Source organism: Vulpes vulpes, chromosome 6, assembly GCF_048418805.1.
Source record: "Vulpes vulpes isolate BD-2025 chromosome 6, VulVul3, whole genome shotgun sequence".
Lineage (NCBI taxonomy): Eukaryota > Metazoa > Chordata > Mammalia > Carnivora > Canidae > Vulpes > Vulpes vulpes.
The window spans coordinates 62,694,952-62,904,123 of NC_132785.1; the positions used below are offsets into that span (position 1 = coordinate 62,694,952).

Sequence of the window (209,172 nt, forward strand, 5' to 3'; positions counted from 1 at the left end):
CCTACACATTTTTAAAGACAAGGTCAAACAGTACCTCTTACGGAAGCCTTCCCTGATTCCCTCTGGGTGAGATATATTTCCACTGCACGGGGTCGTACCACCATGACAGCGTACCTCACCCTGTCCTGTCCTCTTCCCCCTGTGACCCCGCCTGGTGATCTCGCCTGCATCCCACATCATCCAACCCCAGAGGGCAGAGAGAGTGTCTTACTTATCTTTAAAACCCCAGCAACCAAAACTATTCCTGGTACCTTGCTGGTGCTCAGGAAATATTTATGTAACCCTAAGTGGCCTCTTGGATGCTAATTTCCCATCTCTTCTTAATTGGGGTTCTGCCTTAGGCTGCTGGGTTTCATTTACACCTCGGTCATTAAAAAGCAGTTCCTTTGTTTCCTCTGCGTAGTTCATATTTAGCCAGGGAGATTTATTTCTCCAATAAGCCCCACTCTCCAGACAGCCACATTCATCTGCTCCTCCCACTGAGAAATGAAATGAAGACACAGATCCACCTAGAACTTCGATACTGGTGAAAGCAGAAAAAAAAAAAAAAAGAACCAGAGAAACTTATTTAAACCTTAGCACCAGCTGTTGATCAAGCATTTGTCTCCTGCGTTCACAGGGGTTAAATGAGATTCCTTGTGGGGAGGAGGGTTGGGGCCTCAGAATTCTTTGTCCTATTAACTGCTTTAATTTTTTTTAAATGAAAAAAAAAAAAAAAAAGGAATGCTTGGGTTCATGCTCCAAGAAGGTGTTTACCTCATCAGGGACCTTACAGATGACAGGTGTGGTTGTTAGCAAACCCAACAGGCTCCAAGCTCCACGCTTCAGAAATACAGGTTAGGGATGTGCCCTAGTTCTCGGTGCCCCCAGCCCACTGGAGAATTTCTGCCTGACTCTGTAATTCAAGTACAGAGTCAGTCTTAAGAGGTGAGGTTGAAACCCAACTCGTTTTTCTGTTTTAGTGGTTAAGAATTTTATATCTCTAAGGATTCCTGCTATCAAGCTTCTTTCGTGGCTGCAGACCAACTGCTCTGGTGGGGAGGCTACTGTATTCTCTGCCGTCTTAGCCCCTGTGGAATTCAGGGGCTTTGGCAGATGGGAGGATGCCAACTGCTAAGTGGGCTGCCCTGGCATGGAGGTGGGCACAAACAATATTGCTCCTAGAATTCTAAAGTTCAAGGTGAGAAGGAGCTTTGAAGGTCACCTTGTCTCACCCCTTTTTTCCGTGCCTGAATTCCCTTTGTGACATTCGCAGCAAATGATGATTCTCCAGCCCTCATACAATCGCTTCCAGTGCCAGAGAACTCCTTACCTCTCTGGCCGCCCATTCCCTTTTCTGATTTCTGCTAGCCAGCTTGTTCATATGTTAAGTGGACATCCAAGTTTCTATAACTTCTGGGGGATGATGGCCTTGCTTGTGCCTGCTTTTAGAGCAAGTGCTCAGAGTTCCAGTGTTCCCATAGTTCAGGTTAATCATCCCCATATGCTACTTCTGTGGGGGCGATGGGGACCTGTGGTATTTTTGCCCGTTTCCCACATAGTCGAGGTGGCCTGACAATGAGCTATTTGAGGAGAGCTTCTCAGTGGGCATGGCTCACTTACTTTTCCCCAGGATGAGCAGGTGACATCAAATGGTGGCTGTCACTATCTTGGTGCTTGGCATAGTGTTGGGCACATAGGGGTATGCAACAGGTATCTATTGGATGGATACGAAGATGGATGGATTAATAGTTGGATGGATGGGTGGGTGGTTGAATAAATAAATAAGTGAGTGGATGAATGAATGGGGGAATGAATGAATCAGTAAGTGGAGGGAGCCAACGTAGAATATTTAGATCAATCAATTAATCAATCAATCAGTATATGGAACCTCTTCTATACCAGTACTAGGCTGGGTAGAGGAGAGGAGTGCTAGTGGGAGAATGAACTGCTTACAGAGAAGTACATAGAATCTGTGTCTTAATGTTTCAAAGAAACTGGAATCAAACCCATGAAAAGAGCCTCTTCCTTCTCTGGATCTCATACTTGTTGACACCTGTCATACAGCAAGTCACCTGCAGCATAACTTGGTTCCCAGAGATTCCATCCTATGATTTGGGATTGAGAAAGTTAGAGCTAGAAGGGATATTCGTGATCAAATGGTCAAGCCCTGTCTTTCACAGGGGACATGGAAATGGAAGTGTTTCACCCGAAGTCACACAGGGTGTTAGTGCCAGAGCCAACTCTGGATCTCCCAGACTCTTTCCAGTGTTTGTTCTTTGTTCAGAGATTGTCTTATTCCACATTTCATATGTATTTGCTTCAAAATGTCTGCTTTGCATTTGACCTTGCAGACCTGACTGGTTTTGGATTCCATAGTCATCATTTGTTCATTCATTCATCACTCACTCTCCATCCAGCCATAGTTGGGGAATATTCATTATGTAGCAAGCCCTGTGCTAGGCTTTGAGGGTAGATGAATAAGACAGGATCCCTACCAAGGGAAGATCTAGCAGGGGACAAAGACCCATAAATAAACAAAAGGCAAGGCACTCAAGCTATAAATTGGAGTGAGAGCCAAGAGGAAGAAATAGCTACTTCTGCTTGGGACACCGAGAGAGACCCCAGGCTTGATGACAACTAATGGGTCTTGAAAGATCAGTAGGAGTTTGCTGATGGATAGGTAGGGGTAGGCATTTGAAGCAGGAAAAGCCATTTGCTAAGGCAAGGAGCCTGAAAAGACCCAGCCTCAGCTCTAGCTCAGGGTGGGAGAGGCAGTGTGGGATACAGGACACATGTAGACCAAAACCACAACTCTAAAGGGTCTCCTAGGCCCCGAGGAGTGGCAGAGAATGGCCTTGGCCATTCCATGACTTGTTTGTTCCTGTGTTCTGATGAAATGCTGGCCAGCAAGAGCTTGACAAGTGAGTTCATTAGAAGGAGAATTCTTTCAAAAAGTTCATTATAACTTAACAGTTAAGGAGCGAACTACAAGTCCTCCAACTGGTTGTGGGAAGTGCAATGTTTTTGCAGAAAGTATTTAGATTTGTTTGGCTTTCACTTTGACCATTAGTATTGAGGATAAACAGTACTCCGTGTGTATGTTATAAATAACTTTGAAGTTATTATCCTTGGTTTTTATGTGAGGCTCACAACAATCTCTGTTGGAAACCTGCACAGAGTTGAAGAAAGGTACGTGTGATTTAAATTCAAAGATGAGCCAGATCTGACCTGTGATCAACTTTCAGTGGCTGTTGTGCACTTGGGTTGCAGAGACATTAAGGAAAGCTTGTAAACTACCTAACAGAGCACTTAAAAATCTAATAAATAAGAAATACAATGCCACTGTCAGAGCCTTGATGGAGGTCAGAGGCAGCCCAAGAAGTAATTTGTGCCATAAATCCTATGAATTCCCATTACTTTTTTTCCTTCTGACAGGCTAAAAATAGAAGCCCCAAATAAATATATATCAAAGGTAGAAAAGAGAAAATGGTGATTTGGAATGAGTTGCTGGATAGCCTAAGCTGACAATATGGAAATCAGAATCACAGGTACAAGCATGGAGGATACCATCAAGTTTTTTTTTTTTTTTTTTTGGAGTCATATTTAATGTGACAAAACTTCTAACGGGTCAGTTGGGGCCAAATGTCACTGTGTCCACTGGAAACGAATCAAAGTGAACAAGGTAAAGACCCAGAGAGGTATAAATCTCCTTCCTACTTGGCTGAAGCCTCCCCGACGCTCCATGGTCTGACTTCTTTACGATCATTAAACCACAACTGAAGGTATCTCGGTTCAGATGTCTCAAACCATCTGGCTTCCCTTCCCATCATGCAACTACTTTTCCAATGACCACCAATGAGCTTCTTGTTGGTAAGACCAATGGATTGTATCCCCTGCTGCATGTGGCCCTGTTAGTGACCACTTCTTTCTTGGAGGATACCTCTCTTAGCTTTTAAGACCCTCCATCTTATGCTTTGTTTCCTACTTCTCATCTCTACATTCTCAGTATCCTTTGCTGATTCCTTCTTTCCACTTACACTTGAACATTATTCATATCCCCCAAGTGCTGTCCCTCCCTCTTCTCTTTCTACACATTCTGAGAAATTTTGAGACTCCCAAATTTTTGTCTTTGCCCAACACATGTCTGAACTTCATGTTTTCAAATTCTTTTTTGATCTGTAGCGTTCACTAGAGTCACCACTAGCCACATGTGGTTATTTAAATTCAAAATATTAAAATGAAATCAAATTTAATATTTGATTCTTCATTCGCAGAAACCAGATTTTAAGGGCTTGATCGTTGTGTGTGGCTACTCTGTTGGACGGCGTACCTATAGAACATTGCCTTCACTGCAGAAAGTTCTATCGGACAGCCCTGTGCTGGTTACTGCCACCAGAATATTCCATAAGCACCTCAGACTCATTATACTTCAAACATATTATCAGAAGACTGTTGGTGTGTATGGAGAAAGCTGTCAGAGAAATAATGGAGGGGGGGAAGCTTCTTTCACTTGTAAGTAATATAAAATACATCTCAAGAGGCTTAAATAATAGAGTTTATAGGGCTGTGTGACTAAATGGTACAAAAGAAGGATGAGTTTTGCATGAGGCTTGATTCAGCCTAAGGACCATCTTTCTACTCTACCACCCATAGGTGTGACTTCATCCAAAAGTAGCACCACTTGTGGACACAAGGTGCTGCCAGTAGCTCCCAGAGTCAAAACCTTCCTCACTCCTGTCCAAAGGTGGATAGGTCTGTCTTTGCATTTTCAGTGTAAGTCTTGAGATCCACTCTGTTTGGGCCAGCCTGGACCATAGGCCATAGACCATGTCCATGCCTGAACCAATCTCTACAGCCAGAGGCACAGCAAGCATTAACTGGCTCCCTTTCATGGTTCATTCTTGGAGCCAAAATCATTTGGGATAGGATTGTCCTGACTCACCAGGGTCCCTGGACAGAGATTGGAAGCTGCAGGGAAGAGGGGTGGAGAACGGGGACCCTGAGGAGACACCTGCAAATGTCTGACACAAGGAGGAAGGCATGATTTTAGAAGGAGATCAAAAAGTGGAGTTTATATCAAATTGTGTTTCTTCAAGTTTTAGAATTGGGACTTAGGTACTTCAGGTTGACTGGAAGGAAGTAGCAGGACTGTGCTTCTTTCACATGACCCACTGTTGACCAGGGTTGGACAGCTCTCTTTCCATCCTGTGTGTTTCTTTTATTTTTTAAGATTTTACTTATTAAAAAAAGAAGAAGAAGATTTTACTTATTTAGGAGAGAGAGAGAGAGAATAAGAGTATACAAGCAGGGAGGGGGGAGGGGCAGAGGAAGAGGGAGAAGCAGATTCTGAGTTGAGCAGGGAGTCCGATGCAGGACTCAATCTCAGGACCCTGAGATAATGGCCTGAGCTGAATCAAACACTAAAACTACTGAGCCACCCAGATGCTCCCATCCTCTGTGTTGATTAAGGAAAGTTTTTGCTTTGCAGCAACAAAAATGATGAAGTTTTCTGGAGGGGTATGGGGGGGGAGTCAGAGGACCAGGAAATGAGGTTATTCTTTCAAAGCCCAAAACAGAGTGGGGAGAATGGGTATTGTCCATTTACTGCGATATTTCTTTTTTCTCAAGAAGGGAAAAAATAGAAAGAATCAGAGGAGAGGATGAAGGCAGAAAGAGATAACACAGGTGAATATAGGACCATACATCTCCTTTCAGACTGGCAAATGGTAAAACTGCTTCTCTAGTGGCACAAGAAATTAATATGTGCCTAAACTAGAATAGACAGATTTTCTATAATTTTTACATTGCTTTATTTATTTGCCAGTGATCCGCATCATCTGTAAAGAAGGTACCATGTTCTTAAAAGTTCCGGCAGAAATGTACTTCATTTCATGGAACAGAAGTTAATAAAGCCATGTCTTTCCAGCAAGTGTGAATTAAGACCCAAACTGCTTTCTTTCATAACTACATATAATGAGCATCTGAAGTGTGGAGTGACAGCAGTCCCACAAACTCCATTAACACTTTATTCAGGGAGCCTCCTAAATTCCATTTAACTTAAAGCATATTGTTGCACCTGGAGGGTCTCCAGTGGAAGGATTTCACTTTTCTTTAAGTAATGTGGTACTGGAAAAAATGTGACCAGAGGATATTGAAATTCTCTTTTTGTGCAAGTGCAGAAAAATCTTATATTTCCTGATCCAAGCCTTTTTAAAATTTTTCCCTGCTTAAGGTTATTTTTTGTTCAAAGCCAAAGCACTTGAAATATGTCCACTGTGGGTAGCCCTCCTGATAATTATTTATGCAACTCAGAAGTGGTGGGTTAGGGGGTAGCCACCTGTTAGGGGTTACATTGTGTTCCCTGAAATGGTAGGTTGAGGCCCAAACCCACAGGACTTGTGGGTGAGACCTTATTTGTAAAGAAGGCCTTTGCAGATGGCAGAGGCCACACCAACGGGTGGTGGGCCGTCATCCAAAGACTGGCATCTTTGTGAAGAAGAGATTGTTTGGATACAGAGACAGAGACAGAAAAACATGTGATGGCAGAAGCAGAGATGGGGGCAGCATAGAGCAAGCCAAGGAAGGCCAAGGATTGTCCGCAACTATTTGGAAGCTAAGAGAAGGCAAGACAGGTTTCCTTCCTAGACCCTTCAGATGGCGCATGGCCCTGCCACCACTTAGATCTTGGACTTGGGGCCTCCAAAACCACAAGGGAAAGAAGACATTTTTGTTGTTTTAAGGCGCCCGGTTTGCAGTACTTTGTTGTGGCCAAGCAAGCTCAGACGGCAACCATGAGGAAAGGACTCAGAGCAACCCCAGCAAGTCTTCCCTCCCTGGCTGTTTGGAGAAACACACATCCTAAGTTGCCATGCTGGCCCAAAGTGGCTCACAAACATCCCGCACTCCTGCTATGACCCCGGCCAGACTCACTGTGATGCTTCCCTGATCCAAAACCTTGAAAAGCCCCTGATCCACCCCCCAACACACACAAGGTGCGTCTCACCAACCACACAACCTCACTGAGTTAGAAAAGTGGGGATCTGAATGCACCGCAGCACACCATCTGCTTCCTGGGCTTGGACTGACTGCAGAGCCCAAGCCCCGGCAGAAGGGCCTCGGGGAGACCTGCTTCTGGACTCTAATTACCCGGGTATTGGATGAGGCATGAGGCACTTAAGCCCTATGAACTTGAGGCCCCTTGTCTGTAAAGTGGGTCTGTAATTCCCATGCCACCTGTTTCCTTGGGTTACTTGGGAACCAGATGAGGAAACCAGGAGTGAACTAGACTGAGACAGAGACTGCATACACACCCAAGGCACCGACATGCTCAGAGCGGCCACAAAAACCCAGTGTTTTAGCAAAGGGGGCTTTGGGGATGGAGAGCTCCTGGGGCTGAATACCAGCAGGGTTCTAGAGTGGAGCCCAGAGCCAAGGGCGAGCAGCGAAGCCCGAGAGCTGCGACCGGAATTGGGGTCTCTTGACACCCAAGGCTCTGTCTTCTCGCTGGAACACCTCCCCCCATCCCAATGGGGCCAGTGCAAGCTCTTCTCTAAATTATTTTTATAATTTAGGACATTTCTGTCTTACTTCTTCCTCTCTTAATTCTAGTCCCTCTCCCTGTCTTCTTCTTTTTCTCATCCTCTTTCTCTGCCTTCAAACCACATCTTTCTTTTGAAAAGTTTCAAGTAGAGTGAATGCAGTGTTCTCAGCCCTCTGAGCATAAAGAGCTTACTATGCACTTCAACAGAAATTATCTCCTTTGAAGAATCCCTTCTTTAATCTCCTCCAAGGCAGGTTTTTGCGGTGTTAGTACAAAATGGCACAACACTCTTCAAACTAAAAGCCTTATTAAGTAGCATTCAGAAAATCTTGCAACTTCCTCTTCTTTTCCTTATAATTGGAGACCTAATTAATTGGGTGAGTTTAAATGAGTTTTTGATAGCATTTGGTTATTAGGACTAATAAAATATTCTGGAATAACTGTCTCAACTTTGGGGAGGGGTAATTATCATCTTTCACGTCATTGTGATGAAAAAAAAAATACATCTTGGTTGAGTTAAAACATTTGCCCATGCAATTTAATGCATGTCCCTGTGGGGTTGGAACCGATGTACACCTGAGCCAACAGCCTTTCATGGCAGACGCCGTCAGGCAGGTGACCCCCACCCGGGAGTGCCTCTTTCTTCTGAGGTCCCTTGTAATGCAATGAAAAGCTTGATTGTTTTGGGAGGACCCATTTCAAGACCTGATTATAGTCAGCTGGATTAGATCACGTCGTGTCATCTCACCATGGAGATAATAACCCCCATCCTGGACTGGAAACCCTTCCATCCCTCACTAATCATGGGACTTCAGCAAGGTATGTGTGTGTGTGTGTGGGGGGGGTGGTCATGGGGTTCTCAGCTGAGGAAGTAGGCACGGTGATTCCAGCCTTCACCTGCTTCCTCCACGTGAGAGAACGAGTGTGAAACTTGGAATCATATTTTGAAAATCTATACAAGTGGGAAGTGCCACTCTCAGTGCAGGAAGTACTCTTAGAGAGACCAGGGGGATGGGGGAGGCCATGTACGATGGCTTTCTTTCTTTCTTTCTTTCTTTTAAAGATTTTATTTATTCCTGAGAGACCCAGAGAGAGAGGCAGAGACGCAGCCAAAGGGAGAAGCAGGGGGAGAAGTCCTGGTGTGGGACTCGATCCCAGGACCCTGGAGCCACGCCCTAAGCCAAAAGCATGAGCTGAAGGTAGATGCTCAACCACCGAGCCCCCCGGGGTGCCCCAGCTTTCTTTGACATCAACTTCAAACGAGGCTCCAGCCCAGGCCCTTTTCAGGAGCATGGCCCTGACGGCCCCTTGGGTCCTCACGATATGCCCTCCCCCCACTGATTTGCACCTCTCTTGAAGGCAGGGTACCCAAGGGTCTCCCTCAGCATGAGCCGGTCTTTGACCTCCTGTAGTTCTGCTCTCCTGTGGCATCTGACCCTGCTCACTGAAGGTAGGGTCCCAGAGGCCCGGGGAACAGGGAGGTGGTCTTTGCCTCTGACACTTCCAGCACCTACAGCACCTGTTGAACCTCTGCTCTCCCCACCCCCCAGCCATGAATGAAAACTCACTTGCCATCCAAGCCGCATTGGAGCCAGGACTGCCTGCTGTGCTGTGATTCCTAAGGCCAGAAAGGTGAGAACAAAACAAAGCTGCCCCCACCCCGTCCAGCAGACACCTACTCCTGTCAAACTGCTCTTCTTTTCTATGGGCAGAGGAAACAAAGGGCCCTGTGCCTGGCTCTGGAAGGTTCCAGGGCATTCGTCCCCAGCAACCAAGAGATTCCTGCTCTGGGGCTTTGAGCAGGAGTGGGAGGAGCATTCATCCAAGGCCTCTGGCCGTCACTGGAGTCCTCATTGCCCTTCCCTGGCACCCTGTCCGCGGACCCCGTGGGGGCAGGAGCAGCAGGGATACAGCGGCCCTGGGAAGATTCAGGGTGATCATTCTGTAGGCAGCCTTCGGAGGAGAGCGAGGTCCTCGCTTCTGCCAACCCCCCTCCATCCCGGAGGCCAGCCTGCCTTCTCTCCCTGGGCAGCTCCGGTCCCGCCTCCTGTGCCCGCCCCCTTCCCCACAAGGTCCACACTGTGGATTCCTTTATGAAATTCATAAAATCAAGACAAGGCATATCTCTGGGTCATAGTGGAACCTGTTTGAGGGACAGGAACCGAGTCTGGGCTCCGGTGTCCAGGAACTGAAGGTTCCTTGAGCTCCTCGGCTAGAGCGTGCTATTGGTTCTTCCAGATGCCCAAGTCAGGAGCCTGGGGCTCATCCCTATGCTGCTCCCTTTGCCCCGGGCCTCTGAGCCCATCAGCAACTCCGCTCACCTCATTTTGGAAATTCCTCCTGAGTTCCCCACCTGGGATCAGTCCCACTGGCAGGCTTCGGTCCATCCCAGCCTCTTTTGCCTGATTTTCCTCCCTGAAATCTGCCCCTCTCCACCTGGGCCACCCGGTGGCCCCTTGAAAAGCCAAATCTGACCATGTCATGGGCCACCTCACACAGTCACCCCAGAGCCTCTTATCGTCTTCAAGACAACAGTCAAATGCGGTGGCCTGACCCCCAAAGCCTGGAGGCCCTGGCGTCCTGGCTGCCGCTGGCTTGTCCAGGAGCACGGTGGCTGCTACCCCCACCTTCCCTTCTGCCCCAACCCTGTCAGCCCTCAGTTCAGGCTGTGCCTTGTCTTTAACACGCGTCTTATTTCTGAAATTCTGATGTGTTTGAAATCAGCATATGTACTTAGCGTTTTCGATCCCCTCTCCAGAGACACTGCTAACACGTCAATGGTGCTTGAAATAACCAACAGCGTGTTGGCTCAAAGGAGCCACCATGGCACACGGCGGGATCGAAAATCAGTTTGGTGAGTGAGGCAAGAAAGCTGTCCCCTGGAATTCAGACTTTGTCCCGTGAAGCCCCGTGAAAAGGATAGGAAGGCTCACACTGGTGTTTTTATGTTTGTTAGGCCCCAAGAGAGAACCAGGCCTTAGATGTCTCCAGGGGTGCCCGGGTGGCTTGGTCAGTTAAGTGTCCAACTGTTGACTTCGGCTCAGGTTGTGATCCCAGGGTGGTGAGATACAGCCCCGTGTGAGGCCCTGCCTCTGGTTCTGCACTGTGCATGGAGCCTGCTTAAGATTCTCTTTCTCCCTTTCCCTCTGCCCCTTCCTCCCTCTGCATGCACCACACACTCGCGTTCTCTCTCTCTAAAAAAAAAAAATTAAAAAAAATAGTAGAACTTTCTAAAAACATGTTGCAGATGGACATTAAACTAATGGCTCACGAATATATCTTTAGAGCAAAGCAAGGGGAGGGGTAACCGTTTTGTGTAAAGGGCCCAGTGTACGTGTTCCAGGCTATGCAGGCCACTCTGTCACAACTACCCAGTGCTGCCAAGGAGGTGGTGTGCACATAGCAATGGACAGTTTGCACACGGATGGGCATGGCTGCATCCCAGCAAAACTTCACTTAAACAAGTGGCATTCCAAGAAATTAAAAAGGGTTCTGATAAAACCTTATTTACAAAAGCTATGCCCTGTGGGTTACTGTGTGGCAGCCCCGGGTATGACACACCCAGCGTGTTCGTAAGTAGAATTCTGGAGAAGCTAAGGTCTTGGAGCTATACGATGGGTATTAGGCGAGGTTTTCAACTCAAGTTTTGAAGCCAAGGGACCTAGTCATAGAGAGCATTCACAGGGGAAGCTGAGGTCCCCCAGGGCACTCAACAGCTGGAAGCCATCACCATCCCAGGGCCTGAAGGGATGAGGGGCGAGAATAGGATTCCTGGAGCCCAGTTAACAACTGTGGTCTTGGAGCAGAAGCCGCCTGGCAAGGTGGTGGCCATGGGAGGACGCCGCTGCCATGGGGACTGCACCCAAAAGCAGGAGAGAGGGACCCTGGCCTTTCTCTGCATGGTTTATTTCTTCCAGAGTTGGTATTTCCTCAACGGCCCATCCTCACTACCACTTTGCTTTTGGTGTACTTCCACCACCAATCAGTCACGTAGTCTCAAATTAATGAATGTCTATAAGAGACTCCTGAAAGGCTGTTTCCTAATCCTGCCTTAATAATCAAAGTCCATGTCCAGTCTTTTCTACCCAGCTAACCATTCCCCCAACCTAAGCCTCACATTTAACTGGTATTTATATCCTCTTGCTTTAATATGCAGGGATGTCAGACAGAGTTTTGGGTACACAGTGGATCACCTGAAGGTAATTAAGACTCAAGGAACTCAAAATCTAGAAGAGATGGACCATTAAGTGGCCAGAAGACGCATGCGAGGTTGGGGCCGAGGGCCATGAGAATATGAAGGAAGGCTTAGTCACGTCTGGTCCAAGGGAAGTCTTGGCCACAGGGGTCACATTGGACTTAGATCTTGAAGGATGAAGTAGGGGTTTTCCAGGAAGGGGAAACAGCTTGAGCACAGAGCAGAAATTGGAATGTTCTGGAAAACAAGGGCCTAGAGGTAGGTGGAGGGGGGACAGAGCCGAGCTGACGGAGTGAGCTCAGTGCCTGGTGAGATTGGCAAGATGGGTGGCACTGGGTCGTGAGGGGTTCTACATGCCCTGCTGAGACAGGTGAATCTGGGTCCGAAGGCACAGCAGACTGAACACAGACAAATGACGATGGGTCCCCAGACCTTGAAGACTCAACTTTCACATTAAAATTTAAAAACAACTCTTTTTTCCCTCTAGAACACAGTTCCCTTGCCTCCTCTGCTCTGACATCAACCTCAGTATCAGCTTCAGCTATGGTGCAGACACAGACCTTGCCCTCACCAGCCTCCCCCTGTTCAGCCTTTTTTTGTTTTTTGTTTTTTGTTTTTTCCCAACTGAACCTGTTCTTCCAAACAGTTAAATGTGAATTTTGGATCTCATTTATCGATTTCCATTTATTACCAACTGTGGTTGTAAGATTTGCATGATGAGAAGTTGGAAGATGAAATTGTCTTCTCCTCGGAGAAATAATTTGCGCACCTGCCATTTAGAAATCATTCCAAGTTCATGCTTCACGAGGAATGTTACAAATTGCTCCCTGAGATGGAGCTAATGTACCCATGCACAAGTGACCGTGCTGGCGTCCGGGGGTGTTGTTAGCTGGAACACCTTCTCGGTGTGGCCTGGGGGAAGCAAATGAAGAGTCATGGATCAAGGCCACCGTTGGGGCATTTATTCATTCACTTATTAAATATTTATTCACCACTGATTAGGTACGCAGCAGCGGGCAGGGCGTGTGAGGAGGTACACCTACCTGTATGGCAAAGCTCAAGTCTTCCCCTGGAGCAGGGGCTTTGCTCACCTGGCTCACTTGCCAGCACGAAGTGGTGGCCAATAGATATTCACTGAATAAATGAATAAAGGAACAAAAGCATTTATGTTGTAATGGAAAGAAGACAAGACGCCTGGGTTTGAATCCCAGGATCCGATTATGAGCAAGCCAGTAAACTATAAAAATGACCTGCTTGACTTATGAAAAGTGACGGCTTTGATCCTAACGCTCCTGAACACGTATCAAGTCCCCATATATCTTTATCCTTCTGAATGGGAGAAACCAATCTAACAAAACATTACAAATGTCTTGGTTTCTAAAAAAAAAAAATATCATCATCCACTCTCTGGACCCCAGATAATACTAATGGATGCTGGAAATAGGGAAAATTGAGAATCCGGTGGAACAGAGACAGTAAAATATAGAATGAGTAACTGCTTTTTTTCTCCCTTTGTTGGCATGATTTTCAAGAGGCAGGGGAAGAACAGAAGCCCTACCAGTTCCTGCTCTGCCACAGACATACGATGCCAGCTGATGGAACTTTCTCGAGCCCCGCACCCCCCGCCCCGTTATACAATCAGCAAAGTGAGGTGATCAGCAGAGAGCTGGGCTCACCACCCCCACGCCCCTTTGCTTTTTGGTCAAGTGAGTCCTGACGGTCAGCAAACCTGCTCTTCCTGGGCAGCTATGGGCGCCCAGATAATAGGCCCACGGACGTCAGCCCTGCCTTTATCCGCTTACAATGGCTCAGTTCTGCACCGCAGCAGTATTCGCAGCCACTTTGACACAGACGCGCCTTGAAACCCAGGCCGCTGGGCCCCTCCACCCCCCCACCTCTGCTGGGAGCTTGAACAGATACCTTGGGGTCTGTTGGAACCAAGGGGGGCTGCCGTGGGGAGGGGTGTTCCTAAGGGGGGGCTGCTGTGGGGAGGGGTGCTCCTGATTGGGGGCTGCCGTGGGGAGGGGGTGTTACTGGGGGGGGCTGCCGTGGGGAGGGGTGTTCCTGAGCATGAGCCGGCTGCAGAATCTTCATCAGGAAGCCCAGGTGCCAGAGGAGCTTCAGCTTCCCAGCGGCCCCCCAGTCTCACCTGCTTGCGGAGGTCCCACTGCTCTGGCTTCCCCCAGAACTGCTGGCACCCTGAGGGGACAGGTGGTGGGCCCCACATGGTGCTGGGCTCCAGGTCACATGAAATGGGCTCCGGGTCACATGAAAATGCTGTCTTCTTCCCGACGATCTCCCTCCAGGCCCCTCTTTAGATGATGGAAGGCACAGGGCTCCTCCACCTTCTGTCAGAAGAAGCCCCCCGCTCCCTAGCCCCACCGCCCCCACCGCCCCCACTGCCCTTACAGCCCCTGTGCCCCCTTGGCCCCCCTGCCCCAGAGGCTTTGACTGTGTTGTCATCTGACCCTGGGGACACCCAAGAACCATATTTCTAAGGAGTGATTTCTAACAGGTCATGTTGCTTGGAACCACACCTGAAGAGTGGCGAGGCAGGAATACAAACCCGGGTTCTGATGTCTTTGTGGCACAGGGCTGCCCCAACCCCACCCCCCAGACAGGCCCCAAGACAACAGGAGGGAGAAATACATCTCTGTCTTAGGGTTTGCCAGATTTAACAAATTAAAATCTAGAATGCTCCGTTGAATTTCAGAGAATCAACAAATACTATCAAATATTGCATGAAATATATTTACACTAAAAAAATTCTTGTTTATCTGAAATCCAAATGTAACAGGTGTTCTGTATGTTATCTGGTAACCCGGCTGTTTGTTCTGCATTCAGGCCAGTGTAGCTCGGAGGCCTCTCTGGCCCCGCAGACCAGCTGTCCTGTCCACTCACACAGCACCATCAGTAGGGGCCCAGTGCTGGCTCTCAAGTGGGGTCCCCAGCATCTCCCCCACTTTGGTGTCCCCCTGGGTGGGTCATGCTTCTTGTTCTTATTCGTCCTGGGTCCCACATCTGACTCTGACCCTTGGGCTTGTGCTTTAGTCTGTGCCCACATCTTGCTGCAATAACTGCCTGGAAGCCCCAGTGCCTGGTGGGGCTGGAAGCATGATCACCCCTTAAGCACCATTCCTGGGGTGTTGAGGACCTGGCCCAGGCTCTGATTCGTTTTCCTTGGTTATTGTTTCTACCTTGTTTTCCTTCTGAGGCTCTCAAAATCCTGAGGGGGGAAGCTGTGTCTTTCTAGCCTCTAGCTCTGCAGAGCCAGCCAAGACCTAGGATAGAATGAGTAGATGGCATTTGTTTAAGTTCAAAAGACTGGATTTTTGTGCCTCCCATACCTGCAAATTCGTATGTTGAAACCTAATCCCTGATGTCAGGATATTGGGGGTGATTCGGTTATAAGGGAGGAGGCTTCAGGAATGGGATCTCAGAGAGCTCCCTTGTCCCTTCCACAGAGCAAAGACACAACAATTAGATGTGTCTCAGCAGATGCCAAGTCTGCCGGCACCTTGATCTTGCATTTCCCAGCCTCCAAATAGGAGAAATAAACTTCTCTTGTTCAGAAGCCACTCAGCGCATGGTAATTTTTTATTTATTTATTTATTTTAGCAATCTCCACACCCACACGGGGCTCAAATTCTCAACCCCGAGATCAAGAATCCCAGGCTCTCCCGACTAAGCCTGCTAGGTGCCCCAGTGTATGGTGTTTGTGTTAGAGCAGCTCAAACAAACTAAGACGTGATATAGGCAAATGCTACTTGGTGCCAAACAGGTCTCCCGCTGGCAGCCCCTGCTGGAGCTCTGGGTTTACCAAGACCGGTGACCTAACCCAGGCTTACATTTAGACTCCAGGAGCAGGTGGTATTACACCGGTGAGGCCCTTACATGGCCATCTTATGCCGAGCTTGGAAGTCCGGACGAACTGGGCAAGCAGCAGAGGCACCCCCGTAGAAGAAAGAGCCCTCACCCCTAACCCTCGCCTTTGGGGTGACTCTGATCAGGTGGCAGGCATGGCACAGTAGCCTCTGCCATTGAATTCTCCAAGAGGGTGGATGGACACAGTGATAACAGGTTGACCCTTGACAAGGGTCGGAGGCCACACAGGAAGAGAAGTTCAAGGTCTGCAAGACAACTGTCCCAGTCAAACCATAAAGGATGTGTGCCCAAGGCAAGTGGTTGTAGAAGTGGCTTTGCAGGAGCAGAAGGCCAGAGGCCTAGGCCAGCTCTGCAATAACTCTGCAGGCCGAGCATCCTGCCTGAGTGCCCAGGGAGCTACGGTGGTCTGGGTGGAACCTGCCGCAGCCCGGCTGCAAGAAGCCCCGTGTGTTCCCAGTAGCCACATGGCTTCCTGGGGAGCCTGTGGGACCTCCAGGAGCCAGACCACCCCAGCTCTCCCATTCTTTCCATCCTCAGTGTACAGATGGAGAAACTGAGGTGCTGAGGCTTTTCCAACCAGGCCCAGGCCCCTGCCAGGACAGAGCCCAGGGCTCCCATGTCTGGCCACTTGTCACACCCTCTGGGGACATTTTTGAAAACATCGATCTCTGAGCTTTATCCCTGACCTCGTAAATTGGAATTTCCAGAGCTGTGGCCCAGGAAGTTATTTTTTCCCGAGTCTCCAGGCTACGGTGCTGCAGCTGGCCCACAGCGCGGGTGGGGGACTGAAGATCTCCAGCACATGCCATGCCAAGTGGGCGGGGGCGGTGGGGGGAGACGGAGCGTGGAGCTGCAGACACGCCGGCCTGGCTTCGCCAGCTCGTGAGTCCCAGTGACCTGCCGTCAAGAGAGGGCCTCGGGGACGGACCCTCCCGAGACAAACACATCAACCCTTCCCCAGGCAAAGCCTTTCCGTGTCGCAGAAGATCAAGGTTACCTGATAAAAGAGTCCAGAAGTTTCCTAATCTTCAGTGTTTATAGGGTAAAATGAGCCGTCCTAGCCCCGGCTGAGGACTCTAACTCATATTCTCCTAGGGAGTCTGGCAGCCGCCCAGCTCTTGGCAACGGAGAAGGCGGGGAGTCCTGTGAGCCTGGGGACGGATGCCTGCTCCGGGCCCGGCGGCGCTGCCCTGCTGGCCGTGTTTCAGGTGTCGCCAGTGTCCATGGAGTTGGGGGCAGGCCGTGTGCTTAACGCCGCAGTGTGTGGCAGTGCCTGTCTGTGTCACCCATGTGAGGCGTCTCTAGTTTTCCAATAATGAGGGGCTAACACTTCAGGTACTGTCATTCCTTTGCGAATCATCCACGTTCCCTGTCTCGGAGGTGGGTGTGTCCGCGGACCTGTGCTCCCTCCGATTTGCTTGGACTGTGCTATAGCAGGTTAGCACACGATTCCTTCCCTTGGAAATTAGGACAGGCTGTGCGGCAAGGGGACCACAGGATCTTTTATCCAAGCGGGTCCCTGGGCAACGAGGTTTGAGAGCCACTGGCCTAGAGGCACCAGCTCTTGGAGCTAGAAGGGATCCTGGCCCCAAATCAGGGAGCCTCAGAGTTTGCTACAGTTTCTTGAACACACTAGACCCAGGAGGTGGTTTCTCGCAATTTCTAAGACGAAGGCTGGGCACATGGACAGCGGCTGCCTGCCCAGGAACACGATATTTAATTTACAGCAGCCCGAGAGCGTACCTTGTGCGTGTTAATATTGGATTATTTCCCTTCATAGTTAGCTGCCTTCTCGCTTCACCGTTTCCATGGCAACCCTTTGCAAACGCCACTTCATACTCTGAATACACAATGTAAACAATCCACGGTTGAACATTTCCCAATTTAGGGGTTTGGAGTCAGAGCCAGCAGGCCCGCCATCAAGGATAAGGTTAGACAGCCATCCCAGGAAGCCACGAGGAGCTTCAGGGACAGCTCTGTCACTTGGCGGGGAGGGACCCGAGGCCTGCAGGAGGGAAGTGACTTTCTCATGGCCATGCACCGTGCAACTGAGCCACTGTCAGAATGACGGCGTGTCTAGGACCTGCAGGCGCTCCCCCGCACGCACGCCATGGGGGCACAAGGGTCCTCCCTGGTGCTCTGCCCCTCAAACCTACCCTTGCTTTTCCACATTTGGGCCCGGCGCCCTGGGAGGTCACTGCTGGGTGATCCAAAACAGCACAGAAGACCAAGTTTGGTTGCCATTCCAGCAGAACCAGCGCTAGATCCTGCACTACAAAGGGAATGGCATGAGCGTGGGTCTCTCGTGGGCTCCAGAAGCCAGGAGATCCAGGAGATAAGAAGATAAAGTGGGAGGAAAGTGGCCCCGTGAGCCTCTTCTGTGTTCCAGGAGCAATGGAGGTTGGTGCTTCCATCTGCATGACCATGTCTCACGTTCGAAACTCAGCAAGTCCCCATTCGGGGGAGTCCGGGGCAGGCTCATGCCCAGACAAGAACCAGCCAGAGGGGCAGAGCCAGGTGGAGGGCGTGAGGGAGAAGCTAGGTGTGGACAGAGCCAGAGGCTTGAGTCCAGGCAGCAGATGGGGAGCCAGACCCTCCAGTGAGCCTGCAGGACAGCAGTGGGGGCCCCAGCCCTGTGCTGGGGGCTGAGTGGGGTGGGGGGAGGACAGCAGGGTTGGGGGCTCAGTGGAGCACCTCTGGGCTGCATCCCCAGTGCAGGTAGTAGTGTCCAGAGCTCGACCTCTGGAGACAGAGGCTCCTACGAGATGCTCAGAGCTCAGTGGACAGCGACGGAGCTTTAAGGCAAGACCAACCCCATTGTTCACAGCCAGGAACTGAGGCACAGACAGATGAAGCGATGCTTTCAGCGCCATCCAAACTGTGAGCCCTGTGTGAGGCTGGGGCCTGGGCCTGCAGACCCTGAACCCTGCTCATTGAATCACTGCCTTGTCACAAGCGCTCCTCCTCTGGTTCAGGGTCATAAAAATAATAGGTGGGAGGGGTCAGCACGGAGGTAATTGGGGCATACGTAGGGTGTGGGCAGGGGAACAGCTGGTAGGCAGGAGTAGAGAGGCCAGCGTGCGGGGTGCAGTAGCCTGGCAAGGGAGCCCCCATTTCTCCAGGGATGTGTGCCAGGGCCACAGTGATTGTCCAGAGTGGCCTGACATGGGACCTGGACCACAGGTGCTGGTGACAGTCTCTGAGTCTCTAGTTTTGAGAATCGCCCCCTCCTGACTTTGGGGCTGGCGGGGGGGGTCCCGAGGCAGCCCAAAGCCATACCCCTCCTCTGCCTCCAGGGAAGGCACCAGTTCCTCCTGCCAGCCCAGAGGGTCAGCACTGACCGGTGCCACTGGGGCCTGGGAGGGCAGGGTCCCTGCCCGGGTAGCTCCCTCGGGGGCCTTGTTTCTACTCAAGGTAATAGGACACAGCCTGCTGTCCCACCAGCTGCCTAGGACCCCAGGGAAGCCACTGATAATTTTCTTTTCATCAAAGGAACTATTTTTACTTCCAGGCTCTGCCCACACATAATAATGCACATATTTTCCACAGAGTCATAAGCATGACAAGGAGGATTATTGGTTTGTTGTTTCTTTTTTAATAGAAAAACCTCAGACCCTTTCAACTTTGTAGCAATGCTTAGCATCTTCCGACTTCTGGTGAATGACCACATGGCTGCTGTGTCTCCAGCAATGAAGCAGAGGACGCTCCTGGCCTTGGCATGACGAGGAGAAGCTCAGCCGGCACATTTGGGGGCCCTATGGGTTCAGGCTGCTGTCCTTGAGGGTTGAGACATGGGGAAGTTACAGGAAGGGGCCCCCCATTTAGCTGCCAAGCAGGCTTTGGAGCCGGCGGGGGGTACGGGCCATCATTTGTGTTTTTTAAACAAGCAAACAGAGAGGGAGGCTGGTTTCTAGTGCAGCCAGAGTAGTTTCTGCCCTTCTGCCTGCATCCCAGGCCTGGAGCAGCTCCACTGGCCCGTCGGATCCCTGGATGTTCTCTTGCGACCAAGGCACACTCTGCAGGTGGGGTTTGCTTGTGGCCTGTACCCCTCGAGATGGCCCATCAGGTCCCCCTGATGAATCTGTAGGGTCACAGAACCTGCAAGTGTGTCCCCGAGAGCCAGGCTCGGCCTGCAGACCCCAGTGTGCAGACTGTGATGAGCTGGTCCTGCCCGGGGCCCTGTCATGGGCAGTCCAGGCCCTTGGAATAGGACCGTAGAGAAAATCTACACATGCATCAGGGCTCTGGGCTGTAAACCGGGGGGCCCTGACATTGCCTGTCTCTGCAAACCCTGCCCCCGCCCCCTTGGGGGCTTGGACATAGCTGTCTGCGCTCCTGCGGGGGAGGGGAGACTGGGAATTGCCCCATGCCTTCTGTCCTGAGGGAGGTCCTCTTTACTTACAGGCAGCTTGCCACATGGAGATGGCCACAAGCCAGGACCCCAGTGTCTGGCTGCACCACGGACTCACACTGCACCTCCATCTCCCCATCCGTAAGATGCAGGGATCAGGCTACACGTATTCCTCAAAACCTCAGTTCTACAGGAACATGAGTGGTCTTCGGAGCAAAACGTGTTCCAGGGACAAAGAAGTTGGGGAAATGTTGGATCTGGCAAAGTGAAGGATGCTCCATCGCTGCAGATCTTCTCAGAGCCTTTAATGCACCTTGTAGATCCCAAACGGAGATTTCAGCATAAGGAATTTTTGGAATTTATTTAAACATAGAGCATCTCTATCTTTTCAGCATGAGCATGAGAATTCTCTTTCTCCCCTTGGAGAGGCCAAGAGAAACTAATCTTCCCTTCTCTGAGCATCTACAGCTGTTTGGTCTTTAAGTTGAAAAGATTCTATTTATTTATTCATGAGAGATACAGAGAGAGAGGCAGAAACATAGGCAGAGGGAGAAGCAAGCTCCTCACAGGGAGCCCGATGTGGGATTCGATCCTGGGACCACAGGGTCACAACCTGAGCCGAAGGCAGACACTCAACCCCTGAGCCTCCCAGGGATCCCTCAGTTTATTTCTAAAATACAAACAGTCCTGGTAAGGTCTTGGGAGTAAGGATGGTGGCTCTAGAGAGTCCTTAGAAGAAAAGTTTGGGGGAGGGTCCCAGTCCTCCAGAATTTGTGTTCAAATTGCCACGTGTGTTTGTACACCTTCCAGAGGCCCAGTGAGGGGAGGGGAGGGTCTACCGCATTCAGCCAATTTCTGGAGGTTTCTGTACCCCAAAGATGGTGACCCACTGCATTTAGACTCTTGGTGGAAAGGAGGCCCGACTGTGTAGGTGCTTGGATGTGGAACACACCAGGTGGGACTTGGTGTCTTACTGGGAGCAGGAAACAGAAATGACAGAGAAGTGGCAGAAGACAAGGACAAGGGAAAGATAAGCAGGCCTCCACCCTGTGCAGGCGCCGGCATCCCTAACTTCCCCCTGGTTCCTGGGGAGCACTCCTGAAGCTCATCGCCTGGCTCCTATGTGTGCAACTTGGCCGCTGAGTATTAATGTTTACGGCAAGGAGAGAATTATTGGTGCCTCAGAAAGGCCCCATCTTTACAGGTCACCGGAGCTCCCTTTATGAAATTGTTGCTCGAGGGCCCAAATGTCCTGAAAGGACGCGCCTCCTGAAGGCCAGACACTTTCTCTCACTTCCTCAGAGACCCCAGGGCCTTTACGTTGGACTCTTTCTGGGCAAACCCGAGAGTGATGCTGGGAAGCTGAGAACTGGCGGCAGGAAACCACCTCCCGTTACAGAGCACAGTCTGCACACAGGGCCGTGTACCCAGGCAGCGGGGCATTCCTGAGGCGACCAAAGGAAGGTTCTGCTGGAGCCAAGACCCAGAGGCGTGAGGTGGGGATCCGCAGAGGGAAGACCGTGAAGAGTTTATTCACAAGCTGAGTTCTAAAGTTCACCATTCTGGCCGGCTGCTGTCTTTTGATCACTGGCCTTTGTAACAGAATCCTAATCATAAGTTTATACATTATTATTTACCAGCAGCCTGAGGGATTAGTGTTCTCTGGGCTCCAAGGGCCTCATGACCGCTCACACGCATGACCCGGTGGAGGGTGGTTTCAGCAGCTGTCGGAGGGGAGAGCAAGACTGTGTGTCGGTCACAAAAGCTCTTTTCTTTCTTTTTCTTGGATATTTTCTGAGGTATCTGCACGTCCCTACCCGAAATATCTCCACCCTGCAGGTGAGAATTTGCTAGAGACTTTGCTTTCAGAACCCGGTGAAAAATGGGGAGAGAGAGAAAGGAGAGGCCCCAGAGCTAGCTAACAACATTCATTGGAAATCCTTTAAATTAATTTAAAACGCTGAGTCATACAGACCCATCCACATTGCATAACAGCCATTAAAGTATTAGTATTACTTTGGGGGGCACTTTATTATGCAATGCGGTGGTAAATCTCCTCTGGGAGTTTTTTGTTGTTTTGTTTTTTTAATTCCCCCAAAGTCTTGCAGTGTGCGTATTTTCAAATCGGTAGGTCTGTCGCCCTGGCCATCTATTCAGCATTCTGCCTCAAAGCAAAAGTGGTGGCCCCTGTGAAAGTTGGTATCTAATGTGAAAACCCTGCTTGATATTATCAAAACACGTTGAGCCACGTATGGAAAGAGAACCAGCAATCCATTCGTTTAACAAGTGTTTACCGATGGCTTATGCATGCGGGAGAGTGAGCCCAGCACCTGAAACCCTGAGCCTCCATCTCTCTTTGTCCGTCTGGGTCTCAGTTTCCCCCTGTGTAAAAGGGAGGCTCAGATAGGAAGGCCTGTTCTTGAGGCAGGACCCAGAACGCCTGACTCTGCATCCCACCCTTGTCACTTGGTAGCTGTGTGCCTTCTGGCAAGTTACTTAACCACTCAGAACCCTCAGGCTCCTTCGCCTGAAAACTAAAAAGCATAAAGGAATCTATGTCCAAGAGTCGTTGGCAGGATGAAATGAGTCAGTAGACGGAAGGCACTTTGACCACTGCGTGGCACCGACCCAAGGTAAGTGACTAGGAAATGTCGTCGTGATTGCGCTTGGCGAGGCCCTGCCAGACATCTGCCCGTGCATGGCCTTTACTATTTACCACACCCCTGCCCCTTCTCCCTGGGCACACAGCTGGGCCTCCTGTCCAGCTTCCCTCACCGCCGCCGTGGCCGTGGGGCTGAATTCTAAGCCACAGGACATGGTGGGGGGTTGGAGTGGCCCCCTATGAAAACCAGGTCTGACTCATTAAAACCCCGCATTTGGGCTTCTCCATGTCTCCTTCCCCCTCCCCCCGCTGTCTCGGTGCCGACCCACTGGTCACCTCTGGGAGCCACATGCTGAAGACGCCACAGTCACAAGACGGAAGGGACCGTGACTCCTGGCCAAGCCCATGGAGAAGAGCTGCCTGCCCCTACATCCAATTTGGACGTTATTGGAGTGAAAAATAAACTTTAGGAATGCTAAGCCAGGGTGACATGGGGCAGTGGAGTTACTCCAGCAGGGCACTGGGCTAGGCTGGGAATTTGATGAAGGCATAGGTGTTTTTCTGCGGGACCGAACTTAGTTGTGATTATTCAGTTGCTTGACTCTGAGCTTCTGATGCTATCCGGGTGACCAAACCAAAGGACATCCAGTTCTCTGGCTGGGGACGAGAGCTTGCATGCCCAGCAAGTGCTGGCCCTGCTATCTGGCAAGTTCCTTACAGACAGCTGCCCTGGCTGGCTGCCTGGGCTCACTCCTTGTGCTTTGTGGACCGTGCAGACACCCCAGGGAGCTCCTCAGATTCGCCAGGCACACCTTTGTGGTCCCTAGATCTTGGTCTTCTCCAATCTTTCCGGCCCTGCCTCTCCCTTGAGTGGGAATTAGCGGAAATGTTTGTGCAGGAGCCTCCAGAGTGGGCAAAGTGAGGCTTTCCCTCATTAAAACCCCAAAGCAGAGGCTAGAAGGATGCTTGCCATGCGGAATTGGCTTAGGGTGGAGGGCGACTTGCTGAGACGCACCTGGATGGGAGACGCACCTGCACCAGCGATCAGGGAAGCCTTTAGTGACTCCCCTTGTGGCAGATCCACACTCCCTTTGACGAGACTCTCTGACACACTATCTGTCCTTCTCTCCCATTGCTTGTCATTTTACTTCTGGCACAACCGTCATTTCTTCCTGGGGAATTCAGGCCCTCCCAGAGATACAGAGAGGCTGGGGCTTCTGAGGCCCAAGCCATTAGAGAGAAATGAAAAAATGTGAAAATAGGGCACATTCTCAGGAAAACAAAAACCCACACTGCTCTTGCCTTTGGCTGTGCAGGACGCTGATTGTAAAGGAAAATCTGGCTTTTGTGCAACATCATGGTTCACACTGAGCATGGAGAGGCCAGTCCAACAGCAGAAAATTAGCAAGGGTCTACACCAGAGGCACCTTATGAGCCATGTCCCTTGCCAAATAGCCCTTCCTAGAGTCCCTGTCTCTGACCGCCAGGAGCTGAGTGACCAGAGGGGCCATGAGTAGAGGGCACTCAGTCATCGGTGCCTTGGGGAGGAGGCTTGGACGTGGGGCACCTTGGACAAACTCCTTATTCTCCTTGAGTCCCCATTCCCCATCAGTGGTGGGGGCCCGTAGCTGTCCACTGAAACCCCCTCCTCTGCTCTCACAGTCACAGAATTGTCCCGGGCACATGCTGCCCAGCTAAGCATTTTCTAGCCTTCCTCGGTTAGGTGTGGTCATGTGACTAAACTGTCACCAGCAGAATATGAGAATGGAGATGGCCTGGGGCCTACGATCCTGGGTCTTCTCCCTCCGTCCTGTTGGCTGTGACCAGGTGCAGTGGTGAACCAGGTTCAACCATACAGCTGATGCTACTGCCCCAGGGGACGGCAGAGCTACAAGATGGCAAGAGCTTGGGTCCCCACGTGGTGATGAATGTAGAGCCACCTTACAAACCTGGGCTGGTCTGTGGGGACTCCTGTACATGAGAAACTGCTTGTTCCGTAGGTCACCCTGGTGCTGGATTTCCTTGACGTAGTAGCTTACTCTGCACTCTGACATATTCTTTGTAGGCTTGCAGTGTACGGTTAGGTGCTGGGTAAATGTTCTCTTAACAGTGAACAAGGAAACTGGTTGTTTTCATATTCAAATCCAAGCAATCAGAGCAGCAGGCTTGCAAAGCATGTAGCAGCTACATAGCTTGATTTCAGGAAGCCCCGGGTCTAGCCTTGTTAGGGGTCTCTGCTCCTCTAATCAGCCTGGGCTGGTGGTGCCCACCGTAACCCTAGCTGCATACAGTGCCAGGACACCTAGCCTTCTGTCTCCACTTAGACCTGGCTTATCTGACTAGCTAGTTAGCATGCGTGTTGGGACGAGGGGCTGCAGCATGGTGTAGTGGGTGAAGAGCATGGCTCACGGGCAGGTCAGATCCCAGTTGCACCCCTAACTCCTTGCTCCAGCTTGAGCAGGCCGCTTCAGTGTGAGGAACCTTATCTAACAGGGATGCTAATTCTGGCTGCTCCTGTTCCTCAGGATGGGGATCAAAAGAGGCAATGAGGGTGAAAGCACTGCGTAGGACAGATGCCAGTGTGAGCACTGCAACAGACCCAGCCACACATGCTGAGTGTGGGCTGGGTGTGATTTCCCTTCCTTCCTCGAGGATTTATTGAGCACCTACTAAATCCTGGTAGTGAACGTGGTAGATGTGGTTCTTGTTGCCACGGGGCTCAGAGTCTGGTGGAAACTCTACACAAGCAAATGGGTAATTACACTACAGCCGGATGAAATCTTCAGTAGAAGTACAAGGCACCATAAAAGCTCAGAACTCTGTGGCCCTGCAAGGCTTCTCAGAGGTCATGACATCTTCCTCAAGATTGGAAGTGAAAGAAGTGGCCGGGCGTCTCAGTTTGGGCGGCCCTTACAATACCATAGGCCAAGCAGCTTATCAATAACGGACATCTATTTCTCATAGCTCTGGAGGCTGCAGTGTCTGAGATCCGGGTGCTGGCAGGTCTTGCATCTAGTGAGGCCCACTTCCTGGCTCATGGACAGCCATCCTCCATTGTGACCCCATGTGGCACACGGGGGCAGAGGCCTCTGAGCCCCTGGCAGAAGGGCGTGAGCCTACTAATAAGGCTCCACCCACCACCAGATCACCTCTCAAAGGCCCCGCCTCCAGATGCCGTCACAGGGGGCAATAGAGTCCGACCTGCACATTTTGGTGGGGAACACAAACACTCAGCCCACAGTGCCAGGTGAAGGAGGTGAAGGGGACTTGGGGGGTACGAAGGCATGTTCCAGAAAGATGGGACAAGGGTCACCTCTGAAGAACAAGAAAGGAATTCTGAACGGCTGGAGCCAGTAGTGAGAGAAAGGAATGACAAAGGATGGGGTTCGAGGGCCCGTGAGGGTCTGGAGCAGGGTTCACCACCCTGGCTGCAGCTTGGATAAAATATCGGCATCCAGTGCCTACCTCCCAGAGGCTGAAAAGCTCCCAGGTGAATGTGCAGCCAACTTGGAAAGCCCTGGGTAGACGGCGCAGGATCCTGGGTCAGGCTCAAGAGCTGGAAGTCTCCACTGAGAGCAATAGGGAGTCTCTGAGGGTTTCATGGAAGAACAGGACATAATTGGATTTTTCTTTTTTGGTAAGATTATTCCAGCTGCCAAGTGGAGACAGGAATGTGACGGACAGGCTGGTCTTCAAGATGCTGGTTAAGAAGGCCACTGGAGGGGTGGAGCCCATGGTGTCAATGGTAAGGGCAGATATGGACCCATCTGAGGTGACTGATGGGAGCAAGAGCGGAAGAAGTGGGAGGACCAGGATGGGGCCCAGATTCTCAATTAGGGTGATTCCCTGAACACACAGGTTCAAATTCCTGAGAAGTCCCCAACCGTAGCCCTGGGCTTCTGAGTCGGCCGCAGAGGGCAGGCAATGCCATCCAGAGAACCCATGAGCTCCCCAGGGGAGGAGAGCAAAGAGTGAGAGGATGAGCCCAGGACTGGAGCCCAGGGGGCTGAGGGAAGAGCTGGCTGCAGAAGGATGAGAAAACCCAGAAGCACGCAGCGTCCAGAAAGCTACAGATGGACTACTTCTAGGAAGACGCGCTCAAGCATGCCAATGTCTCCTGAGATATGGCTGCAGGTCGCCTTGACAGTGCGGATGAGTGGAAACTTAGGGTGCACAGAAGAGCTCAAGAGAGCAGGTCCCAATGGGGGCAACTATTCTTTATCTTCTTCACATTACAGCCGAAAATGTGGCTATTTTCTCATTCCCTAAGTATGTATTAAGCACCCAGAGTGCTGGGCACTGTGTTCAGGGCTGCGGACAAGACAGCAAGTCCTTGAGGCACTCGTTCGCCAGCAGGAGACAGACACTAGCTCATGTCACAGACCGTGTGGTGGGGATGTGCAGCCCAGGGAGCGTGGAGGACGGGCAGGAGAGGTCCCATGCAGCAGGGGGAGAGGGACGTGACATTCCCGCTGTGCTTGTCCCTGGGGCCGCTGCCTGCCTATGACAGAGTTCGGGTCTCAGCCAGTGGGGAAACAGGGCACAGCATGACCTCAGGGGGGTGGGGTGGGACCCTGGCCCTGGCTTTGGCCAGTGAGTGCTGGGTGGTGGTGAGCAGGTCCCTTCCGGGCCGGTGATGTCCTGGCCCATGCAGGGTCCTCCGGAGGTCTCCCTCTGGCCTTGCCAGCAGCCACACTCCCAGGTACCCAAGGAACTGCCCCTCAGATGCGTACCTCTCTCTGGATACACAGCCTGGGGAAGAAACACTGTTTTCCCTTCACCCATTCTAGGTTCATTGGCTGGAGGCCTAAAAATTAGACCGCGAAAGACAGATTAACAAGTGAAAGACAAACAGAAGATTATTAACACGTGCGTATCATGTGCACATGCAAGAGTACTCGGTAATGAGTCACTCAAAGGGGTGATTATTACTTGGGCTTCTATAGCATCTGAATCAAAGACCAATATGTTTTTTAGCCAAGTGGTAAAACAAAGGAAAAAATGAGCTTCTAGGGGTGGCAAATTGTGGGAAGGCAAATATATAGGGGACTAGTAATGGTAAGATAAGGCCTAGTTTTAGCACAATTTGTTAGCTAGGTCCCTCTGGCACCGTCTCTGAGCTGATAAGGATCTAGAGTTGTCATCCATGATTAGCTTCTGTTTTTCCTGGTGGTGGGGGTGGGGAGCTTGGGGGGGTGCGAGCACCTTTACAAATTTATGTCTTGCTTTTCCTTAAATAAGGGAAGGGCAGAGAGTTTTTCATGTACGGATCTGCTTCTTCTCACGTATCTTGCCTTCAACTCAAAATAATCCAAAGTGGCGTATTATTTAGGGTTGTGTATTTTGCCACCCTGAAGCAAACTTCTGTTGTTTGTCATAGTCACCATGTTCTAAGCTAGCGCAGTGGTCCTCAAAGTGGGGACCTTGGACCAGCAGCCTGAGTGCCACGTGGGAACTGATTAGAAATATAGATCATGGTGCACCCACCACCTCACACTTACTGAACCTGACGCCCTGGGGTGGGGCTCAGCAATGGGAGTCTTAATATTCCTTCCAGGAGATTCTCAGGCACATCCAGAGTTGAGAACCACTGCCCTAGCTGGTGCTGACTGTGGCCTCCCATCACCTGAAAGGCAGAGCAAGAGGAATTAGAATTTATAGAGAAGGTCATTCTAGTAAGCTTGAAAAAAACAAGTAAGAAGAATTAAGTGTGAGCTTCTTCACATCACAGGAAAGAATTTTGAAGCAAAAAATATTGTATCTATCCCTACAGACTGAGCCTTCCTGTCAAAATGGCCCAAACCACTTGGCTTTGTGGCCGGTCTCCAATCAACGACGTCACATCAGAAGAAAAGCACTGTCACAGAGGGGATACTCCGAGTCAGTCCAGTGGCATTGAAGCCAGACCCGGGGCCTAAGATAAAGCCAGAAATGCGTATTCCGTTCATCCCCATGGCCTTGCTGTTTTAGAAAATGCTCCTGAATGCTTTGAATCTGAAAGGTACATAAAATCCTATTTTCTCTTCCGCAGGGGTGAGTCATTAGAGCTGGAGTGGAGGCTATTTGGTAATGGGTACTATTTAAATGAAGTCAAAAAAGTACAATCCAAGCGAACTGCTTTTTGAATTGTCAAATAGGAGGAATCCATTTGTGCCTGTGAAATTATTCCAAGGCTTCTAACTATTAACTGAAGGCAGGTGAAAGATGTCAAAGGAAACAAATGTTCTATGAAAGAGCTAGCTAAATGTGTAAAGGCAGACACCAGAGGACTCTTTGGCCTGTTTTGGAATCAAAAATTTGTTTTAAACAGCCTAAGTGAGTACCACGGACAGAAGTTTTAAGAAAACGCCGTATCCTAGGAAGCAGATGCCATTTTGTTTATTGGAGTTGTTTTAACCGATGTGACCCTGAGGTGGCCTGATGGACAGTACGACAGCATCTTCACACTTGAACTTTTTCCTTTGGCTTCAGTTTGATGCCAGAGGTCTCTGGCTAGCTTTTCAAATGATATATTTAACACGTTCTATGCTTTTCTATTTGTTATTGATAAATGCATCCTTGTACAGCCTAGTTCAACGAGGAGAAAATGCTGTATGAAAAAGTGCCCCCCCTCCTTTTTTTTTTTTTTTTTTTTTGGTCACTGGCAGGGATGCTGGGTTACGGTCGAGCCTTAATGGTAGGTAAGGATCTCTGTAGGCAGAACACAGCCCTGCGTGGTTCTATAGGAGACTGACACTGGTCTTTTCCATTCTTTTCCTCTAGGGGTTCCACTGCAATTAGTCTTGCGTTCATGCCTTCAGTTATCTTTGTGGGCACTGAAACAGGGCTGCTGAAAAATAATTAGTGAACCTCCTCCCTCCCTTGGCCCTCTAGGTGCCTCTTACTTGTGCTACGATGCCAGACTAAGACAAACACAATTATCCCTGCTTAGACCAAGAGGAACCATGCACATGGCGACGAGCTAGAGGCACTGGGCCAGGTTCAAAAGGGCCAGGCTTCTTACACCTGGATGTGCACACACATCTCCAGGTCTCGTTAAAACAATGCACAGTCTGACTCAGTAGGTCTGGGCTGGAGCCTTCTACAGCCTGCATTTCTTGCAAGTTCCCAGGCAGTGCTCATGCTCATGCTCATGCTCGTGTGGACAGCATTTTGAGTAGTGAGGGAATCATGCATGTTCTGCATAAGTGACTTGTAGAAGGACCTATTAAATAGAGGATTAGCTGAGGGTCTGGTTCCCCTTTGATTTAGGGTTCCTTGAAAGCAGGGACTAAATCTTACATATTTTTTTTTAGTTGTTTTGTTTTGTTCTCTGGCTGGCACTTGGCACAGGTCCCTGCACACGGTGGGTGTGTATTTATTTAATTAAACAGATCTGGCCTCCTTCCAAGAAGGATTTTAAGTGGACTTAACCCCTAGCAGGCCCTAACTCCTGGCATGCTGAACTGGCCAGGGAGGGCCGCCAGTCCCAGGCTGCAGTTGCCAGGCCGCCCTGTGGGCTGAGGCCCTTCCCCGCCGCCCCCGCCGCCCCGCGTGCGCCGAGATCCCGCTCCCGCTGCTGCTCCTCAGGTGGCTCCCTCCTGCTCCCTGTCCAAGGCGCTTGACAGCAGAGCCGCTCAGAGACAGGGAGGACAAGCAAAACCGAACCGACCAGGGAGCCCTGCGAAGCGGTAAGGCTCCGAGCATCAAAGGCTCCCCTTGGGGCCTCGGCACTCGGGTTCCTCCCGCTGCCTGATCTGGAGCCTTCTGCAGGCCGCGTGGCGCCCCCGCGGCTCCCCGTGTGGTCAGCTCCGCCCGGAGCTCTCCTGCCCCGGCCGGGGTGCGGGGCCGCCACGGAACCGAGTCCGCAGAGCCCCTTCGCGGCCAGAACCTGTGCGTCTCCGCGGCGGCCTCGGAGGGTGGGCGGGGCGGCTCTCGGCCTCCCGTGGGGGGCGGCGTGGGTCGGCAGCTGAGCCTCGCGCGGGGGAGGGAGGAGCGCGGGGAGCGCGCCCGGGGAGGCGCACACGTGCTGGGAGGGGGGGGAGGCGAGGCGGGAGGCGGGAGGGAGGCGAGGCGAGGGCTGCGGGCGGGAGGGAGGGAGGGAGGCGGGAGGGAGGCGAGGGCTGCGGGCGGGAGGGAGGCGGGAGGCGGGAGGCGGGAGGCGAGGGCTGCGGGCGGGCGGGAGGCGGGAGGGAGGCGAGGGCTGCGGGCGGGCGGCGCCACGGCCTCGCAGACGCAGGCGCCGGCAGCGGGAGAGAAAGTTCCCGCGGAGCGCCCGGCCGGGAGGCCCCACGTCGAGGCCTGCCCCGTCCCGGCGCGCGGGGAAGCGCGGAGCGTGGCCGGTTGGCGGCCGCCGCGGAACTTGGAGGGCGGATGCGGCGGGCGGGCGCGGCGGCGCGGGGCGCGGGGGCGCTCTGAGTGCTCCCCCGCTGGGCGGCAGGTAGCGGCCGGCGCCGGGCTGCGCCACCCCACGAGCCAGGGCCGCCCGCGCGCGGTGCCGCGCCGCCTCCTCGCCCCGGGGCCATGGTGCGCGGGTCGGGCACGCCGCGCGCGGGACTCTGAGCTCCCGCCGCGCCGCGCGCCCGCCGCCCCTCCCCGGCCTCGCCGCCGCCCCTGCCCGCGGGCCATGACGCTCGGGCCGGGAGCGCCTCGCCCCTGAGCCCCCGCCCCCGCCCCCGCCCCCGCCCCGGGCGCACCCGGCCGCCGCGCGCCCCGTCCTCTCCCGGCACGGCCCGGGCGCTCCAGGATGGCCCCGCGCAAAGTTCGCAGGAAGCGAGAGATGCTGCCGCAGCAAGTTGGCTTCGTGTGCGCGGTGCTGGCCCTGCTGTGCTGCGCGACCGGCGTCTTGGGCAGCTTGGGTAGGTGCCGCCGCGGGCCGCCCCGGGAGTCGGGGGCTCGGGCCGGGAGGCGGCCGCGCAGCTCGGAGCGGACCCGTCCCCGGCGGCTGGGCCCCGCGGTTCACCCGCCCCGTGGCGGAGCGCGCCCGGGGGACCGGTAGGAGCTGGGCGCCGTTGGCGCCGGCCGCCCGGAGCTTCGCGCGGCCCCCGGGGCTCGGCTGCGGGTCCGTGCGAGCGAGCTGGAGGGCCCGGGGGCCGCCGCTCGGTGCCAGAGGCTCCCCGGGGTGCGCGGGGCGCGGCGCCCAGGCGGCTCCGGCGGGAGTTCTCGCAGCCGCGCACCGCGCTCCGGGCCGCTGCCGGTTCCGCCGAGCGGGGACGGGGTGCCCCGCGCTCGGCTGCTCGAGCCCAGAGGCTGCGGCTGGGAACCGAGGCTCAGCGCGCCCCTCGCCCCTGCCGGAGTCACGCAACCCCGAAGTGCGCCGGGAGCAGCCCCCGGAGGTCGCGGCCACGTTTCGGGTCGCGTGACTCCTCCCAGTCCCCGCGCAGCAGAACCCGCTGCCCGGGGCCACCGCTGCTGCCTTCACCCAGCACCCTGGGGTCTGGGACTCACTTAGGCTGTGCACGGTCGAGGTGGGCAGAGAGAGAAACTTAGGGGAAAAATCTGTTTGGGGGTGAAGTGGGGGATGTGAGCCCATGTGGGATCTTCAGAAGACATTCACTTGGTTAACACTCTCATTTTTACTTGGATGGGGACCTTTTACCTATTTTTTTTTTTTTTAAATGAAAAATGCAATGGTTTAGCAACCTGGACATGGAGAAAAAGCAGGGGATGCTTTTCTGAACAGTTAGAGACAATCTAGAGAGGTTTACAGCGATAGGCAAAAATCAGGTGGAACTTGATGAAACTCAGGAAACTGCTTTTCAAAACCCCAACTTGTGATTCGAGGCTATAAGGTAAAAAAAAAAAAAAAAAAAAAAGTGCTTTTCAATAGAAACCCAGAAAGGTTATTTGGACATCTCAACCCAGTGCTTTGCAATTGGGCAAGTCAGTGTATTTTTTCCCCTCAGTTACATACCAGAAATAACAAAATGCTTAGAGGCCCTTAGGTGTCAGCATTATAGAAGAGGTATTATTACCCAGCTAAAGCAGCGCACACATCAGGAGAGGTAGACGGATACTTTGAAGGTCTTAAAGTGAGAATCCTTTGTATTTGCTCCATCTGGAATTACCTTCAGGAGTATAACTGTGTTTGGTCATGAGCCTCCACACCACTGATCTCCCTTGTTGCCCTGCAGCCCTTGGACTAGCAGAATTAGCATCACCTGGGAGCCTGGTAGTACAGACGCATGAGGCCCAGCCCAGACCTACCAAAACAGAATCTGCATTTTGAGAAGGTCCCCAGGTGATTTCTGTGCATAGTCAAAGAGGCTCTGGACCAGGCCCCATTGACCTTCTGCATCTTCCTGCTGACCTAATAGCCATTTGTAGCTCCCCTGGGGGCAGGAACACCCCAGCATGTGTTTACTAGACAAGAACTTCAAGGTTACCTGTCTAAACGCTCTTTGCACCTGTAAGGGGCAGAGCCCTGTCAGCCAAGGTCAGATCACAGGCTGATGCATCTGGGACTAGAAACAATGGAGCAGATCTAGGAAACAGATTACTGTGTGTTAAGCAGGTGGTATTGTGCCTCTAGTCATTGTATCACTCCCTACAGGTGGCTCTAAATAGTCCAACAGGGCTGTTGCTGGTGTTGCCAGATACAGACACGTAAGGTCATTGGAAGAACGCAATGAACGCAGGCACCAGCCTGACCTGATGGTGTTTGTGACTTATGTTCCAATACAGGACATAAAGCAGCGTCCGTCAGCAAACATGCTCTTCCAGACACATGGAAAAATAGAAAGCTGATGGCACCAGTGAATGGGACTCAGACAGCTAAGAACTGCACAGACCCTGGTAAGAGATGGATCTCCCCTTTGCCTCAAGGCATGTGGCCTGGAGGTGGTACCTACGTGGACGTTGTGGTAGGAGCTGAGGAAGGTGGTTTGATGAAGTGGGGAAGGGTGGCTGTAAGGCACGGAAGGTAACGTAAAGACATTCATTAGTAGTGCTGCTAAGCAACTCAGGCACTTTCCTTACCCAGCAATGGAAAAGGTCACATTGGAGAGTTTTAAAATTTCTTTTTTTGTTGTTCTCACGGTGCTCCTAAAGCCTCAGTGTTCCCCCGGCTGTCTTGATGTTGCTTGCCTGGGTGTCTTTGCCTGCTTTCCCTTTTGCTCGTGGTATCCATCTGATGGTACGCTAGGGGCAGCCAGACCAGCTGCTCTGGTAGATGGCACTTTGGGATGACCCACCCACTGGGGTCACAACATGCCAGGCTGCTCTGCAGCACTGGGGTCCTTTGTCTGCGATGGGAGTTCCCAGGGTATACGGCGCCAGAGCCGGGGATGGATTCCGCTTGCTCCAGGGGGCAGTCTTGATGTTCCCCTTCAGGATTCTTTAGGGGGTCAGGGGCTGTAGGGACCCAGACATGACCTCTTACCTGTCCTGCCGTAGGCAGGTTCTGCCAAAATGGGTGAAGAAGGTTCTCGGAAGTGTGCCAGCAAGCGATGAGGCAAATGGAAGCTGCCCAGGCCTCAGGGAAGTCCTGGGCTTGAGCTGTGGCTTCAACACCAGGGGGGTCTTTGTGGGAAGGATCCAGTGGGAGGAAGCATTCAAATGCCCATTGAGAACTTTGAGGTCTTACTGTAGATGGGCACCACTAGGCTCTTCCACCAAGGTTCTGGGCAAGTCACACCCTCTCTTTGTGTCTGCTTTCTAACCTGTGAAATGGACAGCATAGGACTCCCTGTTCTGGGGTGGTGGTTGGGGGAATCCGGTAAGGGCCTGTGTGGGCCGTGTGTACACGGGAATGGAAACCCAGGTTCGATGGCATTCTTCACCTGCTTTCATAGGCAGGTCTCATCTGCATCCTCTAGGTCAGGAGACCTAGGGAAAGGCAGGAGTTGCTCAAAGTCCTAATTTGGTGCATGGTAAAACTGGAATGGGGACCTCGGCCCGTATGATTAAGATGTTTGGTTGGTTCTACGGGCACAGGGTCAAGGATGAGAAGCTCTGGACCTCATCTCAAAGCCTGTCTACTACACCATGACCCTCAACGGGCTCCCCCTCAAAGCCATGACCTTCAAAGGGCTCTCCCTCAAAGCCTGTCTACTAAACCATCACCCCCCTTCCCTCAGGATGCCCTTCTGAGAAGGCCAAGTGGGACATGGAGGGTAGGTGAGTACAGGCTTGCATAGGAAGCTCTGGGATTCCCTCTGAACTTGGACCATTCATTCCTGAGAGATCCCTGGTGACCTGTAGGCGGTGGTGCCCATCCCATCATTGATCTCCCTCTGATAGCTCTCTTCATCACAAAAGGGGGAGGCATGGGCTGGACTCACGGGCCAACACGTATAAGGCCAGAGGCTAATGTTGGGGCCTCTGTCTTCCAAGGACCTGAGACTCTAGGAGCAGCACCATCCTCGGGAGCTGGGGATGCTTTGCTGCTCTGGGTAAAGAACTGGGGTAGCACCTCCTTGGTTTCTGGCTTGCTGGTGCCCTCCTCTAGGGCAGGCTATGCCCTCTTCCTACAATTTCCATCACGTGTAGTCTGGCTACGGTGTCATAGGGTCTTGTTGAGTCTCGTGAGCCCCCGTGTTGTCCATGCATCTTCGGTGTACTGCCTTACCAAAAATTGTCCTACTAACTGTGGAGTGGTCAGTCCTGTTTGGCAGGAAGGCCTGACCTAGGTCCCCCTTTCAGAGCCAGAGATGGAGGGACATTGGCAGTATCTTTAGCAAGAGTGAACACTGGGCTGTGCTTTTTTTTTTTATTGTTATTATTTTTTTATTTTTTAAAAAAGATTATTCACTAGAGAGCATGAGAGAACACAAGCGGAGAGGGGCAGGGGGAGAGGGAGCAACAGATGCCCTGCTGAGCAGGGAGCCAGACTAGGGACTTGATCCCAGGACCCTGGGATCATGACCTGAGCCGAAGGCAGACAGAACTGGGCCTCCCAGGAGCCCCAAACATGAAGCACTTTTGTCCCTACAGTGTTTTTGCAAAGAAGAGGAACGAGGGACTCAGAAGTTTAGTGGCTCCCAAGACGTTCTGGGGGGCAGGTGCACCCCTGGTTCACCTGGGTCCAGATCCCAAGGCCTCCCCACACCATCACACCTGTCTGCCAAAGTGGGCTGAGACCTGAGCTCTTCCAGCCACCTGGTCCCTGGGTGCCCCTTCTGGATCCCAAGCACGGGGCAGCACACACTTGCTGTGAGCTTCCTGCCCTGTGGTGGGCACCTGGGGGGCCATATCCGTGAGCAGAGGAGGCAGCCCTGGTCGGCAGGTAGCTTACAGCTGTGGAGAAGACAGGCTCTTCTGAGTCCACGAGGAAGGAAGATGGCAGAGGTCCTGAAGTCAGTAGCCCCCGGGAACCCCTCTGGGGACTCAGAGGAGTGTGACAGGGTCTGATGCCCTTTGTGGACTCTTGGGGTCCAGAGGAGGTGGGCCTGGATGGCAAAGACCAAAAATTTCCCCAAACTGGGTTTACCAGGAAAGGGAATTTATTGGGTGGGTCACTGGAAGCATAAGGTCAAAGGCTATGTGCTGTGACTCAGTTTCTCTCTGTCTCCAGACTCAGAAGGCCTCCTGTGTGGGAAGGTGGTTACCCCAGCTCCAGATCCAGCTCCCAGACCTCAGAATGCTGAGCGAACATATCAGTGGCTGAGCAGCTTCTGTAGAAGCTTCTGTAGAGTGGGGGCGTGTGAGCCCCTGAGCTCCTCGCTAGGGCTGGGCTTGGGGGGCACCAGGAGCGAGCTGGCTCGGACCTGGGTCTCCAGGGTCTGCTTCCGGGGGGCGCAGCACTCGTTTTCCCTCGCCGTTCGCTTACAGAGCCCATTCTGGAGCTGCTGCTGTGGTCAAAGTAGACCAGAGCCTCCTCCCACTTAGGTCGTGGGACATGACACAGGGTGTCCACAAGCTGCCCTCATGCCTATGCAGGTAGAGGAGTTGCCCCTAAAGAACCGAGGGCGGGTCTTGCATCCTTGAAGGCTTGTGTCTCCACCAGCCAGAGGCCCGGATCCTGCTCCCCTGGGTGAAGTCTCTGGGATGTGGGAAACGGAGCTGTAGGGACGTCCTGCTGTGTCGGGCATCAGACCTAAAGCCGCACCCTCCTCTCCACAGTAACCATTCAACAAAGTTCACATTTTTGGAAGAACCTCTAGGGTAGGGACTGGGCCTTATTTTCTACACCCTCTGAGTGTGCCTCTTTGCCTGTGAGAGGAGTAGCTTCTCTTTGGGAAAACACGCAGGGCGCCCTGCACTAGTTCCCCTGAACACTCGTGGAAAGTGGGCTCTTCGCTCTGCCCGGACTCACTTCCCCCGGTCTCGCTGGTGTGCCTACCCCATTACCTGTGTTGTGGCCTAAGTGCCTCCCCATTATGTCATCCTCTCTTTTTATGACCTGTATTATCGTCTAAAGTAACTTTCTTGCCATCTGTTCCCGGCGAGGGCTCCCTTGCTCACTGCTCTGTGCCCACAAGAGTGATCCCTAAACCTGCCCACGTCTTTCAATCAGGGACGAGCTTCTGACATGCCCAGGCCCCACTCCTGGGGTGTCTGATTTCATTGGTCTGGGGTGGGACCCAGAAATCGTCCCCTTTTTTAAAAAAAGATTTTATTTATTCATTCACGGAGAGACAGAGAGAGGCAAAGACACAGGCAGAGGGAGAAGCAGGCTACCCCTGGGGAGCCTGATGCAGGACTTGATCCCAGGGCCCTGGAATCACACCCTGGGCTGGAGGCAGATGCTCCACCGCTGAGCCCCCAGGCACCCCGAATCCACACTTTTTAAGAGCTCCCAGATGAGTCCAAGATGAAGCTGGGGTTGATGCTCCCTGGGCTAGAGTTGTGCTGTCCAGTGTGGTTGGCATCACCAGGCAGCTTGTTTAGAATGCACAGTGTTGGGCACACCCCAGGCCTTCTGGGTCAGAATTTGGGTCCTAATGAGGTCCTGGGGCAATGCACGTGTGTACCACGGGCTGCTGAGCCCTAGGCTTGGACCCTGCCTGGTACTTTGTAGCAGTTCAGTAAGTACTTGAATGGTGAATGAAGGTGAGGACTTGGTGTAACATAGAGATTTTCCCAAGAACCAATTGGTGACGTTTTTGAATGTAGAGAAGCTAAAACAAGACAAAACAAAACAACAACAAAAAACCTTCATTTTTGACCTCTGAGGCCTTGGGGCAGTCATTAATTTATCTTCCCCCAGAGATCTGTGCCTCTAGGACTTGGATCTTTATTTCATGGTTTGTGAAGAGCAAGCACTATGAAAGAGAAGTGGGTCCCTCCAAGTGAAATACATGAAATAAGGACAAGAGGCCATAACTTTGAGTCTTTGGGGTTTGTCTGCCCCAACATGATCCCAAAGATGGAAGGGCTTCGATGACAGCCTCCCCGCATGCTCACAGGCAGAGAGAGAATTGGAGCTCTCGTCTCCCTTCCCCTTTTTACAAGGGCGCGAATCCAATCACGGGGACCCCACCTTCATGCACCACCAAAACTAATTCCCTCCTGAAGGCTGTGCCTCCTGGTCCCACTGCCCCAGCAGCGTGGGACTTCAACACAGGGGTTTGGGGGAGATGTGGACTTTGAGGAACCAAAGCATTTCCGCACGTCAGTAGCGGCGGACACCTGGAATGTGGGAAGGCAGGTGAGGGAGGAGCTGGGCTTCTGCCACTGAGAAAGCCCTGGGGGCTTTGAGGACCATAGATAGCTGGTGTGGGAGGTCAGAGCTGGTGGCCAGCAGGAGCCGCGGCGGACGCATGGAGCGTCTGGGGGGACCATGCTGCTTCCACCATCTTCCAACATGGGCTTGTCACGGACCCTTCGCACGGGCCTCCCCTGACCCTCCTGCCTACAGGAGCCTTCCTGTCACACCATCACCGTTCTCTTGTTGTAGGTCTTTGCAGGCATGACTGTGTGTCATTGTGCAGACTGTGATCTGCCTCCCGACAAGGGTATGAAAGGTGAGTGTCGTGTATGCTTCTGGGAGAGTGAAGGGGGTGATGCTTGCATCCACCTTTGATGGCTGTTAGAAATAAATGAGTTAATACCCATGAAGCACTTACACACATGCTCAGACGGGAGCTTCTGTTTTCATTAACTTTTTTCTTATCTGTTTGCCCCAGACGTGATACAATGTGAGTCATACATACTGGAGAACTCTTTGCTACTTGCATTTTAGGAGGACGGGTTAAGAAGTAAGCATCTTGCCAAACGTTAGGGTGTTTTTTTCTTTTCCGGAAACACGTTTTGTTTTGTTTAGTATTTTGAGGATTTGGGATGTTGGAAGGTGGCCTACCTTGCAGAATGTGCCTCTGAATCAAAAAACTGTTTTGTTTTGTTTTTTTCTTCCTCTTGACAATGAAGTGCTACTTTACAGATTGGCTGTCAAGCTGAGGTGGGTCTGCCTCGCCCCTTCTCGTGCTGCCTTTCCCCCCACATTGGAGGCCAAACCAGTGGTCCTTCCTCCACGATGCCACATGTCTTCATTTGGGCTCCCAACATCCTGTGCCCATATTCAAAGAAAGAGAAGGGAGCATTGTCCCTCTTCCCCCCTACCCCATCAGTATTGGTGGGATTGGATTGTCATGTTGGTTTTCTGCTTTTCACATGACTTTTGCAATGCCCATGGGCTGCGTGTCTGCCTTTGTTAAGGTTGGGGTGCCCGCCTGGCCAGATTCTGACGGGATCCCTCCCTGGCTTGTGGACTGCCCTCATTTTGCTGCCTCCTCAACGTGGCCGGGAGGGAGAGTGAGTGAGAGCCAGGTCTCCAGGGTCCCTTCCTACAAGGCTCTGACTCTGTGGGACCTGAGCCCTGCCCTCGTGACCTGACCTAACCCACATCACCTCCCAAAGGCTCCTGAGGGGAGCAGGGCAGGCATTCCAGCCTGGGAGCAGGGATGGGGCAGAGAGAGAGCCAGCTGGCTTCTTGGGGCAGGTGTCACTGACCACTTTTTCTGTGAGTTGGGTTGTGTCCTCCTGCACATGTAAGTGAGGTCATACAGTATTCGACTCTTTGACTTATTTAGTACAGTGCCTGCAAGGTCCAGCCACATTGTCCCACGGTAGGATTCCCTCCTTTTTTTGTGGCTGAATGACATTCTGGTTTATATACCCCTTGTGTACCTGTCTACACAACTTTATCCATCCAGCCGTGGATGGACACTTGGGTTGTTTCCATGTCTAGGCTCTTGTGAGTAGCACTGCTATGAACATGGGGGTGCAGATATCTCTTTGAGTCAGTGTTTTCATTTCCTTTGGATACATTCCCAGAAGTCGGCAGCCAGATTGTATGGTGGCTCTATTTTTAATTTTTTGAGGATCCTCCATAGTGGCCACACCACTGTACGTTCCCACCGACAGAGCACAGGCCCCCTTTCTCCACATCCTCGCAGATACTTGTTACCTCTTGTCTTCGGGATATGAGCCATTCTGACAGGTGTGAGGTGGTATCTCACTGTGGTTTTAATTTGCATTCCCCTGAGACTATGATGTTGAGTATCTGGCCATGGACTTGTTGGCCTTCTGTTTATCTTCTTTGCAGAAATGCCTATTCATGTCCTTCACCACTTTTTTTAATTGGATTAATTTTTGCTGTTGAGTTGTCCCGAGTTCTTTATGTACTTTGAATATTAACCCCTTATCAGCTCTATAGTGTGCAATTTTTTTTCCTCCATCCTAGAGTTGTCTTTTCACTTTGTTGATGGTTTCTTTGGCTGTGTGGAAGCTGTTGAGTTTGATGTGGTCTCTTGTTTATGTTTGCTTTTGCTGCTTGTGTGGTTTAGGTATTCTGTCCAAAAAAGTTGTTGCCAAGACCCATGTCTAGGAGCTTTCCTCCTGTGTTTTCTTCTGGGAATTTCTCATGGTTTCAGGTCTTACCTTTTAAGTTTTTAATCCATTTTGAGTTGATTTTTGTGAGTGGTGTAAGATCCGGGTCCGGTTTTATCTGTTTACCTGTGAATATCCAATTACTGCAGCACTAACTAAAGTGCTTTTTTTATTGAAGACACTCTCTTCCTCACCAAGTATTCTTGGCTCCTTTGTCAATGACTAGCTGACTGTATATATGCAGTTTACTTCTGAGTGCTTAATTCTGTTCCAAGGGTCAATTTGTTTCTGTGCAGTACCATACTGTTTTGGTGACTGTCACTTTATAGTTTAGCCTGAAATCAGGAAGCATGATGCCTTCTGCTTTATTCTTCTTCCTCAGGTTTTCTTTGGCTATTAAAAGTTTTTTTTTCCCCCTTTATCCAAACTATTGGGGCCATCTGCTAGCACTCTCTCCTCCCTACTGGGCCATCTGCTACCCCCTGACTTCCAGATTCTCTACTCTTGACGCCATGCGGCCCTCCAGCAATCCAGACAGCACCCACTCGGCTTCCTCTTGAACTCTGAGAAACGTTCCTCCCCGAGTTAAAAATGGAAATCATTAAGCATTGCCATGTGTTGCCTTGGGTAGAAGAGAGAGTCCTTCAACTCAACAGAAAAGGTTTAAAAAACATTTTTTTTAATTAAACATTGCCCATTATTGAAGAGGACATTGCACATAGCATTTTACTAAAAAAAAAGAGAATGTGCTAGGACAATTTTCAAAAGTTTCTCCTGAGAAGACAGTGGACGCCCCCTCGGGAAAGGAACAGAAGTCATCATGTGACTGAGAAGTGAGAATGCCCTCTGCCCCGCAGATGTCCCCACCCGGACATGACAGCACAGCCACTCCATTTCTGGGCCTGCAGCGCCCTTTACTAATTCAGCACGGTGGCAGTGGCGGCACGGGGCTCCAGCCCTGGGTCTCTCTGTAATCACCTGAGGGAGGAATCAGATGCAGCGTGCATTCTGAGTGTCTACACGCTCTGTACCCTGTGGGGCTCTGAGGCTGGGAGGGACCCAGGGGCCTGTTGTCAGGGAGTGTGCAGCAGCAGAGGGAGTTGGGTTAGGGGGCATACATCACACAGAGCCACCCGTGGCTGTTCCCGGGGAGGAAAGGGCACCCTCCCTGGAGATGACCTCTGACCCCAACCTCAAAGGATAAGGATGGCAGCAGCAGGATGTTCCAAGCAGGAGGCACAGTGTGTATGAAAATGCTGCCTGGGCGATCACAGCATTGCATCTGTACCTGGAGCTATGCTTGCTAGCAACCGCTGCTCCCTGGCTATCCGAGGGGATAGAGAGAACACCTCCTAAGATTACCATGCAGAACAATAAGTAATGAGGCTTTGGGGATTTAGCAGGAGTTGGTGCTCAGCTAGGGCTGAATCAGATTACTTTTTTTTTTTTTTTTAAACAGAAGGAGGGGGGCTGGGAAATGCACGGGGGCTGGTGGGGCGGGGAGAACTTGGCAAACCGGTTCACGGTGGCCCTGTTGAGCTGCAGGTAGGACAGTACCTCAGTTCATGTTTGTGCTGGGCTCCATGACAGCTCAAGACAGATGGCAGAGATCCTTGCTAATGGAGATAGTTGCTAGTCTTTCCCCAGTGGCCTGTGAGCTCCTAGAGGGCAGGATTCTGTCCCTGGCATCCCTGGCTCTCGGGCTGAGGCTGGAGTCGGCGTCAGTCGAGCCTGCAGCAAATAATGTCGGCGTGGACAGACCCCCTCAGTCTACCTGTCAGGAAGCTGTGCCCCACAAAAGTGGTTGCTGTCTCCTTGGCTGTCCCTTCCAGCCTGAGGCCTGGGACAGATCAGGACAGGTAGCTAGGAGGGATTAAGGGGTAAGAATGTGGACTCTGGAGCCAAACTACCCATTTTCCAGGCCTGTATTTGTCCTTCCTAGTTTGGTGACCTTGAACTAGTTACTTTGCCCTTGCGTTCTAACCTCGGGGAAGCCACAGGCGTTGTTTTGTTCACTGAAGTAGCCCAAGCTCTAAAACAGTGTGCGGTGTGTGTGTGTGTGTGTGTGTGTGTGTGTGCATGTGCAGGAGGCCACCCAATACCATTAAACATGGTGTTAATCAGTGTAAACTGCTCGCTGGAGTGCCTGGTGCAGAGCAAGTGCTATATGGATTTTTGCTGCTGAAATTATCTCTGAGACATAACTTGCATTGAGCTATAGCTTTACAGGATAAATTTTTAGAGCCAACCTCTGATGAAGGATTGAGGATGAATTTTATAAACGTAGCAGTTGCTTTATTTCAACTTAAAAATGAACATCTGGGCTTAGGTTTGCTTGTTGTTAATTCTCTGAGGGCCGGAAGCTGTTGACTTTTGCGTGGCTGATGCCAAGAGGCTGCCCAGCCCATGCAGGCTGCAGTGACTCTCCCGGAGTGAGTTCTAAATGCAGTCCCTCCTGTTGGTGATGTGGGATGTGCCCAACGAGGAATTTGAAGAACAGTCTGTGGTCTGGCTCCAACGCAACCTGTGAGGTTTCGCATAAGCCCCTTTGCTGTGGGAGCCTGCGTGTCCTGCTTGTGAGATGGGCAGAAGGGTGATGCTCTTTATCCTACAAGCTTGTGAGGATTAGGGGCAAAGTGCTGTGCGAGTACTGTTACCACTGTTCGCATAACGGTGGTGGATGCTTGGCCCTTTGAAGAATAGCCCTTCCTTGTGGAATGCAGAAAATCAGTCATGCAGGGCTTTTCAGGAAACCATAAAATCACAACCAGGGTTTGTTGAAAGCGTGGTGTTTGTCTCCGGTGAGGCAGCGGGCCTGTTGGGTAGGGTCTGGCTTGCACAGGTAGATGGGAGATCATTTTGATCATCCCCCACATACCAGCTCGTGGGATGCTCTCATTGCTTTTTCCCATTTCATGCTGTAAGTGGTCTCACGTGGTCCAATTGTACACGCCAGCTTGAAGGACAAGCCTTTCCGCTGAGCTGATCTCACGCCACCTGGACCCTCACCTAAGCCGTGTTAAAATAATCATGTGTGTGCAAAATTAAGTAGGCCTCCTGAGGGCAGTGGCTCGGTGCTCGTGCAGGAAACCATCCTGTGCTCTAAGCTCTGCTTGCGGAGTGAGTGCTGACTGAGCAAGTCTGTCTGCTAGGCCCGTGGGGAAATTAAAACCACCTAGGTGTGGACCCTGCCTCCAGGGAGCTTGCATTTCTAGTTTCGAGAATCTAAATTGGCAAAGCTAAGCCGCCATACGAGGGCGAGAGCGCTCCAATCCCGGTGTTGAGAACAGTGGGGGGACGGTCAGTCAGAGCATCTGGATCAGGAAGCCCCACGTCAGAGGGGTCACAGAAGGTGGGTACGTTGGCCTTTGAAGGAGAACCATGGAGCTGACACATGGATCACACGTTCCCAGCACCGTCTGCACCCCTGCCAGGAGGGTAGGTGCAATTTCCATCATTGCTGCGATACCCGTTTTGCAAAAAATGTGAGTGATGGGGACTTGGACTTGGCAGCCCAGCCCCAGAACCTGTGCTCTTTGGGGAAGGAAAGCGGAGGGTCCCTTGGCTGCAGGGGAGGAGGTGCCTGGTAAGTGTGGGGCACAAGGCACAGGGGCAGGTGTGGTTGGTGAGCCGTTCTGCGGCGAGCGTGTGTTGGACCAAGAGCCTTACATATCCGAGGGCCTTTATAATCCTGTAAGCAAAGGGGGGGCCACTGTTTCTGAGCAGCTCTGTGATTTAGGAAGATGACCCTGCTGGCAATACGGCAGGTTCGCTTCAACTGAGCTATGTGAAAAAGTTCTTGGCATTATGCTCGGTAAGCTTCTGGGGACCCTGAACAACAAAAAAAGCACAGACCGAGAGGATAACTGGAGGTGTTGCTCCAGTGTGTAGGCAAGATGTAGGCAAAAGTTATAGTCCCAGGGTGGAGTCGAGGGATAGATTGGGAGGCAGGGTCTCCCGATCTCAGCGGGCCTGGATTCGCAAGCTGCAAGGTGGGAGTTAGCTCTGCTCTCGGGTGCAGATGGATGCTCCCTGGTGCCACCATTGTCCAGGACGGCGGCACAGGCAGTGTGCCCTTCCTTCTTAGACGGAGACGCCTCTCTGGGACCACTTGTCTAGGAGGAGCCTTGTGCCGAGCACAGCGATGGTTTCTGGCCTGGTTCTCATTATCCCTAAGTACACACCTGAGCCTCATGGGACATCGCATGTGGGCAGTGGTTGGGTGTTGGGACTGCAGAGAGAGCTGCTGTCCTCAGCGAACTCCCAGGTCACAAGGAGAAGGGTAGACTCATAATTGGCCCGTGTGACCTGGAATGACCGCCCATGATGCCCAGAGTAGCTGGAAGATAGCATGAAGCATTGGAGCCGCACTCTGACGCAAGTGGGTATTTGCTGGACAGATGGGAGTGTGCGACGTTCCTGGCGGTGGATGTGGTGATTGTAGGAACAAGGTGGGAGGAGGGAGCTGGGCCGGATCAGGGATGGGGGTGACATTCTCTGTGGGCCTTAGGTTTGGGGCCTCGGGGGCGTGGCAGGTCCTGCCAGCTGCATCATGCCAAGCCTGGGCTGCACCACTTTGAGGCCTGGACCCCCTCTGGCTCACATAGGGTTTTAGGAGTGGGAAAGATTACTCTTACATCCCTGGTAAGAGCTCACCCTTTTCATCCACATGCAAGGGCTCCGCGTACCCACCGGGCAGGATGCTAAAGGATGCCTGGGTGTGGCTAATGCCTTCCGGGAGCAGGGCTAAGGGCGGCATGGGTCACTGCTCTCCTCATACTCCTGCACGTTGTCCCAAATGCCGAGTGTTGGAACACCCAGTTTATTACACTCTTTGTATCAGCGTGGCTGCATCCCAATAGGACTTTTGCAGGGGCTGTTACCACATGCAACACACTGGCATTGACACAAAACCCAAGGGAAGAGTTTATAAGACCTAGAACATGGTTCATACATATGAAAGTGAGGCTGTGAGGTCCTTTCTCTTGGGGAAACAGCCTCCACTCATTGCCTCATCCTGGTTCCCTTTCCTGTCTCTTTCCACCCTCTGATGTACGTGAAGACGGGAAGGGGGCTGCTGAGCGCTGGACCTGCAAGAGGAATTCCCCCCCCCCCCCCCCAGGCCTGTGCTGTGCTCTGGGTGCTGAGGGAGCCTCCTGGTGGAGGCCCCTGAGAGTGTGGCTGCGGTGCTGGTGCTGGGGCCTGTGGGCCAGCAGGGCAGAGAGAGCCAGGGGCAGTCCCTGCACTGAGGGCTGATCTGCAGCCTGGAGAAATCCCGTACCCAAAACAGGTGCAAGTGTCCCAGAGGCCACTTGCACCTGTGGGAGTGTTGATAAAGGTGATTCATGGAGTAGATGGAAATGACTTACAGACAAGATGAGGGGGGTTAAGTGGCTCTGGCCAAGTAGCTGAGCCTGCGCCAAGGAGGGCTGAGGGAAGGGCTGGGGATGGCCTGCCCCTCCCCTACCCCCCCCCCAGGAATCTGCAGATGGGGGTTGATGGGGGGCGCTCGCCTCCCCTTGGTGCCTCTTAAAGAAAATCTCGGCTCTCTTGACAACCTCCTCAGGAAAGTGGGGGGAAATCCCATGCCCTGGGGTATTTGGATTTGAGGCAGCAGGCTGGAGAGGGAGAGACCCCATGCTGGTGGTGAGGGGACCTGCACTGGTTCTCACGTCTCTTCCCTCTCATTTCTGGGTGACTCTGCTGTGGGCTGCAGGGAAGCCAAGCCCTCACAGGAATTGCTTTGAAATCATTTAAACCAAGCTCGTTTTTCCTGACTTGGCAAAAATCCTGCTGTCATGCGGTGTGGCTGTGGCTTGTGGGCTTTGGGTGACCCGAATGCATTAGCAGAAAGGAAGGAAAGGGGGCAGGGGTGTGCAGACCCAGGTGCCCTGGGGGGTGTGGCTGCAGATTCCACAGCTCCCCACCCCCAGGCTCTCAGTGGATGCTCAGAATTGCACTATCCCTTCAGAAGGGGCCTGAGGGGGAGTCAGCATGTCTTGAGCTCCAGCTCCTGCCTCCTTGAGTGCCTATGATCACCTTGGGGTCTCACTAGCCTGCAGGTGCAGGCGGAGGTCTGTCAGGCAGGCTGGGCTCTGGGGTTACCAGTGCTGCTTCCCTGCTTCCCTGGAAGCCCCACTTTGGGCAGTGAGAGTGTGGAGGGGGCCCCACCCGGCTGTGGGTCCCAGCCCTGATGGGGAGCCATGTGGCCTCGGGCAGGTTTCTGGCCTCTCTGAGCCTCCACTTTCCCCGTCAGCACAATGGGCATCCAGGCCCTTCCCTGGCAGGAGTCTTGGCGGAAATAAGAGGCCACGGGCTTGTGGGCTGCTTTGCTAGGTGCTGGGAGTGCTGCGCAGCCCGGGGTTGGTGATGCAGAGCTCGCGCTCGGAGCTTGATCCTGTGGTACCCAAGCTGCTTCCAGGGCCCCCAGTCGCCAGGAGGCCTGCCCCCTTGCCATCGTCTGCTCAAGAAGGCTTCCGTGATGAGATGGGTCTGGGGGAGACCGCAAGGGGTGCCTCTGGGGAGCACAGACTGGGCTGCCCTTGCACGTTCAAGGTCCTGAAATGCTCCTTGGCAGAGAAGCCTTCGCTCCTGTGAGCATTCGTTCCGTTGTGGTAAAATGCACAGAACATAAAATCTACGATCTTAAGCATTTAAAAAGTTAACAGACCCTGTAGGTGAGTGTTGCTAAGTGCATTCACTTTGTCGCGCAGCCATCATCACCATCCATCTCTAGAACTTTGTCTTCCCTGACTGAAACTCTGTACCTGTTAAACAATGACTCCTTGTTTCCTCTGTACCCCTCCCCTCTACGCTCTGACTCTGATTTGACTGCCCTGAGTGCCGCGTTGTAAACGCAATCAGGTGGCATCTGTTCCGTCATGACTGGCTTATCTCCCATAGCGTGACGTCCCGAGGGTTCACCTCTATTGTAGCATGCTCCAGAATTTCTCTTTAAGACAAATATTTCATTTGACGTGTGTGACCTATTTTGTTTATCCATTCATCTCATCGGTGGACGCTTGATTGTTTCCACCTTTTTTTTTTTTTTTTTTTAAGATTTTATTGATTTATTCATGAGACTCACAGAGAGAGAGGCAGAGACACAGGCAGAGGGTGAAGCAGGCTCCTGGAGGGGAGGCCCATGTGGGACTTGATCCTGGGGCTCCAGGATCACACCCTGAGCCGAAGGCAGATGCTCCACTACTGGGCCCCCCAGGTGTCCCTGTTTCCATCTTTTAACTATGGTCAATAATTTTGCTGTGAATGTGGGTGTGCAAGTGTCTGAGCTTTACAGTCTTTAAACCTAGCATTTTCCAAATATCTGGGTTGGGTGGGTGTGGATGGAGAAGTGCCTAATGGTTCAGCCCAATCCCCCAAACCTTGTATGTTTTACAGTTTAAGTGGAACTCTCAGGTCTGTAGCAGGATGTTTAATCCTGGCTGTGCTTTAGACCTACCTAAGGAGCTTAAAAAAATAAATGTACCCATGCCTGGTCTCCACCCTGAGCCAGCTCAGGCTTCTGCCCTGGGTCTGCAGGGCACAGGGTGGTGAGAATGGTGTGCCTAGGAGCAAGGGGTGATCTTGGGGTTAGCAGCTCCTCAGCCTGAGGCTCCCAGACATTGACCCGTGTCTGTCGTCTACCTCTGCTGGGCAGGCCAGAGAAAGTCCCATTCACAAGGAGCAAATCCAGTCACCCACACTTGCATGAAGTCACCCACGATGCTGCTGGGTGTGCTCCAGTGTGCGCTTGGCCTGGCCCCGGAATGCAGAGCTAAATGCACATCGGGTGGGGCACGTCTGGTGTTAAGGTTTTGTTTACAAAGGGCACCAGAGCATCACACTCAGATACTCCTCATCCAGGAAGATCACCATCAGTTCTCCTTGTTGCTTGGAGATGGAAAGGTGGCCTTGGTGTGATTCGCCAGACGGCCCAGGCTGCTGAACGCTCCCCCTCCCTGAGACTGCGATTTGTCTCTGAGTGACGTGACCTCAGGAGCTACTCCTGTTCAGTGGCCTGCTGTCCCTCTGTAATTTCCAGGGTCTGCCAGTCTTACTTTGGTCTGTTGTGCAGTAATGCGGAGGAAAGACTTAAAGACATTTACATTATTATTTTTTAAACATATTATGGGTGTGGGAACACAAGCCACAAGTCCATTTTTTATTCCAGGTTCGATCTTTGGGGCTGCTCTCTGTTTCCAGGAGTGTAGTAGGATGCTGGGGTTTGCCTGAGAGGGTTTGTGGGGCTCAACTGTTCACTCACCTCTCTTTCTGGTCTAGAACCATATCTTAGGAGCAGTACCTTTGGATGCAATCCTGTGTCTTAATTTGGAGTATCCGGCCGTGTTTTTCTGGTGATAGTTGGCAGACAAGATAAAAAGCAGTTCATAGACTTACCAGAAATTCCTTTTCACTCCATTTCGAGTGATTGTCCTTTGGAGTTGAGCTAATCCTTGAGGCCAGATGTTCCCCCCCCCCCCCAGCTCCCTCTTGGCCTCTCACACTGATTGGGCTTCTCCACTCCTACGTTCCTTGGCTCTGGGCTGGGGGTCTGCTGGGCTCTCTGCTCACTCCTGTATTGACCCATTTGTTCATTTATCCAAGAGACTCAAGAACCTCTGATGTGGGAATCACTTTGGCAAGTGTAGACAAATAAAATAGAGCTCACCCTAATACAGTGCAGGAGGGAGGAGGAAACATGAATCCAAATATCAGCAGGTTGTCATGAGGAAAGGAACTCTCTTTCTGCCAAGAAGAAAAAATAAAAACAATACAAAACCGAAAAAAAATCATAAAACCTCTGAAGCCAAATGTGAACCTAGCTCTCCATAAACCCATTCAGTGATGGAGTTCACTGCTTAAATACGTACTCAGTGCAGAACAGCCTGGGTCGAAAGGCTGATGCTACTTCCCAGGATCCTAAGTTTTTATCCAACAGGGAAGGTCCACTGTGAACTGCCAGTAGTGGAAGTGTTCTCTGGGGCTTGAGGGGTGCTCACCTTTACACATGTTCAGGGGCTTGGGATCAGAGAAGCGACAGGTGTTTCCTTGTGGGTGTTCAAGGAGGAACTGGCCCTGAGAGCGTTGGCAGCCTTTGACCCCATGGATGGAGGGACCATAGGGATGGACTCAGGGTTCGAGGTAGGGCTTTCTGTAACAGCTTGTGTGTCTGCACTTATCTGCCGCTCAGCCTTCCTGAATTGGTGGGGATGTGCCTTGCATTCTGGGGTGTTCAGTCTATTGACCTCAGATGTGGACGTGTGACCTGATTTCGCCACAGACATGTGAGCACACGTGGCTTAGACCATATCTGAGTGGAAGTGTTAAAGCCGTGTGTGTTTCTTCTACCTCTTGTTCTTTACCTCCTCTTTCCCATGAGGATGGAGTGTCCTGGATGGGACATTCTGCTTGGATTCTAGAATATGAACACACGAGAAGCCAACCCCCTGCCACTAATATGCAATTCGAGTAAGAACAATGTGCGTGTTGTATGCTGCTGGGATCCTGGGGGTTGTTTGCGATGGCACCATGACCAACATGAAGGCTGATGATATGGGGTCAGCAGAATAGTGTGGTTTGCTCAGGAGCAGTTTAACTGGAGGGGGTGCTGGGGGAAGAGAGATCGTCTCCGGTCACAGGACAGCTAGGAGGCTGGGGCTTCTTATAAGGTAGTGGGACAAGGACTAATCCGGTGAGGTCCATGCTTTGGGGAGATGATGCAGCCTCAGGGCAAAGGAGGGGACTGGTTCTGGGGGATGATTAATGCTGTTTTGAGTGCCCTTATGAGGAGAGGAGGGCCGTGGAGAGATGGCCCAGTTTCAGAGCCTAGATGGTGGTTGCGGGGAGGTGGCAGCTGCCTGAAGGTGAGTGAGGGCGGGGCAGGAGTGGGCTCTTGCCAGGCAAGAAAACTGGGCTGATATGGTATGTGCCCTCTGGCCGGCTTGCCCAGGACCCCCTGCAGTCTGTTTCTAGAGCGTCACAGTGCGGTATCTGGTGGGACAGGCCAGGCGTTGGGTGCACTTGAGGTTCTCTCCTGGCTTTGAGATGTCCTCGTATCTTGCTGCTGCCCCAACATTGTGCAGACAGGAGGTGAAGTTTCGATATGCAGAAAGAGCGCTGGGGGACGGGGTCTCATCAGGGTGCACGGTGCCCCAGGGCAAGCCAATAAGTGCCCTGCTCCCCTCGTTGGCTCATGAATCCTCCATTCAGCAAAGGAAGAGTGCAGATTCCAGAAGCTGGACTGCCTGGGTGTGAAACCCGGCTCTGCAGCTCCCTGGCAGTGACCTTAGGCAAGTTACTCATTAATGCTCAGTGCCTCAGTTTCCCCATCCATAGAATTGTGCTGATAACCCCAAGGGGAGTAGTCTTGGTGAGCAGTGCATTACCAGAAGAAAAGCCCTAGGAGCAGGATTTGATTCACAGCCAGGGCCATTGCAGCGGTGGGCACCAAGCACCTGCTATGCAGGGTGCTGGGTATAGAGCAGTGAACAGGGAAGTCCCTGCCCTCATGGAGTTTGCTCTCTTGCAGAGGGCAGAAAATAAATTTGTGAGTAAGTAGGTGTATAATGTGAGGTGACAAATATCACGAGGAAAAAAGAAATTAGGATAAGTAGGTTGTGACCAGGATGGGTTTGAGGACCTAAGACCCCAGGGAAGGCCTCTTGAAGGCGAATCCTGCGTGTGGTGAGGGGATGGCCCATGGGGCCCTCTGCCAGAGGAGACCAAGTACTAGGAGCTGTACTTCTGCTTCTGGCCAGTGCTTCTGGCCAAGGGAACAGGAAGTGCAGAGGGCCTACGGAGGCTGTTTCCTGGGCAGCAAGGCTATTGTGGCTGGAGCAGAGGGTGCACGCTAACGATTTCTTTTAGAGAAATCGAAGCTTTCTGCCTTCTGTTGCTACTTGAGATTTTAGAGCAAACGGGATAGAAAGTCACGCAGGAGTATGAAGGTCTGTTGTTCTCAAACCTTACACTGTTTTTGGAGCTTCTCTTTTTCCGTCTATGAAACGGTTGGCAGGTCCTCCCTGCCTCTCTGGATGGTTGTGAGGAACACACGGGGCCCCGTGTCCTCTGTCCCTGCAGACAGGAGGTGCTCAGTAAACACTCCTTATGGGAGAGTGAGATCTGAGGGCAAGGGTGGACGTCCGTCTCAGATATCACACGTTGGGCTGGAATCTGAGGTCACGGGGGATCATCGTTGTAACCATCTACTTAAAAAAATTAAAAGGGTTTTATGTTTAAGCTCTTGCACTCTTGCTCATATTGTGGTAATGGCTGCATGCAGAGGTTATTCCACTGGGGAAAGAGGAAAATGAGTGTGACATCGTAAAGTGGCGTTGAGCTAGGGCTGTGGTTTTCAGCTTTAGTTGCTCCTTACGGTCACCTGGGGAGATTTAAAGAGCTGACGCTGAGGCCAGACCCCAGACAGCTGAAGTCCGAATCTCTGGGTGTGGACCTAGCCTGCAGTGGTTTTTTAAGGCTCCCCCAGGGATTCGAATGTGCGGCCACTGTTAAAAACTACTGAGGTAGGGGCCCCTGGGTGGCTCAGTGGTCGAGCGTCTGCCTTTGGCTCAGGGCATGACCCCAAGGTCCTGGGATCAAGTCCCTAATCAGGCTCCCTGTAGGAAGCCTTCTTCTCCCTCTGCCTCTGTCTCTGCCTCTCTCTGTGTCTCTCAGGAATAAATAAATAAAATCTTTAAAAAACAAAACGAAACTATTAAGCTGAGTTGGGTGGAGATGTGGCCTCCCAGGCTCTGGAAGATTCCACAGGGAGACTCTGGGGGTGGGGGCTGTGGTTTGGGACTGGAGTCGGGGGTGGTGTTAGAATAAGAGTGAGTTCAAGAGTCAGGGTCCCACCATGTGCTTCCTGTGCAATCCCCGACTGCCAGTGTGGCCCATTTATGTGGCTGATCATCACTTTGTGTTTAACCTTCTAAAAATTTGATAAAAGATGAGAATGCTTTACAGTGGGCTCTTTATGCTTCCTAAAAAATGTACAGGCTCCTCAGTGGGTTCCAATATCAATCTCCCAATTTCTTCCTCCTTGGGAGGCAGCATGGGGACGGGAACTGTGGTCCATTCGGTGTCCCACACAGGCTCCTTCTGCCTCTCTTGTGCTGCAATGCCTCAGGTCTTTTGAGGAGACACAGGCACCGGGTCTCTGTATCACTGTGGCGTGAGACCTCACTGATGGCAGAAGGCAGACTTGGGACACCAAAGGTTCAAGGTAAACTAGCAGCCAAGAAGGGTGATTTGTCTCACTGGGTAATGAGATCCTCATTGCTTACCTTGTTTCCTTTATTGCTTTGGCTGCCAGGAAATTTAAAAGTGTTTTATACTCACATATCTTGGATTCCCTTAGCATTTGTTTTTGTTTTTTTTTGTTTTTATAAAGAAAGTCATGATCTATTTGGTCTTCACCATTACTTCTGCATCCTGTTACTTGGCTTCCAGCCTTTCACTCTGATCTCCAGCCTTTCTTGGAAATTGTTGGGTCATAAAAATATTTTTGTTGTTTTTTTTTGAAGAAATTGATAATACAAGACAAATTTTATTTTGTGATGTAGACTATATATACCAGACAGGATGCAAAGAACTAGACTAACCTATTAAAAGTATCACAACTGTGAAAATTATTATAAAGAGGAGGAAATAGATTTCATCCAACCTAATTTTCTCCGAAAGTAACATGGTTTTCTAGTGAAAACAGCATTTGGTTCTTGCATGTAGCTTTTCTTTCATTACACTCATTCTCTTTTTGTTTGTTTAGTTGAAATAGAGTTGACATCCAATGTTAATTGATGTTTAGGTGTACAGAAAGTACTTTTAAAGAAAATGATGCAAGTGTTGACCTTTTAGGGCATCACCCTGGTTCCTGATACCTGACAGGGAAGAGTTACTCTCATTAAGCTTAAAGGAGTTGTGGGTGTTAGAGCTTTTTTTGTGACCTAGTGTGGGGCACCAAATGGAGTCAGGAAGGCACCTCAGCAGCTGTTTTTGAGCAGGGTTTAACCTCCTTTGAACCGCTGTTTCCTTACTTAGGACGTGCAGATCCTCCTAGATTTGCAGGCTCACTGTGTGGATCAGATGAGCCAAGGTGCACACAGTGGCTGGCAAGGTCCTCGGCGCTTCAGAGCTCTAATAGGATAGCATTTTTAGGACGGTTCTTGCTCTGAGTCAGGGGCAGCAGACTGTTACTGTAAAGGGGCCAGACTATAAATATTTTTGGATTTGCTGTCACACAGTGTCTGTGGCAGCTGCTCAGCTCCGCCTTTCTAGGGGGAATTGCCAAGGATGGTGTGTAGCTGTGTTGCAATAAAACTTTATTAACTCTGCTTGGCCCCTTCCCCCCACCCTTGCCGGCTCTCTGACCCCCAGCCTGGGTCACAGCATTAGTAGGTTCTTTCCTGATTCCCAGGCTCAGGGGCCCAGCACAGGACACAAGAGAACTGGAGACTGTTCAGGCACTAGTTTTCTGTGGTCCATCACTTAGTTTTCTGGGTTCACATTTTCTCCAAGATTCATGCTCAGGCAGAGGTTCATCCAGGGAGCTTGAAAGCGGGCTCAGCATGCCCGTGTATTTTGTCTGGGCCTCATCTGCTCCATGTGAGGAGAATCCTTCAGAAGCCTGGCATTCGAAGGCCTCCTCCTGCTAGTTTGGAATCCGGGGCCACCGAAGTGTGAAGCCAGGCCCTGTGAATGTAGGGTAGCGATTACTGAGAATGTCAGAAGTCACAACCTAGGCTCAGGAAGGAGCCCAAACTCTGCACAGAGTTAGACCATTCACCCTGGCTTCTGACTGGAGTTCCCAGCCCTCAGAGGGGGCAGCAAGTTATGCTGCAGGCCCTGGAAGGCTCATAAAATGAACCATTACAAAATCAGAGGTAAAGAGGAAGGATATCCCCAGTGCCGAGTATGAAGGCTGATGGAGTGACTGTTGTGACTCTCCTGCTTGCCAGTTCTCAATGCCCTAAATAATAAAAGTGACAGAGTTGAGCCCCGAGCGGGTATAAGAAACTGTGCAGATAGATTCCTTGTACCATTTGCCTTGTTTTCCCCACTGGAGATATTTTGAGAAACTCTAGTGGGCATCATGGCCAGGATACTCACGTGGACACAGGACACAGGGTGTTTCCCTCCCCGCCAGGATCCCTCGTGTGGCTGCAGGGCACTTAAAATACAAGCTTTTGTTGAATTTGGAGGTGGTCCAGTAGGGAGCTTCCCGCAGAGTGGTTCCCTTGTGTTAATGACCATGCAGCTGGGCAGATGTCTGAGCAGACAGGATCATTTAGGGCCCATCATGGAGGGAAGGTGCCTCTTGGGATGACACATGTATGAAGTTGGCTGCCAGCTCCCGGAGGCGTTGGACCCAGTTGAAGTCTGTGCATCTGGAAGACGACAGGGAGCAGTGGCTGGTGTGTGGATCCCACCCAATCCATCACCTGCAGCTCAGCTGGTTGCGGGAGCTCAAGGAGGCAGATGGGAGCACTCCTGAGCTCTGCCGAGAGCCTCATACAACCAGGTTGTAAGGACAGCAAGTGGCACATACCGTTCTGTCCCATGTCTCACCTTCAGAAAGCAGAATGAAGTCCTGGGCCTCTTTTTGGGTGTTCTGAGCACAACTTGCAGGAAGGGTTGGCTCAAGGGAGATTAGGTAACACGGAACAGTCAGCATTCAGTTACCCGGTAGTCAGGGCCAGACGGCCACCGTCCACCCAGGCCAGGGGCCAACGTGGGACCATCCAGGGATGATCAGGCCTGGGCAGCATCCCTAGGGACACAGGATACTGGCTTCTCTCCCTGGTCACCGGGGATGACCTCCAGGATCTCTTAACTTTTCCACCCATCCCAAAGGCCATGGAGATTATCGGTGAGCATCCACTTCCAACACCCAGTGCACCAGTTACCGGGTCACTAAATTACCAGAGGGTCCGACTTATTATGCAGATTAGCAGAGCCCCTGGTGTCCATGGGAAACAGACAGCTGAAGGGTTTGGGAACTTTGCCAATGACCCTGTTCCCTTAGGGCCCCTGTGGTAGGAACTCGGGTTCCAGCAGCTGACCTCCCCCAGGACTTAGCTGCAGTGACACATGCCCACATACCCCTCGTGCCACCCATGGAAAGCTCAGGACATATTGCAGGTGTCCTGCAAGTGGTTAGAGCTGCCAGCTGGGCTCTGGAATCCAGTCTCCAACACGTATGCACTATGGGTTTGTTGTTGTTGTTGTTGTTGTTTTAACTGTTCTGTTGCCCTGTCCATGAAATGGGGTAACAGGACCTGTCTCAGAGGGTTGCTGTTGGGATTTAGTAAATGTTAGTTGCTCATGTTAAGTGGGGGGAAAAGAAACATGTCTCAGCTTTCTTCTGCCCCCATGGGTATGAGCAAGACAGGAGTCCTTTGGAGTTCTTGCTGGATGCTCCTTTTCCTCCTGGAAAGTTCCAGGCTTGCATTTAGTTGGAGGTTGGGGTAAGAAGGGCAGGGGTGAGAGAAGTGGGGAAGGCAACTCAGGGGAGCCCCTGCTGTTTGGTCAGCTGTGTCGCAGGTGGCTGTGGGTAATAGCCCTGACCCCGTATGGAAGTGAAGGCTCTAGAGGGAGGAGGGACCTTGAACCCTGAGCCAAGAGTGAGATGAGCTATGAACAAGTGCAGGAGGCAATCTGAGCCTGAATGGATGTTCGACCTAATAAGAGAAAGCTATACCCCAAAGAGGAGATATTTAGCTCGAGACACACTAGACAAGTAGGAGTTACCCTCTCGGAGAGTGATAGAGGAAGAGGGGTGGCAGGTTTCAAGGCCCAGGCCAGGGAAGAGTGTGGTTACAGCAACACAGCTGAGTTTGCCAAGTTTGGAGTCCAGTGGTGGGGGCGGAGGTGCAGTGAGCAGGACCTTACAGGGCTAGGGGGGTGAATTTGGACCCAGATGGAGGGCCCTCCCCTTCAAGGACTTTCCATTGTGACTTGCACACATCCTGATTTCAGAAATGGTGTCAGATGTGCGGTAGCTTCATTTTGCTGATGAGACGCAGCCAGGATGTGACATAGTTGGGAAGCCGGGGAGCTGCCCTAAGACTCATTCGTTTCCTGGGCCTCGTTTCTCTGTCTGCCGAGGAAGAGGTGTAGCTGGGGTCTGAGGTGCATTCCAACACAGCGAGAGTGTGTTGGACTTGCAAGGGGACTTACATGGTGGTGAGACCAAGGTCCCTGCTGGACTGGAGGCTGCCTGTTAGACAACAGTGAGGTCTACCCTTAGGGACGCCATCGGCTGTCTGTGAAAGTCAGTCCTACTGTAGTCTCTTCACGCTCTGCTGAAACCAGACCATAGACTGGGAAATTCGTTTCTCAGAGCTGCAGAGGCTGGAAGTCCAGGACCAGGGGCCAGCGCAGTTGGGTTCTGGTGGAGGTCATCTCCTGGGAAGACTGAGGACCTTTCATTGTGTCCTCACATGGCAGAAAGAGGACGAGACAGTGTTCTGGAGACCTTTCTTTCTTTTTTTTTTTTTTTAAAAAGATTATTTATTTTTATGATAGAGAGAGAGGCAGAGAGAGAGAGACACAGGAGGAGGGAGAAGCAGGCTCCATGCTGGGAGCCCGATGTGGGACTCGATCCCAGGACTCCAGGATCACACTCTGGGCCAAAGGCAGGTGCCAAACTGCTGAGCCACCCAGGGATCCCCTGGAGACCCTTCTGTAGGGGTGAGGGTCTCCCTTGTGCAGGCTCCCCCCTCGTGACCTAATCACCTTCCGGAGGTCCCACCTGCTGATACCATCGCTTTGGGGGTGTAATATTTCCACCCCCCAGCACAATGTGCTGGGCGCGGGGGCTTTACATTTAGTCCATGGTGGTCCTGTTGGTTGAGACCGTGATGTTGCAGAGCTTGGGAAATTCCGAATCAGAATCCTCAAAATTCTTATTAGGATTTCCTGCTGGTGCTTTTGAGACAACTTGGGAGAGTGACTTCAGTTTAGCAGAGGGAATTTTTAAAAACTTGGTCTTTGAGTAAATAATATATGATTCAAATTCAAAGAGGACAAAAGAGGATATAATAAAAATTCTTCCTCTCAGCTCCATCCCGAGGTGACCCAAATCTCTCCCCGAAAGGGGCCCCATTCCCAGGCCTCGCCATGTGTATCCCAGAACCTGGGACTGAGTCAGCTCCTCAGCTCTCACGCGGCGAGAGGTGGAGGAGATACGCTGCTCTGTGCACATCCTTGCTGGCAGGCCAACCCCGATCATCAGGAAATGAGCCTTTCTTCCCATGACATTCTGTTGTATGATGGGTGGTGACCTGTGTGATTGGCTCCCCACAACATGTCCCCCACGCAGGTTGTTGAAGCAGAAGGAGGAAGCAGTGTTGTGATGAGCATCTGCTGGGTGGAGCCCCTGGGCCGGAGGGTACGTGGATGTGTGATCTTGGTAAATGATGCTACGTGGACCCCACGGAGCTCCACGCCAGCCCACATCCTCTGCCCCACAAGCCAAAGTGGAACATGCCTCCATGTCATCAGACCGCGGTTGCCAGTCTACAGAGAGTCCTGGTCTCTCCATGGAGTTTTTATTTCTGTTTCACTCCTGTGTGAGGTTGAGCGCCGGTTCCCATTTGCTCTGCCTGTGTCTCCCTCTTGCTTGCCATGGCCGGGGTCCTTCCTGTGCAAACGCCGTGTCCGGAGCACCCTCCCAAATGAGGTTCCTGCCCTTATCAGGGGTTCTCCGGGAGCCCTCCTGCACACTCCTTGGGCTGTGTTGTCAGAAAGGAAATTGTCACCATTGGGTTCCCTAAAAATAAGCCTTGAGAACCTCAAGATGAAGGGCCTGGCCCAGCACAGAGGGGAGAGGGGTCTTGAGTGCTGGGTTTCTGAGGGCACCGCAACCCTATAGCAGGACATAGCCCCAATTCCACCTGTCCTGCCTGTGTCTCCCACAGGACAACTGGCCCAGGGAGGGAGCTCACTCTGATGCGATGGCATAGCGTGGGCATTGCCCAGTCACTGGTTATGAGAAAACAAGCTAAATCACCTGCTTGTTTTGCATGTGCCTGCCAGCGGGCTTGGTTCTAGGGATCTGGCTATCGGGGATGCGAGACCAGGTCTCACTCCTTAGCGAGTCCGCTGCCCCTGGCAGACCCGCCAGGGATCACATTCTACATTATCCCGACCTTCACCACCTTCAGATTATTCATTTATCCGTCATCTCTTAGCATATCTGCAGTGAGGCAGCTGCCTTTGCAGTTTGGGGTCCCGACGGCCACGTGCCTGCCCTGGCACACACCCTGGCAGGGAGCAACAGGCATAAGGAAGAAGCGAAGCCTACAAGCAAAGGTGGGATAGAATGTCTCACACTTGGTGTGCACGCACGTCCCCTGGGGCACCTTGTGGAAATGCATGTCCTGATTTAGCCGGGCTGTGGTGGGGCCTGGGGTTCTGCATTTCTCACAAGCTCCTTGGGGCTGCCACGGCTTCTGGTCCCCAGGCCACACTTGGAGTAGCAGGGCCGTGGGAGGCAGTAGCGGCAATTGGTGGGGGGCAGAGCACAGTAAGGGGACACCTCCCTCAAATGGTGTTGGGGATGGGCAGCTGGAACATCCTACAGACCGGTGAGTCGTGGCCTCCCTGAGAACATGGTATGTGAGCATCTGTGAGGAGGAGGTGAGGAACAGGCTTGCAGACCCTGAGGGGGCAGCCAGCACGTGGGCTGCAGTGGGGCGTGCAGGGTCTGCAGAGCAGCATGGAGGTGGTGGGCATGGCTGGTGCTCGGTCGTGGGCAATAGGCGAGGGAGTCGTGGGTGTGGGGGTGGCAAGCAGATGGGACCTGGTCCTTCTGCGCCATGGAGGCGTGTGTGGGCACTTGGTTGGGCAGTTGACAGCAGCCCGCTGGGGATCCTCACGTGGCTCAGGTGGGAGCTGAGGCTGCAGAGATTGGACGGCTTGTTGGCTGCCAGTCCCGGGTCCTGGGCCTTGGACTGCGGGCTCCACACCGGGAAATCTGACCTCCAGTTCCCGAGGGAATCGCTCTGCCTATAAAACACCCTGGAGCCAGGGCCAGGCCGGGAAGGGGTGCGGGGCCGAGCAGGGGCGGGGGGGAGGAATTCAGGTTTCCTGGGCCCCGGAGCACTGCCTGCCGCCCTTCAGGGGCATCTGGCCAGGCTCCAGCCCCACGCCCACACCTTGAGGACCTGCTTCCATTCTCCAGCGGAGGCCTCCCGGAGTGGTGGGGAGTGACCCTGGCCACGCACACCGGCCAAGGGCAATGTTCTGAGTGTGGCTTGCAGGAAGGCTTTGTACTTGGGGTTCGTGTCAGTGCCCCAGCTCTCCCATCCCTGACTGGAGTCATGGGTACACTCACAGGCAGGAGACGAGGACAGCTGCCCCACACTGTCTACCTGCGTCCCCTGCAGGGAGTGCAGATGGAAGCATGGGGCTCGGAGGGCCTCAGTGGGACCCTCCCCTGCCTGCCCTTTTCAGCATCAGGCTGAGCCGGCTTCTGTGCCCCTAACAGGCTCCGTAGAGCATCACAAGGTAGTGAAGTTTTATGGTCACAACACAGGCCCTGAAGCCAGAACAGCCGGACGTGTACTCCAGACCGTTGCTTACTAGCCATGTGACGTTGGCGGAGCTGTTTGACCTCTGTGTGTCTTCATTCCTCCAACGGAGATGTGGAGATGGCAATGCTGGGTCGTGAGGATTATAGAAACTAATAGAATCGAACGAACAGAACGCACATCACGGGGCACAGTGCTGGGCATGTAGGGCATGCCCAGGAGACTGTCATGGCACGGGCTGCGTCCCCCTCTCGACGAGGCCTTGGTGGGTCCCATGGATATGGGGTGATGTCCACACTCTGCAGCAGGACACGTTTCAGTTCTCTCTGGGATCCGACTCCTCTCCCCTCATATCCATTGCCTCCCTGATGACCCAGGTGAGCTGGTCACTGTCACATGTGTTGGAGCTACTTGTTCTTGAGGACTGGACACTCAGTAGTGCAGAGAAAGCACTCTTGGTGCCGAATGGACCTTCCCCAGGCCATCTGCGGCTGCCTGCAACCAGTGTGGACACTGACTCTAGGGGGAATCTCTACATGTTGGGCCCAGTGGCATTGCTTCTTTTTGGGTTTTACCCCCCTCTTATTTCTCGCTTTGGTGAGTATCCGTCGGATAACAACATTCTCCCTTCCAGATTGTTAGTACCTTTCTGTGTTTGAGACTTAGGGCCATCTCATCGACACAGCTGAACCAAATGTTACAGCCCAACTTGGGAGGATAAGATCGTCTCCCACCCGATTGTCTCCCTGGACTGGGATCTCCAAGGAGCAGTTCTTCTAAGCTCAGTAAAGATCCACATAGAAAAGTTGGTTGTAAGAAGGAATCGAAAATCCTGGTGTAAAGCCGGAAATTGGTCAGCATGATTACATTTCACTTAGGAGGCACGCCCAGGTGGCTCAGTGGTTAAGCGTTTACCTCCGGCTCAGGGCGTGATCCCAGGATCCTGGGATCAAGTCCCACATTGGGCCCCCTGCAGGGAGCCTGCTTCTTCCTCTGCCTGTGTCTCTGCCTCTCTCTCTCTTTCTCTTATGGATAAATAAATAAAAGTAAAAAATAATAAATTTCATTTAGAAAATGATTCAGAATACTGTGTATTTCAGGCATCTAAGAGACCTCCCTATGCAGAGAAATGTGTATCTTATTGGGTTTTTTAAAAAGAGGTATTTATTTTAAAGTGGGGAGAGACGGGAGGGGTGGAGAGAATCTTTAGCAGATTCCTTGCTGAGCTCAGAGCCTGCACGAAGCTTGATGTCAAGACCCCGAGATCATGACTGGAGCTAGAACCAAAAGTTGGACGCTTTACCAACTGTGCCACTGAGGTGCCCCAGGAAATGTGTGTCTTTTGTCCGTGGGAGAAGGACAGCCCACCTTCAAATGGTAGAGAAATTCTGAGGCAGGAACTCTGTGCTGTTGACCACACCATTTCTATAAGCACCGCGCCCTGCCTGACCCATTGGTATAACTATGAACTGGTCGACCCATGACTGGTCTGTGGAGTGCATTTTAGGAAGTAACACTATGGTAAGACAGTTCATATGTATTTTAAAAGTAAGGGGGAAAGCCATGTAAGCATAACTAATTCTTCCTAAAATTTTGGCATATCTCCTGTAATTTTATTATACGTGAGAGTTTTTTTAGACAGCTGATTGAAGTTTTCTATCTTGTTTTTTTCCACTTAGCATTTAATTGTGAATAAATTTTGACTTATGTTTTAAAAGAATATTAAAATTAAAATTAAAAAATTTAAAAAAAAATTAAAAAAATTTTTGACCATATTCACCTGTTTCTCTCATCCCTCATCCCCTGCCTCTGGCAGCCACCACCAGTCTGTTCTTTGTATCTGTGACCTTGTTTTTAAAATTCCACATGTAAATTAGACTACGAGGTATTTATCTTTCTCTATTTGATTTATTTCACTTAGCATAATGACCTAAAGGTCCATCTGGGTTGTCACAAATGGCAAGGTTTCATTCTTCCTTATGGCTGAGTAATACTCCATTGTATCTGTTATACTGCGTTTTCCTATCCATTCATCCATTGATCGAGACTGGTTGTTTCCATGTCATGGCTATTGTAAACAATGCTGCTGTGAGAATGGGGTGCTATGTCATGTAATATTCATGTTTTTGGGGCACCCTGCTAAGGTCTGCCTTCGGTTCAGGTCATGATTTCAGAGTCCTGGGATGGAGCCCCACCCTGGGCTCCCTGCTCAGCTGGGCATCTGCTTCTCCCTCTCCCTCTGCCCTGCCTCCTGCTCATTTTCTCTCTCCTTCTCTCTCTGTCTCTCTCGAATAAATAAATAATCTTCGAAAACAATGAAATTTGTGTTTTTACATTCTCTACATAAATACCCAGAAGTGGAATTGCTGGAGTATATGGTAGTTATTTTTTATTTAAGAACCTCTATACTGTTATCTAGAATGGTTGCACCACTTTACAGTGCCCCAGAGTTCTCTCTCCTCTGCATCTTTGCCAGCACTTATTTCTTGTCTACTAGCCATTCTCATGGTTGGGAGGTGGTATCGCAGTGTGGTTTTGATTTGCATTTCCCTGATGATGAGTGATGTGGAGCATCTTTTCATGTGTCTGTTGGACATCTGTTGTCTTCTTCGGAGAATTGTCTATTCAGGTCCTTGCCCATTTTTTTTTTATTTTATAAATTTATTTTTTATTGGTGTTCAATTTGCCAACATAGAGAATAACACCCAGTGCTCATCCCATCAAGTGCCTCCCTCAGTGCCCATCACCCAGTCACCCCCACCCCCCCACCCACCTCCCCTTCCACCACCCCTAGTTCGTTTCCCAGAGTTAGGAGTTTCTCATGTTCTGTCTCCCTTTCTGATATTTCCCAATCATTTTTTCTCCTTTCCCCTTTATTCCCTTTCACTATTTTTTGTATTCCCCAAATGAATGAGACCATATAATGTTTGTCCTTCTCCGATTAACTTATTTCACTCAGCATAATACCCTCCAGTTCCATCCACATCGAGGCAAATGGTGGGTATTTGTCGTTTCTAATGGCTGAGGAATATTCCATTGTATACGTAAACCACATCTTCTTTATTCATTCATCTTTCGATGGACACCGAGGCTCCTTCCACAGTTTGGCTATTGTGGACATTGCTGCTAGAAACATCGGGGTGCAGGTGTCCCGGCGTTTCATTGCATCTGAATCTTTGGGGTAAATCCCCAGCAGTGCAATTGCTGGGTCGTAGGGCAGGTCTATTTTTAACTCTTTGAGGAACCTCCACACAGTTTTCCAGAGTGGCTGCACCAGTTCACATTCCCACCGACAGTGTAAGAGGGTTCCCTTTTCTCCGCATCCTCTCCAACATTTGTTGTTTCCTGCCTTGTTAATTTTCCCCATTCTCACTGGTGTGAGGTGGTATCTCATTGTGGTTTTGATTTGTATTTCCCTGATGGCAAGTGATGCAGAGCATTTTCTCATGTGCTTGTGGGCCATGTCCATTTCTTCCTCTGTGAGATTTCTGTTCATGTCTTTTGCCCATTTCATGATTGGATTGTTTCTTTGCTGTTGAGTTTAATAAGTTCTTTATAGATCTTGGAAACTAGCCCTTTATCTGATATGTCATTTGCAAATATCTTCTCCCATTCTGTAGGTTGTCTTTTAGTTTTGTTGACTGTATCCTTTGCTGTGCAAAAGCTTCTTATCTTGATGAAGTCCCAATAGTTCGTATCTTGCAAGAAGTTACTGTGGCCAAGTTCAAAAAGGGTGTTGCCTGTGTTCTACTCTAGGATTTTGATGGAATCTTGACTCACATTTAGATCTTTCATCCATTTTGAGTTTATCTTTGTGAATGGTCCTTGCCCATTTTTTAATCAGATTTTTTTTTCTACTGAGTTATGTGAATTATCTTATATATTTTGGATATTAACCCCTAATCAGATATATGATTTGCAGACACTTTCTCCTATTTGCTAGGCTGCCCTTTCATTTTGTTGATGGTTTCCTTTGCTGTGTAAAAACTTTTTAGTTTGATATTGTCCCACTTATTTTGGCTTTTGCTGCCTTTGCTTTTGGTGTCAGATTCAAAAATTCATCCCCAAGACCAATGTCAAGGAGCTTACCACCTGTTTTCTTGTAGGAGTTTCATAGTTTCGTGTCTTAAATTAAGGTCTTTTTTCTTTTAAGATTTTATTTATTTATTTGAGAGAGAGAGAGAACACAAGAAGGGGGAGAGGCAGAGGGAGAAGCTGACTCCCTGCCGAGCTGGGAGCTGAGCTCCCTGCCGAGCAGACTCCCTGCCGAGCTCCCTGGGAGCTGAACTGGAGATTCCATCCCAGGACCCTTGGGATGACCTGAGCCGAAAGATGATACTTAACCAACTGAGCCACCCAAGAGCCCCTTAAATTCAGATCTTTTATCTTGAATTAATTTCTTGTTCATGATATGAGATAGTGGTCTAGCGTCATTCTTTTGCATGTGAGGCCGTCCAGTTTTCCCGACACCATTCACTGAATTTTCCCGACACCATTGAAGAGAATGTCCTTTCCCCACTGGCTCCTTTGTCATAAATTAATTGGCCATATGTGTGGGTTTATTTCTGGGATCTCTGTTCTATTCAGTTGATCTCTGTCTGTTTTTCTGCCAACGGTTGCTTTGTATAATTGCATCATATCCTGAAAAGTAGCTACACCATCAAGTAAACTATTGACTTAAGTCGTTAGATTTTAGGTGGTTTCTAACAGTTGCTGTCGTAAATAAAATGTGGAGATAAATGTCTTCTGTGAAAATGCTTTAAAAAATATTTACAATTGTTCCTTAAGATACTTTCCTGAAAACAGAATTACTTGGGCAGACTACACACATTTTTAAGACTTTGATCTATTAAGCTGCTTTCCACAAGATGCCAGTTTGCCATCTGTAGGATATAAAATTCTTTGTTTTTAAACAAACTTTGGTGACCCACTGTTAATTAGAAAATTCTATTACAAGGTGACTAATTGGTGCTATGAATGTTTTATATCCTTAGCATTAAACTTGTCAAAGTAAGGCTATTGTTCAAGAACCATCTCAAGGTGCCTGAGTGGCTCAGTTGGTTAGGCAGTCGATTCTTGATTTTGTCTCAGGTCATGGTCTCAGGGTCATGAGATCCAGCCCCATGTCAGCTCTGGGCTCTGTGGGTAGTCTGCTTGAGATTCTTTCCCTCTCCCTCTCTGTCTGGCCCTCCCCTCGACTCATGCGCACATGTGCTTTCTGTCTCAAGTAAATAAATCTTAACAAACAACCATTCTTTCTCATTTCAAGGTTTGCAACTTTTCTGTGAAGTAAATAACTGATATTTGTTCCTTACCTGTCTGGAGATTTTGTGCCTGTACAACAAATGTGTATCATGTACTTAAACAGATTATGGAAAGGCCTGTCCAGATACTGAGATTCGGCACGGCTGCTGGGTGGTGGGGGGTTGGCTCAGGGTGGGAACCCATAAGGGCTGGACCCCGGTGTGGGGGTGTACTCAGTGTTGGGGTGCCAAGTCCGGTCTAGTGTCTGAGGCCCCCCCAAAGGGTCTGTACACAGCTCCTTTTCCTGATCATAGTTGAGCTGATGAGAATAAGAGTTTATTTTTTCCAGGGCATCTACTTTGTAATAACTTCTTGAGGACCCCCTACCCCTAAACCAGGACTCCAGTACATTTATTCTATTTTATCCTTGCCAATACCCTGTGAGGGAGAAAATAATTATCCCTGTCTCAGTTCACGGATAAACTGATGCCCCGCTGGATGGGTGAGAAGGTGGCTCATGGAAAAGGTGAGTGCTCACTTTCCGGACCATCCATCATCTCCACTAGATCTGTGACCTTTGGAGGCTGCCCATCCTTGTATGTGTTATCCCAGCACACTGCCCATCCATCCGGTTCATGTCGTTTGCCATGGTGACCATCTAATGAGTGGTAAGCTTGGCCCCGGGATCTGCTGTCCCTCCCTCCAACCTGCCCTGCTCCCGGATCAATGCGGACCCTCTTCGTTTCTGTGGTACAAAGATCACCAGTGCCTGATGTGGCTGCGCAGTGTTCTCCTGCATGTCAGATGATAGGCCATTCCGTGTGTGAACGTAATTAGAATAAAGCAGTCGGGCCTTTTTAAGTACACATTTGAAGTGAAAGGGAACATTTTAATCTTCTAAAAAGACATGGTGTTGCCATGCTTCAGGCAAGCAGGCAAGCGCTGGCCTCAGCTTTCAGGTAGGAGGCGTCGAGATGGAAACAGCCACAAGTTCATGGCCAAAATCTGCCTGTGGCTGCTGAGTGGCCCAGGTTTTTCTACATTTGGCATCCTTCCCCACACACTTTCTCATCTTGGGGATGTTGACTGATTATGTAATAGAACATTTTTTGCTGAAGATAGCATTTGAAACTGCAAAAATGTTCCCTATGCTATCTTAAAAATATTAAAAAAAAAAAAAAAAAAAAAAAACAAAAACACCAACCCACCCAATGCAATGTTTGGCTTCTGACATTCTCCTTGGAAAATGTCAGGGGTAGAGGAGCATGTGTGGGGCGGGGGGGGGGGGGGGCTTGAGAAAGTAGAAGGAGAAGGCACAGCTTAATTTTTGTAAAACCTTGAGAATCTCAGCTGCGTGAATTTCTGGTTGTTAGGTCACTTTGTAAAAATAAAGCAAATGGAGGCTGAATCAAAAAGAAAAGAATGAAGGGCAAGACCTTTCAGAGGCAAGGGGAACTTGGATGTGTTCTCTCAACAAGTTTGGTCTTTGCCGGGTACTGGGAACGGCGATGAGCTCAGAGCCCTCGCCCTTGTGATGCTATGGTCTAGAGTGCAGAGGGAGAAAAACCATAGGCGGTGTGGTATTCTGTGGGAAAAATGAATCAGGGTGATAATTATGGGGGGGGTGGGCGGGGACTCAGAATGACACTTGAGTCAGGGGTGTCTGTAGTGGGGGTGGGCTTAGCTCAGTATTGACATGTGGTGTCCAAGTAGGAACAGGTGCCCAGCTGGTGGTTGGAGATAGACCTGGAGAAATTGGGGCTGGGAGGGGGGGTAATATGTGTACGGGGAGGGTTGTGGAGCAGGCAAAGACTGAGCCTTTGGGAAGTATCTTATTCTGAGGCCAGGAGGAGAACTGTGTGTAATTGCGGGCTCATAGGTGCTCAGGAAGCATTTGTTGAAGTAATGAATGCTGGTAATGGCCTGAAGCGTGGGGCAGTTAGAGCAGGTGTGCTTCCCTGACTGCGATTCGGGTGCGAGGCCTGGCACTTTCCTGTCCTTGCCTGGCTGGGCTGAACTGGAAGCCTCGGGGCCTCCACTTCCCCATCCAACTCCAGCCTGATTCGGGTGGCCCTGGAGTCTGACCTCAGGAGCCCCAGCAGGTGGAATTGACTCCCCTGAAACATAGGATCTGGTCAGTGAGCTGATAAGTGCATGCAGCCACTACACAGGTAGGCACCCATTGCAAGGCTTGGGTGGCTCCTGGTAGAGATGGCTTCTAGCTTCTAGGTCGCTGGCAGTTTCACCTTCAAAATAAGGAAGCTGTTTGCTACCATTGTGGCGGCTGCCCCAGGGGTGAGCCCCATGCTGTACCGGCCTCTGCTCTGGGGTCGACATGTTTTGCACAAAACCTTGTGTGGAATCAGTGTGCAGAGAGAGGCAGCAGCTCTAGGCTGAATCCATGACACCACTGATACTCAGTCAGCAACCACTGGATACCTACTGTATACCAGATGCCAGCCCAGGGGCTCCTTTCTCTGCAAGGAGCTCACAGGAAGGGGCTGCCGGCCTCACTGAATTTCTCTTGGCCAAGTTAATGATACTTGGAGGGGACTGGTTTTTAAGAACCAATAACAAAGAGGAGGAGCGAAGGAAACATTTGGAAGGGGAAACTTTCGTCGTGTTAGTCACTTGCCATTGGCCCCCTGGGCGGGTGCTGCAGGCATGTGGGAGCGTGAAGTCAGGTGGCGCAGCCCCTCTGGCCTGGAGGATGAGCCCATCCCTGTCCGAATCTCCCAGGTGGCGGTTACGGCCCTGAGGACAGAGGACAGGGCTGGCGCGGGGCTGAGCGCAGGTGGGCTGATGGGGCTTACCGCTGGCCGTGCATCAGATCCTGGGGCTGGCTGCGCATCTGGGCCTGCGTGCTGCCACCCTGCGTGCCCCAGTCACTGGGCCGCCGGCTCCTGGCCTGTGGCTGCTGTTGGCCTGGGGCCTCAGCACGTGGGGCACGTGACGATTCCACACGTGTCAATGGCACAGATGGCAGGCCGCATTGCCCTCTGGCCTGGCATCCCCGAGTCCGTGACCACTCTTCTGAGAGTGCCCAGTGTCCACACCCCTTCTTTGATTGAAGTTTCCAGAAATCCTCATGGCCAGTCAAGGAAAAGACTTCTCAGCCTGGCATGTGGAGGCCCTGGCCATCCGGCCCCTGCTGCCCGGGTTTCCTGGCTTCACCTGCATGGGAGGATGCCCCCTGAACCCTGATGGTGTCGCTCCTGTGTCCCTGCTTTCTCCTCCCCAACACAGCGTCCTTCCCAGCATCCTGTCAGCTGGCTCTGACCTCGTTCTTCAACATCCAATTTATTATTTTTTAAAGATTTTATTTATTTATTTGCGAGCAAGACAGGGAGAAGAGAGATTGAGATCAAGAGAAGATGGGGCAGGGGGCGAGGCAGGAGGAGAGGGAGACGCAGATGCCTCACTGAGCAGGGAGCCTGATGCGGGACTCGATCCCAGGACCCCAGGATTACATATGACCTGAGTCCCAAGGCAGACTGAGCCGCCCCCCACCCCCATCCATCCACATCCAACTTAAACAGCACTTCCTGCATCTCTCCTGATGCCCTTGGGCAGAGTGAGTTACTCTGGTTTTTCACTACTGTGTTCATGACATAATTATTAACGGGTCACCTGTGTGTTACTATAAAGCTGCCTTTCTGGACACGTTGTGAGCTCCTTGGCTCCCCGCCCAGCACTGGCCAGTGGTTGGTGGTTGGCAGGTGGTGGTCCCACACTTCCACAGAATAGACTAGATCTGTGGCTGGCGGGGGGTACATCCTTAGGTGCCCCCCGCCCCCGCTGCCTCCAGGCACAGCTCTCTGAGAGGCACCTGGGGCCCAAGAGCGGTGGGGATGATGAGGGGGACAGGCAGGGCAGACTCACAAAGTAAAGAGTGGGAATCACTGCCCTTTGGGAGGAAGGGGGGAGAGGCAGGGAAAGCACAAACACTTATCCATAAACATATGGCAGGAAACAGGTGTATATACAGGACACCTGCAGGGCTTAGCGAAGAGCTTGGGGGACAACAGCGGGGGGCATGAGGAGGTAACCCTGGAGCTCACAGCCCAGGGAAATATAGCGGACTCCTGGCTCCCAGAGGCCTCCCTGTCATGGAGGCTGGAATTGCAGAAGCTGGGAAGGTCCCCGTGTGCACTTGCTGTTCCCTCCCCGGGTACACTTTCCCCTGGTCTTTGTACAGCTGCTGCCTCCTCAGATCTCTTGTCCCTGATCGCCCAGAGCTCAGAGCCACTCCATCTGCCCCTCCAACCCCCGAATGACAAATTGGTGACCAAGATAGTCACGGTTCCTGCTTGAGTGTATCCAACAGCACCTCGAACGTTACGGGGCACATGCTCATTAAACGTATGTTGGCTGTAGCTGTCTCCCACCTCCTCCCCTGTGGGGCAGGCAGCCCACATACATGCCCTTGGAGCCCTTTGTTCCTGCCTGGCACTTGCCTTATGCACATGGGATGCACTGTTGTGCACTGTTTTCTTTTAAACTTGTCTGATTTCAGGGGTGCCCGGGTGGCTCAGTCAGGTAAGCACTTGACTCGGTTTCAGAGCTGGTCATGATCTCAGGATTGGGAGATCGAGCCCCACGTTGGCCCCACGTTGGCCTGGCCGCACGTTGGCCCTGTGTTGGGCATGGAGTCGGCTTCAAGTTCTTTCTCTTCCTGCCCCTCCTCCCTGCCCCTTACTCTCTCTCTCTAAAAAAAAAAAAAAAAAAAAAGCACAAAAAACTGGTCTGATTTAAGACTTGAGTGTAGGTAATAGGGGGTGAGAGTCCAGGGTGAATCTCCCCAAAGTCAAAGTTGCTATTTATATTCCTTTTATTTCTTGTATCTGTCTAAATATGTTTAGCTGTTGTTTTTTTTTTTTTTTTTCAGAGTTTTTAATAACGGGTATAACTGCTCTTGTTGGCGGGATTATGAGGCTTGTAGTGATAATAAATCTCACTTTATACTTCCCTGTGAGCTTGCAGAAGCATCATCTTTTTAGGGTTTTAGAACAACCCTGCAATAAGTAGGAAAGGGGTGATTAATTCCCCTTCTTTTTCAACCCAAGGCTCAGAGAGCCTGAGTCACTTGCCCAGGGTTGCACAGCTGGTGAGCACCACCCTGGGACTAGACCCAGACCATCTTGTGCTGGGTTCAGGGTTTTCTCGGCCACTCTGCAAAAACCTCTTGCCTAGCTGTGGTTGAAGAATGCACTTTCCATCTGGCTTTGAGGTGTGACACATTACCAGGAGTGGAGCAAGAGGGCAGCTAGATGTCCAGGGTGCCATCCCGAAATTGTGGGAGCAGTCTGTGTGTGTCCCCTCAGTGCCTTCTGATGTGGCCCGAAGAAGGACAAAGCACACCCAGACACCCAGGCCTTGCTCAGATGGAGGCCGGGATGTCTGTCCTCCGACCCTGATCATGATGAAGCAAGAGTACAACCAGGTGCCTGTGCTCCATGCTGTTGGTGGCTCGACAGGGGGGGATTTTCCCATCCAGGAGCTACTGAGTGCTTGCCGGGCTCTGGGCACTGCTCTAACGGATGTTGTGTTAACTCACAGACTCCTCCCAACATGCTGGAAGATGAAGGCAGAGCAAGGTCAAGTTTGCCCTGTGCCTTGATCAGAACCTACCCTGCAGGGAATGTTCAGGGGCTCAGAGTGGCAGCACGATGCTATGCTCCATTTCCTGGTGTTTGTAATACCAAGCCTGGAGTCACCGGCTGCCTTGAGGGCAGGCCTTGAGGGTTGGGGCGCTTTGGGGGATGAGAAAACAGAAGAGGTGATATCACAGCGCAGGGAAAGTGGAGAAGGGCTGGCGAGTGCTGCCTATGGGTTGCAGGGTAGAGCTGAGCATTTGAGAGAAACAGAAGCCCTTGGGGAACTGTTGGTATATTTTTGAAAAAAGTTAAACACCTAATTCTCATGCAAGTAGACAGCGAGCATGTGTCAGAGACTTACTGAACTCTTAATGAGGGAACTGGCAGCATGGTCAGGCTCGCCCCGGGAAAGATCCAGGAGACACGCCTTATTAGTGAATGGATGCTAAAATCCGATTCCGAAGTGAGATAGGAAACCTGCCAACATCCCACAGGGCGATGAAAACCACCAATAGACAGAAACAGGTGGCAGTCAACTCATTCCCAACAAGTTAACCGCGAACTTGACAAAGTCTGAGCCACGACGAGGAGGGAATTGTCAACATGATCTTCCTGGAGAGATCATGCGACCTTTTTCCTCGGCAGGTTGGCTGATGCTTGTGTGTGACATGGACAGGACAGCTGACAGTCCACCCGCCTTTCTTTGGAGTTCTGGATGGTTATTTGCATGGGTCTTTGGAGATGTCTGGGGAGAGGTTCCTTTGAATTTCCTGTGGTTGGTGGTTTTGGGACTTTATCTGTTACTTCGATATTAAAGGGTGCAGACCCACCATTAAGGGTGGTGGGTTGAAAATGCACACCATCTTGGCTCCTTCCTGTTATGAGCTCACCCAGAAGGGTTTTTTAAAAGCTAAAATTCAGAGAGACAAGAAAGAGAAATGGAGTGTCTTGGAAGCTGGAAAACAGACATGTGAACAGGAAGTAAGTTGTCTTGTTGGGATGTGCCACCGAATACAGGAGGTCGGGGAAGCAGTGCGGTATCCTCCCCACCCCTCTCCCGGATTTAGAACAGCCAGACTACCCTATCCTGTGGCAGAAAATCACTGTTTACTTCTTTGAAAGCATGACACTGTGTCCTTGGAGGAGAGGGATTAGGAGGAGGTTTGTATGCTGGATGGAGACCCACAGCTGGCTCCCCTTCTGATTCAGATCCCCTTGGGGATTCACATCAGTCCGAGAGGAAGCTTCTAAGGACCCTGACCTCTGTTTTTTTCCACATTTTTGCCAGCACTTGTTATTTCTTGTGTTTTTTATTTTAGCCATTCTGAAAGGTGTGGGGTGATATCTCGTTGTGATTTTAATTTGCAATTCCCTAATGATGAGCGATGTAGAACACCTTTTCATGTGTCTATTGGCCATCTGGATGCCTGCTTTGGAAAATGTCTATTCAGGTCCTTTGCCTATTTTTTTAATGGAATTATTTATTTATTTTGCTCTTGGGTTGTGGAAGTTGTCTATGTATTTTGGATATTAACCCCTTACCAGATGTATCATTTGCAAATATCTTCTCCAGTTTGGTAGGTTGCCTTTTTGTTTTGTTGATGGATTCCTTTGCTGTGCAAAAGATTTTCACTTTGGTGTGGTCCCAAAGAAAATGAAAACATGAGCTTGAAAAGATGTGTGCCCTGTTTGTGTTTACCGCAGCATCATTTACAATAGCTAAGATATGGAAGCAACCTGAGTGTCCGCTGATAGATGAGTGGATAAGGAAGGTGTGTATATACAATGGAATATTACTCAGAGCAACCATAAAGAAGAATGAAATCTTGCCATGTGCAGCAACATGGATTGGGGCTCGAGGGTATGATGCTAAGTGAAACAAGTGAGTCAAAGAAAGACAGATACCATATGATTTCACTCATATGTGGAATTTAAGAAACATAACAAATGAACAAACAAAGAAAAAAGCCAAAAAAAACCAAAAAACAAAAAACCAAAACGGGCTCTGGAATACAGAGAGCAAAGTGGTGGCTGCCAGAGGGGAGACAGTTGGGGGGATGGGGAGATAAAGAGGATTAAGAGCACTCTTACCTTGATGAGCACTGAGAAAAATAAAGAATTGTTGAATCATAACACCTGACACTAATACAGCATTGTGTGTTAATTATACTTGAATGTTTAAAAATCACCCCAAAAAATAAAGACCGTGACCTCCAGAGGGTTGTGAGCCCAGGCAGCTGAGAATCACCCACCTCTCGGGGGAGCCTTGACTTTGCAAACTGAACAGAAGAAAAGCAATTTGGAGGCAACTGACCCTGTAAGGAGGGAGCCAGCGCATGTTTCTGGGATGAATGTAGACCTCACATTATCCATGTAGGATTCTTAGCAAGGTGTTTAGTGTCAGCGTAAACGCAAGGAAACCAACAGATCTCTGTGGAGTTAGCATATGAGAAACCAATGGGAGACTTCAAAGACGGGAAGGAGGAAAAGGAAAACGTTGGTCCTCCCCCTCGGAGCAAAGGGGATGTGACCACTAAATGCAATGGTCAGGTCCAGGACTGGGAAAAAAATATATTTGCAGAACACATTTTGGGGACAGCTTTGGAAATCCAAGTATGAGCCATATGTGAGACAATGTTCTATCAAAAGATCAAATTCCTTCAGAGTCATAATGGTGTTGTGGGTATAGGAGCAGGGTCTCTCAACTTCGGTGTTGTTGAGGTTTTAGACAGATAATTATTTCCGGTGGAGGCTGAGCTGTTGTAGGTGTTTAGCAGCATCCCCGGTCTCTACCCCCTGGATGCTGGCAGCACACCCTACGTCTTGTCTTGAGACATGACTCAGGAATGTCTCCAGATGTTGTCAAATATCTCTTTGGTCAGGGAGGGGCTGAAATCACTCTTGGTAAGACCCCATGGAATGGAGGAGAATATTTTTGTTCTAAGGAAAAAGGTACTGGAGCATTTAGGGCAGAATTTTAGGGCATCTGTAATTTACTTGTAAATGGTTTAGCAAAACAAATGTGTAGTATGAAGAAAGTGAACATGGCAAATATGAATCGGTCAATAGGTGTAAAGGGAACATGGACACTCATTGTATGTGCTATTGAGGTATAGCTGGCAGACAGGGTTGTGAGTTTCAGGTGGACAGCATAGTGGTTCCGTAATTCTGTACATGGCTCAGGGTTCACCATGGGAAGTGGAGTTACCGCCTGTCACCTCACAAGGCTGTTACATGATTATGGGCTATATTCCCTTTACATCCCCGTGACTTATTTATTTTATAACTGGAAGTGTGTACCTTTTAACCTCCGTCACCTGTTTTATTCATTCTCCCTGTACCACCCACCCACCCACACACACCCTGCAACCGCATGTTCTTTGAATTTATGAGACTGTTTCTATTGGTTGTTTTGTTCATTTGTTTTTGAGATTCCACATAGAGGTGAAACCATATAAGTCTTTCTCTGACGTATTTTGTTTAGCATTTAGCCTCTATGTCCATTTGTCCTGAATGGCAAGATTTCATTGTTTGTGGCTGAGTAATATTCCACTGTCTGTATGTACCACATCTTCTTTATCCATTCATCTTTTGGTGGGTTCTTAGGTTGCTTTCCTATCTTGGCTATTGTGAATAATGCTGCAGTAAACATAGGGGTGCATTTTTCTTTCCAAATTAGTATTTTGTATGTTTTTTGAGTAAATACTCAACATTAAAATTACTAAATCATATGGTATTTCTATTTTTAATTTTTTAAGGAACCTCCATAGTGGCTGCAGCAACTTACATTCCCACCAACAGTGCACGAACATTCTTTTTTCTCTACCTCCTTGTTCATGCTTATTATTTCTTATCTTTTTGGTATTAGTCAACCATCCTGACTGGTGTGAGGTAGTATCTCATTGTTGTTTTGATTTGCATTTCCTTATGATGAGTGATGTTGAGCATCTTTCCATGTATCTGTTAGCCATCCATGAATCTCCTTTGGAAAAATGTCTATTCAGATTTTCTGCCTCTTTTTTTCATTGAAATATTTGGGGTTATTTGGTGTTGAGTTGTATGAGTTTTTTATATAAAGGGCTATTAGCTCTTTATCAGTTACATTATTTGCAAATATCGTCTCCCATTTGGTAGGTTGCCTTTACATTTCATTAATTATTTCTTTCACTGTGCAAAAGCATTTTAGTTTGATGTTGTTTCTCAGTAGTTTGTTTTTGCTTTTGTCTCCCTTGTGTGAGGAGACAGATCCAGAAAAAAAGTTGCTAAGGTTTATGTCTAAGAGATTACTACCTATATTTGCTTCTAGGAGTTTTATAGTTTCAGATCTTACATCTAAGTCTTGAATTGATTTTGAGTTTATATTTTTGTAAGGTGTAGGAAAGTGACCCAGTTTCATTCTTTAGTGTATTGCTGTCCAGTTTTCCCAACATCATTTATTGAAGGGATGGTCTTTTCCCCATTGCATGTCCTTGCCTCCTTTGCCATAGATTAATTGACCTTATGTGTGTGTGGATTTATTTCTGGGCTATTTATTCTGTTCTGTTGATCTCTGTATCTATTTTTGTGCTATCCCATATTGTTTTGATTACTATAGCTTTGTAGTGTTGCTTGAAATCTTGGATTGTGATACCTGTAGCTTTGTTCTTCTTAAGATTGCTTCAGCTATTCAGGGTCTTTTGTGGTTCTATACAAATTTTAGAATTGTTCTATTTCTGTGAAAAATGCTATTGTGATTTTAATAGGAATTGCATCGAATATTTGGATTGCTTTGAGGAGTATAGACATTTTGACAATATTCTTCCAGTATGTGAGCACGGCATATCTTTTCATTTATTTATATAGTCTTCAGGTTTTCTTCAGCAGTGTCTTATAGTTTAATTGAGTCCTTGATTGGATTTTATTATTAGGTATTTTATTCTTTCTATTCTGGATGGGATTTTTAAATTTTTTCTTTTTCTTAATAACATTCTAAAATACAATACTTTTCTGTATATTATATATCTTGCAACTTTCCTGGATTAATATACTCTAGTAGTTTTTTGGTGGGGTCCTTAGAGTTTTCTATATATAATATCATGTCATCTGCAAACGGTGACAGGTTTACTTTTTCCTTAACAGTTTAGATGTCTTTTCTTTCCTGTGTGATTGCTGTGGCTGGGATTTCCAGTACTCTGTGGAATAAAAGTGGCAAGAAGTGGACATTATTGTCATGTTCCCAATCTTAGAGGAAAGCTTTTAGTTTAACAATGAGTATGATGTTAGCTGTGGGTTTGTCGTATATAGCCCTCTCTTATGTTGAAGTATGTTCCCTCTAAACCCATATTTAGTTTTTATCATGAATGGATGTTAAATTTTGTCAAATGCCTTTTCTGTATCAATTGAGATGAATCATATAATTTTTGTTCTCCATTTTGTTAATGTGGTGTATCACATTAATTTGTGGATATTATGCATCCCTGGAATAAATCATATTTGATTGTGGTAAAAGATCCTTTTAATGTGTTAAAAGGATCATTGAAAATGATTGGCCAAAATTTTGTTGAGGATTTTTGTAACTGTGTTCATCGGAGATATTGGTCTGTACTGTTTTTGTTTTTGTAGTGTCTTTGTCTGGTTTTGCTATTGGGATAATGCTGGCCTCATAGGATGACTTTGGAAGTTTTACTTTTTCTTGTATTAATAGTTTGGCAAGGATAGGTATTAAACATTTGGTAAAATTAACCCGTGAATCCATCTGTTTCTTGGAAGTTTTTCCCATTACCAATCTCACTTCATTACTAGTAATCGGTCTGTTCAGAGTTTCTATTTTTTCCTGATTTAGTCTTTGAAGATTGTATGCTTCTAGAAATTTACCTGTTTCTTCTAGCTTGTTCACTTTGCTGGCATAGAAGTTTTTCGTGGTAGTCTCTTGTAATCCTTCATAGTTCTGTGGTGTTGATTGTTACATCTTTCATTTCTCATTTTGAGACCTTTTTTCTTAATGAGTCTGGCTAAAAGTTCATTAATATTTGTCTTTTTGGAGAACCAATTCTTATTTTCATTTAACTTCTCTATTGTATTTTTAGTGTCTTTTATTTCTACTCAAATATTTTCTATTTTTTTTTCCTTCTATGACTGGACTTTTTTTTTTTTTTTTTTTTTGCTTATTCCTTTAGATGTACATTTAGACTGTGGGTTTGAGATTTTTCTTATTTCTAGAGGTAGGGCCAGCATTGCTATAAACTTCCCTCTTGGAACTGCTTTTGCTGCATCCCAAAGATTTTGAGCTGTTGTTTCCATTTTTATTTGTTTCCAGCTGTTTTTCAATGTCCTTTTGGAGTTTTTTTGATGCCTCATTGAATTTCTCAGTAGCATGTTGTTTAGCCTCCACATGTTTGTGCTTTTCCCAGTTTTTTACTTGTAATTGATTTCTAGTTTCATACCGTTGTGGTCAGAAAAGATGCTTAACACATTTAAATCTCCTTAAGTTTATTGCAACTTGTTTTGTGGCCTAACATGGGATCTCTTTTGGGGAATGTTCCATCATTGCTTTCTTTTAGCTTCTCTTTAGCTTTGAAAAGTCTCAAAGTAAGTTAATATTAAAAAGCTTACAAAAGAGAACCCATAGATTCACATGCAGGTGAGGTGAAGAACTCAAAACATGGTTAAAGGAGAAAATTGAGAAAGTCTCCCAGATACAGAGCAAAGAGAAATTTAAGACAGAAGATGCCTGAATCTGCCATATATTAGCTGTGTGACTTTGGGAAAGTCTCTTCACCTCTGTGGATTCATTTCTTTGCCTAGAAATACTTCTAGGATAAAACATTATTTTATTATAAACCAAAAAAAAAGTAATAAAACTAGAGAATAAGATCAGAAGGTTAAACATCAGAATAATATTCTAGAAAGATGGGACAAGAAGGAGGCTGAAATCATTAAAAAATTACCTCAAGAGCTTCTTGGAACTGAATTTCCAAATGAAAAGTATGTTTAGGTCTTCAAAATGGATGAAAAGGGACTCACTAAGGCTTATCATTGTGAACTTGTCCCTGGTGTTTAGAAAAATGTCTAAAAGTTTCCTAATGAAGAAGAAAGAGGTCACATACAAAGGACCGAGACCAGAGCAGCTGCAGACTTGTTGCCAGCAGCACTGGCTGCTAGAAGGCTGCAGAGGAATGCCTTGGAAATCCTGAAAGAGAGTTAATCTGGCCTGGAAATCTCTATCCTAGGGAGCTACTAATCAGTTTTGAAGGCAGAATAAAGACATTTTCAGACATGCAGGGTCTCTTCCGTATCTCTGTTTCAGTGGATTTGCACACACGCACACTCTGAACTCAGGCTGTGTCTTATGAAGTGTACGTTTCAGGGGTCATGGCTATATCCCTAGACTGTTGCAGTCTGTGGCTGTGTGGATCCAGAACAGACAGTGCTGTTGCAGAATCTGAGGATCCAGGGTGTAAGGATGACACGGAGGAAAACACAGGCCATGGTGTGTTTGTATAAATACATCATAGTAAAATAAAAGTTTGAGGCTGTGGCAGCCAGGGCAGGCTCTCCAGGTTCTGAGCAGTATCTTGACATGAACTAGGGGCAGTAATTAGGCTGGCACAAGTCAGTATGGGAGAGAGGGTCATCACAGGGAGAAGGGTGATGGTTTCCCGTGAGCCCCTGTGACTGTCTCCGAGTGTGCACAGCTCACTAGACAGACCCCACTTCTCACGGCCAAATAAATGAAAATAGCAGTGTTCAGGGACCCCGTGACCTGCCTGGCTCTGACCTTGAGCAGCCGACTGCTTGCAGGTGTCTGTGACCCACAGCCTGAGGCTGACACGAGAGCGAGGAGGGCATGGGGCCCCTGGGGCTTCTGAGAGAGGGGCGGCTGATGGGCGGAGCTGCTTTAGGACTGGACTGCCTGTGCTTGCACACCTGGCCCTGAGACTCCCCGTTGCTGAGCTGGGATGTGACAGCGTCATATAAGCAGGAGTCTTGGAGTCCCTGTTTTGCAGCAAAGTGCACCCAGGCTTCCAGCGTCTGAGGATCTGGCCCACTCCCTTGGACCTTCCTCAGGCTCTAGGCCTTTCTGAACTTGCATTTCTCATCTGTAGAGTGGGAATGATATTGACCTCCAGATTTCAGAGACATGCTGAAACATTGCCCCACACATCACATTTGCCAAGCCCTAGCGAAGAGAGGGGATCATGGGATCATTTATAAGAACAATAGACACTTGACAGGGAACGGAAGCTTTGGGAGACATGCCTTGCCTGGTTCCATAGCGCGCTAGAGTGAGTAGAGGGGGTACCCGGGGGAGCACTGGCTTCCATCTAGGGGTCAGTGCCCCCGCTGTGGGGGCTGCAGGCCTGCCTTGCCACATTCTCCCCTCAGGTACCCTCTGCAGTCACTTATCAAATACCCTGAGTGCGAGTGTTCGGAGGCTCTGTGATAGTTACTCTTTCTCTTGTCCTTTTGTATATCAGAAAAATTCACCACTAAGAACAAGGAGGGGGAAGATCTGTCTCCATACCCAGTGGACTTTAGGAGGGGGACAGGGAACTCTGGAAAGAACACCCTTCACTTAGCACTGTACTGTGTTTGTACCTGTTTAACCATGTTTATTTAGCATTTTCTTATTTGTAAAAAATATTTCCTTATGGGAGTGTCTGGGTGGCTCAGTTGGTTAAGTGTCTGCCTTCAATTCAAGTCATGATCTTGGGTGCTGGTATTGGGGCTCAGCGGGGAGCCTGCTTTACCCTCTGTTTGTTCCTCCCCCTGCTCATGCCCTCTCTCAAAATAAAATAAAATAAAATCTTTGAAAAAAATTTCATCATGGAAAATTTCAAAAATATAGAGATAATAGTATAATCCCCAATGTATCCCATCACTCAGATTCATGGCCAGTCCAGGAGGTTTTATCAGTACCCCTACCTTTCACCTCTTCCTTTTTTTTTTTTTTTTTTAAGATTTTATTTATTTATTCATGAGAGACACAGAGGGAAAGAGGCAGAGACACAAGCAGAGGGAGAAGCAGGCTCCATGCAGGAAGCCTGACATGGGACTCGATCCCCTGGATCACTCCCTGGCCTGAAGGCGGCACTAAACTGCTGAGTTACCTGGGCTACCCTCACCTCTTCCTATAGGATTATTTTGAAGCAAATTCCTTACATCATATGAGATATCATTCATAAATAATTCAGCACGCATCTCTGAAAGATTTTTTAAAATGACATCACTGCTACTATTGCACCTGGGAAATGATCTGTTTTTATTCTTCGTTCAAACCGGACCTGGGAAAAAGAGGCCCCAGCCAAAAGGCAGGGAGAAGCCCAGAAAGTTCATTGCTTCTGTTCTTTCCTGGGAGCGGGTCCTGGAGGGGGAGGAGTGGTTGCAGGGACTCTCAGAAGTGTCTTTGACCGTGTTTGACTTTGACCCCACCTTTCCCGACCCAGGGAGGGCTGCTGTGCACGGTGAGCTCAGGGCTTAACACCCAGAAGGCCAGAAGGGGTGCTGGTGTCAGCTGAGTCCCTCCTAGGGGAGGAGCGCCACATGCCATTCTCTTCTGGGGGAGGGGGGGCAGGTGGTGTGTGGTTCCTGTGGAACAGAGACGACGGAGGCTTGGAGGCTCCTCAGGCAGTGAGTAACCATCCAGGATCAAACCCACGACCATCTTGAAGGGCCTGAATCTGTCACCGGTTTCTTGGACAGCAGCGTGAAATCACAAGCTAATCTCCATAGCCAGAGGTGGTTTTGTGCAGGTGGGCCTCCCATGCCCAGGGCTTCTCTCAAGGTTCATGCCAAGTCCCTTGTTCCCAGTTTGCAGAGAGCTCAGGCATTCCGGGGACAGATGTCTCCTGCAACAACAGTCCCCCAGTTCTGCCGTTTCTTCCTTGATTCTCTCCATTGCCAGTTCTGGCCATGTTTTTTCATTATGCTCAGCATCTGGGAGTTGAGTCAGAATTTAAAATTTGTGCTCTCAATATATAGAGCCTTAAAAAATAGGACATGTCAACATCCTATGAACCAGAGTTAGGGGACCTTTAAACATTGGGCGCAGTGTTTCGCAATTTGCTGGCTTGCCCTATTTTGGTTAATAGATATTTAATTCTCTTTAAACATTTGCTCATGTCTTTTGGTTTTATTAAATTTTGAAATGCACATGTATTTTTTGAGTCCTCTGGGTAACAAAATGTCAACAGATGATAGAGTACATTTTTGTTGTTGTTGTTGTTGTTGCCGGTCAGCCCGTAGAGTCCTAACAACCCAGATCTGATTAGAAATGAGGTTACAATCCCCCCGACCCTACCCTAGACCTTCTGAGAGTAAGGCACGGTAATGAGAGAAATTAAACCAATGATGACGTTCTCCTCAAATAGTTATATTTTATCAAAGCCTGTTCTGGGAACTGGATTTGATAGGATGAAATGTATGTACTCCAGCCCCCATCCTGCCATCAGTGTGCTGAGCACTAGAGTAAGGTACATTCATGTTTGACCAAGAGAGGGTTTGGGTGATGCTACTTTGAATCCCCGCGGGTGGCTGGCATTTTTTTTTAAGTGTTGAAGATGTGGCAAAACTGGAACCCCCATCCACTGCCAGTGGGAATCCCAAAGGAGACAGCTGCTAAAACAACTTGGGGGATTCTGAATAAGGTAAACCTCGAATTACCGTGTCACCCAGTACCTGCCCAATGGCATCGAAAACAAAGGCTCAGAGACGTGTACGAGGATGTTCCCAGGATGTATTTTTCTCCGTCAAAGCCAGAGATGGAGATGCTCACAGGCCGATGAACGGATGAAGAAACAGTGGTTTGTCCACACAGCAAAGCGTTCCTCAGCCGTAAGGAGGCACAGAGGAGATGCTGTCCCATGAAGACTGGAAAATGTGGTGCCAAGTGAGAGAGGCCCCGTAGGGTAGGACTCTGTCATGTGGAGTTGTCCCTGATGGGCAACCCGTAGACCTGTAGACACTGTCAGCTGGTGGTTGTCGGAGGTTGTGAGGAGTAGCTGGTGAATAGGTAGGTGAGGAGTTTTATTTGGGAATGAGGAAACTGTTTTTGCAACTAGATGGGTAGGGGTGGCTGACAACCTTGTGAATGTACTGAGTGCCAGCAAATCGATGCTTTATTTTTATTATTTTTTTATTTTTAAAGTTTTGTTTATTCATGAGACACACAGAGAGGCAGGAACACAGGCCGAGGGAGAAGCAGGCTCCCTGTGGGGACCTGATGGGGACTCGACCCCAGGACCCAAAGCCCAAGGCAGACACTCCACCACAGAGTCCCCAGGTGCCCCTGAATTGTGTGCTTTAGAAGGGTGAACTTTCTGTTCTGTGTTTCACGTTATTTGAAGAGAGTGAGACGGTTTGTGTCCTTATAATGTACTTACTATTGTTTACTTGGCATGAGGCCAAGTAAGAAGGTCAGAGGGGATTTTTTTTTTAATTTATTAATGAGAGACAGAGAGAGAGAGGGGGAGGGAGGCAGAGACACAGGCAGAGGGAGAAGTGGGCCCCATGCAGGGAGCCTGACGTGGGACTCGATCCCAGGTGTCCAGGATCAGGCCCTGGGCTGCCGGCGGCGCTAACCCGCTGAGCCACTGGGCTGCCCAGAGGGGATGCTTAAGGGCAGTGGTTCCGGCTGCTGTTTGGAGCCCTGCGGGAGACAGTGGGCTGTGCGGGGGCGGGGGCGGGGGCGGGGGCGGGGGGCTCAGATCCTGCCCTCTCCAAGCCGCGGGTCAGGTAAGCTCGTGGCCCTCCGCAGCATTCCCCCCGTGCAGCCTAGAGCTCGGTAGTGCCCACCCGCAGGAGCCCGGAGGAACGGAGCCTGGGGTCGGGCTGGAAGCCGCTCGAGCGCAAGAGCGCCAGCTCGGGTGTTCTCTTGTGCAGAACGGGGTGGCCTGGCCGGGACTTCTGCCGCAGGCCACAGCTCGCTGGCAGCAGGTCCTCGGCTGGGACCCGGGGTCCTGGGGTCGCGTCCCGCGGGAGCCGGGAGGCTGTGGCGCGAAGCCGGGAGGCTGTGGCGCGAAGCCGCGACCCCTGGCCGCTCCCCCAGCCCCGTGACCCCCCAGCCCCGTGACTCCCCGCCTGCTGCACGGGCCGCGCACGAACCCCCGGCCCAGTCTGCCAGCAGGTCGGGCCGCGGGGCTGCCGGCCGTGTCCTCAGCGGCCAGAGCCCCCTCCCCGGCCGGCCCGGCTCCCGGAGGACCAAGTTGGAGGGGGAGGCCGCCCCCCCCACGCTGCTGCGGGCTGAGCTCCTCCGTGGGCTGGTGGGCGCAGTCCCACCGCTCGGAGCCCGGCGGCTGGCGGGAGGCTGGGCGGTCGGTGACAGGCAGCAGGGGGCAGCAGGTGCGCCGCAGCCGGTTTGCCCCGGGAAGGGAAGGGGGAGGGCATGTGCGGTCAACCCCCGGTGTCCAGCTCCAGGCAGGGGGGGGTCCTACAAGCAGGACACAGAGGAAGGAGGTTCCAGTGTGACCTGCTGTAGGCTGGGTAGGCAGATCCACCTCAAGGGTTGGGTGGACCTGCCGCCTGGTGTCCCCCGCCTGGTCCCCCTCTAGCCCCCCCACCCCTCCCCCGGCTCGGCCCTGCCCCTCCTCCATCCCCATCCCCCTGCCCCGTACCCCCGCCCCATCCCGCCTCCCCCCATTCCCCCCTGCCACCCCAGTCCCCCATCACCATCCCTCCCTGCCCCCCCCTGCCACCCAGTCCTGCACCCCTGTCACCACCACCACCACCACCCCCTCTCTGTCCCCGGCATCCCCCCACCCCGCGGGCCCCTATCCCTGTCCCCACCCTCCCACTGCCCCATCCCCCGTCCCTGTCACCCCTCCCTTCATCCCTGTCCCCCCACCCCCCCACCCCTTCCCCATCCCCATCCCTGGCACTCCCTGCCCCGATGCCCTGTCCCTGTTATATGAGACCCTTCCACGTTGTTGTGGGGCGTTGACTTTTTCCCTTTGCTCTGTCACATTCCGTGGACCAGTAGATACATGACTGGCTGGTTGTCCGTTCCCGGTCTGCGGGCACTTAGGGGGTGTGGAGCTAACTGGACAGTGCTGTAGAGAGTCTGAGCGCCACCTTGGGGGACCCGGGCCTTCACCTTGGTGCCTGCAGCTGAGTAGGACGCTGTGCCCACCACGCCCCCAGGGTCGTTCAGCCGGTGGTTGCCAGTCCAGCCGCGTGGCCTCCAGGAACCGCCGGGGGTTCTTGTTCCTTCTCATCCTCACCTCCTGAGGTCCGTCTAGGCCCCCAGGGACCACCGGCCCTAAGCGGGACCTGAGCTGACCTCAGAGTTGTTCGCTGCTCTGCCAAGTGAGGCGTCTTTGTCTGGTTTTCTATTAGTTTCTTTTCCTGATTTGTATCCGGGCAAGTCCTTTTGTCAGATATGGACTGTATCCCATTTTCACCCTTTCTGCTGTCTTTTAGGTGGAAGTTTTTAATTTTAGCAAGTTGCAGTGATGATGGCAGTGAAGTCAGGTCTTTACTGAAAGTGGAGTGGAGTGGCCTCTTGGCGGGATGACGCCTGGTCCCGTGGCTACTGTGGTGTTTAAGGGACTGGAATGCCGTCTGGTTTCATGAGTGCAGAAGGGAAACCGTGGATGTTGAGTCTGAGAACTTCTGTTGGGCAGGCCCCCGGTTCAGGGTCTATACAGGGGGGCTGCCAGCCCGGCCTCTTGGGGTGTCCATGTTGTGCCCAAGATTGCGAATCCGAGAAACCACCAGGGAGCTGACACCGATGCAAGCACACGAGGGTTTATTTACTAACTTGAGCTTGGGTCCAAATATACTCCACACAGCAGAGCAGGGGCTTGGACCCCGAAGTGGGTTCCAGCTGGGTTTTTATGGGCTGTCTAGGGGATTTTCAGAAGGGGTGGAGGAATTTTTTTTTTTCCCAATATGGCGGAAAGGGTGGGGGAGTTTCTTAAGATCTGATATGGGATTCTCTGCAGGGCAATTCTGAGCTCTGTTGTCTTTCTGATAGGGGATTCCCTGCCGAGGACATTCTGCAGTTTTTCCTGTAAAGTTCAGCTCTTATTCCCAGGGACCTAAGATGGCTGTACTTGTGCTAATGCTAAACTTGAGGTGGAATGGCCTTAATTTTCTCGGCCTTCACAGTCCACAGGGCCCAGGTTGCTCATGTGGGTGAGAGAGCTCCAAAGAGGGATGTGAGTGCTGTTCTGGGAGGTTCTGCTCAGAGCCTGAAGGCAGAGGGGAGGCCCCAGAGCAGCCAGGGCACAGGGGGTCTGGGGGGCTGCTGGAATCCTCGAGGAGAGGCATCTGGCCTGAGCCTGGGTCAGGCTGGGAACACCTCACGTCTCCCCACCTCTTCCCATCCATGCCTGTCAGCCCTTGGCTGGTGGCAGAGAACCGCAGAGGGAGGACAGGGCTGGCTAGCATGCCACATGGGCCATGTTGGTGCTGCTCAGTGATGGGTGGTTTCATCCCCCCCCAACCAGCGGTCAGGCTGGAAGCCCATGTTCCCCACTTCCCACCACCTCCCCCCAACATGCTGTGTGCCAGCCACACTGACCTTCCCGTTCCAGGAGCACTTTGCCCATGCCGGCAGCTGAATGTCACTTGCCCGGCCCGCACGTGCTCTGGCCCCTCAGCTCTCCACTCACCCCCACACACACCATATGGTGGCCTCCTTCCCACACTACCTTTGCCCACCTGTGTATTCCCTGAAGATCCCCCTGAAACTGGGTTCCGTGGCTACTGGGGTCGGGCTCCCCCTCGGTCCCACCAGCAAATGCTGGAGGCCACGAACCTCACCCCGTGTGCCAGAGATTGTCCCCGGCCCATGATGGGGGCTCACAGACCCCGAAGGCAGGGGACACAAGAAGGTGGGGCCTCTGCAGCTGAAGGCAGAACATGTTGGCAGTGATGGAGCTCAGAGTGGGTTCCAGGGTCCGAAGGAGGAGCACCGTACCTCCCACCGCTGCCCTCTGTCCTCATTCACCACAGGTCTGGGAGGGGAATTTTCAGCTCCAGGGGCCAGGCATTTTCCTGGGAAGTGGCCGACTGTGCCTACTTATCCTTCCTCAGTTCTGGGCCTTGGCCAGGGATGGAAGACAGGGACCAGCACTGGTCACATCTCCAGGCCCAGGCAGGAATTGGACCAAGAAGGCTGCTTTCTGTACCCCATCCCCCCGCTCCCCCGAGCCACATGCTGCCATAAAGGCCTCAGTCCTCTGAGGGGCCAGGGCAGGACAGGTGTCCTTGGCGAAGTGACATTGAAGGGTCTGGGCAGACGCTGCCCGCACCCCAATTCCAGTATCTGCAATTTTGTTTTTGGCTCCCACCTGGCACCAGTGGGGCTTCTCTGGACTAGTCAGAGCAGGAGATGCTGCTTTTCTAGAAGTGTGGGTTGCTGTGGTAACCACCATGTGGTCCTGCCTGCCAGGGGCTATGCTTTTGAGGCTGGTGCCACTCATGGGTCACAAAAGGAGCTTATGGCTTCTGCCCAGGGTCGCGCAGCACCTGGAAAGTGGCCTGCAGGCCGGGCTGGGTGTGGAGGCCTGATGGGCAGGACAGAGGAATTTCTGGGGGCATCAGGGGTGCTGCCTCTGCTGAGCTGGGCACTGGGATGCGAGAGAGGTGGCTCTGCTGAGCGTCGTGTCTTTTGTGGAGAATGGGGCTGTTTCTTTCTCTGGGGCCTGTTGTGAGAGTTCTGTCAAAACCAGCAGCGCTACCTGGGGGCCTCAGGGGTCCGGCATCTGCCTTCAGTTCAGGTTGTGATCCTGGGGTCCTGGGATCAAGTCTGGCATCAGGCTCCCTCAGGGAACCTGCTTCTTCCTCTGCCTGTGTCTCTGCCTCTCTCTGTGTCTCTTGAACAAATAGATAAAATCTTTAAAACAAAAACAACAGTGCTGTGATGGATGAAGCCAGGGGTGGGTGGCCTCACAAGGAAGATGGCAGAGACGCCCACTGAGCCCCAGAACATGCTTTGATGGGCACGTGAAGAATTTTCAGTTGGCTCATCCAGTGCACTTAAGTTCTTCGATTATTTTGTGATGTGATTTTGCTTTGTTTTTACCCTTTTAGGCTAGTGACCCTCAGCCAGGCCTGCATATTAGAATCATCTGGGGAGCTTTTATTTTATTTTTAAAAGGTTTTATTTATTTATAAGAGAGAGAGACTGAGGTAGTAACAGGATGAATAGGGAGGGGAGGGAGAAGCAGACCCTCCACTGACCCCGGAGCCCAACACAGGGCTCCATCCCAGGACCCAGCATCGTGACCTGAGCCAAAGGCAGATGCTTAACCCACTGAGCCACTTAGGTGCTCTGCCTCGGGAGCTTTTAAAAACATAAACTAAAAAAAGAATGCCCAGGTGACTTCCCCCAATATTATGATGTACTCGTTTGGGGTGTGGCCCAGGCACCCAGATTTTTAAATGTCCCCAACTGATTCTGAGGCCAAGAGCCCCTGTGTCAGGCAGCCACCTACTGTATCGTTCACCACCTCTCAGGAATCCATACGAAACCCAGGACATGTTATTTGAAAATGCACATAAGTTCTTAAGAAAAAATTTTTTTTTGTCTTATTGCATCACTTTAGATCTACCATCTCGTCTATTATTTGAAGTGTATCGATCAGCTCCCTAGTAAAAATCTCCACTGATTTTGAGTGCTCAAAACCCCTTCCTGCTTCAGGGCCTTCACACTCACTGTTGTCTCACACTCCTCCTGGGTCTGGGTATGGCAGGACCCTCAGACTCTATTTAGGGCCTGGCTTAAATGTCACCTCCAAGAAGTCTTCTCAGACTTTGTGGACTCGAGTTGCCCTCTCTCCGGTTGCACCCCATCCTATCACCCTTCACAGCCAGGGCTGCTGTGATTACCCTGGCTGCTTTGTGTGTACACGTGAGCCCTTGAAGGTTTCATGCTGCCTTCCTGCTGGATCCCCAGGCCTGGCACACAGGAAGCACCCACTGAATGCTTCCTGAACATAAATGGGATTGAACGTGCATCTTCAGCATTTGTAAGCCCCTTGAGGAGAGGCCTGAGGACTATGTCCCTTTCAGGCCTCTTCCAGTGCCTAGTCCCGGGTAGAGGCCCAGGGGTGTGGGGGGCTGGTGTATAAAGTCTGCCCATCAACCTGTTAAATAGGTAAGCGTCTCAGTAGACCAAGCTATCTTAGGAGTTGCTCTAGGTTGTGCACAGGAAAGGAGACAGGAGTTAGATTACCCAAACCGCCACGCATGATTTTACCTTGGGGTTGTGTAAATACTCTATAATGGTATGTGGGGAGGTCAGCCAAAAGTTGAGTGGCAAGCTCTGGGTTGAAGGATGGCCAGTGGTTTCATTTTCTTCTTTATGGTGACTTGATGGTTTGAAAAAATTTTACGGTGAACACATTTTTCTGTAACTGGAAATGCTAACTTTTAAAGGGGATATTTAGATTTTTCAGTGCTTCTGGCACAGTGGTTTAAATACTCTGGCTTGCTATAGACAGAGAGAGAGGGAGGTGGATGGGTGGATGGATGGATGGATAGAAGGATAGAAAGACGGATGGATGGATGGACAGATGGACGGATGGATGGAGAAATGGAGGGAGGCAGGGATGGATGGACATGTGGGTGGATGGACGGATGGATAGATGGATAGATGGATAGGTGGACGGATGGATGTGTGGATAGATGGATGGATGGGTGGATGGATGGATGGGTAGATGGATGGATAGAGGCGTGGATGGCTGGATGGCTGGATAGATGGATGGATGGATAGGTGGATGGATGGATAGGTGGATGGATGGGTGGATAGATGGATGGATGGATAGATGGATGGATGGACAGATGAATGGACGGATGGATGGACAAAGGGATGGATGGATGGATGGAGGGATGGATGGATAATGTATATAAAGAAGAGGACCTTCTGGCTCTGCAGCCTGCCAGCCAGCACTGTACAAGCTGCTAGCTCCAACTTAGGCACATGGAGTCCTCTGAACCATCTGTTACCACCACCGAGGTGCCGGGCGAGGCTCTCCTAGGGTCACTATCTCAGTAACCCTTTCATCCCCCAAACCACCTTTGAGGGAGCAGAGGGAAGGGAAGCAGAGCATAACTTGCCTCTGTTGTTGTCATGGGTATGGGACGCAGGTTCAAGCTCCCTCCTCAGGAGCTTGGGCACCGACCCTACACCCTACGGGGAAACAAAGGAATAAGTCCTGCAAAGTCAGTTCTGGAGTGGTTCTTAGAGAACCCTGTGCCCTGCAAGGGCCCCGGTGGGGGGGTTCTCTGGCTGTGACTGCGAGGGCCCTGCCTTGGGCGCTCTGCCCTCTAGTGGCAGACTTGGGAAGTGCGTTTCTTCCAGGCACCGAGCCTCCTGGGGCGGGGGCGGGGGCGGGTGGATGGGGAGGATGGGGGAGGACCCCGGGGTTCCCTCAGAAAGTGGCTCAGTGGCACTGAGAGGCCAGGGGTTGAGGTCGCTCAGCTTGGTTTTGTGAGACACTCTGAGCAGACCCGGGCCCTCCCCACCGTGGCCCCGACCACTGCGGTCGCCTCTTCTCCCTCCGTCCCTCCCAGGTCCTAACCCCAGCCGGTAGGTCCTGTTGCTCTCGCCTGTAAAGACCCTGCGGGGCCTCCTGGCAGGGACAGACCTCACCTGGACGCTGGACGGATGACACACCCTGTCCCCCCCCCCCCCATCCCGCTTGCTCATTTTGTGATTTTGTGCCCCTCTCCTGTTCACCTCTTGCATCCATGGGGTGGGGGTAGGCACGAAGGGAAGTGGGACCTGGTTAGGGAAGGGGCAGCCACACAGGGGCCGGCATGTGGCCCAGAGGTGGGGGGTGGGAGACTGCCAGCGCTGTGGCCCTCCCAGAGTGCCCTCCTCCTGCCGACACCCACCCACCTGCACAGCCTTTGGGCACCACCGGGTCACCCCTCCTCGGCAGCACTGCCAGGTGGCGCTCCAGGCAGCGGGCCCTGCCTTCTCCCCTCTGGTCACCACTCTGCTGACATCGCTGCCACCGGCCGCAGGGGTCATGACTGTGACCGTGCTCTTGGGTTTCCGCCTGATCTCCCCTCGCCTGCCTCCCCTGAGCACCCCCAGGGCACCTGCCACATGGGCCGTGGGAAGCACTCCCCTACCGGCAAGGCGCCTGCGCACTGTAAGGGGAGTGCGAGGAGGCGGCCCACCGGATGACCTCTGCCCCCAGGCTCCCGGTGCTCCCACCCTGCATCTGGGCCCCTGTGGAGCCGCCCCTGCACCAACCCAGGCCGGGCCATGAGGTGTGAGCATGGTCGGGAACCAAGCACTTCTGACTGGGGCTGGACTCCAGAGAGGTGGGAACCCGAACACGGTGCTGCCAGGGCATTGTGAGCATTTGTCAGACTCGCCCAGGGGGTGGTTCCCCCCCCCCCCCATGAGCATGACCTACGCCCTGCGGTTCATCGGAAGAGCCTTTGGGGGAAAGCAATGCTGGATCTTCCAGCAGAGGTTTTAGCATCTCTTCTGTGATCACAATTCGCTCTGTATTTCAGGGCTGCATTTCTCAAGACTGAAGGGAGGCTTGTACACTACAGCATGATCGTGTGACTTTATTATTTTTTTCAGGGAAATGTAATGGAGGAGGGTGTTTTCAGATCGATTCTGATTTTTAAAAACATTGTCAGCATGTGTGGACAGCAGTAGACGTGAACCTGCCGTTCATGAGCCGTTAGTGGGCTTGGTTACCAAGCGTCCCATCAGCAGGATGCCACAGCAACAGGACTTCAGGCATCTGCTCTGCACGGCTGCGTCCCCCAGCCCCTGCGTGATGCCTGGAGCCCAGCTCCACCTGAGCCATGTCACAGGAACTCTGAGAGATCGCCGGTGGTGGGGCTCGCTGATGGCAGCCGAATTCCAGCTCTTGCTGGCGACAGCTGTGCGATTTCATGACTTAGCCCATCTGAGCTCTGACCCCCACCCGTGGGACAGCATAGCCGGCACAGCTCCTAAGCACCCAGATGTTGTGAGCAATGCCTGACAGACTGTAAGTGCTTAATAAGTACAGGCGCTGCTGCTCTGCTCAGGTCACTCCTTGATTGCTCCTGCCTGGTGATGACTGTGCCTCAGCTCCTAGCCTCTCAGCCAGGACCCTTCCAGCTCCCAGGTGCTGTGTCTCATACCCAAATTGTTCCTGTCCCCAGACTAGGGCGCCGAGCCCAACAGGAGGGACGTGGTCAGTCACGCAGCCCCATTTAGATGTCCGTCCAGGCCCCTAAGGATGGTCGGCTCCCAAGGCTCCTCAGCGCAGACATGGGCCCCGGTCGCAGGTTCCAGGTGAGTGGACACCACATGCTCTGGATGTGGGTCTGTCTCCTGATGAGGCCAAGCTGGGGGGTCTCAAGGGCGGTGCCTGCCCATCCCTTGTGTCCTCTGCCCAGCCCTCCGTGACCTCCTTGAACTCGATGTACAGGAGATGGGAGGGGGCTGGGCATCCGCCTCTGCTGTAGGACAGGTGATCAGTTGTGGAGGTGGATTTTCCAGGAGTGTGGGCTCTGGGTGCTCAGATCCCATCCCCCCATGGCTTCAGGGCAGCCACTCATGTGCCGAGGGTGCTGGGCCCTGCACAGATTTGGGGGCCCTGGCATTTAACAGACCTATGGGATCCTTCAGAAGGGGAAATTTCAGACTCTAACTTCTCAGAAGCTTGAGAGTAGGTGTGTTTCTCAAACTAGTTCCCACTTTCCCCTCCGTAGGTGTTTCTAGCCCAGTGGAAGGCATGTTTCGGGAGGCAGGGTGGCCACCTATGGGATGCTGTGCATAGACTAGTTGTGGAAACAGCAGGAACTGGTGTTGGGAGGGGACAGGCCTGGCCTCAACTCACCGTGCAGCTTAACTGAATGGGCGTAAAACCCTTAACGTGTCTGCCCTATGCAATTCCCTGAGTGCCTAAACGCAGCAGGGCACATGGGGTGAACCACAAGCAAGAAAGGCCATGTCCCCAGTGTCTACTTGCTTGGGGGGCAAGGAAGCATTTAGCACAAAGCCCTCAAATGACACAGGATACCTGCTGCTAACTAGAATCCATATTACTGCAAGCCAGCCTCGTTCCCCCTGTCACCCTGCCTCAGGAAAGAGAGTTAAGCCAACAAAAGTCCAGAAGGATGCCCCCAGTGGGCCCCAACATGGCCCATTGTACTAAGGGGTTTGTTTGACACTTTCCTAAATTCAGAGAGACAGGGAGCGGAATGGTGGTGGCTCGGGGCCAGGGTCATGGGGCCGGGGTCGGGGTGCTGGGGTTGGGGGGCCGGGGTCGGGGGGCCAGGATCAGGGCGCTGGGGTGAGGGAGTCAGGGTGAAGGGGCCGGGGTCAGGACACCACGGTCAGGAGGCTGGGGTCAGGGAGCCAGGGTCGGGGGACCAGGGTCAGGGCACCAGGGTGAGGGAGCTGGGGTTGGGGCAGCGTGGTCAGGGGTCTGGGTGAGTGAACTGGGGTGAGGGTGCCGGGGTCAGGCAGCTGGGGTCAGGGCGCTGTGGTTGGGGTTCCGAGGTCAGGGGGCTGGAATCAGGGGCCAGGGTCAGGGCGCTGGGGTCAGGGAGCCAGGGTCAGGGGGCCGGGGTGAGGGTGCTGCGATCAGGGGGGCTGGAGTTTATCATACACAGGTTACATGAGCAGAACTAGGATTCAGGTGCGAATCCTTTGCCAGTCCCTGGCCTGGGCTGCCAGCCAGTGAGACAGCCTTGAGCCCCTGTCTAGTCCTTGTGTTGGGGAATATATCTAAGATAACACTCGCCACTTGGACCATTTTTAAGCATACAGTTTGGTGGTTGAGAAATTCACCAGCACCACTGTCCATCCCAGAACTGGCATCCCAGACGGAAACTACTCACTTCCCAGCCCCCTGACCCCAGCCCCTGACCTCAGCCCCCGGCCACCACCGTTCTGCTTCCTGTCTCTCTGAATTTGGCTCTCTAGGGTACCTCGTGGAAGTAGAATGAAGGTATCTGTGTCTTTCAGATGTGCTGATGTCAGTGTGGTGCCCCAAGGTTTGCCTTGGGTGTCAGTGTGTCATCCCTTCTCCAGGCTGAATGACCTGCCTCTAGTGTGTGCCATGTTGGATTCTCCCCTTCGTTTGTAGGTGGATCCCTGGGGGGGCTTCCACCTCTCAGCTCCTGGGAACCCTGCAGCCTTGGACACGGTGGACATGGGTGCTCTCTGTTTCCTTGGGTGTCCGCCCAGATGTGGAATTCCTGGGTCAGGTGGGAAGCACCATGGTTAACTTTGGGAGGAGCTGCCATGTTGGTCGACCGTGTGGACAGTGCACCCCTTTATTGCCCACCCCTGAGGGTGGCACACTCAGCCCGTCATCCTGCACCATTGTCCTCTTGGTTGCCTGATGAAGCTGTCAGAGAGCTCAGGAGGACTTGTGTGTGTGACACTTAGGTCTAGAGATGTCCTCCTCATGAGAGATGGGTTTCCCCTGGACTCACTAGTGTGGCCTGTGGTCCTGCAGCTGCCAGCGCCCAGGCAGAGTACCCAGCTCTGTCCTCTTGGGTTCTTCGAAGCTTCTGATGGCCAACTTTCTTTGCATTGGGAGGAAGCCAACTGGCATGGATAGGGTACACCTGTCCTTAGGGTGGGCTTTGGCTGGCGGTCCAGGTTACCTCTCCCTTGGGCAATTGTAGGCAGGGGTGTGCTGCCTCCCATCCCTTCCCACTGCCGAGGAAGAGGGTACACCAGAGGTGTCCTCTTCTGTCTGCTCGTGGGAGGGCAGGGACCAATTCCAAGTGATGCTTCCAGAGCTCTCATTGTTCACCTTGAGGGATGTCAAGGCTGCCAATGTGCTTCAGACCCAAACTGGGGGCCAGGAGACCTCCCTGCCTGCCCCTGGTCAGCCTCCGTGTGAGTGGGCGGTGTCTCTGGACGCTGGAAGACTCTATCCAGATTTTGTATTGAGTTTGCTTTGAAAAGGCAACTTAGCTCTGCACACTAGAGCATTTAAGGTAGAAATCCTGTGCCAACTGGGAGCTTCTTCACAGTAAACTGGCTGGGGAGATGGGAAGGTGGTGGGCTGGCAGGGGTAGGAGGTGGGACCCCAGGCCCTGAGGAGGAGCCAGTGGCTGCTGAGGCGGATGCTGGCTACATGAGCACTCCTGTGCTGTTCTCCCCATTCCTATGTTTGCGTGACGTTTCCCAGAGTAAAAGTTAAGAAACATCCAGCCTTCCTCTCCACCCTGCTCCTGGAGGAAAACCTTCCTTGGGCACTCTTCATGGTTGAACGTGTCCCCTGCGTGCTCTAAATGTCCAACAGGCCTGCAGTGGGTACTGGGACCCCCATTTTATGGGCACATGGAGGTACTTTGACATTTCACCAGGTAAGGGGCTTAGGTGGGACCTGAACCAGGTCGGGTCCCAGAGTGTTGCACTGACTCGAAGGGAGGTCCCAGCCCTGCCTCGCCAGCCGGGAGTCTACACAGCTTGGGCCAGGGCTCAGCCACTGGAAACCCAGCGCCCCAGGGGACCCCTGGCCCTCGCCTTCTGCTCAGCCTTCCCCCACTCCTATCCCCACAAAGTGGGGCCTGGGAGGACCTGGAGCTTGGCCTGCAGAAGGGCGGAAGGGGTGAAGACTTAGCCCAGCCCCTCAGCTACTGGCCTCCCACAAGCCTTCATGTCCCAGGGCGCCCTACTCATTAGCACACCTTGCTGCTGGTCCTCCCCTCACCCTGGGGCTCCTGCTTCCCGGCCATCGTGCAGTCCTAAGCACCCTCTGCGACTTGTCTGTGGGGTTTCTTTTACTCCCTCTTGAGCTCTGCTGGTCCATGGCCAGCTGGTCCCTCTGCAGGGGTATTTTGGTGTTTGATTCCCTCCTGTCTCCTTTGCAGAGTCTCATGTCACCTGTGCCGCCCTGGGGCCCGCGTCTCCCCAGCCAGGTGTCTCCGCTGCTGTCCCCACTGGTCTCCAGGTCCCCACTGGTCTCCAGGCCTCGATTGGCAGTGCGGGGGGGGGGGGGGCTCCCCGGGGGGGGGCTCCCCGCCTCTGCAAAGGGAGCGCATGTCCCTTGCCCCGCTGATGTGCACCCGCACCACCTCGCCCCCTCCTGGAGAGGAGAGGACATGGTGCAAACAGAGCCTAGTTCCTGGCCTCCCGCTTGGGATCATCAGCTTGTCAGCCCTCCTTACGTTGAGGGTATTTTTTTTTATTTTATTTATTTTTTTTTTAATAAATTTATTTTTTATTGGTGTTCAATTTACCAACATACAGAATAACACCCAGTGCTCATCCCGTCAAGTGTCCCCCTCAGTGCCCATCACCCATTCACCCCCACCCCCCCCTCCCCTTCCACCACCCCTAGTTCGTTTCCCAGAGTTATGAGTCTTCACGTTCTGTCTCCCTTTCTGATATTTCCCACACATTTCTTCTCCCTTCCCTTATATTCCCTTTCACTATTTTTTATATTCCCCAAATGAATGAGAACATATAATGTTTGTCCTTCTCCGATTGACTTACTTCACTCAGCATAATACCCTCCAGTTCCATCCACGTTGAAGCAAATGGTGGGTATTTGTCGTTTCTAATGGCTGAGGAATATTCCACTGTATACATAAACCACATCTTCTTTATCCATTCATCTGTCGATGGACACCGAGGATCCTTCCACAGTTTGGCTATTGTGGACATTGCTGCTAGAAACATCGGGGTGCAGGTATCCTGGCGTTTCATTGCATCTGAATCTTTGGAGGGTATTATTTTTAAACACTCTTCACACTTTTTGCCTTAATGTGAACCACTCCCCTGGTTAAAATGTGGGTCTTCTTCCTGTTAATTTTCCCCCTTCATATCTGACAGTCTATTTTCTAGAAATGTTTTCAGAACCTTTATTTCTTCACTACCATAAGTTGGACGTAAGAAGAGTGACAAACATAATGAAATGTCCTCCGTGGCTGTCTTCTGTCCCCTGCCCTGGATAGGTCTGGGGGCTCCTCTGTGAGCCCCAGGAGCCTCCCTGGATCTCTGTAGCCACGTGTGTCATCGTGCTCATTTACCAGATGGGCCTGCCCGCACCTTGTTGCCAAAGTGTTTTGGGCACTGGGTCTGCAGAGAGACCTGCAGTTCCTCTTCCAGGAACCTCAGGTTGGCTGTGCGAGTGTGTGTGTGTGGGGGGGGGGGGGGATGTGTTGTATTAGGTAGGACACCAGCTAGTGTAGCAGACACTCTGAGCTCAGCTTCTTAGCATGACAAAGGCTCACTTCTCACTAATGTGCTGGCTTGTGGCACATCCTCTGTGTGGTCACTCAGAGACCCAGACTCCTTTCCTCTGTGGCTCTGTCTCACTGGGACTCAGGGTCTTGCACGTTCGCCCAGCGGAAGGGGAAAGAAAAGGGTGTCATAGACATGCCTGATGCTTGGCGACCATGGTCTGGGAGGGCACGTGTCACTTCCACCAGTCAGGGCTGCTCACCATGCAGGGGAGTTGGGGAGGAGGGATCCTGGGCTGGATCGTTACTTCAGCAAGTCCCCTGCTCTGAGAGAGAGACACACAGCCTTTGCAGGACAGCTAGGTGTGTCTGCCCATGTGAGAGTGGGGTGGGAAGTGAGCGGGAATGGGGGGATTTGGAAGAGACCCTTGCCATCCTCACTTTTAGTTTCACTAAAAAAAAAAAAAAGCTGAGTCTTTCACTCAGTTTGATCTGGTTTTGCTTATATCCCAGCCCAGCCCTTCTTGTACGCTGTGACCATGAGCCAAGGTCTTGATGGAGATCATTCCCATCTGTAATGCTGGTTTCCCCAGTCTGGCTGGGGACGCCTCACCACAGTGTTCCTGGGAGCGAGTGCTATGTAGACAGTCATCTGAACCCTCCCAAGTGTCGGGAATGGCATGTGCTGCTTGGTAGGTGTGGTTGATTGCTGTGGCCATCAGGAGAATGGTGTCTCCTGGCCTGTGTGCTCCTCTGCCATGCGACCAATCAAGTCCCCTGCTCCTAAATCTGGGCTGAGCTTGGTGACTTTCTTGACCAGCAGAATGTGGCAGGAGAGACGTTCTGGACTTTTGAGAACAGAACAGGGCAACGAGGCAACCTGCAGCTCTCGTTGGCATCTCCTGGGGCTCTCTGGTTTGGGACCCACCTGCCACGTTCTGAGGAACCCACGTGACCTCGAGTGTTCCACTTCACACCCCCATGCTCCCAGCAAACGGCCCGTGTCACCTGCTGGCCATGTATGTGAGTGTGCCTCTGTGGGCATCCAGCCCGGCTGAGCCTTCAGAGGATGGCAGCTTCAGCCAGCATCAGCCTGCAACTGTGTGAGAGACCTCACGTGAGAGCAGCTTTCCCCTAACCCCAGCTCTCAAGCAGCTCTTTCCTCCTCCCCAGAGCCCTTCAGTCTTATTGACCCCCCTCCCACCCCCAACATCATCAGAAACTGGAATTTCCTAGAGGTGAGGCAGGATTTCTGGATGGAGGGATTAGCATATAGAAAATGAGCACATCCTGATCTGGAATATCCATTGGGTGGTCATCTTGTAGTTTTAGGACTGGAAGTAGAGACGTTAGCAAAAGGTTGTTTTCCTTTTCTTCCGGGTCTCCGGATTTTGTCAGTCTTGCTGGATTTCATCCTGATGTTCCCTCTGCCTGCTGCTTCCCTTCTGGGCCTCCAGTTACATTTGTATCCTGGGCCGGCTTTTCTTCCTCATAAATAGCACTTTGGTTTGTGTATCATGGCAGCAGCTTTCCTCTTTAGGTCGTGGGGGGAAGTGGCCTGGTTTCCAACGAATGCTCCGAAGTGAGATATTCGGTGTTCAGTAGTTGCTTTGTGTGCCCTACTGGCTAGTTGGGGTTTGCTTTGAGGACCACCCACCAAACAGCACCTTGAAACAGCAGGTGGGCACCCAGATGCCTCAGCAATGGACTTGCAGAGCTCTGAGTTGGGGTCCAAGAAGAAGAGGGAGAAACAATCAGTGAGGATCGATTTTCCTTTTCTATCAGCCATGGAATCCACACTGTCAGCAAGCAGTTCCTCTGTTGGAGATTTCGAAGGAACAGGTGATGCTTGGAGGTTCAAACATCTCCTGCAGCACTGAGGGTATGGGGAGAGTGCGCCCCCTGCTCCCCGTGGATGTCTGCATCTCCCGTCTGCTCCATGGACACCTGTCCCCTGCTCCTACGGATGCCCGCTGTCTGCAGTAGAGGTTGGGTCAGGCACCAGTGGGAATGGTCATTGCTTCCAGTTCCATTCAAGACAGGCTCTTAAGAGAATAATGCTGTAGCCTCTAATTTTCTCTCATCATCCTCATGTTTTGATGGTTTATTTTTATGTTTATTTCTCGGTTTGGGATGTTTATTTCTAGATGTTTATTTCTCGGTTTGGGAGAATCCATTTGCAATAATTTTTATTTTTTTTAAAGATTTTATTTATTTATTCATGAGAGACATGGAAAGAGGGGCCAAAACACAGGCGGACAGAGAAGCAGGCTCCATGCGGGGGGGCCGATGTGGAACTCAATCTCAGGACTCCAGGATCATGACCTGAGCCAAAGGCAGACGCTCAAACACTGAGCCACGCAGGCACCCCTGAAATGATTTTTATTTTTTTATTTTTATTTTTTTAATTATTTATTTATTTATTTATTTATTTATTTATTTATTTATTTATGATAGTCACAGAGAGAGAGAGAGAGAGAGGCAGAGACACAGGCAGAGGGAGAAGCAGGCTCCATGCACCGGGAGCCCGACGTGGGATTCGATCCCCGGTCTCTAGGATCGCGCCCTGGGCCAAAGGCAGGCGCCAAACCGCTGCGCCACCAGGGATCCCTGAAATGATTTTTAAATGCAGACTTCTGCCAGCAATTAAAAATGGCCATCCAGATGGAAAATTACTACCATTGTAATATCACTGTTTTTGCCATAATATAGATTTTGTTCAAAACAGTCATAAAGGAGACTGGAAGCAGGTGATGTTATTTCAGCGGGAATTCAGATTGTCTTCCTATAACTTTTAAAACTCCTCTAAGCCATAAGTAGCTACTCAATACGCACATCATGCAGAATAACAACAATGCCACTTACATGGTCTCTGTGAATTGTTTTCTATTTTAAATGATGGGTAGAGTGGGAAAGAAAGGAAATCCTAATCTATCAGTCCAGGCTTTTTTTGCTTCAGGGCTTCCTGACTCCTCTCCCACACCTAAGAAAGTAAGGTGCTGGTTTAGAGATGCCGTGGGACATGAACTTGTAGTGACCTTCCCACTCAAAAGCCAGACAGCAGGAATGAAGAGGGATGCAGGTAAATGGGGAAGGGTCTGAGTGGCCTTCAGGGATGGATGAGGCAGGATGGTAGTTAAGAAATTGACCCCACATAGACATATAGATTGTTATCCTGTTCTATTTTTATTGATTATTTTGTTTATAGAGAGAGCAAGAGACTGTGAGCAGGGTGGGAGGGGCAGAGGGAGACAGGGAGAGAGAATCTCAAGCAGACCTCATATGTTGTGCCTGATGCAGGTCTCGATTTCACAACCCTGAGATCATGAACTGAGCCAAAATCAAGAGTCAGATGCTTCACTGACTGAGCCACCCAGGTGCCCCAGTGTCCTGTTCTCTTTAGAAGTGGTAAGAAAATGGGAGCCATCAGTTTTGCCCGACTTTTACAGCCAGCTGTTTTTGCTAGGCAGGGGGCTCTGGTGACTTGGATGAAGGATGAATCCTGGCTGCACTCCATTTGCATGAGTGGAAGCCAAGCCCTGCTGCCCATGACAATTCAGTGATGCAAAAGGTCTCTAGATCAGCAGTTCTCAGAGCAGGATCTGCCACTTGAGTGGAAGAGTTAGGGGCCCTCTTGAAAGGCCAGGATTTAAAAAAAAAAAAAGAATCCTGTCTAGTTCTTGTAGGCAATGATATATCTACAGCTCCTCCCAAAACTTGCATGTACAGAAATTACAAAAGGTTGCTGACCACTTGAGCTCGCTGTTAAGGGTTTCTATTAAAAGACTGTATTTGTAAACTAAAATTTGTGGGGTTCTAGAGTCGGAGGGCCCTAAAGATTTTGTGAGAAGTTTGGATTCTACTCAGCAATGATCAAGAGAGCCCAGTTCCTACAGATGTGTATATGCTTAGAGAGCTGGAATTTCTTTGACTTAAAGGAAGTGTGTCTTACGAGTTTACTTTCTGTTCACCGTCTTGAGATGGTCACACTTTTTAATTGTTGCAATTCTTTTCATCTATAAGTAAATCACTATTGGTTTGGCTTCATCCCAGCTTAGTTTGTTGTGGGTTGCTTGCATCACAGGGTAAGGTCAACCACATCTGTGTAATATGGCTTGTCATTTGTCAGTATTTAGACCGAGGTGTGTATAAGTTTTAAACATTTTTAAAAATTTTAATTGAAGTATAGTTGGCCCGGAACATCATTGTCAGGTGTACCACGTTGTGATTCAACAGTTATATACATTACAGTATCCTCACCTCTATAAGTATAGTCGCCATCTGTCCCCACACAGTTATTACAATATCTTTGACTTTATTCCTTATGCCAGACATTTCATCCCTGTGACTTATTTAAGAGACAAGTGGTATATTTTCATCTGAATCCATCACACTCCCACCTCCCCTGCTGTCCATTTGCTGTTGAGTGATGCTTCTTTCTCATCACGGAGGGAAGTGGGACAGATGAGGTTGGGGAAGCCTCAGGCACTCCTTGCCTTCTCTGGGGGCCATGGTACAGAAGGATACAGAGTGAACAATGTGGGAACCTGTGCTCCTAACCAGACTAGAGAGCAGCGATTAGCACACAAAATAATGGGAACCATATGAGACACATGACTTTCTGCATCATTCAGCAGCCCTCGGTTGTATTTGAAGCTGGCCCTCAGTTTCCTTGCTGTGCTTCCTTCTGAGGCCTCTGTGGCTCTTTGTCTGTGATGGGGTGGTTTTATACACAGCAAGCATGCTTTTGCATTCCAATATTTTATTACCTCATCTGTCATTTTGTGTCTTTCTGGTAGTCAGATTTCTTCCTTTGTGGGACAGTGGTCTGTTGAGTCACGATGCCATACTGACTGATGTCCTAGGGCATTTGAATGGCTTCTTGAATCTGTCATCACCTCCCTCTGCTTGTGGCACCTCCTCCCACACACATACCCTCTTGCTACCAGTGTGGTGATAAAACCTGGGGACATGCTGTAAGAATGGGCTTATAGGGCACATTCAAAGTGCCAATGCTGTGCTGCCCCCACGTTCTGACAGGGATGAGCCTCTGGGTCTAGACACCAATAGCGTTTTCTCTTCATCTGGTAAGAAACTGGAGGTAGAAACCATAAATGTTCTTAATGATCTCCAAGTTTTGATTGCGTACAGAGTCTCATATGTAGAAGTGTCATGGGGACAGGAATGTGCTACTGCCCTTTCTCTGCTGGCATTTCTTACCAGCGGTTGCTCTGAGGCTGAGGATGGTGTGAAATATATCACAGTGGATAATCCCAAATTTGCAGTTCAAATGCAGTGGTATCTTTTCTCAGAATCCCATGGAAAACTAGCCTCCCTGCGTGCCCAGCTCCTTCTGCTCCTGCCTGGTTCTCCTGGCTGGGCGGCATTGGGAGGAGTCCTGAGTCACCATGTGGAGCGGCCATCTGTGACTGAGTGATCACAGTCTGGAGCTATTTGGGTGTCTGTCTTTGGCTTAGAAAGGAGTCTGAGATGAGCCCAGCACCACTTCCTCAACTCAGCGCAGAGCTCCTTCCCCCTGCTCTAGAAGGAGGAAAGAGCTTTTTGCATGAGAATAGTTGCACCCACCTGATGGAGGAAGGGGGTGCTCTGTCTGCAGGCTTAGTGTTCAGGGAGGGGTGGATGAGCAGAAGGGCAGAGGAGAGGTCCAAATGGCCAGAAATTGTGCATAGGGCATGATCAGGCTAGAGTCAGGGTTGGGGGGGTGGCATCCTCCTGAGGAGAATGGCTGACAAGGTTCAAATTGTTGTCCAGAGCCAAGTTCTGGAAGGAATGAAGGATGTTTCTGGAAGTTCTGTTTGTGATTATCCAATGTGGCAAGCTGGAGATTAATAGAAATAAATAAGAGCCCAGTTGGTGGAGGGGCTTTTCCTACCTATATTCTTTTCCTCATCCTAAAAATAGAAACAAGTGATATATTTAGGATCCATAGAATAAGTTGGATTTGACCTCAAAGTGGTCCTAAATCAGAAAACTTGACTCAGGTCAGCAGGATCCAAACCTGACCCCTCACTCAGATGGTCCTTTTTGAGAACAAGTTTTACAATCCAAATAGGGGCCCACAGGACCAAACCCTGAACAAGGGGCTGCATTTGTGCCTCCTCTGTCCCAGGCCTTGGCTCGGGGGGCTAGACCCTGAGAAGGATGGGCCATTTTGGTTCCACACACACCCAATGTGGTGTTTTTTGTTTGTGTTTTTGTGTGTATGGTTTTGTGTGTGTGTGTGTTATGTCCCTGGAGTGTGTTTGCTTAAGTCAAAACCTACAGATGGGCCATTGTGGTTGGTAAATTGGCAGTTGGCAACCATGTGACAGCAGATGGGCAGTTTGGTGCACACTGAGGATGGCCTCATCCCTGGGCAGTAGGGACCACTGAGAGTCTCTGAAAGATGGTCTGGCGCAGCCTCAGCAGGGCAAAGAAGGGGTGAGGATGGCAGCAGCATCACACAGAGCATCGCAGGAGTGGGCTCTGTGTGTTTTGGAGGAAGAGCTGATAAGGCTGTCCAGGCTGGGTAGGAGGCAGGGGAAAGAAGGCAAAGGAAGCTGGCCTCCAGGGCCCAATTTTACACACCCCTCCTCCTCCTTCCTGAAGCTTTCCAATCCTCAGAAAAAAGCTGGTTAGCCTCAGCCCCTGGCTTCTCAGGACTGCCAACCAGCCCAGGCTGCTAGAATAGTTCCCCTCACATCATCTGTCTGTGGGTTCATACATACCCCTCCCAACACGAGCCAAAATGGGAGGAGGAATTAGCACCCTGGGTCACATACAGTGCCCAGAATCACCATGGAGAGGGGGGCTGCCTTAGGTGGAGGAGCCTCATAAGGGATACTTGCCTCCTTCCCCACCACCGTACCTCCGTAGGGTGCCTCTTTCTGGTGGTCAAGGTCCTCTCAGTCAGGGCTGTGTCCATGTGAATCTGACAACACGACTCAGTCCCTGTGCGGTGTTTGAGGATCATCAAGTGGCCTACTTCAGGGGGATTCCAGCAAGATTTAGGACCTTAATTAATAACCTTAACAACCTAATCTTGTTCAGCCTTGTTAGATGACATTTAAATGCTCACACTCTCGCAAAATACCTGGGGAGAGCCCTGCTGAATTATTCAGACCTTAATTGATCTTAAAATGCATTTTCAGTAGGATACAGAGTTACCTAGACTCTGGTTCTCAGAAAACAGCGTGCTGTTGATTTCATGCACACCAAGTTAAGAATGTCCCTCTGTGGGATCCAGATTGCCATAAACCTGCTCATGCAGCTGAGGCTCACCTTAATTTTGACACCTGCTACATAGGGGTTAAGATTTTGCATTTGGCATGATGAATATACACAGTTTAGATTAGCAGCAGCTTCTGGAGCCGATGTTTCTTTTCTCCAAGAAAGGGTAAAACACATACATCTCAAATTAGGAGAAGGCCCTTGGATTTTCACAAAATTTGGATGGAAAATAACTTGATGTCACTGTTATTTGTACATGCAAGGTATTACCTAAGAAGGAAACCAATATTTATTTTGTGGCGTAATCTTTTATATGTCACCCTGTATTCCCACGGAAACCATTTTATTGCCTTCTGGGAGCGGCTGTGAAATCTGGAAGCATCTTCAGTTACTTCCTTCTGTCCCCCTTTCCCTTTCCCTTTCCTTTCCCAGCTATTGGGCTGGAACTCAGCTGGCTACTGGGGCTTTGCAATGTGATGAGAGTTAATCATTTCCTCCTCTGGTACCCTCCAGCATATTCTCCCAGTGAGAGTTTTTATCACATTGGTTAATTAAGACAATTACAGTAAAATTTATGAACTGCAAAGGTAGTTAGAGAAGAGATGTAGCCTACAGAAAGCTTTGTAGAGAAGAACTTGCTTTGTCTGAGCTTTGGAGGGTGGGGGTGGGGGAGCAGTGGAAGGTGGGCAAGTTGCAATTTTTTTTAAAAGATTTATTTATTCAGAGAGAGAGAGAGAGAGAGAGAGAGAGAGAGGCAGAGAACACAGGCAGAGGGAGAAGCAGGCTCCATGCAGGGAGCCTGACGTGGGACTCAATCCCGGGTCTCCAGGATCACACCCTGGGCTGTAGGCGGCGCTAAACCGCTGCGCCACTGGGGCTGCCCAAGTTGCAATTTTAAATTGGACACTGGTGGTGTTCTGTGAATGATCTATAATTATGATACGTAGATGGACTGGAAAAACCTGAAGATGTTGGCTCATGGTTGGGGGAAGCACACCCTAGGTATCTAGCAACACAGGGCAGGCAAATCAGGAGGGACGATTGCACCGAGCTTGACAAGGAGGCTCTGGCCATCGTCACCTCCTCTGGGTCATGCGGGACTGCAGTTCTTCTACTCTGGGCTTTGAATCCTGGTTCATTAGGGGTATCCCATCCCTCTCCCTACCTGGGCGAGGAGTGACCAGTATATAACTGAGCACGTAATCAGCTGTCATGATAACTTGTGATGATATGAAGCTAAGTCAGTGCATTGCCTCTGACAGGCCTAAAGGCAGCCTAAGAACCTAGGATCCCTGGTGTCTGTCTTTTCCCATTTATTTCTCGGGGCTTTGGTGTTTAGCAGGAGATGCATACTTTGCAAATACCTTTTCTTTTGTCAGTACTCTTGATACCTGACATAAGAGTTTGAAGAGTTTTTTTTGTTTTTTTTTTTTTGCAATTAGCAAGAGGGTTTATTGGACGTTTGCGCAAACGGGCTCTCCGCCTCCGAAGAGGAAGAGAGCCATGATTAGCAATTACAGGTATCTTTTAAAGGCAAAAAAACCGCTTAAAGACAAAAGAACCTCGGGAGTTGCATAGCATTCAGGTTATTGATTTCACAGAGGGTCAACATGAACCTATTCAGGGACATTCCAATCAGGGTGTGGGGGGAAATGGTTTTCTTATTGTAAACAGAATGCTTTTAGTTGCTAAAATTTCAGGAAGGCGCCTGGATGGGCTGCCTCTGGATTAGGGCTGGCCCTACTTACAAGGGGGGAGGTTTCTTCATTCCCTCCTCTTGTTTGGGCTGATTTTAATCTTAAAATCTTAGGGAACATTTATTTTTTTCAGTTTGGAGGGCCCAACATTGTTGAGTTAAAATACCAGAGCTTGGGTAATAGACAATCTTTCTTGGACGAAATGGAGCAGCCGGTTAAGGATGCAGGGGCCGAAAGTTAGCAGCAGGAGCAGGATAACTAGAGGGCCCATAATGGTAGAGATTAGGGTGGTCAACCAGGGAGACTGATTAAACCAGCTTTTAAACCAGCCCTGCTGGGCCTCCCGGTCCCTTTGTCTTTTATTTAGCCTATCCCTGAGTTTGGCCATGGAGTCTCTGATGACTCCAGAATGGTCTGCATAGAAACAGCATTCCTCTCCCAGGGCCGCACACAGTCCTCCCTCTTTCAGGAGTAGTAAATCCAAGCCTCTCCTGTTTTGAAGTGCTACTTCTGAAAGTGAGGTGAGGGACTGTTCTAACTTAGAAACGGACTGCTCTAGTGCCCGTAGATCCTCATCTACAGCTGCCTGGAGTTCTATATGACGTCGTGAGCCCTGGATCAGAGCAGCTGCGCCAGTACCCACCCCACCCCAGTAGCGACCCTTAGTCCCAACATAACGGCTAGGGTTAGGGAGACAGGTTCGCACCGAAAACGGGTGGGATGTTCATCATACTGATTTTCTAGAGTTTCAGCAGGGTGATAGAACACCCTGGGTATGATCTGCACCATGACACAGAAGTCATTTGAGCTATTTAGAACCTTAGCTGACACACAGGGGTGAGGCCTTTGTTGCATGCCCACCAAGTTCCTGGCTGGGGCTCCAGGTAAGAGTCAGTCCCTAAAATCGGGGTGGTAGTATTGCAGAGTTCCTGGTAACCCCGGGTGAGTATAGTTAGCCTTGACAGTGATGTAATTCCAGGAGGAGGAGGGCCTCCCATCCTGTGTCTCCCGTAGTCTCGCACCCCAAATTTTTACAATAGAAGTGTTCCCCCCCCTCCACAGGGGCTTTCTCGGTTGAGGGCCCTAGAGGTGTCGAAGTATCCCTCTAGGTCCCATGGGCTGGGGGCCCCTATGGTTAGCTTACATAAGTCAGGATATAGGTTAGGCCACCAGGTTCCCACGGGAGCAGTCTTAGTTATGGACCAGACCTCATCACCCCCAGACGTTAGTACCTGCCAGGTTAACCTTTTGGGGGCATGAGGGTTACCTTTGGCGGGGGTGAAGAGCGCTAGGAGAGGTAGGAATATAACAACTCTCATTGAACAATTTTTGAAAGTCTTATCCTGAGTGGGTTTTGGGTGCGGTGGAGCTTCCATTGGGGTGGCTCGCCCGGTCCGTCCTGGCTGGCGTCAGCGGTGCTCGTTGATGGGGCGCTCTTGACGTGTGAAGCGTGGACCCAAGCAGCAATACCGTCTACTTTTAGGGCGGTTGGGATGGTTAGTAGTACAGAGTATGGGCCCTTCCAGCGGGGCTCAAGGGTCCTGGACTGATGTCTCCTGACGTAGACGGAGTCACCGATCTGGAACAGGTTGTGTCTCCGGGGCGGTAGACAGCCGCAAGGGGTTTCCAGATCTGGCGCTGGATAATCTGGAGCGCCTTTAGCCTGTCCTGTAAACCGGGAGTGTTAGCCAGAGGGTCAATAGCAGAATCTAGTAAGTCCGTTACTGGTGGGGGACCTCCATAGAGAATCTCGTAAGGAGTTTGCCCATAGCACGCGGGAGTGTTCCGGACTCGGAATAGAACCATAGGGAGGATTTGGACCCAGTCTCTAGTGCCAGTCTCCAATGTCAATTTGGTTAGGGTCTCTTTAATTGTTCTATTCATTCTTTCTACCTGCCCTGAGCTCTGGGGTCTGTATGCGCAATGTAATTTTTTTAATTTATCCCCAGTAATCTGGCCACCAACTGACTTACCTGGGAGACGAAGGCGGGGCCGTTGTCTGACCCTATTACCTTGGGCAGTCCAAACCAGGGGAAAATTTCTTCTAGGATTTTCTTGACAACCACCTGGGCAGTTTCTCGTTTGGTGGGGAAGGCTTCTGTCCATCCTCCTGTGGGCCTAGTGCAGCGGCCCGTGCTGTTTCATCGGCCATCCTGTTCCCCTCTGCTACTGGGTCGTTGCCTCGCTGATGCCCCGGACAGTGAATTATCTACCACGGCCGCCCCGGCTTTACGTTCACCATTTTGTGGAAAGCTACTCCCCTCGGTGTACCAGGTTGCTTCAGCATCTGGCAAAGGCTGGTCCGTCAAGTCCCCTCTGGTGCCATGGACCTCGGCTAGGATCTGGTGGCAATCATGCATTACCAGGGAGGGGGACTCGGCTTCTGGAAGCAAGGTGGCCGGGTTTAGAGATGTAGCCGTTCCAAACCGTATCCGCTCGGAATTCAGTAACATGGCCTGATAATGGGTGGCCCGAGCGTTTGAGAGCCATCGATCAGGGGGCTGGCGGATAACTGTCTCTACGGCGTGGGGGGGCCACCACAGTGAGGGGTTGGCTGAAGGCCAACTTATCTGAGTCTTTTACCAGGACTGCCACAGCCACTATTATTCGGAGACATGGGGGCCATCCTGCAGCCACGCTGTCTAATTTTCTTTTGAAAAGTATGCCACGGGCCTTTTCCAGGGTCCCAGTTTCTGAGTTAGGACCCCTTTGGCTATTCCTTGGTGTTCATCAGCATATAGCGCAAATGGCTTGGTTACATCTGGGAGGCTCAGGGCAGGGGCGGTCAATAAGGCCCTTTTTATTTTGTCAAAAGCCAATTGTTGCTCCTTTCCCCAGTGGTAGGGGGTGTTGGATTTCGTGAGAGGATATAGGGGAGCCGCCAGCTCTGCAAACCCGGGTACCCAGAGGCGGCAGAACCCGGCACTGCCGAGGAACTCTCATAGCCCTCTGGCATCAGTGGGTGCTGGGATCAGGGCTACAGCCTTTTTGCGGCCCTCCGTCAGCCACCTCTGGCCTCCTTCCAGGAGATATCCCAGATACGTCACTCGTCTCTGGCCTATTTGGGCCTTTTTGGCAGAGGCCCTATACCCCAGTCCTCCCAGTCTCTCGAGCAGGGCCCCCGTACCTTTTACACAATCCTGTTCTGTCTTAGCCGCTATGAGCAAATCATCCACGTACTGCAGGAGAACGAGGTCCGGATGGCCAACTCGGAAGTCTGCCAAGTCCTGATGCAAGGCTTCGTTGAACAAGGTGGGGGAGTTTTTGAATCCCTGTGGTAGCTTTGTCCAAGTGAGTTGTCCTGAGAATCCCGTCTCAGGATCTTTCCATTTAAAAGCAAAAATAGGCTGGCTTTGAGAGCTTAACTTTAGGCAAAAGAATGCATCTTCTAGATAGAGCTCAAGGGTCCTTCTGCCTCAGTTAAAACTGAATGTTGAGCTCCCGTAGCAACCAGGAAGGTCACTGGTTGACCCCCCCACTTTAAGGGTTATCCGAGGCTCGGGGCGGGGGGGGGGGGGGCTCCTGCCCCTGACATCCCTAATCTTCATCCTCTAGGGACAGTACGGGAATGGGCTTCTTCTTAGGTTCCTGTGTTTGGCCCTTCTTTGGACAATCTTTAACCCAATGTCCTTTTTCCTTGCAGTAGGCACACTGGTCTCGTTCAACCCGTGGTCTTCTTGTCTCCCAGGTCCTTACTCTGTCCTGACTTACTCTGCCCTGAGCCCTGTACTATGGTGGCCAGTATCCCAGTCAGTTCTTTATTGCGTTTCCTTTATCTCTTTTATTTTGTCTGTCTCTCTCTCTCTCTCTCTCTCTCTCTCCCTCTCCCCTCTCTCTAAGTATACATACGGTAGCCTTCCATTAATCTTTCCAGAAAACCTGCACTACAGCACATACCTTTGCCAAATTGGTGGGGCGTCGCCCTGCCCCTCTGAGACCCGCTAGGAGTACCTGGCGATAGAGACGGAGCCGCTCCCTCCCAGCAGCAGTGTTGTAGTCCCAGGTCGGGCGAACCAAGGGGAAAACGTCCTCAATTTCATTAGGCAGCTGGGTCGGCCTCCCATCCGCCCCGGGGACGTTTTTCTGTAGACCCGCTGTCTCTCCTCCGTGGTGAGGAGAGTCTGCAGGAGCTGATCAGGGTGTCCATTGGGTCCTGGCTGAAAGACCAGGGCCTTCACCTGCAAGATAATATCAATATTAAAAGTTCCATTCCTGGGCCACCCGACGTTGAGAGTCGGCCACTCTGAGGAGCAGAAGGTGACCCATCTTCGTCCTCTGACTTCGACCGAAAGGTTGTGTGCTCAGCCGGCGACTTCTTTCCAGTGATCTAGAGCGAGGCTTAAAGGGGTGGTTACAGTTTGCCCTGCGGGTGTAGAAAAGAGGTGAGCAGGGAGGAGGAGGACAGGAAGAAAGACACAGAACAGACAGACGCACACAGATGACAGGATCTGCTCGGCGGATTCAGACGGGAGCGGATTCAGACGGGAGCGGTCGCCAACAACGACCCTCCCCGAAGAGGAGGGAGTGCCGGGCTCCCTCCCTCTTCCAGACCACTCCGGAGTCCGACTCCGGAGCGGGACCAGAAAGACACAGAATGAACAGACGCACACGAATGACAGGACTGGCGCGGCGGATTCAGACGGGAGCGGTCGCGAACAACGACCGTCCCTGAAGAGGAGGGAGTGCCGGGCTCCGTTCCTCTTCCAGACCACTCCAGAGTCCGACTCCGGAGGGGGACCAGGGGTCTCGGGCACGTCTGCCTCCCCCGCTGGTCCAAATACAGAGTACAGCGTCCTGCAGGCACAATACAGACCCGGCACAGACCCGGCCAGTCAGACAAACGGGACGGACGAGACAGATATGACATTTAGCGAGCTCGGTCTTACCTCCTACCGGTCTTAGGATTGAGCCTGGGGCGTCTCGGATCCCGGACGAGCCCCCAAATGTTGGACCTGGCTCACAGGTGCCAACGTGTCCCGGTGGACGCCCCAGAGACTCAGACCCCAGACAGGCAGATGCAATTAGCAAGAGGGTTTATTGGACGTTTGCGCAAACGGGCTCTCCGCCTCCGAAGAGGAAGAGAGCCGAGTTTGAAGAGTTATTAAAGAAGGCAACGGATCTCAAATCTCCTTGGTACTTTGGCCAGTCTCCACTTGGGAAGTGAAACAGAAATGGGAAGGAAAGCCTTACGTGGAAATGACTGCTTCAAAAGTAGTTCCCTTTCATAGAGAGAGGGGAACTCCTCCAAGGCTCCCAGCAACTAGCAGTCCTTGTTTCTCCGCTGGCAGTGTAGGGGGAAACAATGAAAAGGGAACTCTGTGGCCTCAATCCTTGGCCTCGTAAGGAAGAATCAGAAATTACCTGCCTCTCAGAGTTGGTTTAGCCAACAACTGTTGCAAATTAAGTCAACAAAAATCTATTTGACCTGATTGGGTGCCTGGTGCTGTGCTGGGAGCTCGCTACACCAAATGGAAGAGCACACAGTGTCTTCACAGAGTTGGTGCCCAAGGTGTGGTAATAGGTTACTGTTTATAGCTGTGCAGGTTGTCTCTTTATTATGACAGCATTCCAGTACACGGAAGCACAGTGTCTTGAGGAAGGAGCACCTTAACCTATGGGCAAATAGGGTCTGAATGTGGACACAGAGAAACCACTACAGTACAGTGCAATAGTGGACAGAGTGGACATGTGTGCAAAAGATGGAGGGACCCAGCAGATGAGCCCTCTGTGTGTCAGGGTTTGCAGAGGGCAAAGTCCTTTGGAAGATCATCCCCCTGCATAGAGAGGCAGTGGAGATCATGTTCAACATCCAGACTGCCTGGCTTCACATCCCAAATGCCCCCCTTACAGTATGACCTTGGGCAACGTACCTAACCTCTCTGTGCCCTTCCTGGGTTGCTGCTGATTCTGCAGTAGCCCAGGATTTGCATCTGATCAGCTAGGCAGGTGGCTCGGGAGGCCTCTCAGCCCTGGCCAAGCAGAATGATCCACTCATGCAGCCACCCCTCAAAATACTCCAGTCTTTTCCTGAGGTGTGGACCACACAAAGGCCACATATGCATGCTAGTAACAAAACATTGTGTTTTCTTCTCAACAGCAATGCCTGTAAAGGAGGGAAGTATGGACAAATATATTCAAATTCACCTAGGCTCATTGTCTGATTTCCTTGTGATGGGCTCATAAAAGTGATGGGCTATATGGTCCTATAACATGTACACACTTTATAGTTGGCTGATTGTGGTCCTCAGATAACATTCATCAACTTATACTCTTGTTTCAAGGGACAAGGGCAAAGCTGAAGGAGATTAATGTGCACTGGGATAAGTAAACTATATGTCAAACAAGACATAAAATTGGTTACCGTGGCTTCTAAAAATACCTCCACGAGGCAGGCAGAATTATTGAGTGCTCGGTGTAATCATGATTTAGGGTGGCCCCTTGCTTCCTAATTACAATGGTCCTGGAATATACTGAGTTTTATAGCCACAGCCTGAACTTTCTCCTCGTTTAGGGGTGTCTCCCTGGTGACAACCCCACAGAGTGTCCCCAATCCTTCACATCTCCTCCCAGGGTCCACAGATGGCAGACCATGCCCCCAACCAGACAGTGTAGGCGGTGCTTGAAAAATCAGAAAATGGGATCCTTTTGGAGGTTCATTGAGAAACGATCACAAAGGTAACAGAGAAAATCTCAGTAGCTTCACCCAGTACAAGTCCAGTCTTCTTCCCACAACAAACCAGTGTGCGTGTTTAGCAGGGAAGCTTCCCGAGTGGTAGTGACCCAGGGACTCAGGCTCCCTCTTGCTTTACCACCATCAACAGGTGGCCTCCACGGCCCAATGAAAGGTGAAGGAAGCTCAGGAAGACATGCTTGTTTCTGAAGCTCTCTCTGTGTCTCTCATGAACAAATAAATCTAAAAAAAAAAGAAAGAAAGAGAAGAAAGAAAGAAAGAAAGAAAGAAAGAAAGAAAGAAAGAGAAAGAAAGAAGAAAGAAAGAAGAAAGGAAGGAAGGAAGGAAGGATGAAGAAAGGAAGAAAGGAAGAAAGAAAGAAAGAAAGAAAGAAAGAAAGAAAGAAAGAAAGAAGAAAGAAAAAGAAAAGAAAGAAAGCTCAAAGAGTGCTGGCTAGGATTTGAGGTTCTGGAAATGGGACCTTCTGACTCAGGGGGAATTGCCCCAAATGTTCTGGATGCAGTTAGGGCCAGCCTGTAACCAAGTTTCGAAGGAGCCACCTTCTCTTGTTTATTCCTTCTTTTTTTCAATGTTCTTCTAATGCTCTTCTCTGCAGACTCTGCTAAAAATTTCCACTTGGGCGCTGCACCCCCAGACCGTCCACATATGCTCTGTTCCTACATTATGTACCTAGCTTTTCTTTCAGCCAAAGTACTCATTCCTTCAGGGCTGCTGGTGCTCAGTATTAAGAGGTAAAGCTGATGGGGCTAATTTATACCAGTGTGGAGTTGACTGATAGCTCTTTTTCTCTGGGAAATAATGGCATTTTTTTTTTAAAGATTTTATTTATTTATTCATGAGAGACACAGAGAGAGAGGCAGAGACACAGGCAGAGGGAGAAGCAGGCTCCCTGCAGGGAGCTCAATGCAGGACTCGATCCTAGGACCCTGGGGTCACAGCCTGACCCGAAGGCAGATGCTCAACCACTGAACCACCCAGGTGTCCCAATAATGGCATTTTTTTAAAAAAAGATGTTTGAATACACTTTGATCTAGGTTGGCTGGAGCCTCAGTTCAGTGACTTTTAGGAAGGAGCAGGCTGCGTGAACTTGAACAGATGTAAACAAAAGGCTCCTTTTGTCTACTGTCTCCTGTGCTGTGTGTCTGGTGCAGAGAGGAGTATAGTGTAGCGGTGAAGTGCTCGCCGTTTGTGTGCAAACCGCTACTTTGTCACTTGCTGTGTGACTGTGGGCAAGTGAACAAGGTCTCTGTGCCCTGAGATCAGCTGTTGCAGAAGTGTGTGCCAGTGTGTGCCGTGTCCTCGGGAGTGGTATGTGTCCAGGCGGGCAGACCAGGTATCTCAGTTAGATACCTGTGCTGGAGGGCGGGTCCTGTCCAGAGAAAGGACAGCACTTGGGGGCAGGGCTCAGGGGCTGTGTGCACAGCAGACGGAGGCAGACCGTTTACAAGGCGATGAGCCAAGAGGTCCTCAGCACGTGCCCCGGGGGGGTCTTGCATGAGGGGCCACCTGCAGCGGTGGCAGCGGGTCTCAGGGTCGGGTACAGGTCCTGCACGGGGACGCACATAGTGTGTCAGGCGCAGTCTCATTCCCATCGTGGAGTCAGCTGGGAGGGTTTCACATGAACCCGAGTGCAGAATTGTCTCGGGTGCTCCTGTGCTTTCTGTGCACTTGTTGCAGGAGCTCATGGGTGCTCCTGTGCTTTCCATGCACTTGTTGCAAGAGCTCATTCCGCATCCATTGGGGGGATGAGTCAGGATAGAAGGAGAAGAGGGCATGGGTGGGGGTGACTGAACCGACCCAGAATTCAAGCCTGTTACTGTGTGTGGTGGTTCCACGGGCTTCTAGGTTGGTTTGTTTAAGCGGGGAGCTTGCTCCATGATCTACGTGAGGAGCCCAGAACAGCACGTGCCTGTGTGGGGGGAAGCTGGTGTAGGTGTGCGGAGTCCAGGACTGTGATCTCCGCAAGGGAGTGACCTTGTGTTACTTTGGGAAGCCTTCCAGGTGGCCAGCCCTTTTATGGTGGTGGCTGTCAGACAGAAGCCCAGGTGGAAAAACCCCAGACCTTGGAGCCAGGCCCACTCTGCTCGGGAGCAACTCCGGGTCCCCTGCTGCCTGGCTGGGTGGCTTCAGGCAGGTCCCTGAGCCATTCTGGCCCTGGTCTTCTCATCTACCACATGGGGACAATAGGCCCTCCCCGTCAGCTGGTAGTTGGAAGCTAAGTAAGATCACGACTAAGAAAGGTGGTTCCTTTATTTCTCTGCTTGAGTTTTGTTTTTTAAAATATTTTATTTATTTATTCACGAGAGACAACATAGAAGCAGAAACACAGGCAGAAGGAGAAGCCGGCTCTCTGCGGGGAGCCTGATAGGGGACTCGATCCTAGGACCCTGGGGTCATAGCGTGAGCCGAAGGCAGACGCCCGATCCCTGAGCCCCCCGGGTGCCTCTGTGCTGGTTTAACCACGATGTGTTTTACTCTTCCCTTGTCCTGGACCAAGTTAAGCTATGCCTCTTCTCCCAACAGGGAGCTACCCCACAGGAAAATTTAGTTCATGCAGATGTCTGCATGGCTTTTCCTCAGGGTGAGAAGGGGGCTCGAGTTCCCGGGTCTGTGAATCACAGGTCACTGCTGTCAGGACTACACACACAGGGGCTGTGTTTCCTGAGAGACTGGAGGCTGCAGGTAAAGGCAGTGGCTCTAGGACCATCTGGCTGAGGCCTGGGGTAAAGGGGGGTGTGGAGGGGCTTTGGCTGGGGTAACTGCAGGCACAGGTGGAGCTGGGCAGGACGGCTGGTGGGAACGAGCTCCATGCTGTGTGGAGGTCCGGTCCCAGGGCTCCAGCTACCTCAGTGGTTCCACTGCCCCAAGTCACTCAGATGCGGAGAGGTCCAGCAAATTGACATCAGCAGCCCTTGGAGGGGGCGATGCTGGATGTGGGACGTGGAGAAGGGATAGGACTGGGGGCGGGGGGGGGGGGGGGTGGCTGGGGTTGGGGCCAGGGGCCGTGGCTGCTGCTCTCTTCTGGTCTCTGCAGAGCAGACCACGCTGTGAGGCAAATGTGGTGCGGTAGTGAGGGATGGAAGGGAGCAAGGGATGGGAAATGCAAATGCATGAAATACTATAACAGGGAGCACTTGGCTGCCATGGACATTCATCTTTTTTTGTTTGAGAGTGCCTGGGCTTTAGGACTTTTTATTGAAGGGTGACATACATCCAGGAGGGTGAACTTTGTAAATCTTCACAAACTGAACACACGTCACCAGCAGCCTCGATCAAGACACAAATTCTTACCTCCTGGTCCCTTGCCAGTCATCCTGCCCTCCGCACCCCCCAAAGGGGACCCCTTTCCTGACTTGTGACAGCAAGGTCCATTTTATAAGGGCAGGGTTTTTTTTAGAGAAAGTTCCATGGATGCCCACAAGGGAGTGTCCCTGCTTTGGTATTACCGATGGCACAGAACGGTGACTGTGTACCAAGACCTAGCTGTCCGTTGGGCCTCATCCACACCTCACGTACATCGTGTCACTCCGTCCTCCACCTGAGTCTAACAGGTAGGGGCTACTGTGATGCCTGTTCTACAGACAGGAAACTGAGACCCAGGATGGCCGAGATCCTTGTTTGTCAAGGCCACGCCACCAGTAGGAGGTAGAGCAAGAACTTAAAAGCAGTGAGGACCTACCTTGCCGTGCACCTCTGGGTGGACACGGAGGCTACGTATCGTCGATACATGGGGGATTGCATGCTAAAAAAACAGAATGGCCCAAAGTGATGGTGATTTTAGTAATTCACTTTAGAAAACCTAAGGCCTCCAACAGCGAGCATCCACGCATGGCCGATGCCGGTGCACATGGGAGGCTGTTCCATTCTGTGCTCACTCGTGGGTTAAACACCCTTGGATGAGCTCCTCCGAGTTTTCCCCCTGCTGGAGACCCTCTTCTCTGGTCCAGCTCCCTTATTTACAGATGGGAGAATCCAGTCTCAGAGGGTGGAACTGCCTTGCCGAGGGTCAGGCATTCCATAAGCATCCAGGCCGGGACTCGACGTAGACTCTGCCTTCCACCATGCAGTCCCCTCTTTATCAGCTTCTGCACACACATGTTTTGTGGACAGTCACAGCTGAGTTGAACATTCTAGAGCCTCTGTAGGGGCACAGGCCTGACGTCCCCGGAGGTCTACCTACGTCCCCACGTCTAGCCTTGGAGTCAGGCTTCACCAGACTCCACTACCCATGTGCCCTGCTTGCCTGGTGAGCTGCTACTCAGAGTCAGCATTTCCCTCCAGCTGGAGGCCCGTACCCTTCCTGAGGCCAGGTGATTCCTCCTTTCATTTAGGCTCTTACCCGGCATGCATTCAGAGCTGGTACCCCTTGAGCCTCTTCTCTCCCAGAGGTGACCTGTCTGCACTGTTTGTATGAGGCAAGACCATGTCCCTGAAGGTCATGGGTTCTCTGAACTCTTGGCTGGTGGAGAAGGAAGAGAAATCCTGCACTACCTGCTTCATTCTTACACTAGCAACTCTCGAGCACCTACTGTGCATACAAGGCACTGTCTAGAGGTAAAGATGACAGAGGCAAATGCTTTGGATGGGGTCATTTGTCAGTCCTGTCCGGCACTTTATCTCATGTGATTCCAAGATCAGGGCCTCTGTCCTCTGCAGTCTCTTTCTAACAGGAGCTCCATGTTTTAGGACTTTGGTTACAAGGGAGCCAAACCCAGCCTGCACTAGCGTGATTGGCTCCTGAACTGGAAAGTCTGGGCTAGCTTTAGGCATGGCTGGATCTAGGGCTCAGCAAGAGGCAACAGAATTGATTCCTTCCATAGTGGCTTCCTTTATAGCAGGTCTCCTCACACAGAGGCCCTGGGAAGTCCTGGCCTGCATTTTTACCATTTTACCAGGCTTAAATAGAAAACCTTTTCTTTTCCCAAATTCCTGAAATTGACTCTTGTGGGACCATTCACTTATCTCTGAACCAATCCTTTGGCCCTGGGGCAGAAACAGCCTCCCTTAAATCTTTTTTTTTTTTTAATTTAAATTTAATTAGCCAGCATATAGTAATCATTAGTTTGAGATGTAGTGTTCAGTAATTTATTAGTTGCATGTAACACCCGGTGCTCATCCCATCACACACTTACCCCATTCCCCCACCCCCTCCCCTCCAGCAACCCTCAGTGTGTTTCCTAGAGCTTAGAATCTCATGTTTTATCTCCCTCCCTGATGACTCCTCTTCATCTTTCCCTCCCTTCCCCTATGATCCTCTGCACTATTTCTTATACTCCCCGTATGAGTGAAACCATATAATAATTGTCCTTCTCTGATTGACTTACTTCACTCAGCATAATTACCCTCCAGTTCTATCCACATTGAAGCAAATGGTGGGTATCTGTCGTTTCTAAGGCTGAGTAATATTCCATTGTATACATAGACCACATCTTCTTGATCCATTCATCTGTCGATGGACACCGAGGCTCCTTCCACAGTTTGGCTATTGTGGACATTGCTGCTAGAAACATCGGGGTGCAGGTGTCCCGGCGTTTCATTGCATCTGAATCTTTGGGGTAAATCCCCAGCAGTGCAATTGCTGGGTCGTAGGGCAGGTCTATTTTTAACTCTTTGAGGAACCTCCACACAGTTTTCCAGAGTGGCTGCACCAGTTCACATTCCCACCAACAGTGCAGGAGGGTTCCCTTTTCTCCACATCCTCTCCAACATTTGTTGTTTCCTGCCTTGTTAATTTTCACCATTTGTGGTATCTCATTGTGGTTTTCATTTGTATTTCCCTGATGGCCAGTGATGCGGAGCATTTTCTCATGTGCATGTTGGCCATGTCTATGTCTTCCTCTGTGAGATTTCTCTTCATGTCTTTTGCCCATTTCATGACTGGATTATTTGTTTTTTGGGTGTGGAGTTTAATAAGTTCTTTATAGATCTTGGAAACTAGCCCTTTATCTGATATGTCATTTACAAATATCTTCTCCCATTCTGTAGGTTGTCTTTGAGTTTTGTGGACTATTTCTTTTGTTGTGCAGAAGCTTCTTCTCTTGATGAAGTCCCAATAGTTCATTTATGCTTTTGTTTCTCTTGCCTTCATGGATGTATCTTGCAAGAAGTTACTGTGGCCAAGTTCAAAAAGGGTGTTGCCTGTGTTCTTCTCTAGGATTTTGATGGATTCTTGCCTCACGTTAGTTATTTCATCCATTTTGAGTGTATCTTTGTGTGTGGTGTAAGAGAATGGTCCAATTTCATTGTTCTGCACGTGGCTGTCCAATTTTCCCAGCACCATTTATTGTCCTTTTCCCAGTGGATATTCTTTCCTGCTTTGTTGAAGATGAGTTGACCATAGAGTTGAGGGCCCATTTCTGGGTTCTCTATTCTGTTCCATTGATCTATGTGTCTGTTTTTGTGCCAGTACCACACTGTCTTGATGACCACAGCTTTGTAGTACAACCTGAAATCTGGCATTATGATGCCCCCAGCTTCGGATTTCTTTTTCAACATTCCTCTGGCTATTCGGGGTCTCTTCTGGTTCCATTCAAATCTTAGGATAATTTGTTCCGGCTCTGTGAAAAATGTCAGTGGTATTTTGATAAGGATTGCTTTGAATGTATAGATTGCCCTAGGTAGCAGAGACATTTTCACAATATTTGTTCTTCCAATCCATGAGCAGGGAATGTTTTTCCATCTCTTTGTGTCTTCCTCAATTGCTTTCAGAAGTGTTCTGTAGTTTTTAGGGTATAGATCCTTTACCTCTTTGGTTAGGTTTATTCCTAGGTATCTCATGCTTTTGGGTGCAGTTGTAAATGGGATTGACTCCTTATTTGTCTCATTGTCAGGTAGAGAAATGCCACTGATTTCTGTACAGTGACTTTATATCCTGACTCGTTGCTGAATTCCCATATGAATTCTAGCAATCTTGGAGTGGAGTCCTTTGAGTTTTCCACATAAAGTATCACATCTTCTGCAAAGAGGAAGAGTTTGACTTCTTCTTTGCCGATTTGGATGCCTTTTATTTCTTTCTGTTGTCTGATTCCTGAGGCTAGGACTTCCAGTACTGTGGTGAACAGCAGTGGTGAGAGTCAGCCCCACTCAAATCTTGGGGACAAGAACAAGGGAAGGGACAGTCCCCCAGGGAGAACCAGGGTTACAGGATGCTGGGCAGGCAAACAACAGAGGTCAGCTCGGTCCACTGCTGCAGTGCTCTGAGTAGCTGAGTGTGGTAAAACTGGGGTGTATATCTGAGACAGGCTGATCCACATTTGGGTCAGGCACTTCTGTCCTTTTGGGTCAGCCTTTCTGACCCATGCTACCCCCATGTTATCGCCCATCTAGCTTGATGGCATCACTATGCCTCTCATCCCTCTAGCTGAACACCATAGGTATGTCCCTTTGGCCTCTCTTCACCCTCCACCCTGCGTGGTTGTCTGGTTGTCCCTTTCTCACCATTACCCTAGTGGTTTCTGTTGAGGTCTCTATCTCTCCCTACCCCCCAAATGATGTTTCTAAAACAGGCATCAGCAAACCACATCCCCGGGCCAAGTCCAGCTCATTGCCTGTTTGTAGGTAGCCCACAGGCTTAAAATGGTTTCTACTTTTTTAAGGGTTCAGGGAAAAAAAAGGAGAAATAACAGTAGTTTGTAGTATATGACAATTATGTGATACTCAAATTTCAGTGAACCATAAATAAAGTTTTATTGGAACACAGCCATGCTCATTTGTTTATGTATCATATACAGTTGCTGCTGCTCCATAGCAGCAGATTGAGTAGTTGCGACACAGACCATATGGCCCGCAAAGCCTAAAATACTTACTATGTGGCCCTTTACAGAAATCAGTCTGCCAGTTTTCAGCTTAAAATACCCCTTGTCACTCCTGAGCTCAGAAATCTTCTAGTGCTCCCTGGTATCATTGAGACAGTTAGGTTCCCATCCTGGCACTCGAGGTCCTGTGATCTGGTTCAAACCCATGTTTCAGGATCTCTTCCCATTGTCAGGTCCTCTTCCTCCCAGAGGCCTTGGGTCCTGATGGCACAGAATTCCCAGCTCCTGGGCCCCCACCCCCTTCCTGCCTCAGCATCCAGTTCATTCATCTGCCCAGAAATCCTCTCCCCGCTTTCCTGGGATGCCCCTGGAAATCCTCCAGAGCTCAGCTCTCCCGTCTCCTGCCCTTCCGTGGGTCACCTTCTCTGAGTTGGAGTTAATTGTTTCTTCTTCCATGTCCCACTGAAGCTCCATGTACACTTGTTCCGGTGACATTTGCCTTGTTAGGGCCCCTTGGGCTCCCGGCCACCCCCTCTGCAGTAGACCGCAGGCCCTGCCTGCCTTACCCTTGTTCCCTCGCAGCGCAGGGCACAGACCTCCTGGTACATCTGTTCCATGCTGGTTGAAAGGAGCGTGAGCCAAAATCTGGGCTGGGGCAGTTTCTGCTCCAGGGCCAGACCTGCTGGTGGCCTGCATGTAGGAGAGCTGCCGCTGGCAGAGTGAAGGTCCTCAACTGTGGCCAGAGGAGCAGGGAAGTCCATTCCTACCGTCTGTGGGTGGAAAGAGACGGGAGATATGCCACCGTTAAAAAATGTGGATTTGGGACTTAATGGGACCGTAAGGAGAGGGTGGGGCGAGCAGAAAGAGGTGAGAATAGGAATTTTCTGGCAGGTTCTTGTTTACTCAAGTTGGGTGGAGAATATTGTGCACGGGGAGGATGGTGCGTGGGCAGCACGTGGGCTGGTGTAGACACACCATGTGTGAGAGGCAGGGGGTGGGCAGGTCTTACTGACACAGAGGCAGAGAGAAGCAGGCTTGGGTGGTCAGTGGTTAACAGGAGCTATGGCTTCATCTGAGGTGAGTAGAGTCGACACGCGGTGCTGTTACTTTCTTTTTTTAAAATTTTTTTAAAGATTTATTTATTCATTCATTCAGAGAGAGTGAAGAGAGAGGCAGAGAAACAGGCGGAGGGAGAAGCAGGCTCCATGCAGGAAGCCCAATGTGGGACTCGATCCCGGGTCTCCAGGATCACACCCCTGGCTGCAGGCGGCGCTAAACTGCTGAGCCACGGGGGCTGCCCGTGCTGTTACTTTCAAGGGCATAATTTAGTGATCCCACGACTCTGCACCCCCGGCAGGTACAGCTGCCATCGGCCCCCCAGGCAGTGCTGTTGGCACCTCCCGCCGCATTCCCTACGCTGTGCCTGTCATCTCCGTGGCTTCCTCATCCCCCTACTGGGAAACCGGAGCCCGGCGTCTCCCAATCCCCTCACCCATCCCCTTCCTCCCCTCTCCTCTGGCAACCGTCACTTCTCAGTATTTATCTTTTTGTTTGTTTATTCATTTGTTTGGTTTTTAGATTCCACATATAAGTAAAATCATATAGTATTTGTCTTTCTCTGTTTGACCGTTTTCACTTAGCCTAATACCTTCTGGAACGTGGTCTGGGAACTTCTATTACCCACCCGTGACAGGAACAGAACAGACTGAGAAGAAGCATTTACACACTTTTAAGCAATTTGACGTGGTGACAACCATGTACATGATCATTTCCTAGTGACTCCTTTTTCTAGCATTTACAAGGGGGTCAGTCAAATATAGAAACATGTTCTTTTTGTTTTGTTTTGTTTTGTTTTTACTGCAGAAAGTATGAGAAACAGTCATCTAGGGAAGTGATTATCAACAGGGGGGTGACTGTGTCTCCCCACGCACCCCATCTAGGTGACCTCTAGAGACACAGTTGGCAAACCTGGGGGCAGATGGTGGTACTGGTGTCTAATGGGTAGAAATCAGGGATGCTGAATAGCCTACAATGCACAATACATCCCCCGGACAAAGAATCATATAGCCCCAAACATCAGTAGTGTCCAGGTTGAGAAACACTAACCTACAGAACAAAATCCATTAAAATGGTGGCTGCTGACATTTTCATAGATCTGTCCTCTGAGGCAAGAGAAACCAAAGAAAAACTAAATTGTCAGAACTGTATCAAAATAAAAAGCTTTTGCACAGTGAAGGAAACCACCGATAAAATGAAAACACGACCTACTGAATGGGAAAGGATACTTACAAATGATCTAATAAGGGCTTAATATTCACAATATATCAAGAACTTATATCATTCAACACAAAAAACCCCAAATAATCCAATTAAAAACGGGAAGCAGCAAGCTTAATTTAGAGACATTTTCCTGAAGGTACTCAGATGGCCGACAGACACACAAAAATATGCTCAGCATCACTCATCCTCAGGGAAACGCACATCAAACACACACTGAGATATCCCCTTGCACCTGTCAGAATGATAACAATCAAAACAGCAGAAACAAGTGTTGGCGAGGACATGGACAAAAAGGGAGCCCATGCACCATTGGTGGGAATGCAAACTGGCGCAGCCACCGTGGAAGATAGAGTGGAGGTCCCCCCAAAAAATTCAAAACAGAATTACTTCTGTATGATCCAGTAATTCCGCTCCTGGGTGTCTACTCCAGAAGGCAATGAAAGCACCAATGTGTCAGAGAACATTCTCTGCTCGTGTAGAATTCACTGTGTGCCAGGATGTTGTCACTCGCGGGCCCTTGATGGGCTATTTGTCCTTCCTCTCGTACAATGACCTACCCCTGAAGAGCACATGGGAGGGCACTGATCACACTCACCCTTGAAAGTGATGTTCATCTGGCATCGGGACAGGTTCCCTGGCCACTTGCTGCAGTACACCCCTCTGCGGAGACGGCAGTGCTTGGAACCCTCCTGGGGAGGGTATTTATCCAAAGGATACAAAATAGTGATCTGAAGGGGCACCTGCACCCCAGTGTTCACAGCAGCCATGTCCAAAATAGCCAAACTGTGGAAGGAGCCATGATGTCCATTGATTGATGAATGGAAAAAGAAGATACAGTATATACACACCAGAGTATTACTCAGCCATCAAAAAGAATGAAAATCTTGCCATTTGCAGTGACATGGATGGAACTAGCGTGTATTCTCAGTGAAATAAGTTAGTCTGAGAAAGACCAATACCATATGGTCTCACTCATAGGTGGGATTTAATAAAGAAAACAGATGAACATGGGGGAAGGGAATGAGAAATAAAATAAGACAAAAACAGAGGGAGGCAAGTCATTAAGAGACTCCTAACTACAGAGAGTACCCTGAGAGTTGATGGAGGGAGGTGGGTGAGGGGTGGGATCACTGGGTGACAGGCGTAAAGGAGGGCACATGATGGGATGAGCACTGGGTGTTGTATGTAAGTGATGAATCACTAAACCCTACTTCTGGAACCAATACTACACTATATGTTAACTAACCTGAATTAAAAAGGAAAAAAGAAGCATAAACATTTACAAAGACCACATAGTTGCTCAGCCAGTGCTCATTGAGGAACTGCCTTCAGTGTACAAGCGACCTTGAGAGAGAAAATGCCATTCTGTTCTTTCTGAGAGGGTCTCACTGTGCCTCTTCCAAGATGGGACTGAGAACTCAGCCCATGTGCTGAATCCTGGCCTGACACTTCCTGCCTTGAGGCCACTTGGGAGAGAGACAGGATTGTGCCAAGGAGAAAGATGATGGCCCAATGAGGAATCACAGGGGGTGAGGTCGGGAGACAGGGTGGGACCTGAGGGTACCAAGGGGGTGACCTGGACCTACAGCCGTGGGGTCTCACCTGGTGAGAATAGCTGGCAGGTCCCTTGTGGGTTCTGTGTGCCTGTCCCATCACCCAGCACTCACTTCTGCCTCATGTAGGGCACAGGGATGGCTCCTTCTCTGCTCCCCAAACCTAATTGGACAAGGTCTAGTCTGTCAGTCAGAATTCTCCAGAGAAAAAGGACCAATAAGAGGCACATGTACACACACACACCTGTGAAGGGATGTTGGTCACAGAATTATGTGATGACAGGGACTGGCCAATCGGAAATCTGTGATGGACACGCAGGCTGGAAACTCAAGGCCAGTGCCAATGCTTTGGTCTTGAGGCAGCAGTTCTCTCTAAAGGCCTTCAGTGGATTAGGTGAGGCCCACCCATGTTCTCAAGGTAAATCTCCTTTACTTAAAATCAGTCAAAAGTAGATGGTGAGCATGTGACCGTGGCAACACCTGGATTTGTGTCTGATTAAATAAATGACTGGCTACTATAGCCTAGACACGTGGCCACATGGGACGAACCGTTTTGTGCATGGGGTCAGCTCAGGACCAGGTAGAGGTAATTGGGGTGGGGGGCATTCCAGCCTCCCTCCGGGTCCACCATGGTTAAGTGAGGACCCGGGACCACTCGCTCTTGGCAAGTCATCCCTCCTCGCCTAGATCTGAGTGTCCCTGGCAGAAGGTGCTCCAGCATCTGCCTCCCCTAGGAGGTGTCCACTCACCTCATTGAATGTGAGACTGACAAGGACAAGGCCACACCGACTGTCCGTGTTGGGGATGATGGAAGACTCTCCTGGCATGTCAGCACAGACCAGCTTGCAGTCTCTTGGCTAAGTGTTAGCGGTTCTTACTTGAGGTCGTTGCCCTCCTCATGTGCAGAGTGGCCATGAAATTCATCCCCCAAACTGGGGCCCTGCGGATCGTTCTGGATGGCAGATGCAAAGCTGCATCATCATGGGAGAACCAGAGCATATAAAAGACTTCATCACGGCTGTTGCTGGGTTTTCTTTTTCTTTCTTTTTTTTAAGATTTATTTATTTATCCATGAGAAACAGAGACAGAGAGGTAGAGACACAGGCAGAGGGACAAACAGGCTCCATGCAGGTTCCATTACCCAATGTAGGACTCAATCCCAGGTCTCCAGGATAATGTCCTAGGCCAAAGGTGGTGCTAAACCACTGAGCCACCCGGGCTGCCCTGTTGCTGGGTTTTCTTAAGAGCTAGCCTCATGGGGAGCTATTTTCTGTGCCCATGTTCGGTGGATCAGGAGCTAATCCAGTAAAAAATATGAGCGTTATTTTGGGTGGAATTGTGTCCCCCTGGAAGACAGGTTGAGGTCCTAATCCCTGCTATCTCTGAATATGACCCTGTTTAGAAATAAAGTCTTTGCATAATTAGGATGAGGTCGGCTGGGGAGGCAGCTGTGCAAGAAGAGGCTGTTTAGGATTCTTCCACCTGCTTCCATCCCTGGATTAGTCTTGGGGTTCTTTCTTTCCATAGTTCCGTTGATTCGCTTATTTGTTCAAACAAATAAGCTGCAAAAAAACCGCAGGATTTTGTGTTCTTTTCATTAATGCTTAGATTTATTTCCACATCCAATGTCTTTTTTTTTTAAATGACGCTTGATCTAAGATGTGCTGCAAGGGCAGGGGCTTTACCTGCCTCATTCATGGATGTATTTATTCCCAGGATACAGAATAGTGCTGGGACACCGCAGGTGCCAGTGAACATTTCTCAAAGACTGGAGGAATGTGTCCCAACCACAAAGCTGTCTCCCTTTTCCTGGATGATGGGTGACTTGCAGTGTTTTTACCATTTGAGTTAACGGACATCTATGCTTCTACTCTTTCCCCTTATGTTTTGAAAGACACACAGAACACAAACTGAATGATGAGTTGTGTCAAAGGGAAGAAACATTTTCTGGCTCTTGAAACACAAATGCTACTTAGAGTTGAATTACCAAGGCATCAGTCTTGGCTCCGATGCTTGCTGTGGGTCCTTGGGCAACTTCCTTAACCTTTCTGTGCCCTAGTTTGCCCATCTGTAAAATGAGACTAATGATAATATTTCACAGGCTCATTGTAAGGGTTAAGTGGAATACTCTATGTAAAGTATTTAGAGTGCCTAGTATACAGTAGGCCCTTTATATGTCTTTACTATTTATGGTTTTATATGTAAAACTTACTGCTCTGGGACACCTGGGCACCTCAGAGGTTGAGCATCTGCCTTCGGCTCAGGTCATGACCCCAGGGTCCTGGGATCGAATCCCACATCAGGATCCCTGCAGAGAACCTGCTTCTCCCTCTACCTGTGTCTCTGCCTCTCTCTGTGTGTCTCTCATGAATAAATAAAATCTTAGAAAAACAGCTTACCATGCTAATATAAAGTTATATCCGTGTTCCCAAGCAGAAATCATTTACCTTAATAATCACTGTCCTTTTGGTAAATTCATCATTTCTGTGGTTCCCAATGGTGAGCAGCTCAGAGGTTATTGTCATACCATGTATGAGAACCTTAGTTACGGATTCACCGGAGGTATTTGGTAGCCATTCTCTGTCCGGTCTTGTAGCTGGATGCGGTCTGGTAGAGGGTGGGTCAGGACAGGAATGGACAAATTGTCCCCCGGCACTACAAGACCACGCAACCTGGTGTGGGAGAAATACACGTAGACACGGCCAGCGGCTGTTGGAATTGTGGTAATGAACTAAGGCTGCCCACAGGAGAACACATCCCCAATGCTGGCTCAGTTTCCCACAACGGGGGAGTCCGGACCATTGCTTGTCTTTGGCAGAGATGCAAAGGCAGGTAGGGGAGCAGAGAAGCTTTAGCGTAAGAACTGGAAGCTTGGGTACGCCTGGTGGGAGATGGCTGGGGTGGGCCGTCTAGAAGCAGGACATGTTAGACCATCAGTTTAGGGTGTATATTTGTGTCCTGGGGCTGTTGTAATGAATGACCACAAGCTGGGTGACTTAAAACGACAAATTTCTTTCTTCTGATTCTGGAGGCTGGAAGTCTGAGATCAAGGTATCGGCAGGGCTGGTTCCCCCTGGAGGCTCTGGGAAGAATCTGTTCACTCCCCTGGCATCTGGTGGCCGCCAGCAATCCTGCCATTCCCTTGGCTCGTAGGCACATCACTGTGGTCTCCGAGGTCATCATCACAAACCTTTGTTGTGTCTCTGTGTGTCCTGGCCTCCTATAAGGACATCAGTCTATGAGCTGAAGGGCCTTCCTAATCCTGATATCATGTTAATTTAAATAATTTCATCCACAAAGACCCTATAGACAAGATTATGCCTCCGCCCCCCTCGCCGTGCCACATGCCACCCTCCAGTCCATATGTTGAAGCCGTAACCCAATATGACAATATTTGGAGACAGCACCTTAGTAGGTAGTTAAGCTTAAATGAGGTGATAAGGTGGGCCCTTAGAAGTGGGAATAATGCCAGAGCTCACAGTCTGCACATACACAGAGGAGGCCAAATGAGGATACAGCGAGAAGACAATGGTCTCCAAGCTGGGAAGAGGGGCCTGACCACAAACCAACCCTGTGGGCAATTTGATCTTGGACACCCAGCCTCCAGAACTATGAGAAAACAAATTTCTCATCTATGGTGTTTTGTTGTGGCATCCCTAGTAGGGTAATACACCTAATTTATTTTTTCTAATTTAAAATCAATTTAAGTAACATAGAGTGTATCATTAGTTTCAGAGGTAGAACTCAGTGATTCAGCAGTTGCATACAATACTGAGGTCTCATCACATCATTTGCCCTCCTTAATGTCCATCCCCTGGTTACCCCATCACCCACCTTCTTCCTTTCAGAAACTCTCAGTGTTTCCTAGAGTTAGTGTCTCTTATGGTTTGTCTCCCTCTCTGATTTTGTCTTATTTTATTTTTCCTTCCCTTCTCCTATGATCCCGTTTTGTTTCTTAAATTCCACATATGAGTGAAATCATATGGTATTGGTCTTTCTCTGACTGACTTGCTGAGCATAACATCCTCCAGTTCCATCCACATCATTGCAAGTGGCAAGATTTTGTTCTTTTTGACAGCTGAGTAATATTGCAGTGTGTGTGTGTGTGTGTGTGTGTGTGTGTATCACATCTTCTTTATCCATTGATCTAACTTCTAAATAAGCTTCCTGGTGGACATGAGTTTTATTTAACCCATTATAGGGAACATATTTAGCTATCTCTGGCTGGCCTGGAGTTGAAAGTAGGGAAGCTGGCCCTCGCTGACCAAGCCATGACCCTCTGGACCGGTCGTGGTTGGGCTTCTTGGATTGGCTTAATGGAGACACATGGACGAGGGTTCTGTTGTCCTGTATGGTGTGGCCATTGTTCATTTGTATATTTGGGCTCTTAATTCTGTTGCTAAGTAACTGTGACGCTGAGTAAAACACTTGATCTCTCTGGACTTTACCTTTTCTCCCCTTTAAAATGGGGAGTGACCTGGCTCTCGTGGACAGGACAAGGATGTTTAGAATCAGGCCAGGGAAGGAGGTAGGAATGGCAGCTTAGATTGATTGGTTGGCTTAGATTTTGCCCCTGTGATTTTGATAATCCCATGCCCTGTCCCAGGTAAAAGACAACTGGGCCAGGTAGCATCTAGAGCCTCTTCCAGCCCTAAAATTCCATGGTGGTTGCTCCTGGAGAGAGTAACCCTGCAGCTAGATCCTCTGATCATATTTTATTTTTCCTGGTGCATAATTTCTTTTGGAATATGCTGGGGGGTGGGGGAATATAGGATTTTAAACCCCTTTTCATGTTGTTTAGGCCAATGATTTAATTATTTTTGCTTCTGTTTGAGACATGAGAGTGATGGTATAAAACCTAGACATTCCAACTATTGCCCATGAAAGGTATAAAATTCTTAGTAAAGTTATTTTAAACCAGAAAATTGAGAGAAAATCACGATTTTTTTGCTTTTGGTTTCTGGCACTTGGTGGTTTCTAAAACACATAAGTTGAAATGATGGAAGTTTGAAGCTATTTAAATTACTTCTCAGCCTTACAGTCTAGCTTACATAGTTTCAGAATAAACGTCAGGGCTTAGAACATGGGGTTATTTTTAACCAAGGTTAAAAGCAGAGAGAGAATGGCGTGTTTTGAGGCAATTTTTTTCTGTTTTGAAAAATTCACTTCGCAGTTTTTATTCCCTAAAGAGAATCGACTAATTGAAAGGTTGAAGAAAGATCAGCATCTAATGGAGGCACATCTCTGTCAAACACTTTCCTGTGGGAAAGGTCATGGCTCAGCATCCAAGCAGTGCTTTGGAAGCTCAGAGCTGAGAAAGCAGGGCTGGCCAGCCCATCTCTTGGACATCTTTTGGGCAGAGCTCGTTCTAGCAACTCTTGAGTTCGTGTCAGAAGGAAGGTTGGTGACCAAATACTCATTCACTCCCTGGATGGTTCCTGAACACCCCCGTTGTTCCGGAACCCAGCAGCTCACAGGCTTGTCCAGAGCAGAGCCAGCGTGGGAGGGCAGGTGTCAAGAGCTGATGAGAGATTGTCAGGGCCACACTATGTGGGTTTGAGCATTGATCCTAAGAGCAAGTGGGAACCATCGAAGGGTTTCAGGCCATCCACGCATGTGGAGGAGCTGGACTGGCTGTGTGTGGAACCCAGAAAGGGGCAGATCAAGAGAAGATACGAGGAGGCTGGTGGAGATGGTGGGGGGGTGGACTCTAGCGGTGTAGGAAGTGAGATTACCAGGATGCTGTGGAGCATTGGCTAAAAGGGGGTGGAGGTATCAGCATTCAGCATGGGAAACAGAAGCCATTCTCCATGTTTTAAACAGAAAGTAATTTGATTCAGGAAACTATGTGCTTACAAAATTACAAGAAGGACTAAAGGAACTGGAGCTGGAAATAGGATGATCGAATTCAAAGATGATTTGTGGGGTGGTTGCTGTTGCCAGGAAGCCTCTCGGCACTTCCATCTTTGTAACCTGGGCTGGCAGAGGAAAACCTCTCTGCCTCTTTTCTTCCCTCCCAATCCCTTAGGTTGGCAGAGTCTCCCTGTCATTCAGAACCCTAGCTTCAAGGTCATCCAGACTACACAGAACAGGGAATAGGGCTGGTGCCTGTGACTGTGCAGTGCACAGCCTCATGCACTGTATGTAGTGTCCCCGATGGGAAGGCTCATGGAAGGAGGTTGAATTGGAAGCTGGTTGTTAGTTGGCCCTGTCCACCTGTTACAGAGCATGGAAGGAGGATGGACCAGCACCAGGATTTCTTTCATGTAGATCAACATGGATGGTGAGCTGCTCACCAGGGACAGGTGTAAGGTACTTAGAGGATGGTGATGCTTAAGGTGTGATGTTCAGTTGGTAGCTGGGCGTGTCAGGTCTTGAGGCCTGGGATTGGCATCTGGGAGAAGCCTGCAGGGATGAGGAAGTCAAAGCCATGATCACCTGGGGAAGGTGTGTACATGGAGAGAGAAGAGGGCTCAAGGAAGGCTCCGAGAACCACAGTATTTGGGGCACCATGGAGCGGGGTCCTCTAGAGGACGCTGGGCAAGTGAGGAGGTGGGGAGTCAAAGGAGCTAATAAGCAGGAACATTGCGTGGAGGTGGGACCATCCTCCAGTGTGGGTGGATCCTGGCGCATTTTGTCAAGTGAAAGAAGCCAGACCACAGGGGGCAGAGGAACCAGGAGGGAGGGCTGCGTGCTGTATGACCCCACTGAGGTGACATTCTGAGAAAGGCTATCTGTAGGGAGGGAAACACCCCAGCGGTTGCCAGGAGCAGGGCTGTGGGGGGGTGGGGGGTGTCAACAACAGAAAGTCAACACAAGGGAATTTGGGCTGATGGAAGTCTGCCCCTCAGGGTGTGGTGGTAGAGCTCAAGACCCATGGAGTGCATGCCCCAGAGTGAATTCTGTGTGTAACATGGGCCAGTGGGTGCATAGATCATTTATTCATTCATTCATTCATTCATTCATTCATATGTCCATACGTCCATAAATAGTGATCGGTTGTACAAAAGGTTTCAAGTAGATCAAAATAGGTCAAGTGGGACCACTTCCCTGGACCCATGGAGTGACAGACAAGACCTCTGCAGGGGCAGGTCATGCACTACCAGGGCTGGCCTGCAGCATGCCGTGTGCAGGCTTCTTTTTAAGAGCATGACTCCTTGCCTGGCCGTTAGAGCCTGTCCGTGGGTGAAGGACATCTCAGTCCCCTGTGCACCTGTCACGGGTAGAATGCACTGGTGACGAGCCTGGTGTTGACTGGGGTCCTGCCTGGCCTTCCTCTCCTCACCTGGGCCAAACCCTGGTTGTGTGACTGACGGGAAATCTAGCTTCTCAGATCCCCCACTTTCTCATCAAGAAAATGAAGATATGCCTTCTCAGGACTGGTGTGGCAGATGGGAGGGCCTTGGAAGGCTTGTAACGCAGCCTTGGGAACTCGACGTCGGTGCCCAGCTCTCCATGGACTTGCTGCCTGTGCTCCCCGCCCACCCCCCGTCAGTAACCTGCCAGGCTTGGCTCACTCCCCACCATCCCTGCAAGCTGCCCACTGTCTCCCAGTCGTCTGTTTACCCCTGCCCCTGCCCCTTTACGGGTACACTTGCGAGGCTCAGTACATGCGCTTGCCTGGCGCATGGTAATGCTCAAGGGCTTTGTTGACCTGTACGCACTCAGGATCAGGGGATGGGCCGTCTCAACCACCTGCCTCTTTCTGGATATCTCTGGCCCTCTCTGAAAGTCAAGTCACCCTCCAGGATGAGGAGCAGCCGGGCCCACAGGTGCATCGGGATCCCATCTGCCCTTTCCCAGAAGGTCCCACACCGATGAGCACGTACTTGCTGAACAAATTAATACATTCTGAAAACAAGCAGCAGTGTTGGCAAAAGTACAGGGCCTTGGGAGGGCATACTCTAGCCCGGGGTTTCTGAAATATAATGGCATCATCCAGGTACATTCATCAACAGAGAAGGGCAGGTATGCCTGGGGAGCCTCGTTTATAGGGTTAGCTGGGTAGCTGGTGGTGGCGAGGGGGGTCACACGCACCTTTGTCCCCAGGGGCCTTACAGTTTCCCCCCTGATGTTCAGAAAGGCACTTGGTGGGAAAGGACACCCTCCCCCAGCTCCTACCGGCCTTGTACACCATGGGGGTGGGCGGGGGGGGGGGGCAGATGCCAACACCTGAGGCATAAGGGTGTCCAGAACCAAAGGTAATGGAGAAGCCAGTTCTGGGCACCAGAGTCCAAAGGAGATAATCCTAACAGGGTGGTGGGCAGAGGCTGCTGGGTTTTTGGCAGCTTCCCCTTCCCGCCTGTTCCTCGGGCCCCCTCGGGCCCCCGCTCCCACCACCCAGAGTCAGGGTGCTGGCATCATCCCTGGTTTCCAGAGCAGGGCTCTACCTGCACACACATCGCTTCCCTTTCCCCACACCCACCCCTGCCAGATTCCTGTAGCTTAAAGACTTAGGCCTCACCTCCAAAGCCATGTGTGCCTGCCCTCTTGATTCCCTCCTGCTCCCTGGTGGAGATTTGAGCAGGTGGGGCTGCTCGGTGCCCAACCCCCTACCCCCCCACAGATATGCAAGCGTCCTGTGCTTGAACATGACTGGGGCGGGGTTGCTGATCCCAGCAAGTCCAAGAGGAGGGTTTTCTCAGGAAGTGAGATTCAGCAGCACTGGCACCCTGATCCTGGTGTGGGGGCCCTGATCCCCTGCTCTTCCCCACTCAGCTGGTTCGGTCCTTCTTCTTGCTTTTTCACAAACCCAGGCCTCTCATCCTGTGGAACCATGGAGACAGACTTGGGTCGGGGCAGAGCCTGTAAGTTACCCACCCTGGGTGACATGTGCCTACTGGGTGGAGCTGCTCATGGTGTGACCCTCACGGCAGCCTGGTGGGCAGGTGCGGTGGTGAGACCCCCACTGCGCAGTGAGGGAGTGGCCCTGAGCAGTCAGCAACTTGCTGAGGCCGAACAAGCAATAACTGAAGGGCAGAAACCCTTCCTGAGACCTGCTGTCCACTTCCAGAGCCCGTGCACCCAGCAGCTGCTGGAGACAGAGCTGGGATAGACAGAGTTCCTGCCTCGCAGGCTCCATGGCCCGTCTGCACCCCAGAGGCCTATTTCTGGAGGATTTGAGTCCTAAACCGGGGAGCAGACTGGTCCCAGCCACCAGTTGCTGACCGGGGAGGGCAGACTGACCGTCCACCTGCTTGCAGCCTCATGCAGGTTCCCCCGCCACATGTGTCCTGGGTGATCCCCAAGAACAGGGAAGGACAGACTCAGCCAGGGCCCTGCAAGTATGGGTAGCTGCATCAGGACTGCAATTCAGGTGTCCCCTCCCACTTCACTTGAGATTTCCCTCCGTGCTAGATGCAGCCCCCAACCCCAGGTAAGGAACTCGGGGTCCCCCCAGGAGTCCTGGCTCATATGGCTGGGGCCCCCACACCGGTCACTCTCCCCTCCGAGCATCAGCTGGGAACAGGGAGGGACACTGACGGCTGTGGGGCCTTTATCATGGAGTCAGAACATGTCCAGAGGACCTGGAGGGTCCGGACAGCTGTGTATCACGAGTGGCTGGAGGCTCTGCTGGTCATTGTGTCTGCACACCACAGTTCAGGCAGGGACGGCACGGCCTTCCCTCAGCCACCGGCCAGCTTGCATGTGGGCGGCGGAGCAAGCCAGGCCCTGTTCCTACCATGGACACAGCCGCTTGTAACCCGTGTGTCCCCTGTGCTGGAGCCCAGACACGGCGTCCACGCAGCAGAAAGACACATTGCTTTATTCTAGTTTTTGAAGAATTCCTGGGATTGAATAAATCAGCAGCTCTCAGCACACTAACTCAGAGAATCAGGAACTGTCTCGAATTTTCACAGCAGAAACGTTTACTGATCCCGTGCTGACACAGCCCAGGCCATGACGTTTCTCCTGGAAAGAGATGCTCCCAGCCACAGGAATGCCAAGCCCCTTCCTCTGATAACCATCCCCGAGCTGACAGGCTGGGGAAGCAGACCTCCCCCTTGACATGACAGCAGCAGTTCTGTTCAAGAATTTTGATTATGAGGGGAAAAATGAGTGAAAGAATCTGTATTTCATTAAAGGCTGCAGGTTTTAGAGTGGGACCATTTTCTGGGTGTCTGGGGAGCCAGTGTTTTCCATGTCTTGTGGGAGACTCTGAGAAAAGATTTTCACAGAAGAGAGAAATCAAGACTTTCAGGGCCTAAGACCAAATTGCATTTACAGAGATTTTTGTTGTGAAAGTTCTGTGCAGGGATCCCGGGGGGCTCAGCGGTTTGGCGCCTGCCTTTGGCCCAGGGCACGATCCTAGAGACCCGGGATTGAGTCCCACGTCGGGGTCCCGGTGCATGGAGCCTGCTTCTCCCTCTGCCTATGTCTCTGCCTCTCTCTCTCTCTCTCTCTCTCTGTGTGTGACTATCATAAATAAATAAAAATTTAAAAAAAAAAGAAAGTTCTGTGCAGCTTTACGGAGCACGTGGCACGAAGCTGGCATCCTTCGGGGTTTAAGTGGGTACTGAGGGGACTGAGAGCATTCTGATGGGACGGGAAGGTGTGGGTGGGCATTTGTATCAGTATTTTACCATCTTTTGATTCAGTCAACTGCTAAAGTGTTCTGGGAACCCTCTTTGTGCCAGGCCTGGCTCAGGTACAGAGAACATGATTCAGGACAAGGGGCATCCCCGCCTTCTGGAAGCTTCCAGCCCCGCTGGGGAAGATGTGGGGCTGCGGGAGTGTCCAGCCCAGGACCTGCACACATGATATTCACCAGCTGCTCACCCACTGGCCATCGGTCCCCTTGGATGGGGCAGTAGGGCGGAGGAGTTACTCCTTCGTCACCTGGGACCCTTCTGAGCCCCAAGAGGCACGTTAGTTGCTCAGATCCCTTGGGAGGGTCAAGGCAGTGCCCTGAAGGCTGGATATCTGATTCCCTGATGCAGCAAGTTCTGTGGGTCACGGGCTGCCCACCACCCAGGATGATGAGAGCCCATGACAAGAAGAGGGACCCACTGCAGTGGGGGTTGTGGCACGGTGACTCGGTGACCCCAGATGGCAGTGTGTGGTAGACGCATACCTGAATCTGATGGGGTCTGAGGGCCAGGGGCCAAGGGCACAGGGACCGCTGCTCTCAGCCCTCGTTCCCTCCCCTGCTGTGCCTCAGCTGAGGGTCCCGCTGCAGGACTCCCAGAGCCTCAGCCGCGGCAATTGTGGCCCGTGGTAGGGGGATGTGGGGTACACAGCTGGTAACGCCAGAAGTCTCCTCCTCGTGCCTGCACTGCCATCCCCAGCCCGGTGTCGCTGGACCTCCCTGGGGTCTTGGCTTCCCCGTGTGGAGGGACAGATCTACTGTGGGAGAGGTGGGGAGGAGGGGCAGGGGGCCTTGCACCACTGGGGGGTGGGCCAGGCTCAGACAGGACCCCCGTGGGAAAGGACGCTTCTGGGCTCTGGCCTGGATGCAGCCCTGTGCCAGGATCCCGAGGGGCACCTCTGACATTCCCGTGGGCCCCATGTGTGTAGAACGTATTGTTAGAAGCAGCCTCCCTGCTTTACCAGAGGTGCGACCAAGGGCTCAAGGGCTGTCCCTGCAGACATCCGAGGCAGGATCTGAACCTGGCGGGGACCACAGCGAGCTCCCAGCCTCAGCCCGTGGGAGGGACGGCATTTCCCCACTGCACCGTGGTGGGGGAAGCCACTTGGGACCCGTGTGGGAATGCTATCAGTGTCCTCCGAGACCATGAGGAGCATCCCCTGACTTCTCTCCTTGGCCTCTCTAAACTTCTCTCTACTTTCTTTTCCCAGTAGCCTCTTTTTTGAGCTGTGACTCGCAGACCGTGCACGGTCTGCACGGTCAACGAACTGCACGGTTTACCTGTGCAGTTTAAGATACCCAGCTGATGGGATCCCTGGGTGGCTCAGCGGTTTAGCGCCTGCCTTTGGCCCAGGGCACGATCCTGGAGTCCTGGGATCGAGTCCCACGTCAGGCTCCCTGCATGGAGCCTGCTTCTCCCTCCTCCTGTGTCTCTGCCTCTCCCTCTCTTTCTCTCTATGTCTATCATAAATAAATGAATACATCTTAGGAAAAAAAAAAAAGGATACCTAGCTGATGGCCTACAGCATGTCCACCCTGTGCAGACTTCACCACGGTTGTAGAACCATTTCATTTACCCCCAAAGAAACCGTGCTGCACCCTCCCACATCACCCCCAGGCCACCAGGCCTCTGGGCCACCAGGCCTCCAGCCCTGGGCAGCCGCTTGCCTGCCTCTGTCCTGTGTGATTCGCCCATTAGGGACTTTTATATTAATGGGTCCTTACAACGTGCAGCCCTGCAGAGGTCCTCTCAGCGCCGTGTTTTCGGGGTTGGTCCACGCCGTAGCACATGTCAGTGCTTTGCTTGCTTTTTATTGCCAAATGTTCCTGTGTATGGAAAGACCATGTTTTACTGATCCATTCACTAGCTTTAGGTGTGTGGGTTGTTTCTATGTTCAGCCTCTGTGTGTCGTCCCGCTATGAACATTCTCACATGCAAGGTCTGAGTGGTCGTGTTCTCGTTTCTCTTGGGATCTCTGTGTCATGTTAGTGACCGCATGTTTAACCTTTTGGGGAACTGCCAGACTGTGTCCCCCGGGTTGGGGGGTACCCAGCCAGGGAGGAGGGCTCCCACCTGTCCGTGTCCTTGCTGGTAACGCTGGTGAGCATCTGTCACTGCTGTCCTAATGGGTAGGAAGTGTTTCATGCTTAAAAAACACTGCAAGGGACGCGTGAAACTGGGCCATCCTAGTTTCTGAGGATGTCGGTGGCTAATCCAGCGTTCGGCAGCATTTTCTGAAGAGTGCAGGTGAGCTGAGCACAAAGGCACTGCAGCTGGCCAGCCCCCTGCCAGGGTTGCCCACAGCCGGCAGGCTCCCTGGTCCCATGGGGAGCTGTCACGCTGCATGCAAGGCCCGCAGGAGGCCTGCTGACCACTAACACCCTGCCGTGTCTTCTTGTCTTCCAGCGATTCATGAGTTCCCCACAGACCTGTTCTCCAACAAGGAGCGACAGCATGGAGCTGTCCTGCTGCATATCCTCGGTGTAAGTGGGCCTGGTGGGTGGGGTGACCCCAAGCTGCCGGCTGGGGCCGCAGCATGACAAAGCTGTGCCATCTTTGTAGGGGAGGATCTAGGAGGGCCAGTACAGGGCCCATTTTAACCACAAAAGGCCCCCAAAAACCCAGAATCCTAGGTGTTGGAGGACGTGCTCAGTGTTGCATGGCTAATCACCTCAGAGCCGAGACAAGATCTCAGATCTCCTTGTGCCTCATTTTCTGCTTTTGTGAAGCAGACGGCATCTTCCCCGAGTGTGAACACGCGAGAGCATGAACAAAGCACGCCAGGTGTTGCACAGTCCGAGAGAAGGGCTCTGTGCACACTCACTGTTGTGATTCCCATGATGCCGTCACTGCCACGTCTCAGCACCATGACATGCCTCTACCTTAACCATGGTGCGCTGCTTCTTGGGCTTCCCCGTGTCCCTGTGTGAGCCTTGATGGTGGAAGTGGGTCCAGATAACGATTCAAAAAGGAGTCGCAGGTCCAAACCTGAATTATGGGTAGAAGTCCTCACCAGCAAACTGAGCCTGAAGCCACTGCCTGGTCTTTACCAATAAAGCTTTATGGGAACGCGGCCATTCCCAGCGTCTCTGCGTCATCATGCTTCCATCAGAGTAGACGTAACACAGGTCATGTGATCCACAAACCCAGTACCATGTCCCATCTGTCCCTGGGCGGAAGATATTCTCCAGCCCTGTGGTGTCGTGTGCAGAGGCGGAAGTGCTCACGATTTGCTTGTCTACTGGGGACACAGCGAATCGCCCTCTGATCAGGGTCTCCAACAGCCTGGCCCCTCCGGCCCCTCGAGAGCCCTGCTGGGGTTAGTCTCTGCAAGAGAGAATCAGAAAGCCAAAGCTGGGCCCGTGGCAGAGGTGGTAGCCTCTTGAGGATGAGCAATGAGTGAGGTTGCCACAAACGTGATAAACCACTGACGAAGTGAAGATGATGGGCCAACCCCGGATGACAGGCCCATGCATCCCAGCGGAGGGGCTGGTCTTCCTGGCATTGCTGGCTTTCCCTTGCACTCCTCTTTCAGTAAGAGGCCATGGGTGTGGCGGGTTGGGACCCCCCTTCTGCTGCTCAGAGTTGTGGCGTCACTAAGATGAGACCTCGTGTCCGGAACCTGAGAGTCCCTCGGGAGTTGTGCAGGGACTGTAGCCAACCTATGGCCACAGGGGCCCATCTAGCCCACCTCCCCAGGCTTATAAGTAAAGTCTTATTGGCACTCAGCCACGCGCTACAATCCCTCGTCCAGCAGCAGAGCCCTCACAGTAGGGCCTGTGTGACCGACTGGTCGACACTGAAATATGTACTTTCCGATCATTCAGAACAGCTTTACTGACCCTCCCCCCCTTTTTAAAATTTATTTATCCATGAGAGACACACAGAGAGAGGCAGAGACACAGGTAGAGGGAGAAGCAGGCTCCCTGCAGGGACCCCAATGTGGGACTCGATCCTAGGACCCCGGGGTCACACCTTTAGCACCCCTGACCCTGTTCTTTAAGAGCAAGCCAAGGCCTGGGCCTGGCAGCAAGTTCCTATGTGCAGCCCTGGGAGGCCCGTGATCCCTGGTGTTGGTCCCACCCCCAAGACAGCGAGTTGGACCCAGGGCCCACGGGGACTGCAGTGCCCCCCACTGCCTCAGAGGCCATGGCCACAGCTGGTGCAACTCCCAGGTGATGTGGTCACCACTAATTCATGTGCCCTTCCCACCACCTCACAGTTGTTTTTCCTGAAGCAGCCCAGCCTTGCCCATTCTTGTGAGCAGTGTCCATGTCACCTTGTCTTCGAAGATAGGAATGCTTCCCCTGGCGTTTAGCACAAAGTTCCCCTTGCCTCCTGTCCACAGGGCCTGGTCCCTGCAACCTCACCTCCTCTGTTTTCCACTTCCGTCCCACTCTGCTCCAACCTGCCTTGTCGACCATGTTCTTCTCACGTACATCAAGCATATGCCTACCTCAGGACCTTTGCACTTGCCTTTTCCCAACAGTTATACTTTATTTTTGCGTATTTGTCCCACTAAGATCAGGTACGGGAGGCAGAGGCATTTCCTGGCAAGGTAGCCATGAATCCATGATGCCTAGGATGGCTCCTGGCCCGTCAGATGAGCTCATCTCACAATGGGGACACAATGGGGTCTGTCTGTAAAACCGTTTGAAAACTAGCAATCTGCTCTTACTGGGTCACCAAGCAGATGAAGAGCCTGAGACCTGGATGCGTAACGGATCCCAAGTCCTGTGGCAAACAAATCCCCGAGTCCCACTGGAGTCTGGGTTTGTTTCCGGAGCCCCCGCGAGGGCGGCCGCTATACCCTGACCTCTGCCAACATGGTGGCAGCCTGGGACCTGTGGGCCCTCCTAGCGGCCATTGGCTCCAGGCAGGGTGGCCGTCGGTAGGAAGGAAATGCGCCCCCAGTGAAGGTGAGGGGGTAAGGCCGGGCTCGTTACTTCAGGCCTGTGGTGCTGATTCCACAGGCTCCCCCTCGGCCCTGAGGGCCACCGTTGCCCCTGGAGAGCACCCTCTGGGGCCGGAAGACCGCTGCTGCTTAGAGATGCAAGGAAGGAACCCGAGACCCTGCGGCCTGAGTTCTCTTCCCCCTGTGCTGCCGGCACGTCCTGTCCCCCCCGCCCCCCGGGACTCAGTTTCCCCATCTGCTAGTATGGGCGCTGAGGGAGCATGTCTCTGTGGCGCTAGAACCTTCCTCAGCGTGTCTCTGTCCGTGAGGCCCCAGGTGTGGGGCATGACGGCCGCCTAGCAGCAGGTGCCTTTGCTCACAATCTTCCCCGTTTCCTCTGCAGGCTCTGTACATGTTCTACGCCTTGGCCATAGTGTGCGATGACTTTTTTGTGCCGTCTCTAGAGAAGATCTGTGAGGTACGCAGAGCAGGCTGGGCAGGGCGGGCGCCAGGGCGATCAGGCGATCAGGACAAGGGCACGGTGGTGCCAGGCCGGGCGGCGAGACCGCAGGGAAGCCTGGAAACCCCCCCCCCCCCCGGAAGAGCTGCAGCTCCCCCCCCCCCGCCGTGTGGCAAAGGAAAGGCCCCACTCATAGTGACCCGGGCCCTGTGGCATAGCAGGCTGTCCCCGTGAAGCCACACCCGTGCAGACGCAGCAGCAGCCCATGCAGGAGGATGTGTGCTGGGGGAGGATGCCCATGCCGAGTGAGCACTGCTCTTTGCTCGACATCCGCAGGCTGACGTGTTTTCCTTTGAATTGTCCTGTGAGCGCTGGACTCTGCTGTGTCCTCACATCCGAGGCTCTGGGGCTGGTGCTGGCCGGCTTGGTGGGGACAGCGTGTCACTCTTGGTCTCGGGGCTGTGGGCGAGAGCCCACGTACGTTAGAGATGACTTAAAAGCAAAATCTTAAAAAAAAACAAACAACCCTCCCCTCCTTGCTCTGCCTCACTCTCGGCTTCGAGCTGAGGAAGGAAAACTGTGCCTACTGCGTGCAGGCAGCTCTGTCCCTGTGACGTCTCCATGCTGCCCCAGGCCGTGTTGCAGTGACACCTGCAGCGGCTTCTGAGGACAGGTGCTTCCCTGCTGCTGAGCCCAGAACCGGGACTTTCTGACCTGGGCTTCTGAAGAGCAAGTACATGGCACGGAGGGTGTGTGGAGGCCTCCCCGCCGCTGCCCCTTGCTCACCCGTCCACCCCCACCCTGACCAGGCTGTGGGTCAGGGAACATGTTAAGCCAGAGAAGGAGCGTGAGGAGAGGATCAGGAAATGGCCTCTCGGGATGTTGGGGCGGGAGGCGCCCCCTCAGGGCCCTGGAGCAGCATTCTGAGGGTGAGCAGAGGCGGCCCCCGGGAAAATCAGAGTCCGCTGGACCTTACGGGTCGTGCCCTGGGGTCATGCGCTGACATGAGAACCTGGGGGGACCGCAGCCAAGGGGTTGGGCACCCTGCCCTTCTGGGGGTGACTCAGGCCTGTGGAAGATGGGTGACCAGTGGCACAGGACAACCCCCAGTGAATGTGCCCTATAGGTCACCTGTGTCCGTGAGGACACAGAGGTGGGCGAGGGGGATGGTCCTGTAGCACTAAAGGCAAATCCAGTATGAGGGAATCCATAAAAGCCATTAAAGGACTGAAGGGCCAAGAAGAGGGACAGAATGTCTGCTGGGGAGAAGCCTAGGAGGGCTTCATGGAGAAGGTGGTATTTGGTCCAAACTTCTGAAGTGGAAAGGATTTCTCCACACAAGGAGGGCAAGGAAGGGCATTCCAGGAGGAAGGAATGGCCCGGCAAGGGCAGGACAGGACACAGCTGGATGTGTTCTGCTGGAAGGTGATGGAGATGCTTCGATGGTGCGGCATCTCCTGTAAGGTGAGGTGGGGGTCAGTGCTTGACAGAAGCCTGGAGCTCCAACCCCTTGGAGGGACCCCTCAAAGCAGAGTCAGCAGGGACGCTGTGCTCACCCCAGGCTGCCTGGGGCCCAGGGAGGCCGAGCCCTGTCCAGAGGCCTTTGCGTTTCACGGGGTGGGCATGTGCAGGCTGCCACTCGGGGAGACCCAGAATGTCCGTGGTTCCTCCAGCATCCAAGGCTCCCAGCGCTACGTTCGTGATGCAAGGACAGGCCTCTGCGGCCAGAGCATGGCCTTGCCGAGCATCCCTCATGCTGCCTCATGCCCAGGGACTGGGCATCTGGGTCCTTGTCTCCGTGAGCCTCCAGCCCTCAGGCCTCCGTGCACAAGGCCTTCCAGAACACAAGAGCCACCCTGTGTGGGGGGACGTCCTGCTGCCCGTTTGTCTGGGAGTGTACATGGCACCCATGGTCCACGTGGACAGTGGTGGCGGCCCCCACCCAGCACTGCTGTGGACCAGACTCCGAGGCCGACTGTCCAGGGTGAAAAGGACCAGCCATGTACCCGTCATCCCATGGGGAGGCATCCCATGGGGATGGTCCTCAGACTTGTGTTGGGGTCACTGGGGGCCAAGCTCTCACACTTGTCCCAGGGGGAACAGCCGGCTCCCCTCCTAGAAAGGTGACCTCAGGGGCATGGAGGCTGAGTAGAGGGGACTGGGGTGGGGGAGGCGGACAGGGGACTCGGGCTGAACGGCCCATGGAGTGGCCAGAGGCCCGTGCTTGGCACGGGGTGGGGGGACACTGGCTACCGGGTGTCCCCCCGTCACAGCCTGAGTGCCTGAGGTCCCTTCTGTTCCAGAAACTCCATCTGAGTGAAGATGTGGCCGGAGCCACCTTCATGGCTGCAGGAAGTTCAACACCTGAGCTCTTCGCCTCTGTTATTGGTAAGAAATCCCACCTGCTGGGGCCGCAGAGGTCCAGGGAGAGCCCAGGTTTGCCACCCCGACCACGAGGGCATGGGTCAGTCCCCAAGTTCTCACAGGTAAAGGGAGAGAATTGAATCCATGGTTCCCTGCCGCATGTGGTGCACCCAAGAGCGGGTGGCACACGGTGATAAGTGATAAAAACATTCTCAAGTGGGATTGCAGCGACCACGCACAAAGCTGTGGCTGTGCCGAAACCCTGGATTATGTCGTTGATGAGGGCGAGTTTCATGGCAGGTGGAGCACCACTCAATGAAGCGTTAGGAAACGGGAGGCGTGGAGCAGCTGGTCCCCGCAGGCATGGAAATGTAGGCCTCACAGCAGCCCAGGTCTGAGGCAGAGCAGGCACAGGACGATTCCTGCCTTTCCTGTTGCAGGTGTGTTCATCACCCATGGAGACGTCGGGGTCGGGACCATTGTGGGCTCTGCTGTGTTCAACATCCTGTGTATAATCGGCGTGTGTGGATTATTCGCGGGCCAGGTCAGCAGCTTTCCTCCCCTCATGGGGGGATGTGGGGGTCAGCAGTGGGGGGACCCGGGGCCTCCCTTACCTGCACCCCTAACTGACCGAGGCTCCCTCTGTGAACCACGTGGCTACGAGCGTGTCTGGGGCTGCTCCTGTGTCCAGCGTCGGGGGTCCGAGGGCAGGGCTGGTGTCTGCTCTCTGTCTGAGGGTGGGCTTCTGCTCAGCAGCAGTAGGTACTGGGGAGGTACCTCCTTGAACCCTGACCCCGAACTAGATCCTGGACACATGTGAGGCCTGCATTTGGTCTGCTTAGCAAGGAGCATGGAGCTGCCTATGGCTGACACCCCAGCATCTTCCAGGTCCTCAGGGCCACGGGGGCATTAGTCTCGATCCCTGAGAAGTCAGGCATATGGGCAGCCCCTACATGGCCAAGGGGGGTAGAGGTGGGCCGCTTGCCTGCCACCAGAAGGTTCCCGCATCAGAGGGGGAAGCAGGTGCCTATGGCCTTGACCCTGGGTTTCTGCTAGAGACATGAGATGCTGTGACCACGGAGGAGCAGGGGCAGCTCTGTGTCACCTGCAGATGTCCCTGCGTCCCCAAATACAGCGAAGATCACAGGGTGGCCTTGAGCAGCCCCGGGGGGTTTGTTCCTGGTGCAGTTAGGAGGAGCTCCATGGACACGTCCCTGCTCCCATAGGGGCCAGGGGCGGTGAGAAGGCCACCCCATACCGGCACCTCTGTGTCCCCAGCCAGCAGCAGCTGACAGCCCTTCATTCGGCAGGTGGTCCGTCTGACATGGTGGGCCGTGTGCCGGGACTCCGTGTACTACACTCTCTCTGTCATCGTGCTCATTGCTGTGAGTTACCCCCCGACCTGGGTGTGGGCACGGACCCCCGCCCATCCCCGTCCCCAGCACTGTGACCAGAGAACCCACAGCACCCCGACCACGGGGTGTGCAGACTGCACCATGCAGTCACGTTGACCAGTCCCCTCACCACCGTGTCTCCTTGTGCTAACACCCCGGTTATGGAGCAAATCCAGGGACCCCCGCAAATGGAGAAGGCAAAGCATGTGTCATGTGGTCCACACGGTCATGTGCAAGCACTTTGTCGGGCACCCTCAGGGTTTCACTTAAAGCTCTTTTCCCGAGGATCACAGTTTCTTAATTTACAGCTAAGTGCAGAGCAGGAAAGAGAAGCTGACATGGTGTCCAAGTGGGCAGCCGGGGGACAGGGTGAGAGTCAGAAGGGCTGGGTCTGTTAGTGGGGGAGGTGAGGGAGCTTATCCCCATCCCCCTCATGGCCGTGACATGGAAGCACCTGACCAGGCTACTGCTGAGCTGAGCGCCGTGCCATCCCTGGGGGGCATTCAGTCCAAGAGGTGGCATGAGGAAGGCCTCACCGGGCAGGTGCACAAGGTGTGCCCAGATTTCTGGGATGTGCCCCAGAGGGCCCGTTCTCAGACTGGCAAGACCTAGAGCCAGCCATATAGGACAGTCCCATCCCTTGTATCCCATCTATTGCTGTATAACAAGTATCCCCCAGAGGCTTAGAATAGCGAGCCTTTGTCACTCTTGTTTGCGGATCAGAACCTTGGGGGTGGCTTACTTGGGCCTCTGCTTCAGGGTCTGTCATGCACGTTGGCCGGGCTCCTAGGCCCCCTTGGGTGAGGACCCCCTTTTGGGGTCCCTCATGTGGCTGCCGATGGGCCTCTGACCCTTCCTGGCTGGCTGCCCAGCCATGCCGCACACACCACACCAACCGGCTTCCCTGAGAGCGAGGGTGAGGAGGTACCAGCATGGAAGCCACAGTCTGTAGTCTGTGACCTCATCTCAGAGGTGATGACCCATCACTTTTGCCGTCTTCTATGTGTTAGGATCCAGTCCCTAGGTCTGGGGGCAGTGGTGTGATGTCAGACCGGGACTATGGGAGACCACTGGGGCCCCGGCCTACCTCAACCCCAAAAATTAAAGTTACATATGAGATAAGTTACCTGTACAGTTTCCAAAATTAAAAAATCAACATGGTGCCCAAACTACCAAAGACCAAGATAATTTATGTAAGAGGACACACCTTTCAGCGTGTAAGTGTTTTGCACAAAGATGCTACAACACCAGCTGGTGTCATGTGTCGCCCCCTGTATAGAAGATCTCTGAGCCCTAAAACTACTCACACACTGAGGCCAGATGCTGTGGGCACCTTGGGCCCCATGAATGGGGCCGACGTTGATGACGTGATTTTCCAGAGTTAGGAAACCCTCCTGATAAAATCCCAGGCAGAGCCACGTACAGTTGTCCTTCGATTCCCATGAGAGCTGCCTCTCCAGGAAATTAAATATGTACTAAAACCACATAAAAGTACTTTGATTTGTAAAATGGGGTCAAGTTCTGGGCCCAGGCCTTCCCTCCCCTCCCTGCCCCGCTTGCCTGAATGTTTAACAAGACATGTAAATAAGACGTGTGTCCAATGTGGACAAACTCTCCTGATACAAGGAGCTCACGTGCGCCAGGGGTCAGTGCCTGGCCTTGGCTGCCTCTCAATGCTGGCAGCCCTCCACTGGGTGATAAAAACTAAAATATCCCCTGTAGATGTCCTCAAGTTCCCTGGGGCCGGGGATGGGGGCCAGGCACTAGGTGCCGCTCTATTGTGGGCACCTTCCTCAGGCCTGGAGTCTGGGGAGCCTCACAGCCGTGCCTGGCCAGGATGGCCCCCCGCAGCAGCTCCTGTGCGCTGCTCACTGTGGTGGCCAGCAGACAGGCACAGGAGGGCCCCTTAGTCTCCAGCATAGTGGGGGGATACAGCCCTTCCATCTTTCCGCATGCACAGGGCCTGGCTGGGGTGGCCCCAGGATTCCCCCCTGGGTCCACAGGGGCATCAGTCGAGGATGGCGTCTGTGCCAGGGATGTGAGGTGTGGTTGTGGGACCAAGTTGGGGCCCCCTGCAGAAACCCTGGTGTCCCCACATCAGCCCTGGCCTCCCTTCAGATGCTGCAAGTGGGTCCTTTGCCCTTGAGAATCTCCTAAGGGGCTACCTTCTATTTTATCATTCTTCTCCCTCCCTTATGCACAGGGACCACAGGTGGGTAGGTAGGCAGGTGCGTAGGGACACAGGCAGATGGGCAGCTTTTCAGTTGCTGAGAGTGTTGATTTCAGCAAGTCTGTTCCCTGACTCACGGCGGGGGAGCCCTGCCCAGCTGGCCCCACACACTACATGGGCCACAGTGAGGGCTGGGTCCTTGGGAGGCGCGCACAGAGCTGGAGCCACGGCTGTAGCACCTGCAGGGATGGGTTCCGACGAACCTGCAGCCAAGGAACCCGGACCTGGACAGAGGAGCCTGGCCTTGTGTGGAAACCGCAGGGCAGGGAGTGTGAGCTCTGGGGGCTTCAAGGGTCTGTGTGTTTCTCTTGGGTTCAGCCGGTCCCCCACCCTTTGTTCCTTTTTCTTTCCAGTTCATATACGATGAAGAAATTGTGTGGTAAGTCTCACACATTTGTTTTTTGTTCCTTTTCAGTTCCTGTCCTTCCTCACTGGGTGGTATTTAGTCTTTTTTGAGATCATTTTTTACAAACGTGAGCTTATGAACGCATGAGCGTACAGAGGCATCATTCTAAGCAGTCATGCCTTTATTGTTTCTGAGTGGCACAGATGGTTTCCTCAGTGCTCCTGCTCTCTAAACAACAAAACATATTGTGAAGCTAAGATAATGAAAACAGTACATTTTCCATCGGGTTAGATAGAGGCCAGAGTGCACCATGGGACCAAGAACCCGACCATGGGCCCATTTCTTGACCGGGGGATGTGACCAGTGTCATGCCAGGCAGTGAGTTGGGGAGAGGGTCTCAGACAGGGGTCCCTAGGGACCTCTACAGACCAGATTAGTGTCTGATCCCTTCCTCACACTGTATACCAGAAGGGATTTCAGATGAATTAAAGATCTCACTGTAGATGCCTGGGGCCTCAGTCAGTGGAGCATCTGCCTTCAGCTCAGGTCCTGCTCCTGGGGTCCGGGGTTGAGCCCCAGGTCAGGCTCCCTGCTCAGCAGGGACTCTGCATGCCCCTCTCCATCTGCTCCACTCTCATGCTCGCTCTCTCAAATCAATGAAATATTTTCTTTAAAAAAGCACTAAAGATCTCAGTGTCCCATAGCAAAGTTAAGCAGAATGAAATGTAGGGACTGCCCTTCATGACATTGAGGTGGGAAGTGATTCCTTCACTCAGATGCATAACACAGACATGTTAAAGGAGAGATTGGTGCAGGCGCCATCTAGGGTGTGGATGGACCATCCATCAGCCACAGAAATGTTCCCCTCGTGACAGGGACTCGGGGCCAGCATCCCATAGGCATCTGTTCCTGGGAACGTGCTGGGGAGGCCTTGCCGAGGCCTTGAGCAGCCCAAGTGCTGTGGGCCCCTGCCTGGCCCCTGACCCTCCACGTGGGCCAGGGAGCTGCGCGCCACCCAGGGGGAGGGCTCCTTTTCTCCGATGGAGTTGGGGGTGGCGGCAGCAAGGTCATCAGCACAGAGGGAGTTCCTGAGACCCAGCACATAGTGGGCCTCAGGTCCATGTTTGTCAGAGCACCAAACACATTGAGCGTGTGCTCCCAGACCCCCGTGGGTGGGGCACAGTGAGGCGCATCCCAGGGAGGCCCCACCCGGAGGCTCCTCTAGGCAGCTCAGGGCCCATCCCACCTGTCCCCACAGCCTTTCCAGTCCGGGCCAGAGGGTCTCTTAGGATCAAGTTGCATGACTACAGGCCCCTCCCCTCTGCAGGTCCTGGGACAAAGTGGCCCGGTCCCTCTGTCCCTCTGTCTAGGTAGCTGGGGGATGCTGCCTGAGCCCTGCAGACATCCTGGAGCTGAGAGGACCCCCCCCCCCAGCCCTCTGTGTCCCCACGAGGGCTTCAGATGGCAGGATGGCCTCAGGCTGGGGGACCCCCGCATGCCCGGGTCTTGGGTGGGGAGGGAAGCAGGATCTCCTGTGTCGCTCCACCTTGCCTCTACCCCCCATCACCCTGGGGCTGCACCCACGCCCTAACTACCATCTCCTTTGTCTCCGAGGTGGGAAGGACTGGTGCTCATCGTCTTATACGTGTTTTACATTCTGATCATGAAGTGAGTATCTCTTCTCTCCTCCCACTGGGCGCACTGCCACCTTGTTCCACTTCCTCTCCAGCCTCCGTTGGTGCCCCAGCCCTGGGGGGCTCCCTCCAGGGCCTTCCCACACTGCAAGGGGGTGCCGTCCCCACCTGGGCTGGGGGCATCAGGGCCGGAGGCTGCAGGATGCAGCTGCTCCAAGACCGGGAGCAAGCATGGCATCTGTCCTTCTGTGGTCCGGGCCATGCCTCCCCACCCCAGGTGACCGCTCCGTGTCACCGTCGCCGTACATCCCCTGATAAGGTGATACTGCTCTTCTCAAAGAGCCAGGCTGCCTTGCGTCTGCTCCAAGCTTCCATACGGTGTCACTGGCTGGGGCTGCCACCACACATACCCGTGGGGGGCTCCACCTGGTGGAACGACGGTGAAGGCCTGGGTCGGTGATGCTGCACCCTCGCAGCTCCTGGGAGGCTGCTGGGGCCACACTGACCGTAGACCTGCCCTGAGGAATATTGTTCAGCCATAAAAAGAGAAAGGGATTCTGTCCTGTGCTGCAACATGGACAGACCTCGAAAACACACTGAGCGAAGGGAGTCAGACACCAAAGAACAAAGCTTTTATGATTCCACGTGGACAAGGGACCCAGGAGGTCCACAGAGACAGAGATGAGCCAGGGCGTGGGGAGGGTGGACTATGGCTTAGTCAACTTCTGGGCACAGAGCTTCTTGGGTCGCTGAACTGCTTCTGGAAGTCCTCACCCGATGGCCCCCAGCACTCTGTGCCTGCAGTCACTGCCAGGAAAGCAGCTAAAATAGTAAATTTTATACCAAAAAAGTGTTTCCACGTTTAAAAACTAAGGGAGAGGGGACTCCCATGAGCTGGTCTTCTTCAGGTTTTGCCATCCTGTTCACACCACCAGCAAGAATTAAAACAACCTCGAGTTTTAGGAGAGATTGTGTTGTAGGAGACTCTGAATCCCCGCATCAACGTCCGACATGTACAGTGTCATGTCCAAGTGAGTGACCGGCTGTCCCAGTGCAGGAGCTTGTCCTCACAGAACCCCTCGCTCCCTGAGCGCCTGTCGGGGCAAGCACCTGGCAGCGAGCAGAGCAGTGCTTGCCTGGCCCACCGGGCAGCCCTCAGAGCAGGAACTCCCTTCCTGCTGGAGGGGAGGGAGCAGCCTGTGACGCCTCCCTGAGCCCGTCCTTGCCGCTGGCCTGAACTTGTATTAGGGCAGGCTTGGGAGATGTGTAAGGAGGTGCCAGTCAGGCTCCTAGACCAGAGGATCCTTCTGCCCCAGGGAAGCCATGAGCAACTCAGGGCACAGGGCTTGGGACCCCACCTCGTCCTGGGGTCCTGTTGGAGCCGGCAGCTCAGCTAAGAGCTCTCCCCTACACCTGCTGCCACGGGCCACCCTGGGGCCTCTGACCGTGTGCTCCGGCGGGGGCAGCCCCACTTGACCCGCCGGCTGTCTCCCGCCACGCTGACCCCCTGCCTTGACTTCCAGGTACAACGTGAAGATGCAGGCCTTTTTCACCATCAAACAAAAGACTGTTGCAAACGGCAACACAGTCAACAGTGAGCTGGAGGATGGTAATGATTACTGTGATAGTAGCTCTGATGACCCCTCCGTGCCATTGCTGGGGCCAGGTAAGGCTGAGCAGACAGGAGGGCCCACAGCACCCCACGTCCTCACTCTCACCTGCCATCCCTGGGCCCCACACGAGAGGAGGCTCAGATTTGCGTTTGCGTAGGAGGGACAAGGACGAGGAGGGCCAACAGTGTTGCCCAGGGACTTGCCCCAGCATCCAGAGAGAGGCCCCCGGCCCATGGGCTTTCCTGAAATGCAGTGAATGAGCTCTCTGAGCTCTCTGACCCATGTACCTGGCAGGGGGCAGGAGGCTTGGAGGACTGGGGAGGCAGAGAGGGAGCAGCCCTCCCTGTGACGTCTCATGCGCCAGTCCCATCCTGGTGGAGGCCCCCATTCTCGGGAAGACCCGAGACCCATCGGCCGGAGGGGCAGCAAGGTCTGGGAGGGCCGTCACAGGGCTGAGCAGGTGGGCCCAGCCCCAGAGGGCCCTGCTCATGAACCTCGTGTCTGCGACATCCCTTTGGCCCCTTCCTGAGGCTCTGGGCTTCCTGCCATGTCCTCCACAGCCTCCTTGAGCTGGCTGGCTGCTGCTTTAGAAACCATGCCCCAGTCCCCGGTTACTAAGTGGTTCCCCCTGTGGGGCAGCCACCAGCAGGACAAGGGCCTTCCTGTGCTTCCCTCCAGGCCCCCTGTGAATGTCACGGCTTGAAGAGTTTCCTATAATGACGGTCATGGGAAAAAGGGTGAGGCTGGCTTCACCAGTGTGACTGGGCCCATGCTACCAAGGGTCCTAGGCAAGCCGCATCTCCACCAAGGCGACTTTGACTCCTTCATTGTGTCTGACAGGCCCTTTTGCCTGTGTCTGGGACACGTGGGAGCCAAGTCCACCCTCCCGGCCCCTCACTAGTCTTCCCCCTACAGTGATGGAGGCTGGGGCTCCTTCCCCAGGATGTCCGGCAACTTTGTTCTGTCCAATCTCAGGAACCCCTGAGGGAGGAATCTGTGGCAGGTGCGAGAGGGAGGAAGTATTCCCCCGTAGGGAGGAGGAGGAGGAAACCCTTGGCATGCGGTGCTGACCTGTTGTGGCCTGGCTGCCAGGGGCCTGTGCGGATGCTCAGAGAAGGGAGGCCCGGAGAGCCCGGGCTGCATCCAGGACAGCGCCCCAGGGGAGGGGCCTAGGGGCTGCTGGTCTGCACAGTGGCTCCACAGATACGGGGCTGAGGTCCCCACACATGGTTTCTCAGGACAGAGGCCAATTCCTGCTGGGCTTGTAGGTGGAGACTGGTGCTCCCGAGCCCGGGGGCCTTCCTGGAGAAGAAAGGTCCAGGTGGGGGTCATTCAGCCGGCAGGAAAAGCCCAGTTCCTCAGGTGCCCCGAGAGAGATCCCCGCCTGTGTGGCCGCAGGGGAAGCCCCCTCTCACCAGTGCAGCCTTGGGTCCTGGCCCGTCGCCAGCCAAGGCAGGGGGATCACAGTGTAGGCCTGCAGGGGAGAGGTAGGAGACCCCAGGGTATGTCATTGTGGGGCGCTGTCCCCCAGGGAGACTTAGGCAGGAGCCCTGCAGGGATGGACAAGGGGGGCCTCAGCAGTTTGCCCTTTCCAGTGGGCTCCTTGTGAATCCTCGTGGCCCAGAGCTCCCCTCCCCGTACTCAGCCTGCAGTGGGCCCCGCCTGCCCCCACCCAGGGAGCCCAAGGTTGCAGCCCTGGACTGTCACAGGCCCACGGACCCCACACAGCTCTGGCTTACCTGTTACTGCCTTTGGAATGTTTCCCGTATCAAATCTAAATACCCTGACCCCATCACAGGTTCTTGGCCTCATGACGACTGCTCTGTAAAACGCCCTCTTGCACCTCTGTGCTCTTCAAAGGTCCTGTGGTCCTTTTTACCAAATTCTCGGGCCAGTTTCCTCTCCTCTTTTTTTTTTTTTTTTAGAAGAAGGGATGGGAAATAACATCCCGAAGCTTTGTCCGTCATTTAGATGTTTGGGTTTTTCTAAAACCTTACACATTTTTCGCATCACGCCTCAATTCTGCTCGAGACAGCAGATGAGCTGATGCACCAAGGGAAGGTCTGTGGGACAGAGGAAGGCACCCCCTCCTCTGAGGCTCCCACAGCTGCTGGGAATCCAGCATCATTGTCAGGTGGCCTGCACATGGTCCGACAGCCAGGGCCGCTGTAGCACGCGGCCAGGCTTCCCCAGCCTGGGCACATCTTTGGCTTGGAGCCCGGGGGGAAGGAGGCGGCCCCCCCGGGGCTGGGGCTGAGCGAAGCGCCAGAGAAACAGTCCAAAGGGGGTTTCTCTCTGGGCAGCCGCCCATGGCTTGGCCGAGGCACCTTATGCTGCCACATGGTGACAGCACCAGGACAAGAAGCCCCCGGGCAGCAGTTATCGAGGCTTTTGCTTCAGCGACCAGGGCCCCCAGGCTTCCCATGTTCCCCCCGGGCCCCCGTGTCGGGGCTGGCCCTGTGGCCTGGATGGAGCCTGGAGCCTGCAGCTGGGGCTCTGCTGTCCACCCCCCTCGGAGACGGAGGCACCCGGGAAGGAGGGGTTCTGGCCCGCAGTGGCGAGGGGGGCCCAGGGGTCCTGTGCCTCCCAAAGGGACAGAGCCGTGGAAACTGGCCAGGAGAGGGGCCGTCCCCAAGGCCGGGGCCCTGAGTGTTGGAGCCCCTGTGGCAGGAGCCCATCTACTAACTCCTTCTTCCAATAACCCCCGGCACCTTGGCCACCCAGAGAAAGTGGCCCTGGCCCTCAGCGTCCACCGCAAGCTAATCCCCTCTGGCAAACCTCTGTTGGCCTTTGTCTCCTTAACTCTTCTCTTCTAAATTGTAAGTAATCTGCTTTCCTTGGAGCGGTAACACCTGCATCACAAAGCCAACCCAGGACCTCCACGCCACATCTTCTCGGGGCGGTGGGCGTCTGCCTCTGACACCTGCACAGTCCTCCCGGCTTCTCTAACCCCACACCTCCTGTCTGCTGAGCCTTGCTGCCTGTCTGGTGAGGGTGTGGTTTCTGGTGTGCGTTTGTTCGTGTGGGTGCCGTTAACTCGTGTAAGGGTTTGCTCTTGACCACTCCTGCCCGGGAAGACCCCTGACCAGGACCCATGTGAAGGGGTTGGGGGTGGGACTGTCTGCTCTGACGGCCCCTGGACAGGAAGGCTCCACCTGCCTCGGTGGGCTGTGCTCCGCAGTGGTTTCCCTCACTGCCCTCTGGGGCTCCTGACGTAGATGCCCCAGGATGCTGGCCCTGAGCGAGTCTGTGAAGGCTGTGAAGGGGACTGAGATCTGGAGATATTGACTCCTCAGCCTTGTGAGAGGAAAGCGAAGGGCCGGAGAGAGCAGCCTCCCTGCCTGAGGGTGTGTGTCTTACCGGAGATGCCAGATTCAGCCAGCAGCTGGCTGCACGCCCTCAGCAAGCAGGCTATCCTCTGGGGTCCCTGGTCTTGTCCAGGGCCTGTGAGCCGCAGGTCTGCCCTCACTGCCACCTCAGGGAGGGCTGGATGCATCCTCCCCTGCCGGGTGGAGATGGTAGTTCAAACAGAGCGGATGGCCTTCTGGGAAGTTGGGAGCCAGCGCCGGCTGGTGCTTTCTAGCGTTTTCCATCCCTGAGGACCCTTGTCTGAGCCTCCACCAGCAGACGGAAAGAAGGGGCCCCTCACAGCCATGGGCAGGGAGGCGGCAGGGGCCCTATGTGAATTTTAGCCAGGCTTTCCTGGGAGGTGAGGACGAGGAGCTGAGTCAAGATGGGCTCAGCAAGAGGGGCACCCGCCCACTGGAGGGGCTACATGCAGAGTGTGTGCTGGTGGGTGGTCCCAGCCCGGGACCCCGGGCCTCGGCTCTCACCCCAGCATCAGTAGGGGTCTGCTGGGACTGATTTGGGCTCCCTAGCAGCTGCCCAGACCCCAGCTGAGGAGGCCTGCGGTATGCGGGGAGGTGCGTTGGCCCAGTGCTGGGGTGTTGTCCAGGAGGGATGGCCGCACTAACCGTGGCCTTGTGTTCGATACAGTGAAGGAGGAGCCGCAGTACAGCAAGAACCCAGTGGTGATGGTGGACGAGGTCATGAGCTCCAGCCCTCCCAAGTTCAGCTTCCCGGAGGCAGGCTTACGCGTGATGATCACCAATAAGTTTGGTCCCAGGACCCGACTGCGGATGGCCAGCAGGATCATCATTAACGAGGTGAGTGTGTGCAAAGGGCGTGGAGAGCCAGTAGCCTTGCACATGTGGTGGGGCTTGCAGGACACTCCCCGGTGCTGGGCCACCACGGTGTCCTGGGCCAGGCTGACCTTTCTTGCCACAGCTGTTCAAGGAAGAAGGCCCAGCATCACTGCAGGCAAAAGTGGTCCTATCTGCAGGTGCGTTATGGGGCAGGCCTCAATCCATTCCTGCCCCCGATGGGCCACCTGGCGTTCCCTCCAGAGCTAAAGGAGAGCTAGTTGGAGAAAGGCCACTTGGAAATACGGATTATTTCCTAAAGGTGTTGTTTAGGGGGCACCTGGGGCACTTAGCAGGTTGAGCGTCTGCCTTGGGCTTAGGTCATGACCCCGGGGTCCTGGGATCAAGCCCTGTGTTGGGCTCCCTGCTCAGGGGGAAGCCTGCTTCTGCCTCCCTCTGTTGCTCCCCTTCCTTGCACATACACACGCGGGCGCCCTCTTTCTCTCTCAAATAAAATCTTTACAGAATAATAAAGTGTTATTTAGAACAAAAAATGAGCACACATCTATTTCCTATGGATAGAACGATTCTAGAAGAAAACCATGAACATGTGGGGATTCCTTTTTGCTCTGTGTCCTCACATTCTGCTTGACATCTGTGCTCTTCTTTTTCACTTGGAAAAAAAAATAAGTTTTAATGTCACTTAACGTGCAGACAGTGTAGGCAGAGCTCTAAGGGCTTTTACCAACTTCTCTCCCATCTTTGGCACCTGTGTGCACCCAGCGGTCTGAAGTCCTCATCCTCACACCCAGGTCGTTTGCAGAGAGCTCGAAACTTTGATGACTAATCATCAGTCATTAGCACATCAGATGTATATGGAAAAGATGGTGCAGGCCCTAAAAGGCCTGTATTTTGGACATTTGAGGGTGTTGGTGTTGGGCAGGATGCTCACAGCACTGAAACCTTGAGGGACACAAAACCCCTAAGGTGCATGCCTGTGGGCTGGCAGTGTCTGGGGCAATTTCATCAGGGGATGGGAGGTGTGTGTGGGGGGATAAATAAAACAAAACCCCCAAATGTGCAGTTTCACAGTTGTTTCTTAAGACCCTGAGTCTCGTTAAAACATTCAGTCACTTCAACTCCTGAATGTTGGAGATATTTCCAAAGCCACAGTCCATCCAGGGTGGGCTCGCACTCGAGGGACGGCTGCTGTCATTTGTTCTTCAGAGAGGATGTGGCAGCTGTGAGGGGCTTACAGGGGGTGTGAGGAGGGAGGCGTCCCTCTGCTGTAGGGCTGTGCCCGCTGCCCTCACCCGCGGCGAGGACACAGGGCGAGCTGCCACAGGGCACAGGATATCAGCCCCTCATCCCCAGTCTCACACCTGACCCGGTTGTTGAGCTGGTCAGCCCGGCTGCTGAGTGTAGGCAAGAGTGGGGTGTCCTGCCTGTCGCACAGTGGGAGCTCCCTGATGACCTTGTGAAGCCCAGTGTGTCATAGACGCACAGGGATCTGCCCAAAGTCACATGGCTCCCAGACGGCAGGACAGGGATTCCCACCCAACCTGAGTCTGACTACAGCAGTGGGATCAGGCTCATTGTTAGGGCTCACCGAGGCCGCCCCCTTCTTTCTGTATTTCTGTGCCCTCTGTGACAGCCAGCCCCTGCTTGCATCACTTTGAGTGGCCTCATCCAAGTGGCGATCCTCTGAGCAGCAGGTGGCAGCCGCCAACCCCGCCCCCCAATCTTTCTCCTTGAACCTAAACCTGCATAGAACCTCTCACCCTCCCTGATGTAACCAGGGTTCCAGTCCTCACCGTCTTCCAGTTTGTCTTGCTCAGCGTATGAACCATCACCTCCTCTGTATTGTAATCTGTGCCCTTTTATTTTTTTAATTTATTTTTTTAATTTTTATTTACTTATGATAGTCACAGAGAGAGAGAGAGAGAGAGAGAGAGAGAGAGAGGCAGAGACACAGGCAGAGGGAGAAGCAGGCTCCATGCACCGGGAGCCCAACGTGGGATTCGATCCCGGGTCTTCAGGATCACGCCCTGGGCCAAGGACAGGCGCCAAACCGCTGCGCCACCCAGGGATCCCTGTGCCCTTTTAATAGAACCCCAGGTAGCTGTGGATGGTTACCCAGGTACAATTCTCAGTTGATTCCTATTAAGCCAGAATCACAACCTCTTCCCGTGGCTGTCATTCATGTGCCATCAAGTCATGCCTCCCTCCTTAAGTTCTGTCCTCACATAGCTAGGTCTTCCTGCTTGACTGCAGGGATGACCTGTCCTTTCGTAATCCTTGGGTTTGCATTCAGTTCGCAAAATACTGTGCCTCCACATCCGAGTTTGAATCTCAGGCGTAGACCTCCTTGCCTTTTTTGGCGGGTTAAGTGTGGGGGCCATGCTTGTAGGAAAAGAATGTTTAGATTTTCAGCACGTCCTGGACCTCATGATGTAGGAGCCCCTGCCTGACACCAGCACCAAGGCAGTTAAATGGTCAGTTCTTTTTTTTTTTTTTTTAAAGAGAAAGAAGATGTGTCCATTTTAATCATGATTGATTTTTTGATTTTATTTCCAGTCCTGCGTGGGCAGGCGTGGGGGATACCTTCACGCACATTTGGTCCCCCGGTGAGGAGCCAGGCGGGCACGTGGGACAGCCATCACCCCCAAGGCCACATGTAGGCAGACCTACAGGTGTCCACAGTCAGAGCTGGGAAGGGGAGCTGCGCACACATAAGGAAAGGGGAAGCCTGCCGGTTTCCTGTCGCGGGGCCTCTACCTGGCCCTGGAGAGTAGGAGCCCACAGATCTGGCAAGGAAGGTCGGCTTCCATGTGCATGGGAAGGAAGTGGCCTGGTTGGTTTTGCTTCAGGGTGGGACGGGGAAGAGGACAGGAGGGTTCAGGGCACAGCCATTCCTGAGATGGCAGAGGCCATGCTGCACATGTCAGAGGGAGATGCACACACAGGGTGGCCAGCAGGACGATTCAGGTGGGAGGGCTACCCCAGCCACGTGTCCGCAGGGACGAGAGCCCATCGAGCTTCTGATCCGCCTCTGATGCCAGTAGGAAGTGGCTCGCATGCACCTTCTCTGTGATCCAGAAACTTCCCTCCTAAATACCCAAGACCCATGGGCGTGTTTGTCCAGAAAAAGACCCAGGCGCCAGTGTTCATTGCCACGCTTGTCATAGCAACCGGAGGAGAGCAGCTTGGCAGAGCGTGTGGGTCATTCATACAAGGGACGTGCTACCGCCACGAAGAGTGGCCGTGACCAGGTGGTGCAGCACCACGTACGGACCCACGGACCTGGAGAGGGAGGGCCCACAGGCACAATAATACACTCTGTTTGCATTCGTTTACGTGCAGTTCAGGTTCAGGAGCAGCTAACGGAATGTTTATGAATGTCAGAGTGGTGGTCACCTGGATCACCTAGGGGAGAAGGGGCAGGTGAACCTGGGAGGGGCATTAGGGGGGCCTCCTGAGGGGCCATGGCTGTGGAACATCACTGAACTGACGCTTCTTCTAAGTGTCCTTTTTTGCACAATAGGCCTGTTTAAAAAATTAAATATCTAAAAAAGTGTTCAGGACCTTTCCCGTGACTACGTTCAGAGAGCTTGTAAATGTCCACCAAAGGGGTCAGAGTGACCTCTGTCACCGGGGTCGTGGGCTGTATGGCCTGGTCAGCCCCAGAACGGGGGCCCAGGCCTCTGGCCCACCCCAGAGGCTCCCCAGCATCAGTCCCCCTGCAAACAAGCAAACTTAGAGGGATGGTGAGGTTCTTGGACTGTTCTTGGGTGGGCTGATTGCCAGGGAGGCTTCTAGAAGTCCTAAGGGCTGCATTCCTCCGCACTACACTTTGTCCCCTGTTCCAGCGTCTGACTTGCCTTCTGTCCATACAGCGGCAGAGGCTGATCAACTCGGCAAATGGTGTGAGCAGCAAGCCGCTTCAAAATGGGAGACACGACAACATTGAGAACGGAAACGTCCCTGTGGAAAACCCTGAAGACCCTCCGCGGGAGCAGGAGCAACAGCCCCCGCCACTGCCACCACCCCCGGAGCCAGAGCCGGTCGAGGTTGCCTTCCTGTCCCCCTTCTCTGTGCCCGGTGAGTTCTGGGAGGGGGAACAGGTCTTTGGGACGCAGATGTGGGCCGGCAGGGCTAGGGTGGTCATTGGGTCGCTGGCATTCTTTGCAGCCGGTGGACAAATAGGTGGTAAGTGCTGAACTGTGGGCTTGCACGGCCGTCAGGGTGTCAGGGAGCCAGACAGTGGGCCAGCTGGAGACTCAGGGAGGCCCTGCAGCCCTGAGGACCCAGCACCTTGATGTTGGCCAACAGGCTGTTCTAAGGCCACACATCACCCGTACAGTTTGATGTCTTCTCCCCGTAACCGTCAGCTTTCTGCATCTCACTGGAGCGTGCCCTCTGAAGCCCAGTGCCCTCCGACTGCTGGCCCCTTGGTGACCTCAGCTTCTGCTCTTCCCTTTCCCTCCTCACTGTCCCTCTTAGAACACACCCGGTATACCTTGCCTCAGGACCTTTGCACTTGCCAACTGCTGTTCCCAGTGGTCCTTAGGGCTCACTCCTTCACCTGCAGATCTCTGCTTGAACGTCACCTTCTCAGTGTGGCCTTTCCTGACTACCCTGTTTGAAGTAATATATATATATATATATAAACTTTCTCTCGTGAGCCTCCCTCAACCAGAATACCCCCTCCACCAAGACAGAGATCTTCATCCACTGTGCTCCTGCCTGCCACATGGTAGGTGGTTAGCAGGCATCTGTCCAGTGAGTTCCCGCTACAGGAACCCAAGCACACCTGCTGTACCTCCCTCTTTAGCCCACTTTCCAGGAGGCACTTTGAGTCCTTGGTGGGGGATGAAGACCCGGTTTCTGCCGGGGTTTCTGCCTTTGGTGTCCTGCCACCCAGAGGGCAGCAAAAATTTCGGATGTTCAAGTCCAAGCCTTGATGTTTTTCTGTAAAGACTTCTCTGTTCAACATCAGGCTCCTCACATAAGAGACGGCTCTGCAGAAGAGGGGCCTCTCTAACCCTTGGGCCCAGGGTACAGGGACTCCTGCCCCGGGTACCCGGCGGGGCTGCCCCAGCCGGGGTCTCTGCTGCTAGGCTTCCTGGGATCACAGGGTAGCCTAGGGGTCCCAGATGAGGGTCTCCAGGACCCAGCTCCCTGGCTCTTCCGGGAACGCAGGGTCTGGTTGTAGGACAGGACATTTCGAAGGCTGGCGTGGGATGGTGGGGGGGTGGGGGTACACAGGGGAGGACCGGCACGGGGCGCAGTGTGAGGGTGGACGCAGGGTGCGGGCATCGACATTTCCAGACCTTCTCTGGACAATTCCTGGGAACTGGGCCAGGGCTGGCGCAGTGCCCCCAGTGAGTACCTCCTGCCCCAGCCTCCTTTTGAACTGAAATTCCCTCCCCCCCGGGGTCACAGGGGCCCAGCCCTGGGATTCAGCTCCCCCCCGGCCCCTGGGTCCCCTCTGTGACCAGAAGACTGAGGAGAGCTGTGTCTACTAGTCCCCACCAGCCCGACGGCCTGGCTGCTGGAAGACTGGCTCAAGTAGCTCGGTGTGGGCTGCAGGGTCCAGGGCATGCAGGCAGGGGTGTGGCCCCGGGGGCGGGGTCTGGGCCACAAGAGGAGAGGGTCTTCCAGACTCTGGGAGTCTGGGTCAGGTCTGATTCGGATATGCAGGGAGGGAAGGTGTCAGTGCAGCAACGTCCTGGGGGAGCAGCGTGTCCAAGGAGCCAGGATGGGGCCTACCTAGCGCTTTTCCCTCTGCGTTCTTGAGAGTCCAGACCCGGGTCCAGAGCTGGAACCCCGGGTGCCCCCACGCAGCCATGCGTCATCACATACCGGCTCACTTCCCCTCCCACGTCCACACGGGGCAACAGGGGCGTGGGGCTGCGGGCACCCAGAAGCTTCAGTTCCTCGGGGGCAGGGTGTGGAGAGACAGGCATCCGGGGCCCCTCCAGGCTTTCCGGGGATAAGCGGCCATGCCATGAGCTGTCCCCTCCAGTCCCCGGGGCAGCGGTTGGCAGAGTCCCCATTTTGCAGACATGGGGCCCTATGAGGCCACGGCCCTGCCCTTCACCAGCCACTTCACAGGGGCCCTCCAGCCCAGCATTGACCGCTGTCTGGGGCCCTACAGCAAACCCGGTGGGGCGGGAGTCCTGCCCTGCTGGCCCCTGCTGCACACACAGCCGCGGGTGAGGACCATGCAGCCTTCTGTGTCCTGGGAACCTTGAGTTTGTCAGCATGGGGTGGTGGGCCCCAGGGCCTGCCCTGCCTCCCTCATCCTTGTTCCTGGGACCTGGCCTCCTGGGAGAGGTGGCTATGGGGGATGGGGTGTTGCTCCTGCAGGCCTGGGGGCGGTGCTCCAGAACGTTCCTCAGGGCTCAGCTCAGAGCAGTGCCAAGTGCTGGGAGTTGCTGCCCAGGGCTGCCTCCTCGTGGCCTTGGGAAGAGGCCGGGTTTCCTGCGTGCCTCGGTAAAGCTCTGTCCCCCTAGGTGTTCCTATGGCTCTGTACATGTATTGCCACAGCTCAGTCCTTCCCCCTTCCCTGTCCTGGCCTCCTTGGAGGACCCAGCCATGCATGGGACACCATGGGGTTGCTGCCCTGGCAGTGTGGACAGTGGCCACAGTGTGGACGGTGGCCCTGGCAGTGTGGATGGTGTGGGCAGAGCTGTACGGGAACCAGCCGCGGTGGGGGGACTGACTGGGGGCGGGTGGGTCTGGGTGCAGATCTGTGACCTGGGGGCGGCAGGCAGCCTGGGAGGCAGGCCTGGAGTCCGAAAGTCCTGGGTTTAGGTTGGGGGTCTGCCTGTAAGCAGCAGGTGGCCCCGGGGACACAAATTCTCCCTAAATCTCTGCTCTTCATCCACATGACGGGAGCCACGAAGCCCATGTCCCGGGGCTGTTCTAGGCAGTAAGTCAGATCTTTAGTCGCAGTCTCTGGGCACCGACTGGGTGGTGGGTGGGGAGGAAATGTTAATTTGGACTACTATAATCACGTGGTTTCTGCTACATCCGGCTTCTCACACCTCTCCTTGTGTGGACATCAGGCTATGTTCTAGAAGGGTCACGGGTGCCAGGTCCCCGGAGGCCTAGAGTGGTGGTCGTCCTGAGGGCAGGGAGAACCTGCTGTGTGCCATGGACCCAGCTCTGGGCACTTTGCAGACAGGATGGTTCTTTTCAGGAAATATGTGGGTATGAGACCATGGTGGGCTTCGGGGACACAGGCGGGAACACCTCAGCCACAGTCCCTGTCCTTTGAGAGCTTGCAGGTGGGCTGGGGAAGCCACACAGCCAACCACAGGATGCGTCACCTTCCTTTATAGCACTGCTGACAGGTGGAGGAAGTGGGCCCATCCCATGCCCCCTGAGCTGTGAGCACCATCGCAGGCTGGTCTCCTGGGGAGCCCCAGGCTGTCCTCCGGGGGCAGGTGGCCCCAGGTGTTTCTGTATTGGGATCTACAAGGCAGTGCAGCTCCCATCAGGGGACAGACTGGGGTGAACGTTCGTTTTTCCTGAGTCCAGGCCCCTGGAGGTGTTTGACAGTAACAGGAGGTAACCCTGACCAAGCACTTGCTGTGGGCCAGGAGGGGGCTTACATGGAGCGCCTTGTTGAGTCTACATGACAGCCCTGGGAGGTGGGTGTTCTCCCGTTTCGTCTGTGAAGACACCAAGGCACAGAGAGGTCCTGCAGGGGGAAGGGGCAGAGCCAGGATGTGCACACTGGCCCCAGACGTGCGTGGGCCCAGCACTGTGGTCCAACCAGGGGATGGCAAACACTGTACGCGGTGAGCAGACTAGTGAAGTCTGGGCCTTTGGGGTCTGATGTGCTCCCAGTGGGCCTTGGGTGGCGCAGCTGGACCTTCTCTTCCTCTATTCTAATAAAGCTCAGCGCAGGCAGTCTGGAGACCCGGGGATGCTCTGACGCCTTGCTCTCCCTACCCCACCCCATCTTCCCACATCTATGCGGCTCGGCTCTCAGAAGAGCCTTTTTAAAACCCGGTGCAGGAGCGAGGGGTGGTGCTGCAGAAATGGAGCTCTAGAAACCCGTGGGCACATTCTTGCCCCCGAGACCCTTGGCACGTCTGTGGCAGCGGCGGAGATGCCAGGTGCCAGGGCCCCGGGGACCCATAGGCCTGGGTGCAGGAAACAGGCTCAGATGCCAGTCAGGACTTCCCAGGAGTGTCCTGGTCTTCACTGTGGAGCATGGGAGTCAGTGCACAGCCCAGTCAGAACACGTGCAGGTGGAGTGGTTTGTGTGTGATTTATTTTTTTTAATGTAATGGCTTTATTTATTTATTTTTTCATTTTAATTCCAGTATCATTAACATGTGGTATTCCAGGAGTTTCAGGCGCCCCACATAGGGATTCAGCAATTCTCTGCATTGCCCAGGCCTCCTCATGCTAAGTGTGCCCTGCATCCCCTGTAACAGCTTTATTGATATGGAATTCACTTTCTGGAATATTCGCACCTGTAAAGTATATAGCTGCGCGGGTTTAGTATATTCACAAAGCTGTGCAGCCGTCACCACAATCAATCTTAGAATATCTTTACCAACCGCCTCCAAAAATAAAAAAAAATCTTCCCCGTTAGCAATTTATGCCCATCCATCCTCCCTACCCCCCATCTCCTGGCAACCACTACCCTGTTTCTTCAGATTTATCCATTCTGGATGTTTTATAGGAATGGGATCACGTCCCATGTGGCCTTCTGTGACTGGCTGCTCTTACTCGGTGTGGTGTCAAGGTTTAGCCATGTGGTGGCCTGTCAACACTTCATTCTTTTATATGGCTGGGTAATCCCTTGTGTGGACACGCCACATTTACCCACTGTTGCGACACATTTGTATTATTTTCACTTCCTGGCTGTGGCTGGTTTACAAGAACATAATAGAGAATAGTGAAGATAGAAGCTCAATTTTTTTTTTTTAATCTAAATGGAAGCAATTTCCCTCCAGGTCTCTGTGGTTAGTGACAAATTATGGGAAGGGATGGTAGGAATTTAAGACCTGCTGCCTCCTTCTGTAACGTGGGAAACCGAGTCCCAGAGAGGGGCCCAGGCTTCCCCCAAGGGGCAGAAAGGCCAAGCCACCTGCCCTGGACGCTGCTCCATGGTGTCCCTGCAGCCAGGCCAGCAAAGTGCAGGGGGAGTGGGAGGGGGTGAGGGGCCCCAGGACCCATCACGAGCTGGGGTTCCTAAGGCTCCTCACGTGCCAGCAGCACGAAGCCCACAGGAGCTCCCCTGAACTGAAAGGGGGACCTTATTTAAAACTGAGGCTATAGGGATCCCTGGGTGGGGCAGCGGTTTGGCGCCTGCCTTTAGCCCAGGGCGCGATCCTGGAGACCCTGGATCGAATCCCACATCGGGCTCCCGGTGCATGGAGCCTGCTTCTCCCTCTGCCTGTGTCTCTGCCTCTCTCTCTCTGTGACTATCATAAATAAATAAAAATTTAAAAAAAATTAAAAAAAAAAAAAACTGAGGCTATAGGGATGTGTTGCGGATCCCAAGAGCACAGAAACAGCTGGAGTCATCCGGGGCGGGCCTTGGGGCCTCGTGGGTGCCAAGACGCTTCCTGATTCTTGTCTTGGCTTCTCCACGTATGCCTGTCACACTGGCTTTCACAGATTCAGTCCACACAGCAGGCCATGTCCTTGCATGGACCCCACGCTGGTCATGACTATTCCAGCCTCCCTCATGTAGCTCACTGGTGTGGCACCTGAATTCTAGAGTCTCTGGAGAAAGAGAGAATGCTGTTGGCCCAGAGGCTGGGAGTCCATCCCCGGTCAGCCCGTGGTGCCAGCCAACATGGCTTTGGTGGCCCCTAAGAGGGGCTCTGGGGGACGAGGGCCTGAGCACTTGCACACCTGCATCTCTGGTAGGATCCCTGACCACCGCCTCTGCATCATCAGGAGATGGTATGGGTAGCCCATTGCTGGCACAGGGAAAACAAAATTAACACAGAGGTGTAAGTGTCTGATGTGATTATGGGAAGGACACTAGTCTGGGCACTGGCGGTGACTGCAGAGCCTACCCCCTGACCTGCTTGCTCTGCTGTCACACCAGGATCAGGGCAGTGGGAGCCAGGAGGCCACAGAACTGTTGAGGTCAAGGTCTCCCCGTCAGAGCTGTGAGCCAGGATCCAGGAGGCTGCTGCCGCAGCAACACAGACTAGACACTGGGATGGTGACTGGGCCTCCGGATGGTCTCTGATGCCCACTTGCCAGCGCCTGGACGTAGACAGCCTACAGCAAATCCCAGGGTCCCCAGGGCCCTGCTTGACAGGAATGCATCAAGATCAGTAGACAGGCATACCAGCCCGCCTCAGTTCTTCTCAAAATTGGGAAGTTCTTTTGAGTCCAGACCTGGAGCTGGAACTCCAAGGGAGTCTGGGAGATGCCTCTGCAGATGCTGGACCGAGGGTGGACTGGGAACTGAGGGCCAGCTCAGCACGTCCACTTCCACGGGAGCCATAGCTCAGCAGGGAGAAATCCTCTTTACTAACGATCCGCCCTGGACCTGCTAAGGGACCTGCGTGGCACTGCCTCAGGGAGATGGAAGAGAGACGGAGCCCCAGCATCCAGCCTCATCAGGACTTGCCCCGGCCCTGGCACTGTGCCCAGCACCTTATACTGGGAACTTGGGGTCCTGCCCAGCAGCCCTACTGAGTGGCTGGTAATGCTGTTGCCCCTTCTCAGAGGGGCAAACTGAGCCTTAGGAGGCTGCACACAGGGGAGTAGGTGCCATGGCTGGGGCTGGCCCCCAGGTCTTCCAACTCCAACGTGCTCTTCTTTGGCACCATGGTTGATTTGGGCCAGAAGAGCCCTCTGCTCGGCTGGCACGTTGGCTCTAGGACACAAGGGGCAACAGGAAGGAAAGGGAGGGAAGAGGCCCCATGCTGAGACTGTGTGGTGTTTAAGCACTGGGAACCCAGCAACCCCACCTGTCACTGTAAGGTGTGTGGAATGTGTGAGGCCAGAGGGGATGCCGGCAGGCTGGAGGGCCGGTGGGCCTTCTTGACTTTCTGGGTGTTCCAGGGATTTGCAGTCTCTCATTTTGTGCTCCCCAGGGCCTCCAAATTCAGACAAGACCCTCAGAGGCCAGGCAGTGAGCTCAGTACTTTTGCTTTACTGTGGTCTCCCCTCAGTTCCTTGAGGTGGGTGAGGAGGGGCGGTTACCCACCACCTCACAGAGGAGGATGTGAAGGCTCAGGGAGGAATACCCACTGCCACACAGCAGAGACCGTGGACAGAACTGCCCTTTATGTTGAAGCCTTGAGATCCCTGAGCTGGGGTCCGGAGCTAGCTGTAACTTGGGGTATTCAGAATGAAGGCATTGATGCACCAACCCCAGATGACCTCCCAGCTCTGGGACCCATGTATATCAGACAGAGTTGGTGGGGGCCATGAGCACGTCTACAGGGTTGGGGCCCCACCTCTGTGTTGCCTGGTAAGTCTTGGTCTGTGGGTTAGATCTGTGTCCTCTTCCCTGTGATGACAGTCTCTGCTGTGGGGGAGTGTGACCAAGGTCCCAGGGGCCAAATCATGTTCCCTGACTGTTCTAGTGCGTGGGGGAGACCAGGCCAAGGGCTCCCCCTTGGAGAAGGCCTGCAGACCTACAGACCCCAGAACGCCCGCAGGCCTCTACCCTGGATGGCCAGCAACATCTCCCAGACCTTGATTCCTCGCACCCAGCCCTGCCTTCCTCATGTCAACCTCCAGCAGGGCCTGCCCCTGACTCTGCTGAAGCCTGGTGTTTACTTTTTCATCCTCCTTTCCGTTCTTATCATCCCTCCCAAGCCTCAACCTGGCAGCTCAGCGTGTCCTGGCCTCCTCTGCTTCCTGTGGGGCCTCTGCTCACCCTTCTGGTGCCCTCAGGATCAAAACCCACCCTCCAGAATTCAGGGTGGGATCATTAAAAGGCTTTGGTATTGGACTTCTGGGTCTGCCGGTTCCTACCTTCCTGACCTGAGACTGTTCTTTGTAAAACCACCCAACCAAGTGCTTGATAATAGTGCCTGTTAAGTGGAGTTAATGTGGTCCTTAACATCAACAATAGCTAGAATTGAGTGTTCACTCTGCACCACGTGTTACTCTAAATATAGCACATGTGTGGGCTCATTTGCAGTGTTTTAGTAGCACTGTGAGGCAGGAGTCCTAGTTCTCCCATTTTACAGATGAGAACACAGAGACAGAAAGTTTCTATACTTTCCCAAGTCCACACAGGTAGCATATGTCAGTTAACCATGGAGCTCTGGCCACTTGGAAGGCGATCCATTTAACGGCAAGTCTACATTTAAGGATAAAACAAAAATGTATTGAGAACTAAACATTATTTCAAAGTTCATTTGCCCCATAGAATAAGAACACTTTAATGGTTTCCTTTCTCAAGAGGATTTTTCTGTTTAGCTCACAGCCATGAGCTAATAGTATGAGGCTCTATTTGGACCGTTGTCACCTCTGCCAGCTGGTAGGTAGCAAAAGAACTTCCTTAAAATCATGGGACTCAGAGGGCAGGCAAGCAATACAGCACAAACGACTCAGGATTTTTAAATTTTGGAGACCTGCATTCAAGTCCTGGCACTACCTTTCAATTTCTGAGATATTTAAGTCCCTGAATTTCACCAAATCTTGGTTTACTTACCTATGAAATAGGGGAAATGTCCCCTCAAAGTTGACATGAGGTACAGAGCTTTTGTGAAAACCACCCCCAAGATGTGAGGCATGACACAAGCGTTGGGTAATCATCAATCCGGCCCTGACAGCGCTCTACCTCACAGGCATTCCCCTGCCTTCCCCAAAGGACAGCCTGGAGGCCGCTGACTAGCAAAGCAAGGTCTGTTTGTGTCTCTACATCTAATTTTCTGTGGGATTTGGCATAGTTCATTAACCATGAATTGTGTTTTTCTCTTTATGAAATGGAGTTAACCAAATGAAACCTATTCCAGGAATGCAGGGTTGGTTCAACATGCAAAGAACAATACACCCCATTGCTAATGAAACCACATGATCATCTCAATAGAGAAAAAGCACCTGACAAAATCCAACAATGTTTCTTGATGAAAACCCCCCCACAACAAACTTGGGAATAGAAGCAAACTTCCTTAATCTGATAAAGGGCATCTACAGCAAACATCATACTTCATGGTAAGAGACTGAAAGCTTTTCCCTCCATACCAGGAACAAGAAAGATACCGGTCCCACTACTTCTGGTCAACATTGTGCCAGAGGCTCTAGCCAGGGCAAATAGGCAAGAAAAAAAATAAAAGGTATAAAAAGCATCCAGATTGGAAAGGAAATATAAAACTGTTCATAGATAACATGATCTTGCATCTAGAAAATCCTAAGGAATCCACAAAAGACTGTAAGACTAAACTTGCAGGATACAAGAGTGTACGAATTTAAGTTGTTTCTGTACATTAGTAATTAATCTGAAAGTGAAATTAAAACAATTTATTATAGCATCAAACAACAAAATACTTACGAGTGACTTAACAAAGGTGATACAAGACATGAAAACTACAAAATACTGTTGAAAGATAATAAAGATCTAAATGGAAAGACATCCCATGTTTATGGATGGGAAGACTTGAACATCTTTTAAATGATACAAGTACCCAAATTTATCTTCATATTCTGAGCAATCAAAATCACTGCTAGCTTTTTTTTTTTTTTGCAAGAGATTGATGGGCTAATCCTAAAATTCATATGGGAATGGGGAAAACCCCCAATAGCCAAAGCAATCTTGAGAAAGAACAAAGATGGACTCACATCCTGATTTTGATGTGGTAATAAAGATTGGTTCTGGATTAAGGACAGAAGTGTGGATCAATGGGATGGAATTGAGAGTCTTGAAACACACCTGTGCATTTAAGGTAAAGTAATTTTTGGCAAGAGTGCCAAGACCATTTGGTGGGGAAAGAATAGTCCCCCAATGATTGCCACATTAAAAAAAAAAGTTGGATCCTAAACTCACACCATACACAAAAGTGAATTCAGTATGAAACAGAGACCTCAATGTAATAGCTAAAAATATGAAACTCTTAGAGGAAAACAAGTGTCTGTATTCATGACTTTGGATTTGACCATGGATTCTTAAATATAACAAAATCATCAGTGGCCGAAGGAAAGCTTAAATTGCACTTCATCAAAATTTAAAATGGAATGTGAGAGGACAGCTCATAGAGTGGAATAAAACATTTGTAAATCATATTTCTGATAAGGGTCTAGTATCCTGATTACACACAGAACTCGTAGAACTCAACACTGAAAAGACAACCTAATTTTAAAAATCGGTAGATGATTTGAATCAATGGTTCTCCAAAGAAAATATACAAATAGTCCATGAGCAGGTGCTTAACGTTATTGGTCATCAGGGGAATGCAGATCAAAACTGCAATGAGATACCACTTCAGGAGAATGAGTAGATTCAAAAGAGCCCAGTGTTGGCAAGGATTTTGACATATTGGGACCCTCAAACACTGCTGTTGGAAATGTAACATGATACGCCTCTTGGGAAACGGTCTTCCAGTTCCTCAGAGTTAAGCATGGAGTTACCATATAATGTAGCAATCCCACCCTTGCTCTGTGCCCAGGAGAAATGAGAGCATATGTCTACACAAAAACTTGCACATGAACATTCATAGCATCAACCACGGTTGCCAAGAAGTAGAAAAAATCCAAACATCCCATCAGGGGGATGATCGGGATGGGCAGACCAGTGTATCCATACAATGCAAGGTTACTCATCCACACCGAGGAATGAAGGACTGCTGTGTGCAGCAACGTGGATGAACTTTGAAGACGCATGTAAGTGCAAGACCCATATGGGAGGCTGCCGACTATGGTTCCACTTAGACAGAATGTCCGAGATAGGTGAATCTTCTAGAAACAGGTTAGTGGTTGCCAGAGCTTGAGAGAGGAAGGGAATGGGGCATGGTTTCTAGTGGGTACAGGTTTGTTCCCTCGATAGCTCAGCTGGTAGAGCGGAGGACTATAGTGGGTACAGGTTTTCTTTAGGAGGTGATGAACACCATGTGGAATTATGTGGTGGTGACTGGCTACACAGCTTTGTAATATGTGAAAACCCACTCATTGTGTGTTTAAATGGGTGACTTTACGTTAATTTTATCTCCATTCCTTTAAATACAGAGTCAACCAGAAGTGGTGTTGCCCAACGTGTGACCCCATTCCAGACCTGCCAAACCATTAGCTCTAGGGAAGGATCTAACAGGCTCTCCAGGCAATCCAGGTTTACACTCACATTTGAGGACCACTGGTCTAGAGCTATAATCCCTAGATCGTGCAGATGCCATGGGGTCTATGAATATCTGGATTGTGCAGTGACACAGCCCCACGTGCCACATTAACCATTCCCTTAGCCGAGTGTCTAGGTGACTGTCCAAATTAACCTGAAATTTGTTTTTTATCAACAAATGCATCCGTTCTTAATTTTTGTCTCCAGCACAATTAGCCATCTGTTCTGTTACAGTTCGTTTTAAAGATTTTTTCATGTAATTATATTGTAATTTTCTACTTCAAAAGAAAAACCTCACAGCTTAGTGACACAAACAACTACAGCCCTTCTTTCTCTTGCTTGTGTTTGCACATCAGTGGGCCTCTGTGAGGAGCATCTCCCAGAGCTCCCTGACACTGAGCTCGAAGGAAGGGCAGTGGGTGCCAGCAGGGACTCCTGGTGTTTGGGAGGGGGGAGATGTCCCTAGGTATAAACATCTGTAGCTATGCCCTCCCAAAATTGTTTTACCCATGAATGAGTCCAGAATTTTTTTAAAAGGGGGTGCACACACACAGTGGCAGAAGGGGCATAGGGAGAAGAAGAGGGGATCTTAAGCAGGCTCCATGCCCAGTGCAGAGCCTGATGTGGAGGTCAGTCCCATAACCCCAAGATCATGGCCTGAGCTGAAATCGAGAGTTGGACACCCAACTGACTGAGCCACCCAGGCACCCCAGTCTGGACTCTTTTAATTTCAGAGGAACGCATTTTGGGCTGATTTAAGCCAAAAAGGCCATAGTGGCAAGTTCACTGGGAGAATCTGCCTTCAGGCAATGTTGGCTCAGAGGTTACAGGATACTGTCCGTGTCTCAGCTCTGCTTTCCCTGGGTTGGGGTTGTCCTTGGGCAGCTCGTCCCACTGGGTTGTTCAGTGTGCACATGCCTCTGAGGGTTGCATTCAGCTGCAAGTAACAGGGAATTTGAGTGATAGAACCTTTGCCTCAAGGAATTTTTGTCACCTAACAAGGAGTCCCAAAATTAGGGAGTCTTGTAGCTCTATTATATCACCAGTGTCCATTTCTGTCCTTAGTGGGTGGCACTTGTCTTCAGGGTGGCCAGTTGGTCCTATAGCTCCAGTGTACCCATGTCCCAGCCAGGAACAAAGAAGAGGGAGGACAAAGGGCAGGAGACACATGTCACCAAAGCTTGTCTCTTAAGAGTTTATTTGAGAGCAAGAGAGGGAGCATGAGTGGAGGATGAGGGGGAGAGGGAGAAGCAGCTCCTCAGTGAGCAGGAAGCCCGATGTGAGGTCTAATCCTGGGACCCAAGCATCACAATCTGAACCAAAGACAGCCACTTAACCAACTGAGCCACCCCCAAGGCACCCCTGAGTCTTGTCTCTTACCAGGAAAATATTCACCTTCCTGGAAAGCCCATGTGTAGACTTGCACTTACATCTGTTTGTTAGAGTGGTAACCACCCCTGCCTGCAAGGAAGCCTAGGAATTAGGATTTTTGGCTGGAAAAGGTTGTAAGCAAAATAGGGTTCCTCTAGTAAGAAAGGGACGATGGGTCTTAGAGGCCGTAATTCCCAGCAAAATCCCCAGAGTTGACTCTCCAGTCATGAGCCCAACCCCACACCTGCGTAAACTCCTCAGCGGCAAGGGTAGTTGTCTCGTCCCGTGGAGGCTCCCGGTGCCTGTCCTGGTGCCAAGCCCGGAGAATTCGTACAGGTATTTATGGGGCACGTGATGAGCCAAGCTTGCATCACGTGCCTGCCCGTAGAGCTAGGACATGGAGTCAGCCCTGCAAAGCACACAGGCCCATGTGGAATGAGGGTGGGCTCCCCGAAGGCACATTTGCTTGCTGTCACCAGGAAAGGACCGGATGCTGACAAAAGCAGCGCGTGTCCGGACGACCCCGAAGCATTCGGACTTGCCAATTTTCAGAGATCTCAAACTACTCACTCCTCCAGGAGCGCAGTCAACCAGTCCGATCGCCATACTTTCCACCCACCTCCTCTGTCTGCTTCTCCCAGTCCAAGAGGTGGTTTCCTCTGCCCCCATCACCCTGGGTCAAGTACCAGATAACTAGAGGTGGCCTCTCCACCCCAGAGCCTGCTGAAAGTATTCAAAAACCTGGAAGCCTTCCAACTGGGCCTTGTCTCCTCCCATAGGAATCACACCAATGGCTCTTGCCCACCACTCTCCACCCCCCCCATGCCTCAGCAGGCCACACCTTGCCTCCTGTTCCTAGGGATCTGAGACCATAAGAAGTTTTTCCATGACAACCGTGTTTGTCTGTGTGTCTTACCACAGCCTGATCAAAACCAGTGCTAGTTCCATTTTAAACTCACTACATGTTTGGGAGGATAACATTATTCAGGCACAGCCTCAGGACTTGGGAGGGGGGGAGGCATCAAAATCGAGCCTTCAGAACCTTGGCAGGGCTCAGGAATCTGGATGGTAACAGTCCCCTCATCCAGGGAGGTGGGTGCGCAGCAAGACGTGAGAACAGACGATGTAGTCTCACCCTCTCACTTTACATATGGGAGGTCTTTGGCCCACCCTGGTGGGCTTGTCAGGGGCAGGATGTTGTGTGGTGAGCACAGAATTAAAACTAGGAGCTCGAAGCGCCTGGGGGGCTCAGTTGGTTGAGGGACTGCCTTCATCTCAGGTCATGATCCCTGGGTCCTGGGATAGAGTCCTGTGTCAGGGGCCCCCCCGCTTGGTGGAGGGATCTACTCCCTCTCCCTCTGCCCTTCCCTGCTGCTTGTGCTCGACCTCAAATCAATACAATTTTTAAAAAAAATGAGATGCTTCTGGCTAGGATGGCAGGATGGAAAGCCCCTCCTCTAGCAGTCAGCCATGCAAGCTGTCCTTGGTCCCCAGCCCAGCGTCCTGGGAAATAGACTGTGCGAATCCGGTCTGCCCGGAACCACCCCTGGGCCAGTCACAGGCAGGAGGGGTGGTGACTCCAAGACATCTTCACCTCCTTTCCCTGGCCAGGGGTGACTGGCTTCTCGATTTCTGCTCAGGTAACACATCCTCGTGATGTGCTCTGTTCTCTCGGAGAAGTCCAGGAAATTTCTCATTTCATTGGCAAGATACAGAACAGTCCCCTTCCAGGAATAGGCTTTCCAATAGCAATTCTCACATCTGTTGTGTGAGATTTTTTTTTTTTAGATCCGTTTTTGTTTCTGAGGGTCCTTTCCTGTTGTCACCCCTATGTCCTGGGTGGTCCTTGGCCTCCCGTTCATGTCACACGTGTGGGGGCTCTGCCAACAGCACCAGCCTATAAGGATCCGGCCAGTCCCTGCCTGTGAGCAGCTTGCACTCTGGCTTCACACCTTGTCCCAGCAATGGTGTGACCCTACCCGGCATCAAGAGCCATGCTCCAATAGCTCCCTACGTTGTCTGCGACTGGCTCACTCTTAACAGCCCTGTGGCAGCAGTGGGCGCACTGGCAAACACTGGCTTGGTCCCACACCACCAATTTGCTATTATCACTCCCGATCTCAGGTGAGGAAAAGAGGTTTGGGGTCTGCTTGCCCTATGACCCGTGGCTGCTGAGTTACCAGCGGGATTGGAACCCATGTCAGAGGCCAGAGCCCTGAGTGCTACACCTGTCTTGTCCCTGGCCTTTCATCATTTCAGCATACACAGCCTTCAGGGAGCCAGACAGTAAGTGATGTGCTGAGTCGCACAGGGCAGGCCATTAGCGAATAGGACCGCGTGTCCCCTCCTGCTGAGTGCGCCTCAGACCAGTGCAAAAGGCACCCGCGCTTACCAGCTGTGTCTGTACCCCATCCTGGGAGGAGTTCACCCCGTCCCAGGAAAGTGTTGGTTGGGGGGATTCAGGCAGAGAGGCCATCAGTCAGCTTGGATCGTTCCAGTAGTTCATAAATACACTTAAAATTCGAAGCAGTTTCAGAAGAAAGAGATTACCGTGGATGGAGTTAATGACGAGAAGATTCCCAGAGGAGTCAGAACAATGGGGAGGCTGCAGCCGAGTAGGGGAGTTGGGAAGGGGAGGCTGGAGCATAACATGAGCACTGTGTGCTTTCCACATTTAAAAAAAGTTTTTATTCATTTATTCATGAGAGACACAGAGAGAGAGAGAGAGGCAGAGACACAGGCAGAGAGAGAAGCAGGCTCCCCGTGGAGAGCCCTATGTGAGACTTGATCCCAGGGCTCCAGGATCGCACCCTGAGCCAAAGGCAAACACTCAATCCCTGACCCACCCAGGCACCCTGGTTTTCCACATTTTGACCATGATCCACAGCAATAAATATTTTACTGATATCTATAAAGGGGAAATAGACGTCTCAGGATAGTATTTTACTATTCACCAAAATGCTAATATTTACCTCTTTTAAAGAAAATACTAATCACCATCCACTGAATTGTACTCCCAATCCGTTCATGGATCGCATCCAGCAGTTGAAGGACACAACAGTGTGACAGGTCTGATGGAGTGTTGTTTCATGGAAAACACTGGCAGGCTGAGAGGCCAGCCAGCTAGGCAGGGCCCCGTTGGGTAGATGTCCTAACCAGGTGTGACAACAGGCAAAAACAATGCAATTTTGTGATGTGAAAATAAGAAAATGATCTTTCCGTGGTGGCGTTTGTGTGTCTCCAGACATGCCCCTAGGCATGTAACTGTTCAGGGTCATGATTCCCCATAGCAAATTCTTCCCATGTATATGGAGCTTTAGTCAACCCTGGGGAGGCATGGCAGCCTTGATGGGTTGGGGTCTGGGCCGACCAGGGAAAAGCCCGGAATCTGGGACAAACCAATCAGGCAGGAAATTGTTCTGCCCCTTGTGCAAGGATTTCAGGCACAGAACAATATATGTAGAAAAAGATCTGGGAAGACAGATGTTTTCCTGATGACGTCTCTGGGATGAATCCACGAATGGATTTGCTGATGTTGAGCCGACCATATTCTGTGGGTTTATTATCGTAAGCAGGCTGGGGTTTTTTGTTGTTTTTGCTTTTTAGTAAATATGGTTTTAATGCTGTAGGAAGATTCAAGCACAGAAGTACAGAGCTAAAACAGCTACTGCCAGGCTACTTTGCAGTTTCTTTTTCTATTGAACTATAATTCATATATCATGGAATTCACCCTTGTGAAGCACACGGTGGTTTTTAGTGTATTCACAAGGTTGTTCAACTATTACCACTATATAGTTCCGGAAAGTTTTATTTTTTAAAGATGTATTTATTCTTGGAGAGTTTGCACAAATGCACATGAGCTGGAGGGGTGGGGGAGAGAGAATCCCGAGCCAACTCTGTGCTGAGCATGGAGCCTGATGTGGGCCTCCCTCTCATAACCCTGAGATCACGACCTGAGCTGAAATCAAGAGTCAGACACTTAACTAACCGTGCCACCCAGGTGCCCCAGTTCCAGAAAATTTTCATTTCTCAGCCCCTAGAACCCCACACCCATAAACAATCACTCCCATCCCCCCCCTCCCCACAACCATTAATCTCTCTGCCTCTGTTGGATTCACCTCTTCTAGACATTTCATATATAGGGAATCATAAATGTGGCCTTTGGTGTCTGGCCTCGTTCATTTTGCAGGTTTCTGGGTTCATCCATGTTGTAACATGAGTCAGTCCATCATTCCTTTTTATGGATAAACAACATTCCATTGTGTTTATGTGCTGCATTTTGTTCATTTGGTACTTGATGGACATTTGGATTGTTCCTACTTTCTGGCTGTTGTAAGTATTGCTGCTATCAGCATTTGCATCAGGTTTTTCTGTGGGCAGAGTGCAGAGCTGCCCAGCTATTTCCCAAGAGGCTGTGTGCACCATTCTGCATTCTCACCAGCAGTGTATGAGGAGCTGCACTTTCCCACATCTTTGCCCATGTTATTATCTGCCTTTTTTGGTATAGTTGTACTTGTAGGTACAAAGTAGTATTATTTGCCATTTCCTAATGACTAAAGACATTGAGCTTCTTCTCACATACTTATTGGCTACTTTTGTACTTTCTTTGGTGAACTGTCTATTCAAATCCTATGCCTGTTTTTCAGATGGGGATTTTACTTTTTATTATCAAGTGATAAGTTCTTTATATATTCGGCAAACTAGACATTTATGTGATTTCCAAATACCTTCTTCTATTGTGTGGATTGTCTTTCACTTCCTTGAGAGTGTCCTTTGAAGCTCAAAAGTTGTAAATTTTGGTAAAATTCAGTGTATCCATTTTTTTTGTTTGTTTGTGTTTTTTGTTGTCTTTTAAGAAACCAGCCTGATCCAGTGTCATGAAGAGTTACGTCTTGTTTCCAGTAAATGTTTTATAGTTTCACCTCATATTTAGATCTTCAGTCCTTTTTGAGTTAGTTTTTGTGTGTGATGTGAGGGAGGGGCCTAATTCATCCTTTTGCATGTGGACAGTTGTCCCAGTACCATTTGTTTAAAAAGACTGTTCTTGGGACACCTGGGTGGCTCAGCGGTTGAGAGCCTGCCTTTGGCCCAGGGCGTGATCCTGGAGAGCCAGGATGGAGTCCTGCGTCGGGCTCCCAGCATGGAGCCTGCTTCTCCCTCTGCCTGTGTCTCTGCCTCTCTCTCTGTGTGTCTCTCATGAATAAATAAATAAAATCTTAAAAAAATAAAAAGACATTCTTTCCCCATTGGATAGTCTTGACACTTTTTTCAAATATCAATTCACCTTAAATTGATCAGTTTATTTCTGGACTCAAAATTCTGTTCTATTAATTTATAAACCCTTAGGCCAGTAGTAACACACTCTTGATTGCTTGTAGCTTTGCAGTAAATTTTCAAGTGAGGGCATGTAAGTCCTCCAACTTTGTTCTTCTTCTAAGATTGGTTTGGCTATTCTGGGTCCATATGAGTATTGGAAACAGCTTGCCAATTTCTATAAAAAGGTCAGCTAGGATTTACCAGAGATTGCTTTGAATCTATAAATCAGTTTGGGGGGAGCATTTCCATTTTAAATATTAAATCTTCTGATCCACATGCAGAGTATCTTTCCATTTATTTAAGGCTTTTTAAATTAACTTCAATGCTGTTTGGTAGTTTTCGGCATATAAATCTTGTACTTCTTTTGTTACATTTATTCCTAATTTTTTTTTTTTGGCTGCTATCATAAATGGAACTGGTTTTCTCAATTTCATTTTTGGATTGTTCATTGTTAGCATGTAGAAATGCAACCTTATGTTGTATATTAGTCTTATATCTTGCAACTTTGCTAAATTATTTACTGTAACAGTTTTGTGTGTGTGTGTGTGTGTGTGTGTGTGTGTGTGTGTGTGTGTGAACCTCCAAGATCATGCCATGTACATGTAAGGCGAGTTTTACTTTCTCTTTCTAAGCTGAATGACTTCTTTTTCTTGCCTGGTATTCCTGGCTAACACCAGCAGTGCAGGGTAGAAATGATCAGAGCACACATCCTCATTAGGTTGAAAGCTTTCGGTCTTCCAGTGTTAACTATGATGTTAGCTGTGGTGTTTTTGTAGATGCCTTTTATCAGGATGAGGAAATTCTCTTCTCTTCCTAGTTTGCTAAATGTTTTATCCTGAGAAAGTGTTGAATTTTGTCAAATGCTTACTTTTTTTCCCCTCCCTCAGTGAACATGATTCTGCAGGGTTTTTTCCTTTATTCTATTGACATGTTATATGCTGGATTGATTGAATTTCATATTTGAACCAAGCCTACAATCCCACTCGGTCATCCTTTTTATGTTTGCTGGATTCAGTGTCCCAGGATTTTGTTAAAGATTTTTGCATCTATATTCATAAGGAATGTTGTTCTATGTTTCTTTTCTCTTGACATCTGGCTTTGCTACCAGGGTACTACTGGCTTCATGGAGTGAACTGGGAACTATTCCTTTCTCTTCTACCTTTTGGAAGAGTTTTGAAGGATTCAGGCTAATTTTTTTTTTAAATATCTGGTAGGAATTACAATGAAGCCATCTGGTCCTGGCCTGATTCTGTTTGTTTGCTTGTTTATTATGTCAAGCTCTGGTTATAAATCTTCTTGGACTTCCTGGACAGCTTCTTCTTTGGCCAGCTTTGGTGTTTCTATCTTTGTAGGATTTTGTCTGTTTCACTTCAGTTTTGTTGTTGTTGTTGTTGTTGTTGTTGTTGTTGTTTGGCACACTGTTGTTCATAATATTCCTTTAATACCTCATTTCTGGGATCCCTGGGTTGCGCAGCGGTTTAGCGCCTGTCTCTGGCCCAGGGCGCAATCCTGGAGACCCGGGATCGAATCCCACATCGGGCTCCGGGTGCATGGAGCCTGCTTCTCCCTCTGCCTGTGTCTCTGCCTCTCTCTCTCTCTCTCTCTCTCTCTCTGTGTGAGTATCATAAATAAATAAAATTTAAAAAAATTAAAAAAAAATAATACCTCATTTCTGTGAGGAACATCACCATCACCCTCTTTCATTCCTGATTATAGTAATTTGAGTCTTCTCTCTTTTTTTTCACGGTCAGTTTAGCTAACAGTTTGTTGATTTCATTGATTTTATTTTAAGATTTTATTTATTGAGAGAGAAAGAGAATGAGCAGAAGGGCAGGAGCAGAGAGAGAAGGAGAAACAGACTGCCCACAGAGCAGGGACCTGACCACAGGGCTCCATCCCAGGACCCTGGGATAACGACCTGAACCAAAGGCAGACTCTTTTTTTTTTTTTTAATATATTTTTTAAAGATTTTATTTATTTAGTCATGAGAAACAGAGAGGAGAGAGAGACAGAGACACAGGAAGAGGGAGAAGCAGGCTCCATGCAGGGAGCCTGATGTGGGACTCGATCCCGGGTCTTCAGGATCACGCCCTGGGCTGAAGGCGGTGCTAAACCGCTGAGCCACCCGGGCTGCCCCAAAGGCAGACTCTTAACTGGCTGAGCCACCCAGACACCCCACTGATCTTTCTAAAGAACCAACTTTTAGTTTCATTGATTCTCTTTTTTTAAAATTTTCTATTTTATTCCACTTTAGTCTTGGTTATTTCTTTCTTCTGCTTTCTTTAGGCTCAACTTGCTCTTTTTGTTTGTTTCTTAAGGAGGAAGGTTAGGTCATTGATTTAAGATCTTTCCTCTTTTTTTAATATGGTCATTTATAGCTATAAATTTCTAAGCACTGTTTAGTGTTTTTCCTGCATCCCATAAGTTTTGATATGTTGTATTTTCATTTTCATTCATTTCAAAGGATTTTCTAATTTCACTAATGATTTCTTTTTTGCCCTGTTGGCTATTTAGGAGCATGTTGTTTAATTTCCACATATTTGTGAACTTCCAGTTTTCCTTCTGTTACTAAGTTGCAAGTTCTTTCTGTTGCAGAGTGGTTGTAGGACATGCTTCACATGATTTAAATCCTTCTAAAAGGGGGATCCCTGAGTGGCTCAGTGGTTTAATGCCTGCTTTCAGCCCAAAGCAAGATCTTGGAGTCTCAAGATTGAGTCTCATGTCAGGCTCCCTACATGGAGCCTGTGTCTCCCTCTGTCTATGTCTCTGCCTCTCTCTCTGTGTCTCTCATGAATAAATAAATAAAATCTTAAAAAAAAAATCCTTCTAAATGTATTGATGCTTGTTTTATGACCTACCATGTTGTTTGTCCTGAAGAATACTTTATGTGAACTTGAGAAGAATATGTATCCTTCTTGAATGTATATGTTAATGTTTTTCATCAGGTTTGGGAACTTTTTGAATATGAGTTCTTCGAAATATTCTTCCTGCCTTTTTCCCCTTTTTCTTTCTGCTTCTGAGATAAGATTATCTCAGCTGGCCTCTCTTCAAGGTCATTGATTTCTTCTTCCTGCTCAAATCTGCTTTTGAGCCTCAAGAGTGAATTTCTCATTTTAGATATTTTACTTTTCAACTCCAGAATTTCTCTTGGTTCTTTTTTAATGGTTTTTACTTTTTTATTGATACTCCCTGATGAGAAACCATCCTCTTACTTCTCTTTAATTTTTTAGACATTTTGAAAACTCCTTTGTGAATATTGTAAAACAGCTGATTTACAGTCTTTGTCCAGAGGCCTCTGGCTGGCTCAGTCAGAAGAGCATGCTACTTACTCTTGATCTCAAGATTATGAATTTGAGGCCCAAGTTGGGTGTAGAGATTATTAAAATGAATAAACAAACTCTAAAAGAATAATAAAAAATAAAGTTGTTTTTACATCTAGTAAGTCCAATGTTTGGAATTCCTCAGAGATAGTTTCTATAGACTGATTTTTTTCCCCTCTGTATGGGCCATACTTTGTTTCTTTGTATGTCTTATAATTTATTGTTATTGGAAACTGGGCATTTGAAATAATCTGACAATGCTAGAAATCAAATCTTTGTCCCTTCCCAGGGTTGCTTCTTGCTGCTATTTATTGTTTTTGTTTAGTGAGTTTTCTTAGATAATTCTGTAAAACCTGTATCTTCACTGTGTGTAGCTGCTGAAATATTTGCTAGGTTCTTTTAAGGCCATCTAATAATTGCACAGAGATTTCCTTAGATGCCTGGATCAAATTAAGTTTTCCAGTTTTTGCCAATAAGTTCTGCATGTGTTTGGGGGCATGTCTTTAACACTGAGGCAGACAGTTTACAAATGTACTTTAGTCTTTACTTGGGTGTACAGTCCCCCAACATTAGGCAGAGATGAAAGCTTAGGGCATTCTCAAATCTTTATCGAGCATGCAAATATCGGTGGGCACAGCCCTATGCATACTTATGGTCTTTTAGATTCCCAAATATGTGAGAGCTTCTCAAAACCCTCTATAAATAACCCATTTCCCCAATTTTTCCTTTTAAACTGGTCAGTTTATTGTTTGTCTCAACTGTTATCCACCACCTTGGACAGTGTGATGCTCAACAGTTGCCTCTGATTGTTTTCAACAAATGCCCCTAAGGAAAAGGCTATTCACACTGGTTGAGCTCTGATTTGTGAAAAATAAAGACAGCCTTGAAAGTGGACTCGTCCAGGAAATCTCTGAGAATGGACTTGGAAGGAGCTCCAGTCCTGCCCCCGATGGACACCAGGATGTTGGTTTCCTTTTTTTTTTCTTTTTTTTTTTTTTAGGATGTTGGTTTTCAAGGCTACTCCAGAGCTGGTCTAAAGGAATAGGAAATAGAGCAAGTTAAAACTCCACAAATTTCACTCTTCTCACTGAGATCAAGCCAATATTTTTAAAGGTTTTTTTTTAAGATTTTATTTATTCATGAGAGACACAGAGAGAGAGAGAGAGAATGAGAGAGAGAGAGAGAGAGAGAGAGGCAGAGACATAGGCAGAAGTAGAAGCAGGCTCCATGCAGGGAGCCCGATGTGGGACTTGATCCTGGGACTCCAGGATCATACCCTGGGCTGAAGGCGGCGCTAAACTGCTGAGCCACCCAGGCTGCCCTCAAGCCAATATTCTTAAGTAAACTCAGCCAGTTTTACTACACACCTTTGGTTAATTTCCAGAATTCTGAAAAAGGCTGATTCTGACCATTTCTTGCCAGTGTTCTCATTGCTTTTGTGGAGGAGAGAATCCTCAGAAGTCTGTCTTCCACTACTTGATTGACATGTCAAAAGCTAATTTTGAGTCTGAATGTATACACTGTAATCAGTGGCTAGTTAAGGACACTACACTTGCACTCGGTGGCTTAGTGAAGCCACTTTTCCTTGGTTAATTTATTTGTGGATTCTGTTTGTAGGGGCCAGTGAGGTAACACCTGCCAGCCAGGGACACCTGCATTTTAGTCTTATATCTGCAACAAGCTGAGTATATGACCTGGGAACAAAAGAGCTGAGATTTCCAGAGTACCAACTATGTGCTGCAGTGTGTGCCAAGCTTTTTATGTACATGTATCGTGTCATTCTTGCAACAGCCAAGAGAGAGAAAATGTTTGTGTTTAACAGATGAAGAAATCACTAAAATGCAAAGTGTTTATAGCACTGTGCCTGCTCGCACAGCAAATATTCCATACAGTGATTATGGCATCGCTGTTAGACAACAGTTACTGTCAGAGGAGGAAGTGGAGTTGATGGGATTACTCAAGATCATTTGAACACCAACCCAGGTCTGTCTGATTACAGAGCCCACCCATGTTTCACATCCTCACCCCAGCTCTCCTGGGCAAATCCATTCCTGCTCTGGGTTTTGCTTTCCTTATTCTGACAAATGAAGGATCTGGACTGATTAAAGTTACTCAGTCAGCAGACCCTGGATTGTCTTGTTTAAATCATTTCCAGGGTGACATTATGGAGGTGTGTGATTCCAAGTTCAAGTGCTCAGAGCCACATTAGTAGCATTGTCTTGTTTGGCTTGAAAAAATGAACAGGTAGACTGGCCAGTGTATAACCCAGTATGTGTTTCTCTCCTTCCCCTCGGGCTCCATCCCATCCCACTGCAGAGGCAAGAGGGGACAAAGCCAAGTGGGTGTTCACCTGGCCACTCATCTTCCTCCTGTGCATCACCATCCCCAACTGCAGCAAGCCCCGCTGGGAGAAGTACTTCATGGTCACGTTCATCACGGCCACACTGTGGATCGCTGTCTTCTCCTACCTAATGGTGTGGCTGGTGAGTGGTGGAAGCAGGGTGGTCTGTGCAGCCAGCCCCCACCCAGCACCCACTGGAGGTGGGAGAGCTGGATTCAAGAGCGGCCTCAGACACTGCTGTGCCACCTGTAGCAAGTCGCCTACCTTCACAGATGTTGGCTTATTTCTCAGGGAAAGGGGTTTCAGCAGAGGTGTGTGGGGCTGTGTAGGCACAGGTGATATGCGGGTAGACACAGCATGGCACTTGCCTTCCGGGCAAGAGTGGGGCAGGAGACGAGATTCTGAGACATGCAGCTCAGGTGTGATGGGAAGAGGACCATGGCAGGTGATGGGGATGCTTTGTGAAGGTTTCTGCAGGGCTAGTCGCTCATTCCCCTTCCTTTCCAGGGTCCTTGGGGAATACAGGGGGGAGACTGGAGTCAATGGGAGAGGAGCACAGGCAGCCCTCATGTAACCCCTGCCAGTAAACTCTTTTAGCCCTCATAACACCCATTCTACAGATTCCTCAAACTCAGGCATCCATTCAGATTGAGCAATTGGCCCAATTGCACAGTCATCAGCTATTATACCATTAGTTACATAATCAGTAGGTTCTAGAGCTGGGCTCCTGAGTCCATGATCTCAACCACTCTCCTGAACTGCCCTTCAGTTTCTTACTGGAGTTTTCAGACACCATTTGGACCAGAGTTTTACAGATGGAGAGGCACTGGCTTGGCTCTGTGAAAGCTCCTCTGGCCACGTGTGACAGCCCCCATACAGAGTCTGAGCTGGCTGGAGAGGTGCCAAGCAGGAGCCTGAGGCCTCACTCCATGTCCCACCCTGTGGGCCCTCCCACGTGGGGCGCCCAGGGACGGGGAGAAACCGTGACAGGCACCTGTGCTTCTGTCATAAGGCTTGCCCGTCAGCAGCCTCCAGCTTCATTGTGAGCGAGTGGACGTCTCAGTCCTCCTGACGCCTGGTGCCAGCTGCAGCGGGCAGTGAGTCTCCGTGTGAGAAGCATGGGCCCACCTGTCCCTTAACCCCAGGGGAGCAGTCTGGTGGGAGAGAGTGATGTGGGGTCACGTGGGGATGCACTTGGAGCCTAGATCTCCCACTTACAGTCTGAGACCTTGGCAGCTTCCATGAGCCATGTCACCACCTCCCCACGAAAGGGGGATGATCACCCCATCTCAGAAGGTCAATGGGAGGACGGAAGTCTCTGTCCAGGCACCGTGGTCTGGGCTGGCAGCACGAGAACAGCCCCCTAACTGGAGAGAACAACTGTTTCCCCTGTGACATGTAGCCAGTGCTACTTCCATGCTTTGTTCAGATCAAGGTTAAAATCTTCCTAGATGCCTGGGGGTGTATGTGCGTGAGCATCAGGATGCAGGAGGAGGTAAAATAGCTACTATCCAAATCCCCAAGAAAAGGAGGACAATCAAGGATCATGGAAACAATGCCTTATGTGAATCATTCTTATAAATTCACATTTTTCTGAGTAATGTTAACCCCAGCCTGTCTCTATGTGTGATAAAACAATCCAGTGATTTCTCTTACTAAAGTGCTTTCCCACATAAGATGAGTGCTGGGTGTTATACTCTATGTTGGCAAATTGAATTCAATAAAATGAAAAAGCGTATTCCCCAAAACACTGCAAGGGGGGAAAAAAGTATTATTTCATGATGTTTGAGGAGGGATGAGGATTAGGGAAGATCAAATTAATGAAGTGGTGAGACTTCTTCTCTGATTACGGAAAACAACAATATTAGGACATCCACTTCATGGTGAACACCCACAGCCCCGCCACTCTGGCTGTGCTCCCCAGAGCAGTCATGGCACAGCACAGCGGGGCCCAGGGACCACTCTGCTGGGGCACCCTTCCTGGGGCTTCAAACCTCACCCACCTCAGTGTTAGGGGAACAGAACGAGCCTCACAGGAGAAGTTGGTCCAGACAGCAGCACCCCGTGGCAGCTGTCCCTTCTACCGAAGCAAGATGTGCTGGCCAGAGGGCTCTGTGCTCACTCCCTCATGCCCCGACGGGGGCTGCCAAGGGGGGGCAGCGAGGTCCCACCTGTTTCTCCTGCCAGCTTTTATGGCTCTCCCCCATCAGGTTCCAGGGAAAACAATCCTTGTATGTCAGGGTGAAGAGAGAGGAACCTTTGACAACGGCGTTCTATCTAGCACCTTTGCACCACTGGGAGAACTGAAGACCAGAGGGGAGCCATGGCCTCCAGAAGGTGCACAGAGTCAGCCCGGGGCTGGGCTCTGCCTCCCTCTCTGAGGCCTAAGTATCAGCTGGGCTTACGGGGCCCAGGGCTGGAGACCAGGCGGTGCAACACTTGGGCAGCCTCCCAAGTCCAAAGCACCCTGGGGGGGCACATAGTCACACGCACATGCATGCAAACACATGCATACACACACGCATATGCATACACATGCACACACATACGTGCGCACACATACATGCGCACACGTATGCGCATACACACGTGCGCACACATGCAAGACCTTCCTTTGATTCTTCCATCCTCCAGCTTCTTAGCCTTGTAGTTCGGTGACTTAGGGGGGAAATGGCAGCAACCCCAATAATGCCAAAACAACCCAGGACATGCGGCATCCCCCACTGGAAGCATGGCGGCCACAGCTCAGTTGTACTTGTGGAGATGTCGTTCAGGGCCTGGGCGATCTGAACGTTGAGGGCTCAGTGGTTCGTGTCCCCTCCCATGCCTGTGCTGCCCCCACCAGGGTCGCTTCTTGCAGAGACCATGGCAGGCCTGTGTGCACCTGGCACCTGCAGCCGCTGCACTGAGCACTGCCTGCCAGGGGGCCCTGGGACCGGGAGTGTTTCTGTCCACAGGCTCCGGCTATGGGCCAGGCCGAACTCTGCTCAGAGCATGCTCCACCGGGGCCTCCCTGAGCTCTGTGAATCTGAACACCCCCACATTTTCTGCCCCCATGGAGTGTAAGACCAGGGCCCCAAGAGAAGGAAGGCCTGCATCTGCTAACGTCTTGCATACGTCAGGCACTGTCCCCTCACATTTTCTCATTTAGTCTTTATTAACAAACCCATTTCACATATGAGGAAACTGAGGCTTAGAGAAGCAAACCAGCTTGTTCTAAATCACACGACCATTCACTGGGATTGGAGCTTTCAGTAAAAATGTGAACAACCCAAAGAGGTGCCACTGTTCCCATTGTATAGACGAGGAGGCAAGCCAGAGCTAGTGAGTTTTTTTTTTTTTAATTTTTATTTATTTATCCATGAGAGACATGGAGAGCAGCAGAGACACAGCAGAGAGAGAAGCAGGCTCCCCATAAGGAGCCCAATGCGGGACTGGATCCCACGACTCCGGGGTCACGCCCTGAGCCAAAGGCAGATGCTCAACCACGCAGCCACCCAGGCATCCCACTAATGAGTATTTTTAATAGAGTTAACCACATGCTTCTAGGGCTTTCCATCTGGCTGCTACCCAGGGCCCAGCTATGTCTCAAGTGTTGGGCGTTTATCAGCAGAGGGTATGACTGTCATCAGTATCCTTAAATCCTTCCATCCGGCCGATCTGTTTCTCAGAGCTCATCCTAAGGAAGCAGTAAGATATAAGAACCCAAAGAGCTACATGAGGTTGAGGTAGGAGCATGACCTTTAGAGTCAGAAAGACCTGGCCCACAATCCCCGATCATCTGCTCACCAGCTTCGTGCTCACAGGCAGAGTTGCTTAAGCTCTCTGAGCCTCAGTTTCCCTGGGTGTAAAATGAGTGTAACTGCAGTGCCCCCTCACCGGTGGGTGGTAATAATAGAGCACCTGAGGTTGCATGTGCGGCTCACCTGTGGAACCCCTGGTATACAGTCTGTGCTCGGGAAATACTGCCCATGCAGTGAGTCATAAGAGCACAGAGAGATCTCCTCAATGTCCAGTGGTGAGGGATTGGCCTAGACTCTACCACTCAGTGAAAGGTGTGCATCCATTTAAAGTAGTGTCATAGATGGCGACATAGGTGGACAGGTGTCCACGGTATGTCGTTGTATGAAACACATAGCTGCAAAATATATGTTGCTAGTATAATCTGGTTCTGTTTTCTTCTAACACACCAAAAGATGGCCAAGGCTACATCCTAAGGTGATAGTTTTCAAGTGTGGTTTCCCAGACCCGTCGCCGGACAGTCCCAGCCACCTGGTGACGGGATAGGAGCATAAACTCTGGGGCATCACCACAGCTGTCTTGAATCAGAACCTGGTGGGAGGGACTGGGGCCCACAGCCCACACTGTCACCAGGCCACCAGAGGATTCTCCACGTGCACAAGTTTGAGAACCCTTGGCCAACGAAAAGTGGTGACAGTGGTCGTCTGTCGGTCTTGTTTTCAGTTTATGTCACTTTCTAATTGTTATTAAACAGCAACACCACGTTCAAGTTAGAAACACTCGGAGTACACAGGGGCCCTAGGTGTTCCTCCGCAAGCTCATGTCCCTCCTAACTCTTCGGCAGGTGACTATCATTGGGTACACACTGGGAATCCCTGATGTCATCATGGGCATTACGTTCCTGGCAGCAGGCACGAGCGTCCCGGACTGCATGGCCAGCTTAATCGTGGCGAGACAAGGTAAGAATGGCGTCTTGGCCCCTCCAGCCATGAGCCTCACCATGCGGGCCCCTCAGCCCCTGCCCAACCCATAGTCTGTGGCTCTCCTGACCAGTGGCTGTGAGCTCACCAATGACGGGAGAGCATCAGGGTCAAATTCCACCGTGGAGAGGGCTCTACCAAGATGAACACCTGCAGACTCTGGAAGCCCTCAGTCTGGGCTCATGCAGGCTCGGATCAAATGAACTTATTCTGAAATCACCAGTGTGACATTGAACAAAGCTGAGCCGCGACCTCTTACAACAAATACAGTGGTAATGAGGCATGTTCAGCACCCAGGAGGGCAAAATGGGAAGGGTATCTTGTCCCCCCAACTGTTTTCCTAAAGTTCTAGAACATGTAAATGGGTTTGGTGGCTTGGTTAGTTGGTTGGTTGTTTGGTTATGGGTTTTGTTTGGGGCTCACTCCATGACACGGGCTAAGCAAGGTCAGGAGAACCCGTGTGCTCTTCAATGACAGAACCAAAGACCATCAAGGGCTGCCCTTCACTTACTGTGGTGTTTCTGCTGGTGAGGTAACCCCGTGTAGACCTCTGCAGATGAACATGCAAAAGTATGGGGGTGGGGGCTGCGGTCCCGTCATAGAATGACGCTCAAGGAAGGTGGGAGAGGAAAGAACTGCCCAAGGGAAAGTTGGCTCTGGAAAGCGAGGAATGACATTTTATTTCTCCAAGTTTGGAGAAAGGGTTGATTTGGAAGGGGCGGGGCGACAGCTGGTCCCGAGAAGGCATGAGGGGAGAGACATGTAGGCATGTGGTTGGCCTAGGCTGGAAGCTTGCAGGGAGTAGGGGCAGGGAGGGGAACGGGGTTTAATCGACTGACCTCTAAGGTGAGTGTATCCATCTCCCGGGGCCATCGTAACAGAACTACCATGACTGGGTGGTTTAGGACAAGAGCTGGTCGTTGCAGGGTTCTGGAGACAAGTCCAAACTCGAGGTGGCGGCCGGGCCATGCTCCATCCAGAGGCTGTAGGCAGGGGTGTGCTCTGGGTCTGCATCACGGTCGTGTCTGCCTCTGTCCACACGGGGTGTTCTTCCCTCTGCAAGGACACCGGCTGCTGCGCTAGGGTCCACCCTAACTCCATGTGACCCCATGTTCACTGGACTGCATCTGCAGAGACTCTATTTGTGAGTAGGGTCCCGGGCACAGGTGCCAGGTAGCACAAGCTGTGGGCAGGGGCGCTGAGCAAGCGGCTCAGCGGGGACTGGGAAAGCAGCTGGGCACCGAGGGCCTGGCCAATGTGCGGTGGCGTGACCTTGGCCACGGGGATTCAGTCGTGCCAGCTCCAGTGAGACATGCAGGAGAGAGGACAGGTTTGCCCAGAGCTAGGGCTGCTGGGTAGGTCTGGGGAAGGCCAAGGGGTGGGAGAATGTGCGGTTGAAACAGCCGAGCCCGGAGTCCACGGGGTCAGGGCTGAGGGGACGATACCAGCAGGCTGGAGGCCTGGGGGGGTGAGATCAAGAAGGGGCTCCATTTGACACAGGGCTACATGGGGTTCTGAGGGGGACGTCCTGTCAGAGCGACTCCTGGGGAAAGTGAGCAGGGGTGAGACACAGGGGGCAACCATCAGGGAAGTGACCGTGGTGTCCCCGGCTGGACCCCCACACACATGATCAAGGCCGGAACAGTTCCCTCGTGGCCAAGAGGACAGAACCCCTGCCCAAACCTGCTCAGTCGGAGCCTGCATTTAGCCAGGACCCCAAGGGAGTCCTATGCTCCTGAAGTTTGAGAAGCGGTGCCCTGTGCGGAGAGTGGATGGTGGCGGGGCGGGGGGTGCGTCCGCCAAACCCAGGAACCCTCATGTCTCCTGTGAGCTTCGGGCATAGGTGTATGTCCTGACTCACTGCGCGAGCACTGCATCCCCCCCAGAGGCGGCCCACATCCCTGTGACGGCCCAGCGGCCCCGACACGGAGAGCCCGGCCCCTCACAGTGAGCGCCCCAACAGTGAGCAGTGAGCAGCCAGAGTCGCAGGTCACTCAGGAAGGAGGAACCTGAGGCCGTGGGGGAGGCCCGCAGGCAGGCAACAGCCACAGGGCAGCAGGAGGGGCTGACCCAGCAGACCCCAGCAGGCCAGGGAGTCAGCGTCCAGCCTGGTGGCTGCAAGCACCTCAGGGACCAGAGTACCCCATGGCTGCAGACGTTTGTGCTGCACACACACTCATCCCACACAGGTTTGTGAGCGCCAGGTGCTGACAGCGTGTCACAGGACAGCCAGGGGGCCAGGCAGGAGCACAGGTCCGCCAGCATGAGTCGTCTTTGTGAATATTTATTGTCTGACTTTGTAACGCCCCTCGAGGTGTCAGGTACTTCAATGGCATGGCTGCCCTTATCCTGGCCAGTCAGGCAGGAAGCCAGGGCCGCTCAGCCACTGCGTGACCTTGGGCTTGTCCCATGCCTCGGATCCATCATGTGCCGCACGAGGACAGTGCCCCTCCTCCGGGGTAACCGGGAAGCACCCAGTGGGTCCTTGCAGAACATCAGCCCCAGACCCAGCAGGAGGAAAAGTGAGGGCCTGTGTCCGTCTCCAGGGCCACCATGCTCTGGGACGCGGAACCTATGGGGCTGGGCGGTCTCATGGGCAGAGAAGCTGGAAGCCCAAGGCGAGGTGTTGGCCGAGTTGGCTCCTCCTGAGGCCTGTGGGGAGAGTCTTCTCCAGGCCTGTCTCCTTAGCTTGCCAGTGGCCATCTTCTTGTTCCCTTGGGGCTCTGTCCATGTGTCCCCCTTGTAAGAACACCAGTCATCCTGGGTTAGGGTTGGCCCTAATGACTCATTCTAACCTGATTTTCCCTGTAAAGACATTAGTACCAAACAGTGCCACACTCTGAGCTATTGGGGGTCAGGGCTCCAACATAGGAATCTTGAGGGTTAGGGCACTGGGGGGTCTGTGGGTGAAGCACTTGCTCACATCATGATCCCGGGTCCTGAGATCGAGCCCCATATGGGGCTCCCTGCTCAGCAGGGTGTCTGTCTCTCCCTCTCCCTCCACCCCTCCCCACCGTTCATACTCTCCTTCTTTCTCTTGATCTCTCTTTCCATCCAGTAAAATCTTAAAAAAAAAAAAAATCTGAAAGGTCATGACTGAGCCTCTGGGAGGCCCTGAGACTTCACGAGAGGTTTCTAAAGTATGGGGTACACGAAGAAGGAAGTCCTCTGTGGAGAGCAGCGCCAGTGGGACACTAGTAGGGTCTCTGAAACCTAGTCTTGTGATTGACATGTGTCAACTGTCCGCCCTAGGCCTTGGTGACATGGCGGTGTCCAACACCATAGGAAGCAATGTGTTCGACATCCTGGTGGGACTCGGCATACCATGGGGCCTGCAGACCATGGTCATTAACTACGGGTCCACGGTGAGTTCCTCATGCCTCCTGAGCCACATGCATGCCAGACATGTGCTCTGTGGGTTTGGCTGCTGGGCCTGTGCCAGCAGTGAGCTCCAGGGGGACACATGGTCCCCACCTCCCCAGCTCCCTGGCTCCCGGGCTTCCGCCTCCCACGAAGGCCTTGGAACAGTCTGGGGCGCCTGCAGGGGGAGCCCCTGTGTGCAGCCCCCACACCTCAGCCCACAGGCATGCGTCTTTCTCATCCGCTTTGCTCACTGGCAGGGTCAGGACTGACCTCCCTGCTCTGCCCAGCCCCCCACCCAGGGGAGCACCCACCTGTGCTTTCCGGGCCTGGAAGGGCCACACTGGGGGCACTAGGCTCTGAGAACACTGCCCCCTCCCCTGCAACACCCCGACCCCCTCCCATGGATCCCCTCCCCATCCCCAGGCCTGCATCTCCCCACCCCCACCTCCTGCATCCCCTCTCCCACCCTCACCCCTGCATTGCCCCCACCCCCACCCCAAGCAGCACAGAGATTCAGAGCTCCTGTGTTTATCTCTCCAGGTAAAGATCAACAGCCGGGGCCTGGTCTACTCTGTGGTGTTGCTGCTGGGCTCTGTCGCCCTCACTGTGAGTCTTGATGGTTCCAGAATTGGAATCCTTTCTTTTGATCCCAAATAGTCACTTGCAGGGTCTCTGACACACACACACACACACACACACCACGGCAACGAGGGTTAAAACAGAGAAACACAAGTTCTCGGATCCCTCCAGACACAATTCGTGCCAAGAGTGTCGGCACCAACCCGTCCATTGTTCCCTGAGTGGCTAAAAACCCACTGGAGCAACTGGACTACGTGCCTGTGTCCCCGCTGCCCCGTCCGCCTCCCCTCACCAGCTCTGGGTGGGGGAGAGATTCCTCCCCTGACTGGCAGGCCTCAAGCCAGGCCAGCACTGCAGAGCTGGATCCTCAGGCTGCCCTACTCCACACGCCCAGGGCCTCTGCGTGTTTCCTGCAACCCTTATGGCCCCGGTGAGGCCATTCTCATTGTGCACAGGAGATCAAGACTCGGGGGGGGGGCAGTAGCTTGCCCAGGATCACAGGGTAGGAAATAGCAGCGCTGTGATTGGAACTCAGAGCCACTGTCTGCACAGAACCGGTGGTGCTGCGTGGTTGGGGTTAACGGTGGTCCAACCCCAGGAAGTCTCCATTCGGGGGTGAGAAAGGCAGGCATGAAGTACAGGAGAGACTAGAAGGAATGTAGAGTGAGGGTGTGCTCTGAGCCCGTCTACACACACACACACAGAAGAAGGGGGTCCAGGGACGCCTGGGGGCTCAGCGGTCAAGCGCCTGCCTTCGGCTCAGGACGTGACCCTGGGGTCCCAGAATCGAGTCCCCCATCAGGCTCCCCCAGGGAGCCTGCTTCTCCCTCTGCCTGTGTCTCATAAATAAAAAAATAAAAGAAGAAGGAGGAGGAGGAGGTCCAAGCTGAAGTGTGCCGGGCTGTGAGCCAGAGAATACCGTGGGAGTTTTGCCTGAGAGGTTGGAGGACACCAGGCTCTGCAGCCAGGGGAGGGCTGGGGCAGGTCCCTGTTGTTGCGAGAGGAAGTCCTGGCCTTGAGGACTGGGGCGCCAGAAGTGCTCCCATGGGGGCAGCAGCCATGTGTCCTGGGGCCAGGGCTCGCCTGCCATCAGCAGGTGTGGACGCCCAAAGGGTCCCAGTGACCAGGCTCACCGCCTGCCGGCAAGCACCACCACCCGGGAGAGCCTCCGCGTTCCTGCGTCCCCGCGCCCCGAGGCCAAGCCCCGTGCTCTGTCCCCGCAGGTCCTCGGCATCCACGTGAACAAGTGGCGGCTCGACCGGAAGCTGGGCATGTGTGTGCTGGCCCTGTACGCCGTCTTCCTCTGCTTCTCCATCATGATCGAGTTCAACGTCTTCACCTTCGTCAACTTGCCCATGTGCCGAGAGGATGATTAGAGCCGAGCCACCCTGAGCTGCCCTGGGCCCCGACGACCTCCCTTCCACCCGCCCCAGCGTGAGTGTCTCCTGCCTCCGTGGTCCCGGCCGCTCCTCAGGCGCGGACGGAAGAGCCATGGCGGTCGCCGACTGGGCGCGAGCCGGGGCCTCCTCCCCCTCCTCGTCCTCGTCGTCCTCCTCCTCCGTGTCCTCGGATCCCTGCCCTCCCCACACAAGCAAGTTTCGGGGCTGCCGTCTGAGCATCCTGGCAGGTCCCTGAGCTGGCGGCCCGGGAGGCCCCTCGTGACACGTCAGTGAGGACTTCCTGTCACTGGGTAGCCATCGGAGCTTGTGAGGCCCCGGGGCAGGTGCAAAGTGGGAATGTGGTTCCGCAGGTCGCCCCCAGGCTGGCGGGTACGGGTCCCCTAGACCGCGTGTCCTTCGTGGGCCCTCCTGCCTCTGACCTCGGCAGGCAGTGCTGGACCTCACCCTGCAGGCGAGAGGGCCCAGGGCACAACACTCCACCCCTTTCTCCGGAGAAACTAAAATGCAAATAGCGTCTCACAGCAGGAAAGAGAGAGCTCTCTCACCACTTTTATCAATGCGTTCAGAGAATGAACAGTGAAATGTTAAAAATAAAATGTCCTGGAGATCATCATACTTGAAAAAGAATCATCCCAAATGGAAAGGCACCGAAGGAGAGCCCTCTTGGACACAAAATCCCACGTGTATCGTCGCGTTGCTCTGACGCTGAGCTACTGGTTTGGGATCTAGGAGAGCGTGAGCAACTCTCCCTGGATGCTAATTCAGGGACACGGTGGGGGTGGCAGGTGACAGCCGTCCCAGCCCTTCCCCGGGAGGTGGTGCAGTGGCCTGTGGGGCCTGTCTTTCCTCTATTAAACGCTGTCCTCTCTAAACCACTGTTGTGAGGCCCAGTTGTCCCAGTACCCAGCAGTGTTGTGGCCTGCCGGACTGACTGCAGGCCACAGGGTCGTGGTGGACGATGAGAGGAGATGTTTCCTGAAAGGCAAACAGCTGCTCTCTGTTACCTGGAGGCGGGTCTGAAAACTGGAACTTGGCACTTTTAGAGCTAAACTTCTCGAGCCTTAGAGTTGGCTCCGTGTGAAGAGCCCAGGATGGGAGGCAGAGTCAAAAAAGAGAGAGAAAAATATCCAACAATTTTTCACCTGCTTCGTAGCTCTCAAATCAATATTAAAAAGATTTATGAACACAAACCATCCGTGGTTTCTAAAAAAAGGAAGCACAATTAGTTTTATATAGAGGTGGGGTTTTTTAATTTTTTAAATATTTCTATTGCAAAAGTCTATTGGATTTGATGCACTTTTAATAACTGGGATATTTTGCACAGAAGAATGTACGGGAGAAGCCCCAGGTAGTGTGAGGGAAGAGGGTGTTGGCCGATTGGTCATGAATGGTGTGTGAGGAGCAGGAATGCAATCGCTTTTTCCTTCCTGAAACAAAGGTCATGACCCGAGGTGGGATGCGGGCTGCGCTTGCCGAGGGCCTCCTGAATTCAGAAGGAGGAAGTGATCGCATCCGAGGCAGGCGGCCTGGTCACCAGGCTTCCGCTCGGGATCCACGTCAGTGTTAGTGGCTCCACCACATGGAGGCCCCTCTTGTTTCTCTATCTGGACCAAGCTCAGTGGTCCCCCAGGTGGAGGCAGAGGTGATGTTCCTGAGAAATCAGCGAGGTGAGTGGGAGGCCAGGACCAGTGGGGCCGTCAGTGCAGAGTGGACACACGGGGACATCAGAGCCCGGGCCTCAGCCTGGTCTCCCAGGCCCACCGGGGTTCCAAGCTGTGTCTGCTCCTCCTCAATTCTCAGAATGGCCCTGTGGTGTGAGGAGGGGTGATCCTCCCTGTTTAACAGAAAGCACAGTCTTGACTGAGAGGAGGTGACCCCGGGTTAATTGTCCGTGAGGTGCGGCACAAAAGCCAAGCCGCCAGCCGTCCCCCTCCCGGTCACCCAGGGCTGGGCCATCCTTGGTGGGGGACGGGCGGGGACAGAGCTCTGCCCCGTGGGTGGTTCTCATGGTTCAGGTCAAAACTGTGGTAGATCTTACCTGACCCCTCGTGCCCTGGCGTGTGTCCTAATGGCTGTCCCTCCCCAGCGCCCCTGGGGTTTTCCTGGTAAAGACCAAAAGATGTTTTTGTCCTCTGAGCTTGGGCCGTGTGGTCCCCTGACGTCATCCTTGCCGGGCGGGGTTCACTTCTCTGAGTCCTCGCAGAGCTTTTAGAGAACACGGAATCCTGGCTCTTCCTCGGGAGAGTCTGTCCGAGGTGACACAGCGTCCTGCACCTGCAGTTTGAGGGTACAAAGTCGTGTTTCTAGTCCACGGAGCTCTCCTGCTGGCTGCTTCTCTTTTGACTGTGATGTGCCAATGCGACTTCCTTAAAGGGTCTATGTATTCATTGTATCCAGGAAACTCCATAAACGCTGTAGGTGGATGATCCTCTTTTTAAACTAAACATTTTTCCATCACGAGTTGCAAGAATTGCTTGATTAATTAGACCTTCATTTTAAAATAATGGTTTTATCACTACACAGAATTACTCCCTTTATTTTATTCCCAAGGCTGATTAGCGTGGGGCAATCCCTCTGCTTCAAAAATAGGCAATAAAAAAACATAAGTAAGTCTAGCTCTTGTAATTGGGAGCAAGAAAGAAACACGAAGAGCTGCATGATCAACAGTGTCTGCAGAGTCGGGAGCAGGTGCTTCCTGTCCGTCCCTAGGTTGGAGTCGCCCTCGGCAGCTCGGGCACGGACTGGGCCATTAGGTGCGTGGTGTCTGGAAACATGGCCCTGGAGGCAGGTTCTGGGTCGATGAGGGGAAGAACAGATGGCCAGGGCACGGTGGGCAGGGCAGGGGACCGATCCTGCCAATGTCCGCGCATCCCCCTGGTGCGCAACTCCCAGCTCATCGACGTTCTGCCCGGGTCTCGCTGCCACTGTCCCTCCACTGCTGTTACAGACTCAAAGAGGCCATAGGGCATAGCCCTCCCTGGTGCAGTGGACACCTGGGGTGGTCCTGCAGATCCCCACCCGGGGGCCCCCGGGCTGCCCAGGAGCCTAGGTCCCCAAGGAGAGGCTGCTGCTCTTGCCTTTTGATGAGCTGCAGCTGGACCCCACTCAGGAGCACGGCCCTCGGGATGCCAAGTCCGCCCCGAACCATGGTCTTGGAGGTGAGGGCAGCCCCTCACTACGCCCTTGCACCCTCCGGGCACTTCTCTCTCTCCTTGGGGCGGACAGGGAGTGGGTCTGCTCTGTGCCCCCCTGGGAAGGTAGGGGACCCTAGCACCCACGGCAGATGCTGCGCCCAAGCTCCCCTCCTTCCCCAGTGGTGTTCAGGCTGGAGGGGCACTGCCTGTGCTTGGGTACAGCCCCCTACGGGTGGCAGGAGGGACACGGGGGCCCCCACGGCTTGGGCTGCTGCTGGTCAGCAGCCGTGGGGTTCATACGGGCTGAGGCCCTGACCCTGAGTGGGCACTGAGCCCGGGATCCCTTCCATCCCACCCCGCACCCCCTCCTCCCCTCTGGCTGGACAGACGGCTGTGCTGCACCCGTGACAGGCTCTCGAACAGTGCGGGAACTTGCCTGTCAGGGTGAGAATCGTCAGGATATTGTCGTGATTAAACACTCCAGGGCCTAAGGCCCCCTGAGCACGACTTCTGTGTGTCCCTCTCCGCTTGGGTCAGTAGCACATGAGTCCAGGGCACCTGACAGGGTTGTGCTCCTAGAAACTTCCAGAAATTTCTGAAATGCTCTGTGGGCAGCTCTCAGGTGGCAAGAAGTCCAACAGCTCCCCCAGCACACCCCCAAAGGGCTGCCCCCCCGACCCCACTCTCCCCATGTGGATTCCCCCGGAGTGTCTGGACCCCCAGCAACTGTGGACATGTGCTCCTGGGCCCTGTGGCTGGCCATGGTGGGTCAGCGCCCAGAGAGGGGCTCCTGCAGCACAGAGAGCAGCTGAACCAGGAGTCAGTAAGGGGGCTCGTGCAGGGTCCCCTCGCCATGCTGTAGGAGACGTTCCCTGGGGGCACAGACCAGGGGCGTGGGTGTGGTTGCACTTGCTCCTGACCAGGGATGCCTGACTGGGGTGCCTGATGGCGAAGGGGGGGAGGGAGACCCCAGCCTGTCCCAATACCACCTAGCTGCCAAGAAACAGGTGTCCACATAAAATGGGGAGGATGGGACCTTTCCTCCCGTCCTGCCCCGTGGGTGGAGCTGCTTGGGCCATGACCACCAGGGAGCCAGCCAGCTGGCTGGTGTTAGAGCTTTTTTTTAAACAATTCTTGTGTTTGAATGACAAATTCCCTCTGTCTCTGAGGAACCCCCACATGCGGCCAGGGGCTGGTGGCCCTGCTTGGGGTCACCTTTTATCTTCTCGTTCCCAGGGTCTCCCCTCACCTCGTGCAGGTATCCGTGTCCAGGGTCAGGGTCAGGTGTCCCACACAGGCTCCGCAACAGAGCCGAGGACAACGTCCCTTCCAGTCTGTGGAAATGTCTGTGGTCTGAATACCCGGGGCGATGGGTGGCAGCTCCAAGAGCTGAAAATACTCCCGTGCCTCCGTGAGAGTCTGCCCCTGGGTGTGGAGCTTCTCCGCCATTAGATTTGTGGGGCTGGGATCGGTTGCTCCTTGGTTAAAGGCCTGATGACAGACATGGGCATGACCCACACCTGCTCCCACTGTTGCCAGAATTTAAACAGTTGCTTTTTATGTAACATGTTAGTTGGGACTTTTCCATGGTCAAGGCCAACAAAACCCTTCATCCTGGAGAAGGTACGAGCCCTCCCTACCACACCCCTGGAAAACAAGCTTTGTAAGCTGTCAAGAGAAAGTCAGGGCAGTCTGAGGTCTCTGGCTGCGCAGTCAGCTTTGTGCACAGAGGGAACGTCCGGGCAAGGGCCCTCCCTGCTCCCACTCCGGAGTTCCCAGGATGGGAATTCCTAGCGATCCACACGGACAGTCTTCCTTAGGAGCAGGAGCAAGGCCTTCCCTTGCTGCACTGTCAGCCAGGCAGCTCTGCTTTTCCAACTCAAATGTTCTAGTGGGTTTTTTCCTGGCCCTGGGGACATCCCTGTCACCCCCAGAGGCCCCTTCTGAGCTGTAAAACACGTCCCAGGGCTTCTTCCACGTGCTTGGAGCAAAGATATGGGGGTACCCAGCAGGAGGAGCTGAGGCTGAGCCTCTGCGAGCAGCTTCTTGGGAGCTTCTGCTGGTTCCGAGCATGGTGCCCCCTGGTCCGCTGCTGCCCGCCTGGAGTACTTGCTGGGTGAGCACAAAGAGAGCCTGAAGGAAAGAGGAAAGGGCTGCCGGCCAGGTGGGGCCAGGCCTGTGGGCAGAGGGAGGAGCGGCCAAGAGAAGGGCCAAGCGAGGCGAGGCCGGGAACATCCCGGATGCGGGGGGGGGGACTGGGCAGCGGTCCCGCAGGGCCACAGGGTATTCCTGGGGTCCGGCCACGACCTCCCAAACAGTAGATAGAATCGGACTCTCACGTCCAGGAAGCACCCCCTTGAAAACGACCAAAACCAAGGACTTCCGTCCGGGGCTTTTACAAGTCCCTGGAGTGCCCCCCCCCCCCCCCCCCCCCCCGCAGATGTTTCTGGCATGTGAAGCCGAATGCTGTGTCCTTGTTGATTCCAACAGGCAAAGCAGGAGCGATGAGCTGAAAAGTTGTAAATAATAAATATATTTATCTCACTATTTATTTTTTCAATAACTGTGACCTCCCGCACTGTGAATGCTCTGTGATATGACGCTCTTAGTTTAATAAAACTGTCATTAAATTTGAATGAATTGATATTCATGGTTACTAAACCCTGGCATGAGTTCATTTTTATTGTGAAGAAAAATCTAGAGTCAATATGAACTAAATCTTTATAAGAAATCTAGCAGTCAGTATTGTGATGCAATATATCAGAATCTGTACACCGTCAATAAAATACCTGGGCACAAGCTGTCGTTCCCTATATAGAGCTTCCATTCATGGTCTAGCAGACACACACACACACACACACACACACTTGTATTTTGGGGAAGGACTCTACATTGGAATAACAACCACTTAAGACCATTTCTGTTGGCATATGGAGAAAAAACAAACTTCAGAAAGGATGAAGGATGGAGCTTTTTCATGATAATGATGGGTAATGGATAAAACAAAGCAAAATTTTGTGACTGATCTTGTTGGCTCTCTACAAGTGTCCAGAATGGCCCAAGCATTTCCTACCTGGTCAGTAGGGCCCCTCGATGGTCAGGGGACCCCACACAGTCACAAAGGGCCTCACAATCAGGAGGGCCCCAGGCTCTGCGGTCACCATTTTGGATTCCTTAATAGCTTTTTGAAAAAGGAGCTCCATATTCTCATTTTTTGCACAAGGCCCTGCAAATTATGTAGCTGGTCCTGCTCACCTGGAATAAGTTGGGCCAGAAGCTCCTGTGTTAATGAAAAATTGAGATGAGGAGAGGTCCTGCTTAATTCCTCCATTTAGTAAGTGTCCTGAGACCCGGCTCCCTCGGAGCACTTCCACGTGCCCATGAGTCACCTGCGCATCTGGTTAAAAAGCAGATTCTGGCTCAGCAGGCATGGGATGGGGCCAAAGATGCATTTCCAGCAAGTTCCCAGGTGATGCCAATGCTGCTGGGCTCCTGGGAGAAGTGAGGATACACAGCAGTCCCCCTCAGCATATGACGGGGGCACCTGTGCAGGCTCCCAGAGGGTCACCGACCTGCAACAGGGTGAGCGCAGGAGCAGAATATAAGTATTTTATACCTATAGCAATATGATGGGTGATTTTATGTCTTAATCTGCTTTTTCATTACATTTTTCTATTGACTATAAAATATCCACCCACTGTGGATCACAATTTAAAAACCCTTGCGGGGGCCTGGCCCCAGCTAACAGCCACCCCTGGGTCTCCACTCCCCCTCCCCGACTCAGCCCCCTCCCAGCAGCCAGGGGACCTTCACCAGCAGGAATTCAGATCTGCCCATCTCCTGCTGGCAAACAGTTAGTGACTCCCAGTTGCCCTAAAGGGCCACTTCAGTCCCCCCACCATCATCACCTCTCTGTCTGCCTGTCCTCAGGCTATTTCCTCTGCTCCCAGGGGGTCCTGCAGCAGCCGAGGAACCTCCACCTCTGCCTCCAAGGCCTCCCTAGACCTCCAGGCCAGAAGGAACCACCTGCCTTTGTGTTTTTTTGTTTTTTGTTTTCTTTTTCATCATCTTTTGTTGGTGAGACTGCTTTGTTATTATTTGGCAACTATGCAGTTTTCTAAAATAGTCTCCATTTGATACGCATTCACCCACAGCCCCCACCAACCATAGAAGGGCACCAAGTCGGGGCTGTCTAAACTTCATCTCCCAGAGGAGCCTTTAAAGCTGAGGGCACATTTTGTCACTCATTGGTTTACTCATTAGATGCATGTTGAAGGCCTGCCCTGTGCCAAGCATCAAGCCAACTGCTGGTTGCAGAGATGGAGAGCCCACCTCCAGCTGCTCCAAGGAGCCCCCAGGTTCCAGGAGGGAGGGAGCTCAGTAGGCAGGAGCCCAGAGAAGGGCACCCAATCATACTGGGCGGCAGGGAAGACGTAATTCATGCTGGGGCTCAGGCGACCAGGGGAGCCGGGGGTGGTGGTGACATACACTTACGTACAAGACAGGAGTCACGTTAAGTCACGCCCAGTAGTTCTGATTTAAAAAGAGATGGTGAACAAGGGAAAAATAGGACTTGGAGATGCTCAAATATCCCCAAATAACTCAAGCTGGAAAATTCACAGGGCCCCCAAAGACGTCCATGTCCTAGTGCCCGGAACCTGTGTGTGTGGCACCTTGTGTGGCACAGTGGACATTGCCGACAGGATCAAGTGAAGGGTCCTGGGCCCCAAGGCCCTCCGGGATTGCACAGGTGACTGATGCAGCCACAGGGTCCTCATCAGAGGGAGGCAGGGGGGTCCGAGGGGAGCAGGGATATGATGACAGAGCAGAGGTCGGAGGGACGTGGGGCCATGAGCCAGGGAATTCCAGCAGCCTCCTTCTGGAAGAGAGATGACACAGTGTCCCTGGGGCCTCCAGAAGGAACTGGGCAGCTGGCGCCTTGGTTATGGCCCGTAGAGACCCAGTTTGGCTTCCCAACCGCCAGGACTGCAGGCTGACACGCCCGGGGTGCTCAGGGCCACGGACCTTGCGGTTGTTGCTACAGCAGCTGTAGGAAACTCGAGCAAAGCCTAGGTCTGTCATGGGGTCACGCTATGTGGAGCCACCAGGCTGCCAATCAGAACAGAGGCTGCTTTGCTTTCCCTGCAGATGGAGGGGTGCTGGGACAGGGCCTGGGGCAAAGGGCATCTGAAACCCAGGAAAGAAGTGACTAATGCTGACTGGGGGCGGGGCTATGTGCAGGTGCTGGGGCTCGCTGGGTGACCTAACCCCCAGGCCCCGGAGCCCATGGGCAAGAGAAAGGAGACATAGGGAGGGGAAGCCCAGGGGAGGAGCAGGTGTGGAGTCCCACATCGGCTTCCCGGAGACCCACCCCCTCCTCCCCCTGCCCATCACATGGGGCTGCTGAGCCCCCGGGTGACGCGGTGGGACCTGGCCCATGTCCAGTGACTGCCAGGAAGGCAGCTGGTGGTACAGGTGGAACAGACATCTTGCTGTCCTGGGGACCTGCATCTGGAGTCCTTCCCCATAGCTCGCTCTCTAGGACACACGTCTGACCTGGCAGAGACACAGGCAGAGGGAGAAGCAGGCTCCCTGCAGGGAGCCCCACGTGCGACTCCATCCCAGGACGCCATACACCCTGAGCCGAAAGGAGATGCTCAACCACTGAGCCACCCAGGTGCCCCCACACTTGACCTGTGAAGGTGAAATGCAGGCTCGGGAGTGCTGAAGATTGGCAGAGTCCAGTTAGGACAAGGAGAATTGAGGCAGGGATGAGTTTTCCCCCACAGCAGGGAGATGACGGGCTCCTGTGGAGTCTTGGCCCTGGGGAAGGGAGGGACTCCAGCTGCTTTCTTGGGGATCCCTGCCCGGGAGGGAAAGCACCCCAGGGGAATGCTGTTGGGTACAAAGAGGGCTGAGGACTTTGGGGACAGCCTCTCTCTGGCCAAGCCCTGGTCAGGCTCCTCTGAATCCTCTTCTCCACAAGGCCCCGACCTTTGGGCCTCCATGGGGGCCTCTACCTTGTCCTATTGTAGGAGGAACCAGCTACATCAGACAGCAGCGTCCCACACCCCCACACGTCACCCTCTACTTGTGATCGGGCTCCTTGGCCCCCCCGACCGTGGGTGATGCTGACGCCCCTACCTGCCTCCAGCAAGAACCCCGATAGGTCAGTTTAGTTGGAATACCCCATCCCCCTGACGTTTCCACCTGCCTGTTTCCCTGCTGCAGTGGTTGTCACACCCAATCTCCCCCTCCCACGGTGATGACCCCTGCACCCACGGGATTGGCTATGACCCTCCTTGAAGAACGTCTACCTTGTTCCTTAGCAAATGTCATGAGTAATTTTGTCTTTAAAGCTTGCCATACACCACCCTGGGGGCCTCTGGGAGGAGAAGCATGTGCTCAGTGGTCAGGGCCAGCCGGGCCGGCCAGCGAGAGTCCAAGGGCAGGCAGCCCAGCCAGGCCTGGAGAGATGCTGCTGGCAGGTGCAGGCCCCACACCGCCTCCTGCAGGGCTGCTGACTTGGCCATTGGGCCAGGGAGCCAGGAAGTACTGGAGCCTCTGAGGCCACTGTAGGGCTGGGGCTGCTGGGGGGCCGGGACCCTCCGGGTGGCACTGAAAGCCCTGGTAAACCCAGTGGGCTGTGGCAAAGTACAACCCTGGTCACTCCGGGTCACTGTGTAGCCATGGAGGTCATGCCTTGGGCGTCCTGTTCTGCTGCTGCCGCCTTGAAACCTGCAGGACTCTTTGAGCAAAGGGATCACATGTCATTTTGCAGCGGGTCCCACATGTCACATACCTTCCCTGCCCTGAGCCGAGAGCTCCATGCCTGCAGGGCCCGCGTCTGCGGCAAGAGCACCTGGGCGCATAGATGCTGCTCTTCCCTCTGGGTCCTTGGAGGGAGGACCATCCGTCTCAGGCGGCATTCATTACTGGTGGTCGGATGGAACCCAGACTTCCCAGATGCACCTGCCTCTCGGCACCCCTGTTGTGCGCAGGGCACAAGGTGGAAGGCCCTGTACAGCCTGGAGCAGGGTGTCTGTTCTGCTTTTATATAAAACCAATAAAGGAAAACTTTTTTTTTTTTTAAGGAAAACATTTTTAAAAATACAGCAATGGAGGGAAACTGGATTCAACACAAGCCTACTAAATAGATGCATTGGGCACGTTCCATGTCATGTACACCAGTGGAGTGACATGGGTTGGCCTCCAGCCACCTTGCAGAAGAGGAAGTGGGGCCTGGGGGTAAGAGTCTGGTCCTAGGTCCCAGGGAGGTGAGTGAGCCGGCCCGATGACACTGCAGGGTCCGTGGTAGCTGGAGCATCATCGTCGTCTGACCCCCCTGCCCCAAGACCCCTGCCAGGCCGCCCGGTGCAGCATCCACCTCCTGTGGCGGCAGGAGCCAGGCCCGGAGGACCCGGGAATACCAGCGCCTACTCACACAAGGGTCCCTGTGGCTGACCCTCCCACTGCTACCCCGGGGTCTTAAATGATCCCCCCACCCCCGGGTCTTCACACAGGAAGGAGGCCCGGGACACCACACTCAGTGTTCACAGGAAGTGAGGAGCCCCCAAAGGGAGAAGTGAGACAGAAACAAATCACAGCCTCGCCCTGAGGGGGAAGGAACGTAGTGTCTTCGGGCGACCACGCTGCAAAACGAGCAAAGGTTCAGCCCTTGTCGCCAACACAGACGACACACGAGGAGGGTCAGTGCCATTGGCAAGGCGGCAGCCCTCGAAGACGGACACTCAGCTTTGCTGGGCTGCAGCTGGTCTTCCCTCCATCATCCTCCAGAGCCAACCAGCGTCTCCCCAAGCCTCTGCCCACACACTCCCCTCCCCTTATGTCTGCCTGTTGGGGTCCGACTCCAAGAGAAGGCCCAAGAACGGTGGCTTAAACAGGATAGGATTTTACTCTCTGTCACACAGAAGACAAAGGCACTTAGTCCACGCTGCTGCGGTAGCAGTGACCCAGCTGCCTCTGGTTTTGCCCTGTCTTCTGTAGCATGTAGCCTCACGGCACAACACGGCTGCCTACCTTCATCCTGACTGTAACCTCATGAGAGATCCGACTCAGACCCAACCAGGTAAACTGCTCCAGAGTTCCTGAGCCATGGAAACTGTGAGATTATTAAAAATAAAATAAAATAAAAATAGAGAGAGAGAGAGAGAGAGAGAGAGGGAAAGAAGGAAAGGAAGGAAGGAAGGAAGGAAGGAAGGAAGGAAGGAAGGAAGGAAGGAAAAAAAGAAAGAAAGAAAAAGAAAGAAAGAAAGAAAAAAAAAGAAAGAAAGAAAGAAAGAAAGAAAGAAAGAAAGAAAGAAAGAAAGAAAAAGAAGAAAGAAAGAAAGAAAGAAAGAAAGAAAGAAAGAAAGAAAGAAAGAAAGAAGAAAGAAAGAAAGAAGAAAGAAAGAAAGAAGAAAGAAAGAAGAAAGGAAGGAAGAAGAAAGCAAGCACTTCTTGTGTTTAAAGCTGTTAAATCTGGGGTAATTTCTTAGACATCAATGGATGGGTAGTAAAGCCTGAACATGGGTTTCGCCTCATTTATCCAAGTGACCTGATTCCCTGGTCTGGGTACATGCGCGTGAGCAGACGCAGTGAGGGGTCTCCTGCCACAGCACCAGTGCACGGGGAGGGGCAGCAGTCAGGGCTCCCTCCCCCGCAACCCCCAGGGTGGCCCCAGACCCTCACCAACCTCTGGTAGATGAGCCAGCTTAGCTCTGACAAGCAGTGACTGGCCGTCCTCTGGCCTCTGGTCAAAAACGTGGATCCATTTCCCTGACGCTGCTGGGTCAAAGGCTCTCCGATCCCGCCGGCCCGGTGCTGTCAAGGCAGACATGGTCACAAGGCCAAGGAGTCTCTCCAGGGCCAGCTGCCCTTCCCATCTCCGCAGCCATGTGAGGGGCCGAGTCTTTGCAGGCCCACTGGGGCCACCTCCTCCCCGAGGCCTCCTGGTCATCACCCAGGGGATGGAGCCAAGAACGACATCTGATCACGACCCCCTGCTGCAGAATTTAGGGACCAAGTCATAGGAGTAAGTTGAGTGACACGATTCATGACCTAGTTTGCTCATGTGGTAAAAGGTATGATGCTCAACTGTGGATTCCATAGTCTGTCAATGCTCACAGAACATCCTCACTCATCTCTGCCAAACTCTGGCGTCTCTAACCAATCTCCAGTTGCCACCAATGAACGCGGTAAACTTTGCGTTTTTGTTGACAGTAGTGGGTACAAGCAGAACAACACAATGAAGACCTAAGTGGGAAATTTGCTCGTTCATCGCCGACGCAAAGAGCTCCTCTGCAGAATCAGATAGTAGTTTCTGGAAACTGGAAGGATAGTTGCTTAATTTTTTTGTGCTCTTCACAACATGATGACTAAAGGTATGACATGCTTTTCAAAGCAGCTTTTTCGAAGTAAAGCTGACTACAATCATCGTGCACATTTAAAGTGTATGATTTGATGTTTTTATGTCTGTAAATATCCATGAAACATCCACTGCCTTCAGAATCATGAATAGAGTAAGCAACCCCAAAGATTTCCTCATGTACGGCCTTGTCTTTCTGGTCATTTCTGTACAGATGTTGTGGACACTGTTGGTCATCTACCCCACATCCATTCTCTCCTTTCCTCCTCAATTTTAATCAGGTTTCAGCCCCTTCCCACCATGGTGTGAGGGAAGTCACCTCCACTTGGCCCAGGACCGAGTATGGACCCCGGTTAAGCCTGTGAGGGCATGACGTTCTCTATGACTGGCCTCAGATGGCCAATCACCCCACGTGGGCTTCTGTCCTAGGCTAGGAGAGAGGCTTCTCCCCTTCTCTGTAGGATGAATCTGGGGGCCTGAACCTGAAGGCCATTGAAAGCTGCCTTGTAGCCACAGGAGAGCCAGTATAAGGATGAAGTCAGTGCCAAGGAGGTCAAAGCAGAGAATGGGACCAAAGTTGACTAATGACGGAAGCACTGAGTCTCTGACCATTTGGCACACAGAACTGGACGTACTACATCGCTTCTAAAATGGCCCCGACAACCTCTGCCTCTGCTCTTCACACCTCCATGGAGTCCCCTCCCCTCAAATGTAGAGTTTCTTTCTAACATAATGGGTCCAAAATGACGGGATGCCACTTCCATGGTTAAGTTATAAGACAGTGGTGTTTCCATCTTGCCCACATACTCGCTCTATTGTCTTCCCGGCCTCACACTTTGATGAGGTGAAGAGCATGTTCAGTGGCATAGGGCACAGAGGAGGGCTTCCAGCCAGCAGCCTGCAAGAAACTGAGGCCCCTTGAGGAGCTGAACCCCACCAAGCCATCTTAGTTTGGAAGCAGAGCCTCCCCTAGTCGAGCCTTTGGATGAGACCCCAGCCCAGGCCAATAGCTTGGGTGCAGCCTTGTGAGATCCAGAAGCAGGACCAACCATCAAAATTGTGCCAAAATACCCAACCCTCACATTATCTATGACATAACAAATGTGTGGGGTTTTTTTGTTTTTTGGTTTTTGGTTTTTGGTTTTTTCTTTTGTTTTTAAATGTGTGTTGTTTTAAGCTGCTATACCTGGGGGTCATTCGCTCTGCAGCAAGATACCTGGTACACGCCCCTATATCTACACTTCTAGGCATACGAGACAACCCACTTCCTTGTACTTGGTCCACCTAGATTCAGAATTTTCTATCTATGGCTTGCCTCGTCCTACCAGAGTGCAAAGTCCTCAAGTGTAGGACGTCCACACCCTCCTGGGACCTCACTGGTGTCGTAGTTGTGTAGACTGCATGAATCAAGGGCATTCTCGCCCTGGTTTTAGCTCACCTTCTGACAGCACGAAGCAGGGATAGCTAATCCTCACAATAGCACAGAACTCGGAAACAGAGGAGCCTTTCTCCTTGGTAACAAATCATTTTTATTCAGCCAATTCGGGCTTTTTTTTTTTTTAAGATTTTATTTATTTATTCATGAAAAACACAGAGAGGAGAGAGAGGCAGAGACACAGGCAGAGGGAGAAGCAGGCTCCATGCAGGGAGCCTGACGGGAGACTTGATCCCCGGTCTCCAGGATCACACCCTGGGCTGAAGGCGGCACTAAACCACTGAGCCACCTGGGCTGCCCCAATTCGGGCTTCTTAAGCACTTAATGCTTTCAGGGTCCTCCACCAGATATCGGTAGGGTGGAATGTAGAAAAAAATTTAAAAGAAGGTGTACTCCTGGCTCCCAAGGAGTCTATCCTCATACTAAGGATAATCGAAGCATGAGAACATTCTAGTGTGTGGAGTCCGTAACACGTGCAGGTGGAGAGGGCATTCAGCTGGGGGCAGACCGGCTTTGGGGCAGATCCTGGAGTCAGAGGAACAAATACAGCCGGTTGTCTGGGTGGGAAACGGGGTCCCCGAGGGAGGCCTTAGGAGCCTCTCCTCTCTGCCTCCAGGATGAATGGGAGCGGCTGAGTGGGTGAGGGACACCAGGCTAGAAGCTGCCTCAATACTCCACGCTGAGGGCTGCTTTAAAAGCCTTCTAGGGGGACACCCAGGGGGCTCCGCGGTGGAGCGTCTGCCTTGGGCTCAGGTGTGATCCTGGGGTCCTGGGATCGAGTCCCACATTGGGCTCCCTGCATGGAGCCTGCTTCTCCCTCTGCCTGTGTCTCTGCCTCTGTGTGTGTGTGTGTGTCTCTCATGAATAAATAAAATCCTTATAAAAATAAAAAATAAAGGATTTCCCCAAAGTAGCAGGGAATGAGGTGAGGAGGCTTATTGGGGTCAGATGGCAGAAAAAGCCACAGAAAGAGCTGCTTTTTGTATCTGTTTTTGTACAAGCTATCCCAAACAGCCACCATTTCATCATATGTCACCACTTTAGTGGGCCGGAGTCGAGGCAGGCTTGCCCGGTGAACCTCCTGTCCCGCAGGACACTGACCGGGGCACCGCGGGGTCTTCAGCTGGCAGAAGGCTGGTGTGGAGAACCCAAAACAGCTTCACACACACGTCTGGGGCCTTGGCTGGTTTGCCCGTGTTCCCAGCCGGAGGTGGAGTAGGACTCGGAGCACTCAGTCGGGGTGCCCAGCTGTGCCCTCGTAGCCCTGCCCCGTCCCCAGCACATCCTCATGCTCCAGCGCTGATCCTCAGGGACGCTGCACCCACAGGGCCTGCCCAATGGGCCCCCAAGGCCTCTCTGGAGCCCCCGCCCTGCACCTGTCACAGGAGGTGGAGGGACAGAGAAGAGTTAGTGCGTTTGCTTTCCCAGGGCCCTCCTGAGGACAGCGGGCGGCATCTGTGTGTGAGGTCCCTGCTCCTACCCCCCGCGGGCTTTCTACAGGACAGGACGTCTTACTTCTGGGTCTGCTGACCACCCCTCCAGGCTCAGGAAGTTACCGGGTCTGAGGCTGATGGCATCCTCCCTGGGACCTCCTCACCTATAAATTTATGTAAACCTCCTCAAATTATCCGGATCAGATACCGCATTTGTTTCTGGTGAGATCCGACTGGCACAGTAAAGGCCGTCATCATTGTACATACAGTATAGCTAACGTGCGCTGAGCATGTACTATCCGCAGGCCCTGTTCGCAGCCCCTGACCTGTGGAAGCTCAGGTGACACTCACGGCAGCCCTAGGAGGTAGGCACTAGTGCACCCGTGTCACAGGTGAGGATGCTGAAAGAGGCACAGGGAGGCTGAGCAGCTTGCCTGAGGTCACACAGCCACTAAGTGACAGCGTGGGATTTGAACCCTGGCAGCCTCACTCAAGCCCCTGCTCTCCTTGACCCTTCCAGGTAGAAGGAGGATTTCTGTGGCAACAACACACTGTTTCCTCGAAGTCTCTTATCCAACTCAGAAGCAAGGTTTGGGGACATTTTAAAAGGCAAGACTCCACTGTGAGACTTTTTTCTTTCCTATGAGTCCCCAGAAGCTCCAGCAAGGCTCGAAGGTGACCTCCTGAGGGTGACCTTCCCCTGAAAATTCCCACAGTGCTCCTTGGGACCCAGTCTGTTTTCCCTCACCTGGAGGGGGAGGGGGCTGGAGCAGGCGCACATGAGAGCCCCCTACACACACACAGGCAAACCAGCCTCTTACATTCGGGGGTTTGTGTGTCATTCCTATGGTTCTGCTGCCACGACTGGACGTCCCCCAGGCCCAGCAGGAGCTCCAACTGGGATTGGGGTTTTCAAAAAGGAAAGGAAGATAAAAGGGACCGTATTCGTTCTTGCAATGGGGATGTTGAACGGAGCAGTGGCGTTAGCATGTTGGAATCTTGACCTCTAGGGTGTTGCTAGGGCAGGCATGGTCTCCACCCTGGCTCCTTCCTGGGAATCACTTTGCCACATGGTGGCCCCGATGGGGAGTGCACTACCCGCAGCTTACACTGTCCTAGCTCAGCCAGCCAGGGAGGGGAGGGGCGGCTGGCTTGCCCTGCGGTGCCAACGACAAGTCCCAGGGCAGGATCTTTTTTTTTCTTAAGATTGTATTTATTTATTCATGAGACACACACACACAGAGAGAGAGAGAGAGAGAGGGAGGCAAAGACAGGCAGAGGGAGAAGGAGGCTCCATGCAGGGAGCCTGATGTGGGACTCAACCCCGGGACTCCAGGATTACGCACTGGGCTGAAGGCAGGCACTAAACCACTGAGCCACCCAGGGATCCCCCAGGGCAGGATCTTACTGGCCCAACTTGGGTCGTGAGTTTGTCCACGAACTCCTCACTGTGCCCGGCGAGTGGAGGGCTGTGCTAGCCCAGACTAGAGCACGTGTTCCCTCGCAACTAGGACAGAAAGTTGTCAGCCTCTCCTGGAGCCACTGAGAGGAGTAGCTCCCTGGAGGGAGATCGGGCCTGGGGTGCTATGGACATGTGCGGACATGGGCGCGGCTCTGGGGAAGGTGCCTGCAGGCCCCACGGCAGCACGACTCCTGAGATGTGTGTCCTGGGACAGAGGAGGGGATGCGTGAGGACCAGATGGGTCAAAGGGGGCCCAGGAAGGACCCACGGGGCAAACTTGGCCCAGGCCAAGTTTGGACCGGTAGAAGCTGCTCGGGTTTCTGGTATCTTGGCAACTTCCTTTTCCATCGGTGAGCAGCCCGGAAGCAGAGTGGGAGCCCATCTGGTGTCTTCCTGAGGAATTGTCTTCACAGAGTCGGGGAGCGGCAGGCCTTGCAGAGGTGAGGACCTTGGGGCTGTGCACGTGGAACCCAGGCTTTGAGGGGCTTGTCCTGCCTCAGCAGAGGCCTGGGAAGCTGACGGAAGCCTTCACTGGGGGGTGGGGGGGCATGGAAGAGGGGATGACTCGTAGGTCAGGCTGGCATCACCTGCCCCTGAAAAGCTGCTGCAGGTGGGACAGCTGGATTGGCCTGTCCCCTGGTGCAGGGAGGCCGGTGAGTAGCCCGTGGCTTGTTTGAGCAGCAGCAAAAGCCCAGGAGTAGTGGCCCCTGGGCCATGCATGTCTGCAGCGTCACTCCATTGCTCCCAAGGACCGTGCGGCGAGGCACTTGAGAGTGGCTTGCCTGGGCCTTCCCAGCCAGGGGCCCTGGGGCGGGACTGGAACACAAGTCCGTCCCCAAAGCTCAGGTCTTCAAATGGGGGCTACAGTTCCTGTCCAGGGAGACGCGGGAGAGTGTCCTCCAGGGAGGAGGCGGTCAGCCTCCGGAGGAGAGGCTCTCACGACTGGGCCATAGGGACCTGGGTGGAGGTCGCAGAGACGTGGCCCGAGCGGTCAGCATAGCCTCCTGGAGGCCATATGTTTAAAAAAGAAAAACAGCTTAACTGAGATGGACGTCATGGACCGTACAATTAACCCATTTCAAGTGTACAAATCACGGGGTTAGTGTGACCACAGGGTTGTGCAACCATCACCACAGTCAATGTCAGGGCATTTTCTTCACTGCCCCCTCTCCCCTAAAAATCCCCTGTAGCCACTAGGGCGCTGGTTCCCTGTGCCCCGCCCCCAGCCTCTAGCAACCGCCGGTTGACTTTCTGTCTCCGTGGATTTGCCTGTTCTGGACACTCTGTGCGAATGGAATCTGACAGGAGGCGGCCCCGTGAAGGGTCGCAGGGCTCTTCTCATGTCCCAGCGTCTAAGAGTGAATCTCGTGGACACAAAAGAATGAAATGAAGTGAAAGTTTATTAGGTGAGGGCGAGAGCCAAAAGGAGAGGAGAGAGCTCTCTAGAGGGAGGGGTGTCCCCCGGGGATTGCCCAGGTGGGGTGGGGGTGAGGGGGCTTGCTGCGAGCTGACCAGGAGGCCTGTGGCCCTGAGACGCCCGCGCCGTCGGGTGGAGGAGGGCTGCTGATATCGCCCTTGCTGGCTCACTCCTCTGCGGTCTAGGCGCTTTGGGACTAGTGTAGCGGCCCCGAGATATGCTCTCCGACACCCAGGGCCAGGCGGTCCACTTTGCTCTCTTATCTGCGGTTTTTGGTTTTGTCCGCCTCAGCACTTCCCCCCAGTTGGGGTCCTGTGCGCAGGGTCCTCAGGGGGTCTGGGGCTTCCCTCTCTCCCCGCCTCCACCTTCATTAACCCTTTCCTTACTCAGTCCTCCTGCTTCTTCCTTGGAGTGTCTTTGCCAGGTGCATCCAGGCTGAACCCTGTGTCAGCGCCACATTCCTGTTCATGGCCCAGTCACCTACCGTTGCACGGAGCGCCCGTGTTGTGTTGATCTGCTCATGGGCTGGTGGACACTGGGACTGTTCCCACCTTTTCATCAACGTAAGCAGTACTGCTACGGACACTCAGG

The 209,172-nt window shown here is 52.0% G+C and overlaps 1 protein-coding gene across 3 annotated transcripts; it reads left to right on the plus strand.

Moving 5' to 3' along the window:
• Nucleotides 1–30,031: 30,031 nt before the first annotated feature.
• Nucleotides 30,032–196,103, plus strand: SLC24A4 (solute carrier family 24 member 4). Of its 3 annotated transcripts, none has more exons than XM_072761169.1 (17): nt 30,032–30,225; nt 33,218–33,328; nt 135,975–136,051; nt 138,866–138,940; nt 141,226–141,310; nt 141,727–141,830; nt 142,597–142,671; nt 145,264–145,289; nt 146,871–146,924; nt 148,414–148,556; nt 152,500–152,669; nt 156,542–156,746; nt 180,246–180,412; nt 184,856–184,970; nt 188,244–188,356; nt 188,895–188,960; nt 190,157–196,103. In XM_072761169.1, exons 2-17 carry the CDS (start codon nt 33,280–33,282, stop codon nt 190,307–190,309), a joined length of 1,677 nt encoding a protein of 558 aa, XP_072617270.1. In that variant the 5' UTR covers nt 30,032–30,225; nt 33,218–33,279; the 3' UTR covers nt 190,310–196,103. The 3 variants fall into 3 exon arrangements, with proteins under 3 accessions (XP_072617270.1, XP_072617268.1, XP_072617269.1); XM_072761167.1 differs by lacking the exon at nt 30,032–30,225 and adding an exon at nt 31,195–31,392; XM_072761168.1 differs by lacking the exon at nt 30,032–30,225 and adding an exon at nt 31,196–31,392 and having other exon boundaries at nt 148,414–148,499.
• The last annotated feature ends 13,069 nt before the right edge of the window (nt 196,104–209,172 follow it).

Coding starts and splice junctions, on each gene's coding strand:
- SLC24A4 (XM_072761167.1), top strand. CDS start 31,281: ATGGCCCCGCGCAAAGTTCGCAGGAAGCGAGAGATGCTGCCGCAGCAA. Junction 136,052..138,865: donor TCCTGCTGCATATCCTCGGT/GTAAGTGGGCCT, acceptor TTTCCTCTGCAG/GCTCTGTACATGTTCTACGC. Junction 152,670..156,541: donor GCAGGATCATCATTAACGAG/GTGAGTGTGTGC, acceptor CTGTCCATACAG/CGGCAGAGGCTGATCAACTC.